The sequence below is a fragment of the Cryptomeria japonica genome, chromosome 5, assembly GCF_030272615.1.
Source record: "Cryptomeria japonica chromosome 5, Sugi_1.0, whole genome shotgun sequence".
In the NCBI taxonomy this organism is placed as follows: Eukaryota; Viridiplantae; Streptophyta; class Pinopsida; order Cupressales; family Cupressaceae; genus Cryptomeria; species Cryptomeria japonica.
In genome coordinates, this window is record NC_081409.1 from 640,553,350 (window position 1) to 640,841,707 (window position 288,358).

The 288,358-nt window shown below is 36.4% G+C and overlaps 1 protein-coding gene across 7 annotated transcripts; it reads right to left on the bottom strand.

Annotated features, from left to right (window-relative positions):
- Positions 1–6,697: 6,697 nt before the first annotated feature.
- Positions 6,698–198,490, bottom strand: LOC131078098 (truncated transcription factor CAULIFLOWER D). Of its 7 annotated transcripts, none has more exons than XM_059221562.1 (8): positions 197,969–198,490; positions 110,539–110,608; positions 79,953–80,014; positions 79,737–79,836; positions 79,458–79,499; positions 7,422–7,463; positions 7,216–7,337; positions 6,698–7,132 (listed from the first exon to the last, which is right to left on the bottom strand). In XM_059221562.1, the coding sequence occupies exons 1-8, from the start codon at positions 198,148–198,150 to the stop codon at positions 7,123–7,125; spliced, it is 630 nt and encodes a 209-aa protein (XP_059077545.1). In that variant the 5' UTR covers positions 198,151–198,490; the 3' UTR covers positions 6,698–7,122. The 7 variants fall into 6 exon arrangements, 5 of the variants coding, with proteins under 5 accessions (XP_059077545.1, XP_059077544.1, XP_057871740.2 ...); XM_059221561.1 differs by having other exon boundaries at positions 6,698–7,059; positions 110,539–110,617; positions 197,969–198,488; XM_058015757.2 differs by having other exon boundaries at positions 110,539–110,617; positions 197,969–198,487.
- Positions 198,491–288,358: the final 89,868 nt, after the last annotated feature.

Here is a 288,358-nt window from a genome sequence, read left to right on the forward strand (position 1 = left end):
TTGTATAATTTTGTTTATGTATGCCTAACCTGCATATTTGTTTGTTTGTTTTTTTTGGATAAAAGTGGATAGAACCATTGAATTATATTAAATTTTTAAAAGTTTTTTACAGTGTTTGGTTCAAAAAGCATTGAAGGGAAAGAACCAGTAAGAAAACCCTTTAGTATTGCTTAAGTAACACAAGCCTATTCTACCCAATACCAAATGCCCATTGGCATAGTACATCAAAAAAACCCTCCCAATTACATAAGACGCATTAGATATAAAGGAAGCTGCCAACAGAAGCATATAGAAGGAAGATTAAAGTATGATCACCGAAGGATGCATATCCATTGCTGCCAAAAAACACCAATCTGAACCACCCGTCTATGAGACACAATTCTCCAAACCACTGGTTAGAATGATACCACATAGAAAAAAGGAAACCATAATCAGAGACCCTATCAAAATAAACATTATGATCAAGCATAGCAAAACCCACACCAAACAAAAGCAACACCAAATAAGGAGGTTGATGAAGACTACAACTATGCCCTTCTTGACTTCAAATATTCAAAAACCGAGGAAGGGATCTCATCCACACTTACCTCCCACATATTAGCATCATTGTTAATGGCTAAGTTAGCCAAGAAATCTGCAATCTTATTCACTTCCCTATAATAGTGAGAAATCAAGAAGGAATCCAAAAAATCTATTTTTTGCAAAATATGATCAAATATATATTTTAATTGCCAACAATTTGACTTCTTTTTCATGACACTTTGAATAACAACTATAGAATCACCCTCAATTATCAAATCCTTAATTCCCAAAGATATAGCCATATCCAAACCAAAGGACAAAGAAAAGAATTATGCACAATTGTTAGACTTGAAACCAATCGCATGACAACGAGCCTGAATAAATCTTACCTTATGATCATAAATTACCATACCTGCCCCTGCCAGGCCAAGGTTCCCACAAGAAGCACCATCAAAATTCAATTTAAAGTACCCTTGCAGAGGAGGTTTCTAACAAGCAAAATTTCTCTTACTTATAGCATTAGTCTTATTTAAAATAGATCCATGAGAAGGTAAGACTGATAACATTCTCCAAACTCGAGTTACCCTACCATCCCAATGAGAAAAAGAGGTAAGGGTTTCCAAATTCTTATAGATAAAAGACAAAGCAACTTCAGAGATGGAAGATTCAATCCTCAATAAAACCTCAGCCAAGGAAGAACTTGTTTGTTTAAAAATCCTATTATTACGCTCTAACCAAATACTCCAAATCACAATAGATGGAGAAATAATCCAAAGATATGCATAGAAAGATTAGGCAAACATGAGAGGCCAGGCTCTAAAGTGGGAAACGAGATCCTTACCAATAACAAAGGATAGATTAAGCTTTTCAAACAACCACTGCCAACAAGCATAGGCAAAATCATAGTGAAGAAACAAGTGTGCGGAGGATTCTAAATTTTTGTTACAAAAGACACAAGAAAATACTACAGTAATACCCAACTTGTCCAACCTCATTCCTGTTAGAACCCTATCCTACACTGCTAACCAAACAAAAGCACCAGCCTTTGGGAGGCAAGCCATATGCCAAAACATCTTGTATGGCCAAGTAGATAAATCTTTAGCAATCAAAAGAGAATTATAGCCATCCTTAACTGTGTACTTACCAGAGATATTCCTTGTCCAGATAAGTTCATCGTCAGCATCAAAAAGAATTATTACTCTCTCCCCCAACATCTTTTCATATTCCAATTTCACATTTTGATCAATATCTAAAAACTCAATTGATTTCCATTTTGCCACCTTAAGATTCCCACTATACTCAATTTTAAAATAATCAGCCACAAAGACACCCCAAAGGGAAGAAATAATGGAAATTAAAGGAGACCAATCCCTCAAGTTCACCAGAGAGGGATGTCCATTCCAAACTTCCTCCCAAAACCTGACCTTTCTACCATTATGAACAATCCATGAGAGATGAGGCAAAATCAATGATCTACATTTACAGAGAAAATTCCAAATAGTTGAACCAAACGGTAAATTAAAAACTTGAAAAACATACTCTCTTGGTCCATTATTTAAATATTCAGCAAACATAATCTGTGCCCAAAAGGAGAATGGTCTCTCATACAATTTCCAAACCAGCTTAGCACCTAAGGCTAAATTCTAACTTTCCAAACTCCTAATGTCTGTGCCCCCAAGGTTTTTAGGTAGAGAAACTTTATCCCATGCTACCAAAGGGAGTTTCTTCTTACCATCTTTATTATTACTCCAAAGGAAGGACCTAAAAGTATCTTGCAAACTAACAAGAGCCGCTTTCAGAGACTGCAAAACAAACATGAGATAAATAGCAACAACATTTAGGACAGACCTAATAAGAACAATCTTACCAACCAAAGATAACCATCTATGATTCCAGGATAGGATCCTTCTAGAGATAACTGAAATGATCTTTCCCAAAACTCAACTCTATCATGCTTAATGAAGAAAGGTATTCCAAGATAAGAACAAGGAAGATTTCTAGATGCAAATCCCCAAAAAATATTCAATCTATCATGAACCAATTGTGAAGTATGAAGGATAAAAATATTTGACTTATCAACATTGACTCTCTGACCAGAAAAGGATGCATAATTTTGTATTATCCCCTTTATCACTCTTGCCTCACCCAAAGAGGTATGACCAAATAACATGGTATCATCTGCAAACAAGCAATGCAAAATGCTTTGTGGAACATTCTGAATCCGAACTCCCTTCCAAAGCCCTCCCAGCTTAGCAGCTCTTATAGCCCAAGTGAACGTTTCAGCTAGAAGAATGAACAAGAAAGGAGATAGGGGATCCCCTTGCCTCAAACCCCTAGAAGAGGAGAAAAAACCACAACGGGAGCCATTAATTAGAACCGAGAACCTTGTAGAAGAAATACAAGCACGAATCCATTTGACCCATGCCTTAGAAAATCCCAATTTAAGTAGAACAACACACAACACCCCTGATTCTACTCTATCATATGCTTTCATCATAGCTAATTTGAGGATCATGGTCAGGATTCTCTGAGTAGAAATAGAATACAGAACCTCATGCGCCACTATAGCTCCCTTTGTCGTCTCCCTTCCTAGAACAAAACCACCTTGTTCTAAAGAAATGATCCTAGGCAGAATTTTAGCCAACCTTAAAGAAATAGCCTTGGTAAAAATTTTGTACAAAGTATTACATAAAGCAATAGGGCAAAAATCGGCAAATGTCTTGGTAACCTCTTTTCTAGGAATAATTACAATCATTGTAGTATTAAGCTCTTTCAAAACAGACCTATTCCTTCTAGCTTCCTCAAGGGCCAATAAAACATCATTTCCCACAAAATCCCAGCATTTCTGAAAAAATAAAGGAGTAAAGCCATCCGATCCCGAAGCCTTATTAGGGTTCATTGCAAAAACAATATTCTTAACTTCATCCAAAGAAAAAGGAGACATCAACATTTTATCATCTTCCGAAGATGCCAAAGAAGGAATATTAGAAGAAATATTATCATGAAGATCTCCATGCTCTGAAGACAATAGTGACTAAAAAAACCTAACTGCCTCTGAGGCAATATCCTCCCGTTCTGTTAAAAGTCTACCATTTGGACACTCAATACAAGATATCCTATTTCTACTTCTCTTAATTTTTGTTGAAGAGTGGAAAATTTTTGTATTTCTATCACCATCTGAAAGCCAGATCTCCCTCGATTTTTGTCTCTAATAGATTTCTTCTCTGGACAAAACTTCTTCAAGCTCTACTTTTAGCAATTTTAGTTCATCAAAAACAAGAGGCACCATACCATGTTGAATCACATGTGAATTAAGACATTCAATCATATCTTGAATCCTCTATTTTTCCTGAAAGATGTTCTTAAAATGCAAGATATTCCATTCTCTAATATTAAATTTCAAAAATCTCAACTTCTTAGCAATCTGAAACATTCAGGATCCAGAGCAATAAGGAGCAAAACTCCACCATTTTTTGAGCAAAGGCAAAAAGGAAGAATCTCTAAACCACATAGGTTCAAATTTAAAAGGTGACTTAAAAGGAGTTTTATCTTCAAGAATTGATAGAAAAATTGGAAAATGATCTGACCCTGAAACTGGAAGAATAGAGAAAAAAAATTCAAACTCTGAATCAATCCAAACATCTGATAACAAAAACCGGTCTAACTTTTCTGCAATCTGAGAAAAATCTCTTTGCATATTTGTCCATGTGAAAATCTCATTCTGAAACTAACAATCAAAAAGACTCATGTCCTTAATGAACATCCCAAAGTCTTCCATAATTTTTTTATTAGGAAGAATACCTCCTTTCTTTTCTCCCAAGTTAGTGATAGCATTAAAATCACCCCCCCCCCCAAAGATTATAAAGGGACCATGCCTTAAATAGGAGGAAATCCTCTTAAGTTCTCCCCATAATTTAGTCTTCCTTTGAATACTAGAAGGAGCATAAATATTAAAAAATCAAAACTTAACCTTTGAAAGCTTGCTTTTAACTAAGGCCAACATCCAATTTACAGTAGAAGCAACTAGCTCAACCTCAATGTTATAGTTATTCCAAAGCAATGCCAAACCCCCTGATGCACCACAAGCTGGAGAGGAGAGGAATTCCCACTTTCTCCAAGAAGAAAACACCAAATCAATAGACTACTTTGACAATTTTGTCTCTTGCAACATGAAAATATCAGACTTAACTAAGTCCATCTGGGACTTAATTAAGCGCCTCTTGTTAGGGGCATTGAAGCCCCTAACATTCCAAGATATAATTCTCATTGCTTTCAAGGGGAGGCCGAGGCTCCCCTCTTTCCTTTAGATGGAAAAGACTTTTCTTCTCTAAAAGTACTTTGAAGATTACGCTTCACAGCCCCCGACCTAGTCACGAGAGGACTGATAATAGACCTCTTACTCCTCTTACCCTTAGGAGTACCACTTCCTTTCATAGCATCACCAAGAGAAACTGAATGCTTCCCTTTCCCAACACCAGGAGAAAGAGACAAAGTTTGTTGAATCCCAGCATCAATTTCCAATTGAGTCTTTCGATTCTTTGGAGGCCTACCCCTACCAGGAGAAACCACAGATGAAGCCCTAATTAGAGTAGTTTGAACAGTTGGTAAACTCCTACTTGACTTAGGAGAAGTCGTGGCTAAATTATCTGTGACGCCCACTTCTGATGAGGCCAAAACCTCAAAAGGGTTAGCAGATGCAGAAATAGGAAGGGTCGATTTAATTCCCTCCAAGTCATTCTCAATGGAACAGAAAACCCTATTCGTAATGTCCTCATACATCTGATGCTCATGATCTTTAAAAAGATCATTTACTTGGTGAACCAACTTTTCATCTGGCACAATAACAGGAATGTCCCCCAACTGAATATTATTTCCTAAGGTGGCGTTATTATCCACATCCACATCAGCATGTTGCGAAGAATTAGACACCAATTCTTTGACTTGTTGAGCAAGGATAGCATCATCAGGAAACCCTAAAAAAGAAACTCCAACATTAGACTCTGAAACAACCCCATCATTCTTCACAAAAATCTAACCAATCCCCTGACAACTTTCTATGTATTCTTTTGACTTCACAAGACAAACAAGATTGCCACCACCATCATTTAGTAACTTATCCAAGGAATTCAAGGTAGTGAGATTTGGAAGCAGATCATCCACATTGTTGTCCCCCGAAACCACAATATTCTGGTGAGCTACTGTCTTATCCTTACCTGTAAATAACCCTACAGACTCTAGACCGTGAGACACAACATAAACCTCTCGCTTCCCAACATCCCTCATAGCCTCGTTAACTTCAAAAGTAGCAAGAGGTTTCCTAGTGGAACCATTAACTAATAGTTTATCCAGAATTGGATTATCATTACTACCCAAACAATGTTTTGCCTTATCCAGAACAAAGGATTTCAAAAAATCCATAAGCAAAGGAGCATCCAATTGCAAGGAAGTTTTACCAAAGTCTTTCTCCAACTTATTAATTTGTTGTTTCCAGATACCCTCATGAGATTTGGTGATACAGGTCTGAGGGCAAACATTATTAGGGTTAGTCAGGACACAGTTTTTTACCAGATGCTCCACCTCCACAAAATCAAATCTTGATGATAAGAAAGAACCACAAGTATTACCAATTTGTTCCAAAACCTCTGGGTCCATAAATTCAAATGGTAATTTAGGCAAGCCAAACCAAAAAGGAACTAATTTAAAGCTTGACCAAGCAGAGACATAAAATGGTTTCCAAGCCGAAACAAACACTAAATTTTTACCAAACCAGTACTGTGACATTTTTAAAACTTCATCCATAACAGAAGAAGAGTTGAAAACAATAATAAATGCATTTGCAGCGAGTAATTGAAAATAACGCATATCAGACCACTTTTTCTGCAATTTATGACAAAATTTAGATAAACCAGTTGCATATTTGTTATTTTGAAATAATAATTGATGAATACAATATTTTTGGAACATGAAAAGAAAGCATTTGAAAAATAACCCGTACAGAAAAATTTCCATAATTATTCCCGCTTTCCTCTTTGCACATCATATAACAAGCTTTTGCTAAGCATATATTGAATCTAATGTTGTTTTGGATTATCATTCGGGAGATGTATAACAATCAGTTTGTTTTTTATTTTTAACTTTTTCATTACCAACAGCGATGCCACCTGATGAAAACATGTAACAGTGAAAAACAATTTAAGGATATTCCGATCAATTAGTTTGTTAGGAAGTATAGATTCCGATCGTAAAGGTATGGGTATCATAAAAGATAACCATAATGCGCTGTAAATTTTGCTCTTGTATACTTTTTCAATCTGAAATTTATTTTCAATGATAAAACTATGCTAAAAAATGAAACCTCAAGCTCAAATTATAGCATAGATAGCAAACAAATTAGTGAGAGGTTCGTGTCTAGGAACAATAATGGAATACCTAGATTTCTTAATATATAATCTGTTTGAATACTATTGGAGCTTCACAGTGCCCTAAATAAGTTGCAGATAATCTCTTGGACAATAGTCCCCTTGAATTCAAGACAGGCTGCACAAAAAATCTCGTCATTAAATTTTTTCTTTTATTTCGGACCATAGAGTCCCATTGAATTCATGACAGGCTGCACACACAATCACTTTATCAAAAATTATTTTGTAAGATAAAAAAGAATCAATAAGCAGAAATTATCATCATGAAAATTACGTGAGATTGAGATTAGTCTGATGTAGAATTTGTTGAGTTGCAGCATCCGTTTCCCAATTATTGTCCACTCCTTCCATAATGTCAATGTTAAGGTGGCAGGCCCTGCACCTTCCCTCCTCAACCTGTATCATGTTTAGAACTTCATTGTGGTAAAAAGCAAAAGAAGCATTACGATGGCAATTCGGATATGCTTACAAGTCCATTACCATTTTAAACAGGTTACCGTTTTCCAGCGTAAGTGATTTTGCCTGCTTGACAATTGAAATCACCAGCCATTACCAAAACAAATTCATTACAATTGTGACCAGTAAGGAATTTACAACAGTTTTGTTTATGCAGTGTATAGCACAATTCTGATGTAACATGCAAAACATGACGAAAAAATCAATCAAACTTGAAATGTGATCTAGAATTATAGCAATTGTTAAGGTCAGATGTCAAAGCCAAGTAACAATTGAAAAAAGAGAATAGAGAACAGAACGAAAATTGAGTAGAACAGAACTGCAAATTATTTAATTGATTTATTCATCGACAGGTTACAATTTATATGTGTGAAATCTAGGATCTGAAAGAGATTAAACAATGCAAGAAATAGAAACAGAGAATAAAACTGAGAAGATTGCTACAACAATGATAAAACTGTTATAAATCTAAATGCAGATTACAAAAAACAACTCAGATACAGAGCTCTGCAGAGATCTCTTAGCTGTTCTAATAATAATATTGAAATGATTACAATAGCCCCTGTTTTATAGTTACAGAAGGCCAGTTCTTAAGCTTCTAGTGCACGGCAAGTTTGGTGAAGATCAGATTATATGCAGTGACAGTCTGGTGTAGATAAGACGACTAAATTAGATTGCATATGGTGATGCAGAATAAATTGCCCAGCTAGTGCAGACCGTTGGTGAAAAGAGTCCGTTATAAAAAAAACAAAAAAAAAACAGCAAAAGCTAACTTATTTCCAATGTTCCCCCTTAATTATGAACTGCTGGGGATCATCAAAAATTTGCATCAAACTTCTCCAGAGCTGTATACACTTGACTGATCAAAAACTCTTAAACAGTTCCGTAAATACTGAAATGTCTCCTTTGCCAATGGCTTTGTAAATATGTCAGCAAAGTCATCTTCAGACTCACAAAAATCTAGGCAAATTTCTTTGTTGTTGACAAGCTCTTTAATAGAATGATACTTGGTATAATATGCTTAGTTCTCTTATGAAGAACATATTTTTTGGGCAATGCAATTGGTGAACTGTTGTCACAAAATATTGTTGTGGCTTCGTTTTGGTCATGCATTAAGTGTTCTAACATCGTTCACATCCAAATAGCTTGACAAGCCGCACCAGTGGCTGCCACATACTCAGCTTTAGTTGAAGAAAGAGTCACAATGGGCTGTTCTTTTGAAGCCGATAACACAACACCTTCACCAAAGTGAAAAGTATATCCAAAAGTGTTTTACCTATCATCTATGCTACCCCACAATTACTATCCATGTAGCCAATAAGACTGGAATCAACTGAAGTGGAATACAATATGCCAAAGTCCTTTGTACCGCTCACATACCTCAATATTCTTTTACTGGCTTGCCAATGAGAGTCTTTTGGAGACTCCATTAATCTTGAAATCGAACTTACGCCATACATAATGTCAGGTGTTGTGCCCATCGAATACATTAAACTCTCAACTAAGCTTTTAAACAATGTAGGATCAACACTGGATCCATCATCCTCTTTACCTAATTTCAAATTTGTCATAGCAGGTGTTGGGGCTGCCTTACAATTCAACATATTAAATCTTTTCAAGACATCACCAGCATACTTAGATTGTGAAATCAAAATTCCAGCATTAGATTGATGGATTTCGATACTCAAAAAATATTCCGTACGCTCCAAATCTATCATGTCAAATTCACTCTTCATCATTGTTTTGAAACCATCTATATTGAGATCACCGATAAAGATTAGATCATCTACATACAAGCAAACAATTACAATGTTACTTCGCTTGTTGACTTTGATGTACAAGGTTGGCTCACAACTGCTTCTCTGGAAGCCATTTTGAATGAGATAAGAGTCAATACGACTCTATCAAATTCTAGTAGCTTGATTTAATCCATAAAGTGCCTTCATCAATCTATATACCTTGCTTTCATGACCCAGTATCTCACAGCTACACTTCCTCCTCTAGATAACCATTTAGAAATGCCGACTTACATTCATTTGGTGCACAGACCACTTGTTGTGAGCAGCAATAGCCAATACAATCCTAACTGTGTCCAATCATACAAGAAGAGCAAATTTTTTATTGAGATTTATTCCGGGTTGTTGTATGAAGCCCCTTGCAACTAGCTTTGCTTTATGCTTTTGCACTTTTCCATCAGCATCTTGTTTAGTCTTAGAAATCCACTTTACTCTTATTATATTATCTTCATCCATGGATTCTGTCCAGGTCTCACTCTACTCATAGCCTCTTGAAATGTTAATGGATCATCTATATGAGAAAATAAAGCAAAGACTTTCAAGGCTTCCCCTGGAATTCTGGGTTGAAGATGTCTTTAATGGATTAGCCTAGCCTTTTGGTGAACTCCTATACATTGATCCAACAACAGCTCCTAGAAAAAGACTAACCTTTACTAGAATCTGTGTGGGTGTCTCACAATTCTAAGCAATGTACCTTTACTAGAATCTGTGTGGGTGTCTCACAATTCTAAGCAATGTAGGACGAAGTCTGTTAACAATTATCAAAAGGCAAAATTCAGGAGGTTTTGCAAAAATGGCAATAGATATGGACACAATACCGAGAAATGTTGGTTTAAGCAAAAAAACTATATGTGGACTCCACACCGAGCAAACACTACAAGTTACCGAACTCACACAGATCTCAATCGACAATATACTTCAGTACCATGGGATTACAATACAAGAATATGGTGTGAATGTTGTGGAAGATACAGACATATAAGTGCAAACTGTATGATAAGGTTTGGAATGAACAACCGGAGATCATTGAGAAATCCCGGAATAGCATGTTTTCATTGCCACAAAGTTGGACACTTGGCTAAAGACTGCAGAGATCAACTTAGAGGAGATACTGAGGAGATAAGAAGCAAATTACAGAAATTTTTGGAAAAGAAGGAAAATGTGTCAACTAATGAAGGAAGCACCTTACCTACCGAGTTAGGTGCATCTACTTCTAATTAATCAATAAAGGTATGGAGGGACTGCATTCTCACAAGGTAAGATCTTAACAGTTCCTATATAATCATGTACATAATTCCAAAATTTGCATATAGCTAAGATGCAATAGCAAGTTTGAAATTTTATCTAGTCTTTTGAATTACCAGAGAAGTCGGCAAATTGTATTAAACCTGTCAAGTCGGTAAAAGTCTATAAGGGAGATAGTCGGTATAGTGGAACCGAGTGCATTTAATGCCTTTTTACCTTACCGCACGAAACCCGATAAGGTCAAAAAGAGGTACTTAAAGTATTTTACGTGGTCATTTTTCACTTAATAATTTTCCAAGTGCAGAGCAGAGCGAATCAAAAGGCGATCAAACATTTCCAAGAGCGAATTCAAGGTATTTAGCATAATCTAAAATGCATTTTCAGCTGTTAACCAATCAAAGTCAAGTTGTAAATATTTGCGAAGTATTTACTAAGTTGGAAGTGTTTTCTAGTTATTTGAAACCCTAAGCTATTTCGTAAGTAGAATTTCAAGTTTGAATGGGCTCCCAAGGTATAGAAACCCATTGTAGTAAATTTGAAACCCTAAGCTATTTCGTAAGTAGAATTTGAAGTTTGAAATGGCTCCCAAGGTACAGAAACCCATTGTAGTAAACACCATTGAGAAGCCTACACTGAAATACACCTTACCTCCCAAAGTAGCATCCGAACCCGATGAGAAAACTACATTCTCTCTTATTCCGGATAGGGTTCTATTGATCGAAGATGTTAGATTTTATACCAAGTGCCGAGTTGAAGAGCTAGGTCATAGTGAGATTAAGGATATGTATGACAAAATGTGCACCGATGGAAACCTAGATAGCAAGTTTGAGCATATCAAAGTTAAGGGATTGACCGATGCCCTAACCTGTCCTCAAGTCTTCAAACCCCAATGGGTCAAATTTGTCTTGAGCCGTGTGCATGACAATTTTATGTGGTTAGAGGATCAACCTTTCAAGATCACCAAGGAGATTATTCACATGATAACCAGATACCCTATATTTGACCATGCCCAAGCACAAAAGATGATTTCACAGAAGGAATTGATAACATTAACAGGTGTTGAGTCTGATAGCAGAGGTCTTAAGTTGAACAATGTGACTGATGCAGAACTAAATTTTGCTATTAGAGTTATTGGTTATTGTTTCTTCCAGTCTGCAAGAGAAAACTATGTACCGTGTGGAGCTGTAGATCTAGCTTATAAAATTGTTAAAAAGGGTATACAAATTGATTTATGTTAAGTGTTATTGAAGAATCTTTCTGAAAATCTCCATACAATAAGGAAACCGGAGAAGAATAATATTGCAAACACGCTAAAGTTTGGGTCACTCTTAGTGTATGTTCTTCTATTTTCATAAATTATTTCCTTCAGTCAGTAACATTGTTTGGGAATTACACCGACCTATCAACCATCAAATAAATGATTTCATCAATCAGCTAGGTGATAATTTCAATATGATAATGGATGATTACTTCAATAGATTCCAGGAAAAGATGCATAGCAGGTACAGGATTCCACCTCAACTAGTGGTAAAGTACAAGGATACTATATGTTTTGAAGTGGATATCGACTACTGTTATGTCAATGCAGTAGAACCCAGGACTCAATCATTACCGCCTATGGGTTATGAGATATATTTTGACATTGCTCAACAACATATAGGTGCCTTTTTAGCACTTCCAAGGCATGCTATCGAGATCAGATATGGCACCTATAAAGAGGTGAAAGAAAAAGTAAAAATGTGCATTGTAGTACCAAACGCTGCCAGAAAAGCCACCAAAATGATCAAGGATTTAACTGAGAAGTTTGGAGAAGGTTCTACCTCCACACCTACTAAGACAGCAAGAAGGAAGAGTGATCAACTTTTGATCAAGGAAGAATCTGAAGCTCAAGAAGCAGCAATTACTCTGAGCACCGAGTTGCCGAAGGGCAAAGTTTTGAAAAGAAAGAAACAGGATACAACCAAGGTATCACCGACCATGCTAGCAAAGCGACCGAACACTAGATCATCTACTGCGTCACCCGGTAAGAAGTAGAAGAATGTAGAAACGCCTAAGGTTACAAAAACTTATAGAAAGAAGACCAGAAGACTAATTTTGGATAAAGAGGAAAGTGACACAGAGTCAGAAGATGTAAATAAATTTCAGGTTGTAAAAAGCACAAAGGAAGATGTACATAGTGTTGACAATTTTTGTGCAAAATTAAAGCAATATGGTGGATTTAGGTCGTTTAGATATGTAAAATATGATACAAGAACAGATGAAGAGAAGAGGCAAATAGAAGAGACAGTAATTTGTGTACTTCTCAAGTTTCGAGTAGTTCCATTAGAAGTGGTTGATTTTCTTCCAAAAGCATTATACTCTTACATTGATAATAGATGGAAATATGCTATGGACTCAGAGAAGCAAATAAGAGAAAGAGTTTTGGTTCATCTCTTTCCAGATATGTCTGTAACTGACATAAGAGATCATTTGAAAAACTATCAAACAAATTTTCAAGTCAAACAAAGGGCCTTGAAAATGATGAATGGCCTATATCTTGAAGTTGAAAACGAAACTAAAGAAAAATGGAAGAAAATATTCAGGATTCAGGCTGAAGAACCAAAAGGTGAAGTTGAAATAGTTGACATCACCAAGCAAGATCCCGCTTCCACTATTCAGTCAAATGAGGATGTAATGGACACTGGAGCACAGGATGGAGAAATGATAGAAGGGAGCTCCTATGCCAAATTGATATCAAGTGAATCAGTTGTGGAACAGATTAAGTCTTATCCTCCGATCACCCAACAAGTTTCAGCCAAGAAACTTCAGGACACAGATCAAGGTACAGAGGATCAAAAGGATAAACCAGTTGAATCTACCTCTCAGGCCACTGGCGAGTAATCTTCCCAAGTACCATCAAGCACCGAGACAATAGCCACTGAAACTCCAAGCAAGGAAACACCGAAGGATACAACAGAGGCTACAAGAACCGACAAAAGTGTTGCCTCTACCGAGCAACATACCATGATGTGGGCCCATTCCTATCAATGCCAGGAAGGAGATTAGCGACGTAAATGAGGGAATTGGAAGCCAACAAGAATATTGCGGATGGTACCCAGCTGACCATCCATGAGGTATGCTCTCTCAAATAAATATGAAGATTATTTCATGGAACATTCACATACTTAATGGTCTGCATAAACAGGAGGTTCTTAGGAACCTTGTTAGGCATCATAAACCTGATATTGTTTTGATTCAAGAAACTAAAATGTCTAAGGATAAAGTGGAAAAAATCAAAGTGTTTAAGAATTGTGGGGTCGTGGGGGATAGCTCAGATGGTGCCTTTGGTGGAACAGTTCTCTTTTAGAACCTCCATCATGTTCAGGGGAATCTTGTTTGGTTAGATAATAATATGGTGTTTGTTAGATTTCACCATATTAAAGATGTTACTACTTGGCTTCTATCTAATATCTATGCCTCGAATACTAGACAAGGGAGAAGCAAATGCTAGAAAAAGTTAGAATCTATCAGAGCTCAACTCAATACTAAAGGATAGGTGGTTATGGGAAACTTCAACACGCCTCTCAAGGAGAGTGAGAAATTTGAGGGGATTCCTTCTCAGCTTGAAAGTAGAATGGATCTGATGAACTTCAATGATAGTCAGGTGCTACATGATGTGGATCTTTAGGGTGCTAATTTCAGTTGGACTAACAGAAGCATTGGCTCTGATCTTATTTAGGTGAGACTTGACAAAGCCCTTATCTCCAATGACTAGTTAAACCATTACAATTGCTCCTTGATGAGGCAGTTATGAAATGGTGGAATATCTCAATGGATGTCTCTGCCATGTTCCGGATGGCAAAAAAGTCTAGGCATGCTAAGGACATGGTTAAGAAATGGAATAAGGAAGTCTTTGGTGGTATCTTTGCCTCCAAATCTGTGATTCAGCTAGATCTCAAAGACATTCAGGATAAAATCCAAGCTAATGGGTATGATGAGGTGTCCATCACCTCTGAGAATGAGATCCTATCTAAATATCATGACAATATTAGAAAAGAGGAGGAATTTTGGAAGCAACACTCCCATTCTCTTTGGCTTAAGGAAGGAGATAAAAATACTAGATTCTTCCATATGACTGCCATGAAACGCAAAGCGACTAATAGAATTTCAAAAATGTCTATATAGGGGACCCTGTCTTTAGAGGAAGAGGAAATAAGGAAGGAAGCTAGATCTTATTTCTCTTCTCTCTTATCCACTGACTAAAATCTGGATAAAGCTGCCCAGGCTTTACTCCTTGATACGATCCCAAATTTGATTGGGAATGACCAAAATAAATTCCTCTCTTCTATCCCCTCTGAAGTTGAGATTAAGAAGGTGGTCTTCTCCTTTGAAGGCAATAAAGCCCCCGGACCAGATGGTTTCCTGATATTCTTCTTTTAGTATTTTTGGCATATTATTGGTGAAGATATTGTCAAGGGAGTAAAAGAATTTTTTGGCTCTAAGCAGATTCTGAAGGAGATCAATGCTACTTTTCTTGCTCTCATCCCTAAGGTCCCGGGTGTTGATGCTATGAATCTTTCTAGAACTGTTACCCTTTGCAACTCCTTTTATAAGATCATTTCCAAGGTTCTCACCTTAAGACTATTGTCCCTCCTTCTTGATATTATTTCTCCTCAATAGAATGGTTTTATTCCTGGAAGGTAGATTCTTGACTCCATCATCACTGTCCATGAGAACATTCATTCATTGGAAGTTTAAAAAAATTAGGGATTTCTAATGAAATTTGATCTGTCAAAGGCCTATGATTGGGTGGATTGGAATTTTCTTCTCAGAATCCTTAAAGCTTTTGGGTTTGGTGAGAGAGTGCTTCAGCTAATTTCCCAACTGATTACTTCCCCCTCTCTCTCTGTTATTGCTAATGGTTCTCTTATCCCCTTCTTCAAGTCTTCAAGGGGCCTCAGACAAGGGGATCCTATATCCCCTATTTTATTTGCTCTTTTGGTTGAAAGTTTGGGTAGATACATCAGCAAGCTTGTTTCTGAAGATCATCTGAAAGGTGTCAGGCCGTCGTCGGCTGACAGGGTCTTCTCCCATCAACAATTTGTTGATGACACGGTTATGCTAGGATCTTGGACTATCAAGGAAGCTAGATCTCTAAAATCGGCTTTGAATCACTATTGCCAAGCTTCGAGATAGCTGATAAACTGGATGAAAAGATCCCTCTTCTTCCTCAACACTCCTGAAGATGAGCAAAGGAGAATTGCCAGAATCCTGGAATGCCAGATCAGTTTCTTCCCTTCTATCTACTTGGGTCTCCCTTTATGTAGAAAACCTCCTGATTCGTTTTGGAGCAGTCTGGTAGATAGGTTCTACAAAAAGCTTGCCGGTTGGAAAGGAGCCCTTCTTAGCCAAGCTGGGAAGATCCAATTATTAAAATCCTCCCTCCAGATTTTACCTGTGTATACCTTAGCTTATTTAGAACCCCGAGCAAGTTTGTTGATGCCATTGAAAATATTCAAAAGTCTTTTCTTTGGTCAAGGGTTGAGACGAAAACAATCTCTGATTGCCTGCGATAAAGTCTGCAGACCTAAAAAATGGGTGGCCTTGGTCTTAGAAGCATTAAAACCCTTAATAGACCTCTCCTCACAAAGAAAATCTAGAGGACGTCCATGGAAATTGGTGAATGGAATTCAATCTGGAAAGCTAAATACCTATGCAATTCTCAATCGTCTCTTGATGAGTTTCTTACTTCCTTTGAAGCCTCTTTTGGATCTATGATTTGGAATAATGTTGTTCAATCTAAATGTGAGACAAGGATTGGTAAAAGATGGGCTATTAGTAATGGCAGAAAAGGAAATTTCTGAGAGGATACTTAGCTATTGGAGACCCCTCTTTCCAGCATGGATAGTTTTTCTCCTTTTATCCATGCTTGCAAGGGCGGATTTGGATCTAAGGTGGCTGACTATTGGAAGAATAACCAATGGGTGAATCTGAATTCCATAGACCCAATCCTCAACCCTTTGATGTTGTTGCTTAATTCTGTGTTGTTAGACCCAAAGCATGAGATTAGGATTATTTGGGCAGGAACTTCTTCTGGCAGATTCTCAGTTGCTTCTGCTGTTGTTTTGTTGTCCCATTCTCATGAGCTCCCCCCTGTTGGTCTAAAGCCTGGATTCGTGGACTTATCCCAAAGATCAATATCTTCTTTTGGATTTTTCTGCAGAACAAAATTCTCCCCACCGATAATGTCTGCAAAAGAGGCTTTCATCTCCCTAATAGGTGTTACCTTTGTTTAAATGAGGAAGAGAATGTCAACCACATCTCTCTCCACTATTCCTTTTCCTACTCTATTTGGTCGCAAATCTTGCAATTCTAGAATCTGAACTGGGTCTTTCCTGCTTCTATTCAAGAGTGCTTCGTTGGTTGGAGATGCCTCTCCTTAAATAATTATATCAAGCAATTATGGGATTTTATTCTTCCTCATGTGGTTTGGAGAATTTGGAAAGAGCGGAACAACAGAATCTTTAAAGACTCCTACTCTCTAGAAATGGTTTTTACTAAAATCAAGCGAGCCATTTTGGAAAATCTAAAAGCTAATGGTAAATCTCTTATTTTCAGGAACAAGGATGAGTTGGATTTGTTCAATAATTGGAATGTTTCTACCTCTTTAGACATGAATGACAAGAAGGATAAAAGAGGTAGCAACAAATGGTCTTTTCCTCCAACTAGTTGGATCAAAATTAATTTTGATGAGGTAGCCAAGGGAAACTAGGGCCGGCTAGGTGTTGGGGAGTTATAAGAAATGAAGTTGGTTATTGTATTGCGGTGGTGGCACTCCCCATGGGATCCCAAATTAGACCAACCACTTAGCCGAAGCCATGGCAGCTTACCAAGCTATTTTCCTAGACAAAACCTTGGGTTATTAAAATGTTTGGCTCGAGGGAGATTCAAATAATATCATAAGATGTCTCAAGGGTCTCTCCCCCCCATCTTGGACTATAAAAAATATTATATCTCTACCAAGGAGACAATTAAATCCTTTAAGTGGTGTGTTATTTCACATAATTATAGAGAACCCAATGCCATGGCTGACTCGACTGCAAACATGGTTGTTCGTGCTGATCAAATGATCTGCTGGAGAGGTGAGTTGGATGTTCCTAATGATGCCCATGCCATCCTCATGTATGACAGAGTGCATGGAAAAGAGGGAGCGATAAGTGATTATAACAACGTACTTATCAATGAAAGTTGCTATAATGAATCGGAAAGAGTGGCGCTTGAAGGACGAGCTGGTGTTAAATGTGGACAAGACCTTGCATGCTTTCTGGGTGTCCATTTCTTTTTTGAGGATTTCTATTCTCTACATTTTGGCCCTTGTTTTTCTTTTGTTTTGCACTGTGAAGGGTGTTAGAAACTTTGTTGTGGATACAATGGGAGGCAACAGGAAGAGGATTGAACCACTTACCTATGATGAATGGAAGAAGAAACTGAAAGCATGGGCTATCCTGGAAGCTACGAAAATGACAGGATATATGGAGCAAATTCTGGGTAAAAACCCCACTGTTACTAGGCTATTCAAGAAAAATTGGAAGGAGGGCAGAATTACCATAGGTGGGAGGACGACGGAAATTAATGAAGCTATGATTGCTGAAGTTACTGGGATGCCAATGGAGGGCAGAAAATTCTACAAGGATACAAAGCTCATAGAGGCGGCCATCAAGCAATTCCCAAAGGAAGACTTTGAAAAAGCAAAATTGGTGAAATCCAGCAAGACCTATTATTCGCCAGAGGTGATTAAAAAGTTATGGAGATGGGTTTTGTTTGCGGTGATGCAATATATTACTCTTGATGGTAGATACTCTCGAGTTTATGGTTATCATTTTGTTCTCTTGAATCACTTCCGCCATAAGGATATGGTGTCAATTCCTTTCTAACTATTTTGTTCCTTGAACACTAGTTTAAAGGATTTTAGGGCTAACCCGAATAGCAATCTGCCTATGCATGAAGGGTTAATGTTTCTTTTATATAATCATATTAAGGCCACTTTTGTTCAGCATTCCATCACTGATTTTTTTGCCTCAGAAGAAGAGTCTGAGACTTCTAATGACGATGATGAAGAGGGGTCTGATACGGAGCTGGAAGGTGATTTTCACATGGATACCTCCACTAAGGAAACCGGAAAGGGGAAGGATAAAAATATTGCTTCTGGATCTGGCAGAAAGACTTCCGGCAAAAGGGGTAAGGGAAATAGGAAAATGGTACAGGAGGAGGATAGTTGGTTTGAAGAAGATGATGAGGATGATAATGGTATGGAAACTAAAAGTGAAAATGCTACCCCACCGCCTAAGAAGAAAACTAAGTGCAGTCTTGATATCACTGTAATCAGCCCAAAGAAGGAGGTTGGTCCCTCAATGGCCCCTCCCCCTCCTTTCGATCCTAATCGACGGACTTGTGGTGTTGAGAAAGAGGGAAATAATGTGGCAAAAGGTGAGACTCTGCCTCCTAAAGACAGAGTCACAATTGTTGATGTGGAAACCCTGGAGAATAATGTTGATTTTTTATAATTCAAAAAAGATAGTAGTGATTCTCCCATAGCTATGCTTCACATTGCGAAGAATGGGGTGATGGAGCTTTATAAGGTTATAAAATGGATCTACTCAGAGATTAAAAGTCTGAAGTCTAAATAGGTGGACTCTTCTAAGAAAGTGGACATTCTGGAAGCTGTCGAGATGAGTAACCTCAGCTCTTTGCCTGAATATCTAAAGGAATTAAATAAAGTCATCAGCAATGCAAAGGCTATCACTCAAGCTTATGGATCCCAATTCAAGGCTCTAGAGGCTAGGTTTAATGAGCTAGAAAAGAGGGTTTACAGTCATGAGGAAACCCTGAAGAAGATTGGAGAACGAAGTCACAAAATTCTGAAAGCTTCTGTTGATAATTTCAGAGTGCTAATTAATAAATAGGAATAATTCTAGTTGGAAAAGAATACGATTCATATTCCCAAGGATAAGGACTTGACCCTTCAAGGTGTGGCTACTGGACCTAGTAAAACAACCCGGTCGAATACGAGGAAGATGTATCAACAAGCTAAGAAACTTGATGATTTCAAGAGTGTTGTTGCCTCTATGGCTCAGCTGGAGAAAGAAGTTATGGAGCTTCTTAAGAATTTTTCTTAGTTGTGTTGGCTTGTGCTTTTGGCTTTCCCTTGGGTGTAGTTGGGTTGTCCTTTTGTTACTCTTGGATCTCTCACTGGCTTTTTGTTTTTGCCAGTTGTCTCTGTTTGTTGTTATGTGTTTTCTAGCTGGACCTTTCATGTTTTATCTCTTTTCTAATTTTATGTAAAGGGTTTATGGGCCCCTTCAAAACCTATTTTTCACGTAATCAAAAACTATTCCCTACTGCATCCCTTTCTATTTTCAAATTTTTGACCTCTTCAAAATAAGAGAAATACTTTATTTTCAATGAAGTCATATCATTATCAACATTACATGATTCTTAAAAAACTCACATTCTCTCATCTTTTCAATTGCAGTGAGCTACTCAAGAGTCAACTTCATACCCCATGGGCATAATCCACACTACTCTGGGCTCTACTGCTTCCATCAAACATTGATCTTTGTTGATTATGAAGCATATGGTTTTCTCATACTTCTCCACAATTTTCTTAGGGATCCTCTCTTTGCTTTTCATTGCTGCTTGGAAAGATTTAAAGTATCCCTAGAGAGAAAATATTATCATTGTTGCATCTCCAACTCCCCATAATCCCTCTTTGATCTGCATGGCCACCGGTCTATCATAGGCCCATTGGACCTTTCCTTTTATACCGCGTATTTCATTCAAAAAGTATAGAGTCAAGCAAATAAGAAGAGTACAATATTTGAAAGTATGCTTTTTATCGTGGTTGATCTTCTTCAAATTGCTCAACAACTCATTTAGGAGGGCTGAACACAGGTCATACCTCTTATCATCCTTGCGCATCTAATATGCAGAGTAAATGGCAATACCGGAGATAGAATTATACCTGCTTGATTGGTAAACCTTGTAATCGACCACCATTGATGCAAAATTTCACATCATTCCCCAAAATGTCGTTTGCCTTGCTATCAAATTTGGAGTGAATGGTGGCTATCACCGTGTCATTCGATACTTTCCTCAGGCTAGGCACCTCACCGGTTTCAGGTAGGCCAGTCACGACACAAATCACCTACTTGGTGATCTTGTGTGGCCTTTCAAGCCATATAAACTCATCATGAACATGGCTAAGAATGTACTGGATCCACTCTGCTTCGTCAAACAATAGAAAGTGAATGAACTGCAAGAAACCCTTGTCTTGAAGCTTCTTGTATTCGGGTTTGAGATTTCCCAAATTGTCAGCCAAATGTTTGTTATACAGGTCCAGCATGCCCGCATTTCAAAGATCCTCAAGATCACAATGTATGTAAGCCCTAATATCTTCATTGTGGAGAACGCTATAGGGCACCAATGAAAATGCACCTTTCGAATCATCCTCAACCAAATTGAAAGAGTGTTTCTTGAAAACAAGTTTGACACTGTCCTTGATCTCGACCACCAAAGGGGTGGAAACACGAGAAGTTAAAGTCATTTCGAATGATAGGGTTTGTAAAAACTGAAAGCCTCAATAGATAAATACCTTGATTTGCAACCGAGCGCTGAAATTCACTTTGGAATCGCTGAAATCGCTGTTGAAATCGCCAATTTTCTTTTCTCTTCTTCTCTACACTATTCTCTTGGTTGTATTGTGACAAATGAAACTTTGAAATGCACTTTTGTCCTTCAAAAACCTAATTTTCTACTGTAATAAATGCAACCGGTTATCATGAGTTTCATGAAGTCGCATACTGGAGCATCAAATCCTTTCTGAAACTTCCAGATAACATCTACATATTTGATCTAAGCCTTTTTCAATCTTACATAATCGATTGCAAACTATCGAAGAGGGGGTTCTTAGAATCTGTATGAAAAGTTCCCCCTAAAGCATAAAGCCCTAGTTACCGGATGAAGATCCTACACTAGATTCGAGTGCACATCCATTTTATGCTTTAGATTCATCTTTTCTAACCCACATCTTCTCATGTTTGTCTCTGATCTCTTCTACCTTCACTTTTCCCTTCTCATATGATTTGCTTTTGTCTACTGGAACATTGTTCTTGCTTCTGCAGTACTTTGCAATATGACCAATTTTGTTGCATGCACGACAAACAAAATTATTCTACATAGGTCGGAAGTTCATCTGATTTGGTCTCATCCTGTATTGGTTCGAGATATGTCCAAACATCCTGTTATCACAAAAGCTTGCACTCTTGCTGAGCTATCAACTCAGCAACCTTGTGAAACATGGAAACAACCCCGAAGTGTGGGACCTTGCGCAAGGGGGTTGAATCTCTGGAGAAGGTTGGCTTCCTTCTCTATCTAGGTATAGGTGTTGAACCAACTCAACACTTCAAAGTTAATTCCTAAGCCTTCCCTAACAACTTGCAGAGGAAAAGAGAAGAGAGAAATTGCTTGAAACAAAGGGAGGTGATGCACCAAGAAGAGATTGTTTCTCTCCCTACCTAAATGACACAAGTAATTAACTGAACACCCTGAAGATGCACAACTTTCAGTTGTATAAGTAACCCCAATGCATCGATGAAGGTTAGAATCCATTGAATGCCAAGAGCGGAGAAGGATTCCTACAAGTCACACTCAAAAAACCAGTTAACACAGCATATATGAAGAGAAAGAGCCACAACATGCACCTATGATGAAGGTAAGAAAGCATACACAACATACATAGGTTGAAAGAAGGCAAGAATGGTGTTCTTCAATTAATCATAAGGCCAAATGTCAATCTTACACTTGCAGAAATGCAAAGATTACAAATCTTCCAAAGAAGAGGAGAACATAAGAAAACTCCAGGCAGCAGGGAGAGAGCCCTTTACAACGAGGCTTAACAGCCTTATATAGAAAAAAGCGTTACAATGCTGATCATGACCCCTGCATGTCAGTCTGGAAAAGCAGGGAAGTGCATGCACTTGACTTGTACATATAAGAAAGCTAGCCATACCTCCAAAGGCAATTCTGAGGAAGATAGATTGACTGACCTTCCAAAGTCAGACATTAAATAAGTCACCTAGCATGGCCTCGTACCTCTGTTGATGGAAATCCTGCCCAAAACATTAAATGCACCCTTGTGGCTTCACAAAAAAAAAGTGCATAAGTCACCAAAACTATCGGAGCATTTAAAGCCTCGAGTGTCAATCATGCCATCCGGAAGTGTTGCAAGTTAGAAGTAGGCTTGGAAGACTTCAGAGATCGGGCTCTCGAAGTGAGGAAGACAAGGGAGGAGCAAGGAACTTCAGAACCTCGGGGTTCCAGAGTTCCGAAGGAACTAGGGAGAGAAGGCAAAAGGGGAAGGAACTTCGGAACCTTGGGGTTCCGAACTTCCGGTGAACTGCTCAAAGGAACTTCGAAACCTCAGGGTTCCGGATTTCCAGTGAACTGCTCAAAGGAACTTCGGAACCTTTGGGTTCTGGAGTTCCGGGATAGAGAGGGAAAGGGTTAAAGAGAAAAGGGGAACATTGGAGACCGGAGTCACCGTAATTGGGGAACTTCGGGGACCGGGGTCACCGTAGTTGAAGAACAAGGAACTTGGGAACCTCGGGGTTCCAGGCTAGAAGGACAAGGAATTTGGGAACCTGGGGGTTCCGGAGTTCCGCAGTAGAAGAACAAGGAACTTCGGAACCTGGGGGTTCCGGAGCTACAGGGTTGAGGAACTAGGAACTTTGGAACTTGGGGGTTCCGGAGTTTTGGGGAAGGAGAATCAGGAACTTTGGAACCTGGGGGTTCTGGTGTTCCAGGGGAAGAGAACATAAGAAAAGCTAAGGGAAGGAAGGGAACTTCAGAATCTTGGAGTTCCGGAGCAAGAAAGAAAGAGGCTAATGCAAAAAAAACTTGGAACCTTGGGGTTCCGGAATTCCAGAGAAGAGAAAGAGAGAGCCAAGGAACTTCCGACAAGGCAACACTTCAAACCATGATTTCACTGCTTTTCTGCTTGATCAACTAGGCAACGTTGGTCCATGGAACATATCTTTGATCGGTTCTCACTGATGGACCAAGGGTGTCATAAAATGACAATATTTTTGGCGATTTTTGCGGGATGTTTTCCTGCTAAGCATGAAGTCCAGAAGCCTTAACCATCTATTGGGCACTGAGTCATGGAAGACCCAAACATGTGTGTGCCATCACTTGGAGGAAAACTAAAAACTAGAGCATACACCCTCTTAAGGAGAATGCGGCATGCGCATAAGCGCTTACAAAAGCAAAACAACCTCTAATCTAATATTTACATAGTCATCAACACCCTCTTTAGAAGCAAGGCTTGAGATGAACCCCATTCACTGTGATTGGAAGAACTTTGCCATCAAGCTTGGAGAGATGAAATGCATTATCCTCCTTGCAACTAGTAATGACATATGGGCCACTCCAGATAGCATCAAACTTGGAGTGTCACCCAGCTTTGGCTCTGTCTGCATCCCACTTGAGAACTAGATCTCCCTCTTTGAAGACCCTATTAGTATCCTTTTTGTCAAAAACCTTCTTGACCTGCCCTCGATGAGTCTCAAGTGTATACATAGCCTTACTTCTAACCTCCTCCAGCTCCATCAGCTCAGCTAGTCTTACTGTCATGGCATCATTCTCTATTAATTCCAACTGATGTGCTAGTTCAAGAGAGGGTAACTCCAGGGAAATTGGAAGTCTTGCTTCCTTCCCATATACTAGCATGAAAGGGGAGTTACCAATCGCCCTCTTGGGTGTGATCCTGTCAGCCCATAAGGCTATCCTCAACTTAGTGTGTCATACCCTCTGATTGTCTTCAATTGTCCTTTTAATTATCCTGATGAGGTTCTTGTTGGAAGATTCAGCTAAGTCGTTACCTTGAGGTTAATAGTTGGATGATATCTTCAAGTATACACCATGCTTAACTGCCCAAGAACTGATTTGGGTTCCAACAAATGCCTTGTCATTGTTTGATATGATGGTGGAGGGGACACTGAATCTTGTCACAAATATCTCAAGGAATTCCAACACTGAGGCCTCAATGGCATCCCTTAATGCGACTGCCTCCGTCCACCTAGTGAAGTAATCTGTTGCAGCCAAGATCCACTTATGGCCAGCACTAGAAGGTGGGTTTATCATGCCAATGAAGTCTAAACCCCATTGGGCGAACAGTTTATCTTCTTGGATGGGATGAAGAGGTAGGGCATCTAGTCTTTGCTTCCCAGAGAAGAGAGCACATTTCTTGCAATTCCTCACCCATCTATGTGAGTCACTGAGTAAGGATGGCTAGTAATAACCAACCCTCATTATTTTGATAGCCATAGTCTTTGCAGAGAAGTGGCCCCCTGAAAAGCCATCATGAAATTCCTCTAACAATCTGCTGACTTGGTTTTGCTTGATACATCTTAGTAAGACTCCATTGGAGTCTTTTTGAAAAAGAGTGCCATTCACTAAGACATAGGGAAAGGAATGCAACCTGAAATGCCTTCTTTTGGTCCGGTCTAGACCTTCGGGGTATCTACCTTCCATTAAGAAGGTGGTCATGTCACCTACCCAGCTGAATTGAGTGTTGTTGTCAGTTGGTTGATCTGCCTATAACAAAAGGGCAACCTCTGAAGTAGTCTCAGAAGATGAGACAAGTTGTTCACATAGGCCCCTGCCTCTTACAAGTTTGGTGATCTTGACATTGATGTCATACTCCATGACCTTGGTTATCCACCCAGCCCTCTTCTCACCGATATCCTTGTTTAGAAGGAAATCCTTGACACTTGCATGTGGAACTAAGAGCTGGATCCTGTTGTTCGACAACATGTGCCTGAACTTTTTTAATGCCCTTACAACAGTGAGGACTTGCTTCTCTACATAGCTATATCTAAGTTCATAGTCCTTTAGCCCCTCACTAAAGAAAGAAATAGGTTGCTCCAACTTGTCATCATTCAGTTGTGTTAGGATAGCTGAAATGCTGGATTCTCCTTCGAAGGTATAAAGGATAAAATCCCTTTCATAATTAGGATCGACGAGGGTAGGGGCCTGAACAATTGCTTGTTTGATCTCTTCGAAACCGGCCCTTCCCTCCTTGATCCAATAGAAAGCCAAGTTTTTCTTCAACATGGAAGTGAGGGGTTTTACCATGGCAGCAAGGTTGGGAATGAAGCTCCTCACAAAGTTGATCCTACCAAGGAAACTTTGCAATCTTTTCTTGTGACTCGGAAGTGGAAGAGAAAAAATAGCCTCCACTCGCTCTGGATCAATGGTCAAACCCTCCTTGGATAAAATGTGTCCTAGCAATCTTCCTTGATCAGTAGCAAATATGCACTTGCTAGGGTTCAAAGACACACCATACTCCCTACATTTCATGAACACTTGCCTAAGATGACCAAGATGGTCAGCTGCATGCTTCGAATAAATAGTTATGTCATCAAGGTATACAAACACAAACCTTGCTAATACACCCTTGAAGGCCATGTCCATTTCTCTTTGGAATGTGGCACCTGCATTGGTTAGCCCAAAGGGCATTTTACGATAAGCATAGATGCCCCACTTAGTAGTAAATGCAGTATTGTATTGGTCTGATTCCCGGACTAAGATCTGATTGTAGCCTGAATACCCATCCAAGAATGAAAAACTCTCTAAGCCACTAACCTTTTGGAGAATCTACTCCATAGAGGGAAGGGGATAGTGATCCTTGAGGGAGGCTCTATTGAGGTCCCTAAAGTCTACACATAGTCTGATTTCCCCATTCTTCTTCCTTACAGGGACAAGGTTGGTCACCCATGAGGAGTGCTTGATAGGGAAGATGATATTGGCTTCTATTAGCTTGGTCAACTCCTTCCTCATTAGTGGCTCAATCTTGGGGTTTATTGGCCTTTGTTTTTGTCTTACTAGCTTTATATCTGGGTTTAGTTTTATGGTATGCTGGGCTAAGCTAGGGTCAAAACCCTTCAAGTCTTCATAGGTCCAAGCAACTATGTCATCATACTCTTGGCAAAGCTTAACAAAGGCCTCTTGCTCGGTTGAGGAACACACCTTGCCCAAGTTCAAGGACCTACCCTCAACAACAATAACTGGCTTTTAACCACCCCTATTTCCAGGCATGTTCATCTTCTTCTTCGACTGATCATCTGAGTTGAAAATGCCTTCCAAGGTAACTAGACCTTTAGGCAACTTGTTGGAGTTCAGCTGTATGATTTGATCTCCATATTGGTCTTGCAGCTTGGATTGATTTTTAGTAGAAAACTCTTCTTCATTTTGCAAGAAATTGACGATCTGTTGGTCGCTTTCAAACACTTGCCAATTCACTTGATTGTCCGGGACAGCAGGCTTCACAACAAGTCTGATGTGTTTCTCTTTCTCTCGTGCAACATGCGCTCGTACATGGAACTGAGCACCAATCGCTGCAAGCCTATCAGCATGCTTGTTCTGACCTCTAGGAATGCTCTGGATATTGAAGGCCTCAAATCCTTCAATCAAATCCCAAACCCTGTGTTTGTATGATTTGAGTAGGTTGTTTTTTGCTACACTTTGGGCTCGAATGTCATTAACAACCAATTCACTATCTCCAAATACTTGCAGAGATCTGATCTTTTTGCTTTGTGCAAGTTGGAGACCTTGGATCAAGCCTTCATACTCAATGACATTGTTAGTGCAACCAAATTGAAGCTTAAAGGAGAAGAAATATTTCTCCTGCTCAGGAGAAAGGAGCATCACACCGGCACCTGCACCATACTTGTTTCTTGAACTATCAAAAAACATGTTCCATAACCCCTCTGAATCTCGTTGCGTCTTGATGAGGTTAGGGATAGGAGTATCCTCTTCATGGATACAATAGGTGCTAAGCCTAGTCTCTTCAATCTCAGCTAATGGATCAAACTGAAAAGCATTGGCCCATTCGTCCAGCAAGCAATCAGGGACCTCTTACAAGAGAGTAGCAAGCTCACGGACAACACACTCCTCCCCCTCTTCATGCAAAGTGCAATTCATGTTTATAGGACTAGGGGTGTAGGGCTCAATGTGGTTTTGGGCAATGGGCTCTGCCCTTATGGTGACCTTGGTACCATACCTTATTCGAAATAGCATATGGGACCAATCGAAAGATAGGTACCCACCTATCTTGGTAGTGAAGTCTCTAGATAGGCAAATGGCAAAGAAGGGATGGAGGTCGATGATTGATATGTCTTGCAAGACAGTGCAACCAGGGCATGCATGCAAGGTTAACTTCAAATTTTGTACCACCCCTATTATCTTAATAGAAGTGCGATCTAACTGGACCACCCCTTTGGTCACAGGTTCGTATTCTATGCCAAGAAGATTAGCTACTTTCTTAGGCATGACTGAGCTACTAGCTCTTGAATCTATCATGCAGTTGTGAACCAAGTTGTCTCCTATGATTAAGGAGAGATAGAAAGGGGGAGGCTTGCTGATCTTGCTTTAAGCTTCCTCCTCCTTGGGTTGCACCAAACTGGTGGAGATTGCCTTTTCTCTGACTACTGCCTCCTCACCTAACTGATTGACTTCCTTCAGTGCCTCCTTAAGAAAATCCCTTTGAGATGGGATTGAAAGGGCCTCCCACATAGTGACGTTGAGGTTGGCCTTCTTCATTTGATCAACTATGTTGAAAGGGACACCTGCTGGTTTTAAAGGCCCCTTTGAGGCTACAAGGTTTGCCTTTGCTCTTTGGATGACTTGGGTCTCCTCCTGCCTCTTGTTCCCTTGCATGGTACTTTGGCTTGTATCATGGATGTCTACATTGGGTGTTGGAGCTTGGACTTATGTTGAAGGTGAGGTAGCCTCCATGGCTCTCTTCTTTGACCTTGCATACTGCAACATGGACTCACCATTTGTTTGGTTCAAACCACAAAATTCTGCCTTCTGCCAATTGACAAAGGTAGAATCCCCTTGTAAGTGAGCTTGGCGACCAACACTAGGCTGATTTGGGTCATATTGTTGGCCAGAAGTGGTCGGCTCATCTTGTAGTACTAAAGTTTGGCAAACCCTCCACTTTGGCATACACCTTGGTTGTGTGGTTGATTACATGGTTGACACCAATCTTGCTCTTGGGCAAGGTTATTTTGCATTGGAACTATCGCCTTTGAGTTGCTTGCGTTTGTGGGGTTCACACTATTCAACGGCTTGGCATTGCTCCATTGGTTTTGCCCTTGTAAGGCTGGCCTATTTTGCTGATACTTCTGACCTTGTACTTGGTAAGGTCTGCTATACTGAGTTTGTTGCCTTTTTAGTGTTACCAACTCATTTCCAAAACTTCGTAATAGAGCCTTGACCTCATGTAGCTCATTAAAGGATGTAAATGGTGTGGATGGTTGACTTGCAGGTGCCATTGGAATAGGAGCCAAGGTTGGTTGTTGAGTAGGAGCTTCTAGGAAGAGAGGCATTGGAGGCCTTGGAGCTATCTTCCCAGCCTGAATTAAACATTTTTTTGCTCTTATGGCTATGTCATATGCACCCGGTAGAGAGACTCCACCCATCGATTGTACCATGACAGCTATATCGTTGTTGAGAGCTCTACGATAATACAAGAAGGCATGATTTGGGGATGGCTTCACTAGAGCAGGAATCCTATTCCATGTCTTATGGAATCTAAAGTTGAAGTTTCCCATGAACTCATGGGTTGCCCTCTTGATCGTAGTTAACTGCTCCACAAGTGATAGGTGATCACTTTTGTCTTCAAAATGGTTGCACAATTTCTCCCCCAATTCATCCCAATTGTGGATGGAGTTAGATGACAACCCTCTATACCACTGCAAGGCTTTGCCTTTCAAGGATGTGGCCAAAAGTCTGATAGCAACATCACCCTAAGTGATGTTATGGATGCAGCAGATGTTTGCAATATCTTGAATGTGTTCAATGGGTGTAGTAGTTGTTTCACCAGTGAAGTATGGTATACTCTTCAACGCAGCCACTGGTATGTCATTCCATTGAGTCAAAACAAGGGGACTCCCCCCATTGAAGGTAACAAAGACTTGATTTTTTTCCATGTGAAACAATGGTCTGTTGATATGAGTGGTGGGAGCCCTTGATAGCAAAGGTCTTGTAAATGGAGGAGTATAACGAGACCTAGGAGATGGAATATTTACAACCTCGTCACCCCTGACTGGTGATAATGAAGATCTACCTATCCGCCTTCTAGGACCTGCAGATGGAAGCCTTATAAATTGGAACTTGCCTCTAGAAGACACCCTTGTATGAATTTTGGGCATGAAATCCTTAATCGACACCTCGGGGGCATGGAGGTCTCGAGCGAGGAAGTCCAGGAGTTTGGAACCTGGGTTTTTGAGTTTTTCAGATCTAAGCACTTCGGAACCTGGGGGGTTCCGGAGTAAGATACCTTCACTGACTTTGGAACCTCGAGGTTCCGAGGTCCCAGAGTTATGAACTTTGTGTGAGCACAAACTGGTCCTTGAGAAGAGTCACCAAGTGCTTGAGAGATGACTGCCTCTAAAGGCCAAAACACTAAGAATAGCACTAAATCCTTAGAATGTGAATTGAATAAGTCCCACCGGGCGTGCCAAAACTATTATCACAAAAGCATGCACCCTTTCTCAGCTATCAACTCAGCAACCTTGTGAAACATGGAAACAACCCTGAAGTGTGGGACCTTGCGCAAGGGGGTTAAATCTCTGGAGAAGGCCGACTTCCTTGTCTATCTAGGTGCAGGTGTTGAACCAACTCAACACTTCAAAGCTAATTCCTAAGCCTACCCTAAAAACTTGCAAAGGAAATGATAAGAGAGAAATTGCTTGAAACAAAGGGAGGTGATGCACCAAGAAGAGATTGTTTCTCTCCCTACCTAAACGACACAAGTAATTAACTGAAACACCCTGAAGATGCACAACTTTTAGTTGTATGAGTAACCCCAATGCATAGATGAAAGTTAGAATCCATTGAATGCCAAGAGGGGAGAAGGATTCCCACAAGTCACACTCAGAAAACCAGTTAACACAGCATATATGAAGAGAAAGAGCCACAACATGCACCTATGATGAAGGTAAGAAAGCATACACAACATACATAGGTTGAAAGAAGGCAAGAATAGTGTTCTTCACTTAATCATAAGGCCAAACATCAATCTTACAGTTTCAGAAATCCAAAGATTACAAATCTTCATAAGAAGAGGAGAGCATAAGAAAACTCTAGGCAGCAGGGAGAGAGCCCTTTACAATGAGGCTTAACAGCTTTATATAGAAAAATGGGTTACAATGGTGATCATGACCCCTGCATGTCAGTCTGGAAGAGCAAGGAAGTGCATGCACTTGACTTTTACATGCAAGCAACCTAGCCATACCTCTAAAGGCAATTATGAGGAAGATAGATTGATACACGACACTAACAAAACCCTAGAAAGAAGGAAAAGATAGAGTCCCCATTTGCAATGAGGCGATGTGTGAAAAAGGTCACAATAGTACGTTCGTAAAACTAGGGGTTGTCTATTTGGAGAGACAACACCCCGTATGTATCATATTTTATTTGTAAGCATAAATGTTTGCATGTGTGTTAAATTGTATTTATTAAATTGTTTAAAACCAACAAGAGACAATTTCCATGTGTAAATTAAGTAATGTAATTTATTTTGTCACTTGACACATGTGCTGAATAGTGTTTTGATTTGACATGTCTCTTGGAGGGAAATTGTTTCAATCAAAGCCTTTTTCAAATATTTGTGTGGTCCCAAATTTGCCTTAGGTAAAGAATCTTTGGGGTGATCAACTCAGGTTTGACCCGTAGGTTAACTTCAGTTGGGTTTCTAAGGGGTCAAATGAACTCCTAGAGTTAGTTTAGGGGCTTTTCCAAAGGTCCATAGGGTATACCTATGGGTTAGGAGTATTTTTAAGCATGTAACCACTCCCATGTGACTGATTTGACCCTTCAAAAATTGGTTTTCCCAAGATGAGCGAAAATCCAACTTGGAGGATTTTTCCTTGGTTAGATAACCTTCTTGGTATGTGTCATTCATTTTCCCCATTCCATTCCCCTTTTTGAGGTGCTTTGGTTAGGGACTGTGTAAGACCTTGGGAAGACCAACCAATGTGAGCTCTCACTCTACTCAAGAGGTTTGGAAAGAGTGAGAGAAGCCTTCTTAAGCAAGAGATTGAGACTTAGGAAGTCAATCACCCACTCTCCATCTTTGGAGATGAGATCTTGCAGTTTTTGAAACAAGTTTTGAATGAAATTTTTGGCTAAGTGTTGAAGAAAAAGAAGTGGGGATTTGGGTTACTCTTCTCCAAACTATCCCTAGTAAACCCTTGGCAGATTCAAGGTTGGCTCAACCTCTTACTTTGTATGTTGAAAATCTGTTTTGAAAGATTGTTTGAATGTAGTTGTTTTCTTCCCTTGTATTTTATTTGTGAGGATATATATGTGAGCTTTCACTTGTTTTCTTTGTTATACATTTTCTTATCTTTTGGGAGTATCCAAGGCCATCTTACCCTTGGGAGGGTAGAATGGTCTTGGGGGTGGAAGGTTGTTTGACAACCTTAGAGTGAAAGGCTCTCCTAAAGAGAGTGATCTCAAGAGTTTGTTTATGTGACCCTTGCTGCATAGTTTTGTTTATGCATTTGGGGGTCATAAAGGGAGAAATTATGGCATGTATGCCTCAAGGGTCATAAGGATGTTGGGTCAAGATGGACTTGTGTTGTGTTCTTGGTTGCCATGAGATGGCTTGTGATCTACTAATTTGCAGTTCTCCTCAAAGTACTTTGTCCACTTCCACCCATGTAAAAATCACATTATGTGATGAAGTTCAGCCTTGGGATGAGAATGTGTTTGCTTTGAGCTTTCCCTTGTTTGTTTATGTTTTGTTTGGGTATAACATGTCTAGGTCTTGGTTCTCCAATCTCGGGGGTGGTTGTTAGGCTCAATATGGAAAGCTAATGTATTGAGAGGGGAGGGGTGAATCAGTACTTCAAATCTTTTCTTAACAATAACTTTACTGTTAAGCATAAACCGAAAACTGTTGTAACATAATATAATGCTAAAACAAATAAATAACAATCATACATGATTCACTCCATAACACATGTTTTGGTTACGCAGAAACTCTTGGTTAGAGAGAAAAATTGCAGTGGGGATGACATCCACAACTTCACTACTGCAATAATAAAGGTTGCTTGGTTAGAGCTACATGTTTAGCTATTTCTGATAGCATACCCTGTTAGGAGTATCAAGATCTTTAGATCTACCTTGCTAAAGGATTTTACAACACTTATTCTAAATGTTGCAGCTGGTTAAAGGCTTTACAATTTATAGACTTTGTTAAGAGTCTTTTACCCTATTAAAGGTTTCTCTTCCAACTCAAAATATTACAATCAAAATCTTACAAAATATCTACAACTTCACATCTGAAATGTTATAGCAGATTCTATGTGCTCAAAATGAAATTACCTTGCTTAGAGCATACCTCGATAACCCATAAATTTACTCGGTAAACCTTACTGTTTACTCTTTTCCTTGACTGTTCTCTTAAATCCTTCTCGGTGACCTCTGTGTATCTCTGTCAATCGTAACAGTCATAACACTTAGTGCTTTCCCATGATTTTCCTTTTCACATGTCTTGCTTCACACACACATTTGATCCTCAATTCATACTGTATAAATAGATCTCTTGTAACAGTGATCTTGTTCATGCTTCGATCTTACAAACATGATTCATTAAATGAATAACCATACAAAATTGTTTCATTGGACAGATGTCCTCAAAATCATATAAATTCTATAAGTGCAATTTCCAATGTCTTAACGGTTTCTCGTTCCTCGATCTTTGTAACACGTTTCCCATATGTGTCTAGGTTCAATGAATCTGGTAACACATTTTACTCGGTGTGTATGAACTCGGTATACCATCTTTGCTGCTCAGTAGTCATAGAACGTTACTCAGTAGACAACTCGGTTTATACTAGACTTTGTGACTCCTTTCTTCTATAACCGTCTGCTCTGTGCTTACCGACTTAATATTTCGGTAGTAATAACCAACTAGGGTATATAGAATGACTTTGGACATAAAACTAATGACAACTTAGTAAATAGTAACAAGATGTGATGAAGTTCAGCTTGAGATGAGAATGTGTTTGCTTTGAGTTTTCCCTTGTTTGTTTGTGTTTTGTTTGGGTATAACCCATCTAGGTCTTGGTTCTCCAATCTCAGGCGTGGCTTCTAGTAAGCCTAGGTTGGGAGGTGAGCCCTCCATGGTCACAACCTTAAGACTTTGTAATGCAAGTTTGCTTGGAAAGGAAGAAAAAGGAAGGCTAGGAGTTGCTACAATATTACTTGTTTTAGTTGCAAATGAAAAGGAAATGTACTTATATATTTTAGTCCTCATTCATTAGGAATGAGAGGCTAGCTGGGTATATCACCCATTTGTAAAGATGACATATTGTATTCAAAGTATTCTTATAAGAAATACATTCTTTTGTTAGGTTGATGTTGCAAAATATGGTTAAAATGGATATTAGAGGAATAATAGTTCTGCATTTTTAATATTTCTAAGTGTTTCTAGACAATATTAATATTGTTGTAATTTATTTATCTCTGCCATTTATTCAAAAAAAAAATTGCAAAAAATATAATGAAAATAAATGAAACTGCAAATCATGAATGTTAGCGAGGGAAAACTAATCACTTAGTTCTATTTATCTATTTCAGAATGCAAAACATGGTAAAATAGCTTCCAGTGTGAATAATAATCTAGGAAAAATACATCTAACTCTAAAGATTAACTTTATGACATTCTAAAAGAAAGAAGTGCATTTACTTGACTCTGATATTTTATATTAATCTGCCTTTATGTGATTGGAAAATATAGATTTAATATAGAGGAGAGATCTAAATATTTAAATGGATTTAAACACAAAAAAATGTAATTAGTCTAAAATGTTTTATGCATGAGAAATGAAAATATGTATTTACTTTATGTTGCTCGTTTATTTCCATGACAGTCATTATTTTATTATATCCCTGCATATTAGACAGTTAGAGAAGCATTATAATTATTTAAATAATCATATAAATACATATATATATATAATATATATTCGTATATATATCACTCCTTTTATTTGCAAGTTAAAAAAAAGGGGAGAAGAGAAGAAATATTTATCTAATAGAAAATGTTGTCCTATTATATTATTTTAAACAGCCATTTAAACTTGTTGTTCTTTCCTTTACCATATTTGCACAGTGAAAATTGATATATATATATATATATAATTTTATTTTAGGCTTGTAAGTTTGTTTATTTTTTTCTAAACAAAAAACTTAACCAAAAAATAAAAAATATATATATATATATATGAAAATATCAACCCTACCCCATCTGAAGGTTACCTCGGAGCCAAGGGCTCCCACGGGATCCCCAAGTGGCGCAGGTCCTCTGTGGGCCACAACCCATAGAGGCGCCGAGGCACCGCTGTGGGCCGAGGTCCATAGGGGCGTCGCGGCGTCGTTGCAGGCCGCGACCCGCAGTGGCGCCCACGGCACCGCTGCGGGTGGTGCCAGACTCTCCTGTGGCCCCCTTCAAACACAATCCCTGCACAATAAAACAAAAGAAAACTGCCGCCATTAGCAGCCCCATAGCCTCTGCGTGCTATGCCTCCATCATACCCTGCTGCATAACACGAAACCCTAACCCAAATTTCGGGTTAGGGTATTCGTGAGTAAGATTAGAAAGAGGGGTATGGTGTTATTTTATAACTCTAAATTATGTTTTTATTTTATGATTTATTTTAAAGGTAAAAGAATATAAGAGGGGGGAACGCTATTCGAAATTTGAATAGGGTATCCCATGTTATTAATCATTTCATTTGATTAACTTTAAATCAATTAATTCTTAATAATGCTTATATATGTATTTATATATAGTTAAAAGTTTATATATTTATTTGGGTTTTATATGGTTATAGTTTTTAAAACCAATTAATTCTATGACTTAATATATATATATACGATGTTTAAGTTGAAATCTTTTGGTTTAATTTTTATTAATAAGTATTAATAAAAGTCTATTGTTAATATTTAGCCATAGGGGATTATTTTTAGTCTACCTTAATTTTGGCTTTTCGAAATTAAAATTTACAGGGCATTTTATATTATGGATTTACTTAAAACTTTAGTTGAATTTTAGACACATTATATTTATTGCTCAGTTGATTATTAAATTTAATAAACCAGTGTTAGCATTGAATTAAATAAATTCTTTGAGCATTTAAATGATTAATTTAGATTATTAATATCTCTTGGCTAATAGTTAATGGTCTTGATATTGTGAACTTGTTTTACCCAGGTGAAACCATTTAGTAAATAGAATAATTAATATAATGGCATTTGTCACTTTAACTTTATTTGATCAAATAATTAATATTAATACATTGAATGTATATTAATATTGAATTAATAGATTCAAGATTTAATTAAGTTATAAATGAAGAATATAATATCGATGATGGAGGAAACTTGTTATTAGATAAATAATTGATATTGAATCAAGTAATTATATTATCTCTATTTAGTAGAAGTTGATCTAATTAACTATTATAATTTCGCAACTGAAATGAAAAGGGACATTTGAGTGAATTTATTATTGTCCTTATAAAATTTATTTGTTCCGCTTGATAATAGGAGATTATCATAATTGTTATCTAAGTAATATTCTATTTCTACCGTCTAGGAGTTTTATCAAAACCTAAGGCTTCTAGTTAAATTTTAATTCATTGCTCACTTTAGAAACCCATTTTAATATCAATTAAGGTTTCGTTTGGAACAACTTGTTAGGTTGTCACAACTAATTAAGCATAGGTTGCATATAAATAAGTGTTCAAAAAAAAAATTGTTGGTTGTGTTTTTGCCCACAAGTTTGGACATTACAGACAAGCAAACACACAAATGAGGATCCACGACACAAATGAAGTTAGTCAAGCAAATAATCTACCTCCCAATCTTTCTTAAGATCATCTAGGAATGGTGGACACGATGCAAGAGGAGCCACTCCGAGCACAACAGATGGAGCTACTGCAAGTTCCAAATGAGGATCATTCTCTAAGGATGAATCACTTTGTTTATCACTAGGAGTTAAGGTTAGTATTTTTTTAAAATGTGAAGATAACTCATGATAAATCTCAACAAGCTCATATATACCATTAAAATCAACATTTTTAGCATGAACAACATTATCATCATCTAGAATAATAAAACTAGGATCCCTAACAGAAGAAGTTGAACCATCATTTTCCTTAAGTATTTTTAATTTAGGTGATTTGAGTTGAACTTCCTCCCTAGGGTTAGGTGAAGGATGGACAAATGGGATCAAGTCAACATTTGGTGTCTTCGGGGAGGAAATGCATTGGAAAGCAAGTTAATGAGCCTTAGCACGACATATTTTGTTGTCTTAAGTATTTTGTTACAGTTTTCCATTACATTTATCATCTCAATTTCATTGTTAATTCCAAAACCAGGGTTTGACCTAAGGAAACCCCTATCCACAACATTCTTCTGCTCTTTTTGTGTGTAGGGAATAGGTACAAGAGTTGTAATCAGGAATTCCAACAGAGTTGACAATGAGAAACAAGTTAAGCTTTCAATAAAGAAAAATTTTGAGGACCAAGCTGGATCTATAGTACTTGGTCCCAAAAGATAAGGCCGAACTTCTAAGAACGGGTTCTAAACATCTTTTTCTGTCCAAATCTCAATTTTTGGCTTTGTAGAATATTTGTAGCAGTATGTTCTTGATAATTCACTTTATTTATCCATTGTTTTACCCTAACTCTTACAATTGTTAATCTATTTAAACTTAGGAAAGAGGAAAACCCTAACCCAGGTAAATCTTATCATAATTTTTCCTTATTTGTATTGAGGCTAGATCTATAAGGTTGACCCCTCTTTCCATTGTTTTGATTAATTTGATATTGTTTGTTATTTTATTATCTTAATTACAACCCTAATTCCAAATTATGTCATTACATTTTTGGTGAACTAGACATCTTTCATGCTTATTTCTAATATATTGTCTCAAATCTGATTTGTATACATTTTAACATTCAAATTTACACTGAAAGAATACAAGATGGAGATGAGCAACAGCAGGAGTTCGAGGGTTTCTTCCACAAATGGAGATAATGCAGGGAATGAAGATAGCAATGGCGGTACTTTTTTCTTTCGCCATGTTCGTCCCCGTGCCTTGGCTCCTGCGGAGCTTGTTTCTTGGTCAGTGGTAGTGTTTATATTTATCAATTGCAGATAGTGGTAGGGAAGACCTTGGTGCTTCAGGAGGCGCGTTAGTTTGCTCACTTTTGTGTCGTGGTTTCTGCGGTTCGTGGGTTTCTTTATATTTGGTCATTCTTTCCCTCTTTCCTCTCTCCCATCGGGAGGTGTTTCTACCTGATGGTTGTTACTCTTGTGGAGATGCTCGTGGCTGAGAAAGGCGGTGTTGGGGAAGGGGTCGTGCATGGCTGCAACAGGGATATTTGGGGTTCAGGTGGTTTTGCCTTGGATTCCAATGTTTCTATTCTCCTTTTGGTTCATGCTTTGGGGGCTCTTTCTCCTTGGTTTTGGGTTATGGGGCTACAGAGAACCTTATGCCCTGTTTTTGTTTCTTTCCTATCTGCCCTCCTATTCCTATTTTTGTCACTCTTTTCTCAGTCAACTGGTTTATTTTCAACATTTCCTTTTGAGGTGGTCTTGTCTTATATTGAGGTTGAGATGATGGGTATTGGAAGTATGTAGTTTCCTATTGAGCTGGAGACGGTAGTTGTGATTCTTGTTGGCAGAAGTTGGAGGGAGCCCTTCAAGCTTCTAGCTTCTGTTTGGCTTGGATCTAAGTGTGGGTTCATTGTTCTCTTTTCCCCTTTGCATCTAATAGAGATGGTGATGTTGGAGGACAGCGTTTTCTCAGATCGAGATGCTTCCGCTTTTGTTTTGGAGGATCTTTCTCGAGAGGCAGGTGATTTTCTGGTTGTTGGATCTTTGTTTTCAAGCTCTTTTTTGTCTTCTCCTATAGAGGTGGAGAGTGTGGTGGTGCTTGCTTGTATGGATGCTATTTTGATTAGGCCTCTATTTTAGCTCAAAGTGGTTAAGGGTACCACTTCAATACCCTTTGATGTGGTTCTGGGAGCCATTTCAAAACCCACTTTTAAGGTTAGGGAAGCCTTTCAAAATCCCTTTGTTTCTATTCAGCTTGTTTTATCTGCCTTGTCTTATCTTGTCTAGCTGGTAGCTAATAGTTTTCAAGGGCCTAGTTCAGATTGTGGTTGTTTTGGGTTATGGGCTAATCATGCTTTTTGACGTCTGAAGTCTTTGTCTCAGGTCAAGGGAGCCGGGAACTTCCCTATTGTTTGGCTGAGGGTGCCTGCTAACCCTCGTCATTTTCTATTCAGTTTGAGGCTATAGCCTAGTTGGTGTGGCCAACATGATTTGTATTGATTATATCTTAAGTGTCTGGCTAGTTCTTTTTGCCTGTGGAAGTGTGGGTGTTTGGTTGGCTTTTGTCAACTCAACTATGTTTGGGTTGTTGGTTTTCATGATTTATTCTCTATGGCAGTGATGTATTGTGGGTTCCAAATCTTGGTAAAATCTGAGGGTTTTGAGTCCCTCCAAAACCTGTTGTAAGCGGTTTCGGGTCCTCTTAAAACCTATTTTTCCCATAATCAAAAACATTCAAATTTACACTCGTAAATCATATTTCCAATTGAATTACATAAGTTTAGAGGTTAAATTCACAAAAACCCTAATTTATTTTTCTAAAATTGACTTGTGGGTTGCATGTTCTCTCAAAAATATTTTCAGATCTGATTTTTATGACATGCTATGTTATGATTTAAAAGAATCTATTGTTTAAATCCATAATTTACATTGTTTAGTTATTGGTTAATAATTCTTACAAAGAATTGCATTGCTTAGTCATAGTTTTTAATTTTTATATTCAATTTTCCTTCCTTTGTGCATGAGTTTTGTTACCCTTACTCCAACATACAATATTCCACTAAGAAGTTATAGACTTAAGGCTTCACAAGGTTTAAACATTAAGGATATGGAGCCTCTATTATATGAATTGTTCCATGTGAATGTCGGTGCTTCCTCTAACACAATGAATGGAATCACTTTAACTATTGTTACTACCAAAGAAATGGAACTCGGACTCGGCTCAAACTCAGCAAGGCCGAATCGGACTCGGAGTCAGACTCGACTGGACTCGAGCAAGTGAAAAACTCAAGAAATTTAGAGATTTTAAAATATTTAAAACTTGTTTCAGGCACCCTTTATTGAATACACCTTAAAGACAGAATAACCTCATCAAACTCGGCTCATTTGATTACATACACAAGTATACATCAATCACATAAGCATAAACGCAAATTGTAGCTAAAGGAAATAACAAACATAGATATATAAATATTGTCAAATGTATACAATATTACAAAACTCATGGAATAAAAAATCCATGTCATCATATGATCATCATCAAATGTTTCATACAAATACCAAAGGTAAATACAACTACAAGCCTATGGCTCAGAGGAGCCAGCACGGCTGCACCCTTCGGCCCCGACCCCCTGTGAAGGCGTCTAAGGTAGGTCCTGGATGATTCAACAGCCATAGCTGCTCCTCGTGAAACCATGCCATGCTCACCAACATCAGGAACATCTGTGTCACTATCGGCCTCTGAATCTCCTATCTATGCTCGTGCTCTTCGCTCCTCCTCTGCCATAGCTACAGTCTTAGGCTCTATATCTACCTGGTCGACCCAATCAGTGTCAGACTCGAAGGTTAAATTTTTCTTACTTCTATCGACGCAGTTTCCCCCCATATTTTTCAACGAGGGTTTAGGGGCAACGCCCCCAAGGTGGGGTCAAGGGGCAGCGCCCCGCGAGGCCAAAAAAACTTATTATTTAATAAAGGCGTTGGGTGTTATTTATCTATTGGATGACATGTTGTAACTCTAATTTTTCTCATTCTCACATGGAGGTTGTAGTGAACAAAGACGAGACCATTCATTTTAAAAAACTTTTTAAAATGTTTTTTTTTTGTCATTTTACGTAACCCAACCAGTAGCCGAGTTTCAGGCACTGGACTCACCGAGTTTGGCGAGTTTTTGCCAAACTCGCCAACTCAACGAGTCTGGTGAGTTTGCTCGCCAGACTTGGACGAGTCTGAGTTTGAGTCCCAGAGACTCGGCGAGCATGATTCGGACTCGCACTCGCCGAGTCTGGCGATTTTCATTTCTCTGGTTACTACTGACCAATTGGAGAAGATTGAAAATGAATTTGAAAATCTTCAACAATGGATGAGTCAACAATACCCAAAAAGTGAGGCACTCCCTTTGATTGAAGGATTAAAAAGAATGGTGCAAAGTGATAAGATACCTGTGTGAATTTGTTGCATGGCCTTTCTCATATTGTTTATACTAATATTATGCCACTTAAAAGTTGTGTTTAATTCCTCGGTTACTTTCAACCCACTAGTCGAGTTAACCATTCAATTTCTATGCCTACATCCTTACCTAGTGTTCTTACATTTACATCTTCCATCATGACTGCTTCCACACAAAATGTTAATCTTACACATGTTAGTCATGGGGGAAATCCTATTAATAAATATTCTTGCATACCTCCTCTTGTGAGTCTTCCATTTATTTCACAATCATCTCCCATACAAACATACCATAATATTCCCCTTCCTCATTCCCAAGCTCCACTTACTTACAACAATGTTACTCCATCACAATCCAATATGTCTAATTTCAATCTATCCACCAAAGGAACTATCAATAACCTAGCCCAAATTGTTACATATTTACAACATCAATCCACTTCCATAACTTAATCCAAGTTCACTGTTCTCACATTTGATGTAGAAAGCCTACTATCTAATGACATTGTCCGTGTGATTCTTCCTAAGCATATGAAAGTTCCTCAATTGGAGTTATAGAATAGAAAAGATGACCCCTTGAGTCATGTGAAGACATTTCAAACTTTTTGTAGTGATTTTCCTCATGACGAAATACTTATAGCTAAATTGTTTACCAGAATATTTAGAGATAAATCCTTGCAATGGGATTGTTCTTTGTCTCCTTATTCTATTACTTCTCTTCAACAATTCGCTAATGATTTCATTCAACAATTTCAAAATAATATTGGTTCTAAGATTACTTTGACTGATTTAATTCATTGTAAGCAAGGAGTTTAAAAAAAAAAGACTGCTTTTATTCCAGTAAATATAAACATTTGCATTCACAAATTGCTTATCCTATGCCTAATCATGATGTTCAAACAATTTTTATTGCTAATTTACAAAAGGATTAGAGATAAGCTTCTATTTTTTGAGTTTACTTCTTTTACATAGTTGTATGCAGTGCTTCATAATTATCAGCTTCAAGTGAGTCAATTTGAAGCATCCTCTTCAATGGCTCTGGTTGATAAGAATGAGTGTTCATCAATCATTTATGAAGTTCAATCCCAACAAAGGTTTCATCAAGATAAATGACAACATCAACACTCAAGTGATAGCCACGACCTTAGGTGTGGCCCCTATATACAAATACTTTAGAAAATAATTAACTCCTCTTTCTACATCTTTGCATAGTATAATGTTGGCATCGAAAATGCTAATGTGTTGAAACTTCCTCCCATCAAACCAATTCACGGCTCCAAACCATTTCCATCCTACCATGATCCCCAAGCTTTTTGTCAATATCACCATGAACCCGGCCATGATACTTTGAAATATATACATTGAGGAATAAGATTAAGGACTTCATTGATAATAATAATATATCCATCGCTGGTGTGAATGACAAAGGAAAAAAAATTGTAGCTCCTAATCAAAACCTCCAAATATTCACCAATCCTTTGCCTTCTCACTCTAACAATGCTATTGTGTCTAAGTGTCTTTCTTTTTCTCCCAATGACCTTGGTATAGAATTTAATAATGTTGTGAATCTTGTTGACAAACCTACACATCCAAAAGACCTATGCATTACTTTTGATCCTAGTGAGACTATGGTTGCACCTAATGGCCCATTATATATAATTGTGAAGATCAAATACAAACTCTCACAAGGGGTGCTCATTGATCTTGTGTATGGTGAATGTGATTATCGAAGAAAAACTTTATATTCAACAATTGCATCAAGTAACATATGATAAATCTAATGTTATGGTAGAGGTGTATGATGATTTCTCTTGCCCTACAATTGGTTATATTACTCTCCTCATTGAGGTTGGCACTAAGCACTTAGATGTCACCTTTAATATTATAACTACATCGAATCAATCTCATGTGAAGTTGGGACATCCTTGGCTCTTTTACATGAAATCTATCCCTTCTATAATTCACAAATGTTTGAAATTCCCTCATAATGGTACTATTATAACAATTAATCATAGCCTTTACCAACTCATGACGAAGCGTAGACATTTCACTCTTGATTACTCTTGGCCTAAACAACTTGAGCCTCTTAAGCCTTGAAGTGACATCCTTTTCTTATCTTATCAAAAGTGGAAAAATCTAATGATTTAGGCCTTAACTAAACCTAGAGACCCTACACCTATGGATATTCCTCCTCCTCCTCATAATATACCTAGAATTCTTCCTACACCTTCTATTCCCCCTATATATGCCTCAGTCCCACCTCCTACATCTTACAAAGAAAGCGTTCGGCATCTTCTATCTCTCAACCTATTGGGGTTTCTTTTGTTCCTCCTCCTTTAAGGGAAGAAAAGAAGACACTATTGATTGATCCGCAACCTTCGCAACATCTCAACTAAAACTAAAATGAATCATTGTGTGAGTGTGTTGTCCCTCTTGGTCATTATTGGCATTAATGTTGAAGGCAGTAAGGTATCTTGCAACATTGAAATGTTATACTCCTTGGCATATCTTGCTTTGTATCTGTCAAAGTTCTTGGTTGTTTGTTTGCTAAGGTGACAAATATTGTGATCACATTCATATCTCATTGCAAGTCTTATTAATATCTTTGAAAAGGATTACATTGCATATTCTATCGAAGACTTGACAAAGTTCTTGAGAAGGTTCCTTACTGCATAATGTAAAGTTTGTGATTAAAGACTTGAGCATAATGTACAAAGTAGATTGGACATTAGCACTATTTTTGAAAGGTTATTTCGGGCACATAAAATACACTATTCAAAGGGGGGTTATCAGCATGTGACAAAGTCTAAAGCATATGGACTCTCCCGAAAACATTTGCAAAATGATTTTTCCTCATTTCATTTTATCATTTCTTGAAATCCTCTCAAGTGCCTAGGGCACAAATATTTAGTTAGGGTCTGAATATTCTCCGTCATGGTGAAGCTTGTGACAGTGTTGTGCTGACTGTATGGAAAATTAATGATGTGGCATTAACAAGGTTTTCAGTCTCCGGTGAAAGGAATGCTACGTTGGTTCATAAACAGGTGTATCTAATATTTAATCCCTTGTTCTTATTTCATAACTAAAAATGATAAAGGGTTTGCTTGTTTAATATCTTTCATTCGCATTATTGGGGTTGTGTTTAAAGAAAGAAATCTATTTTCTGTTTCTTTGTCAATTCATTTAGTGTTAACTGAAAAGAGTTTGTTTACTTTGTCCATTCTGTAAATGTATACAATAGACTAATCGGGGTTTCAAGTAAACAAAGTGTTAACTATTTCAAGGTCTGTGTAAATACATACTTCAATTTTAAACCCTAGTCTTTGTTATGTTAATGACAAACTATAGTTTCATTATGTGGTTAATGTTGCATTGTTACCACTATGTGTTTATGTAAATAACCTTATGGGTTAAGGGTTTTCAACCGTAACCCTAGTCCGAGTCAGCATTCATTTTGCTATGTGAAAATCTGTAGATCTTTCTTAACCCTGTTCATGTCTATATACAACATAGCATTATGACATTAACCCTAGTATGGGTATAATGAGAGAATAATATTATTTCAGGTCCAAGCAAAGACATAATTACTCATTCTGTTATTTGTTAAGGAATTGGTAAACAGTTATGAAGGTGACAGGTTTCTTTTAGTTCAAGGATAATGAACATTATAAATGCTTTGTTGAAGACATTCATAGGTGGTTGATAAGAAGGCAAAATCATTTTTGTTGTTGTTTCAGACTCGGTATAGAATTATTATTCTCAGTAATGTAAAAGGCATAATTGTTAAGTTTATGAGTTGTATACCTGTACTTGAAAGCATTATTGAGAAAGTTTGAAAAGCACTTGTAATGCACTAAGAAGTTGATTAATTATAGTATAGAAAATATTGTATATTGTTGTATATACTACAAATATCAATATACTATATTTATACTTCTTTTTCTAAATCTTAAGTGAATGTTGGGAAGAGAAACAGAGATGATACTCTGTGTATCAATTCAGAACAGTATTTGGAAAGTAATGATGCATAGCCAACGAGGCATTTGAAATCTATCAGTGAGATAGAATTGTCAATGAGACATATCAATCAACTGGTGAGGCATTTACGAGTGGTTTTTCTTCCCTTAAAGCGTTTCCACTCTTGAAATTCCTTGTGTCAATTTATGTGATTGTGTGATTCATTTGCTGCTATTTCAATTCAGTTATTTGCTTCATATTGTTTCTACAGCAAATCAAAATAAGTTGTTTAAAATAATTTTGAATTGTTAGAACATTGATTCACGCCCCCTCTCAGTGTTCTATGTACTCCAACAGAGAGAATGCCGATGAAGAAGCCATGCCAAGGCTGGTGACACTGAGGCACCTTTGTCTTCAAAGGAGATACCTTTATCTCTAGATTTTGTTCTACATCCATCTCCACAAGGTTATGGATTGTCATCTTCTATAGTGTGGCCTAGAACACCTGATTTAATGATGACAAATTTTGGCATTAACATAGGCACACTTGAGCAAAGTTTAGAGACTTCATATATTTTGGACTTTCTTCCTTCTTTTTCAGGAATGGGAAGGTAGTCTTCATGCACCTTTGGTTTTGTTTCTTCCTAAGGCGAGGAACGTTGTTCAATGATCATGGTCCATCATCTACATCCAGTTTTGAGCATCAACCATTGGCTAGTACCTTTGGGAAGGATACATAGTTTTTCTTATCCATTCTATTTCAGAGGGGATTTCTTCCTTGCACGAGATTCTTCTTGTGTTGGGAAACTTGTTTCTTTTCTCTCTTTTGGGGAGGAGTTTTGTCCCACAAGGTTTTCTCCTTTGCTGCGTTTGTGACAGATTGTTTTGTAAATGAGTACCTAACATGGGCTCATAGTCAAGACACATATTTGTATTGTTTCATCTTTTAACCCACCTAAGCTATGATTAAGGGGGGCGGGAGGGAGGGGGAGTTAGTGTAGGTTTTTAATATTTATTCTTCCTACACATTATTAAGCATACTTAGGTTATATTAGGATAGTTTATATGAAGACATGTGGCATAGTCCTACATTTACATGTGTCATTCACACCCGCATTTGGGTGATTGAATGTCACACCCTCTTTTGGACTCATTTTCCACCTCCCCATAACCATTTGTTTGGCCCTACCTAAGTTGGTTTGCCACATGTTTGGCATTTTCCAAGTAGACACAACTCCCACCTAGTTTGGTTATTTGGGAGTTATTATCCCTCTTGGAATTATGTGCCCACATTTTCCTATATAATCAGCACTCAACTCTCCCTTATGAGATAATTCAGAGCTAGCTCAGATGAGTTCATATCAGCCCAGTCAGTACAACAGAGTACTGATCCATATTATATTTATTGGAGTGTGATAATATCATCATTTTGTTATTGCGCCATATTCCAACAGTTTATGCTCTCTATTTCTCGTGTAGAAAGTTGATCTTGGTGTTGCAGGTGATCCTAGAAAATTGAGTCCATCAGTGACGCTAACACTTTATTGGTATGTTTGAATGAATCTCTATGGTAGGTTTAACTCTTCATGTGAACATATTATATATTAATCAATGAATATATATATATATATATATATATATATAGCGACCGATGAATATGTTAATGTAAGTATTGTTTGGATATTAATAATGGTTTACATATGCTCATGTATATATATAAATATATATATGTATGTATATATGTGTGTGTATATATGTATGTGTGTGTGTCTATAAGTGAGGGATGAAAGTTTCACAAAGGATTCCCTTCAACTTCTCACACACATAGAAAGAGTTTGAATGCTAAATGAATTGACAATGATTTGGAAAGTAAAGTAACCCTCTTTAAAATAGACAAGTTGAATTAAGTGAATTGAAACAAAGCATGAAGATGATAAAGAAATGATTATAACTTGAGATAGACATGCGGGATGAAGATGTGCACCTGGAATTAGTAGTAAAATGTCCAGACGAAGCTCCCCTGCAAATTTGAGTGAAAGTTGTTGGGACCAGGTTGAAAGTGTACTTGTTTCTCTGAAAAATCCGCACGCCGAAAAGATTTTTCCCAGAGTTACCCAGGGACGCGTCCCCAACTTGAAAACCCCCATCCCCGTCTCGAGGACGTTTCGGGGACTTGGGGACGGCCAGGGGACGTTTCCCCCCGTCCCCAAATTGCCCTATTTTTTGAGGGGACATCCCCAAAACGGGGGGACGCCTGCCCTAGCTCTGGGGGACGTCCATACGTCCCGAGGAAGGCTGAGGATGGCTGGGACATCCCCAATCCGTCCCGGGGACAGCCAGACGTCCCCCATTCTAAGGCCCTTAAAAAATATTTAAAAAAATTTAAAAGTTGTATTTTTAATTTTTTATTTAAATTTTCTAATAGAGGCACCTTATTAATTCAAATTGTTATTAAAAATAAAAAAAATTAAAAGATAACATTAATTAAATTTTAAATTTATTAATTTAATTCATAATTTTAACAATGAAACTATATGGCAGCAGTGTAGCCTTTCATTTTGTAACAGAGATTAGAAAATCTCCAAACTCGACGAGTCAATAGAAAAATAACACCCAATGCCTTTATTAAAGAATAATTTTTTTGGCCTCGTGGGGCGCTGCCCTTGACCTCGCAAGGGGCGATGCCCCTTGACCCCACCTTGGGAGCACTGCCCCCAAACCCCCATTGAAAAATATGGGGGGAAGTTGCGTCGATAGAAGTAGGGAAAATTTAACCTCTGATTCTATTGATATGCATATTGACAATGTGAATGAATTGAAATTCTGATTTATGAATGCATAATTGCATATTGTCTATTGAGTATTAACAATGTTGTATGTTCAGAATTTACATTCTAAAATGTTTTCAACTTTTCATAGTATCATACACATGCTATATCCATGTTTTATTGTTTTCATATGAATATAATGTATGTATGCATGCTTTATCCATGTTTTCATATGAACATTTAGAATTTTGAAATTTTCCTATATATTTTAAATTTTTCCTATATTTTATATAGTTGTCCCCTTTGCCATCCCCCGCCGTCCCCAAATTTGGCAAAAAAATTGTCATCCCGGAAATGCGTCCGGACGTCCCCTGTCGTTCCCGTCCCGGAAACTCAGGGTAACTTTGGTTTTTTCATCTCTCAAAATAAAGCCTAAACCTGCAATTACAGTTGCGCACCTACAACCTACACACAGAAAAGAAAGAAAATGTTGTTGGAAATGGGGGTTTGCCTTTAGGTCAAACCCTATTTTTGAATTAACCAAATCATAAAAAATACTTGCAAGTAAGTTAAAGAAAATGTCTGAAGTAGAATTAACCTCAAGAGAGGATGCAATTTAAATGTAGATAGAGCTATTTGAAAGGATATGTCGAATTGAATGTCTTGAATGTGGGTGTGGATCTCCTCTTCAATGGTTGAATCCCTGACTTGAATGCAACACCTAACCTTGAAAGGAAACTTGAGATGCTCAATGCTTGAATGGATGCTTGAATTCTTGCACTTGATTTCACTTGATTGCACTTGATTGAACTTATTTTCACTTATCCAACTTATTGTACATATATGTATATGCCAATAGGAGGGAAAAACGATCCTTATATACTTACCAATTAGGGTTTTTAACTGATTTTTAGTTTTAGGCCGACATAGGAAAACCTTTTCCCGCTCACAATTGACAACCCCAATGCAGGATAGGACAAAGGTGGGCCCAAAATAGGGCAGGGACAAGGGCACCACACCCCTGTCCTTGGAGAACAGGGGCGCCACACCCATGTCCTTGGAGAACAGGGGCGCCACACCCATGTCCTTGGAGAACAGGGGCGCCACACCCTTTTCCTAGGGGGGACAGGGGCGCCACACCTTTATCCAGCCCTACTTCAAGATAGGTAGTGCGGGGTGCAAGAAAATGCAAGTTTCTCATGGTATGAGCATGTCTCGGGTCTCCAGTTAGGCTTAGGGAATCATCCGCGGATGCGAACACCCAAATGCAATCAAAAATTGCAAGGTCGCAATTTTATGACGCTACATTTTGCTCCCACTTTCGTGGGAGTATAAGTGTATGCCACTATCGATAAAGTACAAAGAAACATGATTAAAATACTTTCACCATGTCAAGGAGGTAAGATACACGAAGCCCCTAGTGGACTAAGGATCTTACGACTTTGATTGACAAAGTAAAAGGGAATACCAAGAGGGAGAGAACCATGACTGCAAGTAGCAAGGTTCCCCTCACTATGAGTCATGAAAAGAAAGGTTACCAAAAATTACAAAGCAAAGCCAAGTTCACTAAGTAACTCAAAGTATCAAGAAGGAAAATATGAGTGTAGTGTATGCCCCCATGTTAAAGCGATCACACATGCCTTCTCGGGAGCGATTGCTTTAAGGTTGGATAAACCCAAGGGAGAGAAAGCAAGGGGGCACGTTATCGCAAGGATTTAGCCCCCAATCAAGGAATAAACCCAAGGATAATGAACACAAAACAAAAAGAAAGAGGTGGCTTCTCTCTCCTCCGGGTTAGTATGATGTATGATAACTCATGTATATCATGTATATATGCATAGAATAGTCCTCATTTCCCAAAGAAAGGAAACCACCTTGGAAGAAAGGGAACACATGCGTCTTTTGAGTCAACATGAAAGAGACCAAAAGAGATCTCAATGCTTTGCATCATCCTCAAGTAGACATCACTAGGGACAACAAATAGAAGAACATGGGTACACATAAATGAATGGGTACAAAAGAGTGTGAAAAGAGAGAGGTAGAGGATCTATAGTGCTAATGCAGCTAGTCTAGCACGAAATCCACCTCCTGATCTTGCCGATCACTATTTCGAGAAGGCAGGAAACACGTCAGAGGAGAAACATCGAGCACAGTAGATGGAGCTATCACAAGATCAAAACAAGGACTATGCTCATGCGCTAAGTCTCTTTGTTCATTTCTAAGACCGAGAAGCAAGGCTTTTAAAAATTCTACAGATAAATGTTTGTCCATGTCAGCATATTCATATTCACTATCAAAAGCATTAGGAGTTGTATTGCCATCATGAAAAACATTTTCACCTATTTCTTCATCAAGATTTATAGAAAGAGGAGCTCTAAAATGAGTAGAAGTAAAACCATCGGATGTTTTCTGCAGCTTATGATTCGGAGATTTAGGTTCAACATCTTGCTTAGGAGAAAATGGAATCATGTCAACTGTTGGTCTTTTGGGAGATTGAATAGTTTGAGAAACAACTTCACGAGCTCTAGCACAATGTTTTCGCTGGTGATCTCTCTAACAACGATTCTGTTGAGTCTTAGCGGAAGGCTGAGAAGGAGGAATATTGATTAAAGGAGGAATATTTGTTGAACAAGAAATATTCTCATCTTTTGTAGTTGGAGGTTTAGGTTGAGGTCTCTTAGCTTGAACAAGAGGAGAGACAGGTCTCTTCTCTCTATAAGAGCAAGGAGACGGAACTGCACCATATAAAGGAGAAATGTTTGGTGTAGGAAGGAGACCAAGTCCATCATGAGGAAGAGGTACAAGCCTAACTTTAGGAGGAATATTATTGTTCTTCTTAGGAGAAGGCATAATCTCATGCATAGGAGTAGGTTGGGAATCTTTCTTAAGAGGAAGATTAGTTCTATCCGTTAGAGGAAGAACTTCATCTTGAAGAATAGTGGGAATATCAAGTGTTGGAGTTCTAGGTTGGCTTAAGGAAAAGATCATATCTTTCTTCGATTTTTTATAACATTGAAAGAGAGAATCGCTTCTTGTTCTAAGAGATTGAAATTGCTGAGGCCAAAAGTAATCAATAGGAACACCTGGGCTTCTTTCGGTTGGTCGAAATAGGCTGTGGTTAAGAGATGATTTCTCCATTGTGGGGAAATTTCAAACACTTATGGATTGGAGAGGCAATAGCCTTCATGGAAGATAGCCAAGGGGTAGCCTAACTTCACACAGAATTACTCAGATGAAGGAATGATAACAAAGTTGACATCTATAGATTTAGTGTGAACTTCAATAGGCAGTGTGATAGAACCAATAGTACACCAAAAAAATCCATCAAATAACTTAACGACCATATTAGTATCATCGTAGATTGCTTTATGCAAATGTAAAGTATAAAGATATTCTTCACTGATGACATTAACAATGCAAAAGGGATCAATAAGCACACCACGACAAGGTTTGTCTTGGATTTTCACAACTATGTATAAAGGGCCATCGGGTGCTCTAATGATCTCGCTCGGGTTAAATGTGATGCATTAATTCTTAGGTGTTTCTTGTTTCTCTACCATATTCACTAAATTTGGAGCCGTTGTAGTGAGATTACAAGGAGAGAAAGAGGTATGTTTAGTTTCAATCATGTTAGAGGTATGAGAGGGTAAGGTATCAATAAAAATCTTAAGATTTTGATTAGGAGGAGCCATTGATTTGTTTCCCTTATCATTCACACCTCCCACAAATATAGTATTATTATCAATCAAGTCTTGAATTTTACTTTTTAATGCAAAACATTTCTCCATATCTTGATCAGATTGACGATGAAATTGACAAAAATAATTATTATGAAAGTACGATGAGCCTGCCTTACAAGGGTCAACTGGTTTTATTGGAGGGAGTTTGATAACATTTGTTTGTAACAATTGAGACATGATGCTATGCAAAGGTTCATTAAAAGGAGCAAATTGTCTTTCACTTTTGAAAAATTTAGAAATAGGAGGCACACCTATTGGAGCATTCACATTGTTGTTGTTAATGGTGTCGTTGAATTTGATGAAGCCTTTATTTGGTTTGAACTTCACAAACGGTTGTTAAGCACTCTCACCCTTATCACTCGGAGCTATAGGAGTAGATTGCTCCGGTTGACTCACAGTCAGTTGATAATTGTGAAGTGTTGCACACAACTACGGAAAGGAAGTAAATTCAGAAAGGACAAGTTTGTCCCTAATGTCTTTTTGCAAATTAGAAATTAAAATTATTTGAATATCATTATCAGGCAATGAAAAAGAAATTTGAGAACACAAATGCTTATATCTACCAATGAAATCAGTCGCTTTTTCTGTAACACCTTGTTTACAATGCATTAAATTACTCAAAGTGATTTTAGGACCTATGTTGTTTTGAAATTGTTGAATAAAAGCATTTGCTAATTGTTGAAAATAAGTAATAGAATATGAAGGTAAAGAACAATACTATTGTAAAGCCTTGTCTCTTAATGTTCTAGTAAACAATTTGGCAAGCAATCTCTGATCATAAGCAAAGTCAGTACACAAAGTTTGGAATATTTTTACATGTGTTAAAGGATCACCTTTTCAATTATAGAGTTCCAATTGAGGGACTTCATCATGTTTAGGAGGGACAACTCTAACAATATCAAGAGAAAATGGGCTCACAACATCAAATGTGGGCACACTAAACTTGGATTGACTCAAAGAAGCAATTTGTTGTTGCAATAATGACACAGTTTGGGCAAGGCTATTAATGGTTGCTTCTGTTGAAGAATTTATGTTAGACATGTTTGATTAAGAAGGTGGTATGATGTTATTGAAAGAAGGCATTGGTTGAGAATAGGGTGGTGGAACACTATGGTAAGTAGGCATAGGTGATGATTGAGTAGGAAATGGGACACTAAAAGGAGGAATAGAATGATTGGATGAATTGCCCCTTGTGTCATATTGATTGGTTGAGAGACAATAGAAATACTCATTGAAGGCATAGATAAAGATGGACGATTGAATGAAGAAGATGGATTGCCCCCATGACTAATGGTTGTATGTATGACATATTGAGTTGAAGTAGCCATGATGTTTGAAGTAAAAGTAGGAATGCTAGTCATTGGAGTGGTCAAAGGAATGGAATGATTGATTTGTGTAGGAGGTTGTGAATAACCTAAGTTCTCAGCACAACTCTTTATAGCCATGACATTAGAATCAACAATGTGAGCAATACCACGCAATATATCAATTCCATTCTTATCACTTTGAATCATGCGTTTTAGACCTTCAATTAATGGAAGAGCTTCACTACTAGGATATTCTTAGGACATCCATTGTTAAAAGTTGTCAAATTGATTATCCCATTTTGAAAGTTGATCTATGGAAACTCTAGTCAAAGCTTCTTCTTCGTCATTGGAATCATCAATTGTGTAGATAGAGATGTTATTAGGATGGGAAGAATTAGCATTATCCTCATTGAAGAAGGCACCCAAATTAGGCTCCATCTCTTCAGGAATTAAACCTTGGGAAGCCTTAATTCTAATTGCTCGTCTAATAGGGATAGTATATGTAGGACTAATAGTTGTTAAACTCATGCACTAGAGAGAAAATATGAATTTTGAATTTTGGGAACAAAGTTTGCAAAATTGAATAATTCAAGAAAATGATAATTATGCAATTTGAACTTTGTGGAAAGAAGAAATCACAAAATTTCCAAGATAATTTATGATGAATGAAAAGAAATTGAAATTGAAAATTAGGGCCAATGGGATGCCACTTAATTTTGAGAAAATTAGGATTTTTAAAATCAAGGCAGATTATAATTAACCACTTAATTTTAAATGTTCTCTTGAAATTTGTAATGTTGAAATTGGGAAATATTTTTGATTTTAGAGGGATTAAAAATAGACAAAATCAGCCAATTTTCTGGATTTAAGTAATTAAATACAGTCATAATAGTCTCCCAAAATTTCGGGAAAAAAGTCGAGGACCAGGTTGAAAGTGCACTTGGTCTGCCCAATGTTTTCAAAAAATTTCAGGGATGAAAGTTACGATGATTTTAGAGGTAACCCCAAAAAATAGGTTAATTTTACGAAGTTTAGATAGGTGAAATTAGGGTTCGAATGTCAAAATAGGACCCTATTACGGTTTTGAAAAACATGAGAAATTGAATTACAAATTTGAAAAAGGTCCAACCAAGTGGATAGGGTCACCTCGAATAATATTTAAAAAACTGTAAGTGATTGAAATTGATTGTATTTTGCACAAGATCCGAGTAAACTTAAAAATTAGGTTTATAGGGCCTAACCACTAAATTTTAAAATTCTGAATTTTGGAAAAAGGAGGGAAACTGAAAATTTGAATTTTCGGCAAGAAGACAAGTCTGAAAATAATTTTAAATCTGAAAATTAAATGTGAATCCAAGGTTTGCACAAATTCAAGTTGATTTTTCAAAATTAGGGTTTGGGTAATTAATCACTTAATTTTGTAAATTTTATTTGCAAATTAAACAAGACAATGAAAGAATTGAATTTGACCAGCAATGTAATTTTCAGATCTAAAACAATAGACAACAATTTTTGCGAAACATAAGTTCAATTTCAATTTTAACAACTAGGGTTTGATTGAGGTAACCACTAAGTTTTGCAAGAAAATTAAACTTGTAAATGAAAAATATGCAATGTGACGCATGTAAAACGTTGGGTTCACCAAAATGTAATGTGGAAAAAAATGATGAGGGGAGATCAAGTGGAAAGCTTTACTCCCCTCAAGTGAGGGATGAAAGTTTCACAAAGGTTTTCCTTCAACTTCTCACGCACATTACATTTAAAAGAGGGGGGTTGAATTTGTTAGATCCAATCTCAAATGGAAAGAGTTTGAATGCTAAATGAATTGACAATGATTTGGAAAGTAAATTAACCCTCTTTAAAATAGACAAGTTGAATTAAATGAATTGAAACTAAGCATTAAGATGATAAAGAAATGATTATAACTTGAGATAGAGATGCGGGATGAAGATGTACACCTGGAATTAGCAGTAAAATGTCGAGATGAAGCTCCCTTGCAAATTTGAGTGAAAGTTATTGGGACCGAGTTGAAAGTGTACTTGGTCCTCCAAAGAATCCACGCGCCGAAAAAGGGTTTTTCCGTCTCTGAAAATGAAGCCTAAATCTGCAATTACAACTGCGCACCTGCAACCTACACACAGAAAAGAGAGGAAATATTGTTGGGATTGGGGGTTTGCCTTTAGGTCAAACCCCATTTTGGAATTAACCAAATAATGAAAAATACTTGCTAGTAAGTGAAAGAAAATGTCTAAAATAGAATTACCCTCGAGAGAGGATGCAATTGAAATGTAGATAGAGTTGTTTGAAAGGATATGTGGAATTGAATATCTTGAATGTGGGTGGGGATCTCCTCTTCAATGATTGAATCCTTGACTTGAATGCAACACCTAACCTTGAAAGGAGACTTGAGATGCTCAACTCTTGAATGGATGCTTGAATGCTTGCACTTGATTTCGCTTGATTGCACTTGATTCAACTTGCTTTCACTTATCGAACTTATTGTACCTATATGTATGTGCTAATAGGAGGGGAAAACACTTCTTATATACTTACCAATTAGGGTTTTTAATTGATTTTTTGTCTTAGGCCGACATAGGAAAACATTTTCCCACTCGCAATTGACAAGCCCAATGCAAGATAGGACTAAGCAGGGGCCCAAAATAGGGCAGGGACAAAGGCACCATGCCCCTATCCTAGGGGGTCCAGCCCTAATTTAGGACAGGCAGTGGGGATAGGCAGTGCGAGGTGCAAGAAAATGCAAGTTTTTGATGGTATAAGCATGTCTCGGGTCTCTAGTCAGATTTAGGGATTCGTCCGCCAATGCAAAGACCCAAATGCAGTCAAAAATTCCAGGGTCGCAATTTTATGATGCTACATATATATATATGAATCAGACTGCATTTTATTAACTCCATGTATACCACCTGTGGATCGGTCAAAAACCATAGTGATTTATGTTGCCACGATAGTTACCATGTAGTGGTAGGAGGAAGGAAGGTTGGGGAGGGAGGCACACACCATGAAAGGTGGCATACCCTACTCCAAAGGAGGGGGGGGATGGTGAATAAAGCTGACACCTTTTACACGTATGTAGGAAAAACGCATAAGGTGAGCGCTTTATATAGTAAGCACTAAGTGTCCATCAACCCCATTTAAAAGGGAGGATGGGAACGTGAAGTGGTCTACTTGGCATTGACCTAGTTAATAGGGAAAGCACCCTTATTCATAAGGAAGTACACATTATTAATAAAGTTAGAGTTACACCTAATATAAAGGTGGATTTAGTCAATAAACATGTGTTAGTAAGAGTTAGTAATCAACTTGCTTAAGTAATAGTAAATTATGGGTAAGCATAATTTGACTTAGTAAATTATGAGTAATTCATAGTAGAATTAAGTTGGACTTAGATGTGCCAACTTTGTAGTTGATTGGGAGCCACATAGTATTAATGGTGGCATTGGAAGAAAGAGTGGTGGTGAATTTGAGGACTTAATTATTGCATTAAATCTCTCAAATTCATGTATAAAGAGAGGAGCTTTCTTGTTGGAGCACCTTTTATTTTGCATATTTTCTCATTTTATCATTCGTTCATTATTCACTTGACGTATTTCATTCTTCATTTGTGAGAGAATGAGGATTGCTCAAGTTTTGTGAGGAAGTAGGATAGTTGTTATCTATAGGAGCTTCTGAGATTTTATGATTGTGGATAAGTGGTGAAGCCAATAAGATTGTGTTTAGGAGTCAGTATCTTCATGGAAGCTATAATCTAGCCATGAGGATTCTATTTTTTCTTTTGATATTAAAAATATATTAATGCAAATATTTTAGGGATAGATGTTGTAGAATATTAAGTGATGTAATGATTGGAATTATTTTTACTAAGCCATTCCAATTGAGCATTTGGATCAGCTTTCGTACTCGGTGGTTCTTCAATAGTTCCATCAATATAATAGTTACTCCTTTTTCTATTAACTTACTCCAAGCTTTAATTTTCCAAGAAGTATAGTCATGTGGAATCTGAAGTGGAAACTTAGGAGAACCCATAACTGGAAATGAAGGAGAATAAGAGATAGATAGAAGCACAATCACACAAGACACCCCCCAAATTCACTCAATCAAAGAACACCCCCTAAAAGGTTTATTGGGCACTTTATACTTAGTGCGTGTAAAATGGTCGAATGAAAAGTGGGCTTTTGATTTCAATGATTATAACTACCACAAATAGGCTATAAAAACATATATTACTGATGCAAAAGACCTTATTGAGATCTAAGCATGACATATGTCAGAATAGGCCAAGAAAGACCAAGTTCTGAAAGTGATATTTCTACTCTCAATGATGAAAAAATTATAGCACCACAGAAAAGTAGTTGAAAAATAATGCACTTTAAAAAAAATGGCACCTAAAAAAGAGTTTATATTAGCTTGAACAAAAAAAGGGGGATTGCTCAGATATAGCTGTGAAAACATGCATTTTCTGAGAAATTTGTACACCAAAATGAAAAACCACCTACACCACTATGAAGAACACAAAAATCTACCCCAAATAAAAAAAACTGCATTCAAAAAGGAGATCATATGCTCAATATATGAGTGTTTGAAAATCAGCTTTAAAATAGAACCTACCAACCATGAAGGGGGGAGCGAAACCAATTATCTAACATGCATTGTGTACGGTATACTCCTGTTGTTTATATACTATAGCGTACTATTATATTGTATAACAAATAAGTAGCACCATAAAGGAGTTGAGGTCCAAATATATTTTACCACATTGTTTTCCAATTGAACAAACTTATAGCACGTACCATGCTAATTGTGCAAAATGATGATGCGGCAGCCAACTTGATGATCCAGTAGTTTGATGACATGGTAGTCAACCTGATGACGTGGCAGTTTGATGACAAGGAATTTTTATGATGTGGTAGTCTGATGATGTGGCACTCTAATAACATGACAGTCAACTACCTGTAATTATGACGTTCATATGACCAATAAAGGAAAAAAATTCTTGATGCCATAGGATCAACTATCACCCAATATAGGCTAATTTATACTCAAAATTCATGAAAACAACCTCTTGGACGCGATGTTAGGCTCATATTTTGTGTAGGATGCTCCTTAAATGCACTGCATGCCAAATCTATTAATATATCGATATTCAAATGCACCAAAATCTCTCCAAAGATGACTATCAATAGCATCCTATAGGCTCTGAAACCATGTAATAATTGACTATAGCAATACAAGATATAGAGGCTGATTAAGTAGAAAAATAACAAGAGAGAAGAATAGAGACAAGAACAAACTATATTCGCATCAAGATGTAAATAGATGGATGAATAAACATTGTACATAAGCCTACTTATATAAGCAAGGCAAAATGAAATGAGTGCACACAAAAATGACATGTGGCTTAATGAAATGCCAAGTTAGGTAGCAGTTAGTTAAAACTCAACCACTAATGACATGTGGCTCAATGAAAGGAAGGGTAGGAAGGAGTCAGTTAGAACTCAACCACTAGACACAAATAACTATGCATCATAGGAAAGGATAAGTCCACCGAAAGTGAAAATTCTCCAACTACTCGTATGCAATTTCCTAAGTAAGATTAAGTAAAGTATAATTATATCCTAGGAGATAAATAAAATAAAATAATTACACCAACAATAACGTCCACATATAACACAAGATTTAGGTGGAGAAATCCTTGCAAGAAAAAAATCCACCAAGAAGAGAGGACAAGCTTGTATTAACATCAATAAAAGTGCTTATGATACAATCACTTCTATTCTTCTCTTTTCCTATACCATAGAAGCACCTATGTACATGTGAACAACCTCCTTATGCCTCCCACCCATCATTCCTACAAAAAAAACTACATTCAATTGTTCCCCATTCTCTTGGACATGCAATCTACACCCAAAGGCTGAATTTATAAAATGGAAAGAGCACCAAAACCACCAATAAAGGTTCCCAAACAATACTATTCATTACTCATGACAACAACCCTTGAAAGGTCTCTAAAAAAATTGAAAAGACATCGGTTTAGCTTCCAATACCTTAAATACAACATGGAAAACTATACCATACTCCCACTAGGAGAAGCCCGTAGGTCACTCTTTTACCACTTTCTTAAATCATTAAATATATTATTCTAGACATCCATAAGTGTGGAAAACAATATTAAATATTTGTGTTCAAAACCCACTATTATTGCTACTAGTGTAACCCATCACCCCTTGTGAATGTATTACAAACAATGGTGAGAAAAAAATATAACAAATCATTTTCCCAATACATCCTAAGTGCCTTAGGACACTTTCCAAGGATGTTCGAACAATGTCATAGGATTTACAAGGTAGATGGCACTTTAATCCTAATAGTAAGGTCGATATCAATGTGTCCTTTAATAAGTAACACTATGATGCATGAAAAATTAAACGTAGTGTTGATTATTAAATACTACAACTATTGTTCATAAACCTTATCTAGTAGAACCTAATCATGAGATATGATGATTATTGATTTGCACTATTAGTAATTAAAATCATAAGTATAGGATATTATTATTATCATGGGTATATCTATATATTAAGACATAACAAATATAGTGTCTACATCTATCTTGAGCATGGCATTAGCAATAATTAGACTAAAACGAAAGTTTATCATTCTTCATGTATTCTTCTATATAGTTGGATAACATACTACGGTATACATGACATACTTATCTTGAACACGATAGTTTTAAATACCATGACAATAGTATATGATCTGAAGTTCTGTTTAATAAATTAAAGTATAAGATTAATGGTTGTGTTTTAAACCTCAGCTCTCTACATTTGGTAATTATATCAAAAAAAAAATTATGATATGGTGGGTATCCTACCATGTTGGTATCTATAGTTACTAGCATTTAAATATAAGTGTTGTGCAAAATCAGCTAGTCAAAGAACCAAGCTATTATAGGAATAATGGGTTACACAATCAAAAAAATCAAACTAGAACATTAAGAATTAATATTAGTCCTAATATTAGGGAGTGAATATCTTATATGAGAATACATGAAGCATAGTGTTCCAATTACCTTGAGTGTGACACAAACATTAATCATGCTTGATGAAAGTTTGTAAACATTGGACATGTCTTTCGGGATAAAGAAGAAATTAATGTGGCTTTAATAGGATGATGTCCTATATTTTTATGATGCTTGATATAATATTGAAGAAGGATACCAATTGAAGTTTTAACGAGGCTTTTGCAATATTCTTGTATCATATTGATATTATGACTAGACAATAAATATTGATCTCTTAAGTACAATAAACTTGATGCAGGAACTATCATCGGAACCAAGGAAGGCTAATATGGCTGTGTTGGATGACAACATATGTTTGTGTAGGAATCATAGCTTAGAAAAAGATACACCTATGTTGTAAGTCCTACAAGGTTTCAAATACTTGTGATATTGAAATACTAGACATATAAATTCACCCCTTGGGTAGAAGAACCTCCATACTAAACGTATTAGGTGAACTTTGATTGGTTTTGTTTTCTTGTAGGTTTATGTGAACTAAGGTAAATTTTTTAAGATGAATAATGAGGTTTATGTGATGGATGTCTATGTTGCTTAGTCGTCCAATGGACTACAGGGAAGAGAATTTCAAATGAAGAATATGTAGGTAATTATTGGACCAACCTTATAGTATAGTTTTCGGCATATGTGGATGCAAAATTAGTATACATGACCTTGTTAGGATGAGGACGAACACTTAGTGTAGCATTGGATACATCGAATCCTGTTCCCACTTGTGTATTGGTGTAGAATAAAAGGGAAAGGATTATGATATGCAGTGTAGTGCACAGTGCATCAATATTTCTTATAACTAGGATGCACTATGGGTAAGTGATAGTTAGCCATTGTAGATGTGTCAGTCTCTCATTGTGTAAATGTTATTCACTATGTATATAACGCAAATGGACCTAGTAACTAAGTATGTGTGACAAATGTTGAAGCTAGTCACTATGTATAGGTGACGTAAGCTAGAGTTAGTTACTATGTATATGGGATATTTATGGGTCAGTCATCTTGCAATGTGCACTTAAGTCATTGTAAGGAATTGGGGAATTATGAAAGGGTAAAAACATTGAGTAATTGTGTATGTATGTACAATACTTGAAGGCAATTAGATATTCTTGTATTATTCTGGGGCTAATTTAATAAATAGACCTGGTTTAAAGAAAGATCAAAGATCTCATATGAGAGGAGAGAATGAACTTCCTTTGAACTTTAAGGACGAACTACGAAGCCTCTGACTTCCCTCAAAAGGATATGTAGGTAGTGTTGACGTGTATTTTGTACACTATCAAACACAGAATATAATACCTAAAGGTACCTTATCCTCTCTTGAATAAAACCTCTAAATGCTGAAGATATCGCGAAAAGGATCAATTAGGGTGACTTCAAGGTTCTTCGTTGTAGGATCTCTACATGTGGATAAGCACCAGTGGTCATTGTAAATGTTGTTTCTTCAAGGGGTCTTACGCACTTTCTAAGAAAGCTGGTCCGTGTTGTTGTCGTTTGACTGCAAGAACAGGATTTTCCTAATACTAACATATTCTCAAAAAAGATCAAAAGATAGGGGTTTCAAGAGATGAATTCTAATCTAATCCCAAGAATGACTCAATGTAAGCTGGACTTGGTAAGATTCTACCAATTTCAGTATTGCCAAGGAATTACAACTCTACTGAATTGATGCGATCTTCTAATGTGATTAGTGATTTTCAAATCATCGAAGATTATAGATACTATCATAAAGATACATATCAATATTTCAACAATGATTGAATGTTTAAGCAATCTCAATGTCTCCAGTTGACCACACAAGGCGTACTTACAATCAGTAAGAAGCTAGTGGTTTGGATATGAATCTCACCAAAGATCAAGCACAACACTTCGTCCTTCAAACTTAAATACTATTTCGACTGAGAATGATTCAAGAAGATAAACAACCATGAAGATAGCCACAAGTATTACAATAAAACACCATAACTTCAATATTTTATTGATCTCAAAGCCAAATGGACAACAATTGTTCAAAATTCTCTCTTCACTACTCAATCTTGCTATACAATAACTTTCTTCTCTCTAAGCTCTTCTAATTTCTAATCTCTAATTTCTAATCTTCTTCTAATATCTAATAATAAAATGAAAATGAGTGAGGGTATATATAGCATCCTCAAATACAATGAATGGCCCAGATCGAAAGAAGATCAATGGCTGAGATTCTGACACCTAAACCCTAATTAGGGTTTGTTACAAAAATGATCCCCATTTAGATAAACATTATTAAATGCATAGCCAAATATTTAATTGGCACAAATATCGAGGAAACATAGACCAATAGGAATTGAGCTGCCACATCATCCTATAACAACTTTTCATCTAGAAGCTTGTTCCCTTTCCTATGCTCTTTCTTAGCATATCCAACGAATTTGGACACAATTCCTTCAATCTCAGCAATAGGAATCTCAGGAAGATTCTTCATTCGTTCCTCCAAGTGAATGACCTGATCAAAAGCAGTGAGAAGAGTTGTTTCCCATCCAGGTTCAAGTTCTTTGATCTTCTCAATCAAGAGCATGGTAGTGAACATCAGGTCTCGTTGCTCATCTGTGATGACATTCTCCTCTTTGCAAAAGATGACCTTGACTCTTTCTTCCAACTCTTGGATGTCTACATCTGTCTCAATCTCAATCTGCCTACCAAGAATGGTACACAATACTTCAAACACCTTATCCTGAATTGGATGGATGATACCTTCAACTTGACTGCATTTGGTGTTGATGTCTTTAAAAAGAACCTCTTTCATCTGGAGTAGAGCTAACCACTGTAGTAGGTTATGAGTTCCTCCATCCATTATCTTTTCGTGTGCCAGGATCCATCTTGGTGTTTGTCTTATTACTTGTAAGACAGGAATGATAACATCTCTAGTGTGAGCAAAAGCGGCTACAGTTATCATTAGATTATGAATAATCTCAAGGACCTGGATAGCCCAATGAATTGTCTTCATCATTCTTGTTGCAAATTCAACAGCTACCATGTGGGATTTATCAATCCAAGAGCTCATAAGCTGAACCAAGCTTCTGACCCCTTCCACTTCGCCAACTGATTCAAGAGGAAGTGCTTGGAAAGGAGATACTGCTAGATCCTGACGTCTCAAGGGCTGATTGAGATGACTAAAATAGCCTCTCCAAGCACCGACCTCTCTCTCAAGTTTCTTATTCTTCTCCATTTCTTCCTTAAGTTTGTCTTTAAGTGCTTCGAATGAATCGGTTGCTTCTTCCATTGCTTGTTCAGTAGTGAGTGGACCAAGCTCAAATGTTTCTAATTCATACTCATCTGCAAGGATCTCACCTTCATACTTGTCCACTACTGGCATAGCTATTTGCACTTTCCTGGATCCTGTTTCATCCCTTATTACCTTGGACATCTTCGTGGCCTTCTTCTTTTCCATTACCTATTGAGAATTTCCTATAAGGCTTTCTAAATCAAATACATCTTCTTCCTCTTCAACCACAATCACCCTTGTCAGTCTCTCTTTTAACCAATCCTGGATGGTGGATCTTATTTCTCTAACTTGTATTTCTGTAGGCAGTGGTTCATCTTCTCGGAGAGGAGATGTCACTTCATCATCATTTCTCTGATCTTCCTGTAGCTCATAAATTTGGGGAGATTGACTTGATGAATGTTGAGGTGTCTGTCCCTTCTCTGGCTTATCATTTTGCACCATGGATTCCATAGATTCATCAACCTCAGGTACCATCTTCTCTTGACCTTCAGATTGACTTGGCTTCTTTTCATGTCGAGAAGATGTGCTTGATGTGCGATCTCGATTGGCCTCTTGCTTCTTCTTGGAAGATTCTATTTTCTCAGGTCTTTCTTTCCTCTTTGCGCCTCTAGGATGAGAAGTGTCCTCACTCACGCTTGCTTCTTCTTCTTCTGGTCTTGCCTCCAAAGTGAAAGTCATTGACACGTTTTGCTCTCTCAACTTCTAATGTTGTACATCCACCCATCTGCAAGTACATGATAAAATAGGGGCCATCAAAGCTCTCAAGTCTAAAACCTCGGGCTCATCCCAATCTATCTTCACTCTTTTATCTTCTTTGTCATAGGACGACTGGAGGTATCTGCCATTATCTTGGGCTTGATCAGCTACTCTATGAACTTTGCATTTCCTGATGAAATCTAAAGGTAGCCTGGAATGCATCTTTCTTTTAACTTCTAAATCACTTGAGAGATTCATCCAAAAGTCCTCTACCTGAAACTCATGTCTGTACTTCTTACCAACTGTCTCCTCCATATAACCATGAGGATCAAAATTCTCCCGCAAGGCAAAGGATGTGAATGAATATAAAGATAATTCTTTCTCTGCATCTTCCGAGGCTTGAGTGTTAGGACATACCTCAACTAAATTCCCCAATATGATGGGCACGGGAACTCCATTTCCATGCTTGTGTCTGGATGCCTTCGCATAAGCTGCCAACTGTCTAGTTACCTCAAGTAGCACTATCATGTCTGTCGGATACCTCGGCAACATGTATGGAGGTGAAGGACACCCATGAACTCTGATATATGTAAACTTTTGAAACTGGATGAACCACGCACCATACTTCTTCACAAGTTCTTGTGCATCCAGAGATACTCGATTATGAATCCCGCCTTGCAATATCCTAGTGATGTTCATCGTGAAGGTATCATTAACTAACTTGTAGTCACTTCTAGGCGGATGATGCAGATGAACATAAGAGTCACAAACTCTCACCTCTCCGAGTCCTCTTCCGATCACTCCTCTATGAGGTAGCCCTGCATACTCGAAACTCCTGATCAAGGCATATATAACATATGAGCTCATATGGAATGATTTGGTAGGTCTTAGCCTTCTCAACTGCACATCCAGACTATTGCTAATAATTCTGGCCCAATGAAGCGTTCCTTTTCCTTGGACTATCACTTGGATGAAGAAGAACATCCACTTTTCGAAGTAGAAGGCTTGAGGAGCCCCTATAACTCGATTGAGAAAAGTTATCAAATCTCTGTACTCCTCCTGGAAGTCGATCCTATGCGGTGTGTTGGGAATCTTGTTCAGGTGAGGCCGACTTTTGAGCAACCAATTCTTATTGATGAGATTCAAGCAAGTGTCAGGATCATCTTCATACATTGATCTGGCTCCTTCTAGGCTCTTGTAAATCATATCTTTATGCTCTGGAAGATGAAGAGCTTCACTTATAGCTTCCTCTGAAAGGTAAGCTAAGGTGTTCCCTTCCTTGGATACGATCGACCTTGATTGTGAGTCATAGTGGCGGGCACACTCGATCATCAGCTCATGACACTTGACTACTGGAGGGAAACCTGCCGCCTTGATGATGCCGCTTTCAATTATCTTCTTCACAATAGGTGATGGCTTGCCAATGTAGGGGACCTCTCAAAACTTCTTCACATTGTAGTTTCCCAAGTTGGTGTCTCCGATATTACTCCATTTGGACACGATCCTGGTCTCCAATTTGTCATTCTTCTGATCTTCCTTGATGAGAGCTAGGCGACTAGTAGATGCTCCTGCCTTTGGAGTTGCCATCTTGATACCTACACAACATTTCGAAATTAGTTCTTAAGCATTATATCATGAAGTGTAGAAATTACGACTCAAAAGGAAGTTTTAAGATATTAATTAGGAAACTTCATGATAAATCTAGAGTTATCATTTCCTAATTAACTAATCAACACTTAGACTTTTCTAAAAAAAGCGTCCAAAAATCAAGTCTTGAACAAGAGTGTTAAGATAATTTCGCCATACCTCCTCTTGAGTACTAAACTCTAAGAAATGATGCAAAAATGGATTTCGCTAGGCAAAGTTTAGATCAAAGCCCTCTCTTGGATGAATTGCGCCTCCTCTAGCTTCAAAAGAATAAACTCCACCCTCTTTTGGCCTTCAACACTTGGAAGAAATTCGCTCCAAGCCAGCTATATTTCGCACCTCCAATTAGCTCCCCAATTTTGCACTTAAAGGAATGATTGAGTGATTTGAAATGTGAAGCAACACTCCTCCAATATATAGAGTGCTCACCCCTTACTTCCCCTAGGCCGACTTGGCAAAAAGGAGGTTAAAAAATAAATAAAATCTCAAAAAAGGGGGGCCGACTTGTAAAATAAGAGCAAAATAATGCCTTGAAGGCTCACCAATCAACTTTAATTTAATAAAAAATTAATTTTAAATGCCTCCAAAGTAAAATTTCGATTTTCTCAAGGCTTAAAATTAATTTATTAAATGCCAAAATGCTTTTAATTTAATGCGAATTTAATTTTAATTTTCCAAATACCTCAAATTTAGCAATTTTGGCGATCTAATGCAAATTGGAGAATATCAATTTTTAAAACAAGGCTTAATGAAACTTCATGATGATTTCGCCCTGGACCCTCTCCAAGGGTCAGGAGCGATTTTCCAATTTTAGCCTTGAATACTTCGCATCTTGACTCCAAAATATCTTGGAGGGTAAATTGATATCCAATTAAGGTGTTGTACTTCAAATTTTGACATTTTGCATGAAAAATTTAGGTGGGAATGTGGATTTCGCCCTGGACCCTCAGCAAGGGTCAGGAGCGATTTTTTCATTTTAAGTTGAAATCCACCTAAATTTGATCGTTGAACCCTCTAGGCCACTCCCAAAGTCCATTTCCTTGCACTATGGAGTTAATTCATCAACAATTTTGAAGGAAATGATGTCTTTAGAGGAAGTTTCGCCCTGGACCCTCAGCAAGGGTCAAGAGCAATTTTCCATTTTTTGCTCAAAATTAGCATTTTTCAACGTTCAAAATCTCTTAAAAACATTTCAAATAGATCTTCTCACTGGCTTCCAGACTTTGCTCTATCCAACTTGGGAGAAAAAGTGCAATTTTGGTGTTTTTCACCCTGGACCCTCAGCAAGGGTTAGGAGCGATTTTTATAATTTTGACTATAAATCCTCATCAAAACACTTCTTCACCAAGCAAGATTATGTTTAGGCCTCCAAAATAAGCAAGAAAATCCTCTTTCCAAATTTTCACCCTGGACCCTCAGCAAGGGTCAAGAGCAATTTTTGCAAATTGGGCTTAATTCTCCATCATTTTTCATTCAAACTTTATTCAATACTAGGCAATGTCCTTCCTTTATCCACTCCATCCAAATTTGCTTTTTTGTTACAAGGTAAAATGAGAGTTTTCAAAATTTTCGCCCTGGACCCTCTCCAAGGGTCAGGAGCGATTCTAGTTTCCTAGCCCAAGATCATCAACTTTTAGAGGCAAATCATTATTCATCATGTTTTTGAAGGTCCTTTTTACCTTAGCCTATCCTTGTCTTAGCAAAATTTTGAAGGAAATATGTAGTTTTTGTGATTTTCGCCCTGGACCCTCAACAAGGGTCAGGAGCGATTTTTGCAATTGTCTTCAAAATTTCACTCTCAACAATCCTTCTTCACTTCAAGGCAATTCAAAACGTCATTTCAAGCTCATGCCTAGGCTTTTCTTTGCTCCAACTTGGAAGGAAAGGTCCAATATTAGGTTTTTCGCCCTGGACCCTCAGCAAGGGTCAAGAGCGATTTTCCCATTTTAGCTTCATTGGCTCTTTTGTTGATCATCAAATTATATTCAATGGGTAAAACATGCCTCCTTTCATCCATTGCAATCATAAAAATTATTTTGACTTTGCAAGAAAATGTACTTTTGAAAATTTCGCCCTGGGCCCTCAGAGAGGGTCAGGAGCGACTTTTGTAATTGTGACCAAAATACTTCACTTTTCACCTCGAAACTTTTTGCTAAGGAAGATGTCATCTTGCATCATGCTATGAATAAGAATTTATGTCCAAGAAAAGTCAAAAAAAGTGCTTGCAAAGAATTTCGCTCTGGACCCTCAGCAAGGGTCAGGAGCGATTTTACCTTTCCTGGGCAAAACTCCTTCATCTCATCATTTTCAATCAAGTCTAGATACTTTATCATGCTTATTTCATCCTCCACCATGTCTTTGACATCTCAAATTGACCAAACAAGGCTAGAAATGACCCCCATAAGATTTTTCGCCCTGGGCCCTCAGCAAGTGTCAGGAGCGATTTTGATGATTTCAACAAGATCCTTCATCATTTCAAGTTAAAACTCTTTTAGGCATCGAATTTATAGTGATGCTACTAAGATAGAACAAAGAGCTTGGTTGATTAAGTTGATACTTATGAAATTAAAAATAATAATAATAACAACCAAAATCAATTCTTACAACTCATTCCAAAAATAATTTTGATCTCCCCTATATATATCTTCAAAACAAAATACGTGCTTCTTCATAAATAGTCACAACCTCTAAACTAAGTAACATCTCTTCACATTGTTTTTTTCTTTTAATTATCATAAATTACATTTCATTGGATAATAGTACCTTCTTGCAAACTCATTACTTTGCAATTAAAAAATCACACCTCCTATCTTTAATGAATCGCACCTCTTGTCCTAACGAATCCTTCCTTTGTACAAATCGCACCACTTTAAATATTAGTCAAACATTCCTTTTAAAAATCGAACCTTTTGGTTTGCTTAATCACTGACTTTCACAAGATTAGTCCCTTTTATTTTATCAAACATAATCGTTGCTTTCTTAATAAAAGAATTTTTACCTTTTGAAATGCAAATTGCATCTCTTTCATTAATTACTGTTTGCATAATGATAATCACTTCTCTAAACAGATCGTTGCTTTTATTATGAATTGTTTCTGTTTCATAACGAAATAGTCAGCAACTTATTTGTCATCTTATACTAATACTGTTGGAAGTGAAGTCCAACGGACTCCTTCCACTTTGCTGCCAAAAACATTTGGCTCTTCGTCTTATATTTGTAAAGCTCTTTAAGAGCTGTTTGAATATCATTATTGTGGGTATTCTAAAGCTGCTTGCAGCTATGTATGTACAAACCAAAATTGGTCATCAATAAATTGATTCCCCTGCTTTAAGTGTGGACATAGGCAATCTGTTGAACCACAATAAATTGTGTGTCTCTTTTGTCTTTGTCTGTGAATTCATTGTTCAGTTTTCTGCTCTTCTAATTCTCTTTAAATCCGAACAATTGGTATCAGAGTGAGGTTAGATCGTTGTTAAGATTTCGGTGGTTGAAATTCCGGAATCATGGAAGAAGTGAAGATAGAGAAGTTCTCTGGTCAAAACTTTGGGTTATGGAAGGTGCAGATGGAGTCTTTGCTGATAAAGAAAGACATTTCACTTGAGCTTGAAGGGAAAGCAAAGAAGACAACTACGATGGCTGATGAAGAATGGAAAAAATTAGACAAGAAGGCAAGAGCGATAATTTTTCTCTCGTTGTCCAACAATGTTCTCTTCAATGTCACGAGTGAAGCAACAACGAAAGATGTATGGGATAAACTAACAGCCATGTATGAAATGGCGTCGATTGCCAATAAAGTGTTTATCATGAAGCGATTGTACAAGCTTAAGATTAAGGAAGGTTGTGCAATGGCAAATCACATCAATGAATTTAATACATTGATTAGTCAAGAAACTTCGGTGGGGATGACATAAGATGATGAGAGCAAAGCTCTTCTTTTATTGTGCTCTTTACCAAGCAGTTGGGATGGTGTTGTAATAGGAGTTAGAACATCGATATCTTGTAAAAATAAGTTACTTTTTAATAATGTTGCAGCTACTCTTCTCAGAGAGGATTTGAGAAGGAAAAATAAAGAACCTTTATCCAGTGAGGCCTTAACGGTGGTAAGCACTAAAAATAGAGGTAGGAGCCATAATAGAGACAGAAATAATTATCATAGACGTTCGAAATCAGCAAGGAGATTGAAGTCTAGAAACAAAAATGGTGATTGTTGGTTTTATGGTAAATCTGGTCGTGTAAAGAAGGATTGTAGAAACTACAAAAGGGCACAAGAGAAGGTGCGGGTCAGCGAAGCAAATACAGTCTACGATAAAGATGATAGTGTACTAATCCTTTCAACAACCGACACTACTCCGGATTCATGGGTACTTGATTTCGGTGCCTCCCATCATGCTACCTCATGTCTTAAAGTGTTCATAAACTACAAAGAAGGTCACTTTGGAAAAGTCTTCCTAGGAGATAACAAAGCTTGTGAAATTATAGGCAAGGGTGATGTGTTTCTACCATTAGAAGGTGGTAAAACATGACTTCTCAAAGATGTTCGGCATGTCCCACAATTGAAGCGAAATTTAATATCCACTGGACAGCTCTTCGATCAAGGTCTTAATGTGAATTTTCTTCTGGATACTTGGAAGGTAACTCACCGTACCATGATGATTGCAAATGGCAATAAATTGGGTAGTCTCTATATATTTAAGAGTCATGGCGAAGTGGGAGCTGCAATGGTGGTTGAGGACAACAAAGCGAGTCTTTGGCATCTTGGGCATATTAGCAAGAAAGGGCTCCATGTTATGCACACAAGAAATCAGCTTACAGGTGTCAAACTTGTCAACTTAGCCTTTTGTGAACATTGTCGTCATGGCAAACAAAAGCGAGTCAGTTTTTTAAAAGTTAGGAGTGATACAAAGACAACACCGCTAGAGATTATATATTCGGATGTTTTTGGGCCTACCAAGGTAACCTCCATTTGAGGAGCTAACTATTTTGTCACCATTTTTGATGATTGTACAAGGAAAGTATGGATATACATGCTCTCTAAGAAATCTGAAGTTTTTTCAAAATATTAAAATTTTCAAGGGTTTAGAGAAAATCAGATTGGGCGTAAGATTAAGTGTCTAGAAACAGATAATGGTGGAGAGTTTTGTTCACACAAATTTGATGGTTTTTGTGCTGATAATGGGATTAGAAGAATTAAGGTTGTTCCTTTCACTCCTCAAGAAAATGGTGCAACCGAGAGGATGAACAAGACAATCCTTGAAAAGGCACCATTCATGTTATCAAATACACGTTTAGGCAAGGAATTTTGGGCAGAGGCTTGTAACACAACAATATATTTGATCAACCGAAGTCCCTCATCTTAATTAGCAAAGTTACCCCGAGTTTTTGTGATGGGGACGACAGGGGACGCCGGGACGCGTTTCCGGCATGGCAAATTTTTTTGCCAAATTTGGGGATGGAGGGGAACGACAAAGGGGACGACTATATAAAATATAGGAAAAATTTAAAATATATAGGAAAATTTCAAAATTCTAAATGTTCATATGAAAACATGGATAAAGCATGCATACATACATTATATTCATATGAAAACAATAAAACATGGATATAGCATGTGTATGATACTATGAAAAGTTGAAAACATTTTAGAATGTAAATTTTGAACATACAACATGGTTAATACTCAATACACGATATGCAATTATGCATTCATAAATCAGAATTTCAATTCATTCACATTGTCAATATGCATATCAATAGACTCGGAGGTTAAATTTTCCCTACTTCTATCGATGCAATTTCCCCCCATATTTTTCAACGAGGGTTTGGGGGCAGCGCCCACAAGGTGGAGTCAAAGGGCATTGCGTTTGGTGTTATTTTTCTATTTACTCGCCAAGTTTGGCGATTTTCTAATCTGTGTCAAAATGCCCAAAGGCTACACTGCTGCCATATAGTTTCATTGTCAAAATTATGAATTAAATTAATAAATTTAAAATTTAATTAATGTTATCTTCTAATTTTTTTATTTTTAATAACAATTTGAATTAATAAGGGGTCGATATTAGAAAATTTAAATAAAAAATTGAAAATACAACTTTTTAAATTTTTTAAATATTTTTAAGGGCCTCAGATATGGAGGACATCTGGCCGTCCCCGGGACGGGTTGGGGACATCCCAGCCCTCCCCTGCCATGCCCGAGACGTACGGACATCCCTCGGAGCTAGGGCAAGCATCCCCCCATTTCGGGGACGTCCCCTCAAAATACAGGGCAAGTTGGGGATGGTGGGAAACATCCCCTGGCCGTCCCCAAGTCCCCGAAACGTCCCCGGGACGGGGACAGGGGTTTTCAAGTCGGGGACGCGGCCCTGGGTAACTCTATAAATTAGACTTTGGCATTCTGAAAGAGGAATGGCAAGGGAAGAGCATTTCATACTCGCATCTTCACGTGTTTGGATGTGAAGCTTTCTCACATATACCCAAGGAGAAAAGAACAAAACTAGATCCCAACTCGCACAAGTGTATTTTCGTTGGGTATGGCGAAGACCAATTTGGTTTCAGGTTGTGGGATCTAGTTCACAAAAAAATTATTCGCAACAAGGATGTAATTTTTCATGAGACTTCTTTCCCTACCCTGTGTAGTTCAAATAAATCAGATCAAGAGTATGTTCCTCTATCTCTGTTTCAAAATTATTCTACATCTACCGGTGCTCTGCCTCATATCTCTCATCAAGAGGGAGTCCCTATGTCCTCCACCACGATTGAATTCAATTCTCAGTCCTCTGACCAGACTAAAAATGATGAAGAAGAGAGTGTTTACAATGGCTGCTCTTCGTTTAATTCTGCAACAACACACTGTGGTCGAAATGAAATTATACAATGTGAACCTGGGGGTCTGTAAAATAGAGCACGTCTTCCCTCAAAATTACCATGGGTTAGCACTCAGGTTGCAGAAGATGTCCTCACACCAGCTATACCACTGCCTACACGGGTGGATGAACATCTACATGGTGCTGCCCTCTCCAAGCAAACTGGCTCACAGTCTAACCGGCACGGTGGTCTATCACAGCTACCTCGACAACAAGATAGGCGGTCACATGAGGCAGGGCTCTCACCACCGCTCACTGCACAAACCACGTGGTTGCCCCCAATGTCTTCCTCTGCAGACTCACTGCAGGTGCATCTTCCCATGCAGACTGTGGAGGATGCTTCTACGACTGCACACTCCCGCGGCTTGCTTCCTCGCAGTGCTGACAATTATCCACATGTCTATTGTGGACTTCACCCTCCCAGCTTTATGCAAGATTCTGAGGATGATCACCCTGCAGAAATTAGAGCTCACCATGGGCATCAACCATTAAATACAAGAAACATTGATTTGCATAAACAAAGACCGAATGAATTGATAGATCCCACTACTCCAACAGAGAGTCAATTGAGAAAATCTACCAGGCAGAGGAGACCTCCGGTTAAGCTCTATGACTATGAATTATTATTATGTGAAGAAGCTGAGCCCACTTTGTTAATCTTTGATCAAACAGAGCCTGCAACATACAAAAAAGCTTGTAAAAATTGCAGATTGTAATAAATGGCACACTGCAATGTGCGAAGAAATGGACGCATTATTGCGAAATCAGACATGGGATTTGGTGCCACTTTTGCCTGACAAAAGGCATTACGTAATAAGTGGCTGTATAATTTGAAAGATTAAGCTGGTGGTCGAAAAAGATTTTCAGCAAGACTAGTTGTTAAGGGTTACGCTTAGCAGCAAGACCTTGATTTCAAAGAAATTTTCTCGCCACAAGTCAAAATGACTACCACCCGAGCAGTATTGGGATTGGTTGCAGCCTGAGATCTTGAGCTTGAACAGTTGGATGTGAAGATGAAATTTCTCTATGGCGACCTTAATGAGGAATTGTTTATGCATCAGCTTGAAGGATTTATTAAAAAGAGTCGGGAACATCTCTATTGCAGATTGAAACAGAGTTTGTATGGGCTTGAGCAAGCCCCAAGACAGTGGTATCTCAAATTTGACAAGTTTATGATTGATCACAAGTTTGCTCGCTGTAAGTTTGATCCTTGTATCTATTTTAAAAATCTTCCCAATGGCGAATTCGTTATACTTCTCCTTTATGTGGATGATATGCTAGTGGTCGGCACAAGCATGAAAATTGTTCATGAGCTTAAAACTCACTTATCTAATGATTTTGCCATGAAAGATTTAGGGGCAGTGAAGAAAATTCTTGGGATGACCATTTTTTGAGATAGGAAAAACAGAGAACTCAAACTATCTCAACAAGACTACATTAAAAAATTACTGGACATATTTGGTATGGGGGATGCTAAGTTTGTATATGTCCCCTTAGCCTCTCATTTTCAGTTGTCTTCTCAATTGTGTCCAAAAACACAAGAAGATAAGGAGTTTATGGACAAAATTCCTGTGATACCGGTTCTTGCCTAAATTGGCTAGGTCTTGGTCTTGGTCCCTGCCCGGTCCTGGTCCCAGCCTAGTTCGCCCTGGGTCCCACCCGGATCCTGCCGAGGCGGCTGGGTTCCCTATGGGTCTTGCATGACAAGACCGACAGGGAACCCAGCCACCTCGGCAGGACCCGGGTGGGAACCAGGGCGAACCCAGGAGGACCCGGCTGAACCCAAGAGGACCCGGGTGAACCCAAGCCCGTGGGTTCCCAAAAATGGGGCCCACGGGTCAAAAAGAAATTAAAAACAATAAAAAAACATTTTTTTTAATCTTATTTTTACATCTAAACCCTAATCCGCCCCTCTATGATGCATTTCATGCATCAAAACATGCATTCAACCTATTTTAATTGCATTTTCGAAGATTTTTTCTCTACAATTAGGCTTCTTAGTGTTTGTATTTTCCTTCGAAGGTGACGACTACGAAGGTGTGAGACACGCATCAAAGGCATAGGAATCACTGGAGAAGAAAGATTTAGCCATTAAAGGTAAGTGAATCTGAATTTTTTTCAAGTTTTCAAAAAAATTTCCAAGTTTTTTTCAAATTTTTAAATTTTTTTTAAAAGTTTTTTTAAGTTTTTTTAATTTTTTTTAAAGAAGTCTTGTATATTTTTTTACACTTTGTATGTATAGTATGGGGTTATAATACCAAAATTTTAATAATTTTTTTCAATAATGTTGTGCGTTCTCTTTTCATTTTAGGTGCACTATTCATATAATCATACATAATGGCTGGAACTGGAAGTGCAAGTGCAAGCTCTAGTTCAGTTGCAAATGTCCGAACTGAAAATACCCCCTTTAAAATTGATCAAGATTCACCACTTTGGCATTATACAACAATGATCAAGCCAGTGTCTGGTGGTGGGGGTTTCGTTTGGCAATGCAACCATTGTGGCACTGAGTATACCAGCTCATACTTTCGAGTGAAAGGCCACCTTTGTTTCATCCCTAGGCATGGAATAAAATTTTGTAAGGGATCAGATGGCAAGGGGCTATCAAAAGCTCTAGTTTTGGGATATATTAGAGAACAAGAGGAAGCTGATAGGAGAAGTAGCAAAGCAAAGACTGGTCATCCTCTTGTCCATCCAAGCTCAATGTCTAAGAGGCCTTCTAGTAGCATTGGCTCCACAAGACCAGCTGGTTCACATCCTTTCATGCAAAACCCACCAATTGATGCAGTAGAGAATCATAATGTTGTGGCTTCACGGAAAAGAGGCCCATTGGATTTTGCCTTCAAAAATGAACTGAGAGAGATTGCAAATTCCAAAATTGGACATTGCCTTTATGGCAATGGGCTTCCTTTCAACCTTGTTAGATCACCTTACTTTCAGGACATGGTGCATACTCTTTGCAATACACCTTCTGATTATGTTTGTCCAGGGTATGAAAAGGTGAGAACCACCTTATCGGCAAAGGAGAAAGCATCCGTAGAGTCACAGTTGAAGGTCATCAAAGATACATGGCAGGAAATAGGTGTGACCATTGTTTCTGATGAATGGAAAGATTGTAAAAATAGGCCATTGATCAATGTTATAGCAGTCTGTCATAAAGGGGCAATGTTTTTGAAAGCAGTGGATTGTGAGGGGCAAGTGAAAGATGCAAGTTTCATTGCCAATATCTTGATAGAATGCATTGACATGGTGGGGCCTCAAAATGTTGTCCAAGTTGTAACTGACAATGCTAAAAATTGTAGGGCAGCACGGACTATAGTGGAGGCTACATATGGTCACATCTTTTGGACACCATCCGCAGTACACTCACTCAATTTAATCATGCAAAAGCTTGGCACACAAATTGATTGGGTGAAAAAATTGTATGCGGAGGGCGAAGAGATTCAAATGTTTGTGACTAATCATCATATGTCACAAGCCATTTTCAGGACCTTCTCCAAGTTGGAGTTGTTGAAGGTAATATATAATTACTAATTTTAAATTTTATTTTTTAATTTTTTAGTTTTAAATTTGTATTTTTTATAGACTTGCATTTGATATATGTTGTGTATTTTGTTATGTCATGTTAGGTTGCTGAAACACGATTTGCATCTCACATGCTCGTCTTAAGACGACTTCTAAAGGTGCAAGACGCCTTGAGTTCTATGGTCATCAATAGCTTGTGGAGTGTATGGAAGCAGTCCCACATAGAAAGAGCTCTAAAAGTAAGAGCATTGATCCTTAGTGACAAATGGTGGGATGATGTGGAATATGTTTTGAATTTCACTGAGCCCATCATGAGCATGATCAGGTATGCTGATAGAGATCGCCCATGTTTGGGCGAGATTTATGATGGCATGGATTGCATGGTGGAAAAAATAAAAGAAGTAATAAACAGAAAAGAAAATGACCCAACAGAAACATTTTTCAAAGTCGTGCAGAAAATTGTTGTTGACCGTTGGAACAAGATGACCACCCCCTTACATCTCTTAGCATTTGCTTTGACGCCAAAATTTTATAGTGCAGAGATGCTTGCAACACCAAGGAGGGTGCCACCATATAGAGATGCAGAGGTTGCTTCTGGCTATAGGGCTGCCTTTAAAAAGATATATCAAGATGAGGAGACAAGAAATATTGTCATGAGGGAGTTTGGCCAATTTGTATCTACAAAAAATCATGATGTTGTAGCTCTTAATGCTAGATATGGGATGGATGCTGATGAGTGGTGGTATGTACATGGTCAAGGCTCCGTTTGCTTGCAGCCTCTTGCAATTAAACTTAACTCCCAAGTATGTATCTTTTTTATTTTTTATTTTTATAGTTTTCCAATTCCATTTGATGCTATCATATTTTTATTTTATAATTTTAATTTATAAATTTCTAATTATGTTTTAACTTTTAACAGGTTGCAAGTTCTTCTTCAGCTGAGCGGAATTGGAGTACATACTCCTTCATCCACTCAGTCAAATGTAATCGTTTGGGTGCAAAGAAAGCTGAGGATTTGGTCTACGTACACTCCAACCTTCGTTTGTTGTCACATAAGGACCCTGAATATAGTGAGGGTGTAACAAGGAATTGGGATCTAGCCCCTGAGTGTGCTGATTTAGATGCTACAGTTGCACAACTTTGCCAAGTCTCTATAGACGAGGCAGTTATGGAATTTGAGAGAGACATAGCTAGTGGGAGTGGCATTCCATTTGATATTGGTTCAATTGATGCTTAATTTGAACCACTTGATGACCGTGGCCTTGGGTTGGATGCTTCAGATGAAGATGAATATGGAATTTAAATCCCATAGATGGCTTGTAATTTGAATGTTTAACTTTCTTTATACTTTATTGTGTCATGACATTTTCACATTTTGAAACTTGAAACTTGAATATTATCTTTTTTGCAAATTATCAATATGATATTACATTTATGATTTATGATATATCAATATCAGAATATTTATTGGCATTGGCAATTATGGATTTATGATTTATGATTTACCTATTATCATTTATCTATCATTGTATGGGAAAGTTACATTGTATGTTTCATATTTGTATGTTTGAACTGTGAACATATATAATTTTGATGTTTGAAGTTTGAACATATATATATATATATATATATATATATATATATACGGACAAACCCGTACCCGTACCCAAAATTTTATTTTTTTTGCCGAATCCATGAATCCGTACCCGAATCCGAACCGGAACCAGTAACTTAGCAAAATTCCATACAAATCTGCAGTTGGAAGCCTTATGTATGCTATGGTGTCTACTCGTCCGGATATTGATCATGTTGTGGGAGTGGTGAGAAGATTTATGGCTAATCCGGGTAAACCACATTGGGAGGTGGTCAAGCATATTTTGCAGTATCTCAAGGGTACTTCAGACCTTTGCTTACGGTTTGGGAAGGGCGAGGCACACTTGCAAGGGTTTACTGATTCTAATTTTGCTGGAGATTTAGACAAAAGGAAGTCTACTTCAAGTTATGCTTTCACATTTGTTGGGACAGCGATTAGTTGGGCTTTTAAATTACAACATACAGTTGCTCAATCTACTGTAGAGGCTGAATACATAGCTCTTTTGGAGGGAGCCAAGGAGATGGTATGGTTGCAACTCTTGTTCAATGAGTTGGGTTTGTAGCAATCAGATTTTGCCTTGTTTTGTGATAATAGCAGTGCCATCTTTATGACTAAGCATCAGACATCTCAACCTTGGTCAAAACATGTTGATGTTCGTAGTCATTATGTTCATCACATGGTCGAAGAAGGCAAGTTTCATGTAGATAAAATTCACACCGAAAAGAACCCGGTTGATGTGCTCACTAAAGTTGTTAAGTGATAGAAGTTCGATTTCTATCGAGCTTCTCTCGGCCTTTCCAATATCTGATAATAGGACTGAGTGGGGGAATTTACCTGTTGCAGCAGTTCGTTGGCCTTCAAGTGGGAGACTGTTGGAAATGACTTGTGCAACGGACTCCTTCCACTTTACCGCCAAAAACCTTTGGCTCTTCGTCTTCTCTTTATAAAGCTCTTTAAGAGCTGTTTGAATATTATTATTGTAGATATTCTGAAGCTGCTTGCAGCTGTATATGTACAAACCAAAATTGATCATCAATAAATTGGTTCCCCTGCTTTAAGTGTGGATGTAGGCAATCTACCGAATCACAATAAATTGCATGTCTCTTTTATCTCTGTATATGAATTGATTTTTCAGTTTTCTACTCTTCTAATTCGCTTCATATCCTATCAAATACATCAATCACATTTCTGAATCCGTACCTCATCAGCATATTAACATGTTTGCGACCTTATATAACTTTGTGTTTAGTCAGTTTGCTGACTTACCTTTTCACATAGGAAATCAAGAATAAACTATAATCACTTGTTCTTTTGTGTCTTTTCTTTGATACATCTGACATATGACATTATATATCACTCATCGCCATTGTCTTCATTGGAATTGTTGATCTGCATATTACTCTATTTATCTTGTTCTCTTTAATTGCCTCTACACTAATTGCTATGTATATCATCGCTGTTCCTTATGAGGTGATAATAATGCTTAATATTATCTCTGATAATTGTCTTGCTCGTATTGCTATGAACTCGGTCATAGTTGTTAAGAGTGCTTTAAAAACTGTCCCCATAAACTGATGTATTATTTTCATCTTATGAATCTTCTTTGAATTGTCATATAAAACTGATCCAAGTTATTTTAAATATATCATTTCAATTATTTATAAACTTTTGGACAAATGTCAATTGTCAATACACTTTCAGCATTTTCTAACAATCTTGTTTATATTCATTTGATATCAATAATGAACTTCTTATCATATCAACTCAGTGCCCTTAAAAATCAATCACAATATTTCCAAGAAAATTATTAATGATAATTAATATTAAAGTAATTTAAGATTGATATATATTGATTCACCCAACCTCTTAGTATATTTGTATGCTTAACACTATTAAATATTTAAATTTAGTAATCAAAATAAAGGAAAAACATGTAAGGTAAAGCAACTAACAAGGAAAGAACTAGTGTGATATAATATAAGATCATAGGAGGCCAAAAAAATTGTAAGTGTGATCACATCTAATTTTACTATAAAATACAAAAAAGTGTAAGACTTTTTAGACAATCTACAAGGTTTTTGTTTACTTATTTAATAAAAAATGATAAATTCATATTAAACTAAAATATTGAAGAATAATTCTTTATTGAAAAGAAAAATATAATCTACCTTCATTTTAATAGACCGAGCATGCTCTAGGGACATTTTCTTCTGCAATGTTCGCATAGCATGCTCTCAATTAGATAATGTAATCTTCAATGGACTTAACAAACAAATCATATTATCAGTTTGTTACATATTTTTTATACATTTCCCTATGGAGAAAAATATTCAAAGATCTGTATAGAATACTAATAAAAGGTTATGTCATTAATAAATGCAAAACTAAACTCATATTTTAAAAACCCTATGAAATATTAATAAAAATTTAAATGTTGATATCATTACCTTTCTTGAATGTATCTTTCTAGTGCCCAAACTTATTCTCTTCTCAAGACGTTGCAAGTCCTTAAAAGTTAGTAATCCCAAATCTTCACCAATCATATGTCTGCATCGTAAGAATAATATTTCTTATTTATGAACTACATAGAAATATTTTCCAATATTTTTAAATATTTACCATAAATTTTAAATTTTAAAAATAAAATTATTCAAAGTTCTTACTTGTATGTTTTCTCTAAATGTGTTGTCCTTTTTTGCAAGTTCTCCAATTCCAAATGTAACGTCTATTAGCACATAAGGTTTTAATCTGTTAGCAACTATTTTTAAATATCTAATCATGAGAAATTTCCACACTATATAGCCTTTAGTGCCCTTTAAAATTAAACTATATTAATTTTTCGTAATGAAATACTATAACTAACTCTATTTGAAATATGTTGATACCTTTCACAAAAACCTATACTCAAATATTTTACTAGTGAAATCAATTTAACAAAATAATTTCTTAGATATTCCAGATTTACATTACTTTATATAAATTAAATAGTTTACCATATTATATATAGGATTTTAATGATGCATAAGTTTACAAGCACCATCTCTTGTATCTCAAGATAATTATGGCTATCTTCAAGATTGCAACCAAATTTATTACTGAAAAAGATTGGTTATTGTAGTTCCTCAATGATTTTTAAATTCCTAAAATTGCATGGTCTAACATATATCTCTAATGCAGAGAGAGCTGGAGCTCAAAATTGATAATGTGGTTAAGGATATTAATGATAAAGGAAAAGAGGAAAATTCTGAGGATAATAGTGAAGCAGAGGATGAAAAAGATAATCCGGACTGGTCGGAGGGTGAGATCATAAAGGGAGATGTGAAGCACTTGGAGGATGTGGTAAGGACTCTCAAAGAAAAGGGTCAGTCCGATTATGAACTGATAAACAACAGGGTACAAAAAACCGAGAGTGTTCTGAGGAAAATCATGGAGCATAGCTTGGCTGTGATGAAGGTGACTTCTCAAAATACGAATGTGCTGGTTGCTTGCCAAGAAAAGGATAAGCAAAACAAACATACTGTGATACTTGATGATGAGTCGGGTTCCAGTTCTGTCCGACATTCTTCCAGACGCAGAACTAGGCAAAATGCTAAAGAGTTGGAGTTGAAGACTTGAGGTAATCAATAGGTGTGGGATAGCAAAGACCTTAAAGAGGCAGCAAATGCAATGAAGATGCTTGTCAAGGATACTGAGAGACCATAAAGATTTTCCCCTATATGTTCTAGTTTTATTTTAGGTGTGCCAGTTTCTCGCTGGTCTTTTGCTGTACTTTTCTCTGGCTGGTATCTTTTGTGCTGATTTTTTGCTGCCTTTCTTTCTTTGTTCTGTCCTTTCCTGCTTCTATAATGCTTTTGTTTACGATATGTAAGTGGGTTTCGGGTCCCTTAAAACCTGTTTTTCCTTAATCAAAAACATATATCTCTAATGATGATTTGATAGTCATTCTCAAAACCCACATGGTATTCTTGTTTATCCTCGTAGATTTTCCTATCTTGGTAGAAATTATCTTAGCATACTTAGAGCATTCTCCCATATTTTTTCCATCATTTCTTTGTTCTACAACTAGCATTTGATATCTTCATCTATAAGGAAGGTGACCTAGAATGATAAGGTTACCTTAGAGGGGAATAAAACTTCTAAACTGAACCACCCTCCTCCCAAGGGGTAATCTTATTATCTTTAGTTTGTTTAAGTAAATAGTAAGCACAACTTAGGTAACTAACCACATTTATCATTTCTTAAGTGTATTGGTATTTCTTATTGGGTAGTTGGAAATGGCTATACCTACTCTCTTTTGTGATTGAGCAATCTGTCCTTATCACATCTTCTTTGATTTATCGCTCTTGTTTTATAAGCAAGGGCTATGTACATTTGTAATGACCTCAATACATTTTCTCTTTTGTTGAAATAGTATTTCATTGTGTTACTTTTGTCATGTGTACAGATGATTTTATAGATTGTCTCTTGAGATTGTAACATGGTATCAAAACAACTCTATGCAACTTCCTTCCATTCTGAGAGTTTTTGCCTTTTTTTAGTTTGAGATTCATGTGTTTTATTTCGTAGGCTAAATTGCATCTGTAGGTTGACCCATGTATTTTCTACTTTGTTAGCACCATTTCATTTGGTGCACAAAGCTCAGATTGCTCAGAGAGTTTGTCCGTATTTGTTTTGGAGGGCGATTTAATTTTTTGAACTTGTGGGCTGATCTTTTGGCATCAGTTTTTGTAGATCGGTGTTAAGGGTTAACGTCTTTTGCCAACCAAGCTATGGCCTCAACTTCTTGCCACCATTCCCTGGCTGTGCAGGCCCTTCATCAGCCTCCTTTCTCTCGTGGCTAACGACATTGGGTACCGTTTTTATTTGGGTCAGTGGGCATTCCTTTTTTTGCTTGGTATAGTGAGGCAATCTCGCACCATAAGTTTACATGATGACAGTTTTTATTTGATCGCACGGAGTTTTCTATAATTCACGGTGTAGTTTGGTTGAACTGCATGGGCTTTGATTGGCTCGTTTGTATATGGATTTATCCCTTTTAAAAAGATAATTCAAAGACTCTCTTGCCCACTTGCTAGAGACAAATACGAAAAAAAAAAAAACAGTTATAGAAATTGTGAATTAAATTAGCAATTTTCTTTTGAATTTAATAGGTACAACTTTTTTTATGATATAATTGGTTTTTCAAAGGTGGGTATGCTCTTAACCAAAAAGTAGGAAAGGAAAAACAACATGAAAGCAATACAAAAGAGATTAACAGGATGGATAATAACACATAACAGATGACTCAAAGTTTGTTTATTCGCTTAACAGTCATTCTTCCCAGATAATGTAAGTGTGCGAAGACTCAAAGTTCTAAAAAACACATACGTTCATAATATAATAGGTAGATGAATCCACAAAAACAGATAGCAAGTTCCAAAGTAAATGCCAATCTAAACAAATACGCGTGAATACAAACCTTCTAATACTCTTTCAATTACCAAAATCACATTCAGAAGCACAAAGTCTCCATTTTCTGCATATAAAATTATGTCTCCAAAAAGAAAGTATACTACCATTTTCCATAACTAAATGAAAATCACCACCAAAACTTTCGATGATCGAGTCTCACTCATTTATCAAAGTACAAGGGGGATCAATCCTCCCTCAATTTTTCCCCTCTTAAGCAACATATATCCAAAAAGAAAGTAACTTCCCAAAGATAACTGTTTCTTGAAAAAAAACATTTTTAGCAAAAAAAAATTGAAAGTTACTTTAAAGCACACGTGGTTTACATAGGTTCATGGTTCAAAGCCAAAATTTAGAAAACTAATTTAACTAGGCTAACCAACAATTAAACGGCAGGAGGGATAGGTTCCTCCACACATCGAACTCTCTATGAAGGAAAGCATCATGTCTTTCGGCTTTTTCCTCTTCTTCTTCAAGCACCAAAGTAATCCTCATAAATTTAGCATAGCTCTGTTTGTATCACCAAGCTAAGTTTGTCAACCCAGAAAGAATGTCTTCCTATGGGTTTTCTATAAATTCCATATTTGGTTGCATTACTAGAGTAGGTTTGTCTCCTAAAAGCACCATCCTTCAACGGGCAATCTACTAAATTAAATGTTTGGATTTCTAGCTGCAATAATTTCCTCTTCTAAATGGCAATCATGATTATCAGCTTGTCTTTCTATCTTTCCTAGCAATGTTATTGCTTCCCCATGTTGGCAATATGATGGAATTGATTATGTGTTGTATTGATGTTTTGTCATTGATGTCAACACTAGCTGTTATGATTGTTTACCGACTTCTGGTAGAAGGATTGGATTGGGAAGATTATCAGTTGATTGTCACTAGTATGATCTGGATTATGGAATAAGTTTGTATGGATGGTTCATATGCTTCTGAAGTATGTTTCAGTCAATTGATATTGACTTAATGATCGGATGCCATCTTATGTTCTAGTAAGGCTGCTTTATAGGTCCGGTAAGGGTTTCATCGGCAGAGCTTTATTGAAGATCTTTGATGTAATGCATAACTCATGTTGGTGCAGCTTCTAGAAGGGATTCAGGATGTTGATGGTGATTGAGTCCGTGCCTCAACTGATTGGTGTCATTTCTTTGGCATGTGTGGATCTAATTTAAGTCTGGTGCTATCTAGGTTATGGACCGGTTTTCATGAAACATGTTGGTGGACCTCGGATGCCCTTTCGAGATATTTTATTGATTGGATGATGTTTGTTTGGCCTTAGGCAAACATGTTTTATGATTTTATTTCAGGATTATCTAATGGATCTATTGAATTATCATTTGGGTGCCTGACCTAATTGGTTAGGTCCCGGTTGGTATTAATATATGTAAGATCTCATTGTAAATCATCAGCAAGGAATGAATAATGTAACAATCATTTGTGCAGAGGATTTGGTTGATCATAGGTGATCGAGTTGGGTTTATGTAAGAGGTTTTAGACCTCTAGTATTGAACTTAACCGGAACTATAATCTAGAATGTTTCATGCTATCACAGGCAGCTCTTCTTTCTGGATTGTTGTCCAAATAATTTGAGGTGGTTGGCCTCTTCTATAGTCAATGAGACTCCATTGTGATGAGCAGTGTGCAGTAGGCAATGTGCCTTCCTTCATGTGCAGGCCCCTATTATAATCATATACTTTCTGTACAAATATAATCTGACTATGATTAGGGTTTCCCACCACGGTTTTTCCCTTTACCGGGGTTTCCATGTACAAATCATGGTGTTATGTGTTATGGTTGCATGGTATTGATTCTCTAGTTTTCAATTATGCTTTAATGCTTTATCACTTATTCCGGTAAAAGGTTTTAAGTGCTTTAATTTGCATAATTTGTTAACAACTGATTCACACCCCCCCCCTCTCAATTGTTCACCGATTATCCTAACAATTGGTATTAGAGCCTGGTCCTCTTATTGCAGAAACTTAACCGCTTGAGGAAGATCCTATGGAAACTAATTGTTCAACTACTGTTTACCAGAAGGACAGCCCTAGGCTTGATGGAACAAACTATCGAGTATGGAAGATTTGGATGAAAACATTTAAGATGGATTCGAAAGGAAATTTAGGAAATAACTTAGAATGGTTACACTCCTCATGATCCAACATCTGGCATTCCTGTATCAGCAGGCTTGGAAAAGAACATTGAAAATGACTGCAGAGTTAGAGAAGCCCTCTTAAGTGCCTTATCAGATTAGGAAATCATGGGACTATTAGATAAATCATTGATGAAAGCTATATGGAACGAGTTGGAGACTCTGAATGAAGGTGATCCCACTGTTATACTTGCAAAACTTGAATGTTACTAGGTAAAATACGAAAGCTTGAAGATGGAGGAAGATGAAAGAACTTTTGGATTCATGGAAAGGGTAAATGAAATTGTATTAGGAATTCAGTTCTGTGGTGGATCTCTGAGCCAGGAAGATATTGTTTCAAAAGTATTAAGGGTCTTGCCACTGCCATATAAGATGAAGGTAACTGCAATTAATGAGCTAAGAACCATGCCTAATTCTTTTGTATATAGAGATACTCTCATTGGGAAGATATCTACTTTTGAGGTTAAAGAATTTGGTCCTCTAGGAGCTACAACTATTGATACTGCATTAAAGGCATCCACATCATCAACCGGCAAGCAACATTGGAAAGTTTTGTAGGCAAAGGAATTGGAAGAGATTAGGAAAGAAGATAAAGAGCTTGAGCAACTTGAAGCCATATTTGCTAAAAGGATACCTAAAGGTCCGACAGGAAGTATGAAGGAAAATCTCCTTTCAAATGTTTTGCATGTAATAAGATTGGTCATTTTGCATCTAGATGTCCTGAAAGGAATTCAAAATTGGAAAAAAGAGCAAGAAGATTTTTTAAGCCTAACCCTGAGTATCAAATCAAGCATAAGTATACGAGAAACAAAAACAAATCATGCTACTATGCTAATGAGGAAAGAGTAACTAATGACTCAGAAGAAGAACCAGCAGGTGATTTAGCTAGTGGATCTAGTAATGGAAAAGATTGGGTATTTTATGCTATGAAGCAAGATGATCCAGAACTAGTTATCAAAAATGAGGAAAAGGCCCTGGTAGCAAAAGTTGAAGGCAAAGATGAATGGGTAATAGACAGTGGATGTTCTCATCATATGACAAGAGAGAAAAAAATTTCTAACCCTGCAAGAATTTGATGGTGTTCAAGTCAGATTTGGTAATAACAAGGCATGCATGATCAAAGGAAGAGGAACCATTTCATTGGATGGTAAGCATAACACTGATAATGTCTATTATGTTGAAGGTATGAAGCATAATATTTTGTGTGTAGGACAGTTGGTAGACAAAGGATTTCAATTACAATTCAAGGATGGAAAGTGTAAAATCATTAACAAATTAGGATTGAAGATTGCAACCGGTACACAGACAAAAGGTAACATTATTCATTTGAACTCCGATGAAAAGACATGTTTGATTGTACACATTGATGAAAGTTGGCTATTGCATAAGAGGTTGTGTTATGTAAATTTTGATTGCATTGTAAAGATCAGTTCAACTAAGGTAGTTAGAGATTTACCTAAGATTGTGAAGCCTCATAATCCGGTATGTAAGGAATGTCAAATGGGTAAGCAAATCAGAACTTCTTTTAAGAGCATACCTAGTAAATCTAATGATATTCTTGATTTGATTCATACTGACCTATGTGGTCCTGCTCATACAAGAATCTATCAAGGAGATAGATATTTCATGTTAATCATTGATGACTATTCTAGAATGATGTGGGTTGTTTTTCTAAGGGAGAAATCGGAAGCCTTTGAGAAATTCAAGATCTTTAAAGCTATGGTTGAGACAAAGATAGGAATGAAAATCAAGTGTCTGAGATAAGATCAAGGTGGTGAATTCACATCCGATGAATTCAACAGCTATTGCGAGAAAAATGGCATAAGGAGATAGTTATCTGCACCCCGAACAGCCCAGCAAAATGGCATTGTGGAAAGAAGGAGCAAAACCATTTTGGATGTAGCCTAAACTATGATGATGGAAGCTAATTTGCCTCATATCTACTGGAGAGAAGCAGTAAGTACAACAGTTTATACATTCAACAGAGTTCATATCAAAGGAGATATCGGTAAGAGACCTTATGAATTATGGTTTAGTCATTCCCCTACTCTTAAGTGTTTCAGAATCTTTGAAAGTAAGTGTTATATCAAAAGAGATGATTCCATTGGAAAGTTTGACACTAGATATGAGGAAGGAATATTTATTGGTTATTCAACTAAAAGCAAAGCATATAGATGTTATAACAAAAGATTGCAGAGAATTGTGGAGAGCACTAATGTGAAAGTGGATGAGCAATACAAAGACCAAGCTAAATCTTATGATAGTGAACCGGTAGTGGAAATGATCATTACTAATCTAGCAATACCTGTACCGAAATAGAATACTGAACCAGTTACCCCGACATCATCAAAAAACTCTACTGTAACTAAAGAGCAACACAAAGAACATGAAAATCAGAAAGCTCCAAGGTATGTAACGCTAAATCATTCTGAAAATCAGATCATTGGAGACAAAAACAAGGGAGTTATGACAAGGAGAAGATTGGCAAATCAAGAGGTATGTTTCATTTCTCATATTGAACCGGCATCAGTAATTGATCTTGTAAAGATGAAAGTTGGATGAAAGCTATGGAAGATGAATTAGATCAGATAGAAAAGAATACTACTTGGACTTTGGTTCCTTGACCTAAAAAATAAGAATGTTATTGGAACTAAATGGGTTTTTAGAAATAAACTGAATGAGGATAGACAAGTTGTAAGAAACAAGGCTAGTGTGATCTGCAAAGTATATTCTCAGAAGGAAGGAATTGATTATGGTGAAAATTTTGCACCGGTAGCTAGAATTGAAGCTGTTAGACTATTTCTTGCTTATGCGGCCTATAAAAACAACAAGGTCTATGAAATGAATGTTAAGTGTGCATTTTTCAATGGAGAACTTGAAGAGGAAGTCTTTATTGAGCAACCTGATGGATTTTTACTGATTGATGACAAAAATATGGTTTGCAGATTAAGGAAAGCCCTATATGGATTAAAACGGGATCCTAGAGCTTGGTATGCAAGGTTGGATAAGTATCTTTTGAAGCTTGATTTAATAAAAGGTAATGCTGACAGTAACCTATATTATAAGATCACTAATGATGATATTCTAATTATTGAAGTATTTGTTGATGATATCATTTTTGGAGGTGAAGAAAAATTATGCATGGAATTCTTTGATAATATCCAGAGTGAATTTGAAATGTGTATGACTGAAGAAATAAGATTTTTTCTAGGTTTGCAAATTAATCAGATTGACTAAGGCATCTTTATCTATCAAACTAAGCATTTAAGGGAATTATTGAATAAATTTTGTATGGAAAATTCCAAACTGGTTAATACTCCTATTTACAAGTAAAAAAATTTCAATTAAAGATGTATCCCCTCCAGTAAATTCTACAAGATATAAATCCATGATTGGTGGTTTGCTATATTTAACTCAGAGTAGATCGGATATAATGAATGCAGTCAGTATTATATCAAGATTTCAAAGTAATCCAAGAGAAAATTATGAGTGCAATAAAAAGGATGTTCCAGGATTTACAAGGAACAACAAAATATGGTTTATGGTACACTAAAGATGATGACTTTACTTTATGTGCATATACAGATGCAGATTGGGTAGGTGATGTTGATGACCGGAAGAGCACATCCGGTGGAGCATTCTTTCTTGGGAAGAAGTTGGTTTCATAGATTACCAAGAAGCAGTCATGCATTTGTTTATTTACTGGTGAAACTAAATATGTTACAGCCGCAAACCAATTGTACTCAAGTTGTATGGACGAAGCAGATGTTGAAGGATGTACAAGTGAGTTGTAATGATTCGGTTGTTATTCATTATGATAACTCTGCAGCTATTGACATATCCAAGAATCCAGTATTTCACTCCAAGACTAAGCACATATCAATTAAGTATAACTTTTTGAAGGAAAAGGTGGAAGCAAAAGAAATCAGATTGGTTTATGTGAACACTAAAGAACAAATAGCAGATATCTTCACTAAACCTTTGTCCCAAGAATCATTTGAGTATTTGAGAGACAGATTAGGGGTTTCTACCCCTATGATAGAGACTTAAATGATGCAGATGTGCATCAGTCCAGTATGCATTATCAGAGCTATCTTTTGCTCTCGATTGATGAAATAATGCTACTACTCAGGGGGAGTAGTTAGCCTTGAGATTTAGAGTTTTCATATATTATTTGATAGCTATGTCATATCTTTGGCATTGTTGTCAAAGGGGGAGGAATATATGTGAAAAAACATTACTATTTCTTTTTCAGATTGATTGCACTCATCAGGAAGACTTTGGTGGTACTTGGTCTTTTGATCAAATTTGGTTCAGAGCTTCATTGCTATATCATTTTATGGGAGATTATTGGTTGTCTTCCATAGGGGAGACTTGTCTGGCATTTCTTGGCACTTGGATGTTTTTCACATCTAGTGTTGCCATCAATGTCAAAGGGGGAGATTGTTGGCCCAAACATCTTCCAACGAAAATTACTAAATGCAAATCTCCACACACAATGGTGAAACCCATAACAATATTCTAACTCAACCTTCAATGCATATCCAAACCAAAAAGCATGACCCAAACAAGATAAATCAATCGAACATGCTGCAAACATAACATAGCTAAAAATACCAATCCGAGACTTGTTGGAATCCAAGAACACTAAGAGGGGGGGGTGAATCAGTGTTCTACTGGAATGGAGAAATTTAACCTTATTAATACAATAATTCAACAATCAGTAAAAATAAAAGGATATAACAATAAGAAACGTTGCAACCACAAAGATGAACACCATAACACCATATATTTATACATGGAAAACCTCAAGGAGGAAAAACCATGATCAGATTGGAAACCCACAATATCTATCCACTGATCAGATGAATAAATATTACAATAACGGGCATGCACATGCAGGAAGGCACATTGCCTAGAGCGTACTCCTCATCACAATGGAGTCTCACTGACTATAGAGATGTCAACCACCTAAAGATATTTGGAATACAATACAGAGAGAACAACTGTCGGTGATAGCATCAAACATGCCAGATTACAGTTTTAGTTAAGCTCAATACTGGAGATCTAAAACCTCTTACATAAACCCAAATCGATCACCTATGATTAACCAAATCCTCTACACAAATTATTATTACATTATTCGCTCCTTGCCACTCCCATATATGATCTACAATGAGATCTTACATATATTTATACCAACCCGAGACCTAACCAATTAATTCAGCCACCCAAATGATAATACAATAGATCAATTACATAATCTTGAAATAAAATCATAACACATATCGGGCTAAGGCCAAACAAACATCATCCCATCAATAAAACATCCCAAAAGTATATAGGAGTGTAGCGTCCTAAAATTACGAGACTTGCAATTTCGACTCCATTTCGGTCTTCATGATGGCGACGCAACACGCAACCTGAATGGAGACCCCGAAACCTGTTTTTGACACCAAAAACTGCATTTTCTTGCACCCTGGCCCTGAACCTCCTTTGCACCCTGCTGTCCCGGGAGGTGGGACCAGAGCGCCCAGTGCCCTAGTCCTTCAGGACCAGGGCGCCCAGCGCCCTGGTCCCTGGCCATATTTTGGGCCCGGTCTCCTATGGGACTTCGGGTCTTTTTGTTTGCAAAATGGAAAATATCATTTCCTGGTCGGCCTAAGGTCAGGAAAATCAGTCTATCAGCCCTAATTGACAAGTATATAAACTACATTTTCTCTCTCATTTTGGGAAGAGGATGAACATATGGGAAAATGATATTCAAGCATTCAAGCATTCAAGCATTCAAGCATTCTTTCAAGTAATTGATCATTCCAAGTCTCCATTCAAGGCTAAGTGTTGCATTCAAGACAAGGATTCAACCATTGAAGAGGAGATCACATACTACAACATACAACATACACCATACAACAAACAACAACATCTATACCTTCGCACATAAGGATACAAACATCCTTACAACAAGGTATTAGTACTTGTTTTACATTACAATCATTTACATTTACAGCAATTTCTCATTTCTTGGTTAATTCCAAAACCGGGGTTTGACCTAAAGGCAAACCCCTAATCCCTAACCCCCCAATCGTCTTCGCTTTTCTGTGTGTAGGTTGCAGGTACGCAGCTGAAATTGAAGATCTGGAATCCTTGTGCAGAGACGAACGGATCCCCCTTCGTTTCGCGGATTTTTCGGAGGACCGTGTGCACGCCGGGTGCCATCATCCCATCAACTTTTGCTCAAATTTGCAGGATAGCGCCGTATCGACATTTTACTGCTAATTCCAAGTCCGCAGCTTCATCCTATGTCCCTATCTCAGTTTATAAGCGAATCTTTCTCACTTTCTATGTATTCCTAGCTTAATCATTCTATCTACATTCTTTACGAAAGAGGGTAGCCTTGTTGTCTTAACCCTTGAAACTCATTTAGAATCCAATCTTGCATTGTGTGGGATTGGATCTTGTGGGTTTCAACCCCTCTTTTGAATGTAAAGTCTCCCTAAGTGAAAACCATCAACCCTAGCGACCTCCCTTCTCTCTCCTCGGAGTTGGAAGAGGGGAGAGCAACTAGGGTTCGATCGATTTTCCGCTTTACATTTTGGTGAACCCGATGTGAACATCCTTTCTGATTATTCATGGCTAGATCTGAAAATTGATTCAACCTTTGTCCGACAATTTCACTGATCAAAACATCTCCAAATCAGCTGTAACTTTGGATTCCGCAATAAAATCACAATATCTTTCATCCCTGAAAATTTTGAAAAAAGTTGCGAGGACCGTGTGCACTCCGAGCGCCATCGTCCCCGACATTTTTTCTGAAATTTCGGGAGCTAGATCTTACTGTATTTTCCTGCTAAAATCCAGAATTTTGGCTGATTTTATCAATTATAACACTTTCAAAATTACAGTCAAAGTTGGTCTTGTGATTGCTTGGATTAAGGCTTCTAATTATTCAAAAATCATTGAAATTGAAATTTTGTGTCAAAATTGTGTTCTTACTGTCCTAAATCTGAAAAGTGTGTTTGCATTCATTCGAAATTTCAGTGCTTTATTCAAATTCTTGCAATTTGTGACTTTTGAAATTAAGTGCTTAATTACAACAACTTTGATTTCCGCTTTCAAAATTGAATTTTGCATGAGATTGAGTCAACTTTTGAATTTTAAAACTTGCATTGCTTTTGACATTCCCTCTAAAATCATAAAATTCAAAATTTCAGTTTCCCTCTCTTTTTCAAAATTCAAATTTTGCATTTTTCGACAATCTTGGTAGGGTTCAATTTTGAGATTGCAACTTTAATTTAGCCTATCTACAGATCGTAAAATCACTCAATTTTTTCAGGTTAGCTTTAAAATCATCATAACTTTCATCCCTGCAAATTTCGAAAGAAGTTGCAAGGACCGTGTGCACTCCGAGCGCCACGATCCCTGACATTTTTTCCGAAATTTCGAGAGATTGTCGTGATTGCATTTAACAGATTAAATCTAGAAGATTGGTTGATTTTACTGAAAATTGCTACCTTTTAAAATTCAAAATTTTCTCTCTCTCTCTAGTGCATGAGTTTTACAACAATAAGCCCTACTTACACTATTCCCGTTAGACGAAGCCGTAGAATTAAGTCTTTCCGAGGTTTAATTACTGAGGAGATGGAACCCAATTTGAATAGCCTTTTTAACGAGGACATGGATAATTCCTCTAATCCTCCTAATGATGAAGAAGCTCTCCATGAGGTTTCTGTAGAACAACTTACGAAATTGGATAACCAATTTGACGATTTTCGACAATGGATGTCTCAAGAATACCCTGATAGTCAAGCTCTTCCTTTAATTGAGGGTCTAAAACGTATGCTTCAAAGTGATAAGAATGGAATTGATATTTTGCGTGGTATTGCACACATTGTGGATTCGAATGTGATGCCTATGAAGAGTTGTGCCGAAACTTTGGGTTATACACAACCTCCTACTCAAGTCAATCATTTTATTCCCTTGACAACTTCTATTGCTAGCATACCTACCTTTACATCAAACATAATGACTACTTCTATACAAGACATTCCCCCTGTGATCACTAGTCATGGGGGCAATCCTTCTTCTTCAATTAACCCTATTCCTTCATTCAATCCAACTTCTTCATTCATTCCTTCAATGAGTGTTCCTATTACATCTCCGCAAATGAACATGACGCAAAGGGGCAATTCATTCAACCATTCCATTCCTCTTTGTAGTGTTCCTCCTGTCCAATCATCTCCTATGACTAACTATCACAGTGTTTCGCCACCTTACTCTTTACCTTCTTTCAATAACATAACACCTCCATCTCAATCTAACACATCTAATATGAATTCTTCGACTGAAGCGACTATTAACAATCTTGCACAAACTGTCTCTTCTTTACAGCAACAAATTGCCTCTATGAATCAATCTAAGTTTAGTGTGCCCACATTTGATGTTGCAAGCCCACTTTCTCTTGACATTGTTCGAGCTATCTCTCCTAAACATGTTGAAATCCCGCATTTGGAGCTTTATAATGGTAAAGGTGATCCTCTAACACATGTTAAGACTTTTCAAACAATTTGTACTGATTTTGCTTATGACCAAAGGTTGCTTGCGAAACTGTTTACTAGAACATTAAGAGATAAAGCCCTACAATGGTATTGCTCGTTGCCTTCTTATTCTATTACTTCTTTCGAACAACTTGCAAATGCTTTTATTCAACAATTTCAAAACAATATAAGTCCTAAAGTTACTTTGATTGATTTAATGCATTGTAAACAAGGTGTTAAAGAAAAAGTGACTGATTTCATTGGTAGATATAAGCATTTGTATGCTCAAATTTCTTTTCCAGTGCCTGACAATGATATTCAAAGAATCTTTATTTCTAATTTACAAAAAGATATTCGAGACAAACTTTTGTTTTCTGAGTTTACTTCTTTCCAACAGTTGTGTGCAACTCTTCACAATTATCAACTGACTGTGAGTCAAATGGAACAATCACATCCTATGGCTCCGATTGATAAGGGTGATAGCAGTCAACAACCATTTGGAAAGTTTAAACCGAACAGAGATTCTATCAAATTCAATGAAAACATCATCCACAACAATGTGAATGCAGCATCAGGTGTGCCTCCTATTTCTAAGTTTTTCAAGAAAGAAAGAAAGTATACTCCTTTGAATGAATCATTGCATAGTATTATGAATAAGTTATTGGAACAAAATGTGCTTACTCTTCCTCCTATAAGGCAAATTGATCCTGCAAAGATTACTTCACCTTATTTTGATAACAAATCTTTTTGTCAATTTCATCGTCAGCCTGGGCATGATACTGAAAAATGTTTTTCTTTAAAGGGTAAGATTCAAGATTTGATTGATAATAATACTATTTTTGTTTCTGGAGTGAATGATAAAGGCAATACATTTGTAGCTCCTCCTAACCAAAATCTTCAGACTTTTACTGATCCATTACCTTCTCATACCTCTAATGTGATTGAGACTAATGATTCCTCTTTCTCATCTGATGGTCTTGTGTCTATGACTCCGAATGTCATTAACTTTGTAGAGCAGCAAGAAAACCCTAAACAACCTTCCATCACATTTGATTCTAGTGAAACTATCAGGGCACCCGATGGTCCTTTATACATAGTTGCAAAAGTCAAGAATACACCTTGCCATGGAGTGCTTATTGATCCTTCGTGCATGGTTAATCTTATTACTGAAGAATTTCTTTTTACTTTGCAATTGAATCAAGTGATCTATGACAAAACAGATGTGATTGTGAAATTATTTGATGCATTTTCTTCTCCTGCAATTGGTTCTATTACATTACCTATTGAGGTCCATAACAAATCCCTTGATGTGAACTTTGCTATTATTCCTTCATCCGAACAATTTCGTGTGAAGCTTGGCTATCCTTGGCTATCTTCCATGAAAGCTATTGCTTCTCCTATTCATAAATGTTTGAAATTTCCCCATAATGGTGAAGTTGTTACTGTCAATCATAGTCTCTTTAAACCAGCTGAAAGAACTTCTAGCGTTCCTATTGATTATTTTTGGCCTAAACAATTCCAATCTCTTCCTCCGCGAAGTGATCATCTTTTCAAATCTTATCAAAAGTGGAAAACAGATATGATCTTATCTCTAAGTGAACCTAGAACACCTAAACTTGATATTCCTATCATTCTTGAGAAGGAAGTTCTTCCTTTGAAAGATAAAACTAATATCTTTCCTCAAGAAGATTCCCAACCCATCCCTATGGATGTGACTATGTCTATGCCTAATAAACCTTCTAAAAGTAGACCTATACCTCCTCGTCATGATGGACTTGGTCTTCTTCCTAAACCAAAAATTCCTCCTTTATATGGAGCAGTTCCTCCTCCTTCCTTCTATAGAGAGAAGAGACCTTCTTCTTCTCCTATTATCCAGCCTAAGAGACCACAACATAAACACCCAAATGATAAGGATGAGAACATTCCTCCTCCTCAATCTTCTCCACTTCCTACTAAGACTAGACGAAATCGTTCTGCACTTGAACACCGACTAAAGTGTCGTCTTAGGGCTCAAGCAGCTGCTTCTCAAACTTTGCAATCTCCAAAAACACCTTCAACAAGCATCATTCCATTTTCTCCAAAATCTCCTAAACATAAGATGCATGATGGTCTTGATCCTGTGCGGGTTAAAGATCCTATTTTTATAAATCTTGATGATGATATAGATGAAAATGTTATTCATGATGAAAATGTTACTCCTCTTGCTTCTGATAGTGAATATGAACTTGTTGATATTGATAACCATTTATCTAACGAATTTTCTAAAGCACTTATCCTAGCTCCTAGACAAGAACAATGTGGCTCGGAACATGAACATAGCCCTTGTTTGGATCTTGTGATAGCTCCATCTGCTGTGTTGGATGTTCCTCCTCTAGCGTGTTCCCTGCCTTCCCGAAACATTGATCAGCAAGATCGGGGGGTAGATGATGTGCTAGACTAGTTACATTAGCATAGCAGATCCTCTCCTCCTCTCTTTTGTTACTTCTTCTATATGTTATTCTCATTCTTCTATTTGTTGTCCTTAGTGTTGTCTACTTGAGGACGATGCAAAGCATTGAGATCTCTTTTGGTCTCTCTCATGTTGACTCAAAAGACACATGTGTTCCCTTCTTCTAGGTGACCTTCCTTGATTGGGGAATGAAGAACAATTATGCATACATACATATGATATATATACATGAACTATCATACAGCATACTGACCCCGAGGAAAGCGAAGTCACCTCGTGCTTTGTGTTTTGTGTCTATTATCCTTGGGTTTATCTCACACTTGGGGGCTAAATCTTTGTGATAACGTGCTCCTTTCCCTTCTCATTTCTTATGTGTATCACTACGTTAAAACAATCACCCCCGTTGAGGTGTGTGCGATCGCTTTAACGTAGTGGGGCATACACCATGTCTGTCCCTTCAGGATACTTGAAAATTTCTTGGCGAACATAGCTTTGCCTTGAAAATTTTTGGTATTTCTTTTGCATGACTCATAGTGAGGGAACCTTACTACTGACAATCATGGTTCTCCCTCGTGATCTTCCCTTCTACTTTGTCAATCGAAGTCGTAAGATCCCTAGTCCACTGGGGGCTTGGTGTGTCTTGCGTCCTTGGCGTGGTGAAAGTCTTTCAATGTTGGTTCCTTGTACTTTACCAGAAGTATGAGCATACATACTCCCGCTAAAGTGGGGGCTAAATGTAGCGTCCTAAAATTGCGACACTTGCAATTTCGACTCCATTTCGGTCTTCACGATGGCAACGCAACACGCAACCTGAATGGAGACCCCAAAACCTGTTTTTGACACCAAAAACTGCATTTTCTTGCACCCTGGCCTGAACCTCCTTTGCACCCTGCTGTCCCGGGAGATGGGACCAGAGCGCCCAGCGCCCAGCGCTCTGGTCCCTGGCCCTATTTTGGGCCCGGTCTCCTATGGGACTTCGGGTCTTTTTGTTTGCAAAATGGAAAATATCATTTCCTGGTCGGCCTAAGGTCAGGAAAATCAATCTATCAGCCCTAATTGACAAGTATATAAACTACATTTTCTCTCTCATTTTGGGAAGAGGATGAACATATGGGAAAACGATATTCAAGCATTCAAGCATTCAAGCATTCAAGCATTCTTTCAAGTAATTGATCATTCCAAGTCTCCATTCAAGGCTAAGTGTTGCATTCAAGACAAGGATTCAACCATTGAAGAGGAGATCACATACTACAACATACAACATACAACATACAACAAACAACAACATCTATACCTTCGCACATAAGGATACAAACATCCTTACAACAAGGTATTAGTACTTGTTTTACATTACAATCATTTACATTTACAGCAATTTCTCATTTCTTGGTTAATTCCAAAACCAGGGTTTGACCTAAAGGCAAACCCCTAATCCCTAACCTCCCAATCGTCTTCGCTTTTCTGTGTGTAGGTTGCAGGTACGCAGCTGAAATTGAAGATTTGGAATCCTTGTGCAGAGACGAACGGATCCCCCTTCGTTTCGCGGATTTTTCGGAGGACCGTGTGCACGCCGGGCGCCATCGTCCCGTCAACTTTTGCTCAAATTTGCAGGACAGCGCCGTATCGACATTTTACTGCTAATTCCAGGTCCGCAGCTTCATCCTATGTCCCTATCTCAGTTTATAAGCGAATCTTTCTCACTTGCTATGTATTCCTAGCTTAATCATTCTATCTACATTCTTTACGAAAGAGGGTAGCCTTGTTGTCTTAACCCTTGAAACTCATTTAGAATCCAATCTTGCATTGTGTGGGATTGGATCTTGTGGGTTTCAACCCCTCTTTTGAATGTAAAGTCTCCCTAAGTGAAAACCATCAACCCTAGCGACCTCCCTTCTCTCTCCTCGGAGTTGGAAGAGGGGAGAGCAACTAGTGTTCGATCGATTTTCCGCTTTACAAGGAGAATCTACGAACACATTACATGCAAACCGGTCCATAACCTAGATAGCACCAGACCTAAATTATATCCATGCATGCCAAAGCATTGATACCAATCATTCAAGGCATGAACAAAATCACCATCAACATCTTGAATCCCTTCTAGAAGCTGCACCAACACCACTTATGCATTACATCAAAGATCTTCAATAAAACTTTGTCAGTGAAACCCTTACCAGACCAATAAAGCAAGCTTACTAGAATATAAGATAGCATCCAACCATCAAGTCAATACCAATTGAATGTGATATGTATCAAAACACATGAATAACCAATCCAAACCAATTCCACCAACCAAAGCATACCGAATCAATATCATTGTCCAACAACTCTACCAGAACCAACTGGAAACTGTTAAACAACCAAAACAGTTGATGTTGCCATCAATAACAAAACATCAATGCAACACATAATCAATTCCTCCAAATTGCCAATAATCTCCCTCTTTGGCATTGATGACAACACTAGATGTAACAAACATCCAAGTGCCAAGAGATGCCAAACAACTCTCCCCCCATGGAAGACAACCAACAATCTCCCATAAAATGATATAGCAACAAAGCTTTGAACCAAATATCTCTGTACCAATTAACCATCCATAGACCTGAACCAAACTCCCCCTCAGGGATACAACCAATATGTTTCTCCTCCTTGTGCCAACAATCTTCCCTTTAGACTAATATCTTGTTAAGCTCTGTTTTTCACATATATATCTCTCCCCATTTGACATCAATGCTAGAAATCTGACATAAATACCAAGGAAAGACATAGAGCCTCTGTAAATGCATATCAGATTGATGCACATCTGCATCACACAAGTCTCTACCAAAGGAGCAGAAACTCCCAATCTATCTCTCAAATACTCAAATGATTCCTCAAACCAATCTAACTACATTTTCTTCTCCATCAGAAAATTATACTTGATAGAAATGTGCTTTGTCTTGGAGTGAAATACTTGATTCTTGGATATGCCAATAGCTGTAGAGTTATCACAGTGAATAAATACCAGTACACTACAACACACTCTTATATCCTTTAACATCTACTTCATCCATTGGTAGCAACATACTCAGCTTCAGCAGTGGATAAAGAAATGTATGACTGCTTCTCTATCGATCCATGAAACCAACTTCTTCCCAAGGAAGAATGCTCCACTGAATGAGCCTCTCCGATTATCAACATCACCTGCCTAATCTGCATTTGTATATGCACATAAAGTAAAGTCCTCATAAACCAAAAACCATACCAAAAAAACCTTGAAAATATTTGAAAATCCTAGCTACCAGAGTAACAATTCAAAATAATCAATTTCTCCCTTCTGAGAGTATCCTTTGCAGACCAATCTAGCCTAGTCCCAAAAACATCCAAGTCCATGTATTGTCCTTTTCTAACTGATCTAATTCATCTTCCATAGCTTTCATTGAATATTCATCTTTACAAGCTTCAATTACTAATGTCGGCTCAACTTGAGAAATTAAACATACCTCATCAACTGCCAACCATTAACTTGTCTGATTATCTGATCTTCTGAATGATTTAACCTTACATACCTATGAGTCTTCTGACTTTCTGCTTCTCTTCTCTAATCTTCAGTTACAGTTGAGTTTTCCGATGATGTCAAGGTAACTGGTTCAACATTCTGTTTCGTTACAGGCACTACCAGATCAATAGTGATCATTTCCACTGTCGGTTCTCTGTCATAATATTTAGCTTGGTCTTTGTACTGCTCATCCACTTTCACATTAGTGCTCTGCATAATTCTTTGCAATATTTTGTTATAACATCTATATGCTTTTCTCTTAGTTGAATAACCAAGAAATATTCCTTGATCACATCTAGGGTCAAACTTCCAATTCACTAACAAGGATTCTGAAATGATTAATTGTAGATGTACGACCAAATCATAACTCATAAAGTGACATTAGTAAACCAAACAAGATCCAAGATTCATCAAATCTTCGTCGTTTAACCTTCAAACTGACTTCTCCAAAGATCTGACACAGGCTTTCAAACCACTACCAAGGGCAATACAAGATCTGTCATTAATTTGCCTCCCCCTAAGGTGAATGCCTTAGTTACCGGATGAGTTTCGTGTCGGTGTAGGAACATTCTACTCTGTCAGTTGAGCAATCGAGGTAAATCCTTTAGCCAAATGAACATCTGGGGCGATTGATTCTGTCGATTGAGCCTCAGACTTCATAATCCACTGCTCCTTCTGAATGTCATCAACCTTCTTCGATTTATCACTTCCTGTCAGTAGGTTCTTGCTTCTTCAAAATTTAGCAATATCACCTACTTTGTTGCATGCATAAAAAGTGATATTATTCTTCTAAATTGCATTACTGTAACCTAGACCATTCCTTGACTTGTATTGATTAGCCATATGTCCAAACTTTCCACATACATCACATTACACATTCATTCTACAATCTTCTGCCTTGTGACCACACCTTTTACAATTTGAACATTGACCAGAAATTGCATTGTTATTCTGATTTGCTCTATTTCTACAATGTCTTGCCATATGACCAAATTTATTGCAAACAAAATATCTACCATTGAATTTATGTGCATTGGGTTGCCTTACCAGTGACCTCTGATTGCGGTTGACCTAATGATCATTATGCATACCCAATGTCTGATCTTCATTTGCAGTAACGGAGCTCTGACCTTGTTCAAATCCAAGTCCTCTAGTGTCTCCCTTGCGCCTTTGGTCCTTCAGTAGCTCATGAAGTTTAGCAGAACTAATCTTGAACTTGTCTTTGTATTCATTTGTAGCATCCAGATCTTCTCTTAGAATCATCATCAGTCTTTCCAACTCTTGCTCATTGTTCTCTGATTGCACCAATTCAATTTTTAACATATCATTCTCATGCGCCAATCTAATGCATTCCTCAGATCTGTCTTTCAGAGATATAGAAAGATTTTCTTCATTCTTCTTCCGGTCTTCAATCTCCTTGCACATCCTCATAGTTAGGGCTTGCATTTCATTCTTCATCACACAATTCTCCTGACTTGACTTCTTGATGATATGATGAATCAATAAGGATCCGAACAACTACTAAGAGGGGGGGGGAGGGAGTGGGGGGGGGGGGGGGTTTCAGTAGTTTGAAAACTGACTTACCTTTTACCAAACTCAAAAACAATCTCTAGACTAACTGGTTCAAATACTGAGCTATAGACTGCAATAGCACTGACAATTCACCGGTTAACTAGCATAATATAATAAGATATCTGAAACTCCCAAACCATTTAACCAAAACATCAAAATACTTTACTAACAATTGTAAAAGCACGTTTTAGATTACTGTCAGCCATCTTAACATAACTAATTGGATTTAACAGTTAAGAAAACTAACCATATCAAACATAACCACAAAAACCATTCACCACTTAACACAATGATTTTTGACACAAAAACCCAAATGGGAAAAACCACGATGGGGATGAATACCCACAAGTATTCTGAACTCTTCGGAAGTTCACCCTGTTAGGAGCCAAGCCTGTTAAAGATTAATAAAATGTCCTATTAGGAACAGATCCTGTTAGGGAGCACCCAGTTAAGGGATTGACTATAATACCCTATTAGAAGTAACCTCGGTAGAGGATTTGAAATACAAGCTAATGGATAACCTGGTTAGAGGATTTAGAAAGCACTAAGCCTTTTAAAGCTTACCCGGTCAAGATATTTAACTGTTGTAATTGTTAGACAACAACAGGGATTTTCCGATGTGGTAAATAGCACTACTTTGCTTGATTAGATCCTTTTCGTGCTCCTCTTTGCCTTCACACATACTACAGATACTCCTTCTGGTTCAGTAATCAATCACACTGACATTCAACCAAAATTGCCAGCACTACAACAAAACAACTCATCGACCTTATAAGAAAAACAATAGGTCGGTACACATCACAAACCTAAGATCTCATAGAGATTACAAACAAATCGATTCACGTATGACCATTAGATTACATAGTAATCATTAGCACATTGTTCAAGACAACCTCAATCGATCCTTGATCACCGCTCATCAATTCGTGTAACTCATCACGCGGTTTCCCCTTCATGCAATGTACTTGCTCATTCCCAAGATAAAACAGTTATCTCTGCGCACCAAAAACCACTTTAAAACTTATCACATACAACATGCAACGTGGCATAATCATTATCGATCATCATTTGATCATAAATCAATACAACCGATTCACCAAGCTCCATCAGCTAGGGTTTGGCACATCAATAGGTAGGGTTACCAGTTGATCTCACTGCTTCTAAAGTAATACCGGTTTTCTTCACTTGCTCACTTACCGGTTGCAAAACAACATCATAACAACATCGTTACCGGTTACAATTGACATCAATGACAACACAATAGTTCATCAATGCAATCTTTAATCAAATGCGAACACTTCTAACATTGTTCCTTAAGGGCATCCTTCTCTTTATCATCTTGATTTTGCATAAGTTCCTTCCTTTTAGCTTGAGCATTAGATAGCTTTTCTTGTAGAGTGATAATGAATTCTTTTGCAGATCTAAGTTCATCTTCCAGCTTTATGTTCTTAAATTTTTCAGCTTCAAAATCTTCAAGAGCGACTTCAAGTTGTTGCCTCAAACACATCTCCATGGATTCCAGTTTCAGGATCTTCCTCAAGTGGTTAGGCTTCTACAAAAAGAGGACCAGGCTCTGATACCAATTGTTGGAATCCAATATCACTAAGAGGGGGGGTGAATCAGTGTTCTACCAGAATGGAGAAATTTTACCTCATTAATACAATAGCTCAACAACCGGTAAACATAAAAGCATATAACAATAAGCAACAGTGCAACCACAAAAATGAACCCCATAACACCATAGATTTATACATGGAAAACATCAAGGAGGAAAACCCATGCTGGGATTGGAGACCCACAATATCTATCCACTGATTAGATGAATAAATATTACAATAAGGGTCCTGCCCATGCAGGAAGGCACACTACCTAGAGCGCACTACTCATCACAATGGAGTCTCACTGACTACAAAGATGCCAACCACCTCAAGATATTTGGACTACAATCCAGAGAGAAGAATAGTCGGTGATAGCATCAAACATGCCAGAATATAGTTCTGGTTAAGCTCAATACCAAAGGTCTAAAACGTCTTACATAAACCCCACTTGATCACCTATGATTGACCAAATCCTCTGCACAAATGATTATTACATTATTTGCTCTGTGCCACTCCCATATATGATCTATAATGAGATCTTACATATATTTATACCAACTCGGGACCTAACCAATTAGCTCAACCACCCAAATGATAATATAATAGATCCATTAATTGAATCACCAAAAGTTCTCTCCACCTTTCACATCAAGGAAAAAGCACACAACTTCAACATGACATACTGATCTTTGCAACTACTTTCCTACAAATAGAAAAACTACATATTCCACTGCTCCCCCGAGAGAAGCAACAATATTAATCTAGGAGAGAGAATAAGTCTTGAATCTCTCCTGGAAAGGTCCACCTCGTCTATGCACCTAGTTAGAGAACAGAGGGGCAATGACTCGTATTTTCAATCTGGCATACACAAAGTATCCTTTACCAATGCTTTAGAAAAGATGTATGCAACATGTTCTTTTGTAGAAACATACACCAATCTGACTTCTTTTCAGAAACCTTATTTGTTAATAAATGATACCCTATTGAGATATGTTTAGTTCTTGAATGCATTACCGGATTCCTTGAAATGTTTATGGCACTAGTATTATCACACATGGTGGGAATAGCTTCCTCATACACTATTATGATATCTCTAAGACTTTGCTTCATCCACATAACTTGAGTACAACAATATGTTGTTCCAATGTATTGTGCTTCTACAGTAGATAGAGATACTAAATCTCGATTCTTACTTATCTAGGAGACTAATCTACCTCCCAAGAAAAACACACCTCCACTTGTGATTTTCTTATCATCAATACATCCAGCCCGATCAGTATCTGTCTATTCTTTTAGCATGAAATCTCCATTCTTGTTGTATCATAAACCAATATCTGGGGTTCCCTTCAAGTACCTTAAAATCCTCTTTACTGCTTGATCATGTGATTGCTTCAGATTAGCTTGAAATCTTGTAACTAAATAGACAACCTACATGATATCTGGTCTAGAAGCAGTTAAATATAACAATCCTCCAATCATGGATCTGTACATCTTTTGATCAACTTTCGAAGATTCATCATCTTTGCTCAACTTGCAACTAGTTTACAATTCTTCATTTCAATCTTTTTTAGCATCTCCTTGACATATTTGTCTTGAAAACTAAAAATTCCATCTTGTATATGTGTAACTTGCAAACCAAGAAAGAATGACAACTCACCAATCCTTGACATTTCAAATTCCTTTTGGATCTCTTCTGCAAACTCCTTACATAGATCATCATTTCCTCCAAATATAATATCATCAACATATACAACAACAATCAGTAGTTTATCACCTTCAACTTTCAAGTAAAGAATTGTTGTCAGCAGTACCTTTTCAGAAACTTTTTTGTAACAAATATCCATCCAATCTAGCATACCAAGTCCTAGATACTTGTTTGAGTCCATGCAATGCCTTATTCAATCTATAAACCATGTCTGGATCTTCTGATAATTTAAATCCATCCGACTATTCAATATATACTTCTTCTTCAAGTTCTCCATTTAGAAAAGTTGACTAAACATCCATCTAATATAGTTTAAAGTTCTTGTAAGAAAAAAAAGCAAGAAACACTCTTATTGCTTCCATCCTAGCTATCAAAACAAAAGTTTCCTCAAAATAAATACCTCCAAATTGTGAATAATCCTTACATACCAACCTTGCCTTATTTCTTGTGACTTGTCCATCTACATTTAGCTTATTCTAGAACACCAACTTAGTTCCTATCACATTTTTTTCCACTAGTCTAAGTACCAATTCCTATGTCTGATTTTTTTGTACCTGATTCAACTCTTCCTCTATTGCCTTTACTCAAATTTCTTTGTTGCTTTCTTCCCTGTAAGACATTGGTTCCACCTGTGATAAAAAATAATAATTTGCTTGCTCATTGACTTTCACAACTCTTCTTATTTGAACACCTTTGTTTTTGTCTCCAATAATTTATTCTTTTGAATGGTTCTTTCACACATATCTAGTTGGAGACTTGGGTGCTTGCTTGGGTTTTTCTTCTTCTCCTTCATTTATCTTTTCTACTTTTATCTTTCAATTAAACCTTCTCTGTTGCAAAAACCAGAATGATTTCTAAATTTGTCTCCAGTTTAGGTTTAAAGGTATCCTGACGCCATTCTTGACAAAATTTTACATTTGCACTTTCTACTATCTTGTTAAGAAACTTATTCTAACATCGGTAAGCCTTGTTGTTTGTAGCATATCCGAGAAATATCCCTTCATCTTCTCTGGTATCGTTCTAAATCATCTTCATCTCTTCTAATATAGCACTTCCAAAGATCCTGAAATACTTCATAGTGGAAGGTCTTTCATCCCAAAGCTCATAAGGCATCTTAGTATGATTTACTCTTACTTTTACAAATTAGCTAGGTTAGCATTCTTCAACATAGTTCTAGCCATCTCAATAACACTCCTATTCTTTCTTTCTACAAGTCCATTTTGTTGCGAAGTTCTTGGAGCAGAAAAAGTGTCTTCTAATCACATGTTCATAGAAACTATCAAATTCATTTGAAATAAACTCTCCTCCTCTATTAGATCTCAAACATTTGGTTTTAGTATCTACTTGATTTTCAACCATCGACTTGTATTTTTTAAACTTTTCAAAAGCTTCATATTTTTCTTTCAAGAATGTAACACGTCATCCTAGAGCAATCATCAATAAGCAACATTAAGTACCTTTCTCCATTGAGTCCTTTTGTCCTAGTAGGTCTACAAAGATTTGTGTGAACCAACTCCCAAGGTTAAGAAGTAGAATATTCCTTGTGGACCTACTCTTCATTTGTTTTCCTAGTTGATATTCCCTAAACATAGCATTAGTAGGTTTGATATCACTTGGTAAATCTCTCACAGCTTTAGTATTACTAATCTTCACCATATTATCAAAATTGATATATCTCATTCTTTTATGCCACAACAAACATTCACTGCATTGTGCCAACAAATATAGGCTCCCACTCTTATCTTTTATATTGTAGACATTCCAATTAGTTCTAACAACTTTTGCAACCAGTCTCCCAAAAATTCCTTCTCTAATCACACATATAGACTTACTAAATGTGACTTCATAACCTTTACTGCTTATCTAAATAACATTCAACAAATTATGTATCAAACCTTCAACTTAATAAACATCATCATTTTTATGCTTACCATCAATTGTAATGCTTCCGAACCCACAAATAGGTGCAGCTTCCTCTCCTACAAACTTCACTATTCCTCCATCATACTTCTCAAAATTATTAAGCTTCTCTTTATCATTGTTCATATGATTTGAGCATTTGGAGTCACTGATCCAAGCTTTCGGTTCCACTTTGGTGTGCAATGCAATATTTCCACTTACTGAATTTCTTTTGTTCTTCATTCCTTCCGGTCTTCCGAACATTTCCTTATTTGTTTCCTCTATAACCAAAAATACAGATTCTTCATTCGAGTCATCACCATCTTCAACCTTAGATGAATGTGTCTCCATAAAACATAGAATCATTTTTCCTTTATCTCTATCATCTGTCCTTTTCTTTGTGTCATATCTTTTGTATCTATCCTTCTTCCCATCATCATTATAGATCTATTGTAGTCTTCCTTATACATTATTTTAGAAGCATGATCACCAATTCTTTCAAAATTAAAACATTTCAAAGGTAACTTACCTTTGGATTTTTCGATTCCTCTCTTTAGTCTTCTCACAGAGTTTTCTTCGATCTCATCCATATTTTCACTTGCTTAAAGTTAATCTTTAGCCATCCTTGATACATTGAATGCAAACTCTTTTCTTTCCCTCTTCATATCTTCCATCTCAGGTTTTCATAGGCAAATAGTGATCCAAGAAGTTGGTCAACTATATACTAATCTAAATCATGACTTTCTTCAATAGAATAACTCTTAGGCTTATAGAGTTTACACAGAGCCAACAAAATCTTTCTCATAACATGCCCTTCTATCTTTTTACCAAACCCTCTGATTGCATTCACAAACTCATTTACCTTGTGTATGTAACTTCCGACACTCTCATCATCAACCATATTTAGACATTCATATTTATATTTCAGATTCATTAACCTAGCCTTCTCTGTCTTAGGATCAACTTCATATACAAAACTTAACATATCCAAATCTCTTTGGCTTCTTTTAACACTGTCACTTTAGAAAATACTATATCACTTAAACAATTCATAATTACACCTCTAGCATTTGTATTATTCTTACCATTCTTAATTTCACCCGGAGTTTGAGGCCCGTTTGTTGGAGGCTTATAACTAGATTTGACACTTTCCTAGATTCCACTTGGCAAAGTTTCCAAATAAGATTCCATCCTCTCCTTCCAAAAAGTGAAATTTGTGCAATCAAACTTCGATGCCTTAAAATTGGCTTCATGTGCTAGCTCTGATACCAATTGTTGAACCCACAACACTACTGAGAGGGGATGAAATAATCTGAATCTTTTAAGATACCAATCTATCAAACTTTAAGGAACATTAAACACTTTTACAATAATAGTGAAAACATCAACCATCAACATATGAAAACCAAATATATGCCAAAACTCTAACAGGAAAAAACCACAGTGAGAATCACACCCACAATATAAATAAAATTGATTACAATATTTTAGGCATATTGCAAAGGGACAACATGCACTTGATAGACTTGTAAGGCTATGGCACATAAACTTAGGGCAAGATACAATGACTTGCACAACCCAAACTCAAGGCTTCAGGGAAAGATACAATAGCTACCAAAAGACTCATTATCTTTTGACAATAGAAAGAATAGTAGAAATGAAATGAAAAGAATCTATTAATCTTGAAACTCTCTTTGAATCACTATGACAAGCGACCAATATCATGGCGAACACATTTGACATCAACAATTGTTTTAGAATATTGTCACACTGAATATGTTATCATCAAGATCTCTTCACAAACTTAATTTGGCACATCTATAGTACTGAATCTTCTTGTACATTATTCAAATTCACTTCACATCAATTCACATACCTTCCATACATCGACTCATACATCCACACTTCTTAAATAAAAGTTAGATCATCAAAAACTTATTTGAGAGTCAGCCATACATAGAGTATACAATATTACATAAAATAGACCACTTGAACCAAAAACACTCAATGTGGTCCACACCAAGAGGTAGAGGGGACCCAAATCCATCACAATACATTCTCCTAAGTTGAATCCAATAAAGCGCACATGCTAACATATCATTCAAAGTCGGCACCAAACATAACATGTAGATAAAAAATAAAACTCAGCAACTAGTCGGTTGAAACATCTTCCAATGTAAATTACTTAACGCAGATCTCCACACACCATAGTCAGACATATAACAATATTTTAACTCAACCTCCAATGCATATTCAAACTAAAAAGTATGATCCAAATAAGATAATTCAACAAAGCACACTAAAAACATAACAAAACTAAACATACCAATCACATACCAACATAACTCACTTGCAAAACAGAAACACCACCAGATAATTGCACTAGAATACTACACAAATCAAATAAACTTGTCCTAAAAACCACAACACTTGAATTCATATATCCAGAAGCCACCAAGAATATTATGGACCATATGACAGACGTTCTTATTGTCAGAAAGCAACAACAACTAACTTCATCATCTAACCAATCAGAGGACCTATAAACATGATCATACAATGCTCGCAGAATATTAACCTTATATCCAGTTCTGCACACCGTTCTCTTCACAATCTAGAGGAATATAAAACATTCTTCCATTTGGACAATAGATACTCTTTCCTGCATATTGAACCTACTAAAATTGTAACTTTTCGGAGCCACTTTATACATATTCACCAAGCACTATATAAACATCTAAATGTATACACTATTGAACACCAATTCTTGTTATCAATAATTAAGACCAACACAAACCCAATAGAAACACTAGATAGAGAAACCTGCATCAAACTCAGCAAAAACACCATATACAGAAACCTACATCAAACTCAATAGAAACACCACACAGAGAAACCTGCATCAGTATAAGACCATATCCAGACTAGACTCCATCTAGAACAACAAGTCTGACATCAATGAAAACATAACTTAGATTTCCAACAAGCAATATAGGAAATTTTATTTTAGTGAATAATACTTTAAGTATTTCATAATTTTATAACCAACTTACAAGTCTTCAATTTACAACAATTGATGAGTTAACTAAACAATACCTTACATTAAATAAAGAACTACCATACAAATATAATTACCATGTTTTCTCTAGAAATATTACTTTAATAATCTAACTATCAAACCAAATTTTATAAAATATAATGGGCTCTTGGGAGAGCTACATGACCTTGAAGAGCCTAGGAAATCTTAAGAAATCTTGATTAGGAAATATTATACTCGGTAAGAGGTGACAAATTTCTCATATGCGAGCAATGATTACATAGATATGAATGATTAGGGATACATGACCTAATAAATTACTCTTGATTAAAGTTATCTTGCATTTTAGGAATTCAACATGTCTAGCCAATTGGTGCCCGATAAGAAGAAGAATGGTGAAAATCTCATACAATAGAACTACACCTTTTCGGGGTATGGTACATAAGGTAAGGTACCATGGAAGAATGGACAAAACATACATCATGAGACTTTTAAAGACATATACTTACAAACATCACAAAGATCATAGATTACATATAAATATAGCCTTAAACACAACCAATTTCTCAAACATAGATGAAAAGGATAGAAGCACCAAAAAGAAGTATGGTTATGAAAACAAACAACGTGATGCATTATTATTTCTACCGCATGTGGTGGTCCTCATCCTAGAATGCATACTTAGGTACCCCTAAACCTTAAAAAACATTAGAATAGATAGGAGGTAAAGGTGATAGGACATATTTTCAAGATTCATGTAATAAGCATCAACTAGAGCATCAACTAGAGCATCAAGGTAACGTCATACATAAAAGAATATTGTTCATAATATATATTAAATTTTTAGCTATAACTAGTTTTATTTAATCGTCAACGCAAGTTAGGTTTTGGAACATTACAAATCAGAGATATCAAATTTTGCTGTGTAAATGGATTTTGTATCATAGTAAAATAAGTTGTCAAACAGTCAAAATAATACTAGAGAATGTTATATTTTATTTTTTCCTTTCAAAATTTGTATCCTTATCATAGATACATTTCACAATATTTTTATTTTATTTATTTTCAAATAACACAACAACCATCTAATTATAGTATAATTTTACAAATAGTTAAATTAATATAATAGCATAAAATAAAACTATCGTAGATTTAATTAAAATTTATGGAAAATAAATCCAACTACTAATATGATCATTTCACTATCTAATTCTGGAAAATAAATCCAACTACTAATATGATCATTTCACTATCTAATTCTTCTTCATTTTGATATAATTAATTCAATGAATTCCAAAAATAAGATGCTAGTTTTACCTCGATATTATCTGGTAACTCTATAACATCTCCAATAGAAGAGCAATTCTTCTCATACTTCCCCATAACTCTATTCATGCTTTATCAAAAATTATTTAAATCACTTAGTTTTTTCAAAAATAGATGAATACTTGCAAAATTTAACAAATATTTTTTGTACTACAAAAATTCTCAAACCATGATATAATTTCAATTAAATACTTAAAACATCATAAAATTCATAGAAATTTAATCAAAATAGACTAATGTTTTATAAAAACCGTTTTTCATTTCTCATAGCCTAAAAATATAAGATATGATATGCTAAATGAGACTTACCAATTTATTGATAAGAGCATCTAATCATATATTATTGTTGTAATTTAGGGTGACTATATAGATTAAATAAATTTCATGGACTACCTCTTATGTTTCATAATGTATCATAAAACTTTCATGTAATATTGATATCGTCATGTCCTATGACAATGGTAGGGTTAACATCGATATCCTATTACTGTTAAGAGTATTAATTAAACAACCTTATCTTGTATGAGGTAAGTAAAAAATCTCTAAAATATTATATCAAGCTTCAATGATACAAGCAAATGTGTAAAATAATAATTAGGGAAAAATTGGCCATCACATGCGAAATTTAGTCTAAAATAAAGTAAAAGTAAATGTAGAATAAAAATTGTATTATAGTTGGATGATGCATCTATATGTATAAATGATTATTAGGAAAACAATTTAGAACGATATGGGGTGTCCAATTTAAACTCAAATAAAATTAAACATTACAATAGTTTTATAATCTCATCTCCTAACACATTCCTTTTGAGTAATACATGCTAGCATATATAGATTCTTCATCTACTGTCTAACATGTAGTGTCTAACATGTTGATTCCACATGCCCTTTCTAAAAATATTAGTTCAACTCCCTATCCCTTTTGAATCCATTCAGCTCCGTTTATCCATTCCATGAATTATCCCCTATAATCTATGTGGCTTTTTTTTTAAAGTAGCAAATGCTATGATGTTTGAACAAACTCTTGGTTTTGGCTCTTGACATCTTGATTACATATACAACCTCTAATTTCTGGAGATTACTTACCAGCATTCACTCAAAAGACCTTTTCTCGCTAATATCCATGGTTTTGAACACTCTTTCACCAATTCGCTTCCTACTTGCCTCTTGACGTTATCTAGCCTCGCAACTCTCTTCGTCCATCTGTTAGACACAATAATCCCAAGCTACACCAGTCATTTATTGTTTATATAATGACATGGACCATCCTTCCATAAAATGATGATGTTATAAAAGATCCCACCTTCTTTCTTGCCTTCTTTCCAAGGATAAATTCACATGTGAGCCTTCTTGAACGTGTCGTCGTTGATCTTGTAGGGACACAACTGATGCCACTACATTCACATCATCCTCCTCTATAGGATTGGGTTTAACCCAATAGTGGACCATTTCTTGAAATTATCTATTGTGCTTTTGTTAACTTTTCAACCCCTAACAGGTCGTGATCTTCCCAATTGCACCACTGATTAATTCCATGGTAAAATAAAAAAATAATAAGTTTGTACGAGTATTTATTTTAGCAATTTTCTCTTGGTATTAATTATCTAGAGAATACTCCTTTGGTTCGATACTATAAATTTCTATATACTTGTTTGCTTAATCTCTTTGCAATAAAGTGAATCATCTATTTGGATCATATATGTCAACTAATGTAGTTCTATTATATGTAGGTTTGCATTATACAAAATATCTTTGTTAGGGATATTCACATAATAACAAAAAGAGTTACTCATCTAATGTAGACCAATTTAATAGGTTTCCCTTGTTTAACACTCATTCAGCTACGTTTTTTGTTTTTTTTTCAAAATTTTATTCATATCCAAAATTTATTTTCTCTCTCTCAATTTTCACTTATTAATTAGAATAGGAATACGTTAGACCCTATAATAGTTCATGTTCGGCATTATTTGTAACAATACTATATTTTGTTATTTTTGTTTTAGGTTTAGAATAGATGAGGAAGCAACCATTCTCCAAAGGTATAGTATTCAATAAAAGAGTATTCAATGTCTTTATAAAAGAATGCTTTGCATTCCTCTAAGTCTTGATGTTGATGGCTTGCAGTTCTAGATATAATGTCTATGTTTTGTGGATGTTGCATATAATATTTTCAGGTTCTCAATTGCTAAAATGATACATATGGTTGTGGCGGTTTGCTACCAATAAGGTTGTATTTCAGAACTAGCCCGAAAATTCTTTATATTGCTCCACTTTGGTGATTCAAGTGTTGCAGGTTGGTGGACATGTTTATATGGTTCATGCAGCGCTCTAGCTTATATTTCTAGTGTTGGTTTGATTAGAAGTAAAGTTATGTTGTTTTGTGCTTAGTGTTGTCAACTATGTCAGTCTCTAGCTAGTTCAAGTGGTGTATCTTATTTGGATCATGATTTTTCGGTCTGGATTTGCTTTCGAGGTTGACTTAGAATATTGATATGTGAAACATATGCAAACAGAAGAAGTGTGAATTTCAGTTTGTGATGACCCTTGAAGATCATATCTTTAGTGCAACAATGTATTGAGATAATGAATGAGGTCAGAGATGTTCGCCATGATATTGCTCGCTTGACACAATAGTTCAAGAATAGTTTCATAATTAGGAGATCTTGTTCATTACAATTCATTATTTCCCTGCACGTGTCAGATGACACTGAGTCCTTTGGGAGCCTATGCAGCTCTTTGTATCTTGCCCTGAAATTGTGTGTCACAGTATTCCAAGTCCCTTGTATCTTTCTCTAAAGTTGTGCACCTTAGTTTTGCAACTACGATTAGGTGCAGTGAGTTCCTTCGCCTTGAGCCTCAAACTTTGTAATCGGTTATTCATATTGTCAATGTGATTGGTTTTTCCCTCCTTGGGTTTTTGACATAAATCTGGTGTTCTTCTGTGTTGTGCTTTGTGCCTTCATGTAACATATTTACAAAGATAAATTAATTATGGTTTGAAGTTTAAAGGATTATAAGCAAGTTGTTTTAAGGTTCGGACTGATCCACACCTCCCCCTCCCAGCTCTCAGTCCCATGGTGTATTCAACAATTGGTATCGGAGCAAAGATTACATTGAGATATGTTTAACTGCTTGAGCAAAGTCGAGATGGCACGATACATCTATTTCGAAGCACCAAAGTTTGATGGCACAAATTACTTTACTTCGAAGGCGTGGAAAGAATACATTTGAATTCTCTACTGCCTGCAATATGAGATTATCAAAACTGGTTATACTACTCCAAATGCTGGTCCTACTACTTCGGATGAGTACAAGAATCATTAAAATAATACCAAGGTAACCAATATACTTGTCAGTAATTTCAGTGACTCAGATTTTTTTTGGATCAATGGATGCACAAGTGAAAAACAAATTTGAGAAAATTGAGCAGCATTTATGAAGGAGATGAGAAGACCAAAAAAGTCAAATTGCATCTAAAGGATAGATTTGAGACATTGGGGATGTCTGAAGATGAGAACATTGAAAGTTACATGCACAATGACTGAATGAGGTTGTCAATACAATTAGAGATCTTGATGGAGCAATGGAAGAAAGTGAAGTCATAGGAAAAGTAATGAGAACACTATCTAAACATTATAAGCCTAACAAGCTTGCCATTAAAGTCATGATATGGATAAATATACCCTAGATCAACTCTATGAATCACTCTTTGTCTTTGAGATTGCAGAACTTGGTGAGAAATCCAATGAAAAGAAGGAACCAACATTCAAAGTTACCAAGTAGATTGAAGATGAACCTGAATCAAACAATGTCAATAACATTCATGATGTGGAGGGAACCTTTGTGGGAAGATTGAAGAAAGATTTTGGGAAATTCAGAGGTAAATTACCCTTTAAATGTTTTAATTATGGAAGAACTAGTAATTATGTTTCTAAATGTACTTTCAAGGAGGATAACTATAAGAGGTGAGATGATAATAACAAGAGAAAAGATAATTATAGGAGAGATGACATTAACAAGATACCAAGTCTAAAAAGAGTTATTGTTCAATGTAGACCTACTCGTCTAAAAAATGAAGCTGGTGATGACTCAAATGAAGAATTCCTATTTTTTAGAAATAGAATAAAAGAATAGTGAAAGTTTTATAACTCCACATCATGAGAATACAATGAGCTTAATGACTACAAAGACTGCACTAAATGAAAAAGTAGAACCTAAAGCTTGGATAATTGATTCTAGGTGCTCAAATCATATGACAGGTGCCAAAAAGAAGTTCATAGACATTGAAAACTCTAATGGTAGATCAATAAAGTTTGCTAGTGAGGAGGTTGTATTAGTTTACAGTACATGAACCATAACTATTGATGATATGCATAAGATATATGATGTTTATTATGTTAAAGGTTTCAAACATAATCTTTTGAGTGTGAGCTAGATGTGTAGTAAAGGTTACGAGTTCATATTTCATGGATTCGGATGTGAGATCAAAAAAAGAGGTTTAGGAAAATTCGTTGCAAAATATAGAAGAACAAATGTGAATGTCTACTATAGGAAGGAAAATGGAGGAAGTGGTTGTTTGTTGATACAAAGCAGTGAATATTCGTTGTGGTACAAAAGGTAGGGACATGTTAACTTTGCCAATATGGTCAACATTAGTTCAACTCATTTTGTGAGAGATTTACGAACAATTATCAAATCTGCTAATACAGTGTGCAAGGAATGTCAATTAGGAAAGCAAACAAGGAACAAATTCAAGAACATGGAATATTCAACTACAAGACCCTTGGAATTGATTGATACTGACCTATGCGGACCTATGAGGATAAGAAGAATACATAGTGAAAGGTATTTTTTGTTGTCTATTGATGATTATTTTAGAATGACATCGATTATTTCCTTAAATGAAAAATCAGAAGCATTTAATAGATTTAATATTATCAAATCTATGCTTGAAAATCAAATAGATGCTAAGATCAAGCGTTTGAGGTATGATAGAGGAGGTGAGCTACATCGCATGAGTCTGATAGATTTTGTGAAGAACATGGTATTTGAAGGCAGTTATGTGTACCTAGAACTCCAAAATGGAATCAAGTTGTTGAGAGAAAGAAGAGGACTATTTTTGATATGTCTAGAAACATGTTGAAAGATGCTAACTTGCCTAATATGTATTGGAAAGAAGTTCAGCATAATATTGTATATATTTTTAATAGGGTACAAGTAAGAGTGAATCACACAAAGACACCTTATGAGCTATGGCATGCAAGAGCACCTATTGCCAAGTATTTCCAGATATTTGGAAGCAAGTGCTACATAAGAAAGGATGAGGAAGACTTGAGAAAGTTTGATGCAAGATCAGATGAAGGAACAAGGAGCAAGGCTTACTAGTATTGCAACAAAAGGCTGAAGATGATTGTGGACAGTATGAATGTCAAAGTAAGCGAAGAATGGAATAATGTTACACTTGAACCTAAGATTGAGATAGGGGATGCTCCTATTGTTATGGAATTGAAGGAAGTTCCAGAAGAAAAAGAGGAGGCAAATATAGAAGAGAAGGAAACTGAACAAGAACCTAAGTCACCTACAAAGTATGTGCAAGAGAATCATTCAAAAGATCAAAACATTGGAGACAAAGACAAAGGTTTTGAAACAAGAAGAAGACTTGCGGAGACTAGTGAACAAGAAAAATTTAATTTCCTATCTCAAGTAGAGCCTGAAGACTTTTGCAAAACATAGCAAATATGAAGGTTTGATGAAAGCAATGGAAGAGGAGCTTAATCAAATTGAAAAGAACTAAACATGGGATTGGTACACCGATGTACAAGAATGTGATAGGAACTAAATGGATGTTTTGAAATAAGTGTCATTTTATGACACCCTTGGTCCATCAGTAAGAACCGATCAGAGATATGTTCCATGGACCAACACTGCCCCAGTTGATCAAGAATAAAAGCAGTGGAATAATAGTTTGAAGTGTTGCCTTGTCGGAAGTTCCTAGGCTCTTTTTCCCTCTTCCCACAGAACTTCAGAACCTCGAGGTTCCGAAGTTCTTTCCTTAGTCACATTCTTTCCTGCTTCGAAACTCCAAAACCCCGAGGTTCCGAAGTTCCCTTCCTTCCCTTAGCTTTTCTCCAATTTCTCCGGAACTCTGGAACCTGAGGTTCCGAAGTTCTTCTCCCTTCCCTTTCCCTTCTTCGGAACTCCGAAACACCAAGGTTCCGAATTTCCTTGCCTAGCTTTTCCCCTCCTCTCCTTAGCCTTTCTCCCTCCTCCTTCGAAACTCCGGAACCCCAAGGTTCCGAAGTTCCTTCTTTTCTTCTCCCCTTTCCCGAAACACCGGAACCCCGAGGTTCCGAAGTTCCTTTGAGAAGTTCCCTTCCCTTTCCTTCCCCAAAACTCCGGAACCCCGAGGTTCCAAAGTTATCTCCTAGCCTTTCTTCCTTCTTTTCTTCGGAATTGATGTCCTCATTTTTGTTTTTAAAAATGAAAGACCATTACATAAATTTTTTGTGAAAAAATGAAAATTTTTCTCTATGACATGCTTCCCGAGGTAGAATTTTGACTAATCCTTGGACTGGCTTAATCATCATTCCATCCTCGAACTACATTTCTAATTTTGTCGCATTCTGGTTTCGTTTGCTATGTCTTTCCTTCAATTTCGGGTATTTTCTCCCTGACTGTAGGTGGGAAATTTCTTCTGAATTGTAAGTTTTAATGAATTCCATTGTTTTGGTCTTTGTAGGGAAATTTTTAGCTAATTACAAGTGCACTTTATTGAAAAATAAGAACATATAATTTGCTTTTTATTTCCTCCTTGATGCCTTTTGGCTTTTTCAGTTAAAATAGGGATTTTTTGGTTAAGTTACAAGTAAACTTGTAATTCTTTTCTAAAACCCCTATTTTAATGACTTTTGCTTGTAATAGGGATTTTAAACCCCTATTACATATGTGCAAGTGAATTAAGACTTGTTGTAGGGATTTTATTTTCCCTTTACAAGTAATTTTAAACTTGCACATCTCTCTCCAAAACAAGATTTTCTTTATAAAGTGCATTTTTGAAGGATTTTAAACATGTAATTGCATTTTAAAAACCTGATTTTGCCTTGTTGAGGGATAAGTGACATTTAAAACTTGTTATGTTACCCAAAAAACCCGATTTTGCCTAGGAATGAGATAAAGTGCATTTTAAACTTGTTATATTGCCCAAAAAACCCGATTTTCAACAATATATGCAAATTCGAACTTGCTATTTCCTTCAAAAAACCCGACCAACAAGGAGAAACGTTTTTGTTGAATATTTCAAGCAAATTTCGTGGAGATTTTTGAGGAAGGAGAGGTATTTCGGATTCTTCCCTATTCTCATGCATTTGCAAACATCTTTCACGCCATTTGGGGTTCTTGTTTGTTGATTTTCTGCTAAAACCAATTTACCACGTGGTCCCTTGAATTCATATTTTGGAGGATTTTTACTTTGCAATTCAGCAATCTCCTAAATCGTTTTTACCTCACTTACCTAGGCGATGAAGTTGGGAGAAGTTTCCAGTCATTCTTTGGGCCATCTCAGATGCATTTGATGCCACGTTTTTACCACGTGACCCTTCCTAGGCTGCGTTTAAGAAGGTTTTGATGCCATGTTTTCATCTCTCCTTTAGGCATTTTTGCTTATTATGCTAAGGCATTGGGTTTGATGCAGGATTGATCACTTCTCGTGCCATTAAATTTGGATTTGCTGCCACATTTTTCAGTTTATGGCATTTTTGTAAAAACGTGACTAGGGTTTCGCATTGTGGATTGTCTATTTTAAAGAGCTATTCTTCTTTCTTCCAATGGTTAATCATCTTTTGCAGAGGCATTTTCATATTAAAGCAAGGTATGTTTTCTTTTCTTTTCTTGTTTCATTTTCTTGTTTTCTTGTTTTCTTATTTTCCTTTCTAGCTGTGAATTTAGAAATATGTTGTTCCTGCCCCAAAAATCGGTTTTGTGAAAGAGATTTTCCCCCTTCATAAGCAATTTTTGAATTGCATTGATCTTCCCCATTTTCCCTCTTTACTTGTATTCCGGATTCTAAATCCCGATTACAAGTTGGCTGAAAATCATTGTTCTTCCCTTACGGTTAAAGAATTTAACCATTTTTAGTTAAAATTCCAAGTTGCAAAGATCTGAAATGCCCATCCTTTCAAAATCAGGTTTTAAGAACCAAATTACATGTTGAAAGTTCTTCCCATTTTCATGAAAATGACATTCTCGGTTCCTCCCATTTTTATCCATTCATGTCACCCATATCCGTGCTTTCCATTTTCGTCATTTCCCGCAAGTCTAATTCTCAGTTTCCACCCATTTCTCCATTTGCAAATTTAAAAGTGTACCTACATTCGGGTTTTAAAAATCCGATTCCATGTATGCTCTTTCCAACTTGTATTCTTGCAAAAATTTCTCTAAGATCCGAAACTGGTCAAAGTCAAGATTCCCCCATTCCCATTTATTTCCTCTCTTTCTCTCACAAAGTGATGAAGTGCAAGAGTTGAAGTTCTTCCCATTTGAAGAAGGAAAAATGTTAGTTGCAGTTGAATATAATGTTGCCTTAACACTTTTAAGTCTTCATCATAGTATTCCAGCTTGTCCATCAATGTCAGATTTCCCGTCATCACCAATTCCAAAGAAGATGAAGTAGAAATATGACAAGTACCAAAACGAAGTTGCACCTTCCCAAGTTTCCTCTCCTTTGGATCATATAAGAGATACAGAGATAGGGCATGTGGACATGTCAAAATTTGTCAAGAGGGTTGAGGGTCCACAAGATAGAAATATGCAGCGGCTGTTGGACAGCCATATTCATCACGCATCTCCCTTTCCAATGGCTACCCTAGAACCTGAATTTATTTTCGCTTTCGACCATCACTTTGACAAGGGGACAAGAATCATTAAAAATGATAATGGCGAATCAATAATCCGCCTTCATGCAAACACAATTGAGAAAGTCTTCAGAATACCACATGCACCTGTTTACATGGAAATCTCCAAAGAGAGTGCAGCTGAGTATTATGTGAAAAGGGAGAAAGACTGCAAACATCATATCAACAGGTGGATCCATGAGCCACGAGCCGCCTTCTCAAGGTGGGCTAAGTTGTACCGTTGTGACTTCAAATGAGAAATAGGAGACATCATAACCCTCCTCAACAGGATAATGGGCCTTGAAAATTCTAATGTTTTTGAGCCCTGGATGTACCAGTTCGTCTTGTTCATAAGGTAGTCCCATCATATATCATGGGCAGAAGTCATCAGCAATGCTTTGTGTGAACAACTTTCAGCAATCTCTTCCACCATAACTTTCTACATAAACTCATATTTGGTGTACTTGGCAGCATTGCTTAGACATTTTCCAGGTCTTTCTACCAAGGGTGATCGCTCACTTATACCGGTATGGGAATATTATGATCAGTTGCCTTTGAGACCCAACAGATTGCATTTAAGAAGAGTCCAGGATGTATTCTTCGGTTACTTCATGTGTCATTTTGACAGAATTCTGAAGAACAAAAGGATATCAGATGAGGCATGGGAAAGGATGAGTGAGTATGGATGCTTGTTTCTTCAATTCCCGACCTTTACCTATATGAAAATCGAATGCTATAGTGGGCAGCCATACATGCTCTCTAGATACCCAACTAATAAGATCGTTCTTATGGAGTTGGGAAGACAGATTATAGTTGTCTGCGCTCTACAACAAACCCATTAAAAATTGGTCAGTATTCTCTTGTCACATTCGTTAATGCCAAGGCCATGGAGACCGAAATGTAGGAAATTAAGCTCAAAAGGTTTAAGTCCAGAGATGATTTTGATTATCTAGGTATGAAGTATTAGGCCCAATATGGAAAGCTAATGTACTGAGAAGGGAGAGGTGAATCAGTGCTTCAAAACTTTTCTTCAACAATAACTTTACTGTTAAGCATAAACTGAATAGTGTAGTAACATAATATAATGCTAAAACAAATAGATAACAATCATACATGATTCACTCCATAACACATATATTTTGGTTACGCAGAAACTCTTGGTTAGAGAGAAAAACTACGGTGGGGATGACACCCACAACTTCACTACTGCAATAATAAAGGTTGCTCGGTTAGAGCTACATGTTTAGCTATTTCTGATAGATTACCCTATTAGGAGTATCAAGATCTATTAGATCTACCTTGCTAAAAGATTTTACAACACTTATTCTAAATGTTGTACCTGGTTAAAGGCTTTACAATTTATAGACTTTGTTAGAGTCTTTTACCCTGTTAAAGGTTTCTCTTACAACTTCAAAATATTACAATAAATAACAAATATCTGCAACTTTACATCTGGAATGTTATAGTAGATTCTATGTGCTCAAAATGATATTACCTAGCTTATAGCATACCTCGATAACCCATAAAATAACTCGGTAAACCCTTCTGCTTACTCTGTTCCTTGACTGTTCTCTGAAATCCTTTTCGGTGACCTCTGTGTTTCTCTGTCAACTGTAATAGTCATAACACACTGTGATATCTCATGATTTTCCTTTTTGTATATGTCTCGCTTCACACACACATGCACATATATACTTGCACATATATCTAATCCTGAATTCATGTTGTATAAATAGATCTCTCTTATGTCGGTGATATGGTCCATGCTTCGATCTTACAAACATGATTTCTCGAATGAATAACCATGCAAAATATTTCATTGGTTAGATGACCTCAAAATCATACACAATCTTTAAGTGCAATTTCCAATGTGATAACGGTTACCTGTTCCTCGATCTTTGTAAAACGTTTCCCATATATGTCCAGGTTCAGTGAATCTAGTAACACATTTTACTCGGTGTGTGTTCACTCGGTATATCATTCTTGTTGCTCGGTAGACATAGAGTGTTACTCGGTAGAGTGTTTGGTGTATACTACGCTCTGAGACTACTTTCTTCTATAACTGACTGCACTGTGCTTACCGACGGAAAGATTTGGTAGAAGTAACCGACTAGAATATATAGAATAACTTTGAACATAAGACTAATGGCAATCTTAGTAAGTAGTAACAATCTCCCCTTTTGACATTAGTTGAGATGTTTGACAAAAACTACTTTCAAAGTTATAACTCAGAAATCTATATAATTGCCAAATTTGACTTAACTGACAATATATACATTTGTCAATGAAATAGTATATTCAGATATACTCCCCTTATCAATATATTGTTCATAACTCTGATTTTGCATGCTCAGTGATCAATGTTCTGTGTGCTGCTCTTGTTCATTGCTTACTGCTCCGTTCACTGCTCTATATAGTCCCCCTGTATACTACATTCCCCTGTATACTTTGATATGATACTCACTCCCCCTTTTTGACAAACATCAAGACTTAGTTACCATTTGGTGGAGGCAACTGGTCAAAAATGGATTTATACTTTGTCCTTGCTTTGGTGAGGGCGATAGAGAGTGCATCCTTGACACTGTCCATTAAAGAATTTTGTGCTTGAATGTCAGCCAATAGAGAAATTAAGCCATCTAATGTGCTTCCCTCTTGTGTAGTAGATAGGTAAGTGGCTTGGTTGATCTGTTCTTGAATGAAGGACAAGTGTGGAATGAATAAGGTTTGAAGAGTCATAATGTCCATCCTTATTTTGTACTCTTCATTCCTGAGTTCCAATTGTTGAGCCATGAGCTATTGTAACTTTGTATTAAAATTCTGAACAGAATTGGGTTCGTTGGTCAACTTATTTGAGAGATTGGTGATCTCTTTCTCAATTGCTTCTGTTTTATTTTTGATATCTTTAATGAATAAACAAAATGTACAGACTTTCTGAAATAAATAAAGAATGTGCTTGAGTTGAGGGGACAACTCAACAATAAATTTGACAAGTTTAACTTTGCCAAGAGAAATAGCTTTCTATACCTCTTCAATCATTTTGCAGTGAGCTCTTTGTCCTTTAACTTGCTCAAATATTCAGATGCATCTACTCCAGATGTCTCTGTCTGATTGAGGAGTTCATCCAGCTAAATATTGATGGCTGCATCTGTTGACACTGTAGCTGCAGGTAGCATATCTGATAATAGTGTCTTTACCTTTTGAAGTAATTTATTTTTCTTTTGAATAGCCATTTGTTTTTCCTGTTCGGCCTTTGCTTTGCATAGTTCACCGAATTCAATGAGTGCCTGCCCTTTTAATTTTGATATGTCTACATTGGGCAACACTATTGGTTTTGATATATCTACCTTGAAACTATGCTTTTTCAACTTCTTTTCTTTAGATTTGGCCGGTTGAACCAATACAATAGCTTGGGAGGCTTGTGGATCCTCGGTAGGTTGCTCGGTGAAGGCAACACTTTTGTTAGTTTCTTTAGCCTTTCTTGAGTCCTTCGGTGGTTCGATGCTCGGGGTCTCAGTTGCAACATTTTCAGTGTTAGGAGGATCCTGAGAGGTCTGTTCCCCGATAGCCTGAGGAGTAGCTTCTCCTTCTGTAGACTTGTGAACCTCTGCACCTTGTTCAGTATCTTGAGGGGCCTTGGTTGCAGTAGAATGAGTGACCGGAGGATAAAGCTGAACTTGTTCCAAAACTGACTCACTGGATACCAATTTTGCATAGGCATTGCCTTCTATCATTTCCTGTTCAGATGCCTCGGTGTCCATGATGTCTTCATCAATTTGTATGGTGTCAGCAGGGTCTTGCTCGGTGACATCAGGATCTTGCTTGGTGACATCAACAATTTCAACTGTAGCTTGCTAACCAGCATCCTTGATTCTAAAAAGTTCCTACCACTTTTCTTTTGTCTCATTTTCTACTTCAATATACAGACCATTCATCAGTTTTAAGGCTCTTTGTTTGACGAGGAACTTTGTGTTGTAGGTTGTCAGATGTTGTTTTATTTCAACTACCGACGTGTTTGGAAAGAGATGTACCAGACTGTTGGCATTATAACAGACAAGGAGAGATTGTTGGTATTTCAATAAGGATATTGAGAAGGTTGTTGATGATTATGGATATAATTGATTAAGGATGTTTACTGTCTTAATATTATTATTTTATCATTGATGTCAAGAAATTGATTTTCTAATTCAGTATGATGTTGCCATATCTTAAAAAGTATGATTTGATGAGTATAAAGATGTCGGTAAAAGACACAGAAAGAATGTGATGAATAAGGGGAGAAATAAGTTATTCAATGGGCAACTATTATCGAGTTAGACAATGATGAGATCATGATGTTTAGATTGTTTTGATATCCTACATATGTTATTGATTGTAAGGTTAATACTATACCATGTTACCAAGCAAAGAACCTAGTCCGTAAACCCTAAGGAACCTAGTAGGTAAACCCTAAGGTTATCGCTATCGGTTAATGATGGCAAAATGTCTACCGAATGAAGTTTAGTATTTACCAAGTTGCAACCGAGTCGTAACAGAATGCATTGAATGAATAAAAGCATTATTTAATGAAGGAAGTTGATGAGCTGGCTATGATTGAATGATTGGTATGTCGTGCATGAAGTTTGTTAAAGAATCTATGGCAAAGGAAAATTGGCAAGATGATCTACAGTTCAGATTGAACCGTAATACCCTAGCACAAGTTCGAAGAAATGTATGCAAATTCCAAGGTGGGGTAAAACGTTTTTCAGATCGAAGGATACATTGAACATGGTCAAAGTTTGAAGATCTGATTGCTATGATTGATCATGGGAAATGTGATCAAGGAGATTAAGCGGTTAGCAAATTGTTTATAAATAAGGAACTATTGATAAACAATGGATGTAGGCAAGTGTATGCACAGGGATGCTACATAGTGATTACCGAGCACAGAAGTTTGAAGACCTGTTTAAATAACAGAGTATAGAGCCCAGCAGATGGACAAGATAAGTCCTATTGTATCGAGAAAATAAGAATCTGCTTTAGCATTTTAGATGTGAAGTTGCAGATAGATTTTATTACTGTTATTTTGTAAGTGACAGAAAATCTCTTAACCGAGTGGACTTAACAGTCTTATTTGTAAAACCCTCTAGCAAGGTGACATTCTGATTGAGTGTTTGAAATCCTTTAACAAGGTCACTTCTAACAAGGTGAAGATCCTAACAGATCTGAGGGAAATCCCTTAATCGAGTCACATCTAGCAATGTGTTTGTAATCTTTAACAGGATTTGCTTTTAACCGAGCATACTCTAGAAGAGTATATTTCTTAGTGGGTCTGAAATCCCACAGTGGTTTTTCCCTATTTGGGTTTCCACCTTAAATCTGATGTTATGGGTGTTATGATGTTTATGCTTTTGAGTTTGCATGTTTAGCAGTTTTGGTTATATTACTGAAGTATATGTTACCGAGGTTGAATCTGTTGTTTTTATGGTAGATTAAGTTTGTATGATTCACCCCTCGCCCCCCCCCCCCCCCCCCCTTCTGATCTTGTTAGCTATTGGATCTGTACTTACATTAAGTATCAGAACTATTACAGACTTTTTTCTCTAATCTGTCTCTTCGAGTCCATTGCATATTTCCACCTATTATCAATATGCAAATATAATTCATTTGGAAGTGACTTAGATAAATCCAATGGAGCCAATCGGAATTTCAATAGTGTGCAGATGACAGCTTCTTCTATTTGTCTCTTTTCATCATCAGATCTGGTTTCATACTTAACATATCTGAATCCTCCAAATCCACCATATTCTTTCAAGTTAGCACAGAAATTTTCAACACTATGTACATTTACCTTCTTACTCTTGACAATCTGAAATTTACTTGCATCTTCAGATTCAGTGTCACTAGACTCTTTTGCCAAAATGAGTCTCCAAGTAGAATTCTTATAGGTCTTTGTTACCTTAGGAACAACAACAGTCTTTGGTTGCTTACTTGGTGACACTGCAGATGCTCTTGTGTTTGGGCACTTTACTGAGGGAGTCGGTGATGTCTTTGATGTGTCCTCTTTCTTCCTCTTCAGAACTTTCCCTTTAGGCAACTCGGTGCTTAGTGTAATAGCAGCCTCTTGAGCTTCTGATTCTTCCTCGTCTATTACTAATGTGCCCTTGACAAGTGTGGAGGAAGAACCTTCTCCAAATTTCTCTGATAGTGCCTTGATCATCTTTGTTGTTTTTCTTGTAACTTTTGGTACTACAATGCTCATCTTTACTTTCTCTTTCACTTATTGATATGTTCCATACCTCAGCTCGGTAGCATGCCTTGGTAGTGTAAGAAAGGCATCTATCTGTTGTTGTGTGATGTCAAAGCCAACCTCATAACCCATAGGTGGCAAAGATTAAGTTCTTGGTTCCACAGCATTCACATAGCAGTAGTCAGTGTCTACTTCAAAACATATGTCAGCTTTGTATTTTTCCACTAGCTGGGGTGGAATTCTATACCTATTATGCATCTTCTCTTGAAACTTGCTGAAATAATCATCCATAATATCATTGAAGTTGTCACCTAGACATTTGATAAACTCATTGATTTGATGGGTGACTGATCAGTGTAGCTCCCAAATTACTTTACCGACTGTTGGAAAGAATTTTTCAAAATAGAAAAACATGCATAATAACAGTGATCCAAACTTTAGTGTACTAGCCGAGTTGTTCTTCTTTGGCTTCCTGATGGTGTTCAGATTCTCAAATAGGTTTTTCAGCAATACTTCACAAAGATCAATTTTCATTCCTATTTTCACAATTTTGTATGTTAAGTCCACTGCTACACAGGGTACACTGTTTTCCCTCGCCGATTGGAAGAAACAATAACCTATCACTCTAATAGCAAACTTTAGCTCTGCATCAGTGACATTATTCAGTTTCAATCCTCTACAATCGGATTCCACTCCTGTTAAGGTGATCAATTCCTTTTGTGATATCATCTTTTGAGCTCGGGCATGATCATAAATAGGGTAACCGGTGATCAGATGAATGATTTCCTTGGTGATTTTGAATGGTTGCTCCTCTAACCACATGAAATCATCGTGAACTCTTCTCAGAACAAACTTGACCAACTGAGGTTTGAAGACACGGGGATAGGTTAGGGCTTCAGTCAATCCCTTGATCTTAATGTGCTCATACTTGCTATCCAATTTCCCATCGTTGCACAATTCATCATAGGTGTCTTTGATTTCAACATGACCTAGTTCTTCAACTCGACATTTGGTGAAGAATCTAACATCCTCAACTAGTAAAACTCTATCCGGGATGAGTGAAAATGCAGTTTTGTCGTACAGTTCAGATGCTACTTTGGGAGTTAAGAGAGTATTTTAGTGAGGGCTTTTCAACATTCTTAACAACGACAGGTTCTTGGATCTTCGGTGCCATTGTAGATTTCGGATAGAAATTATCAAAAGATCCTTAGGGTTTGAAAACTTTCAAACGACAGACACTTTTCCTCTTAACAAATATGAAACAGAAATCTTTAACAGATATGATCGGTAAACCAGCTTAACAATGCGTTGAGATTGATGTAAATACCTTGAATTTCAATTCGGAGGAGGTTTGATTGCCTTTGATTCACTTTGCTCTATTCTCTCGAAAACTTGGTGAGTAAAAATGACCGCATAAATACTTTAAGTACACAATATACCTTATCGGGCTTCGTCTAGGTTAGGTCAAAAACATTAAATGCACTCGGTTCCACTAAACCTTCTTTCCTTTTTGCACTTTAATCGAGTAGCCAGATTTCCTTCATTTACCGACTAGATAGGCTTCCTGTAGTTACCGACTTGACAGGTTTCCTATATAGTGCTTTCAAAAGACTTTGATAGAATTTCAAACTTACTAATACATCTTAGTTATGCAGATTTTGAATTAAGTACATAATAAAATAGGAATTGTTAAGATTTGATCTTTGAGAGAGTGCAGTCCCTTCATACCTTTACCGATTAATTTGGAATAGGTGCACCTAACTCGGTAGGTAAGGTGATTTCTTCATTTGCCACAATTTCCTTCTTTTTCAAAATCATCTGTAATTTGCCTTTTATTTCTTCAGTGTCTCCTCTAGGTTGATCTCTGCAATCTCCAGCCAAGTGTCCAACTTTGTGACAATGAAAACATATCATACCAGGATTTCTCCATGATCTTCGGTTGTTCATTCCAAACCTTATAAAGCAATTGACACTTATATGTCCATATCTTACACAACATTCACACCATATCCTTGTATTGTAATCCCATGGTACTGCAGCATATGGTTGGTTAAGTTCTCTGTGAGTTCGGTAGCTTCTAGTATTTGCTCGGTGCGCAAATCACATATAGTCCTTTTGCTTAAACCAACACTTCTCGGTACTGTGTCCATATCTATTGCAGTTTTTACAAAACCCTTTGAATTTTGCCTTCTTATAATTGCTAGAAGACTTTGTCCTACATTGGTTAAATGTATGACCATATTTATTGCAATTGTAACAATAACCATTAGACTTAGTGACATTCGATTGCTTAGCTTTTCTGATTTGGCACATGTTGGCAGTATGACCTTGATTTCCACAATAGTTGCAAATGGGCTTCTTTCCTTTCATATTCTTCTTATTTCCAATTTGATTTAATGATTCTCCTCTCTCGGTAGTATGAATTCCCTTCTCGATAGATTCTTTTCCTTTGTAACTGAGTCCTGCATCTTTGTTGGGTCTTCTTGTATTCAGTTGCTCATCCAACATCTTTGATGCTTCATAATTCTTCTTCAGTGTTTCTTTGGATTTCTTCTCTATTTCAAGTTCATCGGTCAAACTTCAAGTTTCAATGCTTGATTCTCATCATCTTTCAGATTTGCTTCATGATGTGCATAACCTAGTTGATCTGACAGATTTTGTTGAATCCCAGTCAATCTTATGATTTCATCATTCTTTTCAGATACTACTGCTTCTTCTTGTTGTTTCTCTCTTTCTAAATCTCTTACTTTATCCTCAACTGTCCTCAATGCATCAAGATTTTCGGCCATCTGTGTGCTGAAATGCTCATGTTCTCTTTTCATTGCTTTTAGGTGATCAGTTAGTGCTTTATTCTTTTCTTTCAACACTTCAATCATTTCTTCAGTCTCTTCAAACATACTGTTCTCAGATGATGTCTCAATTTGTTCCACTAACTCTTGAGAGTCCTACAAATCATCAGATAATCTTCTTCTCACTTTCAATGATTTTTGCATTTGTTTTTGCATGTCTGCAATCACTTGATTAGCATGATCCAATTCTTCTTGCAGATACACAATTCTCCAAGAATGTTTATAGCCTTCCATTGATAAGATCTTTCTCTTTAGGTTGTTAAACCCTTTTCCAAGATTCAAGCTTCGATACCAACTGTTAGGCCCAATATGGAAAGCTAATGTACTGACAGGGCAGGGGTGAATCAGTACTTCAAAACTTTTCTTCAACAATAACTTTATTGTTAAGCATAAACTAAAAAGTACAGTAACATAATATAATGCTAAAACAAATAGATAACAATCATACATGATTCACTCCATAACACATATATTTTGGTTACGCAGAAACTCTTGGTTAGAGAGAAAAACTACGGTGGGGATGACACCCACAACTTCACTACTGCAATAATAAAGGTTGCTCGATTAGAGCTACATGTTTAGCTATTTTTGATAGCTTACCCTGTTAGGAGTATCAAGATTTGTTACATCTACCTTGCTAAAAGATTTTACAACACTTATTCTAAATGTTGTACCTGGTTAAAGGCTTTACAATTTAGACTTTGTTAGAGTCTTTTACCCTGTTAAAGGTTTCTCTTACAACTTCAAAATATTACAATAAATCATTACAAATATCTGCAACTTTACATCTGGAATGTTATAGCAGATTCTATGTGCTTAAAATGATATTACCTAGCTTATAGCATACCTCGGTAACCCATAAAGTAACTCGGTAAACCCTTCTGTTTACTCTATTCCTTGACTGTTCTCTGAAATCCTTCTCGGTGACCTTTGTGTTTCTCTGTCAACTGTAACAGTCATAACACACTGTGATATCTCATGATTTTCCTTTTTGTATATGTCTTGCTTCACACACACATGCACATATATACTTGCACATATATCTAATCTTAAATTCATGTTGTATAAATAGATCTATTATGTCGATGATCTGGTCCATGCTTTGATCTTACAAACATGATTTCTTGAATGAATAACCATGCAAAATATTTTATTAGTTAGATGACCTCAAAATCATACACAATCTTTAAGTGCAATTTCTAATGTGATAACGGTTACTTGTTCCTCGATCTTTGTAACACGTTTCCCATATATGTCCAGGTTCAGTGAATCTGGTAACACGTTTTACTCGATGTGTGTTCACTTGGTATATCATTCTTGTTGCTCGGTAGACATAGAGTGTTACTCGGTAGAGTGTTCGGTGTATACTACGCTCTGAGACTACTTTCTTCTATAACCAACTGCACTGTGCTTACCGATTGAAAGATTCGATAGAAGTAACCGAATAGAATGTATAGAATAACTTTGAACATAAAACTAATGGCAATCCTAGTAAGTAGTAACATGAAGGAGAAGATCAAAAAATCCTTCGTGCATGTGCATCGCATTGAGGATATCTGGGTAGATATTCGTACAGAGGTCGAAGTTCTGAAGATGGATTACTGCAGGTTCACTTTTGAGCAAGTTGTTGATTTGAACTTGGTGGATATTCCACAAGGGATGATTGACGATGGGCATGTACTTAATCCTGAATATATTTCATGAAGGGTTGAGGAAGCTCCACTTCCTTTATCCCTCCCCCAATTTCTATTGAGCCGCCCTTTTCTCCTCCTGACTTGATTGTGGATGAATCTCCTCAGAATGCCATTCCTATTTCTACATACGAGCCACCTCTTGTTCATTAACGAGATTATGCTGGAAGTTCCTGACAATACTACTACATGTATCCAGCTGTCAGAGATTGATACCTTCACTTCTGGTTTTGAAGAATTTATGAGACAATCTTCATGCCCATTAGTTACTGAGGAAACCGTGGTCGCCATCCAAACAAATATTCCTCCCAGGATGACCACAATTATTCAAACAGAAACTGCTTCTCATTTGCCTACAGTTGCTACTAAAGGAGAGTTGATGGCTTTACCTCCACGACTTAGTTCTTTTACTCCAAAAAGGAAGAAACAAGAAATCTCACCTGATGACTTTGATTATCAGCAACTTAAACAGTCTAGATCCAAGGTTTCTAAAAAAGCCAAGACTATCTCCAGAGTAACTGTTGACAGCAACAAGATGAAGGTAGTTGATGTTACGACCTAGAGGCAACTAAGAGGGGGGTGAATCAGTTGTCTATTTATTTCAACCCAAATCTATCAACCATATTTAGTGCACAATACCGGTAAACCAAATTTAATGTTGATAGACAGTTTAATAGTTAATAACAGTACCGGTAAAGTTTAATGCATCAAACAGAAAGACAAATAACATACACAACACATAACATAGTTATTTGTACATGGAAACCCTATAAGGGGAAAAACCACAGTGGGAAACCTTACCCACAATCAGATAATACTACTACAAATAGTATGTGTGTACAAATGGGGTCTGCATATGCAAAAAAGCCAACTGCCTAGAGCTCACTGCTCAATCACAAAATGAGAGTCACACTGACTACAATTGGATGGTTAAATCCAAAGGTAATGTACTACTCAAAATAGCATCTTCATATGCTGGATTCAATATCGGTTAAGCTCTTATTTGCCTTCTTAAAAACCTCCTTGAATCTTCAATGATGTTTGTGTGTATAGCTCTGCTTATATTCACATATACCTTATGCTCTACCACTTATTACATTCCCATATCCATGTCTATTAATTTCACAAATGAGATCTTACATATAAAGCAAAACCTAAGACCAAATGTGTAGGTCAGCTCACTAAAGATATTACAATAAAATCATTTACAAATTAATCAATATGTGATGTATCATGTCGGCTCAATGCATTTACAATAATAACAAATTATCTCCATAACGTGTCATGCTGATCTTGAATGAATAATGCTTGCCGATGCATAACCTAGCCCTTTTTGTCGGTAACAACAAATATGCAAACCCGATTAGATCAATGACAAAATCACCAAAACAAAGTGTCCAAACAATGTCTTCGACATAGCCGAGTAATCTTCAAGTCATTCTTAGTGTCGTTGAACAATATAACCTGCCGGTGAACCGGATACCGATGACTGTGCATAAGTCACTGAACATGCCAGTGAACATAACCAAAGATCTCCAAGTGCTCATAAGTGTTCTCAAGTGTTGACAAGTATTGACATTAATGACAAAACCAATGCACCACATCCATAATACCAACAATCTCCCCCTTTGGCATTAATGGAGCACAATATGGAAAAACTATCTAAGTGCCAAAGCAGAAATGCCAAAAACCAAAAACCAACAATCTCCCAAAGAGATCAATAACCAGAAATCAAAATACAGTTACAGAGAGTAACAATCTCTCCCCCAAATAATAATGTCTCCCCAAAAGCTAATGTGTTTTTCCATAAATATCTCTCCCCCTTTGACATCAAATGCCAAAGCAATACAAAACCAAATACAATTAGTTCATAGAACTTATTGCAAATACCAATTGTTATAACCAAATTTATTCAATCTACTCCCCCTGAGAAGTAGCTCTCCTTCATCAAAGGTGGCAAAAAGATTTCTCTGTTAATTATGTTAGCCTGATGCCATACTCGAACTGTCTAAGTTTCTATTGGTGAGGGTATAACTCCAAGCTACTCTCTTAGATATTCAAAAGTCTCCTTAGGCAAAGGCTTAGTTAAGACATCTGCAATCTGCTCTTTAGTATTCTCATAAATCAATTTCATTTCTTTTGCTTCAACATTCTCTTTCAGAAAATTGAATTTGATAGAAGCATGTTTAGTTTTAAAGTGAAATACCGGATTCTTTGATATATCAATAGCTATCATATTATCACAGTAAATTATTATAGGTTCTTTGCATTTTACCTTTATGTCCTTCAACATTTGCTTAATCCATAATACCTGTGTACAAATAGTTGCTGCTGCAACATATTCTCATTCTATTATTGATAAAGATGTGGAACTTTGTCTCTTGCTCAACAAAGAAATTAATCTGCTACCAAGAAAGAATGCTCCATCGGTGGTGCTCTTTCTGTCATCTACATCTCCTACCCAATTTGCATCAGTGTATGCAAATAAATCAAAATTTTCATCTTTAGGATACTATAAATCAATTACAATTCAAAAATGATAAATACAAAATCATGAATAGAACTGGTTTGGAAATTGCAACTGGTAATTAGACTAGAGGTAATATCTTTCATTTGAATAACAATGAGAAGACATGTTTGATTGCACATATTGATGAAAGTTGGTTATGGCATAAGAGACTTTGTCATGTAAATTTTGATTGCATTGTGAAAATCAGTACAAGTAAGGCAGTAAGGGATTTACCTAAGATTGTTAAACCTCACAATCGAGTATGTAAGGAATGTCAATTTGGAAAGCAAGTTAGAACAACTTGTAAGAATATTCCAGAAAAATCCAATAATACTCTTGACTTAATTCACACTTATTTATGTAGTCTAGCAAGAACTAGAAGTTTACAAGCAGATAGGTATTTTATGCTAATCATTGATGACTATTCTAAAATGTGTTGGGTTACTTTTCTCGGGGAGAAAACCGAAGCCCTTGGGAAATTCAAACTACTCAAGGTGATGGTAGAGAATGAAACCGGTAAGAAAATCAAATGTTTGAGATCAGATCAAGGAGGTGCATTCACATCTAAGGAATTTAATACATTCTGTGAAGTGAATGGAATCAGAAGATAATTATCAGCACCTCAGACACCCTAGCAAAATGGAGTTGTGGAAAGAAAGAACAGAACTATTTTGGATGCAGCTAGAAGCATTATATTAAAAGCAAACCTACCTCACGTGTATTGGAGAGAAGCAGTCAATACAATTGTTTATACGTTCAACAGAGCTCACATCAAATGTGAAACCAGTAAGACCCCTCATGAACTATGGTTTGGTCATACTCCTACTCTTAAATATTTCAGAATATTTGGAAGCAAATGTTATATTAGGAGTAATGATTATATTGGCAAATTTGATCCTAGAAGTGATGAAAGAATATTTCTTGGTTATTCATCTAAGAGCAAGGAATATAGATGTTTTAACAAGATATTGCAAAAAATCATTGAAAGTGCAAATGTGAAGATTGATGAACAATTTAGAGGTAATTCAAGGTACATGGACTCTGAACCGGCAATAGAGATAATATCAAATGAACCTACTGACGCCCTCCTAAATGGCACAAGGTTAGTCTATGATCAAAGAACACAAAACACACAAGATGTTAGAGTTAGTCAATCAAAAACCAAACACATGAAGGCATTCCAAGAGAGATACTAAAAACACATGCTAATGAATCTAACTAAAGAAGTAAGACAATGAGATATCTCCAACTATCTCTCAGCATGATATTAGTTCCTTCTCCCTTGTTCCTCTCCTCTCCAAGTTCCAAAATAGTGTAGCTCTCAGCAGCTTTTTGCACTATGGATGCTTATGGAGGATTGAGATTGTAGAATAGCTCCAAACATGAAATGAAAAGCTATTTTAATGCTAAAATGATATATTTTAACCAAAAGACAAAAGATTAGATTGTTTATGCTAAAATGCTCTCTAAAATGTCTATAGCTTAGATGCATACAAGTTTTTCAGGATCTGGATTATGAAGGAATGGGCTCTATTTATAGGAAAAATGGAGCAATGGATGGCTGAGATTGAGTAATCTCAACAAGGGTCAGGATTGAATGATTTCAAATCCATGTGAGGGCTTTCAACCCAATCCCAGGATGACAAGTGTCAATGTGAGATAGGTTGAGAGGAGAGGGAATAAGCATTAAATGCCTGATATGACTTTGGGATTTTGAGTCAAGGTTGGTTGAATGAATAAACTCTTTATTCAAAGAATAAAGCTTTTATCCAATGGATAAATTCTTGTGCAAATGTTAAATGGATGAATATGGTCAAACAATAAATGTTTGGGGAGACAAGATTGAAATAACCATAAATGGTTATGTAAGAGCCATAAATGGTCATGTAAGAGCCATTAGTGGTCTTGGAAGACTTTGAGGGTTAATTTGTTGAACACACAAAGCATTAAATGCTTTTCAAAGACTTTGGAGTCCTTGAGAAGTGACTCCATTTTGCTTAGGAATGTGACAATAATTAGGGGATGGATTAAGTTAATTAGGAAGGGGTTAGAAGAATCTAGAAGGGGATTAGATTTTGCAAGTGGATTTGGTGGGTGAGGGAAAATAGGATTTTATTAAAATAAAAATTCATTTATTCAAATAAATGTGTGCAAGTTGCATTTGTAGGAAAATGCAAGTGGGGGGGGTTTTAAAATGATTTAAATAAATGTTAATTTATTTAAAAGAGGGAAAGGGGGATTTTAATTAAATAAATTGATTTATTTATTTAATTGACTGGAATTGGATTTTAATGAATTAATTAAAATAAATCGAATAATTTATTTAATTAATAGAAGAATGTTTGGGGATGAATTAATTAAATATTAATTTAATTAACTGATGGCTTAATGGATTTTTAATCAAATAAATACGAAATATTCATTTAATTAAAATGGACAGATTTGTGTGACTACACCTACAATGAGTACACCAGTACAAAATGTTGATCCAGTGACACCGGTATCATCTGAAGATTCCACAGTGACTAAAGAACAACAACAAGTAAAAACTCTTATCACCAGTCATATGATGTGAACATCAGGAATCAATGATCCATTCATCCTTTTCTTCAATTTTAGCTGTCAAGGCCTGCTCTATCAGTTGAACAGTAGGTGTCGGTTCATCTTCTATTATCGCAACAAAATTTCATCCATTATTTGTCGGTTCCTCATCAGAATCATTAATAACTCCTTCATCAGCATAGTAAGATGATTTGTCTTTATTCTTCTTAAATCTGTATCTCTGATATTCAAAGTTAGCCTTATATGTTCTTTTAGCTTCTTCTTTCAATCTTGCATGTCTATCAAGACACCTAGATGCCATATGACCAATTTTATTGCAGTTAAAACATTTAAATAGTGCTTTACCTTCATACTTACTTCCAACTAGACCTTTAGGCATTTTCCTTGCAAATAGTGCTTCAAGTTCTTCCAGTTCTTCGTTCTCTTTTTTGATTTCTTCAAGTTCTCTTGCATAAAAGGTTTTCCAATCAGATTTTCCAGATGATGATGATGTTGCAGATGATGAAGCTTTGAAACCCAAATCTATCTTAATTGTAGCAATAGGGTCAAATTCCTCAAGTTCAAAAGCTGAAAGTTTTCCAACCAAAGTACCTCTAGATACTAATACATTAGGCATTGTTCTCAATTCATTAATAGTAGTTACTTTCATTTTGTATGCCGGTGGCAAAGCTCTTAAAACTTTAGAAACAGTTTCAGCTTCAATTAAGGATCCTCCACAACATTGTATACCCAAAACAATTTCATTAACTCTTTCCATAAAAGCAGAAATCCTTTCATCTTCTTCCATTTTCAGATTTTCATACCTGACCCAGAAACATTCCAGTTTTGCAATTTTGACAGTGGTACCACCTTTATTTAATGTTTCCAATTTATCCCAAATAGCTTTAGCAGTAGATCGGTCTGATAATCCCATGATTTGCTGATCTGACAATGCGCTCAAAAGTGCTTCTCTTGTTTTGCAATCATTCTCTTCATCTTCAGCCAAGGTTGGTGGATTAGGTAGACCTCAAGTAGGACCAACATAGCCATTCTTTATAACATCCCATACGTCCTTTCTAATGTAATTCAGATGTGTCTCCATTTTGATCTTCCATATACCATAGTTAGTTCCATCAAGATTTGAACTGTCCTTCCTGAAATAGTTAGTTGCCATTGAATCTTCTCAAGTTGTTAAACTTCTACAAAAAGAGGACTAGGCTCTGATACCAATTGTTAGGACCCGAAGGCAACTAAGAGGAGGGGGTGAATCAGTTGCCTATTTATTTCAACCCAAATATAACTTAACCAAACTTAGTGCACAATACCAGTAAACCAAACTTAATGTCGGTAGACAATTTAATAGTTAATAACAGTACCGGTAAAGTTTAATGCATGAAATAGAAAGACAAATAACATACACAATACATAACATAGTTATTTGTATGTGGAAACCCTGTAAGGGGAAAAACCATGGTGAGAAACGTTACCCACAATCAGATGATACTACTGCAGATAGTATGTGTGTACAAATGGGCTCTGCACATGCAGAAAGGGCAATTGCCTAGAGCTCACTGCTGAATCACAAAATGGGAGTCACACTGACTACAATTGGATGGTTAAATCCAATGATTATGTATTGCTCAAAATAGCATCTTCATATGCTAGATTCAGCACTGGTTAAGCTCTGATTTGCCTTCTTCAAAACCTCTTTGAATCTTGAATGATGTCTGTGTGTATAGCTCTACTTATATTCGCATATACCTTATGCTCTACCACTTATTACATTCCCATATCCATGTCTATTAATCTCACAAATGAGATCTTATATATATACCAAAACCTAAGACCAAATGTGTAGGTCAGCTCACTAAAGATATTACAATAAAATCATTTATAAATTAATCAATATGCGATGTATCATGTCAGCTCAATACATTTAAAATAATAATAAATTATCTCCATAACGTGTTGTGCTGATCTTGAATGAATAATGCTTGTCGGTGCATAACCTAGACCTATTTGCTGATAACAGCAAATATGCAAACCCGACTAGATCAATGACCAAATCACCAAAACAAAGTGTCCAAACAGTATCTTCGACATAACCAAGTAATCTTCAAGTCATTCTTAGTGCCAGTGAACAATATAACCTACCGGTGAACCAGATACTCGTGACTATGCATAAGTCACTGAACATGTCCGTGAACATAACCAAAGATCTCCAAGTGCTGATAAGTGTTCTAAAATTTTGACAAGTGTTGACATCAATGACAAAACCAATACAACACATCCATAATACCAACAGCTGAAATTGTTGAACCCATTGCAAATAAGCCACTTGAAGAAATGTCGGATGTTGATTAGAAAGTTACAAGGATAGAATTGGGTAAGCAAACGCATGAGGTGATTAAACATGATGCCCAGTTTTTTGTAGCTTCACTGGTACAACGGTGTGATCAACTTCTAGCAAAGAAATACAAGCTAGAAGAGGAAAACCAACAACTTATGGTAGTTGTTCATAAAATTACAAAACCTACTGCTGAAGGGAGTAATCGCACAGGTTCTTTCGATTCCCAAGAATCAATTCGTGGAGTTGAAACGGCTGCTCATAAGGTACAAGCATTGAATTCTTGGGTTGATCAGCTTCATGATCTATGTGCACAAGTGATGAATGATATTTTTTAGATGATGTCTAAGTTGGAAACCGTTGAAGAGAAACTGGATCAGACTTCTGATACTTTCAAAAAGAATCTGGAAAGTGTTGAAGATAGTTTGACAACCTGGCGTACCATGCCCCAACAACAGTTGAGTGTTCTACAGGAACATGCCATCATCTCTTCCAGGGTCATGTACTTGGAATTTGAAGAGCTTCTGGAAAATAAGGCCCTTGTTCTTAAATCCCTCATTGAGGAAATTGGTGATGCAATGAGATTACGAGGTGAAGTTTTCCAAGATATTGTCTCTCATTGTGAAAAGGCCTCTTGCAACATAATAAGTCAGGATGGAGAGCTAATACCAGAAGAAGAAGAAGTTCTTGCAGATTTGCAGATAAGGATTCATAATGAATGGAGGAGTGATCAATTCTCAGCTGCTTCAATTCAAATATTGATGAAACACCAAATCTTTTTCCATGAAATTCAGTCCATCCTGGAGAAAAACAACTTTGCGCTCCTCCGATGCCATGATACCATTGTGAAGACCATGGTTGTTGCCAAGAACACCCATGAACTGGATCCTGATGAACTACAAATGATCATCCAAAAGTTTGAAGGATTCATGTCTTCACATGCTACAGCTTAAGTGTTTTTCAAATCTTAGTTGTATTTTTCCACATTTGTAATCCTTAGTTGTAGTTTTTTTTTTTAAAAGTTACATGTAAAAGTCTTTTTGTAAAATGCAAGTTAAGTCATTACTTGCACTTTTGTAATTACATGTAAGGCAACTACAAGTTGTGTTCAATTAAGATTGTAGTTGAAATAAATCTTAGTTAGTTATTGAAGTCTTAGTTAGTTATTGAATAAGTCCTGGTGGTTGAGAGAATCTCTCAAGTTAGTTAGGATCCTCCCACCTTTTTCTCGAGGCTCTTCTTTTATAAATATTTGAGCGGGTCTATTGTAATCTTTATCTTTTTGGAAAGCAAGCAAAAACTCGACCAAATTTACAGCAAAAAAGTCTTTGAGCTTTCATGTGTGAATTCAAGAATTGAAAGGAATAGAAGGAAATTGCTCAAGCTTTGAGTCTTTGTGCTACATACTTGAGTTTGTGTTCTATATTATCTTTCTTGCAAGTGTTTCTTAAAGAGTTTAATCACATTTGATTTGCAGTCTTTGTGCTGCAAGTATTTGAGGTTAATATAGATTAAAATAAATATTTTGTTGAGAGAAGTTGTCAGTCTTTGTGCTTACACTTATTCTTAAGAGAGTTTAGAAGCGGATTTTGTGAGAGTTGTGAGTCTTTGAGCTTATACTACTTCCCATTGTTTTAAATAGAAAAGAATAAGATATTTCAGTCTTTGAGCTGTTATAGTTTGTTGTTGATAGCGTTAGTATAAAAAAGGGTTGATAGTACTTCACATAATCAAGTCTTTGAGCTTGATATTGTTGTCCCGTCCCGAAGGAAGTGACAGAACTCTTTGAGCTTTCAAGAAACTTCATTTCTTTTCTCTCATTTCATTTCGAAAGTTGTTATTGTTGTTTTACATTAAATCGCTATCACTTTTCTGTGAAGAAAAAAGGATATTGTCTTTCTTGAAAGAAGAAGAAAGATTGTTGTCCCATCCTATTTTATTTTCAAAGTTGTAGTTAGATACAAGGAGCCTCCCCTAAATTAGGAGAGTTTTACTCACAAGCTGTGGTTGAAACCATAATTTTGTATATCTCCCTAAGTGTACAAAATTTTCAACCAACAGGAACTCTGGAACCCCGAGGTTCCGAAGTTCTTTCCTTAGCCTTTTGAAATTTTGTGGAACTGCGGAACCTCAAGGTTCCGAAGTTCCTTTCTCCTTCCCTTGTCTTCCTCACTTCGGGAGTTCGAGCTTCTGAAGTCTTTGGACTTCCTTCCGACATGAAACTTCCGAATGGTGTGATCGACACTCAACGCTTTAAATGCTCCGACAGTTTTGGTGACTTGTGCACTTTCTTTTGTGGAGCCACAAGGGTGCATTAAATATTTTGGCGGGATTTGCATCGAGGTACGGGGCCATGCTTGGTGACTTATGTCATGACTGACTTTGGAAGGTTAGTCAATCCACCTTCTCAGAAGTGCCCCTTGTGGGTATGGCTAGGTTTCTTGCGAGTGCATGCACTTCCAGACTGACATGCAGGGGTCGTGATCACCCTTGTAACCATTTTTTCTATATAAGGGTTGTTAAGCCTTATTATAAAGGGTTCTCTCCCTACTGGCTTGAGCTATTCTATGCTCTTCCACTTCTTTTGTATTTACCTTGCATTTATACAATTGTAAGTTTGGCCATTGGCCTTATAATTAATTGAAAAATCACCATTCTCGTCTTCTTTCAACCTATGTATGTTGTGTATGTTTTCTTACCTTCATTATAGGTGTATGTCTTGTGGCTATTCTCTCCATATATGTTGTGTTAACTTGTTTTCTAAGTGTGACTTATGGGAATCCTTCTCCCCTCTTGACACTTAGCGAATTCCAACCTCCATACATGCATTGGAGTCACTCATGGAATTGAATTTTATGCATGTCCTGGGTGTTTCAGTTAACTCTTTGTGTCATCTCGGTGGGGAGAGGAACAATCTCTTCTTGGCGCATCACCTCCTTCTATTTCCAGCATTCTCTCTTCCCTTTACCTTTGCAAGTTGTTTAGGTAGGCTTAGGAATTAGTTTTAAAGTGTTGAGTTGGTTCAACACCTACACCTAATTGAAGAAGGAAGTCGGCTTTCTCTGGAGATTCAACCCCTTATGCAAGCTCCCACACTTTGGGGTTGTTTCCATGTTTCACAAGGTTGTTGAGTTGATAGCTTAGCAAGGGTGCAAGCTTTTGTGATAACAATAAGATAAATAAAGATGGAAAGGTCACAAGGAACAAGGCAAGACTAGTTTGAAAAGGTTATTCACAAGTTGAAGGTATAGACTTTAAAGAGACTTTTGCTGTGATAGCTAGAATGGAAGCTATAAGGATGTTTCTTGCATTTGCCCCATATAATAAATTTAAGGTGTATCAAATGGATGTGCAGTCAGCATTTCTAAATTGAGAACTTGAAGAAGAGGTTTATATTCAATAACCAGATCGATTTTTATTGTCAAAAGATTCGAATATGGTATGTAGACTCAAAAAGCACTTTATAGACACAAGCAAGCTCCACGAGCTTGGTATGCAATGTTGGATAGTATTTGTTACAACACAACTTCAAGAAAGCTACAATATTTAGAAATCTTTATTTCAAAGTTGAAGGTGGTAAACTATTAATAGTTGTTGTGTATGTTGATATCATTTTTGAAGCACATGATAGTGTTTGCAAGAGATTTGTAGAAGAAATGTCAAAAGAATTTGACATGCCAATGATTGGTGAGTCATCATTTTCCTTGGTCTTCAAGTGACACAATCAAAAGATGATATTTTCATTTCTAAGGCCAAGTATATCAAAAACTAGTGGAAATTCCTATGGCTAAGTTAGTTGCAAGTTAAGAAAGGATGATCGGTCTCTGCAAGTTGATAAAAAATAGTAGAGGTCTATGATTGGAGTATTGTTGTATTCGACTACTTTAAGAAAGAACATTATGCATGTTGTCTATTTGGTTACCAAATATCAGGCTAATCCAAAGCAATCTCATGATCAAGAAGTGAAAAGGATATTCATATATTTATGAGGGACTCCAGATTTTGGTTTGTGGTAGAAGAAATATTATGATTTTACTTTGACAACATACACACATGCTCATTCGGAAACATGTGTTGATAACAGAAGAAGTATGTAAGTGGTGGTGCTTTTTTCATGTGAGACAGATTGGTCTCTTGGTTGACCAAAAAGTAGGATTCAATGTCATTATCTACTACAAAGGCAAAATTTAGTGCAGCAACATCTTCCTGCACTCAAGACATCTGGATGAAGAAAACTCTCAAAGATATCAAGGTGATGCATGATAAAAAAATTCCTATTATGTGTGACAATACAAGTGCAATTAATATATCAAAGAATTTGGTAATGCATTCAAGAACTAAAATAATTTCTATCTAGTATCATTTCTTAAGAGAGAAGGTTGTAGAGAAGGAAGTCAAATTGTATTATGTGCCTATGAAGAATTAGATTGTAGACATCTTTACCAAGGCACCGGCAAAAGATACCTTTGAGTTATATCGGGCAGAAGTTAGGTGTTATTGCCCCTCCTTCAAACTAGATGCATAGAAGTGGTGCATCTTTCAAGGGTAACAATTAAATATTATCTTTCTCTCCTAGATTGATGTGGTGGCTACTCTCACCTTGAGAGGAGTACTAAAGGTTTTGGTTATCCCTATTACGAGTATTGTAGTAATCAAAGTTTTACGCATGAAGGGGAGAGAGAGTTTTACAGTGGAGGAGAGAGTTATTGCTTGTAGTATTACACCCTATTATCCTTGTCGTCAAAGGGGGAGAGAGATACAATGAGTGTGGGAGAAAAATATAGTTGGAAGGATTTTATTACTGATTGGTGGTACAAGTGTTGCCATCAATGACAATGGGAGAAATTATTGGAAACTTTCGTTGTATTGCTTATATTGTAATTGATTTCAACTTGTCTTGTGTTGTCATTGATCACTATGTATGGTAGCTGCAGTTATTCAGTTGTGCAGATGTTGTAGATGGTCTAGAAATATGTGTACAAATGTTGTTATGTTGTCTAGTGGTGATGTTGAGTAAGTATGAGGTATTTTCGGAAGGCCATAGTAGTGGAAGTTTTAATATGCAAGAAAGAATATTTTATGCCTCTATGAAAGAATGCTCTAAATTCCTCTCGTTCCTCATGTTCATGACCTGCGCTTCTAGATATAAAGTCTATGATCTGTGGATATTGTACTATTATATTTTCAGGTTCTCGGTTGCTTAGATGATGTGATTGGTTGTAGTTGGTTCATATTTCAAGTATTGGTTCGATCGACAAGTGAAGTTATTATTTTGTGTTTAGTGTTGTCAACTATTTTGGTCTCTGGCTAGCTTAGGTGGTGTATCTTATTTGGACCATAACCATTTGGTCCAGATATGCTTTGGAGGTTGATTTAAGATGTTGATATGGGATTCACAGTGGCGTGTGTAGATCTGCATTGAATAAATTGCATTGGGTCATCTTTTTGGGCTAATTAGTTAACGTGTTTCATTGTTATTCTATACATTACGATTGATGTCAATTTTGGGGGATGTTCTAGCATGTGCGGTTCATTGGAATTGTCTTAGGAAGATGTGTTGTGATTTATTTTGGTCCTCTTTACCTCCTAGAGTCGACCATATTGTGCGATTTTGGTCTAGGTGCCCAACTTTATGTAATTCATGTATATTTTGTGTATGGCCGACCTAGTTGAGGGTTTTAATGTATAACCTTGTATAAATGGAAGTGTGGATGTGTGATTTGGTGTGTGGATTGTTGTGAATTGGATGTAATTTATATGCAAGTAGAAGAAGAGCAAATTTCATTTAGTGATAAGCCTTGATGCTCATATATTCAGTGTGATAGCGTATTGAAATAATAAATGAAGTGAAAGATGTTTTCCATGATATTGTTTGCTTGACACAATGGTTTAAGGATAGTTTCATAATCAGGAGATCTTGTTCAATACAATTTATTGTTTTTCTATACCTACCGGATGACAATGAGTGCTCTGGAAGCTTGTGTAGTTTTTTGTATCTTGCCCTCAGATTGTGTCTCAATATTACAAGTTCCTTGTACCTTTCCCTAAGTTTGTGCACCTTAGTTTTGCAATTCCAATCTGGTGCAATGATCTTCTTGGCCTTGAGCCTAAAACTTTGTAACCTTATTCATATTGTGAGTTTGATTGTCACAGTGGTTTTTCTCTCCTTGGGTTTCCCACGTAAATTAGGTTTTCTTGTGTGTGTTGTTCTCTTCTGCCTTCATGTTTTATATTTTTAGATATAAATTAATTATGGATTGAAGTTTAAAAAATTATAAGTAAATTGTTTTAAAGTTTGGATTGATTCACCCCTCCCATCTCAGTCCTATGGTGTGTTCAACATGAAGGGTATACATCCATGAGTTATCAGACTTGTCAAAATTATGATATAGACACTAACTTACAACCTAATAAATAGATAAGAATGATGGACAGACATTAACCTTACTCTTGAGGGTAAATGTGTTTGATGTGAAGGTTATTTTATGCTCATATTTTCATGAAAATAGATTTTACCTTGAAAAGGAAAGTCACAACAAAAAAATGAATACCCTTATTCTTACAAGTGTTCTTCAAGCCTTTTTACATCTACTCAATGTAATTATTGATTTGGATCGACCCTTTGATGAACACAGTTTTACTTGTATTAGCAAACATAAATGTAATGTTGTCGGCACTTTACTATTTATAAAATTTGGCCTTGAGTCTTTGCAATATGGGTCTAATTATCACAATTGACTAAAATTATAACTTGAATATGTAATTTGTTGAAATAATGTATTTATGCTTTGTGTGAACTTGTATAAAACTCTACGTGTAGAGCAAAGCATAGAAGTAATTTTTATGAAAATGACCGCATCAATGCGTTTAATTTAGCTAGTTTTGGTGATGAATAAAAAATAGAGAAAATTTTAATGCTTTAGTCTTCTCATGAGGTGTCTCACTTTTTTAATTACGTAGTAATGATGTGATTATTGACTTGGATTGTTCTTACGATTCAAGAAAAAATGATTATTTCAGAATTGGTGATGCTAATGTACACTACCCAAACCTAATATCTATGAACATGATAACTATGCCAATGGTTATCAATCCTTCAACTTTGGTGCACGACATTGACTAAACCTTACGGATATTCCTCTTTCACATAAGAGAGAGTTATTTATGCGGGATATAGATACATGCATGGGTATAGATAAACTATCAATTATAAATGAACCTACTAATCAACATGTTGTAGTCCTACATAATTGACTACCTTAATTTCAAAAATTTTAGTTTTTAGATTAATAAAAAAAACTGTCTTTATACAAATGATAATCACATGTATATTTCCTTACACCCTATGAGTTAGAAGTATTCTCTTTCCACTTTGGTTCACTTCAGAAAGTCTAAAGATCTAATGATTATGTAGTCATGCATGACTTATATGATAGTTGAGATGGACCTAGATCATGTCTTATTTCTTATGGTTAGAATTATAGCTTATGTGAGTTGTCCTTTTTTCTTTCTCTATGTTCTAGTCATCCACCTATGCATGTATCGAAGAAATATTTTGTGTTGGAATCAAGAAATGAGTCTATTATCTCTCTAATGATGGTAATAATACTCACTCAACTTTTATATCACAAGGGTAAGGACATATTTTTAAGGTTACCATTGAATTATGGAGTAAGAATTGATCTAAAAATATATCTCTTTTGGGGCCCTTGCAGCCATACAATTCAATATTTGTTTTTTCATCTCTTTGGTCGTAAATTGTGAATCTCTTTAATTTGTCCTGCTTTTTTTTTTTTTCCAATAAAAGTGGAGAACCACAAATTTTATTAATTATATTTTTTAACAAACCTGGTTCAAAGAGCACCGGTAGGAAAGAACCAAGCAAAGAAAACCTTCGGTTTTGCTCACAAAAAATACCAGCATTGGGTGGATATAGCATATAAAATTACATGAAAATGGGAGATTTCAACCGTCCAACCCATGCCCAACCTATCCAAAAATGCTTATAAGCCAACCCCAAGTACAATATGAGAACCCAACCCATCCAAAGCTTGGGAGCCAATTACAAAATTCACCTGCCGAAAAACTCAAAAAAAGGCCATGTATGCAACCATCAAGGATGAAGAAACCAATTGCTTGGACCCACATCTGGAGGAGGCAAAATCACCTAATACTGAGAATCAACCAAAACCTGATCATCCGGAGAAATCACCTGCAAAGCTTCAACCAAGCTTGAAAGAGACATAACTGCATTCATAGACTCAAGAAGAAAGTGGAAACCTGAAAAAACATTTATAGCAACAGCCAAGGTAACCGGTGACATATGATCCAAGAAGACTTCAAGAGCAAGCATAGTATCATCATAGTTATCAGAAACCAAACCTCCTCTCAATACAGAAAGAAATTCACAATGTCAACCATTAGACAATAATTGATCTGCTGAGATAAAAAATCACCATAAGAAAAATCACCAAGTTCAAAATGATAACAACACAGAGCACGATCTAAATCAAGAGAAGAATAAAAAGAGGAATGTAAGTATGCATTCGATAATGCCTAAACCAAAGAAGCATCCATGAGCATATCCATACAAACAGTAACAAACCGAGAAGCCACTTCAGCAATGAAAACATTAGCATTTTTCACCAACCACCTTCAGCCCACCACCTTATGAATAGCAAAAGAAAACTTTAAAGAATGTAACTTAAACAATGTACCAAGCTTCTCATCATCAAAGGCATGAGTATCCTAAAAATCACAAATCTTAACACAGGCAACAAAATTTTGTAACTAGCACTATAAACATCCATCAAGAAAACACAGAAAACCATAAGAAACAAGCAATGCAAAATGCATAGAGCCGTCAAGCATATATAAAAGAATAAAAAGTAACATCATTATTTGCCAACCTCATACCACTAACAGTCATAAAATCACACAAGCCTGATAGTCCATCTCATCGAAAAAACTGATACGAAACCATAAGGCCACACCAGACGTAATTAATTACCCGTACCAGCAAAGGCTCTCAAGCCGCCACACCACATAGAAGGAATCATTAACATAAGCCTTAAACAAGAAAGCTTGTTCCAAGCAAAGAGCCGTACAGAAAATATCGTAAAACACCGCAAAAAGATCATACACCTCACCCAAGACATCACCAATCAACACATCATCTCAGAAGCAATGATCTGGCCAACACATTTCTTACAATCATAAATAAGAATGCAATCTAATGACATCAAGTAGAAATCCAAAAACAGGCCCCATACTCAATCCCACTAAATATGCATAAATATTAATGATCCCAAGTAAAGTGCGAGGTTGAGATAGAGCCTAAGAGGGTGACCCAAAAATAATCAAATAAAAAAAAATACCCCCACAAGAAGACCCCAAGAAACTACTAAGGTCTCTCAAGCAAAGGAGGCAGACAACAAACATCTATATCCTCCAACATTTGAATACTCTCATCTAATGCCTTATTAGCCAAATAATCTACAATGAAATTTTCTTTTCTATAACAATGAGAAAAAGAATACAAATTAAAAAACTTAAGTTGTAACAAAATTTTATCCAACCAATATTGTAGATACCAAGAATAACAAACTCGATTGGCTACAGTATAAAAGACCACCATAGAATCTCCTTCAATCACAACATCTTTAAAATTGAATGAGATCAACAAATCTAGACCAACAGAAAGTGCTTGAAATTCCACAGTATTATTATTCCCATTCGGGATATACTGACACCTTGCCCTAACAATTTTGGAATCATCATCAGTAACCACCACCCCAATGACAGACTTACCCGGGTTGCCTCATGAGGAACCATCAAAATTTAGCTTATATTTGGACCTAGGAGGTGGCAACCAAGTCGCCTCCTTTCTCTTGATTTTAGAAGCCATACTCCTAGAAATAGCACCCTGAGGAGGGAGTAAATGCAAGACCGATCAATACCTCGTAATCCAGCTATCCCAAGAGGAAAAAGAATATCGAGAATCCAAACCCTTGCTTATAAAAGCCAATGCAGATTCTAAAATGGATTTTTCTATACAGTAAAGCACATTAGCCAGGGAGGAAACCTTTTTCCTAAAAATTTTATTATTCCTCTCCATCCATATATTCCAGATTAGAATAGAAGGGGCAATGTCCCACAGACAAGCATAAAAAGATGATGAGCACAAAGAAGGCCAACTCCTAAACTGGGACTGTATATCCCCACATAAAGTTGCAGACCAATTCAATTTCCCAAAAAGCCAATACCAACACTCTGAAGCAAAGGGACAACGAATAAAAAGATGATCAGCGAATTCCAAAGAACAGCCACACAACACACAAGGAAACACAACAATAATCCCAAGTCTATCTAATCTCATACCAATGAGGACTCTATCCTGGATAGCCAACCAAGCAAAAGCACCTGCCTTTGGAAGATAGGCAATTTGCCAAAAAAGTCTAAAGGGCCACAATTACCCCTTGCAGCTAGCAGACAAAAACTTATACCCATCTTTAACTGTATACCCCCAGACTTAGAATGGATACAAATTAACTCATCTCTTTCTGAAAAAACTAATTTGCCGCTTATTTAACTCCTAAATATAAGCAGAGCTAATATCTTGCCCAACAGGGAATGAATCAATTGATTTCCATCTAGCAACCGTCACAAGACCAGATAAATCCAAATAAAAATAATCCACCACAAAAATTCCCCAAGAAGACTTTAATTGAGACATAAGAGTCGACCAATCTCTAATACTAGTCAAAGCATAATAACCATTCCATACCTCCTCCCAAAATTTGGCTTTCCTACCATTATGCACAAGACAAGATAAACCAAGGAAGATAACAGACCTACATTTGGACATAAAATTCCATATTGTTGATCCATTGGGAAGCGAAGAAGCTGTGAAAATAGCCTCCCTGAATCTATTCCCTAAATATTTTGCAAACAGAATCGAACCCCACTTGGAAGAAGGTTCTTTATATAACTTCCACACTAATTTAGTAATGCCAAATTTTGCTTACCCAAGTCTCTGATACCAGCTCCTCCCAGGTTCTGCAGAGAACAAACCTTATCCCAAGCTAGCAATGGTATTCTAGCCCTACCACTAACATTATCATTCCATAAGAAGGACCTCAAAACTGGCTGCAAATTAACAGCTGCTTTTTTAGGAGCCTTTAAGACCGACATCAAATAAATATGAACCGCATTCAAAACAGACTTGGTAAGCACTATCTTACCAGGGAAATAAGCCACTTATGGCTCCAAGAGAGAATCCTTGTCGATATGGAAGAGGAGATTCTTTCCCAAAAGTTATGCTTTTCAGAACAAGTAAAAAAAGGAATCCCTAAGTACTTGCAAGGGAAGTGACCAACATTAAATCCCCAAAATTTAACCAACCTCGATTGTATCGAGGGAGAAACATTAAGAAAAAAGATCTTAGATTTAGCATTGTTCACTTTTTGACAAGAAAAAGTTGAATAATCAATGATAACCTTACTAATAACTTTTGCCTCAACCATAGTAGCTCACCCAAACAATAAGGTATCATCAACAAGAAGATAATGTGAGTGCTTATCCGCCATATTTGGAATACTAATACCTTTCCAAAGACCAGCCTCCCTAGCAGCCAAGATAGATCTACTTAAGGCTTCAGCGAAAATTATAAACAGAAAAGGAGACAAAGGGTCACCTTGCCAAAGCCCTCTAAATGAGGCAAAAAACCACAAGCGAAACCATTCAAGATAACAGAAAATCTAGCAGTTGAAATACATGGGTTAGTGCAGGATCAAGGGGGGCCAAAAAGTGGCGATGTGAAAAAAATAGCCTTCTTCACTCGCCTAAAAACGCGAAAATCTGTGATGACTTTTTGTTTGGCCTGGGTGTCAGTACACCTTGGCTTGGTAATTACCTATGCAAATCCGATATCCGATTTTTATTTGTAATTTTAATTTAAAAAATATATTATATGTCAAGTATTATATAATTCAATATTATATAATATTATATTATATATTATATTATATATAATATAATATTATGTTATATTATATATAATATAATATAATATTATATATAATATAATATTATATTATATTATATATATAATATAATATTATATTATATTATATATAATATAACATAATATAATATTATATATAATATAACATAATATTATATTATATTATATATCCAATTTTATGGATATCCGATTTTTATTTGTAATTTTAATTTAAAAAATATATTATATGTTAAGTATTATATAATACAATATTATATTATATATAATATAATACAATATTATATAATATTATATTATAATATAATATTATATAATATAATATTATATTATATATTATATAATATTGTATTATATTATATATATTACATATTATATAATACAATATTATATATAATATAATATAATATAATATAATATATAATATAACATAATATTATAATATAATATTATATTATATATAATATAACATAATATTATATTATATAATATATAATATAATATAATACAATATTATATAATATATAATATAATATAATATTATATAATATAATATAATGTTATATTATATATAATATTATATTATATATAATATAACATTATATTATATTATATATTATATAATATTGTATTATATTATATATTATAATATAATACAATATTATATATAATATAATATAATATAATATAATATTATATTATATTATATATTATATTATATTGTATTATATTATAATATATAATATAATACAATATTATATATGTTATTTAAAAATAATTTAACTGTTGAAATCGGATATCCGATTTTCTGAGACTTTTATATTTCGACAGTGACAGTCCCGTGAGTCATTTTTAACTCACGGGTCGCGCGAATTTGTCAAAATCCGATATCCGCTCCATCCGATATATGGTTTTTTGACAAAAAATTGCTAAAACATAGATTTAGAGGTAAGAATTTTGTCGTTTTGAATCATTTTCATTCATTTTTTGTATTTTTTGTGAATGTTTATTTGATTTTTCATTGAAAATTTGGTTTTTTTTAATGGAAACTAGGTTTTTTTTAAATCAAATACCTGATTGTTTAAATTTGTTAACTAAATTTAATTGTTTACATTCAATTAGGTTAAAAATGGGGGATAACACACTGACCAACCACAACTGCAACAACCAAACCCTCATTTGCCAAACCCCCTCTCGATTCAAGATTTGATTGCACAAAATTTGAATGAATTGAGGGGGATTGCAGAAGTATATCATAGGATCCCTCGTCTAAACCCATTGTTTGATCCTCTCACGTCGATCGTAAAAAGTATGGAAACCATGACTGAGGAGCACGATGCCGCCCTTTTGTGGCGAGATTCTATTAAAGAAAAATATGCAGATGGCTTGTCGTATAAGGATATCAAGAATCTTGAGATACCCAAAGCCGAAATTGCCTCATTGTTTGTTAATCCTTGTACTGGTCAGCCCATAGATCCCAAAAAAACAAAACTTTCTATCAAATGGTGTACAAATGATGGGATTGTGAAAAACTTTTGAGATCGTTGGTGCATGGTTTTCGACAAACCACCCAACAACAATCTTGATATCCCCTTCTATTTCATAAAAAAATTGTATGCTGAGTTTGTTTTACACAAACATGTGAACTACTTTGACATCCAACCTTTCCAGGGTGTAGGTTTAGGTATGCCCCAAAATAGACTTGGGGCAGTCAGAGTAGTCCAGGGCCCATATGTCCCCCCTCCTCCTGTTGATCCCCCACCTGCAGTTCAGCATCCTGATATCATTTGTGAGGCGGCTTCACGAACCATATCAGCTATTCACTCTTTGAGTAGCCTTTTGGTTTCTCAGGGTGCGTCAGTAGCTCAGCCTACTCTTGATGGTAGCGGTGCATCCGGTGTCGGTGACACGTCATCCTCGGCTCCACACATATGCGTGCCCCATAGTTGTGTCATGTGTGGGCACGTATGCTTGGGTCCAGTTGGACAGCCTGTTGATCCTGCTGTGGATAGTGCAGATTACGAGATGCATGAGATGCATGATGCACCAGAGGTTATTACACACACTGGAGGATACCCTGGGGAGTCCTCACATGCTAGAGGCGAGGAGGCACCGTCATCATACATTGATGATGTATTGGTAAGATTTGTGTTTTCACAGTTCATGTTATATTTTAATTAAATATTTATAAATTAGATAATATTAAGTACTAATTTTTATTTACATGGTCTATTTAACAATTGATGACCGAGGATGAGTTGAGACAAATTCAGGTGGACACCTTGTCGGCCATTTCATTTGGCCTCAATAGCTTGACGGTACATATATTATTGTACCTAGTCGTTTGTATTTTATTGTACATACATGGTCATCATTTATATTTGTATTAATTAGACTATGTAGTAACTTGCACGTATATCTTATTTTACTCTTGTAGGGGACAAGCAGCACGAGTGTGGTGCAGTGTGATCTAGGATCTGGTAGTGCAATTGCAGACAAGGGAAAGGTAATTAAATGCAAATATGATTGAATGAATAGTTTAAATAACTTATAGTGATCATACATGTCTAGACATAGATTGATAGTTTCATATACTTGTTGTGTATATATACAGAGAACTCTTGGCTTCACATCCTTGTTGACTACACCCAATATACCTGAAGAAGAAGAAGAGATGCCTCGAGTAGATGTGTGTTTATTTTATTATTTGATTAGTAGATATAATTTGTTATTATCAGTGACAATTATATGCTAACTTGTATCAATCTCATGTTTCTGAACATATGTAGGTTGTGTATCAAAATATTCAAAACATACCTCCTCTACCAAAGACATGCATCAAGAGCCCTGCAAAGCTGAAGAGAAAACGTGGAGATGAGGTGAACATGAATAGTTCAATTAAATAGTTCATTTTTATGTTAACTTTTCGAATGTGAATTATATAATATAACTAATATTAATCGTGGTTTGTTTTTCTTGTGCAGGATCCTTCAGAGCCGAGCAGTGCAGCGAAGAGGATCGATTTTGATGATCCATCAACAGCTTAGGATGTTATAGATAGTTTTGGGATGCTTACATGTCTAGTTGGCATGTATATTTTGTATATGGACATACATTCACGTATTTAGACATACATTTTGTTTCAGTTGGCATTTATGCCATATTTGTGTATGGACATACATTTGTAATCATTCGACATTTTTATATATACAGAAGTTGATATTCGATCATATAAATTGTTGCTCATCTGTGTGGGGTGTTATCATGGAAATCTTTAATCTTCATTCCAATAATTAACAATGGTTAATAATGGTTATTTAATGAACAATACAATTCATTTCATTTCATCGTAAGTGTTGTTTTTATAATGAACAATATAATTCATTTAATGAATAATACAATACAATTTATTTAATGAACTATACAATTCATTTAATCAACAATAAAATACAATTCATTCAATGAACAATACAATTCATTTAATGAACAATACCCTACGCATGCTCCTATTTTGTCCCCCCCACTCGATCGAACGCTCGGGGTCATACCCTACCGACGTCGTCCCTTGAGCGCCCTAAGTGCTCAAAATTGTCAAACTTTGACGGGCCCTAATTCGGAATCCGTGGCACTTGCGAACGATCCATTTGAACCTACGGGGCCACGAGATAGGTCCCTACAAAAGCCTATCTCGGTTTTTCAATTTGCCCTACGGTTTTATTAGGGCAGCAATTTTTCGGTTGGCGAAAAAATCGTCAGTCTCACTCAATGGAATGTTGTCGCATGGCCAATTTCTCATTCTGCTCGTCGCGATGACGAACCGTCAGCTCCGACATGTCCAATCAGGCATTATTACCCTACGCATGCTCCTATTTGGCCCCCCCACTCGATCAAACGCTCAGGGTCATACCCTACCGGCGTCGTCCCTTGAGCGCCCTAAGTGCTCAAAATTGTCAAACTTTGACGGGCCCTAACTCGAAATCTGTGGCACCTATGAAAGATCTATTTGAACCTACGAGGCCACGAGATAGGTCCCTACAAAAGCCTATCTCAGTTTTTCAATTTGCCCTACGGTTTTATTAGGACAGCAATTTTTCGGTTGGCGAAAAAATCATCAGTTTCACTCAATGGAATGTTGTCGCGTGGCCGATTTCTTGTTCTACTCCTCGCAATGACAAACCGTCAGCTCCGACATGTCCAATTAAGCATTATTACCCTACGCATGCTCCTGTTTTGCCCCCCCACTCGATCGAACACTCGGGGTCATACCCTACTAGCGTCGTCCCTTGAGCGCCCTAAGTGCTCAAAATTGTCAAACTTTGACGGGCCCTAACTCGGAATCCGTGGCACCTGCGAATGATCCGTTTGAACCTACGAGGCCACGAGAGAGGTCCCTACAAAAGCCTATCTCAGTATTTCAATTTGCCCTACGGTTTTATTAGGACAGCAATTTTTCGGTTGGCGAAAAAATCGTCAGTCTCACTCAATGGAATGTTGTCGCGTGGCCAATTTCTCGTTCTACTCATCGCGATGACGAACCGTCGGCTCCGACATGTCTAGTTAGGCATTATTACCCTGCGCATGCTCCTATTTTGCCCCCCCACTCGATCGAACGCTCAGGGTCATAACCTACCGGTGTCATCCCTTGAGTGCCCTAAGTGCTCAAAATTGTCAAACTTTGACGGGCCCTAACTCGGAATCCGTGGCACCCGCGAATGATCCATTTGAACCTACGGGGCCACGAGATAGGTCCCTACAAAAGCCTATCTCAGTTTTTCAAGTTGCCCTGCAGTTTTATTAGGGCAGCAATTTTTCAATTGGCAAAAAAATCGTCACTCTCACTCAATGGAATGTTGTCACGTGGCCGATTTCTTGTTTTGCTCGTCACGATGACGAACCATCAGCTCCGACATGTCCAATTAGGCATTATTACCCTACGCATGCTCCTGTTTTGTCCCCCCACTCGATCGAACGCTCGGGGTCATACCCTACCAGCGTCGTCCCTTGAGCGCCCTAAGTGCTCAAAATTGTCAAACTTTGACGGGCCCTAACTCGGAATTCGTGGCACTTGCGAATGATCCGTTAGAACCTACAAGGCCACGAGAGAGGTCCCTACAAAAGCCTATCTCGGTTTTTCAAGTTGCCCTACAGTTTTATTAGGGCAGCAATTTTTTGGTTGGCGAAAAAATCGTCAGTCTCACTAAATGGAATGTTGTCAAGTAACTGATTTCTCGATCTGCTCATCGCGATGATGAACCGTCAGCTCCGACATGTCCAGTTAGGTATTATTACCCTACGCATGCTCCTATTTTTCCCCCCCACTCGTTCGAACGCTCGAGGTCATACCCTACTGGCGTCGTCCCTTGAGCGCCCTAAGTGCTCAAAATTGTCAAACTTTGACGGGCCCTAACTCGGAATTCATGGCACTTGCGAAAGATCCGTTTGAACCTACAAGGCCACGAGAGGGGTCCCTACAAAAGCCTATCTCGGTATTTCAAGTTGCCCTACGGTTTTATTAGGGCAACTATTTTTTGGTTGGCAAAAAAATCGTCAGTCTCACTCAATGGAATGTTGTCGCATGGTCAATTTCTCGTTCAGCTCGTCACGATGACGAACCGTCGGCTCCGACATGTCCAGTTAGGCATTATTTCCCTACGCATGCTCCTATTTTACCCCCCCCCCCCCCCCCCCCCCCACTCGATCTAACGCTCAGGGTCATACCCTACCGGCGTCGTCCCTTGAGCGCCCTAAGTGCTCAAAATTGTCAAACTTTGACGGGCCCTAACTCAGAATCCGTGGCACCTGCAAAAGATCCGTTTGAACCTACGAGGCCACGAGAGGGGTCCCTACAAAAGCCTATCTCGGTATTTCAAGTTGCCCTACGGTTTTATTAGGGCAGCAATTTTTCGGTTGACGAAAAAATCGTCAATCTCACTCAATGGAATGTTGTCGCATGGTCGATTTCTCGTTCAGCAATTACCAAGGAATATGTACCATCACCAAGAGAGGGTCTTGTCAACGATGAATGATCTAGCATGAACCTGTATTTTTAAGAATTGTTAGTCTACACATAAAATGCATGGATGAACATAAAGGATTTATGACAATCACTTCAACTGAAATGCATGATAATAAATGAAAAGGTGGGATTATATACCATAAAAATATGTCCCTTCGAATTATATCAACAAAACCCACTATGTTGACACAAAAATTGTAATGTGATATTGTTGTATATCATCAAAAAAGACCTTCATGAGCATAAAGGTTATGCGATAATTATATCATAAAAAATTGTTAAATAGTGTTGTCTAATAACAAAAATTGTAAAGCTCATCAAATGCATGATAATAAGTCATGTTGCAAAAATACGTCCCTTCCAATTATATCGAGTGTACTCGCTATGTGCAAGCAAAAACCGTGTTGCCAAAAAAAAACGTTCATCAATAGACCTGCATTTTGAACACATCCTTAATATACACATAACAAACTTGAACATTAAGGTTTAATGATCATTGTTTGAAATGAAATGCATGATAAAAAAAATAAGGCACCATTAAAGACCTACTACTCAAGTGTCCCTGAAGGGTCATCTCTTTGTTTAAGAGTATCCAGTATTGCTTCATGATCAGCAGTAGTCATTGTCCATAGCTCTTTGGTCTTCGGTTTTGCTTGATGCTTCAACAGCTTGACATTTGTAGCTACAATAAGGTGTGAATACATTATAATGGTTTTGTGTCTCTCATAGTCTTCAAATGTAGGTATGCCATTCTTTCTAATCATGTATGTTCGCAACCAAGTTCCCACTACAACAACTAAACCTGTAGGATATGTGAACCCATCATCATCTGTCACTAGTTGTGTTAGCTTTTGTTTTCCCTGTACACATCGTGCCAACCAATATTCTAATCTCTCTTCATTCCCTTGCGGTGCAACTGCAAAAACATGTCCTAGTTGTACAAGATCTGATAGATGATCATACTCAAGTGAACTTTCCATGTCATCGTTTGACAAGGATATTGTTTGAGATAAAGGAGTTAGATAGTGGGGAACCCACATATCAACCCACTCACTTGACTCGCACTGATCCCAATCACACCGAACACAACTCTGACATAAACAAGCCAACACTCGTGTCCAAATGGTCCATGTACTTGCATCTGAGCTGAGAAATGAATGCATCTTTGAAGAATCTTTAATTGTTTGACAATCCAATCTATCTCCCACTGTTCCCTCCTCAACCAACCAAAAGAATCTGCTCACTACTGAATCAAGAGTATCTCCATGTGACAATGCTGAACTACACCAATCAACAATAGAATGTGCATCAGAGAAATTTGCACCTGAAATCCTCAGTTGCTCCTTAACTAGAGCTCTCTTCAAACATGCACCTGCTCCATCATGCTCTCCCTTCCCATGCCCCACCTCAAAAAAACACCAAATATGAGGTATACGCCTCTCCACATGCATTCTACTCAACCAATAAAACATACGGGCATTCTTGAATTGACCCATACCGTTATCTGACCATATTATATGTCGGTCAATTGCAATATCTTTCTCATGCAAGAACTCAAAAAATTTCCCGAAAGAATGCTGCACATACTCGAAGGAGTGTGATCTATCATCACTCATATAAAAATGATACTCCCTAATTATCTTCCTGTCCTCTTCTGTACTATCAGGAGCATGTCTATATGTAATGTGAACAAAAATAGCAATCTGGACTGAATTGTAATACTGAGACTATACCTCATTCTGTGGTTGCAATGTATAGTTCTCTGCAAAATCAACCACCGATACAATAGTGCCAATTGGGAAAAAGTTCTTACACATCTTGAACTGTTGATCCAACCACTGAGACCTATGGGTGTGCCTTGCATACTTGTAGAAAAGATTTTCCTTAAAATCCAAAATAAAATCAGCAATACTCACTTCTCTTGAGACTAATTCGCATCTAGAACCTTCACCTCCACTCTTCAAAGTATATTTCATTGTCTCGTATCTTTTTTTCTCAACATAATTATTTCCAAACTCATGTTCGCTGCCCTCATGAAAACATGAAACAAACTTTGACAACCCACCGCATTCTGAGCATTTCTCATTCAAACAATCATTTCTATAGAAATAGCAATCATCATCTCTAGGGCATAAAAATAGATCTTGCAAGTCTCTTGATGATCTCGGAAATAGCATTGCACCACACCCCTACAACATCTCATTAGTATGCATCGTAGAACGAATATGACATAAAAGTTCATGGTACATTGAAAACTCCACATGGTACTTGCAACAACAGGTATTGTGAATCTTAAGAGGAACACAATAAAATGGTTTCAAAGATTCAAAGGCCCTTTGTGATATTTGCAAAGTTGGATGTAATTCACAAAAAAATTTGTACAACATTGTTTGGCTTGATTCCAAGAAATGTTTGGGATGCAGTGTGCGGTCTCGGTTGTCGATTCTTAATTTCAAAACGTACTTTACATTGGGTGACACTCTAGAATTAGAGTGCCAAAATTGTTGAATCTCTTCCTTCACATTGTTAGTCAACTTTCTATCAACACGTGGAAGCCTCCCACCAAATGCCCATGTATCTTGTTGAAGTGGATCGTCAAGTCTTTGTCTTCGTGCAAGTGCTCTATCCAAAGTTTTACAGTTTATGTTAAAATCAACACAAGTTTGTCTCATTTGACGAGCCTTCCTCAATTGATGGCTTACTAAGGAGGTTGTAATCACTCTTCGAGCGGCTCTCTTATCTGTTTCTTTGGTATTCTTTCCAATAGAATTGAGAGTGTCAAATAGATTTTTTGCAATAATAGAATTTCTCTCCGTCTTCTTGTTCATATGAATCTTCAATTTCTTTAGCAATGGTCTCATTTTTATCATCTTTAGCAATTGAACAAAGAGTTGGCATTGCTCGGTCAATGTCTTATTGCTAAAATTTTGGTTGAAAAGTTCTGTAGCCCACAACCGAACAGTTCTTGTTGACCTCTTGCCTTCAAGATTCGCAATAATGTTCTCATCGATTTCAAATAACCATTTTGGGGTTCTTGAAGGTCATGGATTTGGAATTTGTCTTTCATCCATGAGAGGGTCTTCATTTCTAAAGTAATTAGGTGTTACATATGGTTCACTTGGTGAGGCAATTCCACCTACAATGTTAAAGTTTTCCACATTTTCACCTCCTAATTCAAAATTTTCCACATTTTGAGCATTTTCATTGTCACTTTCAACATTTTCAAAATTTTCAATATTTTCACTTTCAAAATTTACATCTTCTTTTTCAATAACTTGTGGCACATTTTCAATTTCAATTTCCTCTTCAGTTAAAGTAACATTAGCAATATTTAACATACCTTGTCTTCTCTTCCTATGACATTCTCTATCTCTTTCTCTATACACTTCAACTTGGTCATTTGAAAGTTTTCTTTTGCGTTTAGACTTCCGACGACTACTACTCCACATTTCCCTCCACACATGCTCCTTCATGATTGACAATGTAAGTTTTCACTTTAAGAATCTCCTAAAAGCACAAATTTGTCTCTAGCTATCTGAAACCCCGTGATCCTCGACAGAAAACATAGGACCCAGACTGTCAGTCGTTGGAATCTACAGAATGGCCCACAAGCCCTTTTTTTTTGGTTTTTAGTACTAAAATCAGATATCGGATAAAATCGGATATCGGATTTTATTCGATATCCGATTTTTGTACAAAAATATGTGGTCCCCAAAAAAAATTCATGTTGCCGCCATTTATGAACTCGGAGAGAGAGAGAGAGAGAGAGAGAGAGAGAGAGAGAGAGAGAGAGAGAGAGAGAGAGAGAGAGAGAGAGAGAGAGAAAGAGAGGAGAGAGGGAGAGAGAAAGAGAGAAAGAGAGAGAGAGAGGAGAGGGAGAGAGAGAGAGAGGGGGGAGAGAAGGAGAGGGAGAGAGAAAGAGAAGGAGAGAGAGAAAGTGAGAGAGAGAGAGAGAAAGACACCATATGACCCCTAACGACACCATAGGACCCCTTAAGACACCAAATCATGTCATTAGGGGTCATATTGTGTCTTACGGGGTCGTAGGACACAATATGACCCCTAACGACATGATTTGGTGTCTTAAGGGGTCCTATGGTGTCGTTAGGGGTCATATGGTGTCCATAGGGGTCATATGGTGTCCCATGAACCCTTATGACCTCTTAGGACATCATATGACCCCTAATGACACCATATTGTTGTGTCCTAAGGGGTCATATTGAGTCTTAAGGGGTCCTATGGTGTAAATATGACCCCTAACGACATGATTTGGCGTCTTAAGGGATCCTATGGTGTCACAAGACACCATATGACCCCTAACGACACCATAGGACCCCTTAAGACAACAAATCATGTCATTAGGGGTCATATTGTGTCTTACGGGGTCGTAGGACATAATATGACCCCTAACAACATGATTTGGTGTCGTTAGGGGTCATATGGTGTCCCAAGACACCATAGGACCCCTTAAGACACAATATGACCCAAAGCGACCCAATATGGTGTCACTAGGGGTCATATGGTGTCCTAAGAGGTCATAAGGGTTCATGGGACACCATATGACACAATAGGACCCCTTAAGACACCAAATCATAACATTAGGGGTCATATTATGTCTTATGGGGTTGTAGGACAAAATATGACCCCTAACGATATGATTTGGTGTCTTAAGGGGTCCTATGGTGTCGTTAGGTGTCATATGGTGTCCATAGGGGTTATATGGTGTCCCATGAACCCTTATGACCTCTTAGGACACCATATGACCCCTAATGACACCATATTGTTGTGTCCTAACGGGTCATATTATGTCTTAAGGGATCCTATGGTGTAAATATGACCCCTAACAACATGATTTGGTGTCTTAAGGGGTCCTATGGTGTCACAAGACACCATATGACCCCTAACGACACCATAGGACCCCTTAAGACACAATATGACCCCTTAGGACACAATATGACCCAAAGCGACCCAATATGGTGTCACTAAGGGTCATATGGTGTCCTAAGAGGTCATAAGGGTTCATGGGCCACCATATGACACCATAGGACCCCTTAAGACACCAAATCATGTCATTAGAGGTCATATTGTGTCTTACGGGGTCGTAGAACACAATATGACCCCTAAGGACATGATTTGGTGTCTTAAGGGGTCCTATGGTGTCATTAGGGGTCATATGGTGTCCCATGAACCCTTATTGAACCCTTATGACCTCTTAGGACACCATATGACCCCTAATGAAACAATATTGTTGTGTCCTAAGGGGTCATATTGTGTCTTAAGGGGTTCTATGGTGTAAATATGACCCCTAACGACAGGATTTGGTGTCTTAAGGGGTCCTATGGTGTCACAAGACACCATATGACCCCTAACGACACCATAGGACCCCTTAAGACACCAAATCATGTCATTAGGGGTCATATTGTGTCTTACGAGGTCGTAGGCCACAATATGACCCCTAACGACATGATTTGGTGTCGTTAGGGGTCATATGGTGTCCATAGGGGTCAGATGGTGTCTTGGGACACCATAGGACCCCTTAAGACACAATATGACCCAAAGTGACCCAATATGGTGTCTCTAGGGGTCATATGGTGTCCTAAGAGGTCATAAGGGTTCATGGGACACCATATGACACCATAGGACCCCTTAAGACACCAAATCATGTCGTTAGGGGTCATAATGTGTCCTACGACCCTGTAGGACACAATATGACCCCTAACGACATGATTTGGTGTCTTAAGGGGTCCTATGGTGTCGTTAGGGGTCATATGGTGTCCCATGAACCCTTATGACCTCTTAGGACACCATATGACCCCTAATGACACCATATTGTTATGTCCTAAGGGGTCATATTGTGTCTTAAGGGGTCCTATGGTGTAAATATGACCCCTAACAACATGATTTGGTGTCTTAAGGGGTCCTATGGTGTCACAAGACACCATATGACCCCTAACGACACCATAGGACCCCTTAAGACACCAAATCATGTCATTAGGGGTCATATTGTGTCTTACGGGGTCAAGGACACAATATGACCCCTAACAACATGATTTGGTGTTGTTAGGGGTCATATGGTGTCCATAGGGGTCATATGGTGTCTTGGGACACCATAGGACCCCTTAAGACACAACATGACCCCTAATGACACAATATGACCCAAAGCGACCCAATATGGTGTCACTAGGGGTCATATGGTGTCCTAAGAGGTCATATGGGTTCATGGGACACCATACGACCCCTTAAGACACGAAATCATGTCGTTAGGGGTCATATTATGTCTTATGGGGTCGTAGGAAACAATATGACCCCTAACGATACAATTTGGTGTCTTAAGGGGTCTTATGGTATCACAAGACACCATATGACCTCTAACAACACCAATCGACCCCTTAAGACACCAAATCATAACATTAGGGGTCATATTATGTCTTACGGGGTCGTAGGACATAATATGACCCCTAACGACATGATTTGGTGGCGTTAGGGGTCATATGGTGTCCATAGGGGTCATATGGTGTCCCAAGACACCATAGGACCCCTTAAGACACAATATGACCCCTAATGACACAATATGACCCAAAGCGACCGAATATGGTGTCACTAGGGGTCATATGGTGTCCTAAGAGGTCATAAGGGTTCATGGGACACCATAGGACACCTTAAGACACCAAATCATGTCGTTAGGGGTCATATTATGTCGTACGGGGTCGTAGGAAACAATATGACCCCTAACGACACAATTTGGTGTCTTAAGGGGTCTTATTGTATCACAAGACACCATATGACCCCTAACAACACCAATCAACCCCTTAAGACACCAAATCATCACATTAGGGGTCATATTGTGTCTTACGGGGTCGTAGGACACAATATGACCCCTAATGACATGATTTGGTGCCTTAAGGGGTCCGATGGTGTCGTTAGGGGTCATATGTTGTCCATAGGGGTCATATGGTGTCCCATGAACCCTTATGACCTCTTAGGACACCATATGACCCCTAATGACACCATATTGGGTGGCTTTGGGTCATATTGTGTCCTAAGGGGTCATATTATGTCCTAAGGGGTCCTATGGTCTCTCTCTCTCTCTCTCTCTCTCTCTCTCTCTCTCTCTCTCCCTCTCTCCCTCTCCTTCTCTCTCTCTCTAAAATATGACCAATAAAATCCAATATCCGATTAAATCGAATATCGGATTTTTGCCATGTGGCAGTTTACTTCATAAATGGCGGCAAAGGGAAATTTTTTTGGGATCGCAAATTTTTGTACTCAAATTTTCAAATTTCAAATTTCGGCTCAGGAATGCTTTGGTATTAGGCTTGGAAGTGACAAGCCTAGAAAGTCAACTGAAAAAACGTGTTTTTCAGTATTCCTTGATTTTCCAGACTTTACACTGGTGGCTGACGACTTTTTTTGTAGCCAAAATTGATAAAACGAAAAGGGTTTTTAAAGGACGTTCCCAGCTTTCCAACAATATAAGGCTTGTCTTATTTCGACTTTAGTAAATAATTATTATTTATTTTCTAATTGAATTCTGACAATATTTCCGATTGATATACTGATTGAAAAACACTCATAACTTTCAAACGGTATAACATTTTTTGAAACCGAAACATGTGTCACATCCTATGCTTTGTCTACTATAGGGAAAAAAAAAATTTAAAATTTCATAAGGTTTTGACCAAGTTAAGGTGGTCAGATGTAGGAGTTTCTGAATTTCTGAAAAGCTGTAGTAAAAAAATCATAAATAAATATTTAATTCATAAAAATTTTAAAAAAAAGTGTCACATTCGAACAGGAGTCTAATACTTATATTATAAATATTATAAAAAAATATTAAGATTTGATTGTCATTAGGGTGGTCAGACATACGTCTACTTCTTATTTTTTTCCTGAAATTTTAGTACCACTGCATTGAAATTTGAAATTTTCATCAAATAGGATTTTTTTTTCCAAAAAACAACTAATAGCTTAGAAACTACATTCAATTTTCTATATATTCTCTTGTTACATATTTTAAAAATAATGTTCACAACTTATTCAAATTTTCATGTCAAGTTGCATAACTCTAATTTTTCTAAAATTTCATTGCCACTTAAGGGCCTTTTTTGGCACACCATGTTCCTGCACATACCCACATTCTTTAATCCATCTCACCCACTTGACCCCAAAACCAAATTTTCTAAGAACAGAAGATAAAGCTTGCCAACTTACCCTATCATAAGCTTTCATCATATCTAATTTGAGAATCATTGCAGGAATAGACAGGGTGGAGATAGAGTCTAGAACCTCATGTGTCACAATGGCCCCTTCTGCAGTTTCCCTACCAGGAACAAATCCACCCTGCTCACTCGAATTAATCATAGGGATGAGTCTAGCAAGCCTCATAGAGATTGCCTTAGTAATTATTTTATGCAATGTGCTACATAAAGCGATTGGCCGAAAATCAACAAAAGACTTAGGATTCTATGTCTTAGGGATGATGGCAATAAGACTAGTATTCATTTCCTTTAAAATAGATCTATTTCTCCAGGTTTCCTCCAAGACAAGAAGAATCTCATCCCCAAGAAAAGAACAACATTTTTGGAAGAACAAAGCAATGAACCCATTAGGACCTGGAACCTTCTCAGGGGCCATAGAAAAAATGACCTCTTTCACCTCTTGACTGGAAAAGGGGACCATAAGAATTTTATTATCCTCCTTATAGATAAGATGAGGGATGGCCACGGTAAAACTATCATCAAAAGAAGAAGATTTTGTCGTCAATAAGGATTTAAAGAATCTAATGGCTTCAATGGCGATATCCTTTTCCTCGGTTAAGAAGACCCCAAAATAATCCTGAATACAAGAGATCCTACTCCTCTGTCTCTTCATTTTGGTCAAGGAATGAATTTTTTTTTGTTCCTATCCCCCTCCATAAGCCACAAGTCTCTCGACTTCTGACACCAATAGATTTCTTCCCAGGAAAGAACTTCCTCAAGCTGGGTATTCAATAGTTTATGCTTAGCAAAAGCAATCGAATCCATACCAATACTCATAACCACCCTGTTTAAGGCTTCAAGCTCATTTTCGATTCCAACAACAAAAAACATTTTTGAAATGTGAAACATTCCAAGACTTGATCTTCTCCTTGATGAAAGAGATTTCTTTGACAAACCGAAACATTCTAGTTCCAGAAACAAAAGGAGCCGAAGACCACCAAGATTCCAAAAGCATCAGAAAAGATGGGTCCCTAAACCACATAGGTTCAAACTTAAACAGGGTTTTCCCAAGAGCTCTATCATCTAAAATAGATAACATAATTGGAAAATGATCAGAGCCTGAATTAGACAAAAGCATTGCAACAACATCCACTTCCGATGAAAGCCAATTTTCAGAAATCAGGAAATGATCAAGTCTTTCTGCTATGTGCGAAAAATCCATACTCATGTTCGTCCAAGTAAAAGGACCATTTAAAGTTTTACAATCCAATAAATAATTTTTCTAAATAAAAGAATTAAAATCAACCAAAATACGTTTATTGGGTAAAATTCCCCTAATTTTTTCTTTCTCACTAGCAATAGCATTAAAATCCCCTACAAAGACCACAAACTGTCCCCGAAGAGGGGAGGAGAAGAAGGTTAAAGAATCCCAAAGATCTCTTTTCCCCAAAATACTCATCAGATCATAAATGTTGAACAACCAAAATTTAACGTTAGAAACCTTGCTCTTCACCAAACCCAACATCCAGTGAGGAGTAGATGCAACCAGAGATAATTCAGTAGTAACATCATTCTAGAGGAAAGCTAATCCCCCCGAAGCCCCCGCAGAAGGGGAAACACAAAATTTCCAGGCATTCCATTTAGAAAATAAAAATTCAGCTCCTTGTACATTCAATTTTATTTCTTGCACCATAAGAACATCACACTTCATTAAGTCCAATTGGGACTTAATCAAGCGTCATTACCTATATCTATGGTTATATGTATTTTTGTTTATATTTTATTATTATGATTTATCCATTCTCATTTTCTAATCTTAGTTTGCATCCTAGAGGCTTTCTAGTTTCTTTCAATACCCACCATGTTTCCTCATCCCAAGCTAGAGCCGATTTTGTAAACTCGCTTTTCAAAAATGTGTTCTTCCCTTGTATCCATGTTCACCCTATGGTGACACTAATGATAATTTAGTCAATTATAATTTTTTTTATATGTTTTGGTGTACAAGATTTTCTTTTTTGAATATTGGTATTATTACTTGTGTATTGAAGTTGATTTACTCATTATAGATTTATTTTAATAACCATAGATATGGCCAAACAATCACTTTATTGGATCATACACTATTTTTATTTATAGATTATATTAGTGTATTATGAGTGTCTATAGAATCCCTTTAGCCTTTATTATATATGATCTAAGGTCTTTGATGTGTTTAGCATCCCTATACTATGAGTTTGATTTGAGTTGGATGCTCAGCAATCATTGTGTGGTTCAATATTATGCCCTTGCCCTTACCATTTCATTTGGATTCAACTAATAAAATTTATAATTATTTAAGACAAAAATTCATTTTCTCGATATCACTCCAAGCCTTGAACACTTTATTTCTATTTAGTCACTGATTTAGACTAATAGGTCGCCACATAACAGAATGCAGGTTCTTTATTTAATTACCCTACCTTTTAAATCTACCTAATCGCAATTATTTTGTATAACCTATGATCATCCTCACCCCTCCACTTAATCCCTCCATCTCTTATTGATCCATCACATAACACTCTTTACCTACCTATACACACTATTGAAGAGGACACATCTTAGGCTACACAAAAACTAATAATTGAATAAGCATCTCTTTTTTTCACACTATGAGTTAGTTGTTTAATCAGCACCTCTTGTCTTACTAGCCAATGAATCACCTCTAACATGCTCAATATTTTTCGTCAATCTATATCCTTATATTGGTATTGAGTATCTACCCTAGAGGAATGGAACCACTAATTTAATATCCTATAATTCGCTGGAATCATTCCTTTCAAGATTAAGTGGTCCCTTAAATCTCAAATATAACAAGTGACACATATAAAGGTCATGACAGTTTCAATTCTCTATGGCTGAATTCTCTAACCACCTTGTACTTGTTTTTTATTAAAAAGGCAGCGGTAACTAGGACACTGAATCTTAACAAAAAGCGACATAAAGAGAGATGATGTTGGAAGAGAACCACAACCCAAAGACGGAAAGCAACAAACACAGAAACCTAACCAACCAGGGAACAAACCCCACTCAAGGAGGGGACGGACCACCCAAACCCCCAGGTAATGTCTACTAATTTGTTAATTATCTATCAAATATCGTAAATCCTTCAATATTAATCCCCTTTTCTAAATTATTATATTATAAATTATTTTCAAAATCAATATGCTTATTACACAAGGTTCTCACAATAGCATAAACATGGACTTTTGCAAATCTTTCAGCTTTCTAAGCTTGAACCTTTTTTTTACTCAAAATATTATTGGTTTGGTCTTTTAGCTTATAGGAATACAAGTATATATCTTAATATATTATGGTTGATAATACTCATCGTGGAGTGGCCCTAGTTTGAAAATCTAAACGTGTGTATCTTTTTGCAGTGTGAAGTTGGCTGCACGATGTAAAGAAAGTTGGTTGCCAATAAGAAATTGGCATAAGACTTTCTCTACTAGGCTTAAGCAATTTAATGATTTACATTAGAAGAAAATGGCAACATTGATATATTTCCCCTCAGAATGAAATTTGAATGGCTCGATCAGTATATTTTTTTCTGCCCAACATAAAGTATTGCTTCAAGGAAGCGGGTGTGCACTTAGGCCCGTTGAACCACCTTAAACTCTGCCAACGTCACATATAACATGGGTATATTATCTTTCTTTTCCATCCAGGTGCATCTCTGAACTGGCTCGATCATGAAACATCTCAAATCCATCAATAAGTTGGCTTGTCACATATAACTCTACCAATGTTTAGGCACCGGATAGAAATTATGAAAACGAGTCACCCTTATGCTGAAAACTCAATCTAGAACTTTCTGGCAGAAAGGATGACGTGAGAAATAAGGAAGAATTTGAGAGGAATGCTTCTAGTGACCACCTCCAGTACTCCTACTCCAGCAAATTATGGGGCCGAAAAGCGGTAGATGCACCTATGTAACAAAAATAATGTATAAATTATACATAAGAAAAGAATGAAAAGTGGCAACCTGGTATATTAAAATGATATGACAACACCTCGTTTAAAGAGTTGGCTTAGCCATGGAAGGCATGCATTACTTTGAGGTTCGGCCTGACAGCACCATCAACCATATTGAGGCCCACAAAAAGATTTAGCTATTAAAATTTCAAATGCCAAATGATTCTTTTGTGCACCCTGCGTGAGCACTTTTATATATTCCAACAAAATATTAATTTGCAAAGAACATGATTTTCTGAGCCTCTTTCCCAATGGAAATGTATCTACAAGTATAAATGGACATTGAAGCAACAGAAAACTACACCACTTTAATGCTGTAGTGGTAAATGTTGACGAAATGTTAAGAATAAGTAGGTTACGCTATATTCGAAATTAAGCAATCAGATGTGATGCATACTTCAACTTCGTTGGATCTTACTAAATCATCTCCCTGCCTTTGGACCTTTGGATTTTACATTTCAAGAGTGTACTTACAAAAATCTGCTGGAAAATGATATTCGCTTATCAAATTGATATAAGTAGCATGAAACAAAGAAACAAAATACCTTTGAGAGGAAAGAAAGTGAAAATATGGGGTTTAAAAAGAACTGATATAGTGACAAGGGTAGTGTACTTAAAGGCTCTATACTTTTAATTAATAAAAAATATTATATGTTGGAATTTACAAGCCTCTCGTCAGCCCCTACCTGTCAGAGAGCAGCTCATCGAAGATTTTGGGATCCTTATCCCTCTTTCCTCTGACACACAGCAACAACATTTGGCAGTGGAGTAATCAAAGATAGATAAGTTTGAATTTTAAATGTCAGGGAATTTTGAAGTAGACAGCGACATACAAAAAGAGGCAATGTACTTGCAACCGTTAGTTAGAGAAGAATGTTTTGGCGAACAGCAGATCTGAGCAGAATAAAGTAATGTTTATGTAGCAGTAGGTGTTGAGTAAAGGGAGTATAATGCAGTAGCAGGCAGATCCAGGCCGAGGTAGAAGTTAGTATGTGAGTTTTGAGTAGCTCCGGATTGCTGCAGAAGAATTGTTTTATTAAATATTGTAATCTGAGTTAAAAACCAGTACGTGAATGTTATTTTGTGATTAATAGAAAACAGAAAATTGTCTCGATTACTGTTTGTGGTTTGTGCATTGTCAGTTGATTATCAAACAAAGCAGCAGCTTTGTGCATTGGTTTTGTGTTTTATTTTGATTTTAAATCCTACAGTTACTATTAGAGCTAATAGGCCCCAAGTCTTAAGTGAGTTGAGGCTTATATTTTTTTCGAGTATCAAAATTTTATTGTGTTGGATATATGGATGACGAAGACAGTAAGAGTTGGTAGCAACGATTGCCATTTAATAGAGAAAACTATGATGTCTGGGCAATGAAAATGAAGGCTATAATGGTTGCAAATGATTTGCGGGAGTCATTAGGTTCACAGATGTGAATGACTCAGCTCAATTTGGAACCCTCAGAAATAACCAGAAGACTCAACTGAAGGAGACAAAAAAAAGACAGGCATTTAGTTTGATAGCACAGCCTTGATACAGGCAATATTCCCGAGAACAGCAATAGTTAACTGTACAAACGAAGAAACTCTGTTGTGGCTGCAATGGGAGGCAACATGAAGAGGATTGAACCACTTATCTGTGACGAATGGAAGAAGAAGAATTGGAAGGAAGGCAGAATCACCATAGGTGGAAGGAAGGTGGAAATTGATGAAGGAATGATTGCTGAAGTTACTGGGATGCCAATGTAGGGAAGAAAATTCTATAGGGATAGAAAGCTCACAGTTGCGGCTATTAAGCGGTTCCCGAAGGAAGACTCTGAGAAAGACAAATTGGTGAAATCCAGCAAGACCTATTACTTGCAGAAGGTGATTAAAAAGGTATGCAGATGGGTTTTGTTTGTTATGATGCAATATGTCACTCTTGATGGTAGATACTCTCGTGTTTATGGCTACCATTTTGTGCTCTTGAATCACTTTTGCCACAAAGATATGGTGTCAATTCCTTTCTACCTGTATTGTTCCTTGAACACTAGTATAAAGGATTTTAGGGCTAATCCAAATAGCAATCCGCCCATGCATGAAGGGTTAAGGTTGCTTTTATATAATCATGTTAAGGCCACCTCTGTTCAGCACTCTATCACTGAGTTTTCTGCCTCGGAAGAGGAGTTAGAGAACTCAAATGACAATGAAGATGAGGGGTCTGATACGGAGTTGGAAGGTGATTTTGACATGGATACCCCCGCTAAGGGAACCGGAAAGGGGAAGGATAAAGATATGGCTTCTGGGTCTAACAGAAAGATTTTCGGCAAAGGGGTTAAGGGAAATAGGAAAAAGGTGCAGAAGGAGGACAATTGGTTTGAAGAAGATGATGAGAATGATGATGATATGGAGACTGAAAGTGAAAATGCCACCCCACCGCCTAAGAAGAAAACTAAGCGCAGTCCAACTATCACTGATATCAGCTCGGAGAAGGAGGTTGGTACCTCTAAGGCCCCTTCTCCTCCTTTGGCTCCTAATAGATGGATTTGTGGTGTAGAGATAGGGGGAAAGAATGTGGCGGAAGGGGAGACTCTGCCTCATAAAGACAGAGTCACAATTGTTGATGTGGAAACCCTAGTGGACAATGTCGATTTTTCAGACTTCAATAAGGATAGCAGTGATTCTCCCATAGCTATGCTTCACACTACGAAGAATGGGATGATGGAGTTTTATAAGATTATAAAATGGGTCTATTGGGAGATTGAAAGTTTGAATTCTAAATAGGAGGCCTCTTCAAAGAAAATAGACATTCTGGAAGTTGTCGAGACGGGTAATCTCAGTTCTTTGTCTAATAATCTACGGAATTAACAAAAGCTATCAGCGATGTGGAGACTATTACTAAGGGCTATGGTTCTAAATTCAAGGTCGTGGAGGCTAGGTTCAATTTGGAAAAGAGGGTTTAGAGTCATGAGGAAACCCTGAAGAAAATCGGAGAACAAAGCAACAAAATTCTAAAAGCTTCACTAGATAATTTCAGAGTGCTGATTAGTAAATTGAAACAAATCTAGCTGCAAAAGAATATGATGGATATTTCTGAGGACAAGGACTTGACCCCTGAAGGTGTGGTTGCTGGACTAGGTAAAAGAACCCCGGCGAATACGAGGAAGATGGCTAAGCAAGCTAAGGAATTGGATGATCTCAAGAGTGTTGCTTCCTCTATGGTTCAGTTGGAGAAAGAGGTTGTGGAGCTTCTTAAGAATTTCTCTTAGTTATGTTGTCATGTGCTCTAGGTTGTCCCTTTGGTGTCGCTGTGTTGTCCTTTTGTTGCTTTTGGTTCTCTTGCTGGATTTTTGTTTCTGCCAGCTATTTTGGTTTGTTGTTATGTTTTTTCTAGCTGGGCCTTTCTTGTTTCATCTCTTTTCTAATTTGCTGTAAAGGGTTTCGGGGCCCCTTCAAAACCTGTTTTTCATGTAATCAAAATATGTACAAACGAAGCTTGGAAATATTTCAAACCAATTACAAAGGGACTGATAAAGTCAGATTTTTAAGCTCCGAATGCTTTCATGAGATTTTGAGATTTTCTAAACAAAGGATAGAGACTATGTTGGCATTGTGTTGTCATTGATGTCAACCAGTATAGAAGGACAACTCATATGGGAGTATTGTTGACATGCAGTCATCGATGTCAACTAGTGTTGCAGGTCACCAGTAAACAAGAGAATGTCATTCAAAGAAATGACCACTGGAGTCACCGGTACACAAGTTAGTGTTTGACTTGTGTGGATGAAATGGACAGGTTACCGGTAAAGTCTAGCACCGGTAAGGAAAGGGTGTCAACTAGTAAGAGTTGTGTTGATAGTGAGTAGTTGTCAGTCAGCAAGCTTATGACCAGTGTACAAGCAGGATGAGCGAGGTGCTTGAGCTGTTGTTTGTGATGAAGAGGCGGAATGTTACCTACAGGTCATCGGTATGCTGTGTGGATGCAAAATAGTAGGACTCCCACCGGATAAAGATGCAGTCACCATGTGAAGCGATGACTGACAGTGAATGTGCCCACACCGAATCACATGTGCCTGTTTGAAGATATGTTGCACAAACAGGGAAGCCACATGAGTACATTATAGGATGCAAATGACAAGGACCCACTACCTCCAGTATGTGGAGCTTATCTCCTATTATGCATAGTGCATCATAGCTCAGTAAGATAAGGAAGAAGAGGTAAAAGCAGGTGTTTGAAGGCTCACACCAGATCTACCAGTGTAGCAAAATGATGCCTCAAGTGCATGAAATCAGGGTATGCATTGGACCGATAGAGAAGGCAATGTTGAGTTGCCAGAATAGATGAAGAGTGATGGGTTTGTCACTTTGACAAACCGGTTGAGATATGGTCTGGGCTGATGAAGAAGAAGGCAAGGCTGAGCAGTTGCAGGCAGAGGACAACGACCGGATTGAAGATAAAGTCAGTTGAAGGATATGCTGGTGTTATGTAATGTCCCATCTTGAGTTTTCCTCGTATATGTTGGTGTTGTGTGATGTACCCTTTATGTGTGAGTGCATTTGTGCTAGTCTTCCATCTAACCGGTAAGTCTGCATTCAGTTAGATGTGTTAATCGGTATACTCACATAGGATAGTTAAAGGGAAAAGTTTCAGAACCACTGATTCACCCCCCTCTCAGTGGTGCATTGTGTCTAACAGAGTCTCTGGTTTGATAGATCAGCTAAGAACAAATGGTGGGGGAATGGAAGAGCAAAGGATTGTGGACCCAATCCTCATAATTCTACCCTCTAAGTTTAATGCATTTGGGATTTCCATTGAAGAGGCAAAGGACCTATCAACATTGACGATGGATAAGTTGATGGGGTTGCACTTCAAACCCATGAACAATGCCTAAATAGGTTTGCAACTTCTTCCCAAGTGTGTAGGGGAAAAAGCGAGACTAGGTCAATCATGCCCTAATCCTACCTTTTGACACACATTGCGGAATACGAAAGAGCCTAGAGATATCGCACAATTGGCTACTTCTTTTGGTGAAAGAGAGAGCCACGGGATATCTATTAGGATTTCTATTCCCTTGTTGAAATTGTAAGATCAAGTAATGCAAGTTCAAACCCTAATCCCAAAATGCAAGTATGAACCAATAACAAGATTGCAGAATTGAGATTAAACAATGACCAGCTGTAAATGTAAGGATAAAATAAGAATGCAGATATGTACTCGGAGTCAAAATCAGACTGAAAATGTTCGGGACGAGGGCTCGGGCGCCACTGTCCTGAAAACTGCACCGGAAACTGCTGTTCTGCACTCTGAAACACTATCGGGAAGCTGTTTGTAAACTGTCTATCCGGAGGACCAGGGCGCCCAGCGCCTCTGTCCCGGGGACCAGGGCGCCCAGCGCCTCTCTCCTGGCAGGACCAGGGCGCCCAGCGCCCCTGTCCCAGTCTTCTGCTCTGCAACTTCACACAGGGTGCTGTCTCGACCTTCTCTCTCCGGATCTGTATCCCGCGGCGTCGTCCGAATCCCGAAACCTGCAATAATATCTGAAAAGGGGAAGGGGCGGCTATATAGGGTTTTGCCTTAGTCAAACCCCCGCTTTGGTGATTTCCACCTCCACGAATAGCCAAGTTGTTTTGTAAAATGTATTGTGTGTGCAAGGTCCTAAAATGCAAGAAAGCAAACTAGAGCAACCTAGAAAGTAAACCCTAATTGCTTGCAAATGATAATGTAAATGCTCTAAATCAAGATGCAATGTGATCTAAAGCATGAATAAATGATGTATCAAAGCTTATGCAAAGACATGAAAACAATACGAAATCATACCCAACCCTCAAGGGAGGAGTACAAGCCAATCTTCAGTCGGTAATCTCCTATTGTTCTTCAATGTCTTCCAAGCCCTAAATGGATGAATGAATTTGATAGATGCTTGATAGAATGATGTTGAATGTTGTTGAAGTCCTCAAAGATCTGCTCTTTCGCTGCATATGAAGTTCCTGGAAACAAAAATCCGATCCCTTCAAATGAAGAAGGAGAGCTCTTATGTAGGAAACCCTAGATCGAAAATTCATATTTTGGCCGACCTAGAGATTGAATATCCCACCAATTTCTTGGGGTTAAGCTTTATTTTATGATTGGATCGTGCTCCCAAAATTTCAGGAAAAATGTCCGGGACCATGTGCACCGGGCGCCACGGTCCCGAAAACTTTTCACCAAATTTTCAGGGCCGTCAGATATGATGATTTTAGAGAGAATCCCGAAGTTACAGGTGATTTCGAGATGTTTAGACCCCGAAACCAAGCCCCCAAGTTCGAAATAAGACTTAATTAGGGTTTTTGATTAAGTGGTGTATTGGAAGAATAAAATGCGAAGGGCACGCTTTAGTGAAAGGGCCCAACTTTATGATGTAGAGAATGATGAAATAGGGCCTTAGACCTAATTAATTTGATTAATTAAGTGCTTAAGGAGAAATGCAATGCAAAATGCAAAATGCACTAAGGCGGGTGCTAAACTAGGTGTGAAATTGTACCACCCTAGCGAGTGCGTACAATTTACGACGCTACACCAAGAAATAAGCTTTCAAAGTTCAAGTCAATACAAGAGGTAGGAGAAGATGTATAAACAACTCTTTACAAATATCGAGAGGCAGAGGTAGAGGCAAATCTAGATGAGGAAGTTCTAGAGTGGATAGCTTTGGACAAACACACAACCAAGAGGGAGCAAGCAGCTCTTAGTCTATCTCCAGAGCCAAGAAGAACAAAAACTCAAGTCAAAGGTATGATAAGAGAAAAGTAGAATGCTAGTATTGTCATAAGTTTGGTCATTACACAAATGATTGCTAAATAAAGCAATGTCATCAATCAAAAAAAGGGCAAATGTGGCTAATGAAAGGATAGCTGAAGGTGATCAAAGGCCTTCATCATGTGCAAAATTAGTGAGCAAGACAACGCTGAAGTATGGTATTTGGACAACCGTTGATGGAGCCACATGAGTGGTAATCAAAGTTTTTCTTTTATTGGTAAAAATGTCAAGTTTGAGATTAAAATTGGGAACAATGGAATAGTTCAGGTTGTGTGCAAAGAGCCCATCATGATCCGCACCAAGCAAGGTGACAAAAAGGAGATAGAGAATGCTTATTTTACCCGCAATATTAAGGACAACCTCTTGAGTGTTGGATAGTTGATCCAAGGAGGTTACAAAGTGCTCATGGAGAAAGGAGAATGCATTATTTTTTACAAAAATAGCTGCAACAATATTGTTGTAACAGTGCAAATGACAAAGAATCAGATGTTTTCGTTGAGGATAGAAACATATTTTTCATCTCAGTTTGTAGCCACAGTTCCCAAATATAGAAAATGTACAATAGTACATCAACTATCAAGCTTCAAGATTGTCACTCAAGACCCCTCCAAACTTTGGTATCAAAGGTATGAACATTTAGGCTATGCCGGTTTGAGTCTTTTCTCTAACAGGCACATTGTTAAAGGCTTACCAACCATTGTAGAACACAGTGGTAGATGTGAATCCTAAATTTTAGGCAGGGAACATAGCCAAACCTTTAAATCAAGCAACTCTACAAGGACAAGAGCACTATCAGAGCAGGTGCACACTGATTTGTGAGGCCCTATGCAAACCATTTAATTTGGAAACACAATATTTTATCAACTTCATAGATGATTACATCCTTAAGACATGGGTCTATTTGTTAAAGCATAAATCTGAACCATTTGAGAAGTTCAAGTTGTTTAAGGCCTAGGTTGAGAAGGAGAGTTGACACTTCATGAAGGTCCTAAGGTTATATAGAGGGGAAGAGTATACCTCCAATTAGTTTGTTAAATTTTCTCAGCATCATGTCATAAATAAGGAATTGACAACAAGCTATATTCTACAAGAAAATGGAGTGGCTGAAAGGCAAAATAGGACCATTTTGGAGATATCAAGCATTATGTTAAAAGACCAGGAACTCATAAATGAGTATTTGGGTGAGGGTGTTGCAACAATAGTATATTTGATAAATAGAAGTCCTACAAAGGTTGTTCATGAGAAGATTCTACAACAGGCATGGATAAAATGTAAGTGCATGGTTGATCACTTGAGACAATTTCGGTGTGTGGCATATGCATTTGTCCCAAAAGAGAAAACACGAGAGTTGGATGAAAAGGGCAAGAAGTGCATCTTCATGGGCGATATTGAAGAGTCCAAGGCATATAAGCTATATAATCCAATAACCAAGAAAATAGTAATCTACAAAGATGTTGAGTTCATAGAAAATCAGTCATGGAATGTATCAACAGACATCTCTTTGGGTATCTCACATGCCATGCCCATTGATTATAAAGATGAAGTGTTCATATAAAATTAGTCATCAAATGCATCAATGGACACCTCTTTGGGTATCTCACTTAGAGTGTCCATTGATGATGAAGATGAAGTGCTTGAAGACCATGAAAGTGATCTTACAATTGGTATGGAGCCTAGTAGTCAGCTCCCAAGAGCTTCAAACAAAATAGGCAACCAAACAAAGAACCACAAACATTAGTTACATAGAGCTTTGGACAATTCCGAACCACAACATAGACAACACGAAAATATGGTATATACAATAAACAAATAGTAGTAGTGAGAGTTCAGATTCCACTCTCACCTCCCTAATACCAGTGAAGACTAAGAGTCTGAAGGAGATTTACCAAAATAAAAGGTATGATAAATATTTTGCTTTATATTTGGATTTTGCATTATTTTCTCATAGTGATTTGATTTATTTTGAGGATCCTATGAAAGAAGAGGAATATTGTGAGGCAACAGATGAGGAAATTGGTGCAACTGAGAGTAAAATAGAACATGGGAGATAAGACATATGCTCGAGTTACAACAGTAGAAACCATGCAGACAATTTTACTAATAGCAACCCAACACGAACAAATGGTATTCAAATGAATATGATGTTTTCCTTTTTCAATGCAGTGTTGTAAGAATAAGTTTATGTGGAGCAATCATCTAATTATCAAATTCCAAGTGAAGAAAATAAAGTGTATAGGCTGAAGAAAACTCTTTATGGGTTAAAGGAAGCACCATAGGCATGGTGCAAAAGGATTGACTCATATTTATTGAGTAATTGCTTTAGAAAAAATGATGGTGAGCCTACTCCTTACATTAAGACAAGTGATGGTAAGATTTTGATTATTATCTTGTATGAAGATTTATTTTTCACAGAGAATGTTGATTTTCTCATTGCTAATTTTAAAGAGGCCATGAAAAGAGAGTTTGAGATGACAAATTTAGGTCTCTTGATATATTTATTAGGTATGAAAGTGACAAAAAGGAAACATAGCATTTTTATCTCTAAAGAAAAGTATGAAACAGATATTTTAAAGATATTTAGAATGCAAGATAGCAAATATGCACCAACATTAACAGCTATAGTACTAAGTTAAGCAATAATGCCTCATATAATGCATGCAATAAGTTTAAATTTCTAGATTTATAGAGACACCAAAGAAGACACATTGGTAAGAAGCTAAGATAATTCTAAAGTATGTGAATGGCACAAAGGGATTTGGTATTTTGTATATTGCAGCAAATGATTTTGGGCAGGTTGGATACATGGATAGTGATTGGGTACGAAGTCTAGAAGATAGGAAGAGCACATCAAGATATATGTTCCATTTAGGCTTGGGGGTTATTGTTGACATGACTAAAATCGCAGAACTAAGACTTCATCCAGCCAACACAGAATAGAATGCTAAGTAGCCTATCCTCTCTTGAGATAAGGAAATCCCTAGTGCAGTTTTTAATTGATCAATGGGGAAGACCTCAAGTTTTCGATTGTCAGTTGTTCACTATAGGATTACTCAGTGATTGATGTGATTTGCTGGGAGCACAAGGGGACTTACAATTTGCAACAAGCTGGTTTGCTGCGATTCTCGGACTGGGAAATAAAATCAAAAGAGAAGGGTTCAAGAAGCCTAAAGACAAAGATGATAACAGCTGATGCAAGAGGTAGACAGATTTCAATAATCTAGTTCTTGTTTTGCCAAAGACACCCTCACAACTAGACAAGAACGGTGCAAGCTCCAAGGGATGAAGAATTTTTAGACCGGAGACACTCATTTCAGGCACCCAATTCTAGCACAGCCTAAGAGAAACACCTGCAGTTGAACTAAGCACAGTTTGGGTTCAGACTAACCATGCACGGTGACCTACAATCAGTAGACCCCCCAATGGTATGAACCAGAAATGCATCAAATACCCCTCCACACTTCACTATTAAAATCTCTGCACTCTAAAATTAACTAGCTGAAAGAAAACATGCAAACAGACTAAAACAAAGACAAAAACCACCATGCTTCAATGCTCATATATTTGCTTCAGTTGCCATTACAACAATTTCTGCAGTATCTCTATGCTACCCTAAAATCTAACATATTCTAACTTCTAAAATTTAACTACAAAATTCTAACCCCAAAATTCTAACCCTAACAAAAGAAAGGCCTTTGCCTTTTATAGATTTTACAATATGAATCAGAGGCTAGGATGGACTGCATTCAAGGGCTGCAACCTACCATCTAGAAGTTGGCAGCATTAACCCATGGCCATTAAACTCTCACTTATCTACCCAACCACTCCCCTCAGCTGCTTACAACTGTTTGGATTCGACAGGCAGTTTTACAATAAACTAGTTTCCATTTTCGGAAACTGAACTTCTGAAATTAAATCCAGCTATGCACTTTTCCTGAGAATGCATGATTGTCGCCTTCGAAGTGTTCTACGGTCTTTGGTCTCAGTGATGGACTTTAGCTTGTTGTTCAGCGACACACTTCCCAATGCTCGATTTTGCGCTTTATGGTGTGATCTTGCATCTTTCTTCTCCAACCTGTCTCCTGGCTTTGACGTTTCAGGCCTTCTCTTGATTCTTCGAGACGATGCCTTCGACCTGCGAACGATCAATCTCACTTTAATATATCAATTTGAAAAATTAATTAAATTAATTTAACAAACATTAAATTTTAACGTCTAGCTTGGTCCTGTGGGGTTCGGGCATTGAGAAGCTCTTTGTGAGATGTATCCTTAAATGTTTTCGCTTGATAGAGGTGAAATGTGAGATTTTATTTTAAATGCTCATTTGCCTCTCTTTTTGGAATTTCATGCATATTAGACAATTTGAAACCTCTAAGCATTTTTTGAATTTTGGCCTATGAGGAGTTTCGGCTTATGGGTGAATTGAACTTTACGTTTTAATACAAAATTTGGGTTGTTTGTTGAAATCATGCGACCTTAACTCTTTACCGTTTGCACGACTTTAGACATTTTGGCTCAAAATGCTTAATCGCGTGATTCACACTTTTATGATTTTCAGGCTTTTGGGCAAAATGAGGGTTTTGATTCTCGGCTCATAGAACCATTTTGCGATTTTTTTATTTTACATTTGGCCTATGAGCCGATTTTCGCGAGTTTACTCCTTGCCAATTTCAGCCTGAAAGCCAATTTTGCAAATTGGCTATTCTCCTAAGTTTTTCGGCTTACTAGCCGAATTTGCAAACTTCCTCGCGTTCTTCATTTTTCTTTGGTGTTTTCGGCCTTAAAGCATAAAATGCGAGCTTTCATATAAAACCTTTCACGCGATTTTCATTTGCTTTTATGCCCAAACTCGGGATTCAAACTGAGGATGCAATTATAACACGCGATTTGAACATGCAAAGTTCACGATTTTTATTTTCGTCAAAGTTCGGGGGCCTTTGTGTTTCTCGGTCTTATTGATTATTTTGCGAGTTTTAAGTTTTTCTTTCGGCCTTTTGGGCCATTTTGCAAGTTTGAAAAGTCTTTTCTTATTTTCGGCACGGGGGATTGCGCGATTCTGCAGACCTTGAGGATTATCGGCCTAAAGGGCCATTTTGTTAGCTTGTTAAAAATTTCGGGTATTTTGGGAAGAGTGCACGACTTTGGAGTTTTACAGTTTTCGGCCTCTCAACACTAATTTCGCGAATTTGTGGATTCCTTGGTGTTTTCGGCTAAATGGGGAGTTTTGCGAGCTTTGAAAGACATTTAGCTTGCATCTTTACCTTCTAAACCGATTTTGCTTTTACTGTTTTGCATTTACTTGAATTTTCAAATGTCTTCTCTCTTCCGCCGGGACAAACAGATACAAACTGGGGTCCTGTCAATGACGGGATGAGGTGTGTATAACGCACAGCAGTTATCTCATTGGATTAGAAGAAACAACATATAGTTTCCCTTTCTACAATTGAGGCTGAGTATATAGCAGCAAACACGGCAACATGTCAAGATATTTGGACAAGAAGAATCCTAGCTGATTTAAAGAAAGAACAAGTGGACGGTACAACTATATTTTGTGGCAATGTATCAAACTTTTATGAAGAATCCAGTTTTTGATGGAAAAAAAAGCATATAGAAATCAAGTATCATTTCATACGAGAGTTAGTTGACAATTCTGACATAAAAGTCGTAAAATATAGGTCCAAGTAGCAGCTTCCACACATTTTCACAAAGCCACTGAGCAAAGACAGTTTTGAGCGCCTAAGAAGTAGCTTAGGTATTATTAATTTAGTTGTAGATTGAGCATAGACAGCTCATAACTAGGGGCAAGTGATGGAATTCACTCCTAAGCCTCCTGTAAGCCACCTACCTTTTAAGAGCAATCCATTAAAGATTTTCTGGGATCTTTATCCCTCTTTCCTCTGACACACGAGTAGCAGTTGAATAGTTTTGGCAGTGCAGTAAATGAATGTACGTAAGTTTGAATTTTGACGTGGACAGCAATAGACAAATAGAGGGAATGTAGTTGCTACAATTAGTTGGAGAGGAATATTTTGCTGAACAGCAGTTTGAGAATAATAGAGGAATGTTTGTGCAGCAGCAAGATTGTTGAGTGAAGGAAGTGCAGTGTAGTAACAGGCAGCTCTAGGTCAAGCTGGAAGTTAGTTTGTAAGCTCAAAACATGGAGCTTCGAGCAGCTCCAGATTTATATTGATTTGATTGGGTGCAGCTTCAAATCGCTGTTAAAGAATTGTTTCTGTTAAATATTATAACATGAATTACTTTGAGATATAACCTAACACCGCCATCAACCATATTGAGAACCACAAAAAGATTTAAATTTTAAAAGTTTCAAATGCCAAATGATTCTTTTGTGTACCATTCGGTAAGCTCTTCTATATATTCCAACAAAATATCAATTTGAAAAGAACATTATCTTCTAAACCTTTTTCACCATGAAAATTGTAATGTATCTTCAAGTATAAATGCACATCGAAGATTACCCTAACGTTTATGCAATAGAAAACTACATCACTGTTACGTTTATTGGAAAATGTTGAAGAAATGTTAAGAATAAGTAGGTTACTCTACATTCAAAATAATCGATAAATTATATCTACGAAGACAATCAAAGGTGGCAACATGGTATATGGGAATGCGAAATGGCTATGATATTAAAATGATATGACAGCGCCTCGTTTAGAGAGTTGGATTAGCTATAGAAGGCCCGGATTACTTTGATGTTCGGCCTGAAAGCACCATCAACCATATCGAGGCTCACAAAAAGATTTAGCTATTAAAATATTCAAATGCCAAATGATTCTTTTGCGCAACCTGCGGTGAGCTCTTTTATATATTCTAACAAAATATTAAGTTGAAAAGAACATGATTTTGTGAACCTTTTTCCCCATAAAAATTGTAATATAAATATATCTACAAGTATACATGGACATTGAAGAATACCCTAACGTTAAGCAACAGAAAACTGCATCACTTTCATGCTATAGTGGGAAATGTTGAAGAAATGTTAAGAACCAGTACACTACAATCGTAATTAAGCAATCAAATGTGATGCATAGTTCAACTTCGTTGGATCTTACTAAATCATCTCCCTGGCTTTGGACTTGTGAGTTTTACATTTCAAGAGTGTACTTAGAAAATCTACGTGGAAAACTATATTTGCTTATTAAATTGATGTAAGTAGTCATGAAACAAACAAACAAACTACGTTTGAGAGGAAAGAAAGTGAGAAATATGTAGTTTGAAAAAAAGTCGTATACTGACAAGGGAAGTATATTAAAGGGTTTATACTTTTCTTTAATATGAAACCGTATTATACAATAATGAAAACCCCGTTGAAGTGAAAACTTGTCACAGAAAATTTATCAATTTCAAGTGATATATAGCGGTAAAGATATTGTGGGTTTGGATTCAATTGGATTACTCATATTATTATTTTGTGATTTTGTTGTATACAATCAATCTATTTAAATATCACAGTTAATAGTGATATACTAGTTCATCTCAATGAAAATAAAACATCCAAAAGATAAATAAATGGTATGCATTCATTCGCGTAAAAATAAATCAACTATTCATGAGCTTAAACATACACATTGAATATGGAAATCGAAAAAGGGTTGCTTGTCCGTTTTATTACTGAAATCTTCCTTGGTCACTGTTCTTGTATACATTGAAGTTGGTTAGTAAACTCAAAAAATCAGATATATGCACCTTGTTGATCGCCTTGTAGCTAATGAAATTTTAGGTGGAGCTCAATTTTCTTATACAGACAATGTAACAAGTCACCTTTAAAGCTTAAGCAAAACAAGTAGAAATCGAAAATGAAGAGAAATTATTATTAATAAAATCAAACAAGTCTACGACAATTAGTAAAGAGCGAACATGATTTAGGCTTCTAAACAAAACAAAATATATACGTATCATAAAAGGTGAAGTAAGTAAAATCAATAACAAAACTTAAACTTAAACTTAAATTATTTGGCGAAAAAATTTATAATATAAGTATTTCTGTTAGGGAATATATGTTGTAATCAATGTGTCCTAAATTTTGAGATCTTATCCTTCCTGTTATAGATGTCTGGAAGCCTCTTTTTCTTATTGCGTTTAGTTTTCAAAGAATTATCTTATTCATGTTATGAGAAATTAAGAAAATTGGCTGGAATAAAGAGGGTGGTGGTAGTTCTACTGTAAGAAAAGTAGAATTTGTTTGTCCTTGCTTATGCATATTTAAGTGATGATGTTTAAACATTCAAGATTCTCTAACGTATAACGTCCATTTTATTTTTAAAATAAAAGGGAAGTTTTCAAAGACTGCCTTGATTATATAAAGAGACACCACCATCTTTTGATTAACTCGTAAAAAATGGGCATATAAAAATAAAACGGTTTTCAATCCTCTACTTAATTAAAAAAATGTTTAAAAAAAATAAGTCAACAAATTCATAACTCTCAATGAAATAATGTAATTTGTCTCCATCTTCAGTGGATGGGAGTGCCCAAATACAACTCTAATTCAATGAGACTGATGGTTTCAAAGATTGCTCAGAAGGATAATATCTCCATCTTATGTTAGGAAATATTTAGAAACAAAGTGATCCGAATTTTGACTTAATGACCTGGCTGGAGCAATCTAGGTGTGATGTAGATCTGGAGCAATCTAGGTGTGATGTAGATCTGGAGCAATCTTGTATCTCTTTCTCAACAATTCTATCTTAAGAAAAACTTAAATGCTTTAACTATAATCCAAAGAGATACCAAAGACAGCTCATACTACTTAACAAACATTTTTCTCTTGTTTGAAGAGCCCCATAGGGGATAACTAACTATAAAGAGGATGCATTGAAGTACACTTCACACTATCTACAAAAACTCATAACATATGCTAAACAAAAAGATCCTAAAAATAGTGTCAACTTGACTAGCTGGACACAAAATTCAACATCGAAAATACACTATACGTTTACATGAAATAATTTGTCTAATGGAACCAAAGTTCGGGAGCATTATATGAAAGCCCACTACGTCTCCTTTGAAAAAAGCCTAAAAATCTTATAACCATAAAGAATGGTTTCTCAAACGAAATTGTCAAAAACATCTACCTCAGTACGTATAGCTTGAAACTAAAGCAAAACCTTGGAACCGTAAAGAGTGATTGTTCAAATAAGACTGCCAAAAATATCTAACATGATATATATAGATTTGAATTGAAGTATCAGTTTTTTCTAGTTAATTCTGAACACGCTTGAAAGATAGTTTAGGGTATTTCAAAGTTGTCAAAATATGTCGCAGAAGATATTGATTATCTAAGCAAAAAATATGCATAAATAACGTATTCTTGGAGAATGAGATACATCCAAAATGAGTACTCCAACAACAAATTATGGTCTTGGGTTTGACGTCTATCTAGTCTATAAGAAGGTTTTCATTAGTATCAAATTCAAGTCAAGGTTAGGAAGCCTGCACCTATAGCATAGCACAAATTGGGCTATCTCAAATTGAGTTATGTTAGGACAGAAGATGGACGAATCACATTTTCAGGCGAATCACATTTTGAGTTATGTGTGGCACCTGTATCAAGCAAGGTAATAATCCTTTGACCAGGTAAAACCCCACGCATCCTGAAAGAACCCTCCTGCTGTATGCTAGTGAGACGTGGCTCCTAAAGCTTTGCTTCCACTACCTGTTCACCCACATTTTTTGACCTTTTCTGGCTCGGATTCCTCTTGATCAGTTTGGTGGTCTAAATTTTCAGATTCGGAATCCTCATAGATGCCCACATTATTCGGTCACCCTTGCCCTTACGCCACAATGGACAATCATGATCTGCATCATAGGGGCCCTTGCAGTAAAAACACAACTTTTTCCTGCACAAATCTTTGAGTGTTTCCCAATCAAATGTGTTTCCCCCTTAAAATCTGATTTTTCCGGCTTCTTAGAGAAAGACTTGCTATCCCTGTATGAAGAAGATCCCTTGGATGACAACTTACTCTGTGGGGCTGCAACTTCCATACTTCTAGCTTTTTTCATTGCCTCTTGCAGTCTCGGTGGGTCAAAAACTTTTATCCACCCTCTCAAAGATTCCATCAGGCCCTCAATAAATAGCATAACTAATCTTTGCTCCGAAATGTTGCGAACCATAACTGGTAGCTTTTAAAAATCACTAATGCAACCCTCCAAACTCCCAACCTGCTTAAGCTGAGCTAGATCTCTAAAATATGTTTCCAGATCCTTCCTATCAAAGCGTTCAATCTACCTATTGGTGAAATCTTGATATGAGGTAATGAAGTTATGTTGCAAGGTGACCATCCCATTATGCTACCAGTCATGAGCTACCCATCCAAGTGCAATGTTGCATACTTGATCGCATCCTCCTCTGTCATAGGCCGTAGAGATAAGAAAGTATCCAGCTTATGTATCCACGATCATGTTGTGACCTTTCCATTGCCATCAAACATTTGTAATGTGAGTTTACTGGCAACATATTCAAGGTCCCTGTTTTGACTCCGCGGTCTTCTATCTTGCCTTGACCTGTTGTGTCCTTTGACTCATGAATTGATCAAATTTTAAATGTTCCTTAACTTTTGGGGTGAGTAAATCCCACTAATCATGCAGTGTCATAACATTATTAGTAAATGAAACATCTTTCCTCTTCTCCAGCATTTTCTACTTCTAGTTCATTCCTCAGGAAAGTGGGTCGTGTAGGCCTATCAATGGTGCGAGTAGGTGCTCTTTGTGCCCCGGGAGTCCCAAACACACACCTATTGTCATCCTCCCCGTGGTTATCTTCTAGGATTATTCAACTGTTGTATGGATGTCGTAAACTATTGTAAAACATCAACTACATGTTGTTGTCTGGCCTGTATACCTCTCAAGGTTTCTCTCACTTCCCTAGCATCATCCCGTAGTGAACTATTATCCCTTCTCTCGCCCATGCCAGCAACCTGTTCAATATTCTTTGAAGATGACTCCTGATGAGTACCAATCAATTCAGATACTGTTTTTCCTTCAAGCACTTGAAGTGGTTGCCAATTTTTACAAAATTCCCTCTAATAATATCTTCTATTCCTATCACTTGGTTGCATTAACAATCTGATTTAATTCCAAAGGATGGCATGAAACCGCTCTGATACCACTGAAGTATCCAACTACTTCCCAGCCAAGAACACTAATCCAATTGATGAATGAATTCTGAAAAATTATTTCGTTTTCTGATTTGTGTACTTTTTTGTGTTTTTTTGGATTATGAATGCACTTGTAATGAATGCAAGAAGCAAAGGAACTCAACAAGGAATAACAATGAGAAGCTACAACTAGAAGAATTTTAGTGCTCAAACAAACTGGATTTTGTGTCTAGATTGAAGAAGGTTGTATATGGACTCAAGCAAGGTTGTATTCTAGGCTTGATAGGTATCTACAATAGCAAGGTTTCAAGAGAGGTTCTGTAGACAACAACCTATATATAAAAACTGATGGTGACTAGTTATTGACTCTTGTGATATATGTTGATGATATCATTTTTGGAGGAAGCAATGATGTTATGTGTAAGAACATTCAAAATAATATGCATAAAGAGTTTGAGATGTCAATTATCGGTGAGTTGTCTTTCTTTCTTGGTTTACAGATTTCTTAATAAAAAAAAGGTTATTCTTTTGTCAGACCTAGTATATAAAGAAGATTTTGGGCAAGTTCGAGATGGAAGAATACAAACTAGTACTAACACCCATGGTTACTGGATGTGAGTCAAACAAGATGATGATTTAGCTCTACCAAATCAAACTTTATACAATTCAATGATTGGGAGTCCATTGTATGTGATTGCATCAAGACTGAATAACCAGTAGGTAATTTGAATATTTTCTAGGTTTCAAGTAGCACCCAAGGACACTCATGTCAAAGCAATGAAGAGTAATTTCCAGTACTTGAAAGCTACAATGGATTTTCGATTATAATATCTTGAGAGTGATAATTCAAGTTTAATTGCATACACCAATGCAGATTGTGCAAAATGTTTTGATGAGCAAAAGGATTCGAGTGGAGGAGAATTCTTTCTTGGTGATAGCCTAGTTTCGTGGTTGGGCGAGAAGCAAAATTCAGTGTCCCTATATACCAAAAAAATAAAATATATTAAAGTGGTTTCCTAGTTGCACTCAGGTTTTATCAATGAAGAAGAATTTAAAGGAAATGAAGGCGTACTTTGATGAGCCTATTGTATTTCTTTGTGACAATACAAGTGTTATCAATATCTCAAAGACTTCAATAACGCACTCAAGGAAAATACACTTTGCAATTAAGTATCATTCCTAGAAGAGAAAGTTACAGACAAGGACGTGAAGTTGCAGTATGTTGAGACCAAGGAACAAATTGTAGATATCTTCACAAAATCTCTTCTTCCTTGGAAGAAATTGGAAGTTGTTTCTCCCTCCTCTTGAATCAAGAGCAGGTACAACTTGAGGGGAAGTGTCGACTCCCTACTGCAAGAACGCTAAGTGGTCTTGCGAAATATTTTACAAGTGTCTTTCAGAAGAATGCTGGTGAGTCGACTCAAGTGAAGTATTTCAAGAAACTAAGTGAAGAAATGGAGTAATTAAATGACAATTGGCCTTTTCATTGATGAAAAGGGGAGAGAAATACACTCAAAATGCTAAGAAGAATAGAGCTCAAGTTTTTTCACTTAGGGGAAGTCCTTAGTCTTGACATATTAGATTTCTATATTATATGTTGATGTGCCAATAACATTTTGTTGTATGCCATGAACAAAAAACGTGGATATATTAGATAGAAGTCGTCATTGATGTCAAATGAAAGTTGTCTCTAAGGGAGATTGTTGAGTAAAATGTAAAGAAGTTAGGTTACTTATAATGTCATATCAGAGCATTTTATGTTTATGTCAATTGCGGCAGTCCAATTAATTGATATTATTGCAAAATTGGTTGAGACATGTCTAAATTCTCATGGTACATCTTTTCAAGGTGATAGAAATATTTTGCAAGTATGTTCTAGAAAGCTGGTTCTAGTTACCCAGTCAGTATGCTTATTCTGATAACTTGTAGAGGACTACAATACTTAACTGTTATAAATTGCACTTTGAATGGAAATTATGCCTACACATGTTCTATTAATATCTAGTGTCTTAAGAATTATAATATAGTATAGAATAGGTTTTGTCTCATCAGTTCACTACTATGTTGCGAACAAACCTTCTTTGTATTTCGGAGTGGTGCAACAATTTCTTTGTGTGTGCACTGTTAAAAATTGAGGATGCATGCTCCCTACAAATAGATTGATCTTTCGTAGGTGCTTTAGATGAAAATGGAATCAGGTAGAACTAGGACCTAAATCGACTTTCACACAAAAATTGGAATACAAAAGTACCTAGAGGAGTGATCGTCCTTGATTAACTCTTCTGAAAGAGAGTCAAGGGATACTTCTAGGGTTTCTAAATTGCTTCGTTGCTATAGAAATGGATATGTGATATATGGGAGAGTGCAATAATATAATGAAAGTACAAACAAAAAACAAACGCAAAGATGTTGCAAACTGATAGATAACAGTGTTGGCAGTGGGCTTGCATCCCGCGTGGAGATTTGCGACATGGTTTAACAACCTCCTATGGATTCTATAAGTCTAGTGGTTATATCGAGCATTGACAGGTCAATCGTTTGGTGGAACGACAACCCTAGTGACAAGTGGTATCAGAGCTTGGTCACATGTTAGAATAAAGCAAGCCGCGACGAGTGACGCTAGAAGGGAGATTGTTGGCAGTGGGCCATCGTCCCTCGTGGGGATTTGTGACATGGTTTAACATCCTCTTGTGGATTCTATAAGTCTAGTGGTTGTATAGGGCATTAACAAGTCAATCTTTTGGTGCAACGACAACCCTAGCTTGTAACAAACAGAATTTAAATAGTAAGCACATGAATGGAAAGGGAATCTGACTATGCCCCTGTAGCTGAAATCTAAAGCCGAACTGATAGGACCAGGGCGCTAGATGCTCTGGTCTTCTGAGATGTGGTCTGAAGATCAGAATCTTGATGCAATTTGAGTGATAATCCTGAAATTTGGAGCTGAATTGGGAGGACCATGCCATTGGTCACCTTGCTCCTTGAGAACTAGACCCAATTTCTGATAGAAGACCTATACGTGCTTCTTGTGGCTTCCTGAAGTCTTTCGGCTCTATTGTACTCTTGTAGCTGTACTCGCAAGATGGAAATGGTAGGCTGGTGACTATATAGGGGTTTGCCTTGGTCAACCCCATTGTTTTAGTGATTTCCACCTCCACAAATAGCCAATATTGTAACTAAAAAAGTGTGTGTTCTCTTGAATCTTATGTGTGTAAGATTTCTATGAGTTAAATGTAAACTAGAGTCCTACTCAAATGAATTAGAAAAAACCCTAAATGATTGTTTTGAAAATACTTTAAATCACAATTACGATGCAAATCTAAAGCAATAATATAAGTCTAAAAACTAATAATGATGTAAATCTCAAGTTCAATGTAGAGGCATAAGAACAACATAAAATCATACTAAATTCTTTATCCTCCAATATCTCTTGATCCTTCCATAGTTGATAAAGATGGTTATGAAGACCTGATAAAAGGATGAATTTGCAGGTCTGAGGCTTCACCTAAAAGCAACACTTTCAACTCATAAGGATCTCCTCTTGAATTGCTAAATAGGATCCCGAAATGAAGAAAGGATTTGCCTCATATATGAAATCCTAAGCCTCTAATTTGATGAAAAGCCAACCTAGAATTGATATATTTTGATACAGTGGGATTCAAGTTAAGAAAGATCACCAAATTATCCTTCCAAAATTGAGTGAAAAAAGAGCCAGACTGGCGAGGTGGGATTTGCCCATCCTATCGGTTTTTTTTTATGAATTTCTATCTTGGATGTGAGATGATGGGGTTCTAATCCCGAATCCATCTCAATGGATCAAACAATAATATGTTGATATGCAAGATGTTCTTTGAAGATTGAAATTAGCGTAACATTAGGACTAAATTAGGATTAAATAATAAAAAAGGGCACTCCTAGAATTAATGGGCCAATATTATGATATTTGAATTGATAAGAAAGGACTTAGGTTTAATTAAATGCCTAAAGAAGTCCTCTAATGCAGAATGCAATGAGATGTACTAAGATGAGTGCCAAATAGGCATGGAATTGGACAACCTAATTAAGAGTGTCCAATTTACCATGCTACATTTAGCCCCCACTTTAGCGGTCATATGACACTACATGCATATGCAAGATAAAGTACTTAAACACTCATAACAAAAAGTATATGTCCATGAATGTCAAACGAAGCCCCCAACAATATCTACAATACAATGTTAGGAGCCACATTCTACAAAACCACATTGTTAGTCAAAATCACAAAATCTCCACAAATGCTTAATAAGAGTGATAAAATCCGAGCATAGCTATATGCCCCCACCCTGTTTCGACTTGCTAATTAGGAGTTTGAAAAAAGGTATCATGTTTACCACTATGAATTGTGAAAGGCAATTGATTACAAATTCTCACAACAAATTTCAATAAAAGATCAAAACTAATCAAGCATTTTGTAAGATAGATATTTGAATCACGACTCCAATGCAACTAACGATGCAGGAATCAGAGCTCTCTAACTCAAGATACAAAAGATTTAGTACAAAATGAAGAATTGGAGTTTTAAAAAGGAATTATCTTTAAATAGTGACAAGGACACTATACATGGAGTGTAGAAGGGGTGCCCATAGAGTTAATAATGTTGTGTTGATGACCAAATGTGCCCACGAGGATGGAAACCCTTAGGCAATCAGTCTAGGAGGTGTTAGGATTCCCAAAGATACTGAGAGGGGGGGGGTGAATCAGTATCTAACCGGTAAATGGATTTTCTGAACTTATTAAGTAAATTGCATTCCAAAAGTGTGTACCGGTAAACAAGAATTAATGCAGTAAATAAGAATAATATACACAACATAGAAAGCACACCATAATACAATATTTTTGGCAAGGAAACCCGGTGTGGGAAAAACCTTGGTGGGATTTGTGACCCACAATATTCACTCACTGGCCAATAAATGAATATTACTTACAATAGGTGGTGCCTGCACATGCAGGAAGGCTCACTGCCTAGAGCTCACTGCTCAATTACAAAAGGAAGTATCACTGACTTACAAAAGTGGATTATAGAAATCCAAGGTGATGTACTGCTACAAAAAGCATCTGCTATGCCAGGTTCAGTACCAGTTTAAGCTCTTACAACAACCATAAACCTTACTCCAAAATCTGCCTTATTATTCGCTCATCATATCCATCTATCATGTGTCCTATATCATCTTCTTCAAAATGTTCTACAAGATCTCATACTTATATATGAGTCTTATTACAATATGCCATGTCGGCTTACAAAAATATATTACAATTAAATACAATATGCAATAAACAAAATCCTGCCAGCTAGGGTGTCGGTAATCATCTTTGTCACTGCCGGTGTAGTGTCTGCCGGTGTAGTGTCTGCCGGTGCTGGTGCCTGCCAATGCCATAGGATTGCAAGGTTGCCATCAATGACAATACCTTCAATCACCTACAATTTTTCATTGGAGTGTGCATTTTCCATTAGGAGGACCTGTCACTCGACAAGGTAACCTTGCCAACTGTATGTTGTTGATGTGTTTTTAGGCTCCATGGTCCCAAAAAGGGCACCAAGTGGCACACATGGTGCTAGGACAAGTTTGAGATGATGATACTATTGTATGAATCTGATGTTTGCAAGAATTACCCTATCTACGGGAGCATACTCTAGGTCACATATACAGCCATCTTCAAAGTTTAATTCCTAGCCTTTCTTACGACGAGCAAAGGCTTCTTCGAGAACTTCTCTTGTATTAGATATGCTACATCCTGGTGATGAAATATCATGGGATGATGCTGATGGCCTTGATAGAGAAATGGGACCTAGATACATCTACCTTCCACCATCCAGTCGGAGAGATGACAGTCACACTAAATGATATATATAAGATTCCACGACTACCAGTGCAAGGGAGGATAGTGAGATATCAGTCTTATCGCTCATGATCAAAGGTGGGGAGAGATCAGGCATACAACATTGGTAGATTGACTACCAAAGATCTGAGGGGTCGGATACTCATCTGGTCACTACTAGATCCGATAGGTGATATTCCATTTGTTAGGAGACTTATGGAGGAACACAACACTGTGTTCACATGGGGACATAGCATGTTAGCACATTTATGCCATGATTTAGGAGAGTATGTTTATTATGAGAGTAAGAGTTTGATGGCATGCACTCTCCTCCAAGTCTGGACATTTGAGCATATCACATGTACAAGGCTCGTAGAGAATCCTATAGAGATTTCCTTTGAAGAGCCCCTGAGCACATGCATATCCATCCAATAGACCGTAGCAGAGAGGAGATTTGTTCCATTATAGAGTTGTAATCGACTGTCTACAGCTGACAAATATTTTATGGAGGCCCTATAGATAGATATATGATTAGGAGGAGCAACATGAACAATTATGATGGATGCAACGAGACCATTTACTGGAGGGTCACCATAGTTACATCATCGTCCAATTTTACTTCGACATGGTGATGCACAATTCAGTCAAGAGCACAGCTACCCCACAGTTGTACTGACCTGCATATGACAATTTCTCGTAGTATCGTGAGACCAAGAGCCTTGCATAAACCTACATCATAGGATATTGAGATCACTAACAAAAAGAAGGGGAGATGCAACAAATATACCTCCCCACTCAAGGATCACGTAGGTGTACAATGTGTCTACACTAGATACTTGATGCTATGTTGCATTTGGAGTTTGGCATGAATTGATTGGTTATAGGTACTCATAGATACATGGAGACATAGGTGAGGTTGTATTTCTCTTGTGATTAGAGACATGTGTTGAGATGGTTGATGGTTTTGGCAAGAAGATTGAGGAGCCTTCGCCTGGTATGGACTTGAGAGGAGAGTATTCTTGGAGTGACTCCTGACGAATTGTATGTCTTGGAGGAGCATTCTCATTCCCCACTCTTTTTCTACTCATTGGTTTATCACTTAAGATGTATTGTCTATTATTACGTTCAAGTGCATTAGAATTTATGTTTCGTCTTATCATCCATATGGATATTAAGCTACAGTTGTTTGGTTCTGGATGGCTCATTTGAGAAGTGTGTATGGCATGTTTATCTCCTTATGCATGGTGAGTTATATTCATGGATGTTGTGCTTAGGAGATGGTATTGGGCTTATTTCCTTGGACTATATAGATATTTGGTTTGATCTTCTAATTAGAGAGTCTTACATCCATGTTGATTGCATTATCTATATGTTTATTTGATCTTATGGGATTGAATGGATGGGTGTTATTGAAGGTATTATATTTGGGGTTTTATGGAGAAGATCATATTTGACACAATTAGCATTTAGAGGTGTATGTAGAAGAACATGCTATAAGTTTTGATTTGAAATTTGTCTCTTTGGTCTTGGTTATCTTCTTGGATGTTTGGTTTCACATTGCACTGGATTTGAGGTTCAGTTGGAACTACGGTGATCACTATCTTGTCGTCATGTGTTGTCATATGGGAGATGACATGTAGGTTCCTTTATCTCTTTTCATTGTTAGGTGTGAAGAACATGGGAGAGCTATGGATACTTGTGGTGAGAGTTTAACTTGTAGGTTATTGGTTTATAGGTTATATATTAATATTATCAATATCTCATTATACTACATTGTTATGATTACACTTTCTATATGATTCTATTAGTGGATCTTTGGATGTGTTAATCAGTTTTAGATTTGGCATTTCCTATATAATCAAATTTTCTAGGTGTATATGTGACACATATGGCACTTGGGGCTTATGGTTGCACTTTATGGGTTTTATATGTTTATGACATGAGATTCACTTGATGATGTAGGATGAGAGCATTCATGTTTGAGATGATGGTCACTTTGTTTCTTGTTGCAAGTATCTTGATGGAGGACATGGAGCACATGGACTCCTTGATGATATATGTGGTTGGAGGGATTGTTCCCTTGATCATGTTTGAGGTTACTTGTTGTCCCTTATGCAATGTATAAAATAAGTACGAAAATGTTGGAAATTATGTGTTGTACACTTACGTAATGTTTATAATTTATTATTTATTATTTATTATTATGTGAGTGGTCCACCTCTGGGAACCTAGATGGACACATATCACTAGGAATTATTATTATTGAGGCCACTTAATGTGTTGTATGTCACATGTAATTGTATTTATTTAATATTGGGAAAAGTAATTTAATAAAGTTAAAAATTAATACCCAATATTAAATACAGAGTCAATGGTTTGTAATCCCATGCTATTAGTCACATGGTTTTATGTAATACCACTTGGTGGTTTTGTGGGAGCTTGTTTGTATAAAAGCAACCATAAGGGTAGTGGTTTAATGTTGACTAGTTGGGGTTTTGAGTTATTTTCATAAGAGTGCATATATGAAACCTGGAATGGGATGTGTGGTTTCATGCTTGGACACATGGAGGATGCATTGAGGAGGCTTGTTGTTTCATAGGTATTCATGGAGGCTTTGGACATGTATTATAATGTTTGTTACTGAATAATACATGAGTCACCTTTTCATGAGTATGTTGTCTATTCTCTTACATATGGAATAAAAATTTGTTTGCATAGATTTTTGTTTTGGGTTATGTGGAAATCGTCATTATGAGGCTGCAAGTTTCCTTTCAATAATTAGAAGAATTTCAAAAAAACAATTAGCATAAAACACTTGGTTGGAGAGGATGTCCCTATTATCAAGAGTCTAAGGAGAATGATAAAGTTTACTTGCATGGTGTGGGTATTCTACATAGCATAGCTCACACAGTGGATGAGAACTCTATGACAATAGTTACTTCTGTATAAGTTCTTGTATATATCACTCCTCAAGAAACTTAGGAGAGAAATTAACCCTTAATCCAACACACATCTTGCCTACAATACATAAAAATAGTTCCCCTCATAATTCTCATTATGAGGATGACCCTAGAACTCAAGTTTCTAATAAACAATTAAAGAATCTAGATAAATACTTAGAAGACTTCCAAAAATTTGAGTATAAGACCCTTTGTTGGAGACGTTGTCCTTCTTATTGAGAAACTATGGAGAATGATACAAGGTGACTTTCATGGTGTGGATATTCAACATAGCATAGCTAGCATAGTGGATGATAATAACTACTTGTGTATAAGTTCTTGGATATATGGCTCCTAAAAACTAAATGGAGATATAGGCATTGATAGCCATGATGGTACTTTCTATTCATATATAACTTCTTCTATCATATCTAGTGTTACACAAAATGGTAATGCAAGTCATGTGAGTCTTTTTTAAGTGGTTTTTCTTTCATTTCTCTACTAGAGAAATCATAAATTTTTTTATTTCCTATTACTGCAAACAAGCTCATACCTTTGAATTAATAAGACTATTATTTTACATCTCCTCTCTTTCCAATATGTTGTGTGAATCATCTTACCTTCATGTCTTGATGTGTTATATCCCCTTTTAGTAATATATAATGTGTATAATCCTTGAATAAAAAAATTGGCATGTGATTGTATTTATTTTTTACTTGCATGAGAAAAGTTGATCATTATATATCATTTGTTTTAATCATTATATATCCTTAAAAAATAGAATGGTGAAATTTCGTACCAATATCAATTTTTATTTTGTTTTGGGATCATTTAATGGAGTACCTTGATGTAATTACATATTGATAAATAAATCATCCTTATACAAAATTTGACTCATACAATCATCCTTCTTTTATTCTAACTTACACACATTTCCCTACATCCAATCCCTCTTTACATATTTTCATATCTATTTTCCATAATTAGTCTTTTATTATGCCTATCATTACACCAACCTCAATCCATATATTGTGTACCAAGATATGTATCCCTCTCTATCTTCGATCAATCCTAAGACATGTGAATTTTCTCTTACACCAAATAAAATTAACCCCTAAAATTTTAATATTTAAATTTAAATTTAACTAACTCCCACCTATTTTACTAGTCATTATGAGGCACGATTGTACCTATCCCCATATTTTATTGATATGTTATGGTATCTAAAAGAATTCAACGTGGATCAATTGACATCAAATTTATATTTAAAAATTATATGCATTAAAAAGGAATCATTCTAAAAACATTTCACCTTGTATCACATAAAGGAATCTTACTCTGCATCAAATTTATCTAGGACATTTGCATGTCTAAGAGAACATAACCTATGTTATCCACTAACCCGACTAAGGTATTTTACAATATCATCAATCCTTACATATGAGAAATATGAAAGAGGTAACAACTTTCACTCATCCAAATTGTTCCTACAAGATTTAGAGCATTTGTAAACATTGGGTTAGTACACTAGAGCACAAGATTGACCCTGCTCAACATGGATCCAAACATACTAAAATTAGATATTATTTTGAACCCAATATATGCTCAACATGGATCCAAACATACTAAAATTAGATATTATTTTGAACCCAATATATTTTATAAGTTGTCGCATTGATTTCAATAGCACCACTAAGTTGAATCTATGCAACATCAATATTTATTTCTTTATTGTAGCTCCAAAAGACAAGTTCTTAAACCTTTGCATTTATTTTTGCAACTGCTATGAATTTTGTTCCCTTATCAAATGTCATACATGCATAATTTTAAAACCCATATTAATCATTATTTTAAACATATTATAATTGACACATTTATGAATTTTTCTTGAGGAACTTTTACCAAATAATCAATCAATCCTTTATAGTGAGAACATGGGGTTTCCAACCTAGCTTGGCTCTAAAACTAACAATAGTCTTATCATTAAATAGTTAGGGCTCAAACTTAAGACGACCCTTTACTATTAAGCTTCTAACCCACTTTGTTGTCAACTCATCTTCAATCTAAGTGTGACTATTCTTGAAGATACTTGTAAGACACACTATCAAAGATGTTGTGAAAGTAAAGAATACTATAAAATTCATAATGAATTAAAAAACAACCATAAATATAAATATACAACAAATTTAATATTTCCTCAAGAAATATTAAATCAATTTACAATAGTACAAATAAATATAAAATTGTAATATAACCACCTTCCAGCCACCTAAATTATTACTCTTTAATTGACTGTGTTTAACTATGATACAAAATATAGGAAGAAATGTATAAGAATAATAAATAAACCAAAATGAAAAAAGTGAACATATGTCTAACAATTTCCCTTGTAAGCTCCAATCAAGATAGACTAAAAATTAGCACTAAGATATGTATACAGCAAATTCAGACATGCCAACAATCCCCCCATAATCTAAAGTCTCCAATGAACTATCAATCTCTCTCATTATGATATATGTAAACAGCAAATTCAGACATGCCAACAATCCCCCTATAATCTAAAGTCTCCGATGAACTATCAATCTCTCTCATTATGAAGATGCAGATGATGCACTTAAAGCTCTGAATATTTACAAACCATAATGCTAGCATTATATGTGAGATCCATCTGCAACTGAATAACGCATAATACATACCAATAAACTATGTATATCAAAGAGAACAAACTAGATAACTCATACTACTGTTCATAAAGAATCTAAAAGACCCCAAACTTATATTACAACACTATTTTTGAACCCATCTTAATCCACTCAGGTCCCAAACCTAATAAATAAAGACACATAGGAAGCACTCAAAGAAAACTACCATGACACAAAAAATGTCTTTCCAAATATGATAACAAATGCATAAAAATAAGAAATAACCAAAATAAGCAAAGTTCGCATATTTCTAAAACTTTTCCCGCCTCCTTTTAAAATCTGTTCATTCTGAGCGCATATCTAAAAGAACAATCTACAAAGTTACGAAATGATGGCAATGCAGATTTTAACTATGAAGGTACGTACTCGGAGAAAATAATCACTCCATCTAAAAGCAACTTGCACCCCATGAATGACGTGCCCTCCAAAGTGCAGAGAGATCAGTAAAGTATGGTTTCACACACACTAACAAACTAATTTTCTTCGCTTCCTCATTGTACCTACTAAATAATGCCAAAAAGCAGTAAGGGATGTTTGTTCCATTATTACTAATAAGGAACTCGCAGCTACAATATTAATATTTTTTCCTACTTGTTTTAAATGATTTTATTCGATATATTCTGCATCTATCTGTTTGTAGGGATTTTTTAATCTTCAAAATTCTCTAGCATCGGAAATAAAATAAGGAGTAATTTATCATGATTGGAGACTCTAATCCAGAGGGAAAAGGATATTCCTTACCTGGGATTGGCATACTCGAAGAGCTTCCCCGTGGGCGAGAAAATGATGAGGCCAATTTCAGCTTCGCAGAGAACAGAGAGTTCGGTAGCCTTCTTCAACAGTCCCGCCTTGCGCTTGGAGAATGTAACCCTGCGATGTACAGGGTTCTCTATCTTTTTCAGATGCACCTTTCCCCTCACCATTTTTTTCCTTTCCTATTCTATTCGTAGATGCAGAGTGCAAGAAAGACTCCCCACACAAGCAAGAGCTAACGACCACTCAAATCAGCATATGAATAGCTATTCTTGTATTAGGTTTCGATTACTGAAGTAGACATCGTACATTTTTACCTAATATTTAAACATCTCACGACTTGAAGCCTGTACTTCTCAGTAAATGTCGTCCTTACGTTCCTTGATTGGTGTCCCCACGAGGTTAAGATGGACTACTCCTATAATAATCATACTAATTTTTGTCCCCTCGCCATTCTATTCGAAGATGCAGAGTGCAAGAAAGAGTCCCCACCGCTCAAATCACCATATGAATGGCTATACTTGTATTAGGTTTCTATTATTAAACTAGATATACTTTTTACCCTAATTACACAACTTACGACTTAAAGCCTGTACTTGTACGTAATTTCAGTTTCTGTAGTAAATATTGTCCTTCCTTTGATTTAACCATTGGTGGGGCCACAAAGTTGAAATGGACTACGCGTATAATAATCATACTAATTTTGGTATATATTATTATACGAATAGTCCATTTTAACCTTGTGGGCACAGGCTTTCTTTCTTTTGTTTGGGGAACTTCGTAGGGGTTGCTAATCGCTATCACAGCTTGGAACATAAATTTGACGGTCATCTCTGGCTTTCAACGAATTCGTGAATTATGGCTGGAAGCTTTAAGTTGGGTTCGTAATCACTGCAATTCTTTCCTCCACGAGGGATAAACAGTTTTAAAACGTTAAAAGGGATATAGAGTATGTAGAGATTTATCTTATTATTATCTTATAATTTATATTACATAATGATTATAAAAATAAAAATAATTTTTTAAATAATAAGAATGTTTATTTATTTAGTTTTAATTTCATTATAGAAATAGAAAATATATATTTATAGACATTAAATATTTATCATTATAAAAATGAAAAAAAAATTCTTATTTATTTATTTATTTATTTATTTATCTCATTTTAGATATAAAAATTAAAATTATAATGGATTACAAATATTTGATGTTTATTTATTATAAAAATAAAAAATTAAAATAATTTTACAAATGTTTAATGCTTATCTCAATATACAAATACAAATAAATTAAAAAATGATTTACAAATACTTAATTGACTTATAAAAATAAAAAATAATATTATAGTTAAAATAGAATTGTTTTGTAATCTAATCATTATCTTTATCCCAAAATACTTTTAGAATTGTTTTGCAATCTAATCATTATCTTTATCCCAAAATAATTTTAGTATTTATTGATTTTCAAATTATTTTTTAATTTTTAAATTTTATTTTATTTTTTGTTTTTAATAGTTTTAGTATTTATTATGTGTAAGAAAAACAAACACAAATATAATGTGGAAGATTTGAAAGCATTTAAAGTAAAAAGTGCAATGCAAATGGTTAATTTTTTTATCCTTTGTATATTTTTTGTAGATTTTTTTTTTAGTGCAATGCAAAAGCATTGTTGTTAAAAATGGTTAAATTTTTTTCCTTTCTATCATTTTGCATAATTTTATTTTACATTAATAGGATTTCTTGTGCTTTATCTTTATTTTTTAAGAAAAGAAGCAAATGGGTGTTATTTTTAAAATTTGATATCTATCAATGTATTTTACATAGATTTTTAAAAATATGGATATGCTAGTATAACTTCAAACTTCCCAATGAAGCATAAAATGAAAAATATTTAAATTAAAAAATATAATATATTATAGGCATTTAAATCTGTCCATATCCAATTACACTTGATTTTATTTAATTAAATAAAAATTTAATAAATCATATATCTTTACAACACACTTATAATTAAGTAAATTTGTATTTATATAGCTAACTTTAACATTCACTTTCATCCTCATCTTTAATGAAATAAATGAAGTCTAACCTCATCCCCTAATCATTCAACTAAATCAATTAATTAATAAATAGATTTATGCTAATTAATCTTTCATTATATTTTTCTAATATTTATTTTCACCTCACCTTCAATCCTTGTCCACTCAATCTTAGTCATTAAATCCATCTATATGGATCAAGATATAAACTTACCCCATGTAACAAGTGTCCTTATCCTCCTCATGTTCACGCATGTGTGAACATGCAAATGTCACCTCGTAGCCACCCTACCTCTCACACATGTCATAAGTGTTAGACAATTCAATAACCGGAAGACAACTGAGAGGGGGGAGGTGAATCAGTTGTCACAGATTTTTGGAACTATTAGCAATTTAAACTTTAATATTGGAACCCAAAACATTAATATCGAAATAGCAGTTAAACCAATTAAGCATAAAAATTAATCACATAATAAGTACCATCCACGTGACACCAATATTTGTACGTAGAAAACCCGGTAAAGGGAAAAACCACGGTGAGAAGCCTACCCACAGTCAGATAATACTTCTACAGTAAGTATGTGAATTACAATTTAGGGGCCTACACTTGCAGGAAGGTCAATAGCCTAGAGTGCACTGCTCGTCACAAAAGGAGCCTCACTAAATACATAGAAATCCATACTACAATCTAGAGAACTGTTGAACTGCAAAAGATAGCATCTCCTAGGCCTGAGTAAAGTTTTGGTTAAGCTTAATACCGAAGGACTAAATCCTCTTACATAAACCCAATTTGATCTCCAATCATCGACCAACTCCTCTGCCTGAATGATATTACATTATCGCACGTTATATTCCTTGACCATGACCTCTAACCATAACCATGATGATCTACAATGAGATCTTACATCTATATATACAAACCCTTGACCATAAACAATCAGGTCGACCACCAGATAGTAAACCAATTATATAATTACAAACCATGTCAGTGTTAGACCAAACAAATAATATCCAACACATAAGACATCCTGAAAATACGTCGAGAGGTGCAATCCACACGTTATATTGAAGTCGGTCCATAACCTAGATCAACCGGGACCCAGTATAGGTCCACACGCTACAACAATGATCTCCATCTGCCAAGTCTCGAACATGATCACCAACAACATCATCAAACTCCACCAGAAGCTGCACCAACACCACTTATGCAATTCAACAAAGATATTCATCAAAAGCTCTACCGGTGAAACCCTCATTAGAACCAAAAGCCAAGCTTCCAAGCAAACAAGATAGCATCCAATCACCAGACCAAAACCAATTGACCAAATATGAGCATGAGTATCAGGAACAAGCCAATTTCATCACCAAACTATATCAGAGCCTATTGGATCATGTCGGATCCAAATCAACCAGAAACCACTCAACCTACTGGGACCAGAAGTGTGTCGGTAAAGCATCTAATCAGCTAGTGTTGGCATCAATGACAAAACATCAATGCAACACATAATCAATTCTACCAAATGGCTAACAATAAGATAACTACTCTATCTTTCTCACATTTCCCTTTCATGACTTTCGTCATGTGTGCTCACAAAAATGTGAGTATACCTAGCTCTTACATCTCCATTCTTCTTGTTAGTTATTTGTGAAAAGGTTAAGCCCTCAATCCATGTCATCTCTCTCAATAAATACTAACCATTAATTAGAAATGACATATTGACCATTGATTATCCCCATCAAAAAACTATAAACATAGGTCTTCACTCTCATTTCTATTGTCCACCTATTGCAGATATGGCGTCAGCATACTATGTCAACCCTCAATGTGGTGTGATGTCTTTGATACTTGCACTTGTATGTTGATTTTGCACAATGATGATACCGAAGTTCATGGTTGGATGCAATGCTTGATTTTATGTTGCCTTAATTAAGGCCAACTAAGGATGTATTGTCTATATTTGTTGTCAACAAGGGTTGGTACAATGATGACATATTAAGATTAGGATTAAAATTATTAGGACAAGGATTAGAATTATGATGAGTAAAATTTTGTTCTATCTCTCTTGTTGCTCCTGAACAAAGAATTAAATCTACAAAGAAGTTATGCTTTCCACTTATGGTTGAAAGGATGAGAATTCAGGAAGTTGCACTAGAAACTATTTGGGAGAATGCTCTATATTTCTCCGCAATTGAATATATGGTCTATAAGTTTGGAAATTAACTTTCATGTGCTATGAATGATATATCTTTCCCTTTTTAGGACACACATATTGCTACAGATATTTCTGGTAATCGCAATGTGAAGACAATGTAGGTGTATGTAAGGACCGGTTCGAGAAATGCTTTGCATTTCTCCACATTTGTGTTCTTGCTCTTATGGTTTTGTGGATGAGCTCAAGATGATTGTCTATGGCCCTAGTTAAATTTTTAAGTATTGATGTGTATGACAAGTATGATTGATTAACATTCTATCTCAAAACTATGTTTTTTGGCTCACCCCGGAATAAAATGTTTCGTAATTTCTTGCCTACGCAAACTTATTTTTGCATGACAATATGAAAGATGTGTATGGGAATGATGTTAAAGATTCTTGGAACGTCTCTATGTGGTTTGCATATTAGATTTGATATGTATGAGACCGTAGGTTGTCTAATGGTTGATATTCTAGAAGATTTGTGATTGTTTTACCCACAGGGCTTGCTCTTTCATGTCCACCATCTATCTAAGTGTTTGCACTAGCTATGGAGGATTTAGAAAGATTTATTCGAGATGAAATAATTCTTGATGTGAATCTCACAATGTGTCTAATGTGAACAAACAACCTTACTCTAAAAATAAACAACAATCATCTCTACCAATAGAACAATAAAGGACATGCAAATCTGATAGCTTAATATACATGAGATGTAGATATTATATTTAGAACCATACCACATAATCTTCACATATCGAAGAATGCAAGACAATCTCCCACTAAAACATTAAAAACTTTTTCTTGCATATTGAAACATCTACTATACCATCCTTCTGAAAATACTTCAACATCTCCACAAGACAACTCAACAATACTAGAACACAAAAATACTCTTTCCTACATATCAAAAACTTCAACTATGCCATTCTTTCAACATATTTACCGGAAAACTCATGAAGACTAAAACACTCACATAGTGATATCAATGACAACACAAGACAGTTTGACATCAATGACAACATAAGACTGGTTGACATCAATGAGAAAAAAGAACAACTCAAGTTTCCAATTTTCTCCCCTTTGTCATTGATGGTAACACATGTGTACCACCAATAGAAAAGACAATTGAACTCCACTTGTATATCTATATCCCCCTTTGACATCAAAGACAAGGGGAAATTTGAAAAAACACTCTCACTTCCTTACTAATAACCTTTGATGATAGCAATACTCATTTCCCCCCCTTAGAGTAGCTAACACATCAATCTAGGAGCAAAAGGTGAACTCTACAAACCCCCCTGGATGAATGCACCACCTTGGTGCATCTAGTTTAATAAAGGAGGGGCAATGATCCCTAAAATTCTATCGGAGGCACTCAAAGGTATCCTTCACTAAGGCCTTAGTGAAGATATCTACAATATGTTCTTTAGTAGATATATATGTTGGCAATTGACACTCATTCGATAAGGTGAATTACATTTAGGGTTGTCATTGACGACAACTCATCTTTAGGTATTGGTATTTCTCATTCGAATTCATTGTCTTATCATTTTGTATTGATTGGGTCAACTGATATACACACTTTTCTTTATTCTTGTCAATCAATTAGTCTTGGTACCAGTAACATATATTTGGGACACGGTTAAGTATAGAAACTGATTAAGGTATTTTGGGAACCCGGTAAAATCACTTGTAGAATTTATTGTAACATGTAGGCTAACATCAGATATGATCATCGGGATAATGCATATCATTCTCTATGATCCAACAACCGACAAGTTTATTTTATTTCATCATTGAGGCTGACATGTTGAACAAGTTACAAGGGTATTTAAGCAAGATCATTTAGCGATGGATTTCATATTAGTGGTTATGCGATTTGTGATGTGAATCAGTCAATCATTGATGGTATGCGATTTGGTCAACGAGTGGAAGCTTTTGTGTGCAGTTTCACATGCACGATCCTAGTCAGTAGTGCAGAACAGAGTATTAGTAAACCGGTTCAAAGGAGGTTGATAGAGCTTAAAATGGAACATATACGGTATAGTTAGATGCATTATATAAGTTCATTTCTGTATGAAATCATTGTGTAATATTGTGTAACTCAATGAGACTTATGTTTGAGCAATGACCTCTAGGTGGTGAGCCTATTTGCATATGCAATCCTCTCTATGTAATATTTGTATACCTTGATCAAGTATATAGATATTGTGTGTATCAGCCCCACCATGGTTTTTCCCTTTACAGTGTTTTCCACGTATAAATATTGGTGTTATGGTGTTGTTTGGTTTATGAACTTTAATAAGAAATAAGTTCACAAATTCATTTACCGGCAGAACACTAATTCAGCGCCCCCCCCCCCCCCCCCCTCTCAGTATTACTGGATACCAACAATTGGTATTAGAGCTTAGTTCCTCGAAAGAAGTTTAACAACTCGAGAAAGATTCAGAACTTGGAATCAATGGATACCAGTTTGCAGCAATAGCTTCAACTTTCTCTTGAGGATCTTGATAATGAGTAGGTGGAAAACAATAAATTGAAGAATGAACTGAGACAAGCCAGAGAATACATCATTTTATTACAAGGAAAGCTATCAGTTGTTCAAGCCAAGAGGAAGGAACTCTATGATCAATTGTAAAATCTGAGTAGTGATGAGGAAGATACCTTAAACGATCATTGTCAGAAACTCATTCAGGATAATACTACCTTGAAGAATGAAATGCAAGCCCTAACTATGAGAATGTGCAAGTGATGAGGAGGTATCCTCAAAGAGAGTTAATTCCTTGCCTAAGGGAAGTCAAGTGTTGTCCTAGTGGGATCCCTTCATTTTCCATTTGGTCTCAAAGTCAATTTAGACACCACAACTCTCTAAGAGTGCTCCCAATCAAGATGTGATCACTGGTTGCTCAGGCATGGTTGAGATTCACAAGAGTAAATCTAACCTTACACTCTCAAACTCCTAACAAATGCTTGCAGAGGTTGTAGTAGGTGTTTATGATGTTTCCCAAGGGTAATCAACTGGTTTTGGGTGAAATTTTGATTCATTTCCCCATCGCTCCTTCCTTTCCCTATTTTCTAGGCCTAGTATCCCTAGAGCCCCAATTAGGCCTACCTAACCCATTTTTGTGGATTTGCTCACAATCTCCCCAAAGACCCACACAAACACTTTGTTGATCAGGATACCCTTTTGGAATTACTTTCCAATTTATGAAGTGAGAAATCTCAGTCTTACCGTACAGGTATGGGACCCGAGAAAAGCTTGTTTTAGAGGGTTTTAGGCTTGTTTTGGTCTTTTTCCAAGGGTTAGGTGTCTTCCTTAATCTTCCACACCTCCAAACTAACACATATTCTCTTCCACACATCACTTGTTCATTCCAAACACTTTTCAACTCCAACCCTACTCATTCCTGCAAACACTTGCATAATCTCATTCATTTCCTAACCGGGCTATGACTGAGCTCACCTAGGAAATGATGCTCATTGGCCTTTCAACGACCTCCAAAGTAAAATAAAAGATATATAAATTTTACAAAGGTTCCATGGCTCGAGTCCCAAGGGTTATTTGCAAGAACTCAAAGGACTTCAAGATGGAACCATGTTTGGGCCTCTAAAACCCTTACTCAGGTCGAGAGCTTGCAAAATTGAAAACTCAATTCAAACCTGCAAATAAACTAACCAAATTACTTCTTGAGCACTACAAGAACATGTACAAAACAACAAGAAAAGAACAACAATGCAATCAATCCATTAAGTACAAATTGCTGCTCTAATTCTTGAAAAATGCAATGTAAAACTTCAAAAATGGTCTCCAAGTTGTGTTCCAATCTACTCCAGGAATTCAAAAACCTCATTACATTCATTTTCAGGGAATTTATATGCCATATTTAGCCTAACTAACTCTTCATCGGTTTCCTAACCATCCCTTTTCTCAAAAATGCAAAAAGTTGCTCAACGTTGCGAAAAGTTGTCAAGCAACTTTGACAACTTTTGCTAAAAAGTGCATTTTTGCCTTACATGCTTTGTTTTCTCCTCAAAACCATCTAGGATTACTAAAAACCATTACATTAACATGTCCCAATTCCAAACAAGGATATTCAATGCATTTTTCATCTAAATGCAAGATTTTGTCATTTTAGGCTTACAAAGGCTTACAAGCCAAAATTGAGCAAATGCACTATCCTAAGGACATTCAACCTATCAAAGAATTTAAAAAACACATGAGGACCTAAGAGAAGAATCTTATTCATCACTCCAAACCAACCTATGAACAAACACACCAAAATGAAGAAATTGGACTCTAAACTAGGTTCTCCCACACTAGTAAGGACATTGAAGACGAGAAGAAGAATGAAGAAAACCTAGCTCAAGCATTGCAGGACAGATCAGATGAATGCAACTGACTGACACATGAGAATGACATGTTGGATCTTGAGTTGATTGAGTCTCAGAATAATGAACATGAACCCGAGAGACAGATCATAATCATGAGAGATGATTTAGCCACTGCAAATGAGTACAAGGACAACTTCAAAGCTAGCTCTGCAAGACTTGATGAACTGCTGAAGAGCTAGAGAGATGCTAATGAAAAGAGAGGCCTTAGCTATGAAGTAGGTGAAAGCTCTAGTACTACACAACAAGATCAATCATCCAGTCAGAAGCAAAATCATGCCAACAACTGAAACCATAAATAACCGATAAGACATCCTAATGCTCACAAATTCAATGGTACATGCTTTGTTTGCAATAAATATGGTCATATAGAAAATCAGTGTGGAAATAGGAATAATTAGAACAATGTATCATTCACCGGTCTTGGAAATATAAGATGTCACACATGTAGTAGATTTGGACATATGGATGACCAATGTAGATCAAAAGGAAATTAAGGAAATCAAGAGTATAACAAAGCAATTCAAAAGAACAATATTGTCTGTTATGCATGCAACAAGATTGAACATATTTCTAATTATTAAAGAAGTAAGAACCAACCGGTAGCTAATGGAAATGCAGATGATAAAGGAAAGGCAACAGTTGAAGATATCAGAAATCAGCATGAGAGAAGATGGGTTAGTAAGTCCGATACTCCACCAGGAGATCAACCAATAGAGCCATCAGGTCCTGCACCGAAAGCAAGAACTTTATCCGGTAACTAAGGCACTCTGCCTTAGGGGTAGGCAAATCATTGACAATCATGCAAATAACCAATATTAGGTCTGTAGTCAGGGAATTCTGATTGCAGATGGATACTCAGGTGATTTCAAGTGTTTACTGAAACGTATATGCAGATTATGTGATCTGGTCAGATTCTTCGGTAGCATTTATGACAGTGGAAAATTAGGGTTAATGGCGATACAAAGAAAAGAGTTAAACCATTTCTTCACACAATGATTGAGCATTCTAAAGAGCAATTTCTAGAGCATTTCAAGAGTCCAAAAGGGATTTGTGTGAGCATCTACATTTGAAGAGCATTTCATCATCCAACAAGATCTTGAGGTAATTACCATTTGCAGAAACCCTCGATATTTATCATGGCTTCATCATCGAATGTTGATACTCATTTGGTGGTGGAAATTGTTAATGCACAAATTTGCACCCTACTAAACTACAAGTTTAGTAATTTGGCCTAACATGGGATTCACTTCTGCATGTGGGCAATGCGCAACTTGAAATGAAACCTCCGGTTCCTAGGCCGGTTCCTATTGGATAAATCGCCTATTTGCTCTTCTAACAACTGAAAACTTGGTAGGAAAAGGGAAGAGAAAAGGAAAAAATAAAAATAAACTAAGTAACTAGGTGATTCACCAAACTTTGAGGGAAACTAAAATGATAATGACAGGTCTCTAATTGCAAAAAATCTCTATTTTAGTGGGTAACACTTCTGTTCTATATAGGCCTGCATAAATGTTTCACAGAAAGGTCCTAGACTGAGCAATCAAGGAAAATATATATTCACATAAAAGCTCCATGTTCTTGTGGACACAAACTGCAACCTGCAAACAAAATACACTTCTGCAACTAGGCTCTTGATGAGACAAAATAACAAGGAATAATACAATTCACTGGTTACCTCTATCAATCATGCTATGAACACAAAGATACAGAAAGAAAAGAAGGCTTAAAAAAAAAAACTTAATAAAACCTTGCTCCAAAAGATGCTGTCATCATATATTCAGTCTCCAAGATTGAGTTACAGAAAGTATACAAGAAAATATGCTAAGGACAAAATGTTGTCACAAGAGCCTTCTCTGCATAATCAGAACTAACTCCCAATGAAATGTCTTCAGGCACTAAGTACAAAAAACCCCAACTGATTTGGGTCGGATGCAAGAAAAATGCCTCAAAAAGAGGAGTCTAGAAGACACCAAAAAGGGCTATAAACCTGGAAAAGTCTTCCTTAATAAATAATCACCCCAAAAGATTACTAGAAACAGCCTCAAAACACTTAACCAAGTAATAAAAGCCCCCCAAAATGGTGGAAAAGTCCAACTTCGACCCTTTACCTAAAAATGCTCCAACCTCCCTAGATTTGCTCCATTTGGTTTCAAACAAACTCATGTTCCTATAAAAACATTATTGTCTCCAAAAATATCTCAACTCCTTTTGAATGTTTCCCAAGTGGTTATGAGTGATCCTATATGCTCTCCTTATGTCTCCAAACTGAAAAGACTTCTTCAATGAAAGCCTTATCTCTCCTGAATTAACTCCTCCTTCAAAACTAAGTCAAAAGACTTAGTCTCCTTCTTGCATATGAGTATACCTTTTACATTTCGAATAATAATATTCAATTACAATTTATAATTGCATTGTAATTAAATACTTTTTTACAAAGAAACACCAGCTTTTGAAATAAGAATGAAAACAAAAATATAATAAAAATAAAACATATTTGATATTTTAATAAACATCCATTTATTGAATATGTTTGATTTTTATTATATTGCATATTTAATAAGCCCAGCGGACTTGAGGGAGAATATAAAATATGGCAAAGGATTTTTATAACCCTAAAGTTTTGCATTCCCATCGCATTTTTCATTTTGCAAAGTGCGAATAGCGAAGAAAGTTCTGGAGGGTTTGGTGCCGCCATGGACGAAGGTTGCTGGACTTTCTGGGTCTTCTTTTTAAATGCAAATCTTTTCCTCTACAGGTATGCTCGCACCACATTTACCAGGAAACTTACTGTGTTCGTTTTTTTTTTTACAACTTGCATACACTGCATTTTGCATATATTTTTACCAGAAAAATAACGTGCTGTGTCTGGTTTTTTACATTTTGCACATTGCACGCATTTTGCATACATTTTGCTAGGAAAATAACGTGCTGCATCTGTTTGTATATTTTGCACGCACATATTCTCCAGCTTGTTCATAATATTTTGTTGCATTTTCAGCTTCCAGGATTCTTTGCTACCCCAATATTTTTTGTTGTAGCTGGTTGTACTTGTGAGTCCATAGAGTATCCCGACTAAGAAAGAGTGTTGAGAAAATTTGTTGTACAAAGCATTTATTCAAGGTGCTTGAAACTTTGTAGTGCTCTATTTGCATTAACAGGGCGCTGCAAACTCTTAAATTGCCTTTAATTATTATTGATATTGGGGTTCACTGTATGCTGGAAGACACCTTGCTTGACAGTGGGTTGGTTCTCTCCTCAAATAAATACATGTAGCCCCACTGGGTTTTCTTATAATTATCAACTGTGAAGCTGTCATTAGCACAGATGTCCATTGAAAAATTGTATTCGCTATGATATAAATTCCATCACTGCTACCAAGAGAGGTCGTTCTCAGTTCAAACATTGGAGACTAGCATGCCATGAAGAACTTCGTCCAAATTTCCACCTGGTAGAAAGTCATATATTAGTAGCTTTGCTGAAGGAGCATTGCAATATCCCCGCAGATTCACCAAATGTCGATGCTTGACACTCCCTAGGATTTCAAGTTCCCTCTCAAAAACCCGATCAGAGCCTAATGTGGTTTTTTCAATTCTCTTCAAGGCAAAGGCATTGCCATCATCCATGACTAGTTTGTAAACAGTTCCAAATCCTCCAGAACCTATGATATTCTCATCATCTAAAGTTTCTATTTTTCTAAGAATGTCTTTTGAAGAGTAAGGCAAATCTCCATGGAACATGACCACAGATGTGCCTTCATCAACGTTCAATGCTGGTCTCTTGTGCACTTTACAAAACTTGTGGTATAGATAACAACCCCAAAAGCACGGCTTTTACAAAATTCTTTGCCTCCTCAAAAAGAGGGTCAGGAACAAACAGGCCTTGTTCTCTCTCTTTTCGTAGCTTTGGTACATCATGGGCTTCAGCACCAAACAAGAAAAAATTATCTTTGCCTATCTCTTCTCTGATTTCTACGTTTGCACCATCAAGTGTACCAATTATCAGACACCCATTCAATGCAAATTTCATGTTGCTAGTGCCACTTGCCTCCATTCCAGCTGTACTGATATGTTGAGATAGCTCACTTCCTGGAATTAGAATTTCTGCAACTGACACATTGTAGTTTGGGATAAAGACCACCTTTAAAAGATCCCCAATAGCTGGGTCATTGTTCACAACAGCTCCTACATCATTCACAAGCTTCACAATCCTTTTAGCCTGGGTATATGTTGCAAATGCTTTCCCACCAATCATAATAGTCCGAGGCACTACTTTCTTTCGTTCCTCTGCACTCATCTCCTTCAATCTCTTGTACCGATATATGGCACCCAAGATATTTAACAACTGACGTTTGTACTCATGGATGCGTTTGATTTGAATATCAAAGAGACTGTTTGGATTAACTTTCACTCCTGTTACTTGAAAAATGTACTGGGCCAAGCGAATTTTGTTGGCCATCTTAGCCGAGGCCCACTCACTTTGCAGCTCACTGTTATCTGAAAATTGGCGTAGGCCTCTAAGAAGATCAAGGTTGGTGACCCATTGATCTGTCTTTAGCCATTTTGTCTATATTCTGGAATCATCGCATTCCATGATACCGCATCTTTTAAAGACATTTTATCGAACAGTTCCAGCACGCTTTTATATATGGATAGCATAGAAGAATAAGAAATACAAGCCAGTTTGCCATAAAATGCATATTTCAGATAAACCAACAACTTTTAAATAGCTATACATAATCTCCAGAATGTTAGATTATTAGCTGATGAAGTATACACATTATTCCTTGAGAGAATTGTACCTTTTGATTAGATTGTGTTTTATCCTTATTGAATTTTTGACTTTGGCACATGCTGGGATTGATCTTATGTAGAAATGAAGTTCGAGCACGGGCTCGTGACACTCATTTCATTACGAGTCGATTCTGATTTCACTGAAGTTCACTGTTTGAATATGCATTTAAAACTCAAATACTCCATTTCTTTACCAACTTGTTGCATTGAATTGTTTATCTTCATGATGTAGTATTGACCCTTTTAAAATACTGTAAGGTTTCACATTGAAATAATATGTCCCTTAAAACAGTTTATGCATTAACATTTACTTTTTATGCATATCATGAATAGTAAAGTAAAAGGTTTCATATTTAAAACAAACATGTCCCTTTAATACTTCAGTTGATTTCTTCATCATTCCACTTTGATAATCTGAGATTAGTTACTCTAAAGGGTATGTCGGGCTCATACCCGAAGGGAGCCTCGATTAGGGGCACATGCCAATTAGAGTAACTAATTATCTGCACATGAAACAAACACATTAGCATAAACATTTCTTTTTCCTGAAGCAGTGATTTGTGTCTTTATCTTTCCCGTCCTTTCAAAACAGAAATATGATAGGCTATGATAAATGATATGTTGTAGGATAATCTTTCATTGCTTAGATCTGTTGGATCTAACACCTCTTCTCTTTTGTGCAGGAAGGTAGGAGTTTTTTAGAGTCTGAAGATCGAGAAAACATTCATAAGGGCAACGGGGCAGCCAAAAACCAGTCAAAGCAACCCAAGGCAATGACTGGTTATCCTCACACTCATTATTTGATTCTATCCTTTTTTGTTTTGGATATGTAGGAAAGATAGAAATGTTAAGCTCACGGCTTGTGTGAGGTTTTAAGAAACTCAGTGTATATAAATATGCTTCAGATGCATGAACTCAATTTGTAATCTATCATTGTTCAATACAAATGAAAAATACGCCCTTTCTTCTTTTTAAACACTGCAATGTACCTTTTGTAAATGCAATCATTTGATAAATATGCATCCTTTGGCTAAAATTACATGGGTAATGAAATTTTAGATAACAGAAATTAAGAACCGACCCCGACTAGAATTTAAGAAACATACTTTTAAATCTCTTTTGATGAACCGTTGGGAGCACTCTTGAGTGTTTGCCATGGTGTTCTTCACACTGAAGACATTAGGGCATACATCCATTGTGACATTGAGGAGATTGGGAGCTACGAGATGTCTTGTGTTTTCACTTAAAAATATAATCACCGACAATCAGTTGAAGCCAGAGTATGCACATTTGCAGAGGAAGGGTTTTACCTAGTTTATGGATTTTCTGACTTTTGACGAAGATGAATGAGTCAGGTATATTCTCAGCCACATTCATGGGGAATTCATATGTTTGGACCGACCATACAAAATTACTGAGGAAGTCATCAAGAATATCACATGGCTTCATAAGGTCGGAGGTTTGCCAAGGCCTAGGTCAAAACTCTCTAGCACCAAACTCTGCAAACTCACTGTTGCCACTTTCAATGGTAGATCAATGCGAGTTGGTGATATTAGAGACATTGATGTAAAATTTGCAGAAATGGTGATTGGTTATAAAGTTTATTAGTCTAACTGGCTAAACTCTATTTCAAGAAACAACATCCTCATTGCACATCAGATGGTGAAGGAGGACACACATTATGACCTGTGTAGTGTAATGCTGAAGGAGTTAATGACCAATCTCCTGAAAATAAAGCAAGGCAAGAAAAATACATTCTAGTATGGATCTTTCATCATATGCTTGACATTTTATTATCTGGATATGATAACCAGATATGGTAAAATTCAATGGGCTTTTGATAGACCGGTAGCCACCCAAATAGCTCAAACATTAGACGGGTCAAGATGATAAACAAAAAAAGGCTAATCTATAGGAATTTTTCAAAACTTTCCAAGAAGAAATGAAAAATAGGGCTAGAATTCCAAAGGAAATTGTAGAAAAATATAAAGATACTATTTGTCTTATGGCTAATATAGATGAATGTATGATGGAGGCAGTCCAACCTAGAACAGTTTGGATCATTTCGATGTGTTATGAAGTGGATGAGGCCACACTAGAAGCTTATGCACAACACTTATTGAAACCTCCAGTTGATAAGAAAGAAGAAAAAATTGGCACAGCTCAAGAAAAAGGTTTAAGGGTTCATCATGAACAAGTTGCAGGGTTCATCAGGATGTAGAGACAGATGTTGCAAAGGATATAGGTATAGAGGATAAGGTCTCAAATGATGCACCAACAGTTAGTGAGGCCCAAGTGGCAAAGCCACCGATACACAAGAAGTAAAGGCTACAGAGGGTAAGTCACCGACTGATATAGGCAAACAATTAGTGACAGACTTCCCTTCCAGTTTGGCAATTGACACATCATCCTTAGCTAAAGGGAAAATGTCACAATTTTTTATTTGTTTTGACAAGCCTTATCATATGATGTCTCTGGTAGAGAAATTTTTTGCCAGTGCAGCACTCCAGGCTCAGTCAACACGAGAATTGGCCCAAGAAGAGTCTAAAGATAGAGAATTGATTCATAACACTTTTGAGGTTTTGAACCGGTTAGTACTGGATTTCCAGGCAAAAGAGACCGCAAGCTCATCCATTAAATTGTAGGAGATTATTGAATTCATTCCTAAGCAATATGACTATTTTGTCAAGTTTTCATTAACTGAGGCTAAGAATAATTTTTTTGAGGCCCAGAAGTAGATATTTTTGTAGATGATTGCATCTGAGAAGCCGAAGCTTCAAATTTGTTTATAGTCCATTCATGCAGCATTAGCAGAAGGAGGAAAGGTTTATAAGACTTGTCTAGATTTTTCAAATCTCATCACTTCTATAGACAAGCAAATTTTGGATTGTAAAGATAACTTGATTCAGATCTCTAATTCTTATAATCTGGCAATAAATTTAACAAGTTTTTTGGATGGTCCATTTTTTGCGGTCATGGATGAAATTTCAAGGTTAGAGAAGGAAAGGGACAACATAACAAGGAGATCTATAAAGATCAAGAATTTTATTGGTCCCCGACTTGATAACCTGCTATTTCACAAAATAGAGTGTATATCTAACATGTAGCAGGATGATCCCACAGAATCCAAGGCAATTGAGTATTATGCCACTCTCTTGAATGGATTCACCTCCATTCTTGATTCTCTTAAGCAAGGTTGGGACACATACTTCTCATTTTTGAAGATGTATAGGAACCGATATGTATATATTTGTACAACATTTTGGGTGGGCACCCCGCTTTGTCATTGATGTCAAAGGGGAGGAGTATAGTGAAAAATGGATGTATATAACAGTGGGAGTACACTAGATGTATATAACTGCATGGATGTATGTGGAGCAGATTCAAAGATGACTATATCATTTTTCACATGAGTGTTGCCATCAATACCAAATGGGGAGATTGTTGGCAATTGACACTCATTCGGTAAGGTGAATTATATTTAGGGTTGTCATTGATGGCAACTCATCTTTAGGTGTTGGTATTTCTCATATGGATTCATTGTCTTATCATTTTGTATTGATTGGGTCAAACGGTATACACACTTTTCTTTATTCTTGTTAACCGGTTAGTCTTGGTACTGGTAACGTACATTTGGCACTTAGTTAAGTATAGAACCCGGTTAAGGTATTTTGGGACCCCGATAAAATCCCTTGTGGAATTTATGGTAACATGTAAGTTGACATCAGATAGGATCATCTAAATAATACATATCATGCTCTCTGATCCGGCTGTCGACAAGTTTATTTTATTTCATCATTGAGGCCGACATGTTGAACAAGTTACAAGGGTATTTAAGGGAGATCATTTAGCAATGAATTTCATATTAGTGGTAATGCGATTTGTGATGTGAATCAGTCAGTGATTGATGGTACATGATTTGGTGAGTAAGTGGAATCTTTTGTACACAATTTCATGTGCGCAATCCTAACCGGTAGTGCAAAACAAAGTATCAATAAACCGGTTCAGAGGAGGTTGACAAAGATTAAACTGAAACTTATCTAGCATAGTCTGATGCATTATATATGTTCATTTCTATATGAAATCATTGTGTAAGTCAATGAGACTTCTGTTTGAGCAGTGAGCCTGATTGCATGTGAAATCCTCTCTATGTAATATTTGTATACATTGATCAAGTATATAGATATTGTGGGTATCAGCCCCACCGTGGTTTTTTCCTTTACAGGGTTTTCCACATATAAATATTGGTATTATGGTGTTGATTTATGTCTTGCTTGGTTTATGCACTTTAATTTTATTTTTTGTTAACCGGTTCATAAGCAATAAGTTCATAAATTCATTTACCGATAGAACACTGATTCACCTCCTCTCTTGGTATTCTTGGATTCCAACAATATACTCCAATATGACTTCCTTATATGCCAATTTCTCTCTTAATAAATTATAAGATATTGTGATATGTTTAGTCCTTGAATGCCTGACGAGATTCTTGGAAATGTTTATAGTACTTGTATTATCACATAAAATAGGAATTGCTTCATCATATACTACCTTGATATCTTGTAGAGTTTGTTTCATCCACATAACTTGAGTGCTACAAGATGTTTTTGCAATGTATTTTACCTCTGATCTAGATAATGATACTTAATCCTATTTCTTACTCAACTAAGAGATCAATTTGTTTCCTGAGAATAATGCACCATCACTTGTGCTCATTTTATCATCTGTACATTCAACCCAATCAACATCTATATATTATTTAGTGTGAAATTATCATCCTTCTTATACCATAACCCATAGTCCCTAGTCCCTTTTAGATACCTGAATATCTGTTAGCCATTTGGAAGAATTGATTATGTGTTGCATTGTTGTTTTGTCATTGATGTCAACACTAGCTGTTTTGGTTGCTATACCGGCACCCTTCTGGTCCCGGTAGGATGTTTTTTTTTTTGGTTGGATTGGATCTGGCATGATTTGGTATGCTCTGGTATTTTTGGGCTATGGAATTGGCTTATTCATGCTACTCAGATTCATGTTCAGTCAGTTGGTTTTGATCTAGTGATCGAATGATATCCTGCTCACTAGCTAGCATGGTTTGTTGTTTCGGCGAGGGTTTCACCGACAGAGATTTGTTGAAGATCTTTGATGATATACATAAGTTGTGTTGGTGCGGCTTCTAGTGGAGACTCGGGATGTTGATGGTGATCATGTTCGAGACTTAGTTGATTGGGATTATTTCTTTAGCATGTGTGGACCTATATTGGGTCCTAGTATTATCTAGGTTATGGACCAACTTAATGTAATGTGTGGATTGGACCTCTCGATGTGTTTCAGGGATGTCTTATGGGTTGGATATTATTTGTTTGGTCTCTAGCTGACATGATTTGTAAATTATGTAATTGATTTATTGTCTAGTGGTTGACCTTATTGTTTATGGTCGAGGGTTTGTATATATATGTTGTAAGATCTCATTGTAGATCATGGCTTATGATATAGGAATGAGATACGGATATGTAAGGAGAGAATAATGTACTAATCATTCAGGTAGAGGATTTGGTCGATCATTGGTGATCGAGTTGGGTTTATGTAAGAGGATTTAATCCTTCGTTATTAAGCTTAACTAGAACTATACTCAGGCATAGGAGATGATATCTTTTGCAATTCATTTCTCCGAATTGTAGTCTGGATTTCTATGTAGTCAGTGAGACTCCTTTTGTGATGAGAAGTTCACTCTAGGTTGTTGGTCTTCTTGCAAGTGCGGGCCCCTCAATTGTAATTCACATACTTACTGCAAAAGTATTATCTAACTATGGGTAGGCTTCCCACCGTGGTTTTTCCCTTTACCGGGTTTTCCACGTATAAATCTTGGTGTCATGTGGATGGTATTTATTCTCTGATTATTGCTTATGCTTAATTGGTTTATCTGCTATTTCGATATTTGGTTTAATTATTCTAGTATTGATCTTTTGGGTTCCGATATTAAAGTTTTAATTGCTTAAGGTTCTAGTAATCTGGTGACTAACTATACACAAGTTCTATGGATGAAGCAAATGTTGAAGGATATAAGGGTGGATTGTAATGAACCGGTAGTTATTCACTATGATAAGTCCACTGATATTGATATATCGAAGAATCTAGTATTTCATTCTAAGAAAAAACACATATCTATCAAGTATAACTTTTTAAAGGAGAAGGTGGAAGCAAATGAAGTGAGATTGGTTTATGTGAACACTAAAGAGAATATTGCAAATATCTTCACTAAACCTTTGCCTAAGGAATCATTTGAGTACTTTAGAGATAGATTGGGGGTTTATGCCCCTCCGGTAGAGACCTAAATGATGTTGACTGACATCAGTCCGACATGCACTTACAAAGCTACTAATCATTCTGGATTAATGTGTTGGTGGTACTACTCAAGGGGAGTAGTCAGCTGTGTGGTTCAATGGATTTATGATTTTTCTTTGATGTTCATGTCAGATTTTTGGCATTGATGTCAAAGGGGGAGAGATACATGTGAAAAACATAGCTTAACATAATATCAGTCAAGGGGAGAGATCAAAGCTTAACTAAGATATCATTCATAGGGGGAGTTTGTTACTTCATTATTATATCATCTTTTGGGAGATTGTTGACTGTCCTCCTTTGGGGGAGACTTGTTTGACACTTCTTGGCAGTTGGATGTTTTTTCACATTTAGTGTTGCCATAAATGCCAAAGGGGGAGATTGTTGGCAATTGGAGGAATTGATTATGTGTGGCATTGATGTTTTGTCATTGATGGAAACACCAACTGTTTTGATTGTTTACCGGCTTCCGGTAGGTTCTGGTAGAGTGGTTGGTTTATAATATTGATCCAGTACGCTTTGGCTTATGGGTTTGGTTTAGATCTATCATTCATGCTATTCAGATGGGTATCATGATCAGTTGGTTTGGGATTTGATGACTTAGGAGTTATCATCTATTCTAGTAAGCCTTTTGGTCACTGGTAAGGGTTCTGCCAACAGAGATTTGTTGAAGACCTTTTGATACATGTGATAAGTGGTGTTGGCGCGGCTTCTAGATGGGTTTCAGGATGCTATTGGTTATCTTGTTCATGTTCTTGTTGATCAATGGTGTTGGATTTGGGTCTAGACTTAATGTTATCTTATTCGGTTAGGTTATGGATCAATTTATGTAACGTGTTCGTGGATGATCCTGATGCGTTACCGGTTGGGTTTGTAGATTGGATTATGTTATTTTAGTCTTAGGCCAACTTTGTTGATCATTAGATTGTGGGTTTAAATTATGAATTTATTGTATTATCTTTTAGGTAGCCAACCTAATTGTTTAGGTTCTGGGTTGGTATAAATATGATGCAAGATCTCTTTGTAGATCATGGGGATTTCATGGGATTAATGTGGTTATAGATTATCTGTGTGCGAATAAATTTGTAATCATATGCAGAGGTTTTTGGTCGATCATAGGTGATCGAATTGGGTTGGTGAAAGAGGTTTAAGACCTCTGGTACTCAGCTTAACCAGAACTATACTTAGGCATAGGAGATGTTATTCTTGTAGTTCATTCTTCTTCCAGATTATAGTCTGGATTTATTTTGTAGTCAGTGAGGCTTGCTTTGTGATGAGCAATGCGCTTTAGGCTATTGGCCTTCCTATATATGTAGGCCCCTCTTATTATAATCACATACTTACTATAGAAGTATTATCTGACTGTGGGTAGGCTTCTCACCATGGTTTTTCCCTTTACCGAGTTTTCCACGTACAAATCTTGGAGTTATCTTTTGTGGATGGTTGGTAAATGTTATGTGGTTTATATGTGTGCTTAGCTATTATATTTGTTGTTCCTGTATTTGGTTTATGTATTGCAAAAATAAGGTTTTAATGCTTAAAGTTCTATAATTTGCTGACAATTGATTCACCCCCCTCTTAGTTGTCCTTCGGTTATCTGATTTGTATAACAAGAGTATCACATATGCATGGGGAGCATGCATGCTTGACATGTTGTATTTCCAACTACATCAGATTCCTTATCAGGGTGTATAGACACTGAGTTTGGGGTGACATTATTGCAGGCATGGGAATTTGAGCATATAGCAGTGTTCAGACCAATTGCAGAGAGACAAGTGATAGCACACAGGCAATACATATACTGCTATAGAGGCATGTTAAATCGGGGACCTTTTGAGTACGCATATTATTGGAGGCATGAGTTGGACAGAGTGAGAGAATTCACATGGAGACTATACAGAGATTACCCCTGATGGCCACAGGACGATGAGCATATCTACCTTATTGCGAATGGGAGAGATACCTGATAGGGCGTATAGTGAACCACCAGAGGGTTATAGAGATGCATCTGCCAGAGAGGGTCAGACAACATCTTGGTGAGCAACAAGATGTGCCGATAGGGGATGCATAATTTTCCCAATCCTCGAGCGAGACCAGTGAGTGGGGCAGGATGATACAACCACACATTGCTTACAATGAATTTGCACAGTTACAACCTAGACAGTGGGATTGGGGTCAGATGTGGGTGATGCAGGGACTACAAAGAGTTATGACACATGGTTTTCACAGCACCGCCCAATACCATAGGCAGATCTTGATATTCTGGTTCTGAGGAGATAGGAGGACTTCCTAGGGGATGAGGAGGATGAGGATGATGAGGATTATGAGGGAGAGGAGGGAAATTAGGAGGGAGATAGAGAGGAGGAAGAGGAGGATGAGGATAAAAAAGAGGAGGACGATGAGGAGGGAGATAGAGAGGAGGAAGAGAGCCCTATACATGTGGACCAGGCAAAGGATGAGTCTGATGGTATGATATAAGAATGAGTATCTGGTAGAATATTGAGAGGGGGGGTGACTCGGTATATTGAAAAACTGATACAAAGTTCCCAAACTCAAACTTAGTCAAACAAAGTAAACATATCTCAGTCAAGATCAATATTCATAAGAATACTTGACATCAACAAGTTTAACTGTTATGATAACTTTAATAGTAAATAACTTCAATCTTGTAAACATCAACAATTCTTAATCATAACTCAACATATTCATCTCTCAATTCTTCTACCTGACATGCCTTATCAGAAGTTAACCAAAACAACAAATCAGATCACAACCACAAAAGCATTCACCACTTGACACAAATGTTTATACGTGGAAAACCCAAATAGGTAAAAACCACGGTGAGATGAGACTCACAAGGATAGCTATTTGAACTCTTCTGAAGTTTGCCCTATTAGGAGCCAAGCCTGTTAAAGGTTTACACTAAGTCATGTTAAGAACTAATTCCATTTAGGAATCACCCGGTTAAGGGATTTACAAATATGCCTTGATGAAAAGCACAATAGCCTGTTAGGAGTAACCTCGCTGGAGGATTTAAGAATCCAAGCTAATGGACCACCTTGTTAGAGGATTTAATGAGTAATCGAGCTTGTTAGAGCTTACGCAGTTAAGGGATTTCACTTATGTTATAATTGTTAGAAAATAATAGGTTTTCTTGATCTCTTTGAGTAGCACTACATTTGCTTGATCAGATCCTTCTAAGCTTCAATCTGCCTTCACTTAAAGTGTAGATCCATTCACTGTTTAGGCAACTACACACTCAACAGGATTCAATCAATCTTGCCAACAACCTTTATAAACAACTTCATCGACCTTAAATACAAATCAATTAGGTTGTTAACACAACAAAAACCTAATTCTCATCATCGAGATTACAAACAAGTCGGTACAATCTTGACTGTTAGAAATCATGACAATCTCTTCACACTCTTCAAGAAAATTCCAACCGCTCCATGATCACTGCTTTATCGGACTTTGTAACTCATCACGCGTTGTGCATTAGATGCAATCCACTTTTCTCTTTCCCTAGACAAAAAACAAACGAGCCAAAATAATTTGAACATATCATTATACAATGATTACACGTGTCTCCATTTACATCTTATCAGATAATAAACCAACAAACTTGATCGGATAGGGTTTAATAGCTGATAGGGTTTATTGGTTACATTACATATAAAGGTTTAACCCTTTACATCGGTTCACCGGTTTAACTCACAAACTTTACATACCGGTTTACAACATCTTCCACAAAGCTCTTCTTACCGGTTACTAGTAAATATCAAAAACAACAATATCAGCAATAACATGAATACCATTATCGGTTCAATTAACATCAATGACAACATATCATTAATGCAATCTCTATGCAAAATACCAACAATCTCCCCCTTTGGCATTGATGGCAATACAAATATCAACTCCTCTTATTGCTACTGAGATTGGTGAATAGGAATCCTGGTTTACATTACAAAGTATTCACCTTGCTCTGTCTATCTTCAGCCTGCCACTAGTTCGCCTAATCAGACACATAATTCTTCTCCCCCTTTGACAACAATGCCAAAGTAAAAGTAAAAAATGTAATTTTTCTCTCATTGTGCATCAACGTTATTCTACAACTTGATGCTCCCCTTGTGGAATACATCCACTTCTTCATCAATTCATGTAAAATTTTGCAAGTGGTTCAGGGACTGATGCAATCAACATCATGCTCAACTAACTTCATGAAGAGGAACAACCCCCAATTGAGTTCTAAGATACTCAAAAGTGGTCTTAGGAAGAGGTTTGGTAAAGATATCTGCAAGCTCCTCCTTGGTAGAAACATGCTCCAAGATAACATCTTTACTTTGAAATTTTTCCCTCAAGAAGTGATATTTCAATATAATGTACTTAGTCCTTACGTGCAAAATAGGATTTTAGAAATGTTTATTGCACTTGTATTATCACACAAAATCTTTATTGGTTCTGATATTTCCAGCTTCAAACCTTCCAAAATGTGTCTCATCCACATAGCTTGTGTGCAATTCATATAAGCTTCTACATACTCTGCTTTAGCAATAGATTGTGAAGTGCAAATCTACTTTTTACTACTCCATGAAACTAGCCTTCCTCCTAGAAAGAATGCTCCACCGGTAGTACTCTTCTAGTCATCAATATTTCCTGCCCAATCAGTATCTATGTATGCTTTCAAATCAAAATTTCCACCATATGGATACCGTAAGCCATAGTCAACAATACCTTTTAGATATCTAAAAATTCTCTTGGTTGCCATCAGATGCGACTCCTTTGGATTCTTCTGAAATCTAGCAATAATACCAACTACATGGGCAATATCCGGTCGACTATGAACACAATAGTGTAATTTGCCAATCATTGACCTATATTCCTTTTCATCTATAGACTTAGATGCATCTTCCTTGGACAATTTACAACTTGTAACCATTGGGGTTCCAATTGGTTTACAATCACTCATACAGAAAGTCTTCAAAACCTCTTTCACATACTTGGATTGAGTAATCAAAATACCATTCTTCATCTGTTGTATCTGTAAGCCTACGAAATGTTTTATTTCCCCTACTAGTGATATCTCAAATTCATTCTTCATTTCATCTGCAAAATAATTACTCATCATTACCTCCAAATATAATGTCATCTACAAATACTTCACTGACCAGTATTTCATCTCCTTCAGACTTGAGATAAATGTTGTTGTCATCATTGGTTCTACTAAATCCTATCTTCATCGGATGAGTAAGAATTCGTTCATACCATGCTTTGGGTGCCTTCTTTAATGCATACAAAGCTTTATGTGATTTGCATACCATATCTTCCTTATCTGTCAATGCATAACCATCAGGCTGCTCTATATAAACCTCTTCTTCCAGTATCCCATTCAAGAATGCAGACTTAACATCCATCTGGTATACCTTGAACTTCTTATGAGGTGAAAATGCAAGTAATGTTCTAATACAATCTAGTCTTGCTACTAGTGCAAAACTTTCTCCATAATCTTCTCCTTCTTCTCGCGTGTAACCTTTGCATGCTAATCTTGCCTTATTGCAAGCTACAACACCACCTTCATTTAATTTGTTTATGAACACTCATTTAGTACCTATAACATTTTTGTTTACCGGTCGGGGTACCAGGGTCCAAGTGTTGTTCTTCTCAATTTGATCCAACTCCTCCTCCATAGCTTTCACCCAATGATCATCACCAAATGCCTCCTTAGCACTTCTAGGATCAAAGGTTGAGATCATGCAAGAGTTCTCTCTTATTCTCCTTCTAGTTAGTACACTGACATCCTTATCCCCAATTAACTGTTTAGGACTGTGATTCAATCTCACATACCTAGGAATAACATCATCATTCTCTTCAGGTTCAGCTTCTTCATTATCATCTTCCTCTGAATTTATTTGTTCCAGTTGAACATGTACATCAGGACTTGCTTTACCGATTTCTGATTTAATAGTTTCAGGTTCCAAAAGAAAAATGCAAGGATCTTCATCCTTCTTCTCAGAACTGGTTCCTTTTGAAGCTTCAAGACATTCATCTACACGAACATCAACACTATCAATAATTCTCTGTGTTCGGTTGTTGAAGCATTTATAGGCCTTACTCTTGGTGGAATAGCCAAGAAATATACCTTCATCACTCTTAGCTTCAAACTTGCTTATGTAATAACCTCTTTTAATAAAAGATTTACTTCCAAATATCTTAAAATAGCTAACATCGGTTGATCTCCCATACCAGCATTCATATGGGGTCTTGTCCTTACCTCTTTTCACAAGAACTTGGTTCATTGTGTAGACAGCTGCACTTACAGCTTCTTTCCAAAATGTTTTTGCTACACCTCCTTGTATCAACATAGTCCTAGCAACTTCAACCACTGACCGGTTGTTTCTCTCTACTATACCATTTTGTTGTGGTGTCCTTGGTGTAGAAAGATGTCGCTTGATACCATTATCATAACAATACTTAGTGAACTCCACATAAGTTAATTCACCAAGTTGATCTATTCTTAGACATTTTATCTTTTTGCCACCTCTTTCTCAGCTAAGACTCTAAATGCCTTGTATTTACCAAAAGCTTCATTCTTATCCTTCAAGAATGTGACCCACATCATCCTTGAACAATCATCAGTGAAGATCATGAAGTATCTGTCACCTTGAATGCTTCTTGTTCTTATTGGTCCACATAGATTTGTATGAACCAAATCTAACAAGTGCTCCGCTGAGAAGGAATTGATCTTGAAAGTTGAAGATGTCATCTTTCCTAGCTGACATTCTTTACAAAGAGCATTAACTAGTTTGTCTAGATGAGGCAGACCTCTTACTGTCTTAAACTTGCTTACTTTAACAATATTGTCAAAATTTATATGACAAAATCTCCTATGCCAAAGCTAGCTATCATCTATTTTTGCAATCAAACAGTTGCTAACTTTAGGATTGAGATGAAATAGATTACCTCTAGTTTGTTTCTCAGTTGCAATCAATTCACCTTTATTATTAAAGATTTTGCACATTCCATTTCTAAACTCCAGTGGGTATCCTTTGTCATTAAGTTGTGCCACACTTAAAAGATTGTGCTTTAGGTCTTCAACCCAATGGACATTGTCAACACTTCTCTTCCCATTAAGAGAAATAACTCCCTTACCTTTAACCATACAGGGTGAGTCATTTCCAAATCTGACAACACTATCATCAAATTCCTTTAGGGAAAGGAATTTTCTCTCATCACCGGTCATGTGATTTGAACAACCACTATCAATGATCCAATCATCAGAGTTATCCATTTTGGGTACTAGTGCCTTCTGATCTGATATTTCTTCCTTAATAGCTACAAACACAATATCTTCACTAAAATCATCATCAGATTCTCCATCAGTAATACCACTGTCAATAGCTACAAGACAATCTCTCTTGCCTTTACCCTTGTACTTCTTAAGTTTGTCTCTCTTGTAGTCATTTTCACCATTAGGGAAATTTGTTGCTATATGACCAATCTTGTTGCATGCAAAACATTTTAAAGATAGCTTACCTCTATATTTACGAGTGCCTCTAGGCAGTCCTTTTGCCAACAATGCTTCAAGTTCCACTAAGTTGTCTTCATCTTCAGCATCTCTGTTGGATCTAGATTCATAGCTATGGCCAATATCTCTACTTCTTCTCACAGATGGGTTAGAGACAGAAGCTCTGAATGAAGATTCTAATTTTTGTACACTACCATCATAGCCATTTAGTTCAAAAGTACTAAGTTTGCCAATAATAGAGTCAAAAGTTACCTTTGTCTTGTCAATGGATTTCAGCTCCTGAATAGCTGCAACTCGGATAGCATAGACCAGTAGCAGGGTTCTTAGTACCTTACTGATTACTGTGGCATCTTCCACTTTCCCTCCTGCACTCTTTATCTCACCAACTATCTCTTTAATCCTTTGACCGTACTGTTGGATATTCTCACCTTCACACATTCTCATGTCATCAAATTTTCCTCTTAAACTCTCCTCTTTAGAAATCTTGACATGTTCATCACAACTATAAATATCTTCTAATTTCTTCCATACTTCATATGCAGTTTCAAGACCATGAACATCTACATATTCAACATCAGACAGGGAACTCATAATAGCCTCTAATGCCTGGTGATTTTCTTATTGTTCTTTCTTTTGATCATCAATCAGGATTCCAATAGGTGTAATATACTTAGTTCCTATATGATCCCAATACTGACTACCAAGACTCTTAATGTAAATCTTCATTAGTTATCTTTGTTGAACTTTGGACCTTCTTTCTTCATCATGATCTACAAGATCTTTTCCTCAAGCTGTTAGGCTTTTAGATTAAGAGGACCTGAGATGCTCTGATACCAATTGATGGTATGATGAAAGAATGAGTATCCGGTAGAATACTGAGAGGGGGGGGGTGTGAATCAGTATATTGAAAAACTAATACAAAGTTCCCAAACTCAAACTCAGTCAAACAAAGTAAACATATCTCAATCAAGATCAATATTCATAAGAATACTTGACATCAACCAGTTTAACTGTTATGACAACTTTAACAGTAAACAACTTCAATCTTGTGAACATCAACAATTCTTAATCGTAACTCAACATATTCATCTCTCAATGCTTCTACTTGACATGCCTTATCTAAAGTTAACCAAATCAACAAATAAGATCACAACCACAAAAGCATTCACCACTTGACACAAATGTTTATACATGGAAAACACAAATAGGTAAAAACCACGTTGAGATGAGACTCACAAGGATAGCTATCTGAACTCTTTCGAACTTCGCCTTGTTAAGAGCCAAGCCTGTTAAAGGTTTACAATAAGTCTTGTTAAGAACTAATTCCAGTTAGGAATCACTCAGTTAAGGGATTTACAAATATGCCTTGATGAAAAGCACAATACCCTGTTAGGAGTAACCTCATTGGAGGATTTAAGAATCCAAGCTAATGGACCACCTTGTTAGAGGATTTAATGAGTAACCAAGCTTGTTAGAGCTTACCCGGTTAAGGGATTTCACTTTTGCTATTATTGTTAGAAAACAACAGGTTTTCTTGATCTGTTTGAGTAACACAACATTTGCTCGATCAGATCCTTCTAAGATTCAATATGCCTTCACTCAAAGTGCAGATCCATTCACTGGTTAGGCAACTACACACTCAATAGGTTTCAATCAATCTTGCCAACAAACTTTACAAACAACTTCATCGACCTTAAATACAAATCAATTAGGTCAGTAACATAACAAAAACCTAATTCTAGTCTCATAGCTACTCAAGACACAATGATATCCCAGGCTCAAAGGTCAGAGGAGTCTTTGTAGAGCTACATCAGTTTGATCAGAGATCCTAGTGTGCGAGGGATGGCACAAATGCTATTTGATTCAGGAGATGAGCTACAAAACTGGAGAGTGCTCTATGAGAGCATCGTACACTAGAGGAGAGAGCATCATCAAATTAGGGATGATCATAGTCTAGGACAGAGTGAAGATCCCGCTCTCAAAGGACATAGAGCATCATGGGAGTGATTGGGCCAAGGAGGCATCTACAGCCAGGACTGGGGACAGGAGGAGCTTCATCCTTGAGATAGAACAAAGACAAGGATTGAGGAAGCACACAGTGACATGGGAACACTTGCTCATTATGCTTTAGACATCTTTTTCTCTTATGTAGTTAGCTTGTAGGCCATACTTTGGATAGACAGTCTGATTTTGTACTCCGGCACTTTTGATATATATATGATATGATATGATATGTAGTTATGCATTTGTGCTTTCTTGCTATATGATGCTATGTATGGATGCTTTATGTACATTTCATGTGATGCAATGAATATAATATGTGCTTATGTTTTGTTCTATTTCCTAATGCGTAATAGAATGCAATAAATAATGGTGTTATACAAAATGCTTTTATTTTTGGTTTTATGATGCAAAATGGTAATGATGTGCACATGCTTTGTTTTTATCATTTTTGTGATGCAATAAATGATTATGATATGCAAATGCGCTAATTAATGAATGCAGGATACACATGTTTTTGGTGTATCGGAGCACTAGACCAAACTAACTGCGAGGACTGACAAAAGAAATGTTAGTAAGAAGAAATTAGATGAAGAAGAGGTAGTGATGAAGAAAATATTTCTTTCACAAATGCACAAATGGTAGGTGAAAACTTTTATTTTGATATTGCAAAATGGATTCGATGCACCATGGCAATGAAGGCCAAGGTGATAATGCAATCCCTTTGTGTAAAACAAACACTTCGTAGACAAAGAATGAGTCGAAAACAACCTAAGACATTAGGGTATGTGCACAAAGATGGTGGTCAGAAAAGTGGATACCACCCAAAAAAAACATGAAAAAACAAGCAGTGCGTACGCACTTATAAAATTTGAAATCACCTAGTACGCACTTAGGTCTATTGTTCTCAAGCCTAAAAAAAGGTAGCATGTACGCGCTACTTTTAGAAAAGGGAACACATATGTGCTTCTTTTACGAAAGTATGCGCATACATGCTGCTTTTAGGAAAGTGAGTGCATACGCATTTCTTTTAGGAAAGTGAGCGCATACGCATTGCTTTTAGGAAAGTGAGTGCATACATGCTCATAAGCCCTAAAGAACCGCATACGCGGTACCGGTCAAAATTTTTTTTATAAAAAAAACTAGATCTTATTTTCCCATGACCACGACATTTTTTCCCCCATTTCCTCCATGACACTGCGAATGGGGTTCCTCATTTCTCCTCCAGACGCTATGGATCAAGGTTAGTTTTTCTTAATTTTTGTCTTTCTTTCTCGTTTATTCAATTTGTTTTACGTTTTGAATTTAGTTTCATTAATTTTGATTAGGTTTTTTTATTTTTTCTTTCAAAAACCAGATTCTGATAATCCATAACAAGAACAACAAAATGCACCTCCTGAAAACCCAAAAGCTACACCCCCAATTCCTTCTTTTGACCACACACCTGAAACACAAGAGCAATTGATTAATCAGTTAGGGCAAAACATGTCTAAAATAAATAGACTGATTAATAAATTGAAAATGTCTGAACTTGAGCATCATAAATCCCTCGCCACTAGCCTAGAAAAATTAGCTAGTGGTACCATAGTCATTTCCACACAAATTACAAAATGGGGAAAATTTAGGGATAGATGTCGTCAATACTATGTTGATGGGTTATCATAGGAGGGAGTGAAAAATAAAAATATTAGTAAACAACAAATATGTGCCCTTTTTGTTTATCCCAAAATTGGCGAGTCGTTACCTCTTAATGTAAAGAGGTTTCTCATACATTGGTGTACCAATGTGCAGATGAAGAATCTTTTTTGGTAGAGGTGGTGGATGGTCTTTGATGACCAACCTTGTAATAATTATGAGGTGCCATTGTATTTTTTGAGAAAAGTATACTGTGAGTTTGTCCTCAATGTGTGGCCAAACTATTTTGACATGAGAGAGTTCCATGGTAGAGGTGGCGACTTTGCCCAAGATAGACCTGGAGCCCATAGGCGAGTAGCTCGAGAGAGTCATCGCCCCGTAACACCCAAACCCAAGGTGCATCAGACTGTCCCAGTAGAGCTGAAAGAGTCGATGGAGCTATAGACTCTTCAGGCAGCCACAACATTGACTGGTTCCATCATCCAGCATGGGACATTGCGAACATAACCTATTGTATTGGATGATGAGCCATTAGTTGCTCCAGGTGGTGACAAAGAGCCCATTCAACATATGTGTGTCAATTGCTCGTGGATATGCTATGGGATGGATGACGTAGCCACTGCAGATAGATCCACATCTCATTCATGCATGATTTGCGGGAGTAGATGTCAGGCCCGCACGGCTGAGTATTTGGTGCTGACAAAGGAGTTGATGGACATGGTGTTTGCCCATCAACGACAGACACAGGTGTGTTGATTTGAATTCATAGCATTTTATTTATCAATCACTTTAAATTTGTAATTACATATATGAATTTTCATTTATACATCAATTTAAATTGAGACAAATAATATGCATTTTAGGATTCAGGAGTGGTATCCCATACTCCTCTCGCAGTTACTATAGCTGCAACTTTGATGCCTGAGGTATAAATTTTGTAACATGTTAAAATATAATAGTACACTTTGAATTCAAAAAAATTACAAGATATACTAACTATCTTTAATGCTTGGTCCAATTTCTGGTTTGTAGGTGTTGATAGGGGACCAAATGTCCCAGATTGACGACATCACGCTCTTAGTGATCGATTTTGGCCTACAAGGCTATACGGTACCATATTTTGTACAACCTTTTTTATGTATTATTTTGATGAAATATGCAAGTCATTTCATTTTAGATTTTTTAAATTATGTTTAATGTATTATCTGTACTAATATCTCATGTTAATTTTGTTTTTTTAGGGTATCCCCTTGACGTCTAGGCCTCATCCTAAGAAAAAGAATTCCTCGAAGATGCCAAAACGTGGGAAGAAGGTAACTGAACACATTTTTAGTTGTACAATTGTTTAAAATGTTTGAATCAAGTCTTAGTTGGGGTTTGTAGATTGATTAGTGTTTTTTGTCTATTTTACATGTACAACAACTATTGAGCTATGTGGAAATGTTGAATCCACCCGATTCGCCCGTGGATCAAGAGAGGGCGGAGGTATGCATCTCTACTTTATTTTCTTGATTTCATGATTATATGCACGTGTACATGTGAACTTGTGATAAATTATAATCTTATAATTTTTTCATACAAGAAATATCCATAACTGCTTCATCAAAGGTGAGCCCTCCTCCATGCACTAGAGAAGCATCTCAGGATCCAATACACTTTTGTTTGATATATTACATTACTTTTTTTCAACCTCTTAATACTCATCAAAACATAAACTAGTTTCTCTCAATACTCATCAAAACATACTTCTCAAGATATGGCAACATCATACTGAATCAAAAAATCAAGATATACTCAAGTATTTTTTTTAACCTGTATGCATTATGTACTCATAAACTAGTTTCTCTTGAAATGTTTTCATAAATTCAGCTACACATATATCATTTTTCACTTGCTCACATCTCTTCAAATCTTTTTCATCTTTAACTCCATATGTGATTGTCTTGTATTTTCCAAAAGAAACTAGTTTCCTACCAATTTCATGTGTGCTCTCCAAATGTACACATCTTGGTAAATATTGCAAACCACCACATATAGCACAAAACCTTCCAAACAAGACATCTTATAATAAATGCAACCATCATGTCTATTACATAGCACACTTGAAATAAATTCTCTTACCAAGAGGAGGTGCTTGTATATTGCATTCCTACAAAACATCGTTAGTGTGCAAAGTAGAACAAATATGACAAAAAATATCATAGTGCATGGAAAAGTCAGTATGCATCCTAGAACAACACATGGTGTGCACATGATTAATCTTAATATAAAAAGGTTTTGCCATTTCAAAAAATATTTGAGAAATTCTTATTTGAGGAAATTTTTTAAGGAATCTTTCATAAAATTTTGTTTGAGCAAAACTCTTGTGTTGTCATGCCAAAAATTTTCAATTAATGTTCTTAGTCCATCAACAACAACCTTGTCTTTGCGTGGTAGTCTACCCGAGAATGCCCAAAGAGAATTATTTTTAGGTTCCTCTATTTTTTCTCGCCTCTGTAATGCTCTACTTAATGTTGTTCTACTAACATTTAATGGCTTATTTGTTTTTATTATAAAACGATCTTTTTTTATTTTCTTGCTCATTATGGTTGATGTAATGACACGTAGAGTAGCATTAGAATCTTTAGTACGTGATTTTGAACCAATAGCTTGATATGCATGAAATAGATTTTTCACAATAGTTCTTTCACTGTCACTTTTAGGTGATCTTAGGCCTAGAATTTTCATTGTCTCTCTAAAATTTAAATTTTTAATCATTTGAACAATTAATTGACATCTTGCGGTTTGATTTAAGTTAACAAAATAGTTTTTCCATATTGTTTTAACCATTCTCCTACAAGTTCGTTCATTCATTTTATCAGGCATTGGCTTCAATATATTCTTATCAATGTCAATTAGATACTTTGGTTTCCTATGAATGATTCTTGAAGGTGTTAACATTGGTGCATTGTGTACATTCAATTCATCAAATAGAGAAGGTGTATGTCCATCATTTAATTGATTATTCAATGTGGTATCTTCTTCAATTACATTAGGTTCATACGATAAATCAAATGTCTCTTCTTTAATTGTATTAGGTGCATTATGTTCGTTTGGTTAATCAAATTGAGATGTTGAGGATGACATACCTTCTTCTCCCATTGTTCTTATGTCACGTAATTTTTTCATACATTGCCTTTGTCATTCCTTTTTAGCCTCTCGTTGTTCCATCGTTCCTCGCTTGTTCTTTCCCATGGTTGATATCGGTTGTCCTAAATAGAATCATATTACATATATATGTAAACAAAAATTCATAAACAAACAAATAACCATAAATATTCATCTTATCATTATTTTTTTGAATCAAAGCTATTAAACAATAACAATAATATTGACAAAACTAATAAGAACAACAATTCAATCATTTGAAATCATGCAAAAATAAAAAATTCACTTACTTTTATGTATAAAATAGTGATAGAAGTGCAGAGACAATTGCAGTGGGGTCTTCAACAACCTCAAAAACTTCTTTTGAGGCTATTGGGGCTCTTGGGCAAATAAACATATGTCTAAATACCCCGTACACGCTATATTAATAACCGCATGCACGTTGTTAGTCCCTAAAATGTTGGCAAGCCCAATGGTATTTTTTTATTTCACCCTGTACTAATAAATAGTGCATACGCGATCCTACACCTTAAAAATTTTATGGCAGGGCAGCGAACTAATAGGCTCAGTACCCCATACGCGCTTACAAGTAATAAGTAGTGCGTACGCGCTCCCACACCTTAAAAATGTTATGGCAGGGCAACAAACTAATAGGTTCAGTATGTTGGTATTATGGATGACTTCGTCATTTGTTGCATTGGTTTTGTCATTGATGTCAACACTTATCTTTCTGGAAGTTTACATTGTTGATTTGGCACTCTAGTTATATTGGTTTGTTGATGAACTGGCACATTGTAGTCCTGGTATGGATATTGGCTTATGCACAGTTATCGGTATATGTTTCACCAACATCTCAAGAAGTTGGTGATGACTTGTTATCATCTAGAGATCATTTGGTTATGTCGAAGACATGGATTGGATGTTTGCATTTGGCATTTTGCATATTGGTCTAATCAGGTTCACATATTTGCCTTAACGGACAGATATGTCCAGGTTATGAACCGGCATAGGAAAACATGTTCTAGATCAGCACAACACAATTTAAAAATGATTTATTGATTGAATAATGTGTAAATGTATTGAGGTCAACATATTTTATTGCACCAAGGCTTAGTTTGTAATTGATTTAAATGTAATATCTTTTAGGAGCCGACCCAACCATTAGGTATTAGGTTTTGTATAAATAATTGTAAGATCTTATTTGAAGAAGTGTGTGCGTATATTGAAGATTATTGTGAAGAATGAAAATAAGCAGATCCTCGTGTTAATCACACAGATATCATCTGAAGGTTGAAGGAAGGTTGTTAAAGGTCATGAAGGTGTTTGGCCCTCATGCGTAGAGCTTAAACCGGTAATGAATTCGACATTGAAGATGTTATATTGAAGTAGTACATTATTATTGGATTTAACCATCCAACTGTGTAGTCAGTGTGACTCCTAATTTTGTGATTGAGCAGTGAGCTCTAGGCGGTTGGCCTTTTTGAATGTGCAAACCCCATTATTGTATTCACTTACTATCTATAGTAGTATCATCTGATTGTGGTCAAGGTTTCTCACTGTGGTTTTTCCCCTTACAAAGTTTCCACGTCAAAATCTTTGTGTCATGTGTTGTTGATGTTGTTTCTCTTTCTGTTTCATGCATTAGGTTGTACCAGTAATACTATAACTATTAATCTGCTTTACCAACACTGAGTTTTAAGTTGGAATAATTTTTTTTGGGTTGAAATTTATTGACAACTAATTCACCCCCCCTCTTAGTTGTCCTTCCCAATTCCTAACAATTGGTATCAGAGCCTAGTCTTGTTTTTGTGGAAGCCTAACAGCTTGAGGAGATCCTATGATAGAAAATATCTTCAGGAAGGACAACCCCAAACTTGATGGAACTAACTATGGTATATGGAAGATCAAAATGGAGACACATCTAAACTGCTTTGGAAGAGATATATGGGATGTTACAAACAATGGCTATGTTGCTCCTAATCCAAATAACCCTAGTCCACCAACCTTAGCTAAAGACTTGGAGAATGCTTGCAAAGAAAGAGAAGCAATTCTAAGTGCTTTATCAGATCAGCAAACCATGGGATTATTAGACATATCTACAACAAAAGCTATTTGGTATAAACTGGAAACATTGAATGAAGGAGATTCTACTGTCAAAATTGCAAAACTGGAATGTTATCGAGTTAGGTATGAAAATTTAAAAATGGAAGAGGATGAAAGAATCTCTGCATTTATGGAAAGAGTTAATGAAATTGTTTTAGGAATACAATGTTGTGGAGGATCTTTAAGTGAAGATGAAATTGTTTCTAAAGTTTTAAGAGCTTTGCCACCGGCTTACAAAATGAAAGTGACAGTTATTAATGAGTTGAGAACAATGCCTAATACATCTGTATCTAGTGATACTCTAGTTGGAAAACTTTCAGCATTTGAGCTTGAAGAATTTGGTCATGTTGCTATAGTCAAGACTGATATAGCCTTCAAAGCATCAACATCATCATCATCTGACAAATCTGGTTGGAAAGAACTTTATGCAAAAGAACTTGAAGATATCGGAAGAGAAAATGAAGAACTTGAAGAACTTGAAGCACTATTTGCAAGGAAGATGCGTAAAGGTCCAACAGGAAGTAAGTATGAAGGTAAAGCATATTTCAAATGTTTTAATTGCAATACAGTTGGTCATATGGCATCTAGGTGTCCTGATAGACATTCAAGACTAAGAGATGAGGCAAAGAGAACATATAAGCCTAACCTTGAATATTAGAGATACAAATTTAGGAAAAACAATGATGAGTCATGTTACTATGCAGATGAAGGTGTTACAGATGATTCTGATGAAGATCCAACAGATAGTGGATGGGCATTTGTTGAAATAAAAGAAGATCAACCGACACCTGTTGTCAAACTGGTAGAGCAGGCATTAGTAGCAAAAATTGAAGAAAAAGATGAATGGATCATTGATAGTGGATGCTCGCATCATATGACTAGTGATAAAAAAAAATTCTTATCATTACAGGAATATCATGGAGGTCAAGTAAGATTTGGAGATGACAAAGCTTGTTTAATCAAAGGAAGAGGCACTATATCTTTGAATGGTAAGCACAATACTGACAATATTTATTATGTTGAAGGTTTAAAGCATAATCTTTTGAGTGTTGGATAGTTAGTGGAAAAAGGATTTCAATTACAATTCAAGAATGGAAAATGCAAAATCATAAACCGAGTTGGATTGGAAATTGCAACTGGTAATCAGACTAAAGGTAATATCTTTCACTTGAATACCAATGATAAGACATGTTTGATTGCTCAGATTGATGAAAGTTGGTTATGGCATGAAAGACTCTGTCATGTGAATTTTGATTGCATTGTAAAGATCAGTTCAACCAAGGCAGTAAGAGATTTACTTAATATTGTGAAACCTCATAATCCGATATGTAAGGAATCTCAAATGGGAAAGAAAGTTAGAACAACATTTAAGAGCATTTCTGAGAAATCCAATAATATTCTTGATTTAATTCACACTGATTTATGTGGTCTAGCAAGAACAAGAAGTCCTCAGGGTGATAGATACTTTATGCTAATAATTGATGATTATTCTAGAATGTGTTGGGTTACTTTTCTCAGGGAGAAATCATAAGCTTTTGAAAGATTCAAGATATACAAGGCAATGGTAGAGAACACAACCGACAAGAAAATCAAATGTTTGAGATCCAATCAAGGAGGAGAATTCACATCTAGGGAATTCAATGCATTTTGTGAAGAGAATGGAATCAAAAGACAACTATTAGCACCCCAGACACCCCAACAGAATGAAGTTGTGGAAAGGAAGAACAAAACTATACTGAATGCAACAAGAACCATGATGATGAAAGGAAATCTACCTCATATGTACTGAAGAGAAGAAGTAAATACAATAGTCTATACTTTCAATAGAGTTCACATCAAAGGTGAAACCGATAAGACCCCTTATGAACTATTGGCAAATTTGATCCTAGAAGTGATGAATTGGTAGTAGAAATGATTATAAATGAACCGGCACAGATTACAGCAGAACAAAATGAAGAATGAGTCACACTGGCATCATTAGAAAACTCAACTATGACTGAAGAACAACAACCTGTGAATGGAAATTAGAATAAACCCAGGTATGTAAGATTGAATCATTCAGAAAATCAGATAATTGGAAATAAAAATCAAGGTGTTATGACAAGAGGAAGATTGACAAATGAAGAGGCATGTTTAATTTCTCAAGTTGAACCAGCATCAGTTGTTGAAGCATGTAAAGGTAAACATTGGATAAAAGCAATGGAAGATGAATTAGAACAGATTGAAAAGAATAATACTTGGACATTAGTTCCCTGACCTAAAGACAAAAATGTAATTCAAACTAAATGGGTATTTAGAAATAAACTTAATGAAGATGGTGAAGTAATTAGAAACAAAGAAATATTAGTTTGTAAAGGTTATTCTCAAAAAGAAGGAATTGATTATAATGAAACCTTTGCACCGGTAGCCATAATTGAAGCAATAAGACTATTTCTTGCATTTGCAGCTCACAAGAATTATAAGGTTTATCAGATGGATGTAAAATGTGCATTTTTGAATGGAGATCTTGAAGAAGAAGTTTACATTGAGTAACCTGATGGATTTTCATTAATAGATGATAAGGATATGGTTTGCATATTAAGAAAATCTTTATATGGATTGAAGAAAGCTCCCAGAGCTTGGTATGCTAGACTGGATAAATATCTTTTAAAGCTTAGATAGACAAAAGGTAATGCTGATAGTAATTTGTATTATAAAATTACCAATGATGATATTTTGGTTATTGAAGTATTTGTGGATGATATCATTTTTGGAGGAGAAGAAGAGATATGCAAAGATTTTGCTAAGAAGATGCAAGAAGAATTTGAGATATCTATGATTGGAGAGATAAATTTTTTTATAGGTTTGCAGATTTCTCAAATAGATAAAGGTATATTCATTTGTCAAAAAAAATACTTGAAGGAAATTTGGAATGGAAAACTCCAAACCGGTAAGCACTCCTATGACTACAAGTGATAAATTGACATCAAAGGATGATTCAACTCCTATAAATCCAACAGGGTACAAATCTATGATTGGAGGGTTATTGTATTTAACACAAACCAGACCTGATATAATGAATGCAATATGTATTGTTTCAAGATTTCAAAGCAATCCTAAAGAAAATCATGAAATTGCAGTAAAAAGGATTTTTTGGTACCTGCAAGGCACAACAAATCTTGGTTTATGGTATCTTAAGGATGACAATTTTGAGTTATGTGCATATACAAATGCGAATTGGGCAGGAGATGTGGATGAAAGAAAGAGTACCACTAGCGATGCATTCTTTCTTGGCATAAGATTAATTTCATGGATCAGCAAGAAGCAAATCTGCACATCATTAGCTACAACAGAAGCAAAATATATTGCAGCACCAACTAACTACACTTAGGTATTATTGATCAAGCAAATGTTGAAGGATATCAAAGTAAAATGCAAAGAACTGGTAATTATTTACTGTGATAACTCAACAGCAATAGATATATCAAAAAATCTGGCATTTCACTCTAAAACAAAGCATGTTTCTATCAAGTATAATTTTTTGAAAGAAAATGTTGAAGAAAATGAAGTGAGATTGGTTTATGTGAACACTAAAGAAAAAATTATAGATATTTTTACAAAGCCTTTGCCTAAGGAAACATTTGAATATCTTAGAGAGAAGCTTGGGGCAATCACCCCACCGACAGAGACTTAAATGATGTAGATTAGTATCAAACTGACAGGGACTAACAGAAAAACCTTTTTCTGGCTTGATGAAGGAGAGCTATTGCTTAGGGGGAGTAGTTAGTTGTATGTTATGTTCTGATTTTGATTTTTAACTACTTTGGCATTTGATGTCAAAGGGGGAGAGATGTCTATGGAAAAACATTGTACTTTCAAGATGTATTTTGGTTTTGGTTATATTATTTTTGTTTTTGGTACAAAACTATGTGTTGATCTATTTAGGGGAGATTGTTGGCATTTTGATTTTGGCACTTAGATGTTTTCTCATCTAGTGTTGTCATCAGTGCCAAAGGGGGAGATTGTTGCTATTATGGATGAATTCATCATGTGTTGCATTAGTTTTATCATTGATGTCAACACTTATCTTTCTAGAGGTCTACATTGTTGATTTGGCACTCTGGTTATATTGGTTTGTTGATGAACCAACACATTGTGGTGCTGGTATGGATATTGGCTTATGTACAGTTACCGGTATATGTTTCACCTGAAGCTTAGGAAGTTGGTGATGATTTGTTATCATCTGGAGATCATTTGGTTATGTCGAATACATGGATTAGATGTTTTCATTTGGCATTTTGCATATTGGTCTACCCAGGTTCACATATTTGCCTTAACTGGCAGATAGATCCAGGTTATGAACCAGCATAGGAAAACATGTTCTAGATCAACACGACATGATTTGGAAATGATTTATTGATTGTATAATGTGTAAATGTATTGAGGCCGACATATTGTATTGCACCAAGGCTTAGTTTGTAATTGATTTAAATGTAATATCTTTTAGGAGCCGACCTAACCATTAGGTCTTAGGTTTTGTATAAATAATTGTACGATCTTATTTGGAAGAAGTGTGTGCATATATTGAAGATTATTGTGAAGAACAAAAAATAAGATCCTTTTGCAAATCACACAGATATCATCTGAACGTTGAAGGAAGGTTGTTAAAGGTCATGAAGGGGTTCTCATGCATAGAGCTTAAACCGGCGTTGAATCAGGTATTGAAGATGATAAATTGAAGCAGTACATTGTTATTGGATTTAACCATCCAACTGTGTAGTCAGTGTGACTCCTAATTTTGTGATTGAGTAGTGAGCTCTAGGTGGTTGCCATTTCTGCATGTGCAGACCCCATTATTGTATTCACTTACTATATGTAGTAGTATCATCCGATTGTGGGTAAGTTTTCCCACCATGGTTTTCCCCCTTAGGGGGTTTTCACGTCAAAATCTATGTGTCATGTGTTGTGGATGTTGTTTCTCTTTCTGTTTCATGCATTAAGTTGTACCAATAATACTATAATTGTTAATTTGTTTTACTAACACTGAGTTTTAAGTTGGAATAATTTGTTTTGGGTTGCAATTTATTGACAACTGATTCACCCCCCCTCTCAGTTGTCCTTCCTGGTTCCGAACACAGTACCCCATATACGCTATTTGTAGTAAAGAAAATGTGAAGGAAAAGGGAGAGAGAGAGAGAGAGAGAGAGAGAGAGAGAGAGAGAGAGAGAGAGAGAGAGAGAGAGAGAGAGAGAGAGAGAGAGAGAGAGAGAGAGAGAGAGAGGAGGGAGAGGGAGGGAGGGAGGGAGAGAAGAAGGGGTGTGGAGGAAGGGGAAGGGGAGACAAGGAGAGAGAGGTAGAGGGAGAGAGAGAGAGAGAGAGAGAGAGAGAGAGAGAGAGAGGGTATGGAGGGCGGGAGAAGGGGAGAGAATCAAGTTTCTATTTTTCACTTAAGTCTCTCTCTCTCTCTCTCTCTCTCTCTCTCCCCCCCCCATTCTTTCTCTGAAGTATCTCCCTCTCATCCTCTATATCTCTATCTCACTCTCCCCTTCTCTCTGGTGTATCTCTCTCTCATTCTCTCCCTCTCTCCTCCCCCTCCCACTCTCCCTTTGTCATTACCTCTCTTTCTCACTCTCTCCCTCTCTCCCTCTCTTAGCACCTCTCTCTCTAGTTTCTTGTACTCTCCTTCCTTCCCTTCCTCCCTCTCACTTAGACTCTCTCCATTTGTCACCCTCTCTTTCTCTCCCTCTCACCTTCCCTCCCTTCACATCCCCAATCCCCCTATCCACCTCTTATATCTCTCTATTTCTCTCTCTCTCTCTCTCTCTCTCTCTCTCTCTCTCTCTCTCTCTCTCTCTCTCTCTCTCTCTCTCTCTCTCTCTCTGAGTCCCTTTCCCTATGTCACTCTCTATCTCTATCTCTCCCTCTATTTCTCCCCCTCTCTCCATCTCTCACCCCCCCTCCATTTCCATTTCTCTATCTCTGTCCCCCCCCCTCTCTCCCTCCATCTCTCTTTCTCTCATTTTTCTCTTGTCTCTCCCTCTCAGTCTCTATCTATCTATCTCACTCTCCTCCTCTCTTAGGTGTATCTCTCTCTTGTTCTCTCCCTCTCCTCCCCCTCTATCCCTCTCTAGGGTCATATGGTATTCTTAAGGGTTATATGGTATCCTAGGGATCCATGCATACATCCTAAGGGGTCATAGGACACCATAAGACTCCACACCATATGACCCATAATGACACATAAGAGGTCATATGGAGTCCTAAGGGGTCATAGGAGACCATATGACCCCTTAGCACACCATACAACCCATAATGACACCAAGTGGTATCCTAAGGGATCATAGAACTCTATTTGACCTCTTAGGACACCATACGACCCATAACGACACCATATGGAGTCCTAAGGGCTCAATTGGTGTCCTAAGGGGTCGTAGGAGACCATATGAGCCCTTAGGACACCATATGACCCATAATAACACCATATGGTGTCTTAAGGTGTCCTAGGGGTCATAGGATACCATAAGACATATAACAACACTATATGGTGTCCTAAGGGGTCATAGGACATCATATGACCCTTAGAACACAAAATAACCCCTAACAACATCTAAGGGGTCATAGGACACTATATGATCCCTTAGCACACCATAGGACCTATAACGACACCAAATAGTGTCCTAAGGGGTAATATAACACCATATGACCCTTTAGGACACCATATGTTATTGTTACGGATTGTATAGTGTCCTGAGGGGTCATATAGTATCATATGACCCCTTAGGACACCATATGGTGTCGTTATGGGTCGTATGGTGTCTCATGGTGTCATATGGTGTCCTATGGTGTCATATGGTGTCCTAAGGGGTCATAGAACACCATACGACCCATAACGAGACCATATGGAGTCCTAATGGGTCATAAGACACCATATGACCCCTTAGTACACCATACGACCCATAAAGATTATCCAACCAATACATCCACACGATCCAAAGAAACCAATACGTTCATCTTCTTCAAACGTTCTACTTTATATCCTATCTTCTTTATAAAAAAAACAAAAACCGACCACCTTGTCAATCTTCTTATCACCTCATCTATATGCAAACAAAAAGAAGATATATTCGAAGAGCCTCCCCATAACCGCTTATAAATTATATCATACAATTTTCGTGATTAATAAATGATAGCTAATAAAATAATATATTGTTTAAAGTTATGAATAGAACATCATACAATAGAACATTGGTAGTTTAATTTTGATATAGCTAAGTTAGACCATTGTTAGCATAAGAGAGACTACAGGCAAACGAACAACAAGGCTTCACTAAAAATAAAGTGTAAGAGCTTGACCTAACCCTAAGAGTATTGCCTTTCTAAAACATATGATGTTCTTAAATTTGCAAGGCCATAGGGCTGATCCAGATTGTGACTATAGGAATTACACACTTGATTTCTTTCATGGGTATCTACCATTCGAGGCCTTTTGACAAGTGATGATCATCATATACTACCACTGCCATGCTTACAGCAAACTTCAATTTCTTTAGATGAAAGGGGTTGTGTAACAACATGGGAAATCTCGTATACCCACCACTATCATTCTCTGTGACATCATCTGTGTTACTCTTCCTTTTTCTCTTCCTACCAGTTGTTTCCTTCTGAAAAACATACTGCAGGTAGTCTGACTCTTCATTTTGCTTTGGTGACACTATTTTCCACATCTGTTCTGCTCATTAAAAAGACATTCGAGAAGAATATTATTGCAAGTTTCCTTGTTTGTCATGGTAATGCATCCGTGATTCAATTTTAAACTCTTATTCCTCCTATTCAATACACACACACAAATCCATCAGTCAATTTTCTTAGGAGAGCATACATGATAAAAATTAAAGAGGAAGTTGAAGAAAAGAAATAAATTCACTTACTTCTATAGAAGTGCAGACACAGTTGCATTGGGGTATGGAGGGAGGGAGGGAGTGAAGAAGAGAGAGAGGGATGGGGTATGGAGGAAGGGAGAAGGGGAGAGAGGGAAAGGGAGGGAGAGAGAAAGGGAGAGGGAGAGAGAGGGGGAGAAAGGGAGAGGGAGGGAGAGAGAGAGAGAGATAGAGAGAGAGTGAGAGGGAGAGAAAGAGAGGCACCTTGTACGTGCTTGGGAGGGGGAGAGAGGGAGACAATACACTTACACACACACACATGTGTGTATATATATACTTAATATATTATATATTATTATATACATATATATATATATAAATACTATATATTATATATAAAAATTATATTATATATATACACATATTATATATACAATATCATATTATACGCACTCCCAGAATTTAAACAAATGTAGCGTGTACGCGTTGTTTATAGTAAAAATAGCGCGTACATGTTGTTTATAGTTAAGATAGAGCGTACACGCTTCTTACACCATAAGTACCCCATACGCGCTTTTTATACCATAGGTACCTCGTATGCGCTTTTGACTTTTTAGGCTTGGAAATAGATCTAGATGACAAAAATATGGTTTGGAAGTTTGGTTTCCCTCCATTTCCCTCTTTTTTGACGTGTTTTATTTTATCAACTTGGTTTCTCCACTTTGTCATCATCAGATTTACACTTCATCAAGTGGGTATTTCTAAAATTGCCACCATATTTTTGCCCATCTTCGGAGCTTTCTAACCATATAATTTTTTAAAAATTTGAACAACAATAACTATTATTATTGAATTTCTTTTACCAGTGTCTCCATAGTTCTCACAAACATAGGTGCACCATTTTTTTAATAACTTTTGATATACTTATCCAAATTTAATTTTTTTTTATATTATTGTAGTTCTCTTGATTCTTTACAATTTTAAAAAATAAAATTGTATTTTTTGATTTTTTTAGTGCAACTTATGCTTCACGCACGAACAAGTACCTAATTTTCAGGATGTACTTGATTGGAAAAATCATAAAAAAAAAAATACTCAAGAAAAAATTACAAAAAAATACACATCTTCTAGTGCTCACTTCTAACTATCTATTTTCCAAAGGATTTGTCAAAATAATAAATCAAACTATGATTTTTTTGATGCACACGTCAGACACCATGTTATGTTTTTCATAAAAAATCAAGGTTTGTTTTTCGTGCGCGAAGGATTTGACCCCCTTAATCTTATCCAATTTTGAAAAAGTTTAGTAGTTTAGAAACTAGATTCAGAGTACTTGAATATTTGTTTTTTTATTATCTTCATATCTTGAGTGGATGACTTTCAAATTTTTCCTCCAAGTTCAGGTTCATCTAATTTTAGAAAAAAAGTGTCCACTTATACCCCCTTTTTGACCACTATCTTTGTGCACTTACCCATTACGCGTGTCAAGGGTCAAGGTATGTGTGACGTTCATAAAGCAAACATACTTATCATAGACACCCAAGATATACATGCCCTAGAATGCTATGAAAACATTCCACAAACATAAAACAAACACAAAAAGGGGCCATGAGCCATCCCGGTCACTCTAAATTACTCAGTGGCATCATCGAGCAACATAGGAACATGGTAGAAAATAAATGAATGAAAGATAAGACTCACAAATTCAAACAAGTCAAACAAATATTCTGATCTTGTTGTCAAAACTTGAAAGTGTTGTGATTAAGGGACGATGATGCAGTCTGGTTTCAGGGAATCCAGTACCCCATCTAAGAACCATGATAACGTTGACGAAAGGACCAATAATGACAATGTTGGTTGATTGATAGGACAAGTTGACCAGTTTGAATGCTTGGTTTGATGAACAACTCATTTGTTAAAGCGTGATTTCATTTAAGTGCAATATTTTATTGTTCCTGTTTGACATCTGCTCAAATGTTTATCTATGTACAAAAGGGATAGTTTATTGATGGAATGAAATGCAAAGGATTGTTTTTTGATTTTTCATGTTTTCCAATTTTTAGGGTTTTTTGAACTTATAAATTTTTTGTGCTTTTTTCAGGATATTTTACGCTGTTTTTGAATTATTTTAGGACATTTTACAAATTTTTTTGTTTTATTTCAAGACATTTTATGATTTTTATGGATTATTTCAGGTCATTTTTCAATTTTTTTGGATTTATTTCAAAACATTTTACATTTTTTTTAAAAAAAATTTCAAGACATTATTTGATTTTTTATATATATTTTTTTTCAAGACATTATTTGATTATTATTTTTGTAATTTTTTCAGGACATTACTTGATTTTTTATGGATTTTTTCAGGACATTAAAGGTTATGTACATGTTGTCACGTCCAAGATGTTCACAATGATAACTTCTAAATTGATCATGACAATGGATTTGCCCCCTATTAAGGTCCAAAATATGTGCAATGACCAGGACAAAAAACATATGTACAAGGACTGATAATTGACTGGAAACTAACAAGGATATTGACCAATGACAAGACCTGAACAAGGACATTGGGTCAAATCAGAATGGATAGGCATGATAGAACTATTAGTATATATAGGTAGAATCAAGATAGATGGTGGAGAGGCAACCTTACTACACATGCCATTTATTTGTCAGGTTTTCACCACAGTACTTTCCCAAAGCGTCTGTTTGCCAGGTTTTCACTAGAGGGCGAATTATTTTTCTTTATTCTTTTTGTCCTTTTTTCATTTTTTTAGTTTTTTTGCTTTCACACAAGACACCTATTTACTAGGTTTTCACCAAGGTGATGTTTTGTTTTTCATTTTTCAATTTTTTTTGTATTTTGACTTTTTCAATTTTTTTTGTATTTTTCATCATGTTTTATTTTTTTGTTGTATTTTTTCAAGATCATAGAGAAAGACTGCTGAAAGAAGATTATGTATAGAACTTCCAGAGGTGCATGCTGTTAACAAGATCTGATAGTGGTTCACCCTCTGGAGTAGCAAGTTGATAAGCACCTAAGCCATATGCTACAGTGACAATGAAAGGCCCAACCCAATTAGGTTCAAAATTTCCTTTGATAATCTCAGGTTGATTCTTAAGGTTAGCTTTTAGGGCCACATCTCCCACTTTGAAGTGTCACCCTTTTAATTTCTTGTTATAGGTGCGATGGATAAAGATTTGATATGCTCGCAAATGTGTTAGAGTCGTCTAACATCTTTCATCTAACATCCCAAGCTGATGTAGCCTAGAAACTTTGTATGCTTCATCTTATATCAAGTGTTGTAAAGAGACACGTAATGCTGGAATCTCAACCTCCAAAGGTAAAATAGCTTCCACACCATACCCCAATGAATATGGTGTTGCGCCAGTTGGGGTGCGGATAGAAGTAAGATAGGTCCATAAAGCTGGATTGAGCTGTGCATGCCAATCTCGACCAGTGCCATTGACAAACTTTTTAAGTATTTTGATGATTGTTTAATTAGATGCATCAGCTTGGCCATCACTCCGCAGATGATATGGAGTTGAGAAGCAATGTTGTATGTGAAACTTCTCAGAGAGTTCTCTGACATCTTTATTTTTAAATGGACAACCGTTGTCAGTGACTATAGCTAGAGGGACCCAATATCAACATATGATATAGTTCAAGATGAAATTAGCAATCTATGTGCTAGTGATATAAGTCATGTGTATGGCCTCAATCCATTTTGTAAAGTATTATGTGGCCTTTATTATAAATTTATGTCCATTTGCTAGTGTCAGTTGGATCCCCAATGAGATCCAATCCCCATTGAAAAAAGGGCCATGGAGATATGATAGGCTGAAGTTCTTGTGCTGGCACGTGTATATAATCTCCATGCAAATGGCATTTGTAACACTTTTTGGAAAAGTCATGGGCCTCTTTTTCCATTGTCGGCCAATAATAACCAGCTCAAACAAACTTTTTAGCCACGCTAAGACCATTGAAATGGCCCCCGCATATACCATCGTGAACTTTGTGTAAAGTCATTTGCACTTCATCCAAATCCAAACCCCTAAGGAGGGTATCGTCAAAGGAACGATGGTAAAGGGTATCAATGATGATGAAATACTTGGCAGCTTGTCGTATGAAGGATTGATGTTGGTTGGAGGAAATGTTTGGTGGTATAATTTGGGATTTCAGATAATCATAAATATCATGATACTATGGGGAATTAGGACCAATGAGGACACACACCAAATATGAGGATGGGATCTCAAATTAAGGTATCAACAACTATTCTATCATAAAATCACATATGTCCATATTTTGAGGCATATCCAACATAGAAGCAATGGTCACCATAGAATCAACGAATTTGTTTTCAAGTCGAGGGACTTGATGAAATTGAATTACAACAAACTTTGTTTTGAAGTGCTCTACCATGTTCTTGTAGGGGAGAAGTTTTTCATCTTTTATTTCATAGTCATCATTCACTTGACAGATGACTAGCTGAGAATCTCCATAGACTTACAGATGTGTAATATGCAACTGAATTTCTATTCTTAGTCTAGTAACCAGGGCTTCGTATTTTGCTATGTTATTAGTGCAATAAAAAGTTATTCTATAAGACTTTGGAATAATATCACCTTGAGGGGTTACAAACAAGATACCTGTCCCCAAGCCAAATCTTATGCGGGATCCATCAAAATACAATTTCCATTCATTACTAGATGTAACAGTAAACACTAACTTGTCTGGAAAATTGGTCAATATTGGATGATCATCTGAAACAAGTGCATCTGTGAGATGATCAGTTATAACTTGTCCTTTTATTGCTTTTCTTTTAGTATACTCAATATCAAACTCACTTAAAATCATGACCCACTTTGCTAGGCGACCTATGAGAGCTTCTTTGTTGAGAAAATATTTCAAAGGATCAATTTTGGCTACCAACAATGTCTTATTATTGAGCATATAATGTCATAGCTTGTGAGCTGTAAATACTACTGCTAAACATGCTCGTTTAATGGTTAAGTAATTTAGTTCATAACCTACTAGAGTCTGACTGATATAATAAATAGCCCACTCTTTGCCATGCTCATCTTGTTGTGCCAAAAGGGACCCTAATGTTGTTTTTGTTGCTAAAATGTACAAAATGAATGGCTTTCCCTCTATAGGAGGCATTAACACTGGTTGGGATAGAAGATAATCCTTGAGAGCTTGAAACACTTTTGACATTGCTCAGTCTATTTGAACATTACTCCCTTGTGAAGTAGATGTTGGAAGGTGTGACACTTATCTGCTAACTAAGCTATGAATTGTCAGATTGATTGCAATTTTCCTTGAAGAATTCTTAGTTGATGGAGATTAGTAGGAGGAGGCATTTCCATTATTGGCTTGACCTTTTTGGGATCCACTTTGATGCCTCTTTGAGAAACAATATATCCTTTCAGTTTTCCAGCCATTACCCCAAAGACACACTTCTTTGGGTTAAGTCTAAGCTTGTATCTTCCATGCAATAAAACATTGGGCCTAAAATGGCCAGATGATTGTCTCTTGTTATTGATTTGCATAGCAATTCGTCAACATAATCTTCCATCAGAGTATGCATGAAATCATGAAAGATTATTGTCATGGCTCTTTGATATGTCACTCCGACATTTTTGAGGCCAAAGGGCATCACATTCCAGTAGTAAGTTCCCTAGGCACATGTAAATGCAGTCTTATGTTGGTCTTCAGGGTTAATTCGGATCTGATTATAGCCAGAAAAGCCCTCCATTAATGATAACATTTCATACTCTATAGTCATATCCACTATAATGTCTATATTTGGCAGAGGAAAATCATCTTTAGGGCATGCTTTGTTTAAATACTAAAAATCAGTGCAAATTCAGATGCCCCCAGTTGCTTTGTTGACTAGTACTAGGTTGGAAATCCACTCTGCATAATCAATTGGTCTTATGAAGCCCACATCTAGCAATGTCTTAAGCTCTGCTTTGACTAATAGGGCCACATGCAGATGCATCTTTTTGACTTTTTTCTTGACAGGCTTGGCACTTGGTTTCAAGGGAAAATGATGAAGGACCAATTCTAGATCAAGGTCAGGCATGTCTGCGTAAGACCATGCAAAATTGACTTGCTTCTTTAGGGAAAAGTTGACAAAACGTACCCTCTTTCTCTGATAGGGAAGCAACAAAATGAATGACCTTGGGGTTGTCAGGTGTACCCAAATTTATTTCTTCAATCATTTCCACTAGCAATGTTGATTTATCCTGACTTGACGAGAATACATCCAATCTTCCACCTTTGGGCACCTCAAGGAGGTTTTCACTCGCAGGTACCTCCTTTATTTTTACTTTTTCTTGGTCCAAGGGTGCCTTGCAGTTTTCACCCAAAGACCCATTTTTTTGATTTTTTTCTTTTTTCTTTTCTTTTTCACTTTTACAATTAGAAGATGGAGTTGATTCCCCAAAATATTTTGTTGAATCTAAATCAATAGAAAATTTGTCCTTATGATCTCCTTGTGGTATGCCTTCTCTGAGTTCAATAAATTCTACTATTGCCTCATCATTTTGAAAATAGTCTAGTTTAAATGATCCTTGTTGGTCCCATTGGATAAGCTGGGTATATACAAGGGGTATGCCATCATCAGTTTCAAGGAGAGTGGGGGTTAAGATAATGAAGATATGTATGTAAGTGGTATCACTATCTGAGCTACTTGTGTCAGATTCAATACTTGGATCCCAAAATGACTCTATCCAAGCTTTTGAACATGTTTTGGTAAGGGGAGGGATTTCATGTTTATCTTCCATGGGCAAATTATTGGGGTCAAGAAAAACATTTTCAAGGGCATAGGATCTGGAGGAATAAGAATCCCACTCCCAGTCATTGGAATCATTTTCAGGCTGGGTATCTTGAGGTGTTGTTTCATTATTAGAGTCACACCCTTTTCCACACGTAGTCACTTTGGTAGATGAAGTTCCAATTCTCAATGGTACAAAGCCTAGGTCCAAAGTTTTATGCTGCATCTCAAGGATAATAGTCTCCAGTATCCCTTTCTTATCTGGTCCCAAACTATTGCATCCATCATATTCTTTCTTTTGCAGTATAGTGAAACCTATTCCATATTGTTCTATCGACAGTTTGATAGGTGGAATGTCTGCCTCATGTTTATAAAGCCGCCCTAATACATCTTCATCTAAAGTCTCCTTGTTTAACTCACCCCACTTTGTGAATGTGGTGGGGTGTTGATATTGGATGATCATCTTGGGTTCCCTTTTCAACAATTGTGGCTTCCCACGAGATTTAGGAGAGATGGGAAATTTGCCTATGAGAGATGTTTGGGACATAAAGTATTCGCCACAACCTTGATCTTGTATTTTTAATTTACCTTTGATTGATTCAAGTAGTATATTGGGATCCACATAATTAGGAGAAGATGCCTCTCTATTGACTAACACCTGTTGTTGTGGAGTATCTTTTAGGTTGGTACAAAACTGAAAGGGATCGAGATCTCTTGGGATTGTTATTTTGGTTCCATTGTATGAATATTTTAGACATTGATGATATGTAGAATGTTGGTATTATAGATGTGTTGCATTGGTTTTGTCATTGATGTCAACACTTATCAACATTTGTGAACACTTATCAGCACTGAAGATCTTTGGTTATGTTCACCGACATGTTTAGTGACTTATGAATAGTCACCGGTATCTGGTTCACTGACAGGTTATATTGTTCACCGGCACTGAGGATGATCTCTTATCATCCAGAGATTACTTGGTTATGTCAAAATCATTGTTTAGACACTTGGTTTTGGTGATTTGGTTATTGTTCTAATCAAGTTTGCATATTTGTTGTTACCGGCAAATAGGTCTAGGTTATGGACCGGCAAGTGTTATCTATTCCAGATCAGCACAACATGTTATGGAGATGTTTTATTGATTGGTTATTATTATAAATGCATTGAGCCAACATGATGCATCACATATTGATTCATTTGTAATTGATTTAATTGTAATATTCTTAGTGAGCTGACCTACACATTTGGTCTTAGGTTTTGGTATATATGTAAGATCTCATTTGTGAGATTATGAAGAGGTGTGAAAGGGAATGTAATAAGGTATATGCAAATATGAGCAGAGCTATACACGCAGACATCATTTAAAGATTCAAGGAAGGTATGAAGAAGACAATCGGAGCTTAATCGGTACTGAATCTAGCATATGAAGATTCTATTTTGAGCAGTACATTATCATTGGATTTAACCATCCAATTGTAGTCAGTGTGACTCCCATTTTGTGATTGAGCAGTGAGCTCTAGGTAGTTGGCCTTTCTGCATGTGCAGACCCCTTTTGTACACACATACTATATGCAGTAGTATCATCTGATTGGGGGTAAGGTTTCCCACTGTGGTTTTCCCCCTTACAGGGTTTCCACGTACAAATATTTGTGTTATGTGTTGTGGATGTTATTTGTCTTTCTGTTTCATGCATTAAACTTTACCGATACTATTATTAATTGTTAAACTATCTACCGGCATTAAGTTTGGTTTACCGACATTATGCATTATGTTTGGTTAAGTTATATTTGGGTTGAAATTAATATACAACTAATTCACCCCCCTCTTAGTTGCCTCTGGGTCCTAACAATTGGTATCAGAGCTAAGTCCTCCTTTTGCAGAAGTTTAACAGCTTGAGGAGATTCTATGACAACTAACCATTTCAGGAAGGACAGTTTGAAACTTGATGGAACTAACTATGGTATATGGAAGATCAGAATGAAGAAACATTTGAATAGCATTGGAAAAGACATATGGGATGTTACAAATAATGGCTATGTTGGTCCTACACAAAGTCAACCTAATCCACCAACCTTGGCTAAAGATCAGGAGAATGATTGCAAAGCAAGAGAAGCACTTTTGAGCACATTGTCAGATTAACAAATCATGGGATTATCAGAACAATCTACTACTAAATCTATTTGGGATAAATTGGAGACATTTAATGAAGGTGATACCACTGTCAAAATTCCAAAATAGGAATGCTTTCAGGTCAGGTATGAAAAATCTAAAAATGGAAGAAGATTAAAGGATTTCTTCTTTTAAGGAAAGAGTTAATGAAATTGTTTTGGGTATACAATATTGTGGAGGATCCTTAAGTGAAGATGAAATTGTTTCTAAAGTTTTAAGAGCATTGCCACCGGCATACAAAATGAAAGTAACTGCTATTAATGAATTGAGAACAATACCTAATACATCAGTATCTAGAGACACTTTGGTTGGAAAACTTTCAGGTTTTGAACTTGAGGAATTTGGTCATGTTGCTACAATAAGACAGATTTGGCTTTCAAAGCTTCATCATCTGCAACATCATCATCATCATCTAAAAAATCTGATTGGAAAGCACTCTATGTTAGAGAACTTGAAGAAATCAAAAGAGAGAATAAAGAACTTGAAGAGCTTGAAACACTATTTGCAAGGAAAATGCCTAAAGGTCCAGTTGGAAGTAAGTATGAAGGTAAAGCACCATTTAAATGTTTTAACTACAATAAAATTGGTCATATGGCATCTAGGTGTCCTGATAGACATGCAAGATTAAAAGAAGAAGCTAAAAGAGCATATAACCCTAACCCTGAATATCAAAGATACATATTTAAGAAGAATAGAGAGAAATCATGTTACTATGCTGATGAAGGAGTTACTGATGATTCTGATGAGGAACCGACAGACAATGGATGGGATTTTGTTGCAATAACAGAAGATCAACCGACACCTACTGTTCAACCGGTAGAGCAAGCCCCGATAGCTAAAATTTAAGGAAAGGATGAATGGATCATTGATTTTGGATGTTCACATCATATGACTGGTGATAAAAGTAAATTCTTAACCTTTCAGGAATACAATGAAGGTCTAGTAAGATTTGGGGATGATAAAGCTTGTTTGATCAGAGGAAAAGGCACTATATCTTTTGATGGTAAGCACAATATTGACAATGTTTATTATGTTTAAGGTTTGAAGCATAATCTTTTGAGTGTTGGTCAATTAGTTGAAAAGGGATTTCAATTACAATTCAAGAATGGTAAATGCAAAATCATGAATAGAACTGGTTTGGAAATTACAACCGGTAATCAGACCAGAGGTAATATCTTTCATTTAAATAACACTAAGAAAGCATGTTTGATTGCACATATTGATGAAAGTTGGTTATGGCATAAAAGACTTTGCCATGTAAATTTTGATTGCATTGTGAAAATCAATACAACTAAGGCAGTAAGGGATTTACCTAAGATTGTTAAACCTCACAATCCGGTATGTAAGGAATGTCAATTTGGAAAGCAAGTTAGAGCAACTTTTAAGAGTATTCCAGAAAAATCTAATAATGTTCTTGACTTAATTCATACTAATTTATGTGGTCTAGCAAGAACTAGAAGTTTACAAGGAGATAAATATTTTATGCTAATCATTGATGATTATTCTAGAATGTGTTGGGTTACTTTTCTCATAGAGAAATAAGAAGCTTTTGGGAAATTCAAACCATTCAAGGTAATGGTAGATAATGAAACTGGTAAGAAAATCAAATGTTTGAGATCAGATCAAGGAGATGAATTCACATCTAAGGAATTTAATACATTTTGTGAAGTGAATGGAATCAGAAGACAATTATCAGCACCTCAGACACCCTAGCAAAATGGAGTTGTGGAAAGGAAGAACAAAACTATTTTGGATGTAGCTAGAAGCATGATATCATAAGCAAACCTACTTCATGTATATTGGAGAGAAGAAATGAATACAACCATTTACACATTCAACAGAGTTCACATCAAAGGTGAAACTGGTAAGACCCCTCATGAACTATGGTTTGGTAATACTCCTACTGTTAAATATTTCAGAATATTTGGAAGCAAATGTTATATTAGGAGAGATGATTATATTGGCAAATTTGATCCTAGAAGTGATGAAGGAATATTTCTTGGTTATTCATCTAAGAGCAAGGCATATAGATGTTTTAACAAGAGATTGCAGAAAATCACTGAGAGTGAAAATGTGAAGATTGATGAACAATTTAGAGGTAATTCAAGGTCTATGGACTCTGAACTGGTAGTTGAGAAAATCACAAATGAACCTACAATGAGTACACCGGTACAAAATGTTGATCCAATCATACCGGCATCATCTGAGAATTCCACAGTGACTGAAGAACAACAACAAATGAATACACCTAGGTATGTAAGATTGAATCACTTTGAAAGTCGGTTAATTGGGAATAAGTATCAAGGTGTTATGATAAGAGGAAGACTGGGAAATGAAGAGGTATGTATAATTTCTGAAATTGAACTAGCATCAATTAATGAGGCATGTGAAGATAAACATTGGATTAAAGCTATGAAAGATGAATTAGAACAAATTAAAAATAATAACACATGGACATTGGTTCCCCTACCTAAAAACTGTTAGGTCCCGGAGACAACTGAGAGGGGGGGGTGAATTAGTTGTCAAATAAATTCAAACCAAAAACCAATTAACCAACTTAATGCTTAATACCGGTAAACTAGTTAAGTATGTCGGTAGACAGTGTTAATAGTAAATTGCTATACCGGTAAGGATTAATGCATGAAACATAAATATAAAGTCATCCACAACACATAACACCAATATTTGTACGTGGAAACCCTGTAAGGGGAAAAACCACGATGGGAAACCTTACCCACAATCAGATGATACTATTGCAGATAGTAAGTGTACATAAATGGGGTCTGCACATGCAGAAAGGCCAACAACCTAGAGCTCACTGCTCAATCACAAAATGGGAGTCACACTGACTATAGTTGGATGGTTAAATCCAATAAGAATGTACTGCACAAAATAGCATCTTCATATGCTGGATTCATTACCGGTGTAATGTTGATATGCTTCTACAAAAACCTAGCTTCACCTTCAAATGATGTCTTCATGTATACCTCTACTTAATCTCGCATATACCTTCACTCAATTCTTTTTCACATTCCACACTTGATCTTACAAATAAGATCTTACATTTATACCATAACCTAAGACCAATTTTAGTAGGTTGGCTCTACAAGATATTACAATAAAATTTTTACATACAATAACATATCTGATGCAATAACTGATTGAACATGTCAGCTTAATGCATTTACATCACTAATAAATCATCTCCATAGCGTGCCATGCTGATCTGGAAAAGATAAACCTGCCGGTGTAACCCTAGATAACCCTAGACCTATTTGCCAGTAAAAGCAAATATGCAAATACGAATATACCAATGATCAATTCTTCAAAACAAAGTGTCCACACGATGTCTTCGACATTATCAAGTGTCTTCCATATCATTCCAGGTACCGGTGAACATTATATCCTGCCGGTGAACCATATACCAGTAACTATGCAATAGTTACTTGCTTGCTGGTGAATGTTGCTGGATCTCCAAAGTGCTTGTTTTCAATAGGTGTTGACATCAATGACAAAACCATACCAAAATACCAACAATCTCCCCCTTTGGCATTGATGGCAAAACAAGATGGAAAAACCATCAAAGTGCCAAAACTGAAATGCCAAATACCAAAAACCAACAATCTCTCCCCCTAGGAGCAACATGTGTTTATCCAAAGATTTATTTTCAATACCAATCTCTCCTCAAAAGATAATGTGTTTTTCTATAGATATCTCTCCCCCTTTGACATCAAATGCCAGAGTTACAAAAATCAAGTTCATACAAAATACCAACTACTCCCCCTGAGAAGTAGCTTCCTCATCAAAGACCGGAGTAAATGATTTGTCTTTCAATTCTGCCAGTTGATGAAAATCATCAATTGACTAAGTCTCTACCAATAGTATTCACAAGTCTCCTTAGGCAAAGGTTTTGTGAAAATATCTGCAAGCTGTTCTTTAGTATTCACATAAACTAGTTTTATCTCTTTTTCTTCAACTTTTTCCCTTAGAAAATTCAGTTTGATAGAAACATGTTTTGTTTTAGAATGTAATACCGGATTCTTAGATATATCAATTGTTGCAGTGTTATCACAATATATAGTAATGGGTTCCTTGCATTTTACCTTTATGCCTTTCAACATTTGCTTAAGCCATAGTACCTGTGTATAGCTAGTTGTTGCTACAATATATTTTGATTGTGCTGTTGATAAAGATGTACAACTCTGTTTCTTACTCAACCAAGAAACTAATATTTTTCCAAGAAAGAATGCTCCTCCAGTGGTGCTTTTTCTATCATCCGCATCTCCTGCCCAGTTTGCATCTGTGTATGCACATAGGTCAATTTTTTCATCTCTAGTATACCATAATCCAAGATTTGTTGTGCCTTGTAAGTACCAGAAAATCCTTTTTATTGTTGATTCATGATCTTCCTTAGGATTACTTTGAAATCTAGAAACAATACATACTGCATTCATAATATTAGGCCTAGTTTGTGTCAAATATAGTAAACCTCCTATCATAGATTTGTATCTAGTTGGATTAATAGGTGTAGATTCATCCCTTTGAGATAATTTGTCATTTGTAGTCATAGGTGTGCTTACCGGTTTAGAGTTCTCCATCCCAAATTTCTTTAGTAATTCTTTCAAGTATTTGGATTGACTCAAAATTATACCTTTATCAGTCTGTGAAATCTGCAATCCTAAAAAGAATTTTATTTCTCCAATCATAGACATTTCAAATTCTTGCTACATTTTAATAGAAAATTCCTTACATAATCCATCTTCTCCTCCAAAGATTATATCATCAACAAATACTTCAATAATCAAGATGTCATCATTAGTTATTTTGTAATATAAATTGCTATCTGCATTTCCTTTAGTAAAACCAATCTTTAAAAGATACTTATCCAACCTTGTATACTAAGCTCTTGGGGCTTGTTTCAGTCCATACAGAGCTTTCCTTAACCTCCAAACCATATCATTGTCATCTGTCAAGGAAAATCCATCAGGTTGTTCAATATATACTTCCTCTTCAAGATCTCCATTCAAAAATGCACATTTAATATCCATTTGATAAATTTTGTAGTCCTTGTGAGCTACAAAAGCCAAGAATAATCTGACTACCTCAATTCTGGCTACCAGTGCAAAGGTTTCATTGTAATCAACTCCTTCTTTCTGAGAATATCCCTTACACACTAGTCTTGCTTTATTTCTGACAACCTTACCATCTGCATTAAGTTTGTTTCTAAATACCCAATTGGTTCCAATTACATTTTTATCTTTAGGACGGGGAACTAATATCCAAGTATTATTTTTCTCAATTTGTCCTAATTCTTCTTCCATAGCTTTAATCCAAAATTTATCTTCACATGCCTCATTGATAGATGATGGTTCAATTTGAGAAATAAGACATACCTCTTCATTTGCCAATCTTTCTCTTGTCATAACTCCTTTAAATTTGTTTCCATTTATCTGATCTTCAGAATGATTAAATCTTACATATTGGGGTGTCTTAGTTTGCCAATATACTCATCTCTTCTAATATAACATTTACTTCCAAAAATTTTGAAATAATTAAGAGTAGGAGTATTACCAAAGCATAGTTCATGAGGGGTCTTACTGGTTTCACCTTTGATGTGAACTTTATTGAATGTATAGACATCAGTGCTAACTGCCTCTCTCCAATATACATGTGGTAGATTTGCTTCTGATAACATACTTCTTGCTGTATCCAAGATAGTTATGTTTTTCCTTTCAACAACTCCATTCTATTGTGGTGTCTGGGGTGCTGATAACTGTCTTTTGATTCCATTCACTTCATAAAATGTATTAAAGTCCTTAGATGTGAATTCTCCTCCTTGATCTGATATTAAATATTTGATTTTCTTATCGGTTTCATTCTCAACCATTGCTTTGAATAGTTTGAACTTCCCAAGTGCTTCTGATTTTTCTCTAAGAAAAGTAACCCAACACATTCTAGAATAATCATCAATAATTAGCATGAAATATCTATCACCTTGTAAGCTTTTAGTTCTAGCTAGACCACATAAATCAGTGTGAATTAAATCAAGAGCATTATTGGATTTTTCTGGAATACTTTTGAAAGTAGCTCTAACTTGTTTTCCAAATTGACATTCCTTACAAATTGTATTCTAAGGTTTCACAATTTTAGGTCGATCTCTAACTGCCTTAGAAGTATTGATTTTTACCATGTAATCAAAGTTTACATGACATAGTCTCTTATGTCATAACCAACTTTCATCTATATGTGCAATTAAGCATGCCTTTTCACTGTTATTTAAATGAAAGATAATACCTCTAGTCTGATTACTGGTTGCAATTTCCAAACCAGTTCTATTCATGATTTGGCATTTTCCATTTTTAAATTGTAACTGAAATCCTTTCTCAACTAATTGACCAACACTTAAAAGATTATGCTTTAATCCTTCAACATAGTAGACATTGTCAGTATTATGCTTACCATCAAGAGATATTGAACCCTTAACTTTGATTGAACAGGCTTTGTCATCCCCAAATCTTACTAAACCTCCATTGTATTCTTGAAAGTTCAAGAATTTACCTTTGTCTCCAGTCATGTGATGTGAGCATCCTGAGTCAATGATCCATTCATCCTTTGCTTCAACTTTGGTTGCTAGGGCTTGTTCTACCAGTTGAGCAGTAGGTGCCAGTTGATCTTCTGTTATAGCAACAAAAAGCCATCCATTGTCTACTGGATCCTCATAAGAATCATCAGTCACACCTTCATCAGCAATGTAACAGGATTTGTCTTTGTTCTTGTTAAATCTGTATCTTTGATATCCAGGATTAGGTTTGTATGTTCTTCTAGCTTCTTCTCTTAGTCTAGCATGTCTATCAGGGCATCTCGAAGCCATATGACCAATCTTATTGTAATTAAAACATTTAAAGGGTGCTTTACCTTCATACTTACTTCCAACTGGACCTTTTGGCATTTTTCTTGTAAATAGTGCTTCAAGTTCTTCAAGCTCTTCATTCTCCTTCCTTGTTTCTTCAAGTTCTCTTGCATAAAAGGCTTTCCAGTTTGATTTGTCAAATGATGGAGTAGATGATGTTGATGCTTTAAAGGCCAAATCAGTTTTTATAGTAGCAACAGGACCAAATTCCTCAATTTCAAAGGCTAAAAGTTTTCCAATCAATGTATCCCTAGTTACTGATGTATTAGGCATTGTTCTCAACTCATTTATAGCAGTAACCTTCGTTTTATATGCTGGTGGCAATCCTCTTAAGATTTTTGAAACAATTTCATCCTCACTCAGGGTTCCTCCACAACATTTAATACCCAAAACAATTTCATTTACTCTTTCCATAAAAGAAGAAATCCTTTCATCTTCTTCCATTTTCAGATGTTCATACTTGACTTGGAAGCTTTCAAGTTTTGCAATCTTGACTATGGAATCTCCTTCATTTAGTGTTTCCAAATGATCCCAAATAGCTTTATCTGTAGGCCTATCTGATAATCCCATGATTTGTTGATATGATAATGCACTAAAAAGTGCTTCTCTTGCTTTGTAATCATTCTCTTCATCTTTAGCTAAGGTAGTTGGAGCAGTCTGAGCAGCTACAACAGCGGTATAACCATTCTTTGTAACTTCCCAGATGTCTTTATCGATGCAATTCAAATGTGTCTCCATCCTGATCTTCCATATCCCATAGTTGGTTCCATCAAGTTTAGGACTGTCCTTCCTAAAGTAATTAGTAGACATTAGATCTCCTCAAGTTGTTAAACTTCTGCAAAAGAGGACTAGGCTTTGATACCAATTGTTAGGTCCCAGAGACAACTAAGAGGGGGGGGTGAATCAGTTGTCAAAAAAATTCAAACCAAAAACTAATTAACCAACTTAATGCTTAATACCAGTAAACCAGTTAAGTATGTTGGTAGACAGTGTTAACAATACATTGCTATACCGGTAAGGATTAATGCATGAAACATAAACATAAAGTCATCCACAACACATAACACCAATATTTGTACGTGGAAACCCTGTAAGGGGAAAAACCACAGTGGGAAACCTTACCCACAATCAGATGATACTACTACAGATAGTAAGTGTACATAAATGGGGTCTGCACATGCAGAAAGGCCAACAGCCTAGAGCTCATTGCTCAATCACAAAATGGGAGTCACACTGACTACAGTTGGATGGTTAAATCCAATAAGAATGTACTGCACAAAATAGCATCTTCATATGCTAGATTTAGTACCGATGTAATGTTGATATGCTTCTACAAAAAACCTAGCTTCACCTTCAAATGATGTCTTCTTGTATACCTCTACTTAATCTCGCATATACCTTCACTCAATTCTTTTTCGCATTCCACACTTGATCTTACAAATAAGATCTTACATTTATACCATAACCTAAGACCAATTTTAGTAGGTCGGCTCTACATGATATTACAATAAACATTTTACATACAATAACATATCGGATGTGATAACCAATTGAACATGTCAGCTTAATGCATTTACATCAATAATAAATCATCTCCATAGCGTGCCATGCTGATCTGGAAAAGATAAACCTGCCGGTGTAACTCTAGATAACCCCAGACCTATTTTCCGGTAAAAGCAAATATGCAAATATGAATATACCAATGATCAATTCTTCAAAACAAAGTGTCCACATGATGTCTTCGACATTATCAAGTATCTTCCATATCATTCCAGGTACCAGTGAACATTATGTCCTACTGGTGAACCATATACCAGTAACTATGCAATAGTTACTTGCTTGCCAGTGAATGTTTCTCGATCTCCAAAGTACTTGTTTTTAGTAGGTATTGACATCAATGACAAAATCATACCAAAATACCAACAAAAACAAAAATGTAATTGGAACTAAATGGGTATTCAGAAATAAACATGGTAAGCTAATTAGGAATAAAGCAAGATTAGTGTGTAAGGGATATTCACGGAAAGAAGGAATTGATTACAATGAAACCTTTGCACAGGTAGCTATAATTGAGGCAATTAGATTATTGTTAGCTTTTGTAGCACACAAGAACTATAAAGTATATCAAATGGATGTTAAATGTGCATTTCTGAATGGTGATCTTGAAGAGGAAGTTTACATCGAACAACCTGATGGATTTTTTTTGACAGATGACAAAGATATGGTTTGCAGGTTAAGGAAAGCTTTATATGGATTGAAACAAACTTGTAGAGCTTGGTATGCTAGATTGGACAAATATATTTTGAAGCTTGGTTACACTAAAGCTAATGCTGACATTAACTTATATTACAAAGTGACTAATGATGTCATCTTGGTTATTGAAGTTTTTGTTGATGATATAATTTTTGGAGGAGAAGAAGGATTGTGTAAAGAATTTTCTAATAAGATGCAGGAAGAATTTGAAATGTCTATGATTGGGGAGATAAAATTCTTTTTAGGATTGCAGATTTCACAAACTGATAAAGGAATATTCATAAATCAATCAAAGTATTTGAAAGAATTGCTAAATAAATTTGGTATGGAAAACTCTAAACCGGTAAGTACTCTTATGACTAAAACTGATAAACTATCATTGGAGGATGAATCAACACCTGTTAATCTGACAAGATATAAATCTATGATTGGAGGTTTACTGTATTTGACACAAACAAGACCTGATATTATGAATGGAGTATGTATTGTTTCAATATTTTAGAGTAATCCTAAGGAAAATCATGAATCAACAGTAAAAAGGATTTTCCAGTACCTACAAGGCACAACAAATCTTGGTTTATGGTATCCTAAAGATGAAAATTTTGATTTATGTGCATACATAGATGCAAATTGGGTAGGAGATGTAGATGACAGAAAAAGCACCATCAGCGGAGCATTCTTTCTTGGTAGCAAATTGATTTCATGGTTAAGCAAGAAACATAGTTGTACATCACTATCAACAACAGAGTCAGAATATGTTGTAGCAACAACTAATTGTAATAAGTTCTATGAACTGATTGTATTTGGTTTTGTATTGCTTTGGCATTTGATGTCAAAGGGGGAGAGATATCTATGGAAAACACATTATCTTTTGGGGAGAGATTATTTATTGGGGGAGCGATTGTTACTCTCTATATCTGTATTTTGATTTCTGGTTAATGATCTCTTTGGGAGATTGTTGGTTTTTGGTTTTTGGCATTTCTGCTTTGGCCCTTAGATAGTTTTTCCATCTTGCATTGCCATCAATGCCAAAGGGGGAGATTGTTGGTATTATGGATGTGTTGCATTGGTTTTGTCATTGATGTCAACACTTGTGAACACTTATTAGCACTGAATATCTTTGGTTATATTCACCGACATGTTTAGTGACTTATGCACAGTCACCGTTATCTCATTCACCGACAGGTTATATTATTCAACAACACTGAGGATGACCTATTATCATCTTGAGATTACTTAGTTATGTCAAAAATATTGTTTGGACACTTGGTTTTGGTGATTTGGTTATTGGTCTAATCGAGTTTGCATATTTATTGTTATCAATAAATAGGACTAGGTTATGGACTAGCAAGCGTTATCTATTCCAGATCAACACGACACGTTATGTAGATGTTTTTTTGATTGGTTATTATTGTAAATGTATTAAGCCGACATGATGCATCGCATATTGATTCATTTGTAATTGATTTAATTGTAATATTCTTAGTGAGACGACCTACACATTTGGTCTTAGGTTTTAGTATATATGTAAGATCTCATTTGTGAGATTATGGAGAAGGTGTGAAAAAAGGGAATGTAATAAGGTATATGTGAATATAAGCAAAGCTATACACATAGACATCATTTGAAGATTCAAGGAAGGTATGAAGAAGATAATCAGAGCTTAACCGGTACTAAATCCAGCATATGAAGGTGCTATTTTGAGCAATACATTATCATTGGATTTAACCATCCAATTGTAGTCAGCGTGACTCCCATTTTGTGATTGAGAAGTGAGCTCTAGGGATTTGGCCTTTCTGCATGTGCAAATCCCATTTGTACACACATAATATCTGCAGTAGTATCATCTGATTGTGGGTAAGGTTTCCCACCGCGGTTTTTCCCCTTACAGGGTTTCCATGTAAAAATATCTATGTTATGTGTTGTGGATGTTATTTGTCTTCTGTTTCATGCATTAAACTTTACTAGTACTATTATTAACTTTTAAACAATCTACCAACATTAAGTTTGGTTTACCAATATTATGCATTATGTTTGGTTAAGTTATATTTGGGTTGAAATTAATAGGTAACTGATTCACCCCCCCCCCCCCCTCTTAGTTGCCTCCGGGTCCTAACATAGAAGGAACTGCTTTCATAGCATGAATCCAAGGATGACCAAGGATCATGTTATAAGGAAGTTCTAAGTCCAACACTTGCAACAAGGTTGTTTCTATTACCGGGCCCACTCTGATAGGAAATAAAATGACTCCTTTGAATGGGCCTTCTCCATCATTATAAGCTTTTATTGTTATCTTATTTCACGGATCTATATCAATTTCAGTATAGTTGAGAGCAATAATAACTCTCAAAGTGCAAATTTTTAGGCCTGCTCCATTGTCTATCAAAACTCGTCTGATCTTGCAATTGTGGACAAACAATTCAAGGTGCAATGAGTCATTATGATAGGTATTACCATAGGGTATATCTTTGTCTGAAAAGGCCACATGTTGAGAAGTAGAAAGGTGTCCTATCCTAGCTTGAAATTAGTCAGCATCAATATCAGTTGGCACTATTGACTCATCCAAAGCTTTATCCAAGACAACACAGTGCACAGGGGATATTTTTAACAACTCAAGGATTCAAATTTGAGCAGGTGTTTTCCTCAAATGGTCGAGGAGATTATAATGACTAGTTAAGGCTAGTTTGGGAGGATTAGAAGGAGCTCCTTTCAATACTATCTTGGACTGGCGGGTAGTTACTGCACACGAGGAATCTTTTTCTTTTATCCTTATAGTTGAAACATAGTCATCTAACACATGAAAAATAATTAATAACATTTTTATGACTCAGATTTACATAATTTAGATTGCCCTTTTGACTCGAGTTTGAGGAAGAGGGTTTTACCTTGTCATGATCAACGTTAGAAGTTGCAGTGGATGGATCTAGTTCAATCACACCCTAGTCCAACAAGTCTTGGATAATATGTTTCAATTGAAAGAATGATGCGGTCTTGTTTCCTTTAGCTCGATGATATTCATAGTACGCATTGTCATTCCACCAATGTGGTTTTACTAATGGCTCCTCTTTGACATTTGACAACTTGATAAAATTTGCTTGAATAAGTTGTCTCATTACCAATTCAATAGGCTTTCCCAATGGCGTATATTGATGAGGATTCCTATCTCTTGATTTGAAAGGCCTACGTTGTTGGCCTTGTTGCTGCTGATTGTGTTGTTGGTTTTGTAATTGTTGAATAACATTACTCATTTGATTTGATATTTGTTGAATAGGTTGAGAAGCTGGTGTATTAGGAGCATTCATTCTTTTGATAACAAATTTTGGTTGATTCACATTTACCATCCTTGCATCAACTACACCATCATTAGTGATATTCTTGTTTTTGGACCAAAATATGTTCTTGTCCCTTGAATTAATGTCATCTCTATTAACCTTAATTATCCCCTTGGCAATGAGTGCATTCTCAATTTCAATTCCCTTTTTGATGAGTTTATTAATTAAATGTGGACCCTTTAATTTTAACTCATACATCATTTCTAGCAACAGGTTCTATATGAAGAAATTGACTCGTTGTTCTTCAGGTATATCAAGAGAACACCGACTAACTAGACTTCACCATCTTTGCAAGAATGGCATTATTGATTCACCTGGTTTTAACTTTGTGTTGCATAAATCTAACATTGTTATCTCATTGTTGATATTGAATGTGAAGTGACAAATAAATTTCTTAGCCATCTCATTCCAAGATTTTATAGTTCCTGGCAAATGCACATACCAATCCATAGCTTGTCCCATGAGACTATGCAGGATAAGACGCATCAAATATGTTTCATCATAAGATACTTTAGTGCGTACTACATAAAAGGCTCGAATGTGATCTTTTGGATTACCTCTTCCCTTGTATTTGTCAAAATTTGGAGCTTCAAAATGTTTAGGGAAGGGAGGCATGTATAAACTCTTATCGAACGGATTGGGACATAAGTCCTTACTTGTGTACAATTTCTTTGTTCTTTTGTTTTCCAATGCCTTGATTTTTTGTCGCATCACCTCAAGTTGCTGCATTAATAGGTCTAATTGCAAATTCTTTGGAGGTTCATTCTTCTTCTTCAGATATCACCTTTGCAGACATATAGTGCCTCCAAATGGTTGTTGTTGTTCAGAAATTGTTATCTTTGGTATCTTTGGCATATATGTGTTATTATATTGTTCTTGTTGTTGAGGAATATCATGTTTTGTTTTGCCACTTGAGATGGAAATGCCTTTTGAACTTGGGGTTGATATTGCCCTTTCAGTTGTTGAACTTGCATTTGCGGTTGGTAATGCATATTCATTTGATGTTGTTGTGGCACATATTGACTTATTTTCCCCCATTGTACATATTGAGGCATATATTATTGTTGGTAAATCCAAATAACTGCAAGAAACTTTTTTTATGTGGCTTTGGTTGTTTGACTTTTACATGCGATATGACATTTGCATTAACTTGTTGTGAAGTTTGTTTGAGTGATTATTGTTGTTGCAAGTTTGTATTTATTCACAATGGTGTAGAAGACATCATCATTTGTTGTTGAGAATGGTGTTGTTATTGTTGTGCATTTCTTTCTTGCACATTTAATGATGCTTGTATGTTTTTTAATTGTTGTAACACTTGTTGAGGTTGCACACCACTACTTGTTCTTTGTGTTGCCATAATTGAAGGTCTTGTCGACAAACTTTGTGTCACTTGTGTATTCATATTTGTCGCGTGTATGACTTGAGTGCTCATGAGCCTATTTTTGTAATATTGAATTGACCGGCACATCAATAACATTTGGCATTCCCGTCATAAAATGCCCCTGTGTTCGCGAGTGCGACACACTTTGAGAATCTTGAAATGCTTTTGGATACGTCAAATTTTCCAACGTTTTCATCATTACCATTTGATCTTGGGGAAATGGTGTAGTATTGTATTTAATGGATTATTTACTTCCTCAAACGTTGAATTTGGCGAAACACTTAGTGTCAACGATTTTGAGAGATGTTTCTCATATAATGTCGTTGGAACCTCTTGTTGTGTATTAATTTCATTTGGATGAGGTTCAAAAGTCAAAACAATTTTGACTTCATGTTGTGGTTATACATTTGTTTGATCATTTAAAGTTGTATCAACGTCGATCATATCTTTAAATTTGCTAGGAAACAATTTATGTATCTTACTCAAAAGCTTGCTCATTTTTCTTTCCAACTTTGGGTTTTTGACGAATGTTTCAATGCCATCTAGATCATCAAAATTTGATGAAGAACTTAGTGTGTTTTTGGGATCAATTTCTTGTTGGAGTTCTTGATTTGATCCAAATCCTTGTAACTGTTAGGCCCAATATGGAAAGCTAATGTACTGAGAGGGGAGGGGTGAATCAGTACTTCAAATCCTTTTATCAACAATATCTTTACTATTATGCATAAACCACAAACTGCTGTAACATAACATAAAGCTAAAACAAATAAATAACAATCATACATGATTCACTCCATAACACATATTTTGGTTGCGCAGAAACTCTTGGTTAGAGAGAAAAACTGCGGTGGGGATGGCACCCACAACTTCACTACTGCAATAATAAAGGTTGCTCGGTTAGAGCTACATGTTCATCTATTTCTGATAGTTTTCCCTGTTAGGAGTATCAAGATCGTTAGATCTACCTTGCTAAAGGATTTTACAACACTTAAACTAAATGCTGCACCTGGTTAAAGGCTTTACAATTTATAGACTTTGTTAGAGTCTTTTACCCTGTTAAAGGTTTCTCTTACAACTTCAAAATATTACAATAAAATCTCTACAAATATCTACAACTTTACATCTGTAATGTTATAGCAGATTCTATGTGCTCAAAATGAGATTACCTTGCTTATAGCATACCTCAGTAACCCATAGAATAACTTGGTAAATCCTTATGTTTACTCTGTTCTTTGACTATTCTCTGAAATCCTTCTCGGTGACCTCTGTGTCTCTGTAATAGTCGTAACATTCAATGCTTTCTTATGTATCACACATGTCTTGCTTCATACACCTCTATGTATCTCTCTATCTGATCTCAATCCATGCTATATAAATAGATCTCTTATGTTGGTGATCAAGTTCATTTCTTCGATCTTACAAACATTATTTATCGAATGAATAACTATACAAAATATTTCATTGGTTAGATGACCTCAAACTCATACACAATCTTTAAGTGCAATTTCCAATGTGATAACGGTTCTATGTTCCTTGATCTTGTAACATGTTTTCCCATGTGTGTCTAGATTCAATGAATCTAGTAACACATTTCACTCAGTGTATATCAACTCGGTGTGTCATTGTTTCTGCTTGGTAGACATGGAATGTTACTTGGTAGACAGCTCGGTGAATACTGGGCTCTGTGACTACTTTCTTCTATAACCAACTGTTCTATGCATACCGACTGAATGTTTCGGTAGTAGTAACTGACCAAAGTATATAGAATGACTTTGGATATAAAACTAATGGCAACTATAATAAGTAGTAACAGTAACAAGTGTTGGTCTTCATATGCCATTGAAGTTTGAGTATCATGTTACGGTATAGCTTGTTGTGATATTTGGATTTGCATATCATGTTGTTGGTTTATTTGAGTAAAATCAAATGGTGCACTGCCTGATGGGGTTTGCGGAACACTACCACATCCTGGTCTCATTGACATAAATATGGGCTCATAATATGGCATCGGTCCCAACTGTATTGTCTTGTATTGTGGTGTTACACTACTTGATGGTACCACATTTGAATTAAGTGCTTGGGTTTGATGTTGTTGCATTTGAATGTTTTGTATGTTATCCTTTGGAAATGACATAGCTTGATATGATGGTTTGTGTGACTTCTTTGATTTTGATCCTGTTTCAACAGGCATTTCACTATGCAATGCAATATTTTTGGGATGATGATTTTAGGATTGATGTATGCAGCTAATGCAACCTTAAAGGATGAAAATTCAACTTATGTTTTTAATCTTTTGAAATTTTTGGAATGACAGGGGTATGCAACTAAATGCAATGTAAAAGGATGAGAATGCAACTTTTGTTTTTGGTCTTTCTGGATCTTTAGAATGAAAATGAAATGCAGCTAAGTGCAACTTAAATGATTGACAATGCAACCTATGTTTTTGTTATTTTTCAAGATTTTGGATAAACTTTTAAAATGTAAACCTAAAGACGTAACCTTGGGAAGCTTAAATGAAGTCTATACCTTAAAAGGACAACATGACCAAATAACGATAGGATAAATGACAACGTCACACCTATATGTTTGGATGTTTCTATAGATTTTCAATTTTTGGCCAATGTGCCTGACAACGTCACACCTATATGCTTGGATAATAAGCTAAGGTTTGACAAAATGATGTTGACAAGAGGATAATTTTTGGACAAGGTCAAGACTCCCTAACAATAACTTAGGGTTTAATCTAGAGATTTGAATTTTCAAGCTTGGGAAATCCTAATTTTGGGACTATTATGCAAAAGGACAATGACTATTGACAAGGACCTAGGGTATTTACCCAAGATACGATATAAATATAACCTAAGAAAATGAAATGAAATGATCTAAGGGTATGAAATAACTCAAGGGTGTTATGCAATGATATGAGCTTAAAGTATGAATACAAATATTGACAAAACTTGGAATGTGATATGACCTAAAGTTTTGGACTATGCAATTGTATGATCTAATGCAAGAAAGGGGTATGCAAGGAAATAATATGACCTAAGTGAAGATCTAATTTTGGGATGACAATGATAGTGCAAGATTTAAATCTAAGTGAAAACCTAGCTTGGGTATGATGACGCATTGAAGACCTAGGGAAATTTTTTTTTAACCTAAGTGCAAAATGAAGTTGCTTGCAATGAAATGGACTAAAGTGAAGGAAGATGACAATATGTCCTAAGAATTAAGTTGGACTATGCAAAACCTAGCCCTAAGTGACATGAATGTTGAAATAAGGGTACTCAATATTTTGACAAGCCATGTTGATAAAATATTTAAAAATTGTTGGATGAATTCTTTGAAGTTTTTTGGATCAAGTTTGACTTAGTTTGAAGTTTGTTTGGATGCTTTTTTATTGATTATGATCACTTTTGAGAATTTGCTTTTAATTCAACCTTTAACAAGCATAGAAGACAAGATGTTTGTTTGAATTGAAACCAAGAATTTCATGCACCTTCAACAACAAATCTTATGTTTGGCAAGGACAATAGTCATTGGATCTCACTTGGTTTCCTAGCTACGCCTACTCAAAGCGGATACTTAGATGCTTCAACCCACTAGCTCCCCTCCATGACACTCACTTCTTTGGGGCAACCAAGCATCTGTTCCCATGAAAACTCCCCATGGAAAACTTTGTATCTCTACTAAGAGCCGTAAAAGTGTGAGACGAGATCAGAGGTCCGACCTCTTGTACCAATGACTAGAAGGTTTCTGGTCTCTAAGCACAAAGGTTTTTTGTCAGGGCTTCGATTTGGGTGGGCATAGATCTGAAAATTTTAATCATCACTATGCCATTCCAACACTTGTTGCTTACAAATTTTGTTGCAAATAGTTAATTAGAGTGGTTTGGAAGAGCTTGGCCTCATCCCATCACCACTTTGGGTCGTTCCCTCTCACCAATGCCTATGTGAAGTGCCAGGAAAATTGGGAGGCAGACCCACTTCTAAGGGTAAAACACATAATCAAATAAAAGAAAACATAGCATACATGGTGTTCATTAACCCTTAGAAAATGAAGTGTGCAACTATTCTAAAAATCACAAACATTCAATTTTGATAAGATTCTTTGACTGTGTCCTGTAAAAAACACTTTAGCAGTTTGTGAATAAGTCTTAATCAAACATTTTTCTAAGGTGCTGCACAAATCATTAGTAACACAAAAAGCCAAAATGCATGAAACAAAGAGCAATCATCATATTCTGTAAATAAAATTGACAAATTATACCTTAGGTTCTGCCCCTACACAGGCACAAAGCAAATTTACATAGGTACAGTTTTAGCTCACATAGGAAGTAGGCCACAAAGGTGTAGAAGCAAGCCACACATGTGTAGAAGCAAGCCACACAAGTGCAAAAGTGCAGTGCACTTGCTAGAAAAAGACAAACAATCAGGCATAATACAAATTTTGAGGAATTGAGACCATAATATGCATGGAAACCCTAATTTTGATTAAAATTAGCCTAATTGAGCCAAAAATCCACTAAGGAAACAAAATATGGGCTCAATTTCAAAGCCTCATGATGGGTCTATGTGCAATATAGATAATGCAAACTTAAAACCTTAGATTGCACAAGCTTTAGATGCTCAAAACTAAAAATGCAGGACTTTAAACCACCAAAACCCTAATAACTAGAATATGAGCATTTGTTGTTCATTCACCATGCTAATTAGGCTATGTGAGTTAAATTAAGCCCCAATTAGACTAATTACACCTTATTTGAAACAAATGAAAATATTAGAGTTTATTTTTTTGGTTCCCCAATAGGGATTGACACTACAACGGGGCAAAGACCAAGTTGCTTCTTCTAAATATCTATGGAGAAGTCAACTCCGATTGTTAAAATCCTCAAGAGCTTGGACCAACTTGTTAAATGCAATGACAGTCCCAAAGACACTAAGAGCGGGGGGGGGGGGGGGGGGGGTGAATCAGTCTCTAACCGGTTGGTGGAATATTTGAACTTATTTATAACTTTGCAACCCAAATTAATGTACCGGTAAACAAGTAATAATGCAGCAAAGAGAAATAACAAAGACAACATAAATGAACACCATAACACAAGATATTTTGGTGAGGAAACCTGGTAAGGGAAAAACCTTGGTGGGATTTGTGACCCACAATATTTACTCACTGGCCAATATGAATAAATATTACTTACAATAGGGGCCTGCACATATAGGAAGGCCAACAACCTAGAGCTCACTACTCAATGAAAGAGTCTCACTAACTACAAAATGGATAATTAAATCCAAGACAATGTACTACTCAAAATAGTATCTGCAATACTTGATTCAGTATTGGTTTAAACTCAGTTAGAAACCTTAAGCAAAAACCTGCCGGTGAATGATATTCACTCACATAACCTATCTACCTTATTAAAAAATCTTTTTGCTATCTTCTACATAATATCATATAGAAAATGACCTATAAGATCTCATACATATATGAGTCCTTAGAATACATCATGTCATCTTACAAATAATTAAATACATTACAATACAATTCACATAAACAAAACTTGTCTCATGTCGGCCTAAGTGCCAGTATGCTTTATTGCTGGTGTAAACTAGATGTCGATGAATGACCTTGTTGTTCCTGCCGGTGCCAGTAGATGATGTCTACATTGCCGATGAACGTATAGAATCTTGTTATCGGTTGGTTGCCATCAATGACAACATAAACCATTCTCATTTGAGTGTAGAATGCCAACAATCTCCCCCTTTGGCATTGATGACAACACTCATGAGAAAAATTCAAAAATTGTTGTCCAAAACTGATCCCCCCAAAAAAGTGTGCTCCCCCTGAGCAAGTGATTTATTCTGTGCATTTTATTTGATAAATTTTTCTCCATACTACTCCCCCTTTGGCATCAATGACAAAGAATGTCAAAAAGAGTCAAAGAATACAAAATTCTACCCAATAGCCTATAACAGGTTATTTACAATTTGAAAGATATCTGCCAATATTAGATTCAGGCTCTGCATGAATTTATTACTATTAGAAATAATGGTTTCTGTCTACTGGATCATGCTGGTCAGATAATGCATATGTTGCTCTGGTGATCGGTCTCCTCGATTTGAATCCTATTACCGATTGGTTGCAATCAATGACAACATCAACCATTCTCATGTGAGTGTAGAATGCCAACACAATTGACAAGGGTCTACAAACCCTTCTACACTTTGGGCTCTACAAAACCCAAGAGGGTGATCCCTTAATGTATTTTCAACCTCTGCACTATTATGGCAAATGACATTAAAAAAAACCAGATAATCTCTGTAGATCAGGAAATTGAAAATCATCAAAACAATAGCAATTAGGACAACCACAAAACCTAAAGCTGCTATGAAAGCAATCCTAATCCAATCAATGAAGACATAAAGACAAGATATTAAAATCAAATGAAATCAAAGCAAACTAACATAGATATCTCCTTCATGTGGCTCCATTGTTCTTGTTTCACCTTCAAATTTGATGTGGATCTCACCTACAAGTGAAAAATGCAAGTGGAAAGCAAGTTGTTGAGAGATGAAATTCGTAGCATAAGGTTACTCGAAAATGTGATTGATTCCTTTGATTCATTCTTTCATTGAAGAAAATCATCCAATTTATAGACAAAATTGGAGAGAGGACAAGATTAGCATGAAGAGATTTGAAAGGAAATTCAAATCAAGAATGGCAAAATTATGACAAATGTATGACAATTTGCTATGCAAGGTGTATGACAAATTATGACAAGTTGCTATGCAAGATGTATGACAAATTATGACAAGATTGAAATAGAAATTAGGAATTAGGAGAAATTAGCAAATTAGAAAATTGAGGAAAAAGATGAAATAGAAATTAGGTGAATTGATTAATAGGTTTTCATCCATTAATTAATTCATGAAAGAGACCTAGGACTAAATAAATAGATTTATTTAACCCACAAAGAAGAAGAAAAAGATTAAATGAACAAATCATAAAACCCTAGAAATAAGAGGACAAGGAATTAGGTCAAGACAACAAGAAATTAATGTAGGTTCGATCATGATTCTGATTGACAAAGGATGAATGTTGATAAATGATTGAGATTGGTTGACAAAAATCAATGACAAATTGACCAAGATTGACAAGGAGATCAAATTGATAGGCGCCAATTGACGAGGCACAATGACTAATCAATCCAAATTGACATGATTGAAAAGGACAAGGATCGATGATGAATCGATTGCAAAATGTGATTTGATGTTAGGATCTATGATTGTTGCACGTGGGATGTTAACTCTTACAACGATTAAATGAAGGTCTTAAAATTACAATCAAATTGCTTAAATAAACATAATAATCAAATAGCGATAGATTGAATAGAAGAGAAAAAGGAAAGAGAGGACAAAACACAAGTTGATAACGGAGTTCACCAAATGGCTACGTCTCCGGGTCCATCTCCAAAGGAGTGACCGATCCTTGATTATGCTCCAGAAAGAGGTTACAAGGTCTTCAACTGTTACAAAGTCTCCTAGCGTTTCCTCGGACGATAATGAATTACAAATGTTCTTCTCTCTCAAGTACAACAAACTTGACTTCAAGCTCCCAATGCACAGAGACAAACAATTCACTATCACAAGCTCTCCAAAAATTCTCACACTTCTCTCACAATACTCTTCTATCTCCAATCTCAATTCACTACTCCCTCTAACTCACAACTTACCCCCTTTTATACCATTTTACATGCTAAAATGGGGTTAAAACAATAATATTTTATAAGATACCATATCTCCCAAATTTACAATATGTAATATTTGATATTCCCCCTAATTTTAAAATAATCATCTTAAAAATAAACCGAACCCTTTAATTTAGTGGCTCTTATAATTTTGAGCCTTACATTTCATGGTTTATATTTACTATGATCGGGTATGTTTGTTTGGAAATAAAGATATAGAGGGGATTTCGGCTATCTCAAGGCCCCTTTATTTTTGAATCACCACAACCTTCAAACAAAACCAAATTTTGTAGCCACCGACACAACGGTGGAGAGAAAAATGTGGGAGATAGAGGTCGACGGTTCAAACCGTCAGCCTTTCATAATTTCTTCATAGGGCATTTGATACCCTTTAAATAGAAGCAGCGTTATCACGTCTCCAAGAAATCTGCATAGCCTAGCGGTGGAGAGTAAAAATAGAAGGGAGAGGTTATGAGTTTGAATCTCTCTTCCACCAAATTTTAACAATGGGAACAAGATCCGCCGATGCACCTGGAAAAATTACACAGGTGCCTCATTTTTAGAGCATCTAGAACATTTAAATTTTTTTTTGTGAAAACCCACCCAGATCAAAATGACAAGATTAACAAGGACAAAGATCGATGACGAATCGATCACAAAATGACAAGGCTGACAAGGACAAAGATCGATGACGAATCGATTGCAAAATGACGAGATTGAAAAGTTGATAATCGCAAATGATTAATACCAAGCTAAAGATGATTGAAAGATTGACAAGAGGACAAAACCATAATTCTATCATCCTTTAGGGTTGACGATGTCCAAAATGATGATAAATGAGCACGCACCATGATGCGACAGGATAAGATCGACCAAAATCATGACTGAAGATTGCTATCGACAAGACCTAATTCGAAAGCAATAAAAATGAGGAATGTAGAAGAAGGACTCGATGCTCACAAATGATAAAGACCAAGTGCACAACATAGAAGAAATGTTAATGCGATGCAAGAACCCTAAAATAAGGCAATGCTCAAATGTTAAAGTATGACTCCACAAGCATTGACCATTTTTAGATGTCTACATTTTGCCCCTCTTTGAGACAATGCGATTCTAAGCGTTGTTTCAAAGAACAATAATGAAAATGCCCCAGACAATAACAATGACATATGCATGCCCCCTCGAGGAATTGGCCAGAAAAATCTAGAAAAGAGGTCAAGTGATCGATAAGAATGATAGAAGATGGTAGGTTCGAATTGATTGCCAAGACTGACAGAAGAAATGTTAGTAAGCAGAAATTAGACAGAGGACAGTTAGAGATGAAGGAAAACTTGCTTTCACAAATGCACATAAGTAGGTGAGAACCTTTATTTATTGTAGCAAAGCAGATGTAAAGCATCATGGCATTGAAGGCCAGAGCTGGAACGCAACCCCTTTTGCAAAAGATAGACACATCGCACACAAGGAATGAGTGAAGCATCCTAGGGTGCATACATCAAGAGTCGAGGTATGTGCCGTGTTCACAAAGCAAATGTACTTATCACATACACTCAATGATATAGTTGCCCCAGGTTGTGACAAACATTCCACAAATAGAAAACACAACAAAAAGGAAAGGGACCATGAACCATCCCAGTCACTCTAAATCACTCAGTGACATCATCGAACAACATAGGAACATGATCAAAGCCAAAGATAAATCAGTAAAAAGATAAGACACACAAATTCAACCAAGTCAAACAAACTGTCTGATCGTCATTGTCAAAAGTGGAAAACAAGAATGATCATGCTGTCTGGTTTCAGGGAATGTGGTACCCCATCTAAGACAAGACATAGTCTGGTTTCGAGTATACCACACCCTGTATAAGACCCATGATAATGTTGACAAGGACCAATGGTAATGTTGATGCTATTTTGATTGATGTGACAACTATGATCAGGTTGAATGCTTTCTTGGTCGAATAGTGTATCTGTTAATGCGTGATTTCAGTAAAGTACAATGTTTGATTGATTGTCATTGGATGTATGCTCATTGATCTATCTATGCACAAAGGGGACCATTTATTGACAAAATGCAAAATGCCAAAGAAATTGTTTTTTGGATTTTTGATGTTTTTCACTTTGTAGGAATTTCAAGTTTTTTACCATTTTTGTTCATTTTTCAAGACTTTATTTGACTTTTTAGGGATTTTTTTCAAGACATTATTTGATTTTTAGGGATTTTTTATTCAGGACATTATATGATTTTTAGGATTTTTTTCAGGACATTATTTGATTTTTAGGGATTTTTGCCCCCAATGTCTAGCAAGACAAGGAATATGACAGGTGAATAAATAGGCTTTCTGAAATGTTGGTGGATAGAGAAAAGACAAAGGCCTTTTATCATGGAGACAATATGGATGCAATTTTCAAGGGCTATTGCATGATGGGACAAGAGACTGGATATGACAATGTAAACCAGGAACATGGCATGAGGGACATGTCAAGAGGTTTTTGAAACCATGTTTAAATTTTGCGTCCTTATGTCAGATCAAGATCAAGGAATGAAAAAAAGTGTATGGATAGTGATAAGATATGGATACGATAAGCAAGACCAAGAATGAATAAGGGACATGGACTGAAGGTCGGGGTAGGCTAAGGGATAGTGGCAGAAAGTTGCAATAAGCTAGGGAATATGGATGAAAGGTTATAATAAGCAAATGGATAAAGACCAAAAGCTATGATGGATTAAAAGCTGCAAACAAGATGCATGATGCTCATGATGATCCTCAGCCTTGTCAAGATCAAAGGTGGAAAGGGAAACTGGACATGAGGGACAATAGGATATGAAGGGAGTATGACATAGTATGATAAGATAATGGAACAATGAAGGACAAAAGGATATGATAGGATAAAACCTGTACCCAAGTACGGTATGCAAGAAGTTCATAGATTACGCATGATGCTTGTTTGCCAGGTTTTTATCATGGTACTTACCCAAGGCGCCTTTTTGCCAGGTTTTCACCAGTGGACGAATTATTTTTGCTTTACTTTTTTTTTTCTTTTTCTTTTTTCTCACTTTTTTTATTTATTTGATTTTGACATTTTAGTCGAAAATGGACACATGATAGGGGATGGAAGAAGGACTCAAACATCCTTTTTGTTTGGATAGTAGCCTTGAAAAAAAAAAATGGACCATGACCGTTAAAAGTATGCTTAAAGACGTTGGTAGGATAAGGACATGGAAAAAGAGATGAAATTAAGGCAAGGATTTATGCAAAGGATGGGATCAAAGGGATTGAAGGATGAAAAATATGCATTGGATAATGGATAGGGTATTGGAAGAATTGGGCTTCAGTGGACAGAAATGTTGGCAAGATCACCATTGGAACACACCTTGATGGGTGGTGGATTGATGGAGGAAAAATGGATCTCAGATTGTGAGATATGGATGGAGGAATAGCTTGGGATTTTGGGACATAAGGGCCCAAAATGGATGAAGAAGGTGATGGAGGAACAAATTTGAGAGGGTTGGATGAAGGAATAGCAACTTTGGATGCCAAGTTGGATGTTTCTTTAGGATTTTGTGCTTCAAGGAGCCGCTTAGGGATCAACGTGGTTTTTGATTTTTCATGCTTTTGTGGTTCCTTGGAGTGCATTGCTTGCACAAGGGATTTAGGAACCCATATATATTTTGACTTTGCTTGATTTTTCTCAGTGGGCCTTTGTGACCTTTTGGATTTTTCCTTTTCTTTATAGATCAATTTTTTTTTTGCTTTGACATGTTGATTAGATTGGACATGTTGATCCTTGAATACATGTGGATTGCTAGACTTATGACTTTTATACTTGGCATCCAAATTGCTTGGAGGGGGAAAGGAATGCAAGGATGGATATGAATGAAATGGAGTTCTTTTGGATGGATGAAATTTACTCAAGGATTTGTGCCTTTTCTGACCTTGCATAGAGGATGGAGGAATATAAGGACCTAAGATGGATGGAAAGTATGATGGGGAAGGTGTATGTTTTGATTTTGATGGAGGGATACCAATGTCTTGAGAGTGAGTTGTGTAGACATGACCCTTAACATTTTCTTTCATATTGAGGAGTTCTTTCTTGTGAAGGTCTACCCCTTGGCCTTTATGAATATCTTGACTTGTAGGATACTCTTTTCTTTTAGAGGAAGAGGCAAGTCCATTATTAGGTGGATATGATATGAGAGAAATAATGAGATCATGAAGTGGATTGGAATGGACCAAAGTGGAAGAACAGATTGTGCATGTAGGGGGTTCATGAAAATATTGCACCAACATGTTAGAATCATGAGGGGGATTAGGATCACGAGGGGGATTAGGATCACAAGGGGATCTAGGATTGTGTGGTGGACATAGATCAATGATAGGCTCTTCAAGAGATGGAACGAGATAAATAATGGGATCATCACAAGAAATGGGATCTTGGAGTGTGTATGGAGGATTAAGACAAGGAGATGGAGGAGCAAAAGGATCTTGTGGAGGACTTAAAGGAATAATTTGATCTTGACAACGAGGAAGATCATTAGAATCCTCTTTAAAGGTGCTTTTCTCTTGACTTTCAATGGGATCATCATAAATGATGGAAAGGATATCTTGATCTTTCTTAGGAAGTGGAATGCCAATGGGATTTGAAAGGACATTTTTTTCATGAAATGGAAGGGGATCGTTTGGGATTGGATGGACTGGGATATCTTGATCTTGCTCGGGGAATGAAGTGTCAATAGGACTTTGGATAGGATGGACAAGAATAGGGGAATAATCGTGAGTGTCTAGGAACATGGGGTCTTGGTCAACAATTGGATGGGATGATAAGGTTTGAGGATCTTGATCTTGATCTTTTTTAAGACATGTTTCTTCATGCTCTAAATTATCCTCTTGACATGGGGTTGGACTTTGGATATGCATGGGGGATTCTGACAAGGGATCAATGTTTTGGCATGAAGGAAATGCACTTTGAACATTTGTAATGGATTATGGCAAGGAATCAATGCTTGAACATGAGGAAGAGGAACTTCGAATGGGGTCCTCTAAAATAGGTAATGGCAATAAAGTGCATGGTGGCATTGGGTCTTGTATTTCTGAAACATGACAAGGATGTGCATCATGAATTGGATTATCTTGGCGACCAATTATGGATAGCCCTTGGATAATTTCATCCTTGGGTGTATTGTTTGGTGAGGATAATATGGAAAGTTCTTGTGAAACTTATAAAGGTGTAGGAATAGATGCCATTGGAGAGTCAATGTGTTTGCAAGGGGATGAGACATTACTAGACATAAGTGTATTATTTTGATCTTCCTCAAAGAACTCACTTGGTAATTTCCTTAAGATCCTTGCAATAAGGCCACCTTTCTTTCGAGGTTTTGACATAGTTGTATCTGGAATTTGAACTTGTTTGGAAAGGAGTTGGTTCTGGTCTGATGTCATGTTTTGATTTCGAACTAGATGTTGATCAAATTGGTTTGACATGTTCAAAATTTGGCTTGGTGCATGTTGCAAGTTTTTTTTTTGAATTTGTGATTGTAGCTGTTGATATTGAGTTTGTTGTCGATAATTAACAGTTGGTTGGACATATTGTTGAAACTAGACCATTGGTTGTGTTGGTTGTATATGTTGGACCATTGGTTGTGTCTGTTGGAAATGTTCAAACTGTTGAACAATTGGTTGTGATGGTTGAAAATCTGATTGATAGTAAACAACTTCTTGTTCTTGTTGTGAAGGCACATAATGTTGTTGTCTCTTTTCTTGAAATTGTTTCATCATCTCTATTTGTGAGAGGAGAGCTGGTATGTCTGATCGTTCAATAAGAGATCTTACATCAATTGGCTCAATATTTGGATTTCGACCTGGAAATTTTTGAAACATTTTGGACATTTGTGATCTATTCTTCTCAATGTTTTTCACTTTTTGTTCCAAAATCTCCTTTTCTCGAGCTAGTTTCTCCTCTAGTTTTTGTATTTGGACATTTACATCATCATGATAAGTTTGATCCAAGTTCTGAGACATGTAGAGATTGGATCGACATGATTTATTTCTCAATTATGATGACATGGCTTCGTAAGAAGGTTGAGACCTCATTTCAACAAACATGTCACGATGTAATGCAACTAATGGGATTGACAAATGCAACCTAAAAGGATGACAATGCAACTTAATGTTTTTGGACTTTTTGAATTTTTGGAATGACAACTAGATGCAACTAAATGCAATGAAATTGTGACCTTGCTTTGAACCTTTGAGTTTCTATGATTTGATAATGTTATGCAACTAAGTGCAACCTATTTTTTTGTTATTATTTCAAGAATTTTTGGAAATGATATGCAATCTTAAACAATGGTAATGCAACCTATGTTTTTGTTGTTTTTCAAGATTTGGACAAACTTTTTGGAATGCAAACCTAAAGACTCAACCTTGGGAAGTTTAAATGAAGCCAAGACCTTAAAGGACAAAGGACCAAATGACAATAGGACAAATTGACAATGTCTCACCTATATGCTTGGATACTAAGCTAGGTTTGACAAAAATGATATTAATGAAAGGACAAATTTTAGACAAGGTCAAGACTTCCTAACAACAACTTAGGGTGTCATCCAAAGTTTTGATTTTTCAAGTTTGACAAACCAAATTTTTGAGACTAAATGCAAGAAGGCAATGATTATGACAATGACTTAGGACATGAAAATGATCTAAGGATACGATATGACAAGATGAAGCCAAGACAAGATGACAATACAATGATAAGGATATTCAAAGACCAATGACTTGGAATATGCAAAATGCAACCTAGGCAAGACCAAATTTTAGCATGACAAGGATAATGCACAAATGTCACCTTAAATGGAAATCTGGCTTAGATATGACAACGAAATACAAACTTAGGGAAATGATTTTGAACCTAAGTGCAAAATGAGGATGCTTGCAATGAAAAGGACTAAAATGAAGGGAGATGACAATATGTCCTAGGACCTAAGTTGGACTATGCAAAACCTAGCCTAAAGTGACATGAATTTTGAAACAAAGATATTCAATGTTTTGACAAGCCATGTTGAAATGTTGGATGAATACTTGGACAAATTTGGACTTTTGTTTGGATTTTGTTTTGAATTGAAGGTTTTTGATTTTGAAAACCCAAGTTGATTATGAGCACTTTTGAAAGTTTGTTTTTGATTTAACTTTTGACAATCACGGAAGACAAAATGTTTGTTTGACTTTGACTCAAGACAATCAAGCACATTCACAACAAATCCTATGGCTGGCAATGGCAATATCTGTTGAATCCTCTAACCATAAAATACAACACTCAGCTGGATAGCTAGACGCTTGGTAGCACTGGCTCCCCCTTACAGTGCACTCACTTCTCGGGCATACCAAGCTTCGAGTTCAAGGGGCATCACTTCCCAAGAACTTTCTATCTCTAATCGAGGAGTACATGAGAGGTGTCTTCGGCATGCACGTATCACAACACCTGAGCCAACACATAGAAGGATTTTGGCATCTAAAAACAAGAGATTCTAGTAAGGGCATCCGTTCGGGTGGGTATTGATCCGGTGAATAAATCGTCACAATACCATTCCAGCACCTGTTGTTTACAACTTTCATTGCATCCACAATTATTTAGAGTGGTTCGGAAGAGCTTGGCTTTAGCCCGTCACCACTTTGGGTCGTTCCCTCTCACCAATGCCTATGCGAAGTGCCAAGAAAATTGGGAGGCAAGCCCAGTTCTAAGGGTTAAAACATGCAATCAAATTAAAAACAAACAAAGCATGCATGGTGTTCATTAACCTTTAAGAAATGAAATGTGCAACTACTTTAAAAATCACAAGCAAGATGTTTTAATGAGAGTCTTTGACTGCGTCCTGCATAAGATTTGTTAGTAGTTGCATTTTTAGTCTTCATCACACATAATGCCAAAATGATGCACAGAGAATTAGTACCAAAGAAAAACCAGAATGCAAGAAACAAAATGAAAATAAACAAATTTGCAAGTAAAAACAACTGATTTCACCTCTGTTTTTGGCCTTGCACAGGTGCAAAATGCCTCAACGCAGGCACATAACCCATCAACACAAGCACATAAAACTTCAACATAGGTGCAGAATGCCTCAACACAGGTGCAGAACCCATCAACACAGGCGCATAAGTGACTAGAGAGCTCCGAGTCACCCTGTTTCTTGAGTTTTTCACTTGCAAATAGCTCAAAAGCACTCAAAACATGGTTAAGGGGTTAGTTCATGTCGGGTTCACCAAAATGTAGATCAGGAAATTGAAAATGATCAAAACAATAGCAATTAGGACAACCACAAAACCTAAAGCTACTATGAAAGCAATCCTAATCCAATCAATGAAGACATAAAGACAAGATATTCAAATCAAATGAAATCGAAGCAAACCAACATAGATATCTCCTTCATGTGGCTCCATTGTTCTTCTTTCACCTTCAAATTTGATGTGGATCTCACCTACAAGTGCAAAATGTAAGTGGAAAGCAAGTTGTTAAGAGATGAAATTCGTAGCATAAGGTTACTTGAAAATGTGATTGATTCCTTTGATTCATTCTTTCATTGAAGAAAATCATACAATTTATAGACAAATTGGAGATAGGACAAGATTAGCATGAAGATATTTGAAAGGAAATTCAAATCAAGAATGGAAAAATTATGACAAATGTATGACAATTTGCTATGCAAGGTGTATGACAAATTATGACAAGTTGCTATGCAAGATGTATGACAAATTATGACAAGATTGAAATAGAAATTAGGAATTAGGAGAAATTAGCAAATTAGAAAATTGATGAAAAAGATGAAATAGAAATTAGGTGAATTAATTAATAGGTTTTCATCCATTAATTAATTTATGAAAGAGACCTAGGACTAAATAAATAGATTTATTTAGCCCACAAAGAAGAAGAAAAGGATTAAATGAACAAATCATAAAACCCTAGAAATAAGAGGACAAGGAATTAGGTCAAGACAACAAGAAATTAATGTAGGTTCGATCATGATTCTAATTGAAAAAGGATGAATGTTGATAAATGATTGAGATTGGTTGATAAAAATCAACGACAAATTGACCAAGATTGACAAGGAGATCAAATTGATAGGCGCCAATTGATGAGGAACAATGACTAATCGATCCAAATTGACATGATTGAAAAGGACAAGGATCAATGATGAATCGATCACAAAATGACAAGATTATGAAGGACAATGATTGATGATGAATCGATCGCAAAATGACAAGGCTGACAAGGACAAAGATCGATGACGAATCGATTGAAAAATGACGAGAATGACAAGTTGATAATCGCAAATGATTACTACCAAGCTAAAGATGATTGAAAGATTGACAAGAGGACAAAACCATAATTCTATCATCGATTAGGATTAACGATGTCCAAAATGATGATAAATGAGCACGCACCATGATGCGACAGGATAAGATCGACCAAAATCATGACTGAAGATTGCTATCGACAAGACCTAATTTGAAAGCGATAAAAATGAGGAATGCAGAAGGACTCAATGCTCACAAATGATAAAGACCAAGTGCGCAACATAGAATAAATGTTAATGCGATGTAAGAACCCTAAAATAAGGTAATGCGCAAATGTTAAAGTATGACTCCACAAGCATTGACCATTTTTAGATGTCTAAAATCTCATCTAAAGGGTCTTGACAAAGAGGGAGAATGATATAGAATGGCTTGTTCTCAGCGATCCTCAACCATGTTTGGAGCATGAGATGTCTTAAGTAAATAATAATATGTGTAAAAATGAAAAGATATTATGATATTCAACAAATCAATAGCAAGTTGTTGGTGAGTTTTGAGCACAAAACAAACATTTAAGACAATTACAAGCCGTGACCAGTGCCTAATCCATTGGGAACCCAAGTCTATAAAACATAAAATGAAAATATAACCAAATTTTATCTAATAGCATGAGATCTAAGAAAATATTTCCTTACAATGTTTCTCATATGCATATCCCAACCCAAGCTTCTTATTTTAATCCCTTCATAAGCTTGAACATAAAATGCATACACCACAACAGTGCAATGAATGAGAAAACCCTTGATTCCACTCATTAAAAAATATGATAGAATTACATACTGGAGAAATGGGTTTGAAACATGTTTTTATTTATTTAATCTGCCACCTTCTATTACAAAACATTTTACATATAACTCCAAGAACCTCCATAAAATATGACCCCAGAGTCACTCTATTTGCTTTGTAAATGACTTTTATATATTTCTCCTTTTACCTAGACTCACTCTACATGACCAAGAAACTAGAACAAAATTTTGCACCAAAATTTCTAGACCCCGTCTCACGGCCTTGAATTCCTTTTTATAGAAACAAGGGAGCAAACAATCTCCGGGCCAAAGGAGACACCTATCACAAGCCCATATGACCGCTTGTGATTCTATTATAAAATATTCTTTATGATTTCCCAAAAATTGTCCCCACTAGCATTCATGATGAGGTAGAACTAAAATTCCTAACTACAGTTTGGTAGAAATGAAACTCCTTGAGTTGTGCTACTATCACCCTTGATGCCTCGAGATGGACTATGAGATGCTTCATTATGTCCTACAAAATATTTCCCTTCACAAAAGGGAAATTATATCCTGACAAGAAATAAAGTCACCCCTAAAGTAGAGGAGGAGCTCCAACCTTCATGCCCAAGATCAGAAAAAATGGAAAGAGGAGATCACAGAGGAACATAATAAGAAGGGAAGGGATCACAACTTCCATGTTGTTGCAAAGATGATTGGTTGTTTCCTTCCTCCCAACCTTATCCCACTCCTATCCTTGTGTGAGATCCTTCCTATAACCCCCTGCCAACCAGTGGCAAAGGAGAAGAAGAGGATGTGTCATGCAGGGCTTTTTTAGATGAAAAATTAATTTCAAGCCTCCACTGACTATCCTCCCCATTTTCAAGGCTCCACTGACTATAAGCATACTCACTCAAAAAAGTGGATTTCCATCTAGTGTCATAGAGTTCACAGTAACCCTTTGCACGACACTGCTCAAAACTCATCCTTATCCTTTTGAAACCTTCTTAGAAGATAATGAGTTTTTTGTTCTTTCTACTAACTGAAAAAACCACCTGGCCATATTTATAATAAAAAATTACTTCATTTGGTGGTGCTCATGCATGTGAAAAATTATTAGTTCAATGCTTTCTACTCATCCTGCCAGCTACAAACTTAGGAAATCATGCCTATCAAACCTATAATACCATTATATTCAAGCTATCAATCCATTGCTTTCTGACGAGGCTCACCTTATGTGAACAATTTTGTTCTAATATTGTTGTTCCTTGACTGCAAAACTTCAGCTTCATAATCCCTTTTTGGACACTGAGTCATTCTCTTTTGAATTATTCTCAGAGATAGGTCTTTGATTCACCTTACTGAGAATCCCTGACAATATGCATCCTCTTATTTTATTGACAGGCCCTTGATCATTCTATTGCCGACTCAAAGATCATCCTATTAGATAGATCTGATACCAGAAGTAAACTGATAGAGGGGTGAATCAGCTTACTATAAAAAATCAAAACTATTGCATCTAAAACCTTTAAAATGGAGCACAAAGAAACCAACACAATGAAGGATAAAACATGAAAGCACAGAACACACAACACCAATATTTTTGACGTGGAAACCTGGTAAAGGGAAAAACCACGGTGGGAAACCCTACCCACAATCAAATAATACTTCTACAATAGTATGTAAGAAATTTACGATTGGGATTACAATTTCAATCAGGCCAACCACCTAGATCTCACTGCTCATCACAAAAGAGAAGTCTCACTGACTTACAAAACATCAAACTATAATCTGGAAAGAATGAACTATGAAAGTAGCATCTCCTAATGCTTGATACAGTTCCGGTTAAGCACAGATGTTTGCCCTGCAATACTAAAAACCTTCTGTCGAATGATATATCACTTGTTCACACATAAAAGTTCCTCTAATAATGCAGACATAACCGTCGATATAAATATTACATGAATAAGTCACCTATAAATACAAATCATCAACGTTATGATAAGGTTGGCTAAACCCTAAACCCAAAAACCCATAATAACAAAAATTACATTACACGGTATCACCAGACCAATATTATGATTTAGATTACATAGCATGGACCTAATTCAAATATCCAAACAATTATATCTGTCGAAAATTCTGCTAAGACCAAAATCCAACATGTTTCACCAACCAGTAAAAAACCCTTGGTGAAGTAGCACAAAAAGTTTAACTGGATCCAAATAGGACCACCATAATAGTACCCTAGCCAATGCAAAATCACCAATCACTTGAAATATGATCAAGAAGCACCTTCATCATGATAAAAACCAATTCTATAATCCAGACCAAAATTGTTTGATCAAAACATAAAATATCACTTACTGGTAAAGCTAATTGGTACCAGGAAATACCAACCGGGAACATAAGTGATAGTTACCAGAGAAAAAAAACATGAACCAATGGAATATGGAAAGCATATAAGCATCTAGAATAAGCATCCAAAACCACATCCAAGGATCTGATCATACCAGATCAAAATCAAAGCCAAAACCAAGATAAACACCAAGACAAACCGGGATAGGTCTAACTGGGATAGCGAAACCATATCCAACGGAGATACAATGTTGACATCAATGATAACACAACCAAATCCAACATATTGCCAACACATCCTTATCCTTTTACTCTTAAAATTAAACTTCTCATTGTCATGGAAATGAGACTTCACAAGAGGACTTCCTAGGAACTGCCAACTCTTCTTGCTAATTCATCTTGACCCAGCAAACAACCTTTATAACAGATCTTCTGAAAGTAAGTCAGTGTCCATGTGTCTTGACTCATCTTCATTTATTCCATGTCGACAAGCTTACTTCTTTCTGCCTTTGTTTTCCCGTGTCAGTGGTAAGCAAATAGTCTTAATCACCCTTTTGAAATACAATCCAAATTTCTATCGTAGATCTTATCAAGCTTGGCGCATCACGTGGTCATCATCGGTCAATCTGGTATTGACCTTCCAATGCGGAAAGTGGGTCTATTGAAAAACATGACTAAACATCACCAAATCACCTTCCAATTCAACTCTGTCAGCGGGCCCTACTATCAAACTTTCTCGGTTTGCGTGGGACACATGGCATTATCTCATGATACCAGGATCCTTAACTTCCTTGCATATTCCTTTGCAGGACTACGAAGGCCGTTAGATTTGTTCACTCTTTATGCTTCAGCCATAATGACTACCTAACATTGGCTGCTAACCTTCGAGCATGTCTCTAGCTGGGTTAAAACATCATCGTCCACTTGATGCACGTGTAGATTTATAGGACTTTTAGTACCTCGATAATTAATCATAGCAACATCGGCCGACATATTAAGGTTGAACTTAGGAAATTTTATCAACGCCCACCAAAAAAAAATTAAACAGAGGCTTGACCATAGGAAAGGAACACAAACTTAGGAAAAATTCAAGAGGCCCACAAAAGAGATAATGCCTAGGAAAGAAAACATGGTCCCTTCGACGATGAAAATGACCCTTACTTTTAAGTGAAAAAGGTAATGAAGAAACATAACAAGCTTTGGGTTTTTAATAAATGACTTACATGGATATAAATAAACCTCAAACCCTAAACCTTGAGGGTAAGAATAGAGAGCATCATTAATTCAAAATGACTAAAATTTTGACAAGGACACCAAATTTTATGCATAGTCATTTTCAGGATTATCAGTGGCTCTATTTGGGGATGATCATTCACTCATGGATGATACGAGAATCCTGAATCTCAGGTGTTGTAGACCATAGAAGAGAAAACCAAAAGGAAACTACCTATACAAGGAAACTCAGACAAAAAAGGAAACCTATTCTAACATGCACAAGGCTTAATCTACTGCTCATGGAAAATAAATACTTAAAAAAAAAGTAAAATTCTGAGAGCTGTCCATGAACAGGTAGTTCAAGGATTTCATCTGTCATTTCATGGAAAAAAAAAATAATAAAAAAAAAATTCCCCAATTGTTTTGAATCAGATATGGATCTAACCAGATGGCATCAAACTTACCATGCTTTCCTTTGTCTTCCAATCTAGCCTTCCACATCAAGACCAAAACCTTTACTTGAAAACTCCTTACAGTTGCTCCTTATACAATTTCATGACCTACATTTTAGATTTAGTATTTTTGTATTAGATTCTCTTTTACTTCCATTCCATTTCATCAAAGCTTCAACCCTCAACTGTATCTCTGTTTCCATACTATCAACACAATTTTGGACAAACTTGTACTTCTCCATTGGATGGCAGAGTCAACCTCCTTTTCTCTGCACCCTATACTATAGTTTGGAAAATAAGACTGACTAATTGCCCAAGGCCACCAAAAATGAAACACGAGTCTTTACCCTTATCAAAAGTCTAATTCTCATCTATATATGTGATCAATAACTTGAAAATATTATTGTATACATACTAACCATATACATAAACATTTGTAAACTGTAAGCTAACCCTATGTTTGTCGTTATTTGTGTTGGTATTTTGGTATGGTTTTGTCATTGATGTCAAAACCTACTAAACACTTATCAACTCTGGCACTTTGGAGAATCAGCAAAATTCACCAACAAGCAAGTGACTCATTCACAGTCTCCGGTATCTGGTACACCGGAAAGATATAATGATCATCGGCACTTGGAATGGTATGGAAAATACTTGGTAATGTCGAAGACATCATTTGGACATCTTGTCCTGGAGTTTTGTTTATTGGTATATTCATATTTGTATATTTGCTATTACCAGCAAATAGGTCCAGGGTTACACCAGCAGGTTTATCTTTTCCAGATCAGCATGGCACGCTATGGAGATGATTAATTATTGTTGTAAATGAATTAAGCTGACATCTTCAATCGGTTATTGCATCGGATATTGTATTGTTTGTAAAATGTTTATTGTAATATCTTGTAGAGCCAACCTACTAAAATTGGTCTTAGGTTATGATATAAATGCAAGATCTTATTTGTAAGATCAAATGAGGAATGCGAAAAAGGATTTTGTAAAGGTATATGCAATAATAAGCAGAGCTATACATGCAGACATCATTTGAATATTGAAGGAGAGTTTTGTGAAGACAATTAGAACTACACTGGTATTGAATCCAACATATGAAGATGCTATTTTGTGCAGTATATTCTTATTGGATTTAACCATCTAAATGTAGTCAGTGTGACACCCATTTTGTGATTGAGCAGTGAGCTTTAGGCGCTTGGTCTTTCTACATGTGCAGACCCCATTTATGTACACTTACTATTTGCAGTAGTATCATCCGATTGTGGGTAAGGTTTTCCACCGTGGTTTTTCCCCTTACAGGGTTCCGACGTACAAATATTAGTGTTGTGTTTTGGATGATTTTGTGTTTATGTTTCATGCACTAAATCCTTACTGGTATAGCAATTAACTGTTAAAACTGTCTACCGACATATTGAATTGGTTTACCGGTATTAAGCATTAAGTTGGTTAAGTTGTTTTTGGTTTGAATTTATTTGACAATTGATTCAAACCCCCCTCTCTGTTGTCTCCGAGACCTAACAATTGGTATCAGAGCCTAGTCCTCTTTTTCAGAAGTTTAACAACTTGAGGAGATCTAATGTCTACTAATTATTTCAGGAAGGACAGTCCTAAACTTGATGGAACCAACTATGGCATATGGAAGATTAGAATGGAGACACATCTAAATTGCATT

What these genes read in the sequence shown, in the direction of transcription:
- LOC131078098 (XM_059221561.1), bottom strand. Translation starts at nt 198,150, where the DNA reads ATGGTGAGGGGAAAGGTGCATCTGAAAAAGATAGAGAACCCTGTACAT. An exon ending in TTCGAGTATGCCAATCCCAG is followed by an intron (nt 110,618 to 197,968) that starts GTAAGGAATATC and finishes TTTTTGATAAAG; the next exon opens with CATGAATAGAGTTATGGGGA. An exon ending in AGTTACCAGATAATATCGAG is followed by an intron (nt 80,015 to 110,538) that starts GTAAAACTAGCA and finishes ATGTGCTAATAG; the next exon opens with ACGTTACATTTGGAATTGGA.